At 44.3% G+C, this 271,332-nt stretch overlaps 1 protein-coding gene across 1 annotated transcript; it reads left to right on the top strand.

Annotated features, from left to right (window-relative positions):
* Window positions 1-33,760: 33,760 nt before the first annotated feature.
* Window positions 33,761-258,588, top strand: FGFRL1 (fibroblast growth factor receptor like 1). Its single transcript, XM_039539810.1, is given in 9 exon segments — window positions 33,761-34,047; window positions 34,538-34,588; window positions 35,404-35,420; window positions 35,423-35,512; window positions 149,389-149,661; window positions 242,320-242,400; window positions 248,910-249,194; window positions 253,877-254,230; window positions 257,030-258,588. Coding segments are annotated over 8 exon segments (1,533 nt in total). The 5' UTR covers window positions 33,761-34,047; window positions 34,538-34,565; the 3' UTR covers window positions 257,440-258,588.
* Window positions 258,589-271,332: the final 12,744 nt, after the last annotated feature.

Raw genomic sequence — 271,332 nt, 5'->3', positions numbered from 1 at the left:
ACACCAGATATTGTAATAATAATACAATCCATTTCAGTGCATTAAAATACTGCTGGTAGAGTTACCCCACTGTCCATCTGCAGAAACTCCATTCACTAGTGTTACACTGATGTGACTCTGGAGTCAGTAAAGTCAAACTATGGCAGAGGTCCCCAAACTGTGGCGTGCGCCGAGAGGACCATTGGAGGTGAGGGTGGCTGGGGTCCCGGCCAACCCTCATGGGGGCAGGGAAGCAGCATTGCTCTGCTCCTGGCCCCAGCTGCTGGCCCCACGCCCAGGGCCCTGGCTCCCAGCCTCAGCCCCAAACTGCGGCTCTGGTCCTGGCCTCCCCTGCCCCCAGCTGTGGCCCCAATCTCGGCCCCCTTGTCCCTGTCTGTGCCTCCCGCCCTGGAGCCACAGCCCCACTCCCAGCACTGCCCAGAGTAAGGGGGGAGGGGCACGACCCTGAAAAGTTCGAGGACCACTGGACTATGGCCTCTCTATCTGAACTGAACTTCAGAATCATAGCAAGCAACTTCAGCTGCACAGACGGCTGCAACTCAGATAACCGTTTCCTTTATGTGTATAAACCCAAATGGCTCAATTCTGCTGACCAGTGCATGAGTTACTCAGTTCCGGGAGTGCATCATAGAAATGCTGGACTTGGTTTTTGAACATTCATGCAGGTAAATCAGGCACTTGGGGGAATAACTGGGGGCAGGTTGATTGATGAGGTAGCTCACATCCAGCATCTTTCTAGATGCCATTCGTTTCCATGGGAGTGTGCATAATAGTTTACAGCTGACGTATGTCTGCCATTTGCTGGGTATTTGTTTTACAGTGTGTTTACTATGCAAAACCCCTGTGAATGGAAGAGTTTGTCCACGCGCACTAAGCAGGCTGAAAAATCCTGGTTAAAGGCTGATCTACTAATGGTAAAACACAGGTGATTTCATTCATGCAGGGGGTGCAAAGGTCCTTTTCTTTTTCCTTTCTTCTTTTTTTTTTTTATTGGTCATAACTAAAAGAAAGAGATGGGACTTAAATGCAAACATCTAGAGTAAAAAGCAAGCAAGGAAGCATTATGAGCTACGAAGGGGGTGTAATCTAATGGTTAGAACAGGGAACAAGCAGTTCTGTTGCTTCTGCCGATGATTCACTGGACAAGTCACATAACACCTCTGCCTCTGTATCACCCATCTATACATTGGGCAGAATAATTCTGGTGATAGTGGTGTGTGGCATAATTAATATCTCAGAAGTACTCTGAGATCCTTGGATGAAAGGCATTTGTGCCAGGGCGCTGGTCCCCAGTGAACAAGAGATTAAATGTAGCTTCCCTCTGGCACAGGCGCTCGGGGAAATGAAAAGGAAAGGAGTATAAATTAAATGCTTGGAGGACGTGTAGGGGAAAATGCCTGTGAGGAGGAAGGCCTCTCATTTAAGGCCCTAGGGGTGGAATCCTAAACCGGGAGAGGGTTGGGAGTTGGTACTGTTTTTTGGGGTTTTTTTTCCTTATGTAACTTGTTTTAATTTCTGATTTATAAACATTAACCTTTGAGGACAAATACTTGTTGACATCACCTGTGGGGTTTTTCCCCCAGCAAATTCATTTCCCCAGGTTACAGCATTCTATACGTGCAAAGTGTCATTTGGATGAACTCACCGGGCATTGCCTATGTTTTGCAACAAGTCTCTAGCCAAATTCACCCTTGACATAACTCCAGTGAAATCAAAGGAAGTAGGCCAGGGATGAATTTAGGCCATGACAGAGAGAAACGTACCCTTTTGTTCTGTAGTATCGTTAAGTACAGTATGGGGCTATAAAGGGTGTATATCGACACAGCTCCATTTACTTCACTGTAGTTATTCCAGATTACACCAGCTGAGTATCTGGCTCAGTATGGACTGTGAGATTTAACACAGAATACAGCCTGTCTTTTGTTTCAGTCTGACTCTACACAATAGGGCTGAAAGAAAATGGCAAATTTTGTTGGGGGAGGGATCTATCTAAGGTACTTCTCTGGCCCCCCTCACTGTGGTATCTGAGCACCTCACAATCTTTAATGTATTTATCCTCTCAGCATCTATGTGAGGTAGAGCAGTGCTGTTATCCCCATTGTACAGATGAGGAACTGAGGCACAGAAACATAGAGGCCCAGATCCTCAAAGGTACTTTGTACTGCAGCACTTAACCTCTAAGGCAGTGTTTCCCAAAGTTGGGATGCCGCTTGTTTAGGGAAATCCACTGGCGGGCTGGGCCGGTTTGTTTACCTGCCGCATCCGCATGTCCGGCTGATCGCGGCTCCCACTGGCCGCGGTTTGCTGCTCCAGGCCAATGAGAGCTGCTGGAAGCGGCGTCCAGTATATCCCTCGGCCCACACCGCTTCCAGCAGCTCTCGTTGGCCTGGAGCAGCAAACCACGGCCAGTGGGAGCCGCGATCAGCCAGACCTGCAGACACGGCAGGTAAACAAATTACTATTTCTATGAGTAAGTCTGCTATCGGTCTCCTATGATAGCGTTTTGTTGGCCAGCTGCTATTGGTAAAATTGTGACCGTGCCTTCATACCTTATTTAAATAAATATATATTCTCACTGCTGATAAAATCAGGGAAAAATGTGAGGTGGTGAAGTAATCCTGCCAAGCTCATGCTTGTATGGGACTCGTCTTAGGAGTGATGTCATGTATAGCATCCCCATTGGCTGGTCATAGCCGGAAGGCCACCATCTTTTGTTTACGGTCCAGCATGCTCAGTCATATAGTGCCTTCACTCCTGTTTTTCTTTGTTTTCTTAAGTGTTAATGTGTTCTTTCTTCTTTTGATCTGTACATACGTACAATTGTGTATTTTAATGCTCATGCCGCTTTCTGCTTCATGTGCTATCCATGCGTCACATGATTGAGTTTGCAGGTGATTGTCTTATGGACTTGGGTCAAGTGGATTTTGAGGAGGATAAATCTGTGTTGGCTTCCCTCCATCAGTTTCGAGAACCTTCACAGTAAATATCAGAGTGTGCTGATGACAGGATAAATAGAGGGTTTTGAGAGAAGTGAAGGAAGATATACATATATATCAAAATATTTTGAGTACTTGGTGAGCAAGTTATTTCAAACAATGTGCATATATTATTTATAGGCTATTAAAGCCTATAATATTCATTATATTTGCTTGAATATAGGCTAGTTTTTCTCACTTTCTCAATGCCTGTCTAGAGATTATGCGTCTTTTTACTGGTAAATTCTCTCTTTCTATTTTGTGCAAATAGCTTGTTGTCACTCTGTGTGTCCGAGGTGTTTACTCGAGATTAATTAGTGGTCTTGGGGGAGACAGAAGATAGAGAAGTAAACATGAAGAAAGATGTCAGCTTTTCTTGTAGCATTTTCTAGGCAATCTGCCCTAAGTATTCTGTGCATCAAAAGTGACAAACTCCGTAGCTTATCATTTGAGGACATCATCAATGACTTTGCTCTCCAAAAATCATGAATTAAAATATTTTAAATTTCAGTGTTAAAATTAATGTGATGTGCCGACATACTGCAGGTTGTACTGCTTCCATTAGGTAAGCTGGTCTGTGTAACTAACTGCTTTTGTGTTGCTGTAGATATAAAGTTTTCATATCTACTAATTAAGAAATCATAGATGAAAATATGTTAGTTTGAAACTATTTTATAATGCAAACAGGCATATTGAAAGACGTGTTTTAGTTAGATTATTATTCTATTTTTACAACTTCGCCTTTGCATATATGCAAATATAAAGCTTTTGTGTTTATATATTCAATGTCCTTTCTCTGAAAATAACAAATTAATTTTTTGTATGGTGTGGGACCTCTTACAGTTGACGTAGTTTAGGGCCTCAGTATGTCATAATCCAGCCCTGCAACAAGGTTTAGGTGGCTTTGAGAATGCTGACTGGCAGAAATTTAAGCACCATGGGGTTAGGTGGCAGCTGAACAGGGGTTTCAAAATATCAGTGGCACCCAAACTGTGGGCTTAGATGCCTAAGTAGCTTTGAGGGTTTGTTGTGGAGCAGCGAATTGATGTCCTGGGCTCTTGGGCCCTAACCAGAGAACCACCCTTTCTCTCAAAGGATAGATGGAAAATTAATATGCACAATTTTGTTTGGGGACATTTTGCAGCTTCAAGTTTTATTGTGTTTTTCAGCACACATTTGTGAAATAGGGGTTTGTGCTGAAACCTGAAGCTCAGAAGTGTCCCGCCCTTCAATGGGAAAACAGTCTGCTTTCAAATGAACATTTAGGAATTTCAAATTCTATAAAGGAGGAGGGGTTTTGTTTTCTGTAGAAATGAACATATTTTCAAACTCAGAAGGGTCTTACTTTCTAGTAAGAATGTTTTTCATGACATTTTTGTAATGAATTGAACAATTTTCTGTATTACCTCACAATATTTGAATTGTAATTTTTGTTCTTTCATTTTAAAAAGACTCTTATCTTTAATATTTGTTTATCTAAGGAACTTCTATGGCTCCCATTACCTCACAAACTTTAACACGGTTATACTACCTGTGAGGTAAGGAAGTACTATTATTCCCATTTTACAGGGAAGAAGCTGAGGCATAGCCTGACTAAGTGACAGGAAATCTAGAGCAGAGCAGGGACTTGAGCCCAGGTTTCCTAAATCCAAGGTTAATGCCCTAACCACTGGATCATCCTTTCTTTCTTTATAAAGTTTATGGTAGCATCCGTGATGTGCTAGGGACTTATGTTTTAACTCTGGTCCTGATCCTGCACAGACTTAGGCATGTGCCTAGTTCCTATTGACTGCACAGGGAAGTCAATAGTCAATATGAACTTTACTGTGTTAAGCGTGTGCATAAGCCTCTGCGGGATCATGGCCTATATTTGTAAATTTAAAATTACAAGACACAGAAACCCTGATGTTCCTTTCTCAGTCTGACCTCTCTTGGGGATAACATTACTGTTACTTGTAAATAATATTCATCCAAAGGATAATATTTACATTTTTGTTGGATAGTATGATTATAACAGACATATCAGTTTTCTTACATTTTTCTCCTGTTGTTCTCACAGGTCTGATCCAGGGTGGCAATAAAAAGCTGACATTTTTAAGAAAAAGGGATTTATTTTGGCTGATTCTGTACACCCACTGTCATTTGATTTGAACAGGCATTGTTGTTTCTGAAGTGTGAAGTACATTTCAATAATGGATAATCATTGTGTCTTCAGTCTCTTTCGTTTTTACTTGTGCATTTTTGTTTCTACGCCAAAGCAAACTAACTCTTGCTCATATAACTCAACAAGACCAGATAAAATGCATCCAGGAGATTTGAAAGAACTGAGGCCTCGTCCAGTAGCCTGGGTTCAGGCCAAATTCTCAGTGCAGTCAATGGGAATTCAGACTACATAAAATCTGCAGGATCAGACACCTACTGGGGGGGAAAAACCTCCAGACCCAGGGCTGCCGAGAGGGTTCAAGGGGTCTGAGGCAAAGTGGGGGAGCAGACATGTACTCACCGGGCGGCACTCTGAGTCTGCGGTGGCGACGGCGGGTCCTTCACTCGCTCCATGTCTTCGGCAGCACTGAAGGACCTGTCGTTGAAGACCCAGAGCAACTGATGCACCCCTCGCCACTGAAATGCCGCCAAAGACCTGGTCCGCCGCCAGGTGAGGAAAGGGATTCTCGGCCAGAGCTCGTGGGGCCCCTGTGGGACCTGGGGCAAATTGCCCCATTTCCCCCCCCCCCCAACCCCCGGGCAGCCTGGTCCAGACCTCTGAAAGTAACCTTTTATAAACCATCAGGGTTAAGGTACCTGATGACTGGAAAAAGACAAATGTGCTACCTGTCTTTAAGAAGGCTATGATATGAAGCAAATTCCTCGCAACTTCTGTCTTATTAGTTTAGGGTATATTCTGGAAAAGTATCAGAGCAAGACAGTCTGTTAAGCAAGTCAGTATGTTAACATGTGGCAGAAAGGAGTCTAATAACCAACAAACATATTGAAAATAGGCAATGGCAAACAAAGCTAAAATTGCCTTTCTAATTTAGGAGACACAGAAAACCCAGCAGAGCTATGGTATATCTGGGTTTCTGTAAGGCATTTGATATTGGGCCACAGGAGAAACTAGATAAAAATACCATAGCACAGACTATAAACTGAGAACAGAGACTACCTAATTATTGTGGGTAAGAACTCTAGGGCACAGCAGGGCACCACAGTGATCAGTTGTGGAGAGTAGTGATATTTCATTCCTAGAAAACAGGCCAGTTCCCAGTCAGCTGGGGACCAGCTCATTCCCTGGGTTACTTGAGGGCATTATGCCAGGGGGGAAGAAAGGGAAAGCAGCACTACATGGAGGAGCCAGGTTGGGACTCTTGCCTGCAGTGAGTCCTGATCGACTCCACCTCCTGCTGGCCCATCTGTTGTGAGTGGCCTCCCCTTGCTGCTGGGCCCCACTGCTCACATCACCCCAAGAAGGAGGTTGGCAGCTCAGAGTAGCAGCAGCAGGGACTTGGGGACAAGAGCGGAGTCCAGAGTGACTAAGGGCTGAAGAACAGCAGGTGAGAGCAGGTAGGCATGGCAAGGGAGCTGTGCACTCAATTAAGGGTATTTCATTTGCCAACGTCAGTGGGGGCTGCGGAAGGGCTCATTTTGAGAGGGGTGAATGGGGGGCAGAACTCTGGGGGAAAGGAGGATGAGCTCTAAGAGGGCAGGATTGTCCAAAGTGCCCAGAGGAGTAGACTCATCCTCGGTGTATTTTATTGAGGGCAAGTAAGGTCATCCTCAGGGTCCTGTGAGTTAACTGATCTTGAGGAAGATATTCATTTAGCCATTGGCTCATGACACCACAATTGGAGGAGGATAGAACCAAACGGGATATCTTAGAGCGTCAGTAGAGAGGAAATCAGGAAGAGAGATGCACACTACCCAGGGGACAGCTCTCTGAAAGGAGTTCAAGAAAGCCCCAAGAGCCAGAGTAAATAGCACGCTGAATACAGGTTGACAATGTGACACTGTCAAAAATAAAAACCTGTGTTATTCTGGGATGCCTCCAGAGAGGTTCCCAGGTGAAGTTAGGGCATGAATAGCACCATAACTTCACATAGCCCTGGAGAGACCCCACTTGGAATATTTTGGCCAGGTTTGGTTCATACGGTTTAGGAAACATATTGTAAATCTAGATGGAATACAAAGATGATAGGGAAAATGGTGAAGGGCTGGAGGCTGATACATGAGGATGGGTGAAGACTGCTATATTTACATCTAGAAAAGGGAAGGTTTGGGATGGACATGTCACACACATAAATATAATCAAGCAATAATGCAAATAAGGAAGGGAATTAGTCAGCCTCAGAAGATGGCAGGACTAGGAACAATGGCCATAAGCTAAGGAAGACAAAGACTTTGGATGGTCAATGGTCTTAGTTCTGTCAAGCTATGGAGGGGTGGAATGGCCTGCCAATGAGGACACTGTTACTTCAGATATTCATACACAAGTTGGATATAATGCTAGAGGGAATTAGGTACCATGTAATCTTGCAAAATCCAAACCAAGCACTCAGCCCTCATGAACACCTACCCATTTATTTGGGTACCTAAGTAAGAGTTTAGGAATCTAACTTCGGCACCCAGGTTGTCACGTCTTGGCCAAAGTGTACAATTCAATGTCCAACATGTCCTTTTTACACTGTCTACGATTCTCTTGTAATCTCAGAATAATATTACCCCTGCTTTCCATATACCGTATAGAGATTTCACACAGTGAAGATATAATGTGTAATGGGCTTGGTGGAATAAGAGGATCATAAAATATTATTTGCTGTACCAGGGAGTAGTTAGGTCCAGGAAATTCCTTTAGAATTGGAGGCACACCCACTCACACCCTACCTACCTGCCAGTGAAAGACACACACAAGGAAGTACTTAATATGTTAGAAAATGTATTTAGATTGTTAATTGCTTGGAGTAGGATTGTGTCATCTGTCTTGTACAATACCCTATATATATAAAACCCTTTACTTAGGCTAGGAGTAAAATAACATTGCAGCATTGGGTGGTAACTGCGGGTAACATCTGACTATTTTATATGTTTGCTCAAAATTTCAGAGCACTATTAAAAAAAATTCCAGAACCAAATATTAGTAACAAATTTGCAAAGTCCATTGCAGACAACAAATTAAAAAACATTCCAGCCATTACCTTTAAATAGCTACCATTCAGTGGTGTCTGAGATACTGCTCTTGTTTTCCTCTTGGAAAAGGAGATGGTTGCAGCAGTTCCAGTACTTTCCTATAGCAACTGTGGGAAAAGGTTGACTTCTTAATGGTCATCGCTGTGGGCTTGATTCTAATGTGACTCACACCAGTGTTATTCATAACTGTCTCCACTGAATCTGTGTTTATTTAGTCTCACCCACCCACCCATCTATATCTGGCTAGGTTCTTCACCCATCACCAGACTATAAGAACACCTATATTAATAAAGTTACCCTTGGAACACTCACTGACAGAATGACGCTGATATAAGGGAAACCAGAACTGGGCCCTGTGTCACGGTGATGCATATCATTCCCCTTTCAGGGACAATGTTTAAAGTCATAGGTCTTAAGTTGTGCTAGTGAAAAAGGGTGAGCAGGTGCAGTTAATGGCATGGGTCAAACTTGTGCCTTTATGTTCAATCCAGTTACTACTTTATCTAGGAGTTGTTTACACAGGCAGGCAGGTACCTATTTGCACTTGTATTATCTGTTTTGTGCAGGAAAATGTGGGTTTTGAACATGTGCTTTCTTGTGTACATAGTCCACATGCATATTTGGACTCAGGAATTAGGATACAGTTTTGAACATGTGCTCAGCTGTACTTATGGTGAGATGGTTATGATCTTTATTCAGATGAGAAGAATGTGAATTCCTTATCTACATGGATCCTACTAAGTTCAATTCCTTAGTAGTTTTCACTGTCCTGTGAGTTGTCTTGTTGTTCTAATTTTGTACATAGCTCCATGATTGTCTAGCAGTATTATGGAGGATCTCTTGGGTGTCTCTCTGAAGCGTGAGGTATTAGTTTCTGCTAAGATAGCAGACTTGATGGAGTTATGGTCTGATCCAATATGATCCTATAGTCCAGTGACTCCAAACAAAGGATTTCCCTCTAGCTATGGTGCATTTTTTAGGGAATGTCATCTCGTAGCTGCCCGGACTGCCCAGTTTCCGATTCCCAGCTCTTACCCCTCAAAAGCTCAGAAGATGACACTCATTATGTGCTGCAAGCTGATATATGGATTTATACAAGCAATCCGGTGAAGTACTGTAGCTAGCTAAGGAGTCCACAGCCTATAACCAGGAGATGGCACAATGTAACCACTCCATGAACACTGCTATTATTTGCAAATGTTGTACAGGCGGCACATTAAGTAAATCTCAACAAATAAGAGTGGATGTGTTAATGCTTGCTAAAAACAGTGTTAAATTACAAGTATTTTCATAACCCCCCCTCCCCAATGATGTATTTTGATTCTCAGGTGAAAGCCAGAGTGTCAGTGAACTCACAGCAGCTTTAGTGGTGTGTATCTGTGTGGTATGTGTGCACATCTCTTTCTCAATGGGTGTCTTTTCCCCCTGTGCGTGCTTGTGTGTGAACATAGATTTCTTTCTGTGTCTGTCTGTCTGTGTGTACATCAATGTGGTTGTATGTGTGAGCCGGGCAACATGTGACCAGGCATGTGCCTGTATGATTTCTGTAGCATTGCACCTGCTTACACCAGGCTGATTTTGGCAGCATGTTTAAGGTTTAGATGCACACCTGCTTAATTATTTCCCAAGCTAAAAAGAAAATACCTAACCCTAGAACAAATGCATAATAGACCCCTGGAACGAATGTATTAGGGACCTGGCGCTGTCATCGCTCACTTACAATCACGTTTCCCCCTGCTCATGGGGTGCACACCTGTGGTTTGCTGGCAGTGCATTTCTTCTTAGCATGGGGGCATCCCAGGTGCACAGCTAGTTTACATTCTTGGCTCTTCCTTTGAGCTTTTGAGAATTTCTGCCGGTATTTGCGTGACTTCTGTGGACTCTTAGTTTTTGTTACTGAGTATGATTCTATCCTCATTGCTTTAATATTAAAGAGCTGTCCTAAAGCCTCAGCTGTCAGAAGTCAGAGTCAGTCCACCAACGTAACTCCACTGAAGTGAGTGAATCAGGCCCAAGCACCCTTAATTGTACCACTGTGCGTGAGTGCATTATACCGTCTACCTACATGTACCACCCTAATCGCTGTGGTATCGTAGCACCTCACAATCGTTAATGTGTTTTTAATCAATGCCTCTTGAAGATAGGGCTGTGCTGCTATCCCTATTTTACAGATGGGGAACTGAGGCGAAGGACAGAATAAAGAACTTCCCAACGTCACAAAGGAATAGAATCCAGGTCTTCTGAATGCCAGACCAATGCTCTATCTACTAGACCATTGGTTTTCAAACTGGGCTGTGCCCTGCCTGCTGGTGGGCATGGCTAGGGCATCAGGGGGACTAGAAGAACAAGGAGGTATGAGAAGGGAGGAGGCCTGAGCTCTTCCTGCACAGAAGTGGGGGGCCCAATTCCAGCTCACTCCTCTCTCCAGAGACGGATGTACCCCGTTGGGAGGAAGTTCCTACCTGCCTGCACAGTGTTTTGCACATGCGTGCTGGGGATTGCACCAGAGGAGCCTGCAGCCTGTGAGTGATTCTGGGAGAGACCCGGGGTGGGGGCCCAAGGAGAGGGGTGCAGCCTAGCTGGCTGTATTCTGCTCTGGAATTTGTCCTGGGTAGAGAATGGGCTGGGGAGCTGCAGGACACATGGGCCACGGTGGGCTCCTGGTCCCCAGGCACCTGTGGAAATACTGTTTTTTAGAGGGGACATGAATTGCCAAAGGGGAGGGACAGCAAATGACGTCTGGGAACCTCTGCAGTAGATTAGTCTTCCTATCTTTATGTGAGCCTAGGCTAAGGCCATAGGCGCCAACTTCCCCTCTGCCCGGTGGGTGCTTGACCCCCGCCCCTCCTCTTCCCACCCCTTCCCCGTCCTCACCCCAGCCCCATTTCACCCCTTCCCCAAAGTCCCCGCCCACCCTGTCTTTTCCTACCCAGCCCCGCCCCCTTCCCGCCTCCATTCCACCCCTTCCCCCAAGTCCCCGCCTCTGCCCTGCCTCTTCTCCGCCTCCTCCCCTGAGCGCACCACGTTCCCGCTCCTCCCCCTCCCTCCTGGAAAGTCTAAGCGCCATCAAACAGCTGTTAGGCAGAGGGGGGCAGGAAGCGCTGGGAGGGAGGGAGGGAAGGAGGGGGAGGAGTGGGTATGCAGTGTGCGGGGTGGGGAGAAAGAGGTGGGAGCTTGGCTGCAGGTGGGTGTGGAGCACCCGCTAATTTTTCCCCATGGGTGCTCCACGCCTATGGCTAAGGCCATAAATCAGGGGTAGCCAAACTGTGCCTCATGTTAAAGTGTGGCTCGCAGAGCCCCCCACCCTCCCATTCTCTGCCTACCAGACTGGGGGAAGGGTGGAGCTCGGGGCTTCTGTGGCAGAACGGTGGGGCTGGGGCTTCTGCCCTGAAGGGAGGGGAATCTTGGGTGCCTTCCATGGGGCAGAAGTCCTGAGACCCCTCAGGACTGAAGCCCCGAGTCCCAGCAGGTGGGTCCATCTCTCTAACTTTTGAAGATTATCATATGCAGCTTTGGAGGGTCAATAAGTTTGGCCACCCATCATAGACTGAGGTGTAGTTTTTGTGGTGCATGAAGTTCTCCCTGTTATGCTTCTTGTCTACTTCTCAGGCACCTTGTGCAGCATAAGTAGTTGGCACTTCTGAAGTGATGCAAAAATATTGGGTAAAAGGGACAAGAGGGATACAAAGATCATGCTGATGAGATAGTGATTGATTTATTTTACACATAGGGCCAAATTAGCACCTTTAAAGGTGTTGATAGTGTGGAGAAATAGCCTGAGCAACGGTGCCTGCAGGCGTTCACATGTCTGCACTGGCCAGCAGCAGGAACAGAAATTTGGTGAGTAAGCCCCTCCATCCTTCAACTTCATCCAAACTTTGCAGAGGTGCCTCAAGAGATTTTGTGGCTCCAAGGGCAGAACTGGCTCCTATAGTTTCTCAGGTTACTGAATAGCACAGATTTCTTATGTTCCTCTTTTCTGTTATACACACATCAAGCAGTTTCTCTCCATCTAGGAAGTTATGAGTACAAGCAAATGGAGGTGGTAAAGAAAGCTAGAGAGAATTGATTGCTCAGGGTGTCTCCTGTTCCAGTATCATTAAAGCAATGTCCCCCTATATTACTCTTCAGTGGCTTTAATGATGTCTATATTAAATTATCTATTCTTGAACAGAAATTATTGGCATTGCTTTAGATTTCAGAGCATAAATACCATTTGCTTGCAAGCATAATAACGTGGTAGCTATTTGCTATTTAATTACGTGCTAAGTAACCATATAGTGGAACCGTAATTACATGCTACCTTAAGCAAGGACAGGGAAACATGGTTATTTCTGTCTCCCAAATCAGTGTTAGCATAAATTTTTAGACCAAAAAAAATGTATAGAGACATGCAGACACGTGTGGTTTTATGGTGCTTATTTTCCAAGTAAACTCTGTGTAGTTAGCATCATTATTTTTATTTGTTAAGTACTACTGGACAAATCAAATTCCAGAGTGGTTACAGTTTGAAAGGGGAAAAACAGATAAGACAATACATACTGGATAGAGCTGAATGGGAACCAGATTTTCTGTTTCATGGGAAAATCTCTATTCTGATTTTTTTTTCCCCTTCCAAAAGAGCACACAACCAAAAAAATTCAACATTACCTGTGAAATCAAGTTGTGGTAAATTTTTGTTTCATGTCGATTGAACCATTTCATTTAGCTAAGAGTAAAACCCTTTGTTCCAATTGTGACTTTTAAAAACTTTTTTAAAATGATTTTTAAATAGAAAAACAATAAATGTTGTTTCAAAAAGTAATTTCTAAAGAAAAAGTTGAAACAGTCTGTTCCAAAATAGGATGTTTTGACATTTTTGAAAAGCTTCATTTCATTTTCTCAAAATGAAATTTCTTCAAAGTCAACATGTTTTTCTAAACATGTCGATTGAGATGAAAATGTCATTTTTCATGGAAAAAACATTTTGACTGAAAACTTCCAACCAGCTTATACCAGGAAACGTGAAGGAAGTAGTTATCCTAGGGATATCTTTGTCTCTCCCTCTCTCTCATCTAATATTGAGGTGGAGAAGATATTTGGCTGGCAAGGGTTAGTGTGTGGCATGAAGATGGGAGTGTGAGGAGGAAATGAAGGGGAAGAGAGGTCAGCGTTGTTGACAGAGCAAAGGGGTAAAATGCAACAGGAGAAGACTGAGGCATATAAAGAGTGCAGCAGTGTTTGTATCCTGTAGAATCTTTGAGGGCAGTGCAAGGAAAGAACATCTGGATTTTCTCCAAAAGTTGACATGCTGCATGACTTTCCTACTATGGTACTAGCTAAAGAGAACCTTAAACCGAAACCTGGACCCAACTGGGTGATGACAATTGGGTTCACAGGAAGGGAGGACTATGTGACTTCAAGAGGTTCATGCGGTGGGATGAACTTCAAAAGGTTCCTATAAGTATCTTGGCAACAGATGAGCCTGAACCCAAACCAGGGATCTAAGATTCCACAAGCATTGCATCAGGATGTACCTCTGAACTTCATTACTGGCCCCTATCTCTGTATAAAGCCAAACCATAACCCCAGGCCCGAACACTCCTGAGCTTTGGAAAAGTTTGGATCCAGAGCCAAATTTTTGCAGCTCAGGCTCATCTCTGATCAGATGTTTGAGGGGCTTAGCTGAACCTGTTGAAGTTTGCCCATCCCTAGTGCAAATTCTACCCTTGTTACAGATGGTGTCGTCATTCATTTGTACTGCACGCGTAGCATTGTTAAGAAAGACTTAACGCCATGTGTCCTGCATTCTGCTGCTGGCATCCAAGGCTTCACACATGCATTTTCACTTTCATCTCTGAAGAGCAGTGGCATAACTCACGATAAATCAGGAGCTTGCATGTGATTGACATTTGAACTGGCAGGGAGAGAGAGAGAGCCTGACATCTGGCCTAAGTGTCCTTTGTGCCAAGGCTTTGATATGTCCTTGGTGGAGAACCCTATTCTACTGAATGCCATCCAGATATATCGGTGTGGGATTGTTCTGTCTCTCCCACAACACTTATGTGCTTCCCAAAAGCAAAGTACAAGCCGCAGGTGCAACCTCTGTGTTTGATCTTACTGAAATGTTCTCTTTAAATGTTTTTATTAAAAACCAATCATATTGAAGGACTGTGGCCTACTGATTAGAGCAAGAGTCTGGGAGTCAGGAGTCCCAAGTTTGATAGCTGCCACTGACGTTGGTCAAGTCACTAAACCGCTCTGTGCCTCGGTTATCCTATCTGTAAAATGGGGATAAGAAGTCATTCCAGAGGAGGGATCTGAGGCTTAATTTATGATTATTTGTAAAATGCTTTGAGATGCTTGGATGAAAGGAGATTTTTTATATATAAGGGTTAGTGTGTGGCATGAAGATGGGAGTGTGAGGAAGAAATGAAGGGGAAGTGAGGTCAGCGTTGTATATATGTGCAAGATATTCCCCTATATCAGTTTGCTGACATGGAGAGACTCCATCCTGCAAATGTCCATTAAACAACAGGTATTTATTTCTACTTGAGTTCCACGCACCCTGATTTCACCCTGACTTCACTTTCCTAGATTAAGGAGATGCAAAATTTGGCCCACTGTGCCTAAGGAAATTGATTAAAAAACAGTGAATTGGACAACAAGACTCCTTATTTTAAATCTAGGATATGTGAAACTCTTGGGCCTTCGGTTTGCAGATATGTCTAAAAGCATTTGTCTTCCACATTTATTACAATTACAAAACCATGGCCCTGAACCTGCAATAAAGTCTGTGGGGGTGGAGCCCCACTGACTCTCCGTGTAGATCCCATTTGAGGATCAGGGCCTCCATTAGAAAAAAATGTGCTACATGGTGGTGTCCATCATGTTTGAAATGCATTGGTTTCAGCTGTGTTCAGAAAGGAGTCTCTCTTCCAGATTCATTCTGGAGAATTGTTTCCCAGAGCAACTGTAGCTAAGGTTGGACAGGGCCTTCGATTCAAATTAAACACAGAGTACAGATTTGGAGAGGGTAAATTTTAGCTCAAAATTAGCCTTCCTGAGCGGTGGAAACAGTGTTACTATTAACTAACCCAGGGGTAGGCAACCTATGGCACGTGTGCCGAAGGTGGCACGTGAGCTGATTTTCAGTGGCACTCACACTGCCCGGGTCCTGGCCACCGGTCCGGGGAGAGCTGCATTTTAATTTAATTTTAAATGAAGCTTCTTAAACATTTTAAAAACCTTGTTTATTTTACATACAACAATAGTACAGTTATCTATTATAGACTTATAGAAAGAGACCTTCTAAAACATTAAAAGGTATTACTGGCACGCAAAACCTTAAATTAGAGTGAATAAATGAAGACTCGGCACACCACTTCTGAAAGGTTGCCAACCCCTGAACTAACCCATCCCAATAACAAGTGTGCTCTCTTTTGAATGGGACTTTAGGATGAGATGGATTGAAAAATCAACCCCTCCTACCCCCCAGGGAAACACATAGACAAAAAACTGAAAAGCGCCTCCCCATAACTGAATTTAGGAAGGTGCTAGCTTCTTCGAATGCCAGCTTCAGATTAACAGAGTCAAGGTTAATTCACCCAGACTCATCTCCAGGTGGAGAAGATCAATAGAAACACTCAGAGTAATAAAAGAAAAATCCCAAGTAGGTTGTAAAGTACATATCCAAGGAATCAAATACACATTTTCAGGGCTGTCTGACAAACATCCTGTCAGAGTTCATTATTATAATATGAAGTGCAAATCTGCCAAAGGAATGAATTCATCAGGAGGCGTTTAAGTGGTATTATATTAACCTACAGTCAATCTCCTTTAGTCGTGTGTCACTTCAGAATAATCAGCAAGCCTGCTTTGATATAATAATAATATAATAAAATTGCATCCAATTAAGCAGCTAGCACATTTTTGGGGTCTATACAAATAGTAACTAATGATAATTAACATGTCCTGCTGTTCAGTGGCTTTCCATGTGTCTTAAATACTGTAACAGTGCTCCCAATATTTAGTGAAAGTAATAATGCAACATTATAGATCCCATTTTTAACACACTCAATGTACATACCATGGGCCTCTGATAGACACCAGCCTGAATCCACCCTTATTCCATTTTTTCTTGGGAAATCAGCTTTCATTGCAGTTGCTATTTTTTATTCTGATGCTGCTTTTTGGCATTACACTTTTCAAACAACATGGAGCTATTTATGGCATGTGAACTTTCACAGATTTATCTAGAAAACGCTGCTGCTAAGGGTTTTTGTTTCGTTGGTTGGTTTGGTTTGGTTTGGTTTTTTAAGAAAACATTATTTTGGGATTTCCCAATCTGGATGTGTTCTGTGTTTTGGGGGCAAATCTTGCTCTAAATTATACTGATGTAAATCTGGAGTGATTCCTATGGAGTCAGTTCTTTTTGAGTTCAATAGGAATTCTGTGCCCAGCATGATCAAAGGGTTGGGGCTAGATTAGAATTAGAAATTACCTGGATCACTGCCTTATCGTACTGACGGTTTGTCTTGGACGGTAGTGTTCTAAGGTGTCAGGGTTCCCTCCCCCACTCTGAACTTTAGGGTACAGATGTGGGGCCCTGCATGAAGACCCCCTAAGCTTATTTCTACCAGTTTAGGTTAAAACTCCCCAAGGCAAAATTTCTCTCTTATTCCTTGGATTAAGTAACGCTGCCACCACCAAGTGATTTAAACAAACATTTAGGGAGGGCCAAATATCCCCCCAAGCCCCTACACCTCCCCAAATATCCCCCCAAGCCCCTACACCTCCTTTCCTGGAGAGGCTTGAGAATAATATCCTCACCAATTGGTACAGGTGAACACAGACCCAAACCCTTGGATCTTAAAACAATGAAAAATCAATCAGGTTCTTAAAAGAAGAATTTTAATTAAAGAAAAGGTAAAAGAATCACCTCTGTGAAATCGAGATGGTAAGTACTTTACAGAATAACAAAACACTCAAGAACACAGAGGATCTCCCCTTTAGGCAAAACCTTAAAGTTACAAACCCAGGCATAAACCTCCCTCTTACACAAAGGAAAACACAAGCCAAAATAAAAGTAAACTAACGCATTTCCTTGCTAAATACTTACTAGCTCCGTAGGAGTTGGATTGCTTGCTTCCTTGACCTGTCTCCGGCAAGCACACAGAACAGACAGAAAACGCCTCCCTCCCACCCGCAGATTTGAAAGTATTTTGTCCCCTTATTGGTCCTTTTGGTCAGATGCCAGCCAGGTTACTTGAGCTTCTTAACCCTTTACAGGTAAGAGGATTTTGTGCCTCTGGCCAGGAGGGACCCCACAGCACTGTGTACAGAAAGGTGGTCACCCTTCCCTTTATATTCATGACACAAGGGCTATTCCTTCTGCCTTTGGATTCACATGTCTAGCTACACTGAAGTCAATGGGAGCTGCGTACATAGATCTGAAAAGAGGAGAGAATCCGAATTGTTTTATCTCACTGGCTTTTGAACATCTTTAGCAATGGTGTCTCAATGATCCTTTATGGGAAATTATTTAATTATCTAATAAGCCTGACTGTTACATACCTTGGAGGTGGATTAGACAGATATATTCTAATTCAACCACCATTAGTTGGGCTAGATGCTGGAATTTCTGGGTGGGTTTCTATGGCATGGGTTATGCAGGAAGTCAGTCTAGGTGATCCTCAGAATGGTCACTTCTGGTCTTTAAATCTATGAATTTGTTTCCCCCAATGTCTGATCTAGATATTCCTGTCAGGATATAGTCCTTGAATAATTATGTTGCAACCTTATTATTTTACATTGTAAATAATTCCTTTGCACTTTCAGGTTATTAACTGCCTGTGATGGGACTCCCGGAGTAAAACCTGGAATTGTGGGACTGCTGTCCCCACCCTTAACTCTCTAGCCTGGGCTGCCTCTCTCAATGCTTTGCTAGTGACAAGCAGCAAACCTCTCCAGGTGCTGTTATCACTCAGCCACCAGCATACAGCGATACCCCCAGCTAAATTTCATGAATCCTCTCTAAGCCACTCATGAACTATAAAGAGGGAAACACCAGCAAATCCCCCCCCCACTTGCACCCCAGAAATGTACTGTCTTACACTGCTCAAGACCTTCTCTTGAACAATGCAAGCTCATTAATTAGTTTACCACTTTGTCAAAGGAAAGTGGACATCCTATAATCTGAGCAGACTCCCCAAGCACTTTAGACAAACTCACTGGTAAGGATAAAACTTTGAAATAAGTTTATTAACTACAGTAAGAGATTTTAAGTGATTATAAATGGTAGGCATTAAGGTCAGAGATAGTTAGCTAAGAAAATAAAATGTAAACACACATTCTAAATCCTAAACTTTGAGACTAAGCAAGATTTACATCAGTTTTTCTTACCCCACTGGATGTTGCAAGTAATTTACAGTTCTTAATACACAAGCTGAATTTCCTTCTCAGCCTGGGACCAGTCTCCTCCATTCAAAGTCTTTGTCTTCCTAGCGTTCTTGTTGCCTTAAACATAGGTGGGGGAGGAGAGAGGTAGTCTCATGATGCCACTGTCCCTTGTGTTATACTCTCAATTTATATCCCAAGGAAGATACTGGCCCAGACATGTCCTGGGGGGCCTTGCTGAGTCACAGAGTTGAGCAATCCCCAATGTGTGGTACCTGAGCTCATTAATGGCCCTGCTCATTAACTTAGAGAAACAGATGACGAACATGAAATGTGGTACTCAAATACACACGTTGGCAGCTGAGGCACTGTACTTCAAAGTAGCAGCCTGTGACCCCCATCTTCATCACTGGTAGATGGTTGTGATAGTTCATGGAAGGCATGCCTTGCAAGATATCATGATCTGCTAAAACTCATTGTTCTGTCAACAGATGTGTATCATCATTGTATATAGATTCATGGTTGGCGGGTATAATAGGCCAGGGGAGGCTCAGCCTCCCCTAGCACAGCTGCTGCTGCCGGACCCCAGTTGTGGGTTGGGCAGGGAAAATTTTGCTTTTTATTATGCCCCGTGCAGGTTCCAGGGTGGCTGAAGAGGCCCTATGTGCTACTTCAGCTCCCTGGAGTCCAGGGAGACTATTGGTGAACCCAGGAAGCGGAGTAACACATATTGCCTCCTCGGCCACCCCAGAACCTGCATGGGGCATAGCAAAAGCGCAGGTTCTTCTTCTTCAACAAAGCCAATACAGCTATGGGAGTGCAACTGGAGTCTTTTATGCATCATCAAAACCTTCAGCTAAATTCTGACACTAGAATTTTAATTACTGTGGATCAGGGGCGGCTCTAGGTATTTTGCCGCCCCAAGCACGGCAGGCAGGCTGCCTTCGGCGGCTTGCCTGCGGGAGGTCCCCGGTCCCGCGGATTCGGCGGCCTGCCTGCAGGAGGTCCGCCGAAGCCGCGGGACCAGCGGACCCTCTGCAGGCAAGCCGCTGAAGGCAACCTGCCTGCCTCCCTTGCGGCGACCGGCAGAGCGCCCCCCGTGGCCTGCCGCCCCAGGCATGCGCTTGGCGTGCTGGTGCCTGGAGCTGCCCCTGCCGTGGATAGAGGGAGAAGAATAAAGATAGCTTGGTTTTCAGATCCCAGGTTTCCTGTCCTGGTCATCAGAAAAATCCTCTCTCACCTTGTAAACTGAGCAATCTGTTCTGGAAGCCAATGAAAAATGAACATCACCATGTCCATGTCATTTTTACAGTGCCTTTTCTGACTATTGCTGCAGTTTATTGCTGCTTTGAAAAGGGACTGTAAAAATGCCACTTTCTGATTTAGCAGAGATCTGCTCTCTGGGTGTAATCAGAATCATATTTGCTGTCTTAATTGACGAGAGTAATTAGACAAAAGTAATTGACAAGAGTAATTAAAGAGTAATTTTAAGGTCTTTTACTCTTGTTAGCGCTCCAGGCCAACACAGCTAAGAGAGTGAGCTGGATTCTGTTCCAGCTTGTACTCCATCCATCAACAGAATTGTTAACTATGTTCAATGTACAGAGCCAACCAATTACGCCTCGTGAGACAATGGGGCTGCATAGGAATAAAGGAGGATAGACTCTGGTGCTTACTTCTGATTTCACACCAGTTTTACACTGGTGTAACTGTTGACTCCATGGAATTACTTCTGATATATGCAAGTGTGAATAAGATCAGAACCAGACCCTAAATTTACAAAAATTATATTTAGTTCTGATAATGGTGCATGAGAAAGAACCTAGCTTGACTCTCAGGGCCAGATCCCCAGCTGTACTCAGCATGCCAGGCAAAGGGGGTGACGATGAGGGGGTTAGGTGGTGCGTCAGTTGTCCACCCCCAATCCTGGGGGTTGCCGGCGGCCAAATCAGCCCCCAGAGCGAGTTAGAGCAACCTTAGGGCTTTGATCTAAAATCAATGAGTCAATAACGGTGGAACCCTCCTAGCCTGACTTTTGCAGTCATTTTTCAGAGTCGATTCACACATGGAGCAGATTGTACAACAAACAGCCTCTGTCCCCACAGCCCATGTCTCAGTTACTGTCATCTTTTCAGTGCCTTGTCTTTTCATCCTTTCCTCTTTTTGTTTTCAGCCATAACATTTGCATTTGAAGACACCCTTAGCGAAGCAGAGTTCCATTACCCCATTGGCAAGGTGTGGGGGGGGGCGTTGTTTGTTTTTTAAACTGAGACAAAAATATACATTCAGATTTAAGAAAGGGCATTATTTTATCGCTCTGTTTAAGCACTGCCAGGAGTTATTCTATTATACCCAAACATGTCTATTTACTCTTTAAAGCATGTTCCTTTTATTTACTCCTCCAGAGCTGCTTCTTTAATCCAGTCTCTTTTCCACTGAATTACACTTGCACAATAACGCAATTGCAAGGCCAAACAGGTTCAGCTTGGGGAGGGGTGGCAGTGGAGGGAGCATGCATTCATGTCAAATAATATCTCTGCCATTTAAAAATAAATAAATCAGTCTAAAGATCCATCCTGACCAGCAATTTTTGTATCTAAATCTAAAAAAGGAGTCCTGAATGGGAGCTACGGCTCATGATCTTGATCAGCAAAGTTCTTTTAGAAAAATCAAGGAAAACTAGCTGAAAAATCAAGCCCATTTCTAAGTCTTTTATCCACATAGTTTGAGGTTTGACAAAAATATATGCAATGCTCTTGTGCAATCGTTTATCCGTAGGGCTTGGTTATTTAGGGTGAGCCCAGTTCTCAGACACGAGCACCTTAAATGGACATCTAAGCCGCATATTTGGATATTCAAATTGGCACAGAGATACATAAATGCATATTTTCCATGCCTGAGGGTCACTAGGCCTGATCCTACACAACTGACTTCAGTGGGTATGGAATAAATCCCACTATGTGTGTCTGAACGCAGGGTTTGGATATCTAATAAGGGCCTCCACTGGAAAGCTAGTCCCATAATGCAGTTTATATATTGTATTTCCAAAATGTCTTCATTGGGACAGTTTTATTGTAACTGTTTTTGCCAGTGCTTTGGTATGGATGGGATAGCAGCAGAGGACACCTTTTTATTTATCCACTCCTCATTGATTTCATGTTTATTATCTGTTGTATTATTTTGTTTCCCCTGTGTCACACACTGTAACTGGCTGCTTTCTTTTTGTTATTCATGCCTACTATTATATCTTAATTAAACAAACACCACGGCACTTTAGTGACACTCCTGAAGACAAGGTCCCTGCCCCAAGGAGTGTACTTTATCATTTATCATCTAAGTGTTCCTATTTGATACATTGGCTTCTTCTAGATTGTTATTCAACATGGCAGAAGCCAAATAATCCCTGCTGATGCTGTGGTACAATACAAAGCTGTAGGGTTTGTAACGTTTGGATTAAGTAAGGGGCAGATTTAGTCTCTCTGAACAGGAAAGTGCTCAGCAGAAAATGTTGACAGGTTTTTGCATGCGCCAAAGACTGTTTAACACATAGCATATTCTTCCCCTTTTATCCATATTTTTATGGGGTGGTCATCTGATTAAAGGGATTGTATCCTTGCGCTTTAGACTAACCAGGCCCAATATGGTTAATATTTAACCCAGGCTTTTGCCTATATGCAGTGTGATTCCCTCCACATGCAGTTTTGCTTCTGCCTTGCACCTTTTTCTGTCTGCCCAGTACAGACTTTGTTTCCTAGTCATCTCTTTAGAACCTGAGACTAGCAGCAAGGTTCTGTTCCAAGCTCTGATTCATTGTATGACAAAGAGGATTGTGACACTATGTCTTGGGGGTTCTAGAAGTACAATAGATCGCGTGTGAGTGTCATTCTTGCTATGGGGGGAAGGCTTTGCAGCGTTTCCTCGAGACCGTCAGACTCTGGTTTCCCCTGATGTCCTCTGGAAGTTTGTTCCATACCTGGATCCCCTCAAAAGAGAAAGCTCTGACCCCAGCTCTCACATGTTTTGTCCTGGGCTATGTGATCTGCATTGTCCCAGAGAAATGCGACTGTCTTGGCTGTTTGGAGATTGAAATTCGGTCTTTACTGTAACTAGAGCATGAGTCATAAAAAGGGCGTCTACAAAGGTGACTGAATAAAATTAACTTGTGCAAAATAAATGCTGAGGGGACTAAAATAAGAATTCAGTAATCTTCAGTGCAAACAATACTAGGTCAGAGGGATGAAAACCTGCCCTGTCTTTCACAGGGAGGACTATGGAAGACGTTCTCTGGTGAGACCTCTGCAAAGGGACTCCAGTCAGCCAAGGCCAGGGCACTTCATGGTGAGGTGAGTCCAGGTGCCATGCAGTGCACTAGCAGTGCTCCTGCTTCTAGCACTTGCTGCTCATAGCCATGTACCTACTCAGCAGCAGGGGAGCGCTGTGCTCTTCCTCTAAAGAGGAGCAAAGTGTACTCCGCAGTCTGAAACACACAGAGTCTATCCCTTGGGACATGGGGCCTAACCCTGTGCATGGGATGGAGCGTGCTCAACTCCTTGCAGGATCAGGTCTATGGTGTGTATAAGTGTTTTCTTCTTGAACATGCTGCAGATGTCCTTTCCTACTGGTCACTGAGGTGGGGGAGAGGCTCCCTGCACACACTTATCTCCCTCAGGGCCGGCTCAAGGGACCAGCAGAGGAAGCATGTGCCTGGGGCGGCACGTGCTCAGGGGCGGCATTCCGTCCATTCTTGGGGTGGCACAGTCCTGGCGGATTTTTTATTTATTTATTTTATGCTTAGGGCATCAAAAATGGTAGAGCCGGTCCTGGTCTCCCTCATTCCCCAGCATGGCAAAGGTCAGCATTTGAACCGCTCCGTATTTTCCAATTACTTTTATCTGTGCATAGAAACAGAAAAATGTTTCCTAGCAGAATTGTCTCTGTATGGCCTTATGCATAAGAGTAAACAAGGCATAGCTGTTGGCTATATGGTTAACATATTTTTGGTGGTATTTCCATCCAAAAAATGCAGCTGCAATATATTCTCAGTAAAGTGGAACTAATGCTCAACTTCAGCAAGAACATTAATAACTGAAAGACATTTCAAACAACTCTGATTAGAGCAAAGGTTTCCCCCAAAGGGCTTTTGTTTTTTTTACAAAGAGTTTCAGAAAAATCACTGCCCACCCTGGCAATCAATATTGATGCAGAATCTGAGGCTGCTCCATTGCTTTCTGTGGGTTTCCTCTGGATTTGCGCAAGTGTAAATGAGATCACAGTCAGACTCATTGTTTATCAACGGCATTGTTACAGATTGTTACTTTGGACACTCTGAAGTTTCTCATTAAATGATGATGATTAGAAGGCTATGGCCAACCAGGGTGAAGTTGTGCTAGTACAACATAAATATATACAGTGCATCTGACACGATGCATGTGGCTGAGGCCTAGGATCCTACTGCTCACAATTAAAACACAAACATATAGTCATGGTTTTGGATTAAATTATACAAACACTTCAAAATAGTTTATGCATTCAAATGGATGTGCTGTCCTGGAGAGTCCCACACAAACGAAATAACATACATTGGTCAAAAATGCTGAGAGATTTGAAATGAAATTGTTTGGAAAGTTGTCTTATTTCTTCTAACATCAATCCCCAGACTGCTTCTCCTTAACATTCCTCAGGTCAGTGTAGCAATTAACTCAATATTTCTCTATTTCACTCCGTCTGTTCAGCTTTGGGGGGGTTTTATGATCAGTTTTCACTGTCTTTTCTTTCCTCTCTGTTACCTCAGGGGGACAAAAAGTACCTGATCCTGACCTCACTTTATGCCAACAAATCTAATTTCAATGGGCATTTTGCCTGCATGACGGATTGGGCACTAAATATTGCAATCCCTTTAAAGAGTGCGATAATATGATTTTTGGGTTGCATAGTCAGAGGCATCAACTCATGCTACCTCGATTTAATAGTCTCTTTCTCTATGTGGCTCTGTTGGTTGAGACCACACCTAGAAATATTGAATCTAATTCTCGTCTCATACCAGCTCCAATGGCTTCAATGGAATTACTCCTGATTTACTCAGGTGTAAGTGAAAGGAGAATTGGGCCCCTTGTGTTCGCTTCTGGAGACTTCAATATCAGAAAGATTCCAAGAAACTGGAAGTGAGGAACAAAAATGACCGGGATCTACATAAGGATGTATCGATAGAGGATAAATTGAAAAAGCTAACCATGTTTAATTTGGCTAAGTGATAACTAAGCAGAGGGAACTGGAATCTATATGCAAATATTTAAAAGATGTAAACACCAACAATGGCAAAGATTATCTAGGGTGCTACAAAAGGGTTTCATTAAGAATAATGAGATTAATTAAATGAAAGGAAAATTAACTATTTTGAAAAACTTTGTGACCAATTCTATATATGTTTTTATACTGCCCTCATCGCATCTGAGGTCCTTGGAAATGTGACTAACATCTGGCCCCAGGGAGAGCATTGTGCGTTCACCGTTGTTTTTTGTTTTGATAGGCACCACTCTGCCACCATAGGCATGACCTCACACACACTGTGCATGGGAGGTCATGCCAGCAGGGGCGGGGTCACACCAGTGGGGGCGGGCCATTCCCAGAAGTACTGGTATGTCTGGTATTTTGGGAATGTGTGAGTGGCCACCCTAATTGTGCCAGGGAATGGAATTGTGGACAGCTGTCCCCAGCCAAGAGTTTTAGTCAATCTTTCAGATAGTCTGTGCCCAGGCCATTGGGCACTCTGAAGATAAGGACTGAGACAGTGAAGTTGACTCAGTATTCTGTGGGAAGCCAGTGTAGAGAGTGGATGGGTTTGATGTGCTCCTGGTAGCCTATGTTGTTGAGGAGATGTGCTGCAGTGCTCTGATGGCTTCGTGCCCAGGTATATCACATTGCCATAATCCAGATGGAAAGTGACAAAGGTGTGTCTAACCAAGGCCAGGTCACTATCTGCTAGGACAGATGGGTCTCCTAGCCAACTGGAGATGGTAGCAGGCATTATTTCTGAGTGCTATTGTGTGAGAGTTTAGCATCAGCTTGGAATCCAACAGCACTCCTGGAATACAGTGAGATTAGAGACTATTGTACACTGTAACCAAAGGGAAGTGCTAGAAGATCTCTCTCACTTGTGACTTTTAAAATATAGTGGACAATCCACTAGGAAATGAGGAGGATAACTGTACACTGGAGTGGGGCGTAGACTAGGGACATGACTACACTTACCTGTAGACTGGCACTGCTGCAATTGATGCTGTGGGTGTCAATTTAGCAGGTCTGGTGAAGACATGCTAAACCAATGGGAGAGTGCTCTCCCATCGATTTTTGTACTCCACCTCCCCGAGAAGTGTAAGGGAAGTCGACAGGAGAGCGTCTCCTGTCAACACAGCGCGGGGTAGACACTGCTGTAAATCGATCTAAGCTACCTCGATTTCACTTACGTTATTCCCGGAACTGAAGTAGCGTAACTTAGGTTGACTTACCCCGGTAGTGTGGACCAGCCCTACATAACCTAGGTCTTTCCCATCTCTGATTCTTATGACTCCAACTGATTGTGCATGTTCATACAATTTAAAATGACACTGAAGGGATGGAAAGTGACTGACTTGGGCATAGGGGGAAAGAAATCTAAACTGAACACTACAGAAGAAGGAAACACTGTAAACATGCCTCAGTAAGTCATCCCTCAATGACTCCCCTTGACGTCAAAGACCCTTACAATTCTAATGTTTTCCCTACAGAATTTGACTCTGTTCAGTTTTTTGGACCAGACCTTGCACTCCTTACTGGAACAAATCTTGTGTTGAATTAAAAGGGGCAAAACCTGCTTACTAGCCTCCAGGCAGCTATGGAAGGTCCTGATGCAAGGGAATTGGTGCAGACCTCTTGGGGAACAGAACAGAAAACTGCATTCAGATCCAGATTATGGGCAAGATCAGAGCCTTTGGTAGCATGACAAGTGTTGGCAACGTTAGTCTAATTATTCAGGCCATCATTTTCAGACATGGATGCATGCTTATAATTAGCCATCTGAATTCCAAGCTGAACACTGGATTTTCAGAGGTACTAAGCACCTGCAGTTCTTGATTTCAGTGAGAGCAGAGCTTGAATGACACCAGTAGCCATGAGATAAACTATTCAGAATTTGTCTTATATCCTCAGTCAGCAGAAAAAGTGCCAAGTCATGTTTTTGGAAGAGTGTTGAGTGTATGTAAGAGGGATATATTTTCTCATGAAGAAAGATTGTTTACCTGTGTACAGATATATCACATTTACAGTATTTTAACTATAACCTTATCTGCCTGAAGATAGATTAGACAGAGAACATTCCAGTTCTCTTAAGATACTGCTCTCTGAGAAATGGTGCTTCATACTCAAACTACAGACCCTAATGTAACACCAAACTGATTTGGAAAAACCCTCCCTCCAGCAGGTTCAGATATGAGTAGAAACCACTATGTTCTTGTCAGCTTCAGCAAGAGCTGGGAAATACAAGGCTCAGCATTTGGGGGCCCGTTTTAGACCTGGTGTAAGTAGCTCCACTGTAGACAATATACAATATGGCTTGATTGCCTTGTCCTTAGCACGCTGAGAATGGCAATAAAAAATGCCCCATGTATGATGCCCCATTTGTCCAGCTGTCTGTGACTTTTTCTGTGCTGCCCCTTCCTCCTGGAATGCTTTCTCTGAACTGAGTAGTCAAGTGACTTACCTTCCCCTCATTCAGCGCCCTCCTTAAGAGTCAACCTGGGATGGAGAAAGCACGCTAGTCTAGGGCAGGGGAAATAGGGCAATGGATTTGGGGTATATTGCATAACCTTGGATGTGCCTCACCTTCACCTGCACACATGCTCCTGCAGCTGTGGTTACAGAAGCTGATGGTTCCCACCTCCCCTCTGTGCTCTTGCAGAACACCCTCATGGAGCTGGACGGAGGGGCTCTTGAAGCAACCACTGCCAGTCCAACCCTTCTTTTGTGTTCTCTGAGCCCAGAGCACTCAGCTCAACTGTGAGACAACGGACCAACCTGCACACAGACCTTGTCGGTGCATGTCCAACTCACACATCTCCTGGGTGTGGTGCTCTGTCCCCTCTAGTGACACCAAGACCACTTGAAGATTAATGAGTCTGCTATAGCCTGAGCTAAGGCCCATGTGGCTTTTAACTCATGCAGTAGAGGCTCATGCATTTAGCACCTAGAGGTCCCAGGTTCAATCCTGCCCGCTGATGACCGGGATCTGTCAGCATTACATGTGCATGCTCTTACTTCAGTTTAAGAGTGCCTTCTATCCACTTAGCCGAAGTTGTAAGGAATTGCATAGATGAAGCCTTGTGCATCCCAAATGCTGAGTAGCATTGCAGTGAGTGGAGGAGGGAGAGAGAATATACAAAAGTCAAGATGGGGGAATAAAAAGAAGAATGGAGATATAAAAAGATGCAGGTGGGAAAGAGGAGATGAACAGATTAAAAGAGAGCCCATGTCATCTGTTCTGGAGCAGGGGATGAGTTCTTGTGGGATACAGATTGACCAGGCCATTATAGCAAAACCAAAATGTCTGGGCACTACTGGTCTACAAGGAGCCCTTGAGAACAAGTCAGAGGCAAACTGCTTGTTAATCTTCCATTCCAACCAGCCAGAGCAAAGTGCTTTGCTACTTAGTGTTCATTCTTGTTTACCGGCCCAAGAAAGTTGTTTTCTAGCAGACTTGACTCAGGACAATCTGGCCAGACTTTCCAGCTGTCTCATGCAGGGGTGGCTACCCTGAGCCTGAGAAGGAGCCAGAATTTGCCAATGTACATTGCCAAAGAGCCACAGTAATATGTCAGTAGCCTCCCATCAGCTCCATCCCCCGCTCCCAGTGCTTCCCACCCATCAGCACCTCCCCCTCCCTCCCTGCACCTCCTGATCAGCTATTTCATGGCATGCAGGAGGCTCTGGGGGGAAGAGGGAGGAGCGAGGGCAGAGCCAGGGGTTGAGCAGTGAGCACCCTCTGCACATTGGAAAGACGGCACCTGTAGCTCCAGCCCCTATAAAAGTTGCTGCATGGGGCTCCAGAGCTACAAGGGGAGGGATAGCTCAGTGGTTTGAGCATTAGCCTGCTAAACCCAGGGTTGTGAGTTCAATCCTTGAGGGGGCCACTTAGGGATCTGGGGCAAAAAAAAAAAAAAAAAAAAAAATTGGTCCTGCTAGTGTAGGCAGGGGGCTGGACTCAATGACCTTTTAAGGTCCATTCCAGTTCTAGGAGATTGGTATATCTCCAATTATTACATATTACTAGGTTGGCCACCCCTGGTCTAATGATTCAGCCATATATAGTCTAGCTGGAGAAATGCCGCTCTCTGCATGTTTGTTTTTTTAGCAGCAGGAGATTTTGTTGCTGGTAAAATAGGATCCGTGTCAATTGAGTAAATTCTTTTTGTTTTATTACAAGCTCCCTATTTCTTTCCTCATCCGAGCATTGTATCGGGGATGGATAGAAACTGAAAACAGGCTTTTCACCGTCTCACATAACTTCTGATGATTGCTGTGGATGGTTTGGGTCTGTGAGGAGGAAGCACAATCTGGTGGCTAGGGTTCTAGCCTGGGATGCAGGAGACCTGGGCTCAGTTTCCTGTTCCATCACAGACTTCAAGTCTGATTCCAATGAAAGTTAGGCACCTAAATACCTTTGAGGATTAGGATGACCAGACAGCAAGTGTGAAAAATCGGGACAGGGGGTGGGGAGTAATAAGAGCCTATATAAGAAAAAACTCCAAATATCGGTACTGTCCCTATAAAATCGGGACATCTGGTCACCCTATTGAGGATCTGTGCCTCTGTCCCTTAGTTCCCCATCTGCAAAGCGGGGATAAGAGCATTTAGCATGTTGTGAGGATAAATACATTACAAATTGTGAGATCCTTCCGGACAGTATGGAGGGCCCTGTGAGCACCTTAGGTTTGTGTGTGAGCAGTGTAGGATTGGACCTTCACTGGGTTAAGTTTTTTAAAAGATCATAATATAAAATAGACATAATGGCTTCTATTTTGCCGCTATGTTTGTTTAGGTTCATTATTAAATCCCTTCGGCTAGTATTGATCATTGAGGACTCAAGCTATGTTGTTGTTGTTTGTATGACTGCAGTATGTAAGGCCTCATTGTGCTAATAGTATCAGAGGGGGAGCCGTGTTAGTCTGGATCTGTAAAAGCAGCAAAGAGTCCTGTGGCACCTTATAGACTAACAGAAGTTTTGGAGCATGAGCTTTCGTGGATGCATCCGACGAAGTGGGTATTCACCCACGAAAGCTCATGCTCCAAAACGTCTGTTAGTCTATAAGGTGCCACAGGACTCTTTGCTGATTGTGCTAATATGCACTAATAGACAATCCCAGCCCCAGCCTACACAGACAAAGGTTGTGAGAAAGGAACTATTATTATCCTCATTTTACAGGTGGGGAGCTGGGCCTGAGGCATAGAGAGACTAAGGACTTGTTTATACCATGGGGTAATGTGCTCTGTGAGGATATGATTTCTGAAGTGGATTAATTGGTCCGTGTAGACCCTGCTGGTGTGCTTTCACATAGTGCTGTTTGACACTCTAGGGCAAACGTCCCAGTTTATTGACCTGCTGCCTCCACAGGTTCGGCTGATCACAGCTCCCAGTTGCTGCAGTTCGCCGCCCCAGGCCAATGAGTGATGGGGGAAGTGGCGGCCAGTACGTCCCTCAGCCCATGCCGCTTTCTGCAGCTCCCATTGGCCTGGAGCAGTGAGCCGTGGCCACTAGGAGCTGCAATCTGCTGAACCTGTGGACGCAGCAGATAAACAAACCGGCCGGGCCTGCCAGGAGCTTTTCCTGAACAAGCGGCGGCCCTAGTTTGAGAACCACTGCTCTAGGGAACCTTTAGTGTGTACCAGCAGTGTCTACATGGACCAGTTAGTGCGCAGGACATGCGCGTCAGAAACCATACCCCCACAAAGCGTGTTATGCCACCATGTAGACAAGTCCTTAGGAAGGCTGGGGTGGTGCTAAGAAATGAACCCAGAACTCCTGAATTCTAGTCTATTGCCTGACCCACAAAACCATTGTTAGATAATAGGAATACCGACTAAAATGTTCTACTTCCTATCATCTTACATGAATGGGAGTTGAGGGCATTATGCACTCTGCAGGATTCTGCCCTTGGTTTGAGTGGAACTTGGCATGGGCACAGAGCAGAGCTGATTGGTGAATCGGGCCTTAGATTGTAAAATCTTTGTAGAAGGGGCTTTGCATTCTTTTTGGTAAAGAACCTACAACATTATGCTTGTTATATAAATAAATAAGACAATACAAAGAAGTTCCCTAGCTATTTAGAGCCCAAATGTTCTCTCTTGCTGGTGTAAATCAGGAGTAACTTAATCAAAGTCCAGTGCGTAAATGTGGTGCTGTATAAAAGAAATGAGAGGAGAATCAAGTCCATTTATGTCCAGTACTGATCTTCAAAACTCCCTTTGAAGTCAGTAAGGATCATGCTGTTATTGGCTGACACAAGGAACTGCCCATCTGGGATATTTCAAATGAGTGAGATTTAATAATAAAATAATGACAGTAATATATAAAGTATACAAAGGCGACTGTACGACAGCTTCTTTTTGTTTCTGGTTTGGTGTTTTTTTTGTTTAGTCTGTTTCTTGAATCCATTGATTTTCTATATGGAAATTTGATTCTGTCAAGAACTGCCAAGCTAAGGCATTTAATAAAAAATGAGTGCGATTTCATAATCGTAATAACAGAAAACAGATTAAATGGACATTTTAACAGCTCCTTGGTTTTTGTTTAGGATCCTCCTTGTATGTGTTCACACTGGAGTGGTATTAAAACTTCTATTTGCTTCCAAGAGAAACAGCTATGCTGGGCCATTTCAAATTAGATTTTGTAACAAATAACAACAACGACAATAGCTTTCTCTGTATGTAAAGCGTAGCTGTTAATACTGTTTTTCCCTTGGCTATTGTTTAGTTTACTTTGTGAGTGGTGTTGGATTGATTTGATACTGAATAAGAGAATTATTTGGTGTAAGACTGGAGTTTAGAACTCAGCAGCATTTAAAAATAAAATAATCATAACAGTTAATATATGACACAGACATGACAAGAGCTTATCCCCCCCCCTTTTTTTTTGTTTAGTCTTATTCTGGAATGATCCAACGGGTGCTTAGAGGTTTATGTGCTTTCAAGAGGAGTTGCCAAGATGGTCTGTCTGACAGCAGTGGTGTGCAATTAGACAGAGGTATGGATTGTGGTAGAGAAAGAGAGAGGTATAGGTATGGTGACAGACTATCTGTCTCTCTCTAGATCTGTCTCTGTGTACCACAATGCAGGTCTATCTAAACGCACACTCCTCTCTCTGGCTGTCTAATTAGCTTATGGATTGTTTTCAGAGTAGCAGCCGTGTTAGTCTGTATCCGCAAAAAGAACAGGAGTACTTGTGGCACCTTAAAGACTAACAAATTTATTTTAGCATGAGCTTTCGTGAGCTACAGCTCACTTCTTCAGATGCATAGAATGGAACATACAGACAGGAGATATTTATATATACAGAGAACATGAAAAGGTGGAAGTATGCATAACAACAGGAAAAGTCTAATCAATTGAGATGAGCTATCATCAGCAGGAGGAAAAAAAAAACTTTTTGAAGTGATAATTAAGATGGCCCATAGAAGGTGTGAGGAGAACTTAACATAGGGAAATAGATTCAATTAGTGTAATGACCCAACCGTTTTTTTTAATTAGTCTCTTTCAAACCTAACAGGAAACAATTAGGCCGAAGGAGGAGTGAAGATGTGAATGTCCCATTAGCCCGAGAGACGGTGGTGGGCGAGGTAATATCTTCTGTTAGTGAGCGAGTCAATGGCTCGCTGGCGCACACCTCTGATCCCTTCGCCATGGCCAGAGGCAGAGAGATTGCCACCAAAGGCAGGCTCAAGTGAGTGCAAATGGAGAGGGCAGCTGGGTGGAGCTCTGAGTGGGGAGGAGACAGCCAGCCAGCCCCCTTACTTGGGCTGGACTGCAGTGCCCGGGGAACCAGCAGCCGCCCAAGCACCGGCCCCAGCCAGCTCCTCTGCAAAGGGTTAAAGGGAGCCTCAGCCTTGAAGTGGGCTGGAGGGAGGGGCGGAGGGATTAACTCGATTGGTGAGAAGTTTGTAGCTGGGCGGTGCCGGGCCGCCCTTACGGCTCTGCGCTGCCCCAGAATCACAAAGCCCTGCAGGGAAACTCGCTTTAGCGCTTGTTCCTTTGCTTCAACGCCCCCCGCCACCCCTTAAACGTGATTCCGGCTCAGCTAGCCCCAGGGCGGCATCACCCAGGCATCCTGCAGCGCAGCTCTCCTGCGATCCCGGGGGATCTGTCATAGCCGGGGGGGCGGATTCCCACCCGCTCGCTCACTCACACACACACGCACCCTGACCCGGAGCTGCAGCTCGTGCAAAGCAGGGAAAATACAAGTTTTCTCTCCCCCGACTTAGCTAATCGCCGCGAGCCCTGCGCGCTGCCAGCTTCTTTTGTGGCAAAGTGTTTTCTGGTGGAAAGATGGTGGCTTGAAACTTTTTGATGCTTTAATGAACGCACTGAAGGTTGCGTAGGTAAAGGGACCCTCAGAGTTTCCTTTTCAAACAAACAAACAAAAGAGCCACGAACTTACCAAATCCTCAGCCCAGGAACCTGCTTTTCCGTGCCTGCCCGCCCTGCCTTGCAAAGCTGGGGGCTGTCAACGTGCAAAGTTTGATTTACTCCCCTGCCCGCCTGCGGAAGGAATGAAGCTGAAATGAAAAGAGGCAGCACATGGGGCTGGCTAGAGGATTGCCATTCACAGGGACATGTTGTGATGGGGCAAACAGCGCGCTGTTAAGGAACCGGACTGCAACTGAAGGTAAGGGGCTTATTTAGCTTCCAAGAACAGTAAATAAGGAAACTTAACCTGGACACTCGATCGAAGTCCCTGTGTTTGGCTGAGGTTAAAAACAACGCCCGTGAAGGGCCCAGGGGCCCGGCAGGCGTTAATGAATTAAGAAGCGAGTTAACATCTGCTCTTCAAGCCGGCCAGGGCGCACCGGTGCGCTTTGCCCCTGCCCCCTGGGACCAGCTGCCCCAGCCAGCAGGCAGGACTCCGGCAGGCTGCTCCAGCAGGGTGCTGGTGTCATGATTAATGTTAATGATTAATCAGACCTCTCTGCCTTTCAGGCGGGCTTCGGCGTTGGAGCCACGCGTGACAGAGCTCAGCGGGCAGGGGGGGGCTGTGTGGCCCATGTGTGGTTACACTCCTCCCACGGGTGGGCAGCAGGCAGAAACTTTTCGATTCCCCTCCCGAGCGCTGGGGCTGCCCGGGAAGGAAAAGGCACACGAGTGATCATTACCCCGCGAGTCATCCACACACGTGTGTGCCTGCCCCGGGGGAGCCGCAGGTTCCGTCTCCCTCACTGGCTCTGGTGCCTTTGGCGAGAGGAGGGGTTTACTTGAAAAAGGGACAGGAAAACCCCTGGTCAGTTTCACGCTGGATGTTTGAAGCCTGATTTCTTCTGGCTGGCTCTAGAGAATCACAGAACTGGAAGGGACCTCCAGAGGTCATCTAGTCCGCTCCCCTGCACTCAAGGCAGGACTAACTATTTTCTAGACCAGAATGGGGAAGTGCTGGGAACTGCACCCCACTTTTACTGGACCCACTGACTAGTGGGGAATGGGATCAGCTGTGGGGTGGCTTGGTCGCATGGGCCCTGGACCAAGGCTGACTCCAGATGGTGGGGCTCGGAGGGTAAGGGATGGTGACTGCTCTGCTGGGTTGGTTTGGGAAGCACAGTTTCTGCTGAGAGCTGGTTACCTCTCCTGGCATGACCTGCCTCAGGCTCCCTGCTGTAAATAATATATTAACATAATAGCAGCAACCCAAATAGCCTTTCTCTGAGATGCCTCACTTTGCCTTTACAAGACATAAACGTTTCTGGATTGCTTCCTTCCCCTTCCTGGCAGTGCAGTTCTGTCAGATGGAAATGACGGTACATCATGTGTCCCTCTGCACTCCCCAGGTGGGTTGATGTGCATTCATGCCTTGGGCTGAGATTCTGTATTAACCACCCCCCCACTTCATTTTACCACCTTAAGAATTTGTGGTGCAAATTTGTAAGCTAATGGCAATGTGTAATTATTTGGTTTGTTGGATGCTATACACGGATTGTTGTATGTCCTGAGGGCACAGAGCGTTTAAATCAGGGAGTTTACAAGAGGGAGGAATTCAGATAGTGTTTAGAGAGTGAGAGTTTTAGGAGGAGAACAGAGTGTAATTAATGTAAACCTGATCTACTTAGATTTTTTTTTTTAAAAAAGAGATATTAGAGCAGCCAAGGAATAGTCAAGGGTATGAATGACAGGCTCGCAGCAGGACACACCTTTGGTGTAAACCAAAACAAGCCCTTCTTGAAAGGAAAGGAGGGTTGGGGAAATGAATTGCTGAGAAGAAAAGTTCAGCACTGAAGGAAATATACAAAGCTCTAGCACCCACGTTAGAAGCAATGAAGCAGAAAAGCTAAATTCTGTGGGTGGAAAGGATAGATTCCTTTTTTCGGCTCCTCCAAATGTTTTCAACCTGAAATCTTGTTTTATGGCCACTCACTAGTGTTTGCTTGCCTTCAAGACTGGTTCTGCACAAGATACCAAAAAAGTGTTTTGATTTATATCAGGCAAGAGCAAAAGATTAGGACAGAGCAAAGTTTGACATGCTGAATGCCAAGGAATGAATTATAAATATTTATAATTGCTGGTACAAATTTTATTTGCTCTACTGACACACTGAGGGTTTATTTTTTTTATAAATTCTCATTTCTCTTCTTTTTCCTTCCTCCAGGTTTGAAAGATCAGAAACCGTACAATACAGACAGAACCAGTCTTCAAAATGGAATTCCAGTTTGCGCTCTTTTTTGTAGGGATAATTGCGTTTTCTGATTCAGCCCGAGGTAAGGAGAATGAGCTTTATGCAGCCTTGGAAATGGTTTGTGGCTTGTGCCTTTACATTTTGCTTCAGTTGTGCTCATGTTCTTCCAACACCCTATAGTCCCTTTCAGAGACCAAATCATGATATTTCCTTCTGCATAGAATCTCCCTTCCCCCTTGTCCTCCCACACATGCATTCCTCCCATGGCATATTTTTTTCAGTGTTGACTGTGATATCGCATCGGATGCAGGATGGTCACTTTTGGGCCAGTTTGTTAATTGCAGGTGAGCTCTTTGCTTTTGTCATTTATGTGTAAAAATACACAGTTGGCTTTCAACTTTCAGTGTAGGGTTAAAGGAAAACAATTGCATTCCTTTGTGGATCAGGAGTGCCTCTCCCCTCCTGTAATCCCTCCAAACTCTGCCCTGTGTATTCCCAATTGCAAACTAAACAAACAAATCCATTAACTTCCCAAGTGACAGACAAATGACAGTTCTCAACAGCTAGCACATATTTTAACACTGGAACTCCAGTAGACGATCGGATTTCAACAAACAGGTTACCCTACCAGTGGTGGATTGAAAAACAATGACCTAGGAGTTGAGGTAAGGGAGGAGAGGTTTCATATGAGAAGATAATTTAACAAAAGTTTACAGGCTCAGAATAGAAAGAACCATTACTTGTCCTCAGCATTAGTCTAACACCATGACTCTCAACCTTTTCAGACTACTGTACCTCCTTTAGGGGTCTGATTTGTCTTGCGTACCCCAAGTTTCACCTCACTTAATAACTACTCGCTTACAAAATCAGACCTAAAAATAGAAAAGTGTCACAGTGCGCTATTACTGACAGATTGCTGACTTTCTCATTTTTACCACATAATTATAAAATAACTGAACTGGAATATAAATATTGTACTTACATTTCAGTGCATAATATATACAGTGGTATAAACAAGTCGTCGTATGAAATTTTAGTTTGTACTGACTTTGCTAGTGCTTTTTAGGTAGCCTGTTGTGCTACATACATGCCTAGATGAGTTGATGTATCCCCTGGAAGACTGCCTGCCTCTAACGGTACATGTACCCCTGCTTAAGAACCACTGGTCTAACATACCTTTGCCAGTGCTGTCACATTAGCATTGGAAAGTCTGAATGATAAACCACTCTCTGTCTCTCTGCTGGTCACAAAGGAGAGGACTGCATTATTCCATGAGAATGGTTTTATGTAGTTAGGATGTAGATTTGCCCCAGCTGCAATCCCAAACACTGTTGAAGAAGCATAAATTGCTGAGCGACCATTAAAAATACCCAGCACAAGATTATGTGTTGCTTAGTTTACAATTTAAATATTTAAACTTGCTATTAGTTATGGAAGCCATAACTTGCCAAAAGTGTGTGTGTGAGAGAGAGAGGGGATAAAAAGCATTGCTATAGAAACTTGGAGCTTGGTTAGTGCACTGTTGTGTTTTTTTTTCTTCTTGGCATTGACTCCCAAGCAAATATTTTATGGAGGCAGAAGCACTGTAAAATGATTCTGCTGGAAGCTGAATGAAAAGGAAAACAGTGTATAGCCTTTAAGACCTGAAAGTCTGAATTCCAGGCATGGTTTACAATGGAGACCCAGTTTTAAGTTGTAGGCAATGGACAGGAGTGGTATGAATTAAGATGACCTCGTGAATGTATATTATTCTAATAGACTTGAGTACCCAGTGGAGTTCACTGAGAAATCTTGAGTGGGCTGTATACCGCAAAAAGCTTTTGTCTGTTTTCTGCAGTGTTTTGAGTAGAGTGTTTACTGCTTTATTGCTAAATCTTGTTTAATTTTTCCTTGTCTATCTTGCTCGTATTATTTTATTGCACTTAAAATATAGTATGCAGCTTTAATGACCCATAGTGCTGTGAATGATTGTTTTGAACAGAAAAAACAAAAAATTCACAGCCATGATTTCAGAACAGATCATATTTTTGCATTTGCAGAGGTTACTTAGACATAGTGTAAACTTTATAAGGTTACATTGTCTGGTGAACAGACCTCTTTACTGCTCCAGACAAATACACCCTGCACATGGTGAGAGAGAGAGTCTGATTGTTTAAATGGCATAAAAATGTGGTAAATTACTGTATTGTGGCCAAAGAAAAAAAATATTATCCACTTACTTTCTGATGTAGGGAGAGATAAATGGAGCAAATGAAGAGGAAAGGTGTCATTACAGGAAAAGCAGAGGCAAAAAGGTAACACATTTAAGGCCTGATTCTCCTCCCACTAAAATCAATAGGATTTTTGCTAGTGATTGAAATGGGAGCAGGATTGAGCCCTTAAACACACAGAAGTGAGAAACAGAAATATCTAGAGCGCTGAAACCTTATTTGATGCTGTAAAATTTCCCTTATTTAAAACACACCAGGATAATGTTTAGACTTTTTGAAATGTGCCCCATTTGTAACATGCCTGTGGATTTTTTTATTTTTTTTTACACTGGGTTAGACCACTGCAGATATATAAATATTACCTGTTTCAGTCATGGAGGTTTTACAGAGAATCCAGTGGATGAATCTCAAGTTGAGGGTTTTCGGGTATTTCTTTGAAGTAGGAGGGAACTCTGCGCAATTAATGTGTGTCCTGATTGTAGATTGCATGCATGTAGCCCATATCATGGCCAACACTTTGCAACATGGGTTGCTGTATGTTAAATGGGTGCCTGCTGGTGGGAATGGCGAACACTCATCACCTCTGGATGTGGAATGAAGTGCCTACATTTTGGCATCCAAGCTTGAAGATTTAGGTTAACTTACTTTAAACGTCTCATGAAACGTAATGGTGCTACAGTGCTAATTCCATGATTCCACGTTGCATGCTGTGTGATTATGGAATTAAGGCCTGGGATCATAATGCGTTTGCACAAGAGGGCAGAGTTAAGGCTGCTCGTGCAACTCTAACAGGTATTTCCTGGCTTTTGAGCTCTTAGCTGTGATCTTAATGTTCCATTAAACTTTACATTATATTCTTTTACTCTGTGTTCAGATGGCACCTTTCCTGGTGAAGGGTCCCAAAGGACTTTGTGCCTGTGGCCTTATCCTGCAGTCTTTATTCTAACTAATCTGGGGGTTTTGCTAGCATCACAGCTGCAGGAGCTGGCTGTGCATCCTTCCTGAACTATTGAAATAGAGGCATTTCTGCGGTGGAGGATGGCAGCCAGCTGACATGCAGTACACGCCAGGAGAGGGGAAGGTTTGGCTAAAGAAACCAGGGTAAACGTGAACTCTTAGGAAAGGTGCTATGGGATTTTTAATTTCCATAAATAGTAGGGACCAACTCAGTTTTTAAGGGCTCATACGAAAGAGTCCTTGCAGAGTGAACGCATGGAACTTAGGTTGTCTGCTTGGCGGTAGGAAAGGCCAGCCCTCCCTAGGTAGGGTGTGAACCTGTGCTTTCAGGGATCTAAACTTAAAGATTTTAGCTAAGGGCTTGTACAGGTCTGTCGCATCTTACGCGCATTTAGAATGCGCAATTTCAGCTTTACGCGGTTGACAAAAACAACAACACAAAAGAAAAATAACAATTTAAATACTGTTTCTGCAGTGCGGGCGATTCCGCCCGCCATTCAACTCAATGTAATTTTGACTATACGCGGTTTTTGCTTTTCGCGCTAACTGCGGAACGGAACCCCCGCGTAAGATGAGACAGACCTGTGTAGAGAATACCTACCTACCATAGCTTTGCGTATCTGAGAGACCCTTGGTTATTTTTTTAAACCTAAATTCCTTCCCATTCTGGTGTCATTATTCACTTTAAAATTGTCACGGGAATCATGATTTTGGAATAGCTATTTCAGTGTATTTCCAAGTGCAGACAAGCCCTTCATCTGTCCCTCCTCTTTGGGGCTAACGGTAGTACAGGGGTGCTCCTTGTGTGTGTGAAACCCACTCTTCTGTGCATGGAGCTTGAGCATTCAGGTTCTGTGCAGGCAGAATGTGGAGGGGCTGGAGAGACAAAATCTACCCCCCAGGCTAAGGGCAAGGTATAGAATAGCAGCCTCAACCATTTGCACCAGTTGTGCTCGTGTTATCCTCCTGGACCTGTGCTAATACAGCCCCCCCTTGCTCCTACTTTGAGCCACCCCTCATCCTGTCCCCTCTGTGACCTTCTGTGCCTACTTATGAGGGTGCAACGTGGTATACCAGCACCTTTTTACAGCTGTTCCATCCTATGCGCCCCATGCAACCCCTGTGATGGGGATAACTGGTGCCTGAGAGTCCTATGGAGGCCCTCTTCCCCACGAGTGAATGCTGCCCTGTGTTGCTAACCTTTAACGAAATGAACTCATAGTGTGCTCCTGCTTCTGCACACCACTGTTTGGATACAGGTAATACAATCTGATATTTTCCTGCTTATGGTATCCGAGTGAGACACAGCGCAATATTTGTTCCAAATCTGTCAAGTTGCCATCGTATTCGCCTGGGTTACCGTATATGGTAACACAAGGGTGCACTTGGCTCGCTACAGTAGCTGAAGCACGATTTCATATGGTATGTTTAGAAGTTTTTGGTAAGAGCAGTAACAGCCCTTCCTTTGGCCAGTAAACTGATATTCTTATTGAAACTAACAAGTCTGGACATCAGTTTTATTTTCTGTGCATGGGGGCATATTGCTATAACTCTTTTCCCCTGTGATACGTGATTTTAAAACATAGCTGGACTCTGAGTGATGCCTGACTTACAATAAGTTCACTACTTGTGCAATTTAACTATGGCAACCTCAGAATTCACTAGGCTGGCACAGATATTTATCACGTCAGGATTTGACACTTGTTCTTTTAAATGTTGGAAATATGGGTCTTGAATGCTTGACAGTTTTCTTTTCCCGGAGATGGTTCTTAATACCAGGCAATATCTTTACCATTAAGTTCTATAAATGTAATGATTTATAAGAGTGAATAGTAGTTAATGCTGATGATTTAATAAATAGGACAACAGTTGTCTTCTGTTGTAAAGATACCACGATACCATGGTTCGTCTTAGACTTGATTATTATTTGGACATCTTTCTTTTTCTTTCTAATGGGAAAGAAAAGCATATAGGACCTGATTCGGATCCCATTGAAGTCAAAGGGAGTTTTTCGATAGACCTGATCCAAAGCCAACTGAAGTCAATCTGCATCAGAATAGTCTGACCGCATAGCCTATCCCTACCTATTATATATCCTTGGTGATCGGAGGGAACCCTGATTATTTTTCAAACCTAAATTCCTACTCCTTCTGGTGGTGGTTAAAATTGTCGCTCAGTGTAAATATAGAATACAAAGTGTGTCAAACTGGAAAATAAGCATTGATTTATTATTATTATTATATTTCATTATTATTTTATTTATTTATTATGGAACTCAGAAAATCACTCCAACGTGTTAAAGTTTTTTTAAGTTAGAGTTAAAGTACAAGTTTTTTTAAGTTTGGTTCCACACTGTGCATGCTGTTTAGCTGCTTGGACCTTCCTTTAGGGGAAAAAAAAAAATCTGTCATTCTTGTGATGCAGAAAGTAAATTTTAAAGTCTGCTGTTTATGCATAAAAGTAATTTCAGTATGCCTTGGGATTATTTTCCAACATTTCCAATATAATTCTTCTGGAAAGACAAATGTTGAGTAAGTAGCACGTGCTAATTAACGAGTGCCTACTTTTAAAGGTGTGAGAGCACTGTAATGAGTTTAGCAAGTAGGGATCTAGCTTTTTGGGGGTGTAAATTGGCCCTGGGGAGTTGATTTACATCAGTTGAGGATCTGGTCTTTTCCAAGTAGTCAGCTTGCACAGTGTGATAAACCCTGAACATACTAACGCAGATGTAGATAGAGTAGTTGCTATGGAATATGGCAAGTAGAGATATGCACCTTTTTGTTACATATTTTGCGTTAACTCCTGGAAGAGGTAAATCATTTCCATCTAAGGAAAAAAAAATGACACAAAGGTAGTCTTTTGCTTGCTTTGAAAAAAAAAATAAAAATTCTGAAGTCATTGCTGTATTTCTTCAGTTTGAGTAGTATCAATGCAGCTTTCTTTTTTTCCAAAGATGTGAAACTCCTACTTGGGTCTGCAGTGGCTTGTAAAATCACCCTGTTCAAAAGGTCTATTAATCCCAATATTGCAGTAGTCAGTGGAAACACTCCTCCTCCCCCCACTTTAATTAACCTATTCATTTTATTTCACTCCTCAGAGTTTGTCTTTAGTCTGACCTCCTTCTGTGTTTTCTAGTGGGGCAGTTGTGCCGAAATGTATTTGATCTTGTTTTGAATATTTTCATTTGTATTTATATTTCTTTTCTTTTGTGAAGCTGGCCGTGTAACCCAGGATCTGTCCTGTTTTGTTGTACAGAGGTTGAAAGTTTTTGTTCGTATAAGGGAATTAAAAAGAATATAAGCATAAAGAAGCTGATTGTAAGAGTGGCAAAGAGGAGAGTCCATTACAAGCACCTATTGAATCTGCTTCTGTAGCGCTTACTCACATGAGTAGCCCCACTGAAGTTAATGAGATACTTGCAGGATCAGGTCTTTAGGCCAGGATGCTGTTGTAGTGGGAATGTTAGAAATGCCTAAGTTAGATAGATACAACATGTCTGTTTTAACTTATAAAGGCCAGATCCAGAGCCCATGGAAGTCAATGGAAAGACTCCCAATGACTTCATGAGCTTTAGCTCTGGCCCTTAAAGAACTGTCCTATGCAGAATAAATTGTGATGCTTACACTTACACAAATCCACGGCTTTATTACAGCACATAGCTCCATTTTACAGCAGTATGAGTGCAGGGTTTGGGATTGCTGATGTGTGCTGTAGAATATTTGTACGCGGGGAGAGAAACTCCAGCTAGAGCTGCATTTCTTTTCCCAGAAGATGCGTCGTTCGCTGCCTGTTGCTCGCTTTGGTGGGCTGGAAGGCTAAGAGAATGATGTAGTATGTGCCGTGGGACTGAAAGCAACTTGGACATTCATTGCTTTAACTTCAGGTCAGCCTGTGGGGGTTTTATTCCAGAAGAGTAAGTGACAAGGTGGGTGAGGTGATATCTTTTATTGGACCAGCTTCTGTTGGAGAAAGACAAGCTTTTGAGCCTACACAGAGCTCCTCTTCTTGTCTGGGCAGGGGAAGCAATGCGGCTACGAGAAGACTGCAGAGGAACGAGTGTCATTCTGAGGGGAATGTTGCTGGGTGCAAAGGGGGCTGGATACCCTTGTGCAGGATTATTTAACAAGTGAACGTATGCCGTTTGCCATAGAATCCATTCGCATCTCTCTGATTTTCCCCTTTCGAGTCAAATAAACATCAGGTGCCTGGAGTTTGGTTAGTTGCCCTGATTACACAGTCTCTGCATTGTATTGCAGTATCCAGCAGTGCTGTGAATAACCTAACATTTTTATTTCATCAAAACCACTCCAATTTTCAGGAAGAAATCCAGCCAATAACTCCAGGCTACTTCTGCCATTAAGTGTTCAAACTTAATTTTCAGCTGCACTAAGGGTAGAAAAATGTAAATTGGGACCAGAGATGTCTTGGAGAGGACTAATGTTTCTCTTGATTTCTGCACCCTCAGCCCCTCCTGAATAGTTGTTGAAGTAAGAGCGGTTTCTATCTTGGCAGGAAACAAAATAATTTCTCTTTGTGCGTGGTAAATTTATTTCATGAAAGAGTTACACAATCTTGGGTATCCTGTCAAGTGATTGAGAAGTGAGTAAAGCAAGAAGTGTCATAAACTAGATGCATCCTGGGTTCTGTTGACTTTGGTGAGTATTGTTGGAGCTGTCAGTATTTATGCATATTAAATTTAAAAAAAAAAACCTGTGGCGGGCAGACAAATGCAGAAATACAGTCTTTTTTTTTTTTTAAAGTCCTCTGTTATATTTGACTGTTGTTCAAGTTGATTCATATTTTCCTTGACCAGATTGCTCGTATTTCATGTGCCCAGTGAATTGACTGCTGTGAGAATTCTGGTGAAATAGTACTTGGTCTGTGATCCTTGGTTCACATTCTTTCCATTACTTATCCATTCAGGTAGACTCAGCTTTCAACTGCTCTGAAAAGTGCCTCTGTTTACATGGCATCAGTGAATTTCAAATTGAGTATTGCTCAGTATATAAGTGAGAAAATGGTTTTAACTGAGCATCAACCCTGCAGGCTCAGTTTGGGAGCGGAAATTCAAGCTGGGTTCTTTCAGACTTGTGCAACATCTCCAGTAATCATGACCCAACTGTTATAAAAGCCTGGTGCAACACCCATTGAAGTCAGTGGAAAGAATTGCAAAAGAGACAGAGTCCAAGGTTGGTTAACAATTCTGTTGATGATACATGAACCAGAATAGGGTTCTTCCATTGGCTTGCCCTGCCAGCAAGTGTTGGAGCCATGCATAGAGATTCTGAAGTTCTGTTGACTCATGGTGCCAGGTGTGAGTTTAACTCCACCCAGGATATAAGGGAGGTGGGAACAGGGAGTCCTGGAGGGAAATCCAAGGGACAGTCAAATTCAGAGAGAAAGCTGATGCTGGGTTATGATGGGTTATTGTTCTTGAGTCCCCAGTAAAACCAAATCCCAGGAGAGGGATTAGCCTTCAGACTAACTCAGTGTGTGTGAACTCTGTTGAAGCTAAGGTATGGATGTAACCCATTCACAACTATTAGTGGTGTCTCTTTTTCACCCGTGTTCCACCAGATACTACCCACGTGGTGTATTATTATCTACGTGGATAGACGTCAATTGCCTGTGAATAGCCCCTAAATACCCTGTAGGAACGACCCTGTACAAAATTCTTGTCATGGTGGCTTGTTGGTCACAACGGCAAATGTGTTACTACTGCCCTGAATGACTTTGAAGCTTTCCCATGTCTAGACACAGGTAAAGGCCAGGTGGATGTGCTGGGTGAATGGAGAAGAAAGGTGCAAATCAGAGGGAGGAGGAGGCGGGGCCATGACCAAGCCACACTGGTCCACAGAGCTGGCCAGCCACACTACAGGAAGTAGGCTGCACTGTTCCCCTGCACGTTAGAGAACTGGGGGTGAAGTTGTGCCTTTCTGGGGCACAATGAATGGGTTTACCTAGATTAGGAAAAAGGGGGAGAGCTAGGGTTGACCTTGATTAGATAAATCAAGGTACCCTGCATCTACATGAGGGAGAAGGTCATTGTTAGGATGGGATTATATTACACATTTTAGATAATCTTGACCTCTTTTCCAAATCTACACAAATATACCATTTCCTGGAGTGGTCCATACCTCTTCAATATGGGCTAGGTTGTAAATTACACAATCCGCCACTGTGTGTTTTGGGGGCAAGAATTGTTTTTAACAGTAGTCCCTACCTAGCCAGTTCTTAGACAATCACTGCTCTCTTTGTATTTGCATTGACTTTTCTTTTGGTGTAGCTTTTCCAAAGTGATTAGTATTTCTGGACGGTTTGCTAATTAGTCTGACATTTCAGTGAAATTGAAGCTAAGACTGATGTGTACACAATAGCTAAAGGAGACACTCATCATGGTAAATCAGTCCATGCCTGTGGCCCAGTTTTCTTTGAGCAGAAATGGCCCAATTCTGCCTTCAGATTCACATTCACAATTCCTATTTGACAGAGAAATAGTCTGAAGGGACTTAAAGAGATAAGATATTGGGTGAAAAATAACTAATTGAGATTCAAATTGAGTAAGAGCAGTCTCATTCATGTGGGAGAAAATAATTAAAAATGCACATTTGCAGTGGGTGGAAAAACCTGGTGAGGTGTAATGCTGACAGAGTCCCAGTAGTGAGAGTGGACAGCACATTAGACATGAGTTGATAATGCAGTCAGGCTGCAAAATTAAAAGCTGGTGCAATTTTGGACTGTGTACACAAATATCAGGGGCTGGAGGAATTGATTTAAGAGGAAAGATTAAGAGAGCTAAATATGAATGATTTGGTTAAGCAATGACTAAGAGGGGGCATAAGTGTACAAGCATTTGAACTGTGAGAACAACAAAGAGGGAGAGGAATTAGTAATATTAAAATATTTAATAACAGAAGTAACTTCCTGACAATGAAGGGTATCATACTGTGGAACAGTGCATGGAGGGAGTGGTAGATCCTCCGTTGCTTGAGACTTAAAACTGGACTTGGCAGAGCTCTGATAAATGTACTGGAAGGGAGATTCCTGGCTTGGCATGGCCAGGCTGATGTAACAGAGGAGTTCACAGACTTTTTCACAGGTGACATCAGCTCTCAATAGGTTGTCTCGTGGGCCCCTTGCCCGCCCGTTCTGCATTGATCGGACCTCCTGTCCATGATCACACAAGACCCCAGTGGCTACTGCAGCAACGGCTTACTCGGAAAAGTATTAGGAAGTGTCCAATGCGTTTGAATGTAGTTTAGCAACTGGAAGCTAGGAGGAGAGCCAGCACCATGTGAACAGACAGCCGTAGACCACCACCAAATCTTTTGAAAACGACCGTGGTCTGTGGAACGTGGTGTGGGAGCCTTCTGCTCTAATAGGTCTTTTCCATCTTTAACATTTGTGGGCCAAATTCTGCTCTCAGTTCTCTTTGGATTCAATGAGAGTGCTACCTGTGGAGCTGTGAGTAGACTTTGGCCTTATGTTGCTACTGGAGAGCAGAACTGGGCCCTAATAGAGCAGGCTGCATTTCAAATTTCCACTGTTTGGTGTCAAGCAGTGGGAAAGGGCAGTGTGATATACGGAAGTAAATGTAAAACTATTGTAATAGGTCCTGGCTGATTGACTCCATTATTCCTATTTATATTCACAGTCAATCAGAAACATAATATAGTCCATGCTAATTTCATCAAGGATTAGAGTGGGGTTTTCTGCTCGGCATGGCCCTGACAGATGTTTGTTTCCTGATGTATTTTGATTTGACTGGGAGTGATAAACCCATTATGAATTCATCTGCATATGTGTGGAAATGGGTTTAGGATGGGTGAATTGTAATTAGTGTATTTTTTTTTTTTTTAATCTGGCACCTACTGCATGTTTGGGTCACATGTTCACCATCTATCCTTTTCTTGCTACAGATAGAGACAAATGAATCATAGAGTCAACATGGGACACGTTGTCTTAGCTGCAGGGGAAAGGACAATTTGGGAATTCTTAGATATCTTACCTTCGTGACGAATGACCACATGAGGGTTCAGGCAAAACTCCTAGCCCCTGCTTCAACATAAACCAGAATTGAGATCAGGGTCCCGCTTCTCATGTCTTCAGTCAGTGGGAGTGTTGCTTGAGCATTGCATGCAGAACTGTGCCTGGTGCTGGAATCACGCAAATTCCCCCTATGATTGGGTGCAATGTCAGGGGGAAGGGCAGAGGGCTCAACCCCCCCCCCCCCCCCTTGGCTTTGGACCGGAGCTAGAAATTTGGCCTGGCTGCCCCTTTGTCATGATGAAGGACCAGCTGGACCAGATTTGAGCAGCAGTGTCACCCCATACATAAGGTCACAACACCACTTTCCCATTGGCACTAGGTAGCCCAGCCCCGAGGGGGAGGCAGAGCAGGGGGCACCAGGAACTCCCAGTACCCAGAAGGGTGGGAGGATTGGATCCAGGCTGTTGATGCTTCCTGGGGAAGCAAAGATACAGAAGTAGGATGAGGCCTGCAGCTCACAGAACTGCTTGGCCCCTTGTGGGGATGGTTCTGTCTGACTGACTCTGGGTAAGAGTTCAGGGCTGGGGGTGGGGTGGGGAGAGTTTGGAGCCGGGTATGGAGAATGTGGGGAGCAGAGCACTGGGCTGGGTGCAGAGACTGCATGAGAGACCTCAGGCCTGGGTATGGAAGTGGCAGAGGCAGAGCGTGGGGCAGGGAGGAGGGTAGATATCCCAGGCTGGGGCAGTGGGGAGAGCTTGGAGCTGGCTGTGGGGCATGAGGAGGGGAGTGTGTGTGGAGCTGGGTGCAGGGGCAGCCTGAGAGAGCTCAGGACTGGGCACATGGGAGCGCTCGAGGGAGTGTTTGGGTTTGGGGGCAGGGCCGGGAAGGGAGAGTTCTGGGACCCCTCCTTAGGAAAATTCTGGTTGTGCCTCGGTCCCTGTGTCAGCTGTATCACTTTCTGACAACCAGTGAAGTAGCAATAGGGATACTGACTTTGGAGTTTGATCTGCCACCCTTATTCCTATGAGTAGTGCTATTCAGATCAACTGCACTGCTCATGTGGGTCAGAATCAGTCATAGAGTTTATGGCCAGAAGGGACCACTGGATCATCCCGTCTGTCCTCTTGCATATCACAGCCCACCAACTCCACCCAGCACCCGCACGCTAAACCCAACAACCAAAATTAGACTGAAGTATTAGCACCCCCAGGAGACTAAACGATTGTGTGCCACAGGCAGAGAGAGCAGGAGTGACCAAGGTGCACGAGTGGCCGAGGCCCCTGTGATGGCAGGGAGTTGATTTAAGTGAGATATTCCCAGATGAACCTGGCAAGCGACCTAGCCCCATATCAGAGGAAGGTGAAACCCCCCTGTAGTCACTGCCGGTGTGACCTGAGGGAGAATTCCTTTCCAACATCACATATGGTGATGAGTCAGACCCTGAACGTTTAAGCAAGATCCAGCCAGCCAAGCTGAGAGAGAGAATGCTTGGTGCCACCACAGAACACTGACTCACCCCCTTCAGTGTCCCATCTCCAGTCCTAGTCATCTCTGATGCTTCAGAGGAAGGAAACGAAGGTGCCCCGTCCATACTCTTGTTTCCTAAATTGTCCCAATGAAGAAAACAGTCAACATGAGCAAGGGAGATATAATCAGCCCACAAGATTTGGCCTATAGATATATGATGCTTATTCCCACTTATTGAGAATTTCTGGGAGAACCCACCATCTATAGTGCTCTCCTTCTAGATAAAGTCAGGCATAGGTGCTGGAACTAAGGGTGCTGCTGTACCCCCTGGCTTGAAGTAGTAATAACAACCCAAATACATGGTTTCTACCTTCAGCAGCCCACTATAAAACTGTTCCAGCACCCCTGAAGTCAGGAGAGAAAACTCAGCTCTGAAGACTGCAGACTAGCTAAGTGGAGTTGGAGGCTTATTTTCTTTTATCCTAGAAAATCCAGTAAATCCAGTAAATTCTTTCAGTGTGGTCTTCTAAGAGTTTTTCAACTTAGTCTGACTTGCAGATTATTTGAATGCCATTATAAACTAGGGGTCAAGCAAGTTAATTCCCAGAACAGTGTGCGGCCCTGTTTTCAAACTGTGCTAATCAGAGTTTTGAGTCAAAGCATGGTAGTTTGCTTAGTGAAATTATTTTCCTGTTAGAAAATTACAAATCGGCTCTGACTGTCCATATTGGTTTCAGTAACGGGAATGCTCAAATCGCATGTGGAGAAAAGCCCCAGAATGGAGTAACTGCAAACCCTGGCACAATGGAGTCTGATTCCTTAGCTTCCAAGATCTAATGTGAAGAAACAGGCTGGCTATGAAGTCGCACAAGCAACATTGTTACGGTTGCATTTATACCTCCATCGGGATTAAGGAAAGCTGTGTGCAACACATCTCAGCCGTAAAATAAATGTCCTTTTCTAAAAGAGACATTTGGTTGAGTTGTTCAGTTACCCCCTCCTCACCTTCTTGTAATTGACTCTTGTTTACTTTTTCTTCCTCCTTTCCCCAAGTTTATTACCAGTATTTGGCCAGAGGAAATGAATTAACATAATTTACTGTTTTTAAAACAAGACACATTCTGTGCATGCACACACACACTCACTCACTCACTCACTCACCCCTTCACCCTCCCAGCGCTGTGCTAAGGAGCATGTTTACAGAGTCTGGGTCCATTTAGAGAGAACAATACCTTGATTATGGAATGCAGCCTTCTATTCACAGAAACCCGAAGAAATCATCAGTTTAAAGTAGCTGCTGCCCCTTGAAGGTACATGCAGCGTGAGCTGTTTAAAAAAAAAAAATCAATCTTTTGTAGACACAAACTGCAAGCATTGTTCTCAGCGGAAGTTGATTTAGGGGTTGTGGTGGGGAATGGTCTTTGGTATAAACTCAGTGCCAAGTTTGAGATCTACCGCCATTCAAAGCTTTTGTTGTGATTTCTAATCTAATTTCCAAGCGTAAATAATAGTTGTGAGATCTCTTGGGGGAAGTGACCTGATGCTTCCTGGTCTGGCAAAGTGCTTGGTGCTGGCAGTGTAGGGGGAAAAATACTGGTAATTGAACCCAGAAATATTTCCTGTTGAGGATGAGTCAAGACTAAAAGGTGCAGTTATATGTGGTCGGCTACTGCTCTTAATTGCTGTAGTACACCTGCCTCATAGACAATGCCGGAACAATGTCATGTGAAGTGTGTCTCTGATTTATCCCTATTAGCTGGGAAATGCAAAACACTGTGGATCATAGACTGGATGCTCCTCTCTTTCCTAATGCGGGGCAGATTGTGGCAAGCAGTTACTCATGTGTAGTTGCACTGACTCTACTCCTGGGAGTAACTGCTTGACTCCAATCAATTTAAGCGCCTTATAGGATCAGGCCCTTCTGTTGGTGGGGTTAGACCTGCGCTCTGTTGAATGTGACCGTGACGCTGCAGAGAAGGAGTAACCCATAGACTCTAAAGGCCAGATTTGGGCTGTTAGGTCTTCATCAGGGGCTCCCATTGAAATCAGTAGGAGTTACACAGGGATCCAGAGGCAGAAATTGGCTCACAGAAATTGGAGATGGAGAAGATTTGTTTCTGAGGTAATTTGGTCCATCCTCTGCCAATGCTGCCTCGTGCCCTGTTGTATTAGGCTCTTTGTCCAAGTCTAGTTTTAAATGACCCAAGTAGTGGGTCTTCCACCTACTTCCACTGGGAGACTCAAACCATCCAGCTTCCAACCCCACTGTTAGGACATTTTTTCCTGCTTGTCTAAATGTTGCCCTACACAGTTCCATACTGTTGCTCCTTTTTCTGCACCATGAGCCAGTCTAAGCAATTCCTCTCCCTCCTGTCTCTTCCCAACCTTCTAAAACTCCTCTCTGAGTTGTTGCCTTGCTCTCGTCTTGCACCTGGTTTCCAGTCACAGGCATAGTGCTGTCTGGCCCCATACACAAACACCGTTCTACGCCAGGGGCCCCTGGAAAAGGGCAAAGTGGAAAGTCTGCCCATGAGAACGGGCCATGTTTTGTCAAAAAGAGAAGCAAGTCTAAGCAGCAACGTTCCTCTTTTGCCTGGCATCTTCAGACTCTTGCTGGAAGATTCTCTGCACCTTGATGTCTTTAAACCATGATTTGAGGACTTCAGTGGCTCTGACATAAGTTTGATACAGGAGTGGGTGGGTGAGATTTTGTTGCCTGCGTTGTGCAGGAGGTTAGACTAGATGGTCATAATGGTCCCTTCTGACCTTAAAGTCTACAAGTCTAAGAGCTTTGCGGTGATGGGGTGAGGCTGGGGTGGAGCTAAGGGATGACTGCTGCTGTTCGTGTCCTCTGCCTGGAAACCTGTTGGACTTTTGCAGGCTAAGGTATGCTTTCCCTTCTCTGAATATTGAAGCATTCTTGGATTGGCAGAAGGGGCTTTGGGGTGAACCATTGGGAACATAGCTTCTGAGGGAGCCGTGCTGTCATGAGGGCTGAGGAGTAGCAAGTTAAAAAACCCATGGCTTTTCCTGGCCCTTTTATGGATTATTTCCCCTGTGGATGGGGGGTGATTGAGTCCCAGTTTAAACATTGTTCAGCAGCCAGTGAAGATGGAGATCTCTGTTGTTCTCCATGGCATTGCCTCTGGTTTGTTGACAGCTCTCCGGTATCAAGGTGGCCAGAAGAGAACGCAACATACTTGCCAGAGCCAGATAAAGAAGGACTGTTCTCTTCCACGTTCATTTCTGTGAGGACCTTTGACTAGTGATGCTGCTTCATGGTATAGAAAACAACCTGTACAAAATATCTTTTGTGGGTGAAGATATTTTTCCAGGGGAACAGAGCCAGTAGGAGAAAAAAACTAAAGGCGCAGGCCAGTATTAACAATATTTTTTAAGGGATTTGTGAAGGATGCATATTTGTATTGGACTGTAAGACAGTTGTGTGGGCAAATTCTGACCTGGTTTATGTATGGCTTCCATTGATTTAAACAAGAACCGTGTTCATGCACCCAAGAGCCCTCACTCTCTGTGTTTCCCCTGTTGTCTGGTGGTTTAAAAACAGAAGGGTAGATTCTTATCTCCCTTTGGTGTAAATCCAGAGTAACAAATGTGAATGTCATGTGAGTTACTCTGGATTTACATAGGTGTAAGTGAGATCAGAATCTGGGCCCAAATTGTTTTGATTACCCCAGTGCCAGCAGTGCAATAAAACATTTTTTTTATAATTTGTCAAAATTCATTAGATCCTTTCAGATATAGCCCATGAAAATATTTTAGTAGATTAAAAAAAAACATTGTTTAGGGTTTGTTTGTATGGAATTAAAACAGTTTAGATCTTCTAATGAGAAAAAATGTTGAGTTAAATAACCTACAATGCAGAATAAGAGAACATTTTGATTAGCAGAAACTGATTGAAGTATTAGCTGGGGAAAACAGTCTCTGAATGAAATCGTATTGGTATTTTGATGTGTACCTTTTTGTTCATACACTTTCAGAGATGTAGGACTATTTTGTCTTCATAAAGTTTTCATAAATACACAGATACAATCTGAAAAGCTAAAAATACAATAATCTGCACGAGGACAGTGAAAAATGCAACGCAGTAAACGAAGGAGCTTTGTGCTGTGTAAGTCTGCCAGCCTTAACAACTTGTAGCAGAGCCGCCTTCCGATACCATTTATTCTGCTATGGGACAGAGACGAGAGCTGACTGGACCATTACAGTTACATGTTGCTGCAACTTTTGAGGTTTCAAAATCTGTTTTCATTACACACTTGAACATTTTCATGGAACTGGAATTGTGGGGTGTGTGTGTGTGTGGGGAGGAGGGCTTGGTGGTTAGGGCACTGGCTCGACATGTGAGAAACCTAGGCTATGTGTACACCTAAAACGCTACAGCAGCACAGATACAGCGCTTCAGTAGACACTCACTGCAGCAACAGGATACAACTCGTAGACTTTAACACCAGAAGGGACCATGATGGTCATCTATCTGACCTCCTGAACATTGCGGGCCACAGAACCTCACCCACCCGCTCCTGTAATAGACCAATAACCTCTGGCTGAGTTACTGGAGTCCTCAAATCAGGATGTAGAGACTTTATGCAGCTCTTGGGTCAATGGTCAGCAAGTGAGCAAAGCCTCAGTTCATATAGTGGGAGACAGATTATGGCACCGTCGTTATTAATGTTTTACTGTGGTAATGCCTAGGAACCCCAGTCATAGATTGGGACCCTACTGTGCTATCATAATTATCATGGCAAATCCCAAAGGGACATGGCGTCCTTGCTGGTCAAGCGCCACCCACAGCGATCTCTAGCAAGGTTCATAAGGTGGTCTGGCTGGATATTCAGTTTATGTCCATCACTGGGGATCTTATCGCACCACTGGGGCTTTTGGTGAGCATTTATTGTGCTAGGTGCTGTTTAGACAGAACCAAATGACTGCCCCAAAGATCTTACAATCTGTTAACGGTCATAGAACCTGTATTCCTTACGCAGATACTGTGCTTTATTGTGACAGTTACGCCTAGCAAAAATTAGACTCCTATGGCTAAACTTTTAGTTTATATAAAAAAAAAAAAAAGGCCTCCCAGGTGGTACCCATAGCACGTGTATTTGTGGGCACCAAGGGGTTAGCTTGAAAGCTCTTTCAGGCAGGGACTATCTTGGTGGTATATGTACGTGCAGTTCCTACCGCAGAGAAGACTTCATCCCTGATTGGGGGCCTCTGGGCCCTACTGCAGTGCAAATCATACTGCTAATAACTGTGTGCATAAAATGCGCAGATACATGTGGAGAAACAGGTGATACACCTGTGGTATGCGTGCAGTGAATACTCTGTGCAGGGCCAGCTTTGCAAGTCACGGGCCGCGGTCAACAGTTTCAATGGGGGGCAGAGATGACTGAAAAAAAAAAACACAAAAAAAAAAAAAAAAAATTGTGCTGGGCGGCGGCACTCCTCCTAGTCTTCAGTCCTTCTTTTCACTCCTCTGGGTCCTGGACCTGGCTGCCTGCTGAACTGCTGCGCTGAAAAGCCCGCGGCCGAGTGAAAAAAAAAAAAAAAAAGAGCCTAGCCATGCCTCGCCACTGCCGCCAGGGCCCCACGGGGCCGGCTGGGGCCGCTGGGTGGGAGTGGTGGGGGGGGGGGGGGGGGGGGACTCTGTGGATGCAGTTGTCTGAGCCCCTGTACCCACAATATTGTGCAGGAACCATGTATAAGTCCAGTCCTGCTGCCCTTTCCAAGGTAAAACCTGAATGACTTTAGCGACTGTTGGACCTAAGTGTGTTAGATTTCTGATGCTGGGTTGTCAAACTTTGTTAAAGACAAAACTAATACACATTAATTGAATGACACCAGCTGACCCACTGCCAGCTAGCTGATTTAGCCACAAGCCCAGGAAGGATTCCACCACTCCAGAAAGTGATTGTAACCCCTCTGGAGGAAAAAAAGAGAAGTCCTTGTGGCACGTTAAAGACTAACAAATGTATTTCGGCATAAGCTTTCGTGGGCTAGAACCCACTTCATCAGAGGTTCTAGCCCATGAAAGCTTATGCCCCAAAAAACTTGTTAGTCTCTAAGGTGCCACAAAGACTCCTTGTTTTTTTTTGTTTTGTTTTTTTGCTGATACAGACTAACACGGCTACCACTGAACCCTAACACCTCTGAGACATCCTTTATCCCCCTTATGCATTCCATGGACAAGCAGAGGGTAGAATTCCAGAGCTGAGGGCCTTTCAGTGAGATTATCTCACCTCCAGCTAGGGTGACTAGACAGCAAGCGTGAAAAATCGGGATGGGGTGGGGGGTAATAGGAGCCTATATAAGAGAGAGACCCAAAAATCGAGACTGTGTCCCTATAAAATTGGGACATCTGGTCACCCTACCTCCAGCTGACCTTCCCTCCCTGTCTTCTCCCCGTCCCACCCCTCTTCCCAAGATATGTAAGCCTTGGGAAGGTGTTAGTTTGTGTCTCAACTGATGTCAACTGGGAGAGAGAGAGAGAGGGTGAAAATCACCAAAAAGCAAAACAAAACAAAGTTTCAGTTTTGGATTATTTTTGTTGAGAAACTGTAAAATTTTGACCAAAAAAAAATGTTCTGCAAAAAAATTGTTTGGGGTTCAAAAACAAAATTGTTTGTTGGAAAAAAAAATGTTTGAATAGAAAATTTTTGAGCAACTGTTGTCATAACTAACTCCTGGAATTGCACTTACAAGATTTTTCAATTATTAATCATCTAAGTTGTTAGATAACAACAGGTAACAAATGAAGAATGCATGTGAGGCCAAATTCATCCCTGCTCTATATCATTTGAAACCAATGTGGAGTTGCACCAAGGATGGAGTTAGCATTTGATGTTTGTAAATAAGGAAAATTTCTAATTTCAGCTTCCAGTTCAGCAACACACTTAAGCACAGACTTAACTTTAAGCATCTGAGTAATCCCTGTTCAGAAAAGCACTTCAGCATATGCTGAAGTCCTGTTGAAGTAAATGCAATATGCTCGCTCATTTAAAATCAATGGGATTCCTGCACAAATTTGCTTTCCTGAATTGGGGCACTGGCCAGTAAAATGTAGAGTGACACCTGTCACTCAGGGCATAATTCTGAAGAATCTGGCTAGTAAGTTTGCCATTTCCTTGCTTTCATTTTTTCCTCCGTGCTTGCACTAAACGGTAAATGTGAGAGAATGGACGTAGGCCTTCTTGGGGCCCAGCTGCAGTGTGGTAATGTTTGGCAGTTGTTGAGGAAGATTTGTGAGGTTTCTTGGGGGGGAAAGGGTCAGGTCAGAGGTAGAAGCCCAGTCACCCTTTACCAGAGGCTTTTGTAATAACAGGGCAGCTCCCTGGGGAGGTGTCCTTCTGTCCTCCCTTCACTTTCCCATTGACAAAAAGCAGACTGCCTGCCCCCAGCTGTTCCCTCAGTCAAGTTACAAATGAGATGTTGAAAAGCAACCCTTGGACTTGAGACGGCTCTTCTCATTCTATTTCATTCTACTCATCAATTAATGTCAAACAAAGGTGTTTTATAACTGTTTTATAACTTTTTAAATAGAGGGACCCTCGGACCCCATTGAAGGGAAAGTCTGACTCCTGTGTGCTGCGGCAGCTGAGGTCTGCATGCTAGGGGCTGTGGGACAGGGAAAATGGAACTTTTCCCTTTTTTGTAGCTGCCAAAAACATATTTTTCCTTTTTCAGTTTTCCAAACCCCCTGAGCCTCCTCTTCAGCTGGTGAAAATGCAAAAGAAGCTCGTGATTTTGATGGTGTGACGTTGCTTTATACCAGCGAAGGATCTGGCCCGCTGTCTTAATTCATTTCTGATTTGCTTAACAGAACTGTAAAATCTGGTGCTAAAAGCTATGCCCGTTTATATGGAATCTGTCTCTCCTCCCCATGCTCTGAGGCAGCCAAGCAAAATGAGACCAATCAGTGTTTCAAGTAATTGTTCACACCTGTAACTCTTGGCCTGCACGATAGGTGTAGGGTCTGAATAGTGAATTATGCCAAGCCTTAAAGAAAAAATTATGTATGACACATTTTTTTCTAAAAGTCAGAGGGAGACTTCCAACTGCCCCACACTTTACCTCTTTAACCGGCTTCTGGCAACTTGGTTGAATGTTTTCTGACTAACTAGCTTCGACACAAAGGCTACTGGCATTTTTTTTTTTTAACACCACTTTCTGTCAGAGCTGATAAAGCAGCAGCCAGCCTTTTAAAGATATTGCAGGGTGTTTGGGTTTCTTGTTTTGTCTCTATTTGGATATTTTAGCAAGAATTTGACACATACGGAGAGCTGTCTGGAGACTTTTTTTTTTTTCTCCCCTTCCTGAAATGCTTTTAGTTGAGCTGGGAAGAAAAGAGTATTAATGGAGTTCCTGTATTAGTTCTATTTACACAGGGCACCATGGAAGGTGAGCAGAATAGGTCAGCGAGGCTAATGATTGCATCACTCTTGATTTCTACAGTTGCAAAAGGTTCATGAATTCTGGATTTAGAGGGGAAGAGGAATACCACAGAATATCTCTAAACATTTGGTTGCTACCGTAAACGTGTCATGTGAAATTCCCTGGTGCACAGAAGCTCTCATTTAATAGGATTTTCATATTTTTTGCCTGGGCATTCATTCTCCCAAACAACATGGTGTCTCTGTTTATGCTGCTGGCTGTCATTAACCTGTGATGGACTGTTTATGCTTAGTTTATGTTAGCCAAATAGGAGAACCCAAAGTTGAAAACCTGATTTCTCTGATGGTACCAACTGCTGCCTTTTAAAGACTCTGGTAAGAAGGACAGATTCATGTGGTGTTTTTTTTTTTTTTTTTTTTTTAAATGAACCAGTCTCCTTATACTGAAGTATTTTCTTGTTTTGAGGAGGAAGGATAGTTTTGTGATTCAGGCACAGAAGTAGGAGTCAGGAGTTCTTATGGTTTCGTTGCCTCTGCCATAGTATCTTATGTGCCCTTGGACAAGTCATTAAGGCCTCTATTTTCAAAAACCACTTCTAATTTTGAATGCCTTAATTTCTGGGTGACACAGGGGTAGGTTTTCAGAGGAACTGAGGACCTGCAGCTTCAATTGACTTCATTTGAGGTGGTGGGTTTCACAGCCCCTGTGAAAATCTGGCCCACAGTATCTAAAGTTGGTCATCCAGAAATTGAGGCAACCAAAACTAGATGCCACTTTTGAAATACGGACTGTAGCTTTTCTGTGCCTCTTTTTGCCCATTGGTAAAATAGGGATAATAATCTTGTACTTAGCCTGACGCATTTCTGTTAGGTGGATGGGTTAGCTGGCGTGTGCAAATCACTTTATAATCCTTGAATATATAATATAAGTGATAAGTAGTTTGTTTTCTCAGTGATATTTCATTATGGATGCAATTATGCAAAGTTTTGCACACAGTCAAATATTTTGTCACAATCAAATAACACCTTTAATTTACAGATCTCAGAGCACTTTGTAGCCAATCCTTAATTAAGCCTCATAACACCTATTGTTTCAGATGGGGAAACTGAGGCAAAGAGAAGTTAAGTGACTTCCTCAAAGTTGCACAAATCAATGGCAAGATTAGAACATAGACCTTTTGTTCTGCTGTTTTGGCCACTGAATCACATTTGTTCTCCAATATAACCTGTAACATATGAAGTTAATTTCAAAGATATATTTCCTTGAAGTAACATTCATGACACCAGAATTGAGTAACGGGAAAAAAATAGAAAAACCAACACCAGATGTCTATATTTATAGAAAACTGGCATATACTATATGGTGATGACAGCACATTTCAATATATTTATGAAGTGCTGGTGTACTCAGAAATATAGAAATCTAGTCATTGTCACTGAAACTATTCATTATATATCCTGCTTTTTTATTTTAATCATCAAGATACATTTTCTCTTGCTGGTTCAAATCCTAAAAAATAGATTTTCCCCTTCTAGTCACTGGTATATCTTTGACAACTCATGGCCTATACCTCTCAAATGTCGCTCATTTCAAGGGGACATTGCTTGTTTTAGTCCCAGAGTTACTGATGTTCTACACAACTTTTGTTTCCTGTCACTTTACATCAGAAATAAAGAATCGTGAAACTCAGGTTCAGCAAAGTGTGAGTTAGACTAAATGGAATGAATCCCTCAGCATTTAAAGTTTTTTTTACATTAATTTTTTTGGATCCCTCATCTTGGGTCTTTTTCACACCTACTTCCCACATTTGGACCTTGAGAGGTATGATCTGGCCAAGTGAAAAATGGTTGAGACATGAGAGGCAGTGATATCTTGTGCTTAAAGCAAGGGAAGGACACTATCCAGAATTCTACCACTGATTTACTGTGTGACTTTTGCCAAATCACTTATTAAATCTCTCTGCATCTCAGTTTAACTATATATAAAATAGTGATGTTAGTCAACTACCTCACAAGGATATTGTAAGGCTTAACATTTCTAAAGCTGTCTGAGATTCTTGGAAGAAAGGTGCTCTCAAAGGGCAGGGTTATGTGTATTGCAATATGGAGAGTTAAGGGATTTAGATAGGTATACTGGGGTATTACTGTAACAGATGACCAGCCTATACAAAAACATATGTAAAAGGAGGTCTTCCTTGGATTTTCTATTGAAACGCAATTGCTGATCTGAGAGAACTACAAATGAAGTTGATTGGGTTTTCTCAGGCTGTTCGTTATATAATTGCTAAGCACGGTAGCTTGATAGCAATGGCGTTTTAGCCTCCAATCTTTGCTGTGTATTTGTTTGTACAAAAAATGCCTTTGACATACGTAAGTTATGTTTCCTTGCGTTGCAAATGATGGATTCCTCCCCCATATCCTGTGACAGCCTTCCCTGGAGACAGACAGTCTGTGTTGTTTTAGTGAGATGAAGAAAGATTAGCAGGAAAGGTCTTGCTGGTGTTTGCAAAGACTTTGAGCAAAGGGAAAGATTATGACTGAGGATCCATTCAGAAGTGGGCAAGAAAAAGCTTTGCTGTAAGTCACTCCCCATATACAGCATGCCCGTCATTGACTCATGCAGTCTACGTACCTGGTGCCTGGCAGCAAGACAGCTGAGCAACGATTCACAAGGAACTCTTGTACACCCTCTCAGCCCCTGGGGTGAAGTGCCGAATGGGGTGTGTATGAGTCGGATCATTCTCCAGCAATCCCCTTCCTTTTAGAGCTGACACCCAGAATGACATCTGTGGGCTCCACAGGCCATATCTGGTCCATGAGCCATAGAAATGGCTGTCCAGGATACAGGACATATGAAGGTGAAAATGGGAGCATCTCTGCTTTCCTCTTTCAAAAAGGTTTTGTAGGTTTCTGGGGGCTAGGAATGGCTGTTGCTACCTGTCTACCTCTGTGTGGTGCCAGTCACTAGTATGTAGGTGCTTCATATTCCCAACGAGTGCAGAAGACAGAACTTGTGTTGTAAATAAATACTACTTCACAGTTTGCTGGTGTCTGGCTGATGAACTGTCTGCCTTAACATTGATATTTGAAGATGTGTAGCATTTACTATGAAGGAATATAGAGATTACAGTGCTGGAACAGACCCAGTGGTCTGGTACCATTTAGTTTGGTATTGTGTCTCTGACAGTCAAATGGCCAATGCTGGATGCTTCAGACGAAGAAGGCCTTCCTCCTCTCTGCCTCACAATGCACCTAAAGTGTGAAATACTGTATACATATGGGGATGAATTTCCTCCTGGCCCCAGCCGGTGATCAGTTTGTGCCCCAAAGCATAAGGATTAATAGCCAAGTGAATTAACATCCAAAACAAACCTGGAGCAGGAGAGCTGAGGGTCTGACTGAAATACTGCTTGTTGTTTTCTTTGTGGAGCACAGACAGGATGTACAGTAAATCAGGTTTGGTCAGAGCTGTTTGTCGGAAACAACATAATTCCACTGCGACCCTGAAAACATGACTTCTTTTGAAAGAGTTTTGACAGGGGAACTGGATGACTCACCGGGGTGGCGGGTAATTGGAGGCAGCAACTTTCACCTCCTAAGGTGCTGATTCAAATCTAGCTCTTGTTGATTAAAGTCTGGTGGCCTGTATGAATAAATTGGTGGTCTCAGCCCAGTTCCCATGAAAACATATCCTCAGTTTGCAATCTTTGCAGACAGGCTAGATGCTGAATCTCATTCTCTGTAGAAGTGCTTCCACCAAGCCAGGTTTGAAGCAGATTAGCAAGGCAGTGCTTGTATGGTATATCTCCAATTATTATTAATCTCCTAGAACTGGAAGGGACCTTGAAAGGTCATCGAGTCCAGCCCCCTGCCTTCACTAGCAGGACCAAGTACTGATTTTTACCCCAGATCCCTAAGTGGCCCCCTCAAGGATTGAACTCACAATCCTGGGTTTAGCAGGCCAATGCTCAAACCACTGAGCTATCCCTCCCCCCCCGTACCAGTAGCGTAACTAGCAATAGAAATTTTTGTGGCCACCAAATGGCATATGGACACTGCACTCTTCCAAGACACCCACCACAGCAGGGAGGCAGCAACTTGCATAGTCATTTCCCTGCTGTGAGTGTCCTGGGGCGGGAGTAAAGCCTGGGAAAGGGGGAACGCTTCATGCTGCTGCTGAGCCTGTGTGGGGGGCCAGGGAGTTTTGAGGTCCCTGCCATGCTTCTCGATGTCACTGCCCAGGCTATTTGCACAGCCCCCTCCAGTAGAGGAAGAGGGCTCTGTGCTGGTGGAGCTGGGGCTAGGGAGTGGAGGGAGGGCAAGTCACTGGGTCACGTGACCCAGGCCGGTGGCAGAGCTGCTCCCATTTGAGAGCATTCGCATAGGATCAGGTTTGTGCCTGGGTGCTGATTGGGTGGGCCATTGCCCTGCGGGCCCGCCAGTGGCTTTGTCCTTGTGTTTGTACAGCTGCTACCTTGTAGAGTGGTCTACACTTATAAATTAGGTCGACCTAGCTATGTCACTCAGGGCTGTGAAAAATTTTGCACCCTGAGCACAGCAGTTAGGCTGACTCAACCCGCAGTGTAGATGTGGCTAGGTTGGCAGAAGAATTCTCCCATCAACCTAGCTACCACCCATGGACAGTGGGTGAAACTTCCCCTGGGGGAGACGAGCTCCTTGTCCTGCTTCTTCTGCCCGCAGCCCTGCCCACACCCACCGCTGACTCGCCACTCACCTCTTCACCCCCCCCGAACTCCCCTCTGCCAGACCTTTTCCCCGCCCGCCACGAGACCCCCCCCCACCACCACACGCTTTGCAGCTGTCTTGCTGCTCGCCTCCTCCCCCTGCTACCCCCCTCCCCTGTGACACCCTCTCCCCTTTTCACCTTAAAGCACTGATAACATTCCCCAAGGAACTGAACAGGCAACAGGGATAGCTCAGTTGCCAGATAGATTCTCCTTTGCGTGGCAGGGAGTTTGGTGTATGCTGTACAGACAGAGGTGAAAAGCCGGGCTACCTGTGCCAACCTGAAGCTTAATCTCTCCTTTAGAAAAAGTGCTTGTCACTGACAGCCTGCATTAAGGCAGTAGTTCAATCACCTTTCTTTCCCAGAATTCCCTGCCAGATTCATTTACTTAAACTGGGTTTGAATAAAACAACTAGCTCAAGAAATAAACTCACTGGCTATGTCAGCTCCTCAGTTACTTCTTCTGGGTACAGTGACTGACTGAAGGGTTGTCATTTGGAAACTGTTTTTAACCCTAATAACATTTCCCTACAATATAAAAGCCAGCTGAATGTGGCCAAAGACTTCCCCGGGCATTGGCAAATGCCTGTGAAATGGCTTCATTACCACTTTAATACTCGTTAACAGTGTCAGTCATCTCTGCTATTAGGTCTCTGGAAGGCTTTTCCACTGTGTAAAGTTACTCAGGGATCCTCTGCGCTCGCCTCCTCACTTCCCCTTCACACCCCTGGTTTGCCGTGGACTCCATTCCCCCCCTCTCCAGGAGGCAGGGGAGGGGTTTGGGGAGAGATGCAGCTGGCAGCTGGGGGAACCTCCGGTGGGGTGAAGGATTGGAGAGGAGGAAGACTCCAGGCAGCAGCAGCAGGCTGTGGGAGCCTCGGGGAAGGGTCAGAGCAGGGAGGGGGAGAGGCTGCGGCGTGGGGGGGATGGGAGGCGGCACCACAGCCCAGGTGTTGGGCGGCAGGGATGGCTGTGCTAGGGGAGCCTCCCCTTGCCTATTATACCCACCGCCCATGCTACCACCCCTCAGAGAGGTACGTGGATGGAAAAACCCTTTTGTCTACATTACTATTAAGAAGTGTCTACACTATGGTGCTGCAGCAGTAGAGCTGTAGCGCCATAGCTCTGCTGCTGTGGCAGCTGTACTATAGACATATCCATAGTCTGCTTTTGACCTCGCTTACGCTGGTGTAAATCGGGAGTAGCTCCATTGAAGGGAGAGGTTACACCCGTGTGAAGTCAACACGCCTGGGATAACGCTGGGGCCCACATCGTCATGTTTGAGATGTAAAAGACTTAACAGTAGAGTTGGGCAAAGGTCTAGCAACCACACTTCCATTACATGAAGGATTTCGAGATTTGTCTTGGTTCTGATTAGGAACAAAACCCGAATTCTTCGTGAGGAAAATTAATTTAGACAAAATCATTTTGTTTTGATTTCGCCCTTTTTTTTATTTTAAGTTATAAAATTTAATTTAAAAAATTCAAAATGGAAAATTGTTTCAAAATGAAAAATCAGACCATTTTGTCCTGAAAATGTTGAAATGGGATGTCAGAAATTTTTTTCCCCATTTTTTTTTTCCTAAACGAAACTTTGGGGGAAATGGACACTATTTCACCAAGAATTTCGACTTTGACGAAACTGCATTCTCCAATGGAAGGTGGTTCTGTCAGAGTTTTTCCAACCAGCTCTTAATATCTCAGCCGGTCCATTTCCTTGCCAGTGCCAGGTGGTCCCTGATGGGATGAAATTCACTTCTGTATGTAAGGCCCATTAACCACTTAACCTTAGTGGGACATCAGTGATGCATAGGCTTTATATAGGCGCTCTCTGAGCATGGGGGAATTTCACCTCAGCAAATTAACAGAAAACTCCATTCTCCTGGGCTGCTAATCTAGCACCTTTCTTTCAAGCCTGATCTCTAAATCTCCTTTCTTTCCAACTACCTTTGGATAATCAGAACTAACATATTAAGAGTCCAAGACAATGGCAGCCGGAGCCAATCTTGTCGGTTTGTATTTTGGGTGCATGAGGGAAATGGCCGAGGGCTGGAACAGCTCTCGCATGTGTAGCTCATTGGTGTGTTGCTGGTGGAGTTTTATGGTTTTGTTAACAGATGTTGAGCCATACGATTTATTAAAACTGCCACAGTGGATTTATTAATGATTATTTCACATTCCGTGAGGTCTTAGGAAATTCTGCCCACGGTAAGGTCAAATTGAAGGGGCATTTGACATACTGCTGCCTTATGTACAATAACAACTGATAAAGGACCTAGGAAATAAGTTTCTTACCTTAGGGAAACTTATCTGCAGCAGATATATAAATGCAGCCTGTCTGGAGAGAACTGTTGACTCTTTTACTCTGTTATGAGATCTCTGAGAAGTGGCACTGCAAATCACCACATGCTGGGAAGTGCTGTGTCTTGGGCAGGAACATTTTTACCAGTAGTGTATTGCAAACCTGGTGCCCCAAACTTTGCCTAACGGATGGCCATGCTGGCAACTTGACAAATTCTGAAGGACTCTATCAAATTTTTATGAAATTAGATGATTGTATTCACCCTTATCTTTCGGAGGTGACAGCCAACAAAAACTCAATATGGCTCACCCCAGGCATTCAGAAATCCTGGGTCAGGCCCCCAGATCATGAGTTTCGCTTAACAATTATCAGATTTATAAACCAAACAAAAACATTTGGGTTCTTTTTATTTGACTTCCGGTGTTGTAGCCTTTTGGTTTCATGTTTTCAAGCTTTTCCCTGTAAAGAGGTGAGCTAAAAACTGTCTTTTTTTTTTTAAATGAAAGCTGAGATTGTCATATAACTACATGATTCCAGGAGCTGGGGCTTTAAGAAAAATGCCAGTTATCGCAAGATTCATGATAAAATCCCAAGAGATGGCAACACACCACCTAGCATGCAGAAGTCCATCTTGAGTGAGCTTCATCCAAGTAGAGTCTTGTCCTCTTTGAGGGCAGCTGACCTTCCAGATTCCTGGGGGTCAGTTTTGACCCACTGGCCAACTTTGTCCTAGCATGATTTGATCTGTCGGAGACAGCATAACAATGGCATCCTCTGCTACCTCTCCTGCTGCTTCCAAAGGGAATTTTATAATGTTTTGTTAATTTTTGCACAGGCTACTTACTGGCCAAGCTTAGACATTCCTTGTCTGTTATTCATGGGTAGAAATGCTTGATTAGAGTTTCTCCTCCTGGAACATCAATGCAGCCGCTGCCCTGGGATCTTCCTGCACTGATAAGATTAAGAGCATTGAATTAACACATCTTGCCAATGGTTTTTGAGTGGCTGAGGACAGAACTTGCAGAGAGATTTTTTTTGTTTTGTTTTGGATGATGATGTTTTGAAGAGTTTTTCAGTTCATTTGTCAACCCTCTTTCTTTGGTGGGTGTTGGGATAGAGAACTCACCTATTGGAGGTGGATTTTTCACTTTGTTTCCTTTGCTGGTAGTGGATATAAGAATGGCTGCTGTGAAGGGAATGAGTCACTGGTTTGTTTGAAGCGTTGAAGAAAGGTTCTACAGGTTTTTGCTGATCTCAAACATGAAGCTGTGATGTTAACAATTTCCTGTTGAACTCAGTTTTTGGTTAGTCTCTTTTCATATCAGGAAGATTATGCTGTTGCTATAAATTTGCATCATTCATCACCTTAAGGTAAAAGAGAAAGGGAATATTGTATTTTATAGCTCCTTTTGCCTTGCCATCAAAACTGCTGTATAAGAAGCAGAATATAGCCACCACACTGGAGTTGTTCTGGGTTACCATTTGATATGGGGACACCATGTATAAGCTGTCAATTGTTGTGGTGCTATTTTCCCCACTTAGTCTTTATTGTCACTCTGGTGTAAAACCACTCACCAGTATGCAAACAGAGGTGACCAGAACTCATTTCACATCGTTGTCATTTCATAGATTTTAAGTCTGGAAGAGACCTTTTAGTCTGGCCCCCTGTATAACATAGGGCCATAGAATTTCATCCAGTTGCTCTCGTATTGAGACCAATAACTTGTGTTTGATTAAAGCATATCTAGCTGTCTCCATAGATCATATAGTGGGGCTGAGGGTCTTGTGCTAGGTATTGAGGACATGTAGGATCCCAGTGGGGCAGCATGGGGGAAAGCTTGCTTTGCAGCGACCTGTGGATATATACTCTGGATAGAGAATTTAATTTCCCAGACCTCTCACTATGTTGGGCCAACTCTGCTGTCAGTTACATGAGTGAAAATCTCTATTAACTCCATTGACCTCACCCCAGCATGCTTGGGGCCTTATCTGCACTGCTGAAAAAAGGTGTACTAACGGTAACTAACATGCATGAGCTATCCTGAGGTACAAACGCAGGGAAAACCTGGCACTTGAGCGATTTTAGTTGAGGTAAACTTATTGAGGTCAGCGCTAGGCAGGGAAATAGGGCTGTCTACCTCATGGTAAAACTAAGGCTGTCTCTACACTGCATAGCTGTAAGGTCTCGCATGTGGCCGCCCTATGCAGGCGGGAGAGAGCTCTCTTGCTAGCAAAATAAAACCACCCCCGACGAGCGGCGGTAGCTTTGTCGGTGGGAGAGTGTCTTCCTTTGACACAGCGCCGTCCACTCTTGACACTTTTTTTTGGTAAAACTTGTGTCAGTCAGGGGTGTGTTTTTTTTTCACACCTCTGACCGGCGAAAGTTTTCCTGACAAAAGTGCAGTGTAGACATAACCTGAAAGGTCTAGTCTTCACTGTGTTTATACCTCAGGATAGCTCATGCCACCAGGTAAAAAATACCCCTTTATTAGCAGTGAAGACAAGGCCTGAGAGTAGAACTTGCCTTGCTAGGTTCACTTAATTACCAGAACATTAGCGCACGCTGAGGAGATGACTTTGATATATGAATGCCCTATGGGAAAAGTGTTTTTTCATAGAGCTGCTGTGGTACAATAGATCATGCTTTGTGTCCCTCGTGGTTCACAGGTATGTTTCCTGCATTCTGCTCACACATTAGGGTTGCAACCAGTAGGTGTTTAAGATGAGACATGAAATCTACATTCTGTCTAGAGTGTGAATGCTTGACCAACAGATACCATGTTTTCTAATATTGGTTGAGTTCAGTTTATATGTATTGGATGCCAAACTGTCCTATTAAAAATAATAATGCATCCGACGAGAAATCCTCATCCTATTAAAGTCAATGGCAAAACTCTCATTGACTTTAATAGGACCAAGATGTCACCAGCCCTTAAGATTTTTTTCTGTCAGATATGCTAATTAAAAAAAACAAACAGAAAACCATGTATGGAATTTTCTGGCCCTAATTGATATGGAATTGCATTTGAAAAGCTGTTCCTGAAAATGGCAGAAAATAAATGGAAAATGTAATTAAAACCACATTTTTCAAAGATTTTTTTTTTGTGCTTTTTCAGTCTAGGGTTTTGTTTGTTTTTTTTTAAAACAACTAGAAAAATATAGTGAGTTCCTGTTTTTCTCTGGGGTTTTATTTTGTACAAAATGCTTTTTCCTTCCTCCCCCAATTCAATAAAAGTCCTCTTTTGTTATGTCAATGTCATAGAGCGAAATCCTGGAAACGTAATTAATTCAAAGCGTTCCGCATATGTGTAAATGGATAACACTTATTGATAGCAGAGTTAGATTCTTTCTTCTGGGCAACAAGGAATTTTTGCTGAATGTTTCAGTCACTGTCCTTGTTTCTTCAGACGAGTGAAAAGGATTTAAAGGAGGCAAAATATGCGGGGTAAGCAAGTGCCTTCAGTTCACATTGTGAACACATGCACACACAGGTATCTGCATATCTGCTGTACATCTACAGACACGCAGACATGTTCAGAGAGACCTACACATGATGTAACGTCTCATCTCATAAAGGAATAATGGCTATATACACACAAACCTCATTCGCGCAAACAGGTGTGGACATGGATGTATTCACACACTCTGTGGATGCATTCCGTAACACATCCTGGAGTGGCTCTCTGTCTACCTTTATCGGTATAAAATAACAAACTCCAGAAGGCTCTTTGGTGTTCATGTATTAAATTCCTAGTGCACAGCAGCTATAACTGAACTTTATACCGCTCGAGTAATATTCTTCCTTCCTCCATACAGTACACAGAATAAGCTAATTAAAATCTAGTGGCGTGGGGGAACAGTTCTCAGTATATTTAAGTAACCAGATTTTTGAGGTTATTCTTGCTGCAGAGTTCCCTCACTATCTCCCCAGAAAGGATTTGTAAGTATTCATTTGAAATCTCCCATGGATTTAACTTCTTCCTTTGTTTTGTTTTGTAGTAAAAGCTTGATTGAAAGTGTCTGTGGCAGCAGTAATGCCTGGCTGAGTTTGGAGAAAACAAGCCCTAGGCCCATTTAGACATTTCATTTGAAAGAAGCCTCCATTATCTCCTATTAGGAGCTGTCCTTAGAAAGTAGCTCTGTGTGTAAGTGTGTCTGCGCCTGCACACACACATGCTTTGTGATTTCTGTTTCATTTTTGCTTTTAATCACAAATTTTTGGAAGAAGACTGGAACTTTTCCTTATGTGTGCAATTAATGCCTGATTAACCAAAACACAGCTTTCTAGGGACATGGCATTATAGGGAATATTCCAGGCAGTAGATGAATCCATTCCAAAGCTAAATTGCTGCTTCAATGTCTTTCCCCTTCCCCTGTCTCTCTCTCTTTAGAATTCTTTCAGTGTCCTATGAAAAGAAAATTCAGAGAAGAAAACTTGAGAGTAACACATAAGAACGGCCGTACCGGGTCAGACAATAGATGTCTTCCCCTCTTACCTCTTCTGCAGAAATCTACTCTCTTAAAAATAAAATCATGAGCTAGTGCTTGAGGTAGCAAATGTTGTAACTGGATCCAAGTTAGCCTTGTGTTTCATTAAATGTGCTGAAGTGCTTATTTGATTTCTTGTGTATAGTTAAGTTAATTAAAAAAGTGAATTTTTGGACTAAGGCCATGAACCCATGGCTTTCAGTGATACATGAAGACTTTGGGTTTGGCCCAGTAAAAATATGAAGGGTCCATGTGTAAACTGGGGAATTTCTTTACACTTTTTTTTTTTTTTTTTTTAAGAACACTTATGGAGACTGGAATTATCTGAGCCACAGAACGGGAATAGCATGGTCAGTGGCACCGCTAGCTGCTTCAGCAGTGGGCCTCACCCCTGTTCTAAGGGATCACTTTTTGGTGGAAGTTCTGCCAGTTTTGGTGTTGGGGTTGTGAACGGCCACTAGGAAGTAGACTAAATCATGGATTCAGGGGGCCAGATTCTCATTTACACTAGAGCCCCTTTATGCTGCTCTGGTAGCGTAAACGGACCTTGAAGGGGATTGAAACAGTCCCCTGAAAATACCCTCTGCGTAGAGACCCACTCCAGCCTGTGCAGAGCTGGCTAAAGTCTTTATAGTGGCTCAGTTTCCAATCCCCAGTCTAGGGAGCAGATTGGGAGTGGGTTTGGAGTGACGGCTGCTTTCTGCTTCCCGGCTGTTATAGGGAATAACTTGCCAATGAACAATTGATTTACTGGTCAAATAGGGAGAATTTCATTTAAAACCTTTAAGGTGATTGTAGAAGAGAGGTATTTTTTTTTTCACAGCCCCGATAGCAAATACGAAGGAAACAGTCTGAATTTGTGAGCTTTGTAGTGGAGTTTTGGGGAGCTCTCAGTAAAACTGGGGATACAAGGGCATCCAAGGAGGGAAGAGGGGCTCCTGAAGGTGGTCTGAGTTCCTGCAGACTGCTAGGGCCCTGTAGGCGAGGGATGGTCTGCTCCCTCCTCAGATAAAGTCTGGAAGTACCACATTATCCTGCCATTTGTGTTTAGAGTGGCATTAAGGAAGTGTCTGAGAAAAGGCAGCAGGAGTTGCTGTGGTCAGCCTCCTAGGCCTCCCAGTCCTGCTCTTCTTTCGGCACATTTGTGGATCTGCACTGGGCTGTGCTCTTGCCTCTGTCAGCCAGGACGTGGCTCCATAAACCGACGGATTTGTGTGGAACCGACCATTGCGGGAGGAGTCTTGGGTTGGGTGTCCTGAAGCCTCCTGGGAAATTTCTCTGCAACCCTGCTGGCCAGCCCATGACTGGAATCCTTATCGACGCATTTGCACATGGGGAGTAATCACACTGTGTTTAAAGGGCAAGGTCAGTTTGTTCTTGCGTTAGCCTTGTTAAGGTAATAACTGGAGATATACCAATCTCCTAGAACTGGAAGGGACCTCGAAAAGTCATCGAGTCCAGCCCCCTGCCTTCACTATCAGGACCAATTTTTGCCCCAGATCCCTAAGTGGCCTCCTCAAGGATTGAACTCTCAACCCTGGGTTTAGCAGGCCAACGCTCAAACCACTGAGCTATCCCTCCCCCCTTGTTATTGTTGCAGTAAGAGCAAGTCCACAATATCCTAACAAGAACTGGGAGCTTGTGTCCACACGCATTATGGGGTGGGAGAGCAATAGGGGAGGCTTAGGTTCGCTCACAACTCTGAGCTTAACCTCCTAGGCCTCTGCAGTGCTCAGCCAAGGATTCAGAGGGGTAGGCATGTTAGTCTATATCAGTAAAAGGATTGTTATTCTGACTGTGGCTGCCTGTTGTCTGCCACCTGGTCTCCTGCATTGCTGCTGACATCTCCAGAGCTCCTGGCTTACCTGCAGTGGTGCTAATTAGCAATGTGTTTGAGCCAAATGCCTGGGTGCAAACAGCTGTGCATCGGCTTTCAGATCTGGGTTCACAGCTCAAACTCTTTAGTAAGATGACTCCCAATGTTGTGAACTTCGGGCAAGTTTGGAGTTGGATCCACATTTCAAACCTAAGTTTTGGAATGCTCAGATCTGGCGATTTTTTTTCAGTAGGTCCATTATGGAGATATGAGGCCTGTTTCTCCACTGCGTAGCTCTTTGCATGCTCATCTACACCTATGCAAAGAAGACCCCACTGACTTATTCTTCATGCTGGTGAGAGGAAGCAGCCCCCTGAAAATACCTCCTGTGTGTGGCTGATGTAGAACTGGCGTAAAGGCTCTATCCTGGCCCTGCTCTCAGCCCTTGTACGAGGTATTTTGGGAATGGGCATGGGGCAGGGAGGAAGTGCAGTGCACTCAGGCTAGTCTCTGCTTCCAGGGCCTTTAGGAGGCCATGGCAAGTAGAGACTAAGTTAGAGAAGCCATGAAAAGGCCACTTCATGCCCTCAGAATACAGAGAGCACAAAAGTGCCTTGCAGCAAACTTTGCTATCATCTAGCCCGCTACTGCCCATCCCTGCCCTAAGCGGAGGAATGGAGGAATCGCGACCCTGATGTCTCAAGTTGGGCATTTACCGGTATAAACGGCGTTAGAGGCTACTTTTGAATGTAATCCCTTATTGCCAGAGGGGGACTCTGCAGGTCAGATAGTTAAGACCAAAGCAGATTGTGAAGAACTTCAAAAAGATCTCACAAAACTAAGTGATTGGGCAACAAAATGGCAAATGAAATTTAATGTGGATAAATGTAAAGTAATGCACATTGGAAAAAATAACCCCAACTATACATACAACATGATGGGGGCTAATTTAGCTACAACGAGTCAGGAAAAAGATCTTGGAGTTATCGTGGATAGTTCTCTGAAGATGTCCACGCAGTGTGCAGAGGCGGTCAAAAAAGCAAACAGGATGTTAGGAATCATTAAAAAGGGGATAGAGAATAAGACTGAGAATATATTATTGCCCTTATATAAATCCATGGTACGCCCACACCTCGAATACTGTGTACAGATGTGGTCTCCTCACCTCAAAAAAGATATTCTAGCACTAGAAAAGGTTCAGAAAAGAGCAACTAAAATGATTAGGGGTTTAGAGAGGGTCCCATATGAGGAAAGATTAAAGAGGCTAGGACTCTTCAGTTTGGAAAAGAGAAGACTAAGGGGGGACATGATAGAGGTATATAAAATCATGAGTGATGTTGAGAAAGTGGATAAGGAAAAGTTATTTACTTATTCCCATAATACAAGAACTAGGGGTCACCAAATGAAATTAATAGGCAGCAGGTTTAAAACAAATAAAAGGAAGTTCTTCTTCACGCAGCGCACAGTCAACTTGTGGAACTCCTTACCTGAGGAGGTTGTGAAGGCTAGGACTATAACAATGTTTAAAAGGGGACTGGATAAATTCATGGTGGCTAAGTCCATAAATGGCTATTAGCCAGGATGGGTAAGAATGGTGTCCCTAGCCTCTGTTCGTCAGAGGATGGAGATGGATGGCAGGAGAGAGATCACTTGATCATTGCCTGTTAGATTCACTCCCTCAGGGGCACCTGGTATTGGCCACTGTCGGTAGACAGATACTGGGCTAGATGGACCTTTGGTCTGACCCGGTACGGCCTTTCTTATGTTCTTATGTCAGGATTGCAGTGTGTTGGGGGAGCATGCACTAGGTCCTAACTTGGGCCCAGCTTTGGGAGGAGAATCTGATTGGCAGGGCTGGAACAAAGCTCCCTTTAGTCCTAATATTCTGACTTTTGGGACGCTTTCAAAATGAGACTCCCAGTCTGACCAAGCAGTGCACTCCTAGGATTAATTTTAAATTAGCCAAGACTGAATTATTTAGTGAAGCCTCATTTCTGTGGGATGGAATTGGTGCTGCCGGGCCTAAATGCCGCCACCTCATGACTGGACTCCAAATGCCTGTCAGTTTTCTGAGCCTGGCCGTGAAATTAACCATTTGACCATGTAATGACTTTTTATTGAATTTAATCTTCAAAAAATGCTATTTATGCAAAAGCATGCAGAGGGCCACGTTTATAAAGCAGCGCTCCTTTGGCTCATTTCCTGCCCAGCTGTTGTCCTCTTCAACCCTCTCTCTTGGCCAGGCAACAGGGAGGCCTACCGCTGTGGAGAGGTCAGGCCTGCAGCTCACCAAGAGCCATCTCTTGGGGCAGCCATGGAGCAGGGCCGGCTCCAGGCACCAGCTCAGCAAGCAGGTACTTGGGGCGGCCAATGGAGAGGGGTGGCACATCTGGCTCTTGGGCGGCAGTTCGGCCGCGGGTCCCTCACTCCCTCTCTGAGCGAAGGACCTGCCGCCGAATAATGAAACGGCAGTGGTAGTGCCGCAGATCAGGATCGCGGCTTTTTTTTTTTTTTTTTTGCTGCTTGGGGTAGCAAAAACCCTGGAGCTGGCCCCGCTGTGGAGAACCTTTCTTCGCCGTAGCCTGTTGTTACTCAGCTTCCTGGCTCACTGCAGCCACTGAACCCAGCTTTGGCCCCGCTTCTGTCGCAGACATCATCAGAACCTGGTGTCTGATGAGGCCTCTGTCAGAGGGGTAAAAGCACTTACTTGAAAATGATTTATACTAATTAGACAACTTGAAGGTTTCTTATTAAGCCAGTGGAGTGGGAGGAGGGAAGGCACTGAGTTCAGACTCCTTTATTCTCCAAAAAGCCATCATCACCTGATAAAGATTCAACTGCCTTGAGGTTTTGAAGAGGACGCTTCATGCTGCCTCAGTGAAAGGGGGAGTGAAGCCTTCAGCCCTGTAACCTTTGTTCTTTTTTGTTTTCTAAAGAGCGTGTCAGGGTTTTGGCGCTGCTGATGGCCTTGACTTTTTCTTTGAATTCTAAGAGGATGTGAGATCGGCCCCAAAGCCTTTCTGCACCAGGATGCTGAGGGAGGGGAAAAGACGTGCACTTCTCTGCACAGCAGGGTCAAGTTTTTAAAAAATAGAAGCCTAAAGTGAGGCTCTTAAATCCTTAGGCTCCTAAATAAGTAACCTGATGTTCCCAAGTGCTGAGCACCCTCTGGCTCCTACCAAAATTAGTGAGAGCTGCTGGGGGGCTCAGCAGTTTGGAAAATCAACTTATTTCATGTGGTGCCTGAATATGGATTTAGGAGTCTAACTTTTAAGGCTCCTACTTTTGAATATCTTGACTCACCCATTTTTTTTCAAACCATAAAACTAAGAAACAGAAACAGGTAAAAAAATATAAAATGTTGTTCCAAAAAAAAATCAAAGATCATGAAGAAGGGAGGGAAAAACTGATGACCTACGTGGCTAGGTTTTCACCTGTGCCATTTAACAGAGATACATTGAAGGGGGCAGACCCCCCACATTTTACCTTAGAGCAAAATTCCAGCCTATGTACCTGTGTCAACCCCCCATCCCCACCCCCCTCCCAGTGGCTTTCATGGTGGTAATGTATGCCTAAGACAGAATTTATCCCTTAAAGATTTGCATAGTCATTTTCCCCCTCTGATCCCTGTAACACTATTCTTCTTATGCCATGATATAGGCTGTGTTTCAGTGTAAGCTAATGTACCTCAGCATTCCGGGTGGCACTACGAAAGCAAATCGGGGCATCGATATGGCTGATGGTAGCAAGCGTGCCTGTGTATACGGCTAGACTGGCTGCTAGCGCTTCTAGGTGTACAGGTCAGGGTGGGAGAAAAGTGCAAACAGCCTCCCACTCTTTGGGTGAGATTCTGCGCTGTGCATCTAGTCTAGGGGTATGCCTAAGCTGCAGTTAAACACCTGTGGCAGCTGGCTCAGGCTACAGGGCTGTTTAATTGCAGCATAGATGCTCTGGCTAATCTCCCGTTCCATCTCTCTTTGGTGTGCTGGCTCATTTACTGGTGGTGGTAGGCAATAACACATTTGCTGGATTTCTCAGTGCTGGTCCCTAAAGTGTTGATTAGTCAGCAGCTTGGCTTCAGGGTGCTGAGATATGCTCAGTGGGGAGCAGTGCTCAAGAGCTATCTCTTTTCTTGACAAATGTCTCCTTACAAACTCGCTGTTCATGTGGTTTATGTGATTTCTCACCTGGCCTGGCGCCTAGAAATGAACTCATAGGCCTTGAAGAGCAGTAGGCGCTGCAACAAGTTAGCCAACCCAGCAGAGCAGTGGGTGTGAAAGCACTTTCTAGTAGAAGGGATATCTCTTTAGATAAGCTATCTGGCCTAACTCCCTTCTCTGATGATACCAAGAGTAGTTCTGTGGTCCCTTTGCAAAAACAGTTCCTCCTGAAATAGCCCAGTATAGGATGCACAAAACTTCACATTGGTGTGTAAGAATAAGATAATCAAGGGTTAAAATATGCAGGGACAGAGTCTAACTTCTGCACCCCAAATAAGGAGAATATGCTAGTAGAAGGGAACAGCAAGGAGAGTGGCTGAATCCACTGAGGAAGAAATAACTTTCATTTGGGAGCGTCTACACATGAATCTCTTTATAAGTGAGATGTGTCGTAAAGCCTGCCTACCGGACTCTGTGGTTCTGTAATCCCCTCCCAGTGGCTTACTTTGCAGAGATATGATGAGGGGGTTTGGGGAAAGTGAATGTACCTGTGATGACAATTACTCTTAGTCATAGGTTTGGAGATTCCCTTGAGAAGGTCGAAGCAGAAACTTCAGGGCTTAACTGAAGATCTGTGGACTAGAAAAGAAGCCAGCTCTCTTGTACTTACCCACTGTGCTCTGGTGCCAGCTGGAAGTTCTGAACCCAATCATCTGTGTTACCAACAAACTCTTGCAAAGTGTTGATTGGTTTCAATACCAGTCGTTGGGAATTGAGGGCACTCAGCACCTCGCAAGGCCCACTGTAAGGGAAAAGTTTGTCTCGTACTAAGACACTTCTGACTCTGGCTGTAGTCAAGAAAGTATGAAGGAGAGAGACATGAGTGGCCAGTGACCTGCCCGTTGGGAGAGGCTACCCCCCGGCCACTCCCCTTGTGCCCAAGGCCCCTCCTCCTTCCCTTCTACCCCCCATCCCTAGCAGTAGCCTAGAGCACTCCCACCATGGCCTCTGGCCCCAGTGCCAGCCGCCCCGAGTCCCTGCGGGAGGCAGGTCGGCCAGCCCCAGCCAGCCTCGTGCAGGGCAGAGCGCTGGGAACTGCAGGAGGGAGTCTGGGGGCGGAGCGTGGGTGAGGCCACACCAGGCTGTTTGAGGAGGCACAAACACAAACAAGCAAACAATCAACCGAAGTCCATAAAAGCTTCAGATTGTGGGAGCGATTAAAATTTTGGCTGTAGGCTTGGGTCAGTTCTTATTTTACTCAGATTCACACATCCATAGTTACTGTACAAGGCCTAGGGGGAGGACACCAATGTTAGGAGACCTGCATTGTCATCCTGGCTCTGCCACTGAATTGCTCTGTTGCCTTGGTCAACTCAGTGTTGCCATCTATCCAGTGTCTTGTGATATTTGCTTTTCATATAGCCCCAGCTCCTGGAGAAATGGAATTATATGAGAATCTTAGTTTTCTTTTTTTTTTTTTAAAGTAAAGTGAGATTCTAGTCCTTGTGGTTTCCCAGAAGAGCTTGAAAATGTGATTCGAGTGCACTCTAAAGGCTCAGATAGCAGAACGGAAATTAGAGAACTCAAAATTCATTATTTTAAAAAAATCTCATGATTGTCAAGCCAATCTCACAATTGTTGGAACCTGACTCATGCATTTTGAATGCACAGGATCGGCAATACTGCGTTAAGTACACATTTTCAAAAGCAGACTTTGGTTTTGGATCCCTCAGTTTTTGGCAGCCTAACTTAAGCCACCCTGGGCCGGATTTTCAGAGAGTGCTGAGCACCCAGTAACTGCAGTTGAAGTCAGGGGCAGCTGCAAGTGCTCAGAACCTCTGAAAATCAGGCCCAAGGTGTTTTGAGTTGGTCACTCAAATGCAGAGGCCGCTTTTGAAAATTTTTAGCCTGAGCACCTCTGTGCCTTAGTTTCCCTTTCTGTACAATGGAGGAGAATGATATTCACAAACTTTTAAAGGGCTTTGAGAGCCCACAACGGACGTGCTGTATAAGTGCCAAGTATTATTCTTATTATTCATGCCTTAGTCAGACACCAGGAGGGTCAAACCACCCAGTGTCGTCGAATGTGTCTGTAGTAGAAAGTATTTAGAACACCGTTCCTTCCCCCGTCTCACTCCTGGGATGGGACTGCAGTGTTTTCATATTGATGTAGTTGTGGGTTAAAGTTGGAGGCGCATGGCAAGGTACAGATCTCTGCACGCGTACAGCTATGGGTTTAGAGGGAAACGGCTGAAAGGTATTGTTGTTGTTAAAGAAACAAACCTCCAGAATTCCCCAGTTGCCCAGACCAGCCTGCCCCAACAAGCCTTGTGTCATAGTAACCTCTGTCTTCCAGCTTCCTGACAGTATGCGTGAACACCGTTTCTCGGGGAGAGATCTGCTAGCACCAGAAAAGTAGGAGGCACTGTCAGTTTAGAGTTGTCCTTGTGTTTTTCCTCCCTCTAGTTACTGAGATAAGGAGTCTGTGAAAGACTGTGCAAAGCACCATGTCTGTTTAATCAGCATACGCGGGAGAAACTAGATATGCCCTGTTAGTGCAGTCACAGCCCAGGCATGAAATCAAGAGGAGGTGGAGGTGGGCGTGACTGGGAGAAATGCTCCTTGTCTCTTAGGAGTGTAAGTGTAGCCGAAAGTCCACACGGAGGGGGATTGAATCAGTGTCCTTGCGGAAAGCCTCTTGGAGCCTGGCAGACCGGGGTTGCTGTGTCTCAATTCTTGTGTGTAACCCAGAGTGAGTCACGCTGCAGGGTTTGCTGTGACCCTATTAAAGGGCACTTGGGAGAATTCCAAGCCTTGCTTGGAACGTCATAGTTTTTAGATGAAATAATCTGAGAACTGGGGCTTTATCTGGGTGCTTACTGAGACTGGGGTGGGCTTTTCTGCCCTTAGCCCTGGAGATCAATGGGAATTATGCACATTCAGTATTGACCACAACATCTGAGGCTGCAGTCCAACATGGCGGTAAATACATTCTGCCTGCCGCCGTTCTAACTGGAATTGCAGGGGCGTGTCGTGTTTTCACCTCGCATCCTGAACGGCTATGTAATATTGCTGTGCACTAATGAACAGCTGCTGTGCTCCATCCCAGAGCTGGCTGCATATCAGCAGGGAGTGTATCTTATCGTCTCTTATCTCAGGGGGAATTATGAGGCTTGATTAGTAAATGTTTGCAAAGGGCTTTGAGATCCTCTGCTACAGAAGGCCAAAGAGCTGTTATGTTATCTCCTTCTCACACTGCTCAGGGAGAATCCGCAGGAAAGTTTAATGCAGATTGAGTCTGCAGGGAGTCTCCTGTGGAGTCTCTCAGAGAGTGGACCCTACCCCTTACAGAGAGGCAGCTGTGGGAAAGGAGCCCCAGCAAGCAGCACTGCCTAGCAACAGGGAGGGGGTGTGTGGAGACACAGGGCCTCTGCATGGAGGGCCCTGGTGTGCCATGGAGAACAAGGGTTCTGGAGCAAGCCCCCAGTGAGTCCCAGGTGAGGGAGTTTCCTGGCCTTTCTGCCTCTTGTGTGAAGTTTGTATGTGTGGGGGCAGATTCTCTCTGACGAGCTGGTGCACCCGGGTGGGTGCCTGGGGCAAGGCGGGCAGTTCTGACGAGCTGGTGCACCCGGGTGGGTGGACAAGGAGCAAGGCGGGCAGTTCTGACGAGCTGGTGCACCCGGTGGGTGGTTGGGGAACAAGGTGGGCAGTTCTGATGAGCTGGTGCACCCGGTGGGTGGTTGGGGAACAAGGTGGGCAGTTCTGATGAGCTGGTGCACCCGGTGGGTGGTTGGGGAACAAGGCGGGCAGTTCTGACAAGCTGTTTGCACGTGGGAGGTGGACGGGGAGCAAGATGGGCAGTTCTGAGGAGCTGGTGCACGCGGTGGGTGGCTGGGGCAAGGCGGGCAGTTCTGATGAGCTGGTGCACCCAGTGGGTGACTGAGGCAAGGTGGGCAGTTCTGATGAGCTGGTGCACGTGGGAGGTGGACAGGGAGCAAGGTGGGCAGTTCTGATGAGCTGGTGCACGCAGTTTGGGTAAGGAAGCCACAAGCAGGGTTTTGGGGAACATTGTCTAAGTGGTTTAGACAGAGGAAAATCACTTTAGAGATGAGTCTGGGAGAGATGAAGCGATTTGCGTAATGTCATGCTCCGGGGCTGTGGCAGAGCTGGGAATGGAAGCCCAGTCTCCTGGATTGAAGATCACAGCTGGCTCTAGAAGTCTCGGTTTTATTTGTAAGTGACAGCTGAGGTCTGTGTTGATGTTACCGTGTGGCTGAACCATAGGATCTCCTAACGGTTTCATCTATTAAAATGAGTTGCCTTTGAGATTGTGGAAGTGAAAGGAAAAATGCTTATATAAGATTGAATTAAGATCCCCACCCAAAAAGAGAAACCTCTTGTCTCAGATCGACTTTGGTATTTTATGACACTGTACTGTCTAGCTGATTATTGTAATACCCTCTTTTGGGTTTAAAATCACAGATGTAGCACTTCGCATCTCACTGATAAAACATTGCAACTTCGTTAGATGTTACTAATTTTGTAAGAATGTGGAACTCTGCAATGTGTATTGATTTAGCTATTTAATACAATGCAAAACTAATCTGTGGTGTCTAACTATGCTCTCTGAGCTCGTATACTAATGAAAATGTATGTCTTTCAGAATGAAAAGATCTGTGTAACACTGACATTCATTTGTATATACATTTTGAACAGAGGTTTACAAGGCTTGGTTTCTCAAAATAGCTTCAAGCTGGCACCCAAATGTGCACACCTAAAATTGCATTCTTGTGTTTCTCACTGTAGTGTTTTGATATGTAAAACCTCAAATGTAACTGCACCGATTGTTTTTGTATGTTCAGATAAGCTAATAAGGCACCCAGCTTCTCAGTTTTGCATATGCAATTAGATGGCCAGATTCTGCTGCACTGAGTGTTACATTAATAGTCCTATTGAAATCAATGGCTTTACTCCTGGGTTAAGATCCAGCTGTATATGAGTAAAGCTGGCAGAATCTGCACTAATATTTGTGTTCTCAGAGGTTTTGTGCATGCAAAATCTTACACCCTGAAATAGAATAGCATAGAGGTACACCGCTACCCCGCTATAACGCGACGTGATATAACACGGGTTCGCATATAGCACGGTAGCAGCGGGGCTCTGGCAGCGCTTTAAAGGATCCAGGGCTCCGGCTGCCGCAGGGAGCCTAGGGCCCTTTAAATGACCGCTGGAGCTCTGCCGCTGCTACCCCGGGGCTGCGGTAGCGGGGCTCCGCCAGCGATTTAAAGCGCCTGAGGTTCCCTGCGGCCGGAGCCCCGGGCTCTTTAAATCACCACTGCAGCCCTGCCACCGCTATCCCGATATAACGTGGTAGGGATCTTTGGCTCCCCATGACCGCGTTATATGGTGTATGCAAAACTGAAGGCTGTTTCTGAAAATGTGGCCACAGAAGAATGAAGTCCCAGCGAAAACTAAAAGCATGGATGTACTGGCTAATAGGAGTTTATTCTGTGAATTGAAGAATTTGGCATTCTCTTTGTTGCATGGAATCAGTAGCCGTCAGCATTCCTGAGAGTGAGCCTGGTTGGAGAATGTGTGTCTTCCTAGCCACTGGAAATGAAATAGTTCTCAAGTTCTCACTGCTCTCGGATGCACCAAGTGTGTCTAGTCCTTTTGGCTCCTTAGTAATAATTGTTACTTACTCTGAGAATTATTTAGTCAACAAAAATCCATGTGTTTAGTCTTCCAGCTAGATAATGTCTGTTGTTTAGACAGCAAGTGAATGTGGAGTAACCTGGCTGTGACACTTGTTCTAATTGTGCAGGGGAGAGCAGATAAAATATCTTTCTCCTTTTATGGCAGTCTCCTTTCAGTATGTTGTTCAAAACTTGGCAGACTGAAAAAGGGTCAAAAGCCAGCAAATTGCCTACACTTTTAGTGCTGGCAGCCTTGCTTTATGCTTTTGATGAACAGATCATTTGACAATAGCTGTTTAGTAGATCAGTCAATATTATGGGGCCAGATTCTGCTGTCAGTTACACCAGCGTAAACCCAGAACGACTCACAGGGTTTCAGTGGAGTTGACGCTGCATTAACACTGGTTTAATTGAGGGCAGAATCTGGTCATTTGTCTGACACTGGAGACCCTATCATCCCATTGATTAGCCTGTAGAACACCCTGCTGATTTCTGAATATCTGTTCCTATGCTGAGCCTATCCCAGTTGTATCTGAGCATTGTGCAGAGGTGTCAAAGTGAACACAAGAAGGTGTGAGGGGTTATCTTAATATGCAGTGGTGCTTAGGTGCTTTGGTGTTGGGCAACAAGAACCTGCATATGTAGCTGGTATAATGTGGATCTGGGTTGGGCTTGAGGTAGCTGCATTATGACCTTGTGGGTGTGAGCTCTTTGCACTTCCACGCAGGAAACATGAGCCCTCTGCCTGGTGGCTTGCCACACCAGATGCATGGCCTCTGAGCCATACAGAGGATGCAGGGGTCTCTGCTTTGTGTGCTGGCATGCCAGTGGTATGGGCTCTCTGACCATTTCCTTGCTCCCCTGGGCCAACCTAGAGTGGAAGTGCTATGGAGGAAGCGTGCTCAACTCTGGGAGGAAAAGGTTGTGGGTGGAATACTTTGTATCACTCAACAGTGAAGCCTCTCGTTGAAAAAGGAGCTGCGCTGACAAGTCCCAAAGGGAACTGCATCCTCATTCTCCTCTAGCTTGTTTCACACTCTGAACCTCAGCCTGGTGGGGTTAAAGCAGGGGAAAGTGGGGTGAAGGGGAAGGATCCTTGAGGATCTGCAGACCTCTTGCCGGAGGGATAGCATAAGAAAACAACCTGCGCTTGCCTCCTGGAGAGGTTTGACTTGCTAATCCTTCAGAGGTGAATTCTCCAAGCAGACAGCCAGTCCCCCTCTGACTTGTGTGAACAGCTGTGGGGTTGTGGGAGCCTGCACACTGGAAAACACTCTCCGAATTCTTTTCCTTCCCTCCAGGTCTAGCACAGCAGTGGAATAATCTGTGACATTAAGACAGCGGGAAGTGGAAGTGACTGAAAAATAAAATAACAGTCTCAGGAAATAGCACTGTGCACTTTTCTGCTCCCAATTGGGAAAAGACAACACTTCATTCAACTACATGAGGCCCATCACTGGTTCCCGCCTGCTAATAACTTCCCCCATTTCCCTGTGGTCTGCCATCTGCCCCACAGGCAAGGGAGTATCTGGAACTGGAGTCTGGTGAGGCGCATTTAACAGCGTGCACTTTGGAATAACACCTGGCAAAACAATTCCATGGGTTTAAAGCTTCTGTGAAGGGCCGCGGTTGGGTTGTTTTAATTTTTTTAATTCCTACAGTTCCATTCTGCAAGAAACCCAAAACACCTTCAAAGTCCTGTTTTTATGGATGCTGCTGCTTTTACAAATGTATCACAGCCCACTTTTTCATGATGTCCCAAATCCAGTGTGTAATGGATCAAAGCGAGACCTTCGGAGACAAGCTGACCACTCAGACAGGTGGTCTTCATATTCATAGAGGATTTTGTAAATTCTCCCTCCCCTTCTCAATACTATTAAACCTCTGGATGCAAGCACAGCCTCTCTAGACAGGTGTTTGAGGGAGGACGGCTAGTCTTACATTTCACTTTTCATTTGTCTTTAAGGGGCACGAAAGTGCAACAGAGTCAATGAGTTTAACTGATCTCCCCCTCCTTTTCTTTTATCTGGTGTGACATTCTGCAACCAGTCGGACTTTAACTCGCTGGAAATTTTTTTTTTCTACCAGGAAATATAATCTTAATCCCAGAGGAGCTGGTTCTCATTTACTCTAATACCCCTTTGCACCAGTCTGACAGTGTTAAAAGGGCTGAAGCGGTGTAGTGGAGCTTTAATGTGAATGAGAATTCTTCGCTCAATGTGTTTCTAGATGCATTTGAAGGTTATAAGTACAGAGGAGGGAGCGGAATTGCTTAGGGTGGTGAAAAGGTAGAAACAAGAGTCATGGGTTGCATTGAGAAGTAAAATGTAGACGAAATATGAGGAAAAAAATTCCAGATGTTTTAGGCTCTAGAACAGCCTTCCAAGGGTAAGGTGATGGAGATGCCATTGTTTGGGACATTTTAAAATGGACCAGACAAAGCTCCAGAGAGCAATTCGTGTACTGACAAGAAGGTAGATTGTGGCAACAGGTCTCGTCTCACTGTGATCAACTATGTAAATGATCTCAATCAGAGTGGCTGAGAAATCGCCTTTTGGAAATTCTAGCGACTGTGCACACACCTGGTGACTTCATGAGATTCCCTGAATTTTTTTTCCTCCTCCCAGCAAAGCCAGTAACAAACTTCTTCGCAAACAACCTGAACGGCCCCCCTCCTCCAGCGCGCACGCACGCACCCACCCACCCACTTAGCACATAGGTCTGATGAACCAAGGTTAGTGGCACTGGCCTTAAGCAACTTAATGCTGGCAATAAGATTCACAGACTTTAAATCCTCAAAAGCAGATTATCCTCTTTGTTTATGTATAACTGGGATTTAAAAATAAGCAAGGAAAACTTTGGATAACTGGAGTCCTCACCCACAGATCTGCGGCATTTGGTGCCTGCTGTAGTTGTCTGAATCTTAAACAATGCGAAGGAGTCGATGCCGCCTACGGATCTTGAGTTTCCCTGAGAATTTCCATGTACTGTTTTGAGTGCCCACAGTTTCAGCTCTGGTGGGCTCATCTATGGCTGCCCACAATCACTCTGTAATCTTGTGGTCCCATTCTAATGTAGGACCCAGCAAACTGCTCTCCGTAATTACAGAGCATGCAGTGCAGAAACATTAGCTCTTTAACCTATTATAGTGTTTACTGCAGGGATTCCTTGGTGCCTAGTCCCCGTCCCAGGAGCCAGTGCTGGTATATATTTCAGCGGAGACAATACTTCATTTGGCACTTGGGGTACAGACAGTTGCCCAAAGCCGTGTTCAGCAGAGCCGTAGATACACTGCCCTTGATCCACTCACATTGTGCGGATTCTGGGCTAGATCCTCAGCAGGCTTCAATAGAACTATGCTGATTTACACTAGCTGAGGATCTCAATGCCCAGGTCTAAGGCATAATGTGGCCCCAAATTTACAGTACTATTAGTACTGTACTATTATCAGTACCATTCTGTATTAAGATATTTTATCTTAGCATTTAAGGCCAGCTGTAGGTGTGAAGGCAATCCCTACGAGGGTGTGTGCGTGTGTGTGTGGTGGGGGAGGGTCCCAGGCCTGACTCCTCCTGTTTGTGATACACATGGCTTCAGGTTGTGACCTTGCATCATTACACAGCAATGGAACGTCATCTGTTCACAAAGCTGCGTTGCCATAGTGAATGCTCAAAAGGATGACCAACCTATTTAGCAGGTAGGATACAGGGGAGATGTGTTAAAATCAGGGCGGTCCCATGAACATTCAGGAGTGGTGATTCCACTCTGTGTGGCTCCTCCCATCATGTGACGGCAAGGGTTATAGGTGCCTAAAGCTGGGCCTGATGACTTTGGATCCTAAATCCTTTCTGATTGTTGTAATCTGAGCAGCTGCCCCTTGTGAAATGAACTAGCTTGCTCATTCATGAATTACACAAATGTCTGTGTACCTGAGAGAGAGAGGGTGGCTGAGGTCATATATTTTGTTGGAGCAACTTCTATTGGTGGAAGGGACAAGCTTTTGAGCTTCACAAAGCTCTTCCTGAGTTCTGGAGAAGGAGTGTCCAAGCTAAATACAAAGTGGAACAGATTGTTAAGCATAAACAACTTAACATGAAGAGGGCAGTTAACACCTCTGCAGTTGTAGGACAATGGAGGGTTAGAAGGCTGCAGGGTATGTTCCAAGTTGTTTTAATGGGACATAAAATCAGCGTCTCTGTTAAGTCCATGGTTTTAGTGTCCAGCAGAGTTACGAATGTAAGGGCATGTCTACACTGAAAACGCTGCATCCGCACAACTGCACTGCTGTAGCATTGTAATGAAGATGCTCTAAGCCAATGGAAGAGAGCTCTCCAGTCGGCGTAGTTAACCCACCTCCCCGAGAGGTGGTAGCTATGCCAGCGGGAAATGCTCTCCTGCCAACATAGTGCTGTCTACGTGGGCCTTAAGTTGGTATAACTACGTTGGTCAGGTGTATGGATTTTTCACACCCCTGAGTGATGTAGTTTTACTGATGTAGGACTGTAGTGTAGACCGGACCTCAGTTCCCAGGCTCATCTTTTGAAAGTGTTGTGCAGGTTCCTTTGAGGATGAGGACTGAGAGGTCGGTTATGGAGTGATCGCTTTGTGAAAAGTGTTCACCGACAGGTGATAGGATGTTATGGTCTTTAATCATGTCCCTGAGTTCATTCAAGAGCGTAGTGGTTGTCTATGTACCTGTTCTCTCTGTTGTTTGAGGGGTGTTTCAGAGTTTGCTGAAGACGTTTGTATTTGGTGTCCTAGAGTTTGGCAGCATGGCAGGTGCCTTCCCCATCAGGCTTTCTGCAGTTGCTTCTTCCTGTTATATCATTGTGCGTCCCTCATTCCTCCAGCCAAAAACACACTTCCATACCCCTCCCATTCTGTTGTACCCTCAGTTCCAATGCAGATCAACCTGCAGTAGTCATATATTTTCCTGGCATGGTTCATTTTTAGAATTATTGAATAAACAAGCAAAGGTGATGGAATGATTTCCTAATCAGTTAACATTACTGTCCCAGTTCACATCAGGATGCAGTGCAGCTGTGCCCTATAAATTGGGGGCCCTCAACACATAATTGAGAACTAATTTGCCACAAGGCCTAGATGCAGATACAATATATAGGAGGCAGCCTGATTTTCTGTAACTTGTATGGTCATTTATACCTGTGTGAATGGCAGAGGCAGCATGCTCCAACTGGACTGAGGCTTTGGATTCTGTTCCTGGTGCTACTGTGACCTACTGTGTAACCTTGGTCAAATCATTTCACCTCTGTTTCCCTTATGACTTTCATTTGACTTCTCTGTTTGGACTGTAAGGAATGTTCCCTTACTCTGTGTTTGTACGGTGCTTAACACAATGCCCTGATCTTGACTGGGACCGCAAGGCTACTGTAATAAAGATAATAATAAAACTAATCATGTAAAACGCTAACTACTGAATCAGTATGGCAAGGTTTTATAGAGAGCTGACTCATTTTTTGGGGGTTGGGGAGCTGCAGGGAACCAATAGTTTTCTCGTTGAAAAAAGCATTTTGGGGTCTCAAAAACTGTTTGTTGAATTTGGGTCAAATTCGATGTAAATTTTTGTTTTTAAAGTTGAAACTGGGTTTCGAACAGATGTTTGGTCAATAACCCCCTCTCCCCCCAAGCCCCTCAAAACACCAAAGAGAGGGTGAAAAACATCCGAAATGGTTGATCTGAAACAAAAACATGGGAGAAAATAATTTTGAATTGACTGAAAACTATGTATGTATGTATGTATTTGATTTTCATTATGACAAAAACTTGTAACTTGAGCTGGATTTTTTTTTTCACTTGCTGCTGCACCCTCCCCCAACCGAAACAGGGATTATATGCACAGCCCTAGTTTTATACTCACATTGCACAGGTGTAAATGACTACACCAGGTAGAACAGTGGAGAATCAGAATCCCATACTCTTTCTGTGTGTGTATATTTGTATAAACTAGAGCTGGTTTGGAAAAAAAAACTTCCATGGAACCATTTTCCATTGCAAAACTCAGTTTCACTGAAATTGAAATAGTGTTGATTTCACCAAAATTTCATTTAAGAGAAGAACCAAAAGAAAAGGCCCAACATTCGCAGAATGAAAGGTTTTGATTTTACATTTTGAAACTACTTTTTTCTATGAAGAGTCAATATGGCTTTTGTAAAGGGAAATCATGCCTCACCAATCCATTATAATTCTTTGTGGAGGTCAACGTGTAGGTGGACAAGGGTGATTCAGTGGATATAGTGTATTAGGACGTTCAAAAAGTCTTTGACGGAGTCTCTCACCAAAGGCTCTTAAGCAAAGCAGGTAGTCATGGAATAAGAGGGAAGGTCCTCTCATGGGTCAACAGCTGGTTAAAAAGATAGGAAGCGAAGGGTAGCAATACATGGTCAGTTTTCACAATGGAGAGAGGTAAATAGTGGGGTTCTCTAAAGATCTGTACTGGGACGAGTGCTGTTCAACCTGTTCATAAATGAGCTGGAAAAAGGTGTAAACAGTGAGGTGGCAAAGTTTGCAGATGGTACAAAATTACTCAAGATAGTTAAGTCCAAAGCAGACTGTGAAGAGTTACCAAGGGGTCTCACAAAACTGGGTGACTGGGCAACAAAATGGTAGATGAAAATCAGTGTTGGTAAATGCAAAGTAATGCACGCTGTGAAACACAATCTCAGCTATCCATACAAATGATTGGGTCTAAATTAGCTGTTACCATTCAAGAAAGAGATCTTGAAGTCATTGTGGATGCAGCATTAGTCAAAAAAGCTAACCGAATGTTTAGAACCATTAGGAAAGGGATAGATAATAAGACAGAAAATATAATGCCACTATATAAGTACTTGAATATTGCATACAATTCTGGTTGCCCCTGCTCAAAATAAGATATATTAGAATGGGAAAAGGTGCAGAGAAGGGCAACACAAATGATTAAGAGTATGAAACAGCTTCCATATGAGGAGAGATTTAAAAAGATTGGGACTTTTCGTCTTAGAAAAGAGACAGCTGGTTGGGGGGTGGAGGTCTGCCAGAGGTCTATAAAATGATGAATGATGTGGAGAAAGTGAATAGGGAAGTGTTATTTACCTTTTCACATAACACACAAATTAGGGGTCACCCAATGAAATTAATAGGCAGTAGGTTTAAAACAGTCATAAGTAAGGCTGCGAGTTTGTCATGGATGGAGGTCACAGAAGTCATGGATTCCGTGACTTTCCGAGACCTCCATGACTTCTCAGCGGCCGGTCTTACGTTTCTAAATGTTTAAGTTTTCTGTTACATTATATGTTATAATATACAGTTTATATAAAGACAAAATCAAAATGAAATATTTCAATTGATTTAAAACAATTCTCCCCCCACCCCCACAAATTTTTGTTCTCAGAGAATTTTTTGGGTTTTGTTCCAAATTGAAACAAAGCCAAATTGGAAATCTCAAAGTCCTTCACAAAACAGAATTTCCATCCTCCACACAGCCCTAGTGTGTAGTTACCCAGTATGTGAGACTGTGTGTACTGTATCAATACACCATGTGCTATACACTATAGTTGCTCTAAAGGCAACATAGTCCAGTAGACAGGGCACCTTGGGTCTGTTCTCGGCTCTGCTACTGGACTAGTGTTGAATCCAGGTCAAGTCACTTGAGTTCTTTATGATTCAGTTTCTGTAGCTGAAAATCTGGTGCTTGTGGCAAGTAAGCATCTGAGTTCTGATAGCATATGTTAATAAATTAAAAATGTGTATATATATGTATTAGATTTAGTCTCCTCGCCACTGGAATAGGAATTTTAAAATCTGTTTTAAGAAGAGAACTTCCTTAAATTAAAAAACAAAACAAACCCCCAAGCAAATAAATAAATCAGTCCCATGCGGATACACAAATCGCTTCCTTGTAAATACGAGCCCCGGAGCAGATGTTGACAGAGTTTAGGGAGATCACCCACTTTCATGTTAATGGTTTCAACCTGTTAATCTGAAAATGCTGTATTCCAATCTTCAGCCAGTTTTTAAATAGAAAGTCGAGAGAGAAGCTCTGTTTGTCTAGAGAAACGGGAGGCTGCGCCAAGTTTGAGATAATACCATTTGCTGGAGTGTCTGCCCAGCACTGACAGAGAAGCTTTCAAGAAATGTAACTTTTCTTCACAACATAAAAGTTTTCCGAACAGCCCGGTCTCTGGATTTTGGCTTTAAAGGTGACTTTTTCAATCAGGCAGATAAATGCTTACTTTAATGGAGGTAAGGGGGGAAAAAATTGGCAGCTCAGACAGAGAAGGCCCTTTGTTTCACCTTAACTGCCAAGCCAGTGATCCTGACCCACCGTGATTGTCTGTAAAAGGAGCTGCTTAAAAAGACTGAACTGGTTGACACTCATGGCTTGTTCCTCTGGGAGGCGGGGATCAGACTGTAATGACAGGTACAACAGGACGGTGATGACAGATTCATTCAGACAATATTCTGAGGTTGCCCATGGCCCTTAGGCTGTCATCGAGCGTTTGGCAGGACCTCTGGCTATAGGGGGAGTAAATAGGTCTTCAACCAGTACGGTACCAATAGGTGAAGTAACAAGGGTTGTTCAGGTTAGATTAATAAGAGGGCAAGGGACGAAGGAAGGCTCCCCACAATGACTGAGCCGATTCACGGGTCTGCTGTGCTTTGCTCAGTCTCTGATATTACAAAGAAATAGGTTTATGGGAGCAGAAAATATGAAACGGTGATAAAAAGAAGAAAGGGTTTCCACCCATTTAAAACAGGGATTGATTTTTCGGCTGTATTGAGTCCCGCCAGGCTCCCACTGACTCTCTTCGGAGTTGTGAGGGCTCAGCACATCTGTACACCAGGCCCATCCTGCGTTTGTACTTGTCTAGCATCTTTTACTTAAGGATCTCAAAGTGTTTTGCCAGATCTTCCACCCCTTGTCGCCAAAGGATATTTGATTGGTTGATTATTTAGGCACCAGAGCATCCCTGCGAGGTAGGTACATCACAGTATTCCTGTCTACACGCGGCAAAATGGGACCTTGGCTCCAGTTCTGCTCTCTGTTACACAATATAAATCTAGAGTAACTTCACTGGAGTCAAAGGGAGTTACTCTGGATTTACACCTGTGTAACCAAGATCAGTATCTGTTTCAGAGAGAAAGGTGAAGGGATTCTGTCAAAGTCTTACGGTGGGTCCATGACAGACCTTGGAAGAGAGCCCAGGAATCCTGGGTCACAGTCCCCTCACTCTGTTAGTGAACACCCAACTCCCCAGCATGCACCCAAGGCCTCAGCTTTTAGCGCAGGCCTGTTGTCTTCCATAGAGAAGAGGGGCGCTGGTAGGATGTACTGGTTGTGTCTGATGTCCTAGCAAGTGCTGCTGCTTCTGCAGTCTCAGCTACATCCTCTGATACACGCACACATGCCAGTGTCATCTGAAAAATATCCACATCCCACATACCTGTACGACCTAGATAGATCAGAGGAAACCCTGGGCCAAGGGCGTTGCCCTGCAAAGACGCCATCCAGGTTATCCTCATGTACTAGCGGCTTTGACAAGTTAAATAGGGGCTGAGATTAAATATGAATGGGGCCTGTGTTGGAAAGATCAACCTTGGAGACCATTTAAAAAAAGAAAAGTTATGTCAACAAAAAGGTCACGTGACTAAGGAGAAAAGAATCCAGGCATGTGGGCTGTGGCTGCTGCTTCTGCTACTACCATAACATTGCAGCAGAGTGAATAGGAGGGGGAGAAATGAGTCCTGGAAACATACAGGGCAAAATCTGTTACAATGCAACCATTCTAGTGGGGGCGGGGCGAGGAATTTTTGGGGTGCTGCTCCCAGGTTGGGGAACTGCAGCTGCGGAAACATGGCATCACTTTAGGTTTCCTTAATAGCTGGGCTTCCCAAAGAACATAAAAATCTCCTTATGCCGAGGCAATTGACACGTGAGGCAATTAGTGGATCCTTTCCCTGTGTTGACAGATTTCATGTCTCTCTCAAGTTATTAATTACTAAGTTGTTGAACACAGTCTCTCCCATTCATTATCATTATTTAGCATCGGTGATTTGTCTGATTCTACTCACAGCAGCAGGGCCAAGCTACCACTAGCATTCATCTCTGGGAAATACAGGCAAATACATCCTGGGCACATACAGGCACTGGTTATATGTGGACCAAACTCTGGTCTCCATTGCACCCATATGAATATGAAGTGACCTCAGCAGTCACTCCAGATTTATACAAGTGTAACAGAGCAGAATGTGGCCCATTGTTTTTGTTGTTTCAAAGTCAAGTTCTTTGCTGATTGCAGGTGGGGTTTTTTTTTTAAGGAGTTAATACTAAAAGAAGCCCAGTTAGTATATGCACCTTTAGCTGGGAAGTGCATTATTAGTAGAGGATGAAACGCTTTGCTCCACTAAAGTAGTGTAAATCTGGACTGACTTCAGCAGAGTCTCTCCAGATGTACCCAGGGTGCAGTCTAGGTTACTACAAGGTAGCCAGAACATGTTGGAGGAAATGAAATTTCATTGGCATACGCTGTGTTGCCAGAGTTGAAACATTGTGATGAAAATGTTGGGAAGGGAGAGGAGATGGACACGCTGATACTCTGTAGCCTTGTGGTTAAGGCACAGGCCAAGGAGTCACAGGCCTGACTCGGGTTTGTGCTGCAGGGCTAAAAATAGCAGTGTAGACATTTGAGTATATGTCAGATCAGGCTATGCCTGCTACAGTCATTCGAGTAGACAGTAGTACCTGTGGCTCATCAAACCCACTGCCTTGTGGATAGCCCCGGAGGGCGTAAGGCAGAACACACAACACATGCCCTATACACTCATCTTTATCAGCATACTTTTGTATGGGAGCGAGACACGGACCTTATACTCTCATCAGGAAAAGAGGCTCAACATCTTTCATGTGTGTTGCCCTCATCGAACCGTTGGAATCTCGTGGAGGGACAGTCACCAACACTGAGGCGCTCAAGCGGGCCAGCATACCCGGCATGCAAACACACCTCAAACAGACGCCTCTGCAGGCTTGGGCACGTGTGCCGAATGAATCACGGACGCATCCCAAAGGATGTCCTCTATGGCAAATTGGCATCTGGAAAAAGACCTAAAGGATGCCCCAAATTGTGTTTCAAGGATGTGTGCAAGCGAGACCGCAAAGAAATGGACATGGATGTGGATAACTGGCAAGATCACACTTAGGACCTCAGCCTTTGGAAACAAGAGCTTAACAAAGGTCTCCGGAGTTACGAGAGGAAGCCGTCCAGCTTAGCAGAGGAGAAAAGAGCCCAAAGGGTTGAAACATTAACTTTAAATGTGCGGCAGAGATTGTCTCTGTCTCTCTTGAGTGGGTCTCTTCAGCCAGGTTCGCAGCTGCCATAAAACCAACTGAGTAAATTCTTCACCTCTCAGGGGTGCATACCCATGGTCTCTCGAGACTGAAGGATGCTAGACGTTTGAGGTCAGGTTAGAGCCTGGGCTCTGAGACCCTCTCCCCCCTCACTGGGTTTCAGATCCTTGGCTCCAGCCCAAGCTCAAATGTCCACACTATGTTTAGCCCCGCAACACGAGCCTGTTGACACAGGCTCTGAGACTCACAGCCGTGGGCCTTCTTTTGCTGTGTAAACGTACCCTCCAGTTGAAGTCTCTGCTTCTGCCTGATACAGAATGATCCAGGGCAAAAACAACTGCTTTGAATCAGACAGAACAGGGACTTGAACCTGGGTCTCCCACAGCCCAAGATGCCGCCCTCGCCAATGCACATCCCTTGTTCCTGAATAAAAAAAGCTCAGGCTTTGATCCAAAAGCAGACACTTTTTGACACAACTCCGTTTTTGTGAAAGCAGTTTGGCTTCGTTCCAGTGCGGAATGAAAACAGATTTCGAAACTTTGAAAGTTGCCATGAAACAGAGTGTTAGGCTCCAGCCACCTCTCGTTACCACATTAGAACCACAAAGTTCACGCACTGCTTCCTGGAAGAGCGCTCGCTATCTTCTTTACAAGACAGATCCTGCGTTTATGTGCATGCTATAAAACTGTATATCATCTGAAAGAATGCTCCCTGGTCAATTATCACTGACTCTAGCTAAAACATCCCTTATCACAAATATGGGCCAACAACATACACTAATAAGGCTGTCTCTGGTGGCATAATATTTTAGTAGATATGGGTCTGTATTAAAACATCAAATCTAAACTCTCCTCATTTTGTGGGGGGGAGAGGAGTGTTAGGATTTATGTTGCTGGATCCAAACCCACGCCTATGGTTTTGATTCTGGATTGGATCCTATCCTGGAGGGGCCTGTTTTCTGGATCCAGTTTGGATGGTGGTCAGGAGAGTAGGAATTTAATGAAACCAGCTGATCATGTGAGATTTCCACCGTTCTGGATGGTGTAAACCTAGTGAGAATAGCTCATAAGATTCCAGCAACATCATACTCAGTTCTGAGTCCTAGCCTTGGTTTGATCTCAGATCCGAGCCAAAACCGATCTGGAACCAGAAGCAAACTCTACCCTTCTGCTTAGTTTACAAAACCGTGGGCCTGGGGCTATAAGAAATTCTCACAGACTTTTGGCACAACAGCAATCTAGTGCATCATCAGCATTTTCAGCGTTGGATAATTGGGATGCTTCCAAAACTGATTTCAGAGCCAAGCAATGCAGCGTCCCTGGCTGCTGTGCACGGTAACATTTTGCATTGGGTATTGAAGCATTTTGTGGCATGTTAGTGAACTGAGAGGTATGTCACACAGTCTTTTTGGCATGGTGTGTCACTTAAGCTGTGTCACGACACTGCTACAATGCATCTGTGTGACATGTCATTTCACTGACATGCATACCATAGAATGCTGTGGCCCCTGTCAACATATGTCCTTTAAACTTGGTCCTCGTCCTTGGTCAATAGGCATTTTATATGGATCTGAGGCTATCTAGGCCCAAAAAGAAACATTGCCTTATGGATAAAGGCCCCTTAGTCTGACCCCAGGGCTATGCTCCGGAAAGCCTTCCTTCCACCGCTTCCTCTTAGACTTAAAGATTTTCACCTCTTTGCTGTGGAGTGCATGAAATTCCCAAGCCATCTGTAACCACAGGGGTTATAGCAAAGCAAGTAACTCACTCAAAGGGCTCGATCCTAGTCCCGTTGAAGTCTGTGAGAATTTTTGTCACTGACATCAGTGGGTGCAGAATCTGGCCCATAAGTTTAATAGCAGATCCAACTGCTCCAGACAGCGTGACGTGGCATAGAGCTCACCACTAATCCTGCGCTTAGTCAGAGCTTGGCCCGAGTCTGTCCCTAAGTGTTTGAGGAGTGGGGTGTTTGGTTGGCTAATGCCATCCACTTTGCAAACCTCCTGTTCGTGGCTTTTCCCTCACAAAAGTTGACATCCTGGGGACCTGATGATAGGAAGCATGGTTGATGTTGTGGTTAAGGTGCTGAAGGGACGCTCAGGAGAGTGGGGATCTGCTGCACACTGCCTGGATGATCTTGGATGAGACACCATCTGTTTGTGCCTCAACTCCCCCTCTGTACAATGGGGATAATGGTGCTTCCTTTCTCCCTCCCTGTGTCTTTCATGTCTATCTAGACTCCAAGCTGTTGAAGGCAGAGACTAATTTAGTTGTCACAGGGAGTGATCCTTACAAGTTTCAGATAGTTTGGAAATGGAGATGCCTTACATCAGTGGTTTTCAAACTTTTCTTCAACTGGGTCCCCAGAAAAAAATTGTTGATGCCTGCGACCCAACGGAGCTGGGGATGAGGGGCTTGGGGTGTGGGAGGCACTCAGGGCTGGGGCAGAGGGTTAGGGTGCGGGGGTGAGGGCTGCAGGATGGGGCTGGGAATGAGGGGTTCAGGGTGTGGGAGGGGGTTCTGGGCTGGGGGTGCAGGCTCTGGGGTGGGGCACGGGGTTGGGGCACGGACTTACCTCGAGCGGCTCACGGTCAGCGGCGCAGCCGGGGTGCAGAGGCAGGCTTCCCGCCTGTCCTGGCATTGCGGACTGCGCTGTGCCCCAGAAGCAGACAACAACAGGTCTGGCTCCTAGGCGGAGGCGCACGACTCTCACTCGCAGGTACCCTTCTCCCCCCAGCTCCCATTGGCTGGTTACTGGCCAATGGGAGTGCGGCGCCAGTGCTCAGGGCAGGGGCAGCGTGCAGAGCCCCGTGGTCCCCCCACCTAGAAGCCAGACCTACTGCTGTCCACTTCCAGGGCGCAGCGTGGTGTCAGAAAAGGTAGGCACTAGCCTGCCTTAGCTGGGCAGCACCGCGGGCAGGACTTTTAACGTCCCGGTCAGCGGTGCTGACCAGAGGAAGGCGACCTAGTACCTGACATGCCGCGACCCAGTACTGGGTTGCGACCCACGGTTTGAAAAACGCTGCCGTAGATAACTTCCCAAACTTTCTCTGTACTCCTGCCACTAAAATCTCTGCATCAAATCCTCATGCCACTGGAGTGAGGGGCTTTCCATTTTATGAATGTGCCAGCTGCCTTTTTTTCTTTCCATGATCAATCTATGAAGTACGTCTCAGAGCATGCTGTCCTGGTGGGTTTAATACAATTAGAAATTAGGTGTCAGGAGTAGATCATGAGAAAATGCAGTCACAGAAGGTGTCTCTTAGTTATCACAGTTTCTCCTAATCTAAAATACGATTTTTAGAAGGCAACCCCCAAAACAAACAAACAAACAAAAACCCAACAGCTACCATGCCCGAGCAATCTCAGTATAGAATCTGTGGCCAGCCTCGCCTGCGTTTGCTTTCTGGGGCTCTAGTGCCATTTCCATTTGGGCCTCACTTTGTTCTTTCTCATCATCCTTGTTTTCGCACTTGTCATGTGGCCGTTCCCAGGAAGAACCAGAAGGGTGAATGCATTTAGCCACAACTCTTGCAAGACCTCACTGATGGCACATCTGCATTCTGCTGGACCTTTGTTTTTCTTCTTTTCTTTCCATAGTAAACTAGGGACCGGGTGGGTGGGTGTATGGCTAAAAGACATGAATGATCTGATTTAAGGGGGGAGGAAATGCATTTTAGTGAAATCTCTGCCTTCCGTACAAACATATCGTCATGGCTCCTCCTAGGTGATTTTGAAAATCCCACTAGGAACTTATCTGCCTCTTTAGCACCTAAATAACTTTAAAAATCTCACCTTAAGTGGCTCCAACATCTGACTAGGTGGGTATTTCTATCAAGTGTTCTGCCTGGGATACATTTTAAGTGAAGAAAAAATAGTATGTTGAACAAGACGTGATTGTAGGCCAGTAACTGCAAGGGATGGGACCTTAGTTAGACTGTTCCTTCAGCCCTTGTTTTCTAAAGCTAACTTAATTAGATCGTACACCTGTCCCTCTTATGTGGTAATTTATATGGGGAAGCTACTGCTGTACATGTACCTGGCCAGATTCTGAGATAATTTACGTTGGTGTAATCTGGAATGTTTCCAATACTTTATTGGAATCACTCCATTTTAAGCCAGTTTAGCCAATCTTAGAGCTGGCCCTGTGTGTTCCAGTTGGACATAACTGTGTGAAAATAAGGAAGAGCCTTTGTTACTTGGTGAAAGTTGAAAACAAACTTTAAAGAGAGAGACAGAAAGGCTCCATCTTTATGCTCAAGACTGTCACATGCAACACAGAGACCTCTCTGGGTAAATCCCGAATTGCTGGAATTCCTGTAGCCTCAGCAAACCCTGTCTAATCTCTCCCAGTCCCTCACATATCGCCTCTGAATGTTTTCAATGAGTTCCCAGGCCTCGTGCTTTCTTGCTCCTGATAACTAGCCATTGCTGGGATGCCAGCAGCGCTGCACTGCATAGTTCAGCTATCAACTAAAATATAACAAGATAAAGGGAATGGTTTAGGGTGAATATCTGTGGTAATTTAGATGTCAGGGATACACAACACATTTTCCCGAGCAAGTATTTTAAATGGATCTGAGTCAGTTTTGAAAAGATAAGAGTTGGCTTTTTTGATAGCATGCTGTCCATAGCTATATAATGCAAACATTCCTTCAAGACCACAAATAGCCTCTTGCAGCGAGCGATATATTTTAAATTGTTCTTAAATGGCAGGAAGTCATATCCCACACCTCCAGACATACGATTAGCGCTTTAAAAGGTCTTGGTAAATAAATGTAGCAGTGTAGTTGTAGCTGTGTTGGATATTAGAGAGAGAAGGTGGGTGAAGTATTATCTTTTATTGGACCAACTTGTTGATGAGAGAGAAGCTTTCGAGCCACACAGAGCTTTTCTTCAGGTCTGGGAAAAGGTTCTCCTAGCATCACAGCGAAATGCAAGCTTGGTAAATAAATGTCACACAGGGCCAGATCTTCAGAAGAAAACCTGGTTATCGGAGTGCCAGTGGGAGCTGAGCACTTTTCAAAATCTGGTCCTGAGCTCTTTAGAAAATCTGGCCCATAATAAGTGAAATGTGACACCCAGGTTAAAGGATCTGTTGATGTGATCAAGCAATTACAGAATCGCAGAAATCAAAGATGGAAAAAAGATTCTTAGGCCATGCCTGTGTCCCTGCCAGTGCAGGACTGTTCCCTGCAATGTATTCTCACGTGCTTTTGTCTAGTCCAGTTTAATTGTGTCAAGTGATGGAGCTTCCACCACTTAGGAGACCATCACACTTTCAGATAGATCTTGTTATAAAGCTTTCCTGATATTCAGTGTATGTTTTCCTTTCCCTTAATTATTAGATTGCAAATAATTTCCACATTAAAAGATACCTACATGCCCAAGTGGAGAGAATGGATCCCTCAGAGCCTGTGAGGCAAAAAGTGGGATGAGGTGGCTTTGTCCAGTGCCTGTGCCCAGCTATTGAACAGTAAAATGCCACCCTGGAGTAGGTTTTTTCCATCACAGCCATTAACGTAGAGATTTCTGTTCATGTGCAGTAGGTGTGATAGCTTGATTTCTAGTGCTTGTTACGAAGAATGATGCCTGGTTGGGCCAGGGCTGAGAGCCTAAGGGCTGCGAGTTTAAAAGGAGAGAGACAGTTGTCTAGTACAGGGGTTCTCAACCTCTTTCTTTCTGAGGCCCCCCCTCAACATGCTATAAAAACTCCACAGCCCACTTATGTCACAACAACTATTTTTCTCCTATAAAAGCCAGGGCCGGCATTAGGGGGGTATCAAGCAGGGCAACTGCCATGGTCCCAAGCCACAGGGCGCCCCGCAGAGCTACAGTGGTCAGGCTTCGGCTTCCACCCCAGGTAACAGGGCTCAGGGCCCCAGGCTTCAGCCCCATGCAGTGGGGCTTGGGCTTTCTGCCCTGGGCCCCAGCAAGTCTAATGCTGGCCCTGCTTGGTGGACCCCCTCAAACCTGCTCATGGCCCCCTAAGGGGCTCCGGACCGTGGTTGAGAACCACTGGTCTAGTAGTTAGAGCAGGGGCATGAGAGTTGAGGACTTCTAGGTTCCATTCTTGACTTGGTCACTCATTTGCATTGTGGCCGTGGGCATGTTGCTTAACATCTTTGTGCCTCACTTTCCCCATTTGTAAAATGAATCTAATAAGATTTATTCCCCTCCCCTATCTCCCATACAGGGTGTTGTGGGTATCAACGTTTATAAAGTGCTTGGAGCTTCTTGGATGAAGGGTTCTAAGTAAATGCCCATCCTGCTGATATTGTCTCATTGTTGCCTTACACTCCTCTGTATCCCTCTGTCATCTCTTGTCTCAGACTCGGACTGTGAGCTCTGTGGGACAGGGACTGTCTTTTGGGTTTGTGCTTGCACAGCGCTTTGCACCATGGGGGCCTGGTCCAGGACTGGAACCCTAAGGGCGATGGTCATACGAATAGGAAATATAATAATATGGGCCATGATGACACTAGTCCAAGCTTTCATCCTGGGTCCCTAATTCAGAAAAAAGATGCCCGTGGCGTGGAAGTGATTTGCCCATACTCCGACTAGGGGCAGGATTTGGCAGGGAGGAAAGGATTGTAGCCACCTCCTCCATTCATGGAGACAACTCTCCACCATTAATGGAGTGGGATCGGCATCCGCTTTGGAGGCAGCTGCTCGCCTGCCCTTCCTAACTGGTGATATATGCTCCTTAAATGAATGCAATCTCCAATTTAGGTGCAGCACTCCACCTGACAGTGCTATGCTGAGCCGCCGGGGCTAGGAAAAGGGCGGAAAACGATCCCAAAGGATGTGGAGCAAAGGAGAACATTGGGGATGGAGGTGGGGAGAGGAGAAATCTAAGGACATTCCTAATCACAACACTCGGTGGCACAGATTTTCCTCTCACAGCTATTTCTAGGTCTGCTTTATTGCAGATCCATTCAGCTTTTATTGGTATATAGTACACGACGTAGTAGCAGCTACTGTTGTCTGCACAGCTTTTAACATGATACCCTGCCAGATGGCAAGAATATAAACCTGCATTTGTACCCTGGGATTGATCAAAGTTTTTCGCTGTTGTCGCCCCTGTAACATTGTCACAGATGTGAGGCTACTACATGCTGGCTCTCATCTCCACAACAGCGGCTTATATAAATACAGCACAGTGCCCCTTTCATAACAATATAATGAATGCATTCCTTAAATCCCAGGAATAGTCGTGCGCTGGGGAGGATGCTCTGTAAGCTTTTTCCATAAGCCTTTTGGGCAAAGATTGAGCGGGGAGGGAGCAAAGCTAGCTCCTGGGACCAGATCTTCAGTGGGTGGGAATCAGCACACTTGCGCTCATTTGCACCAGTTTCAGTGTGAATCCCAAGAAGGAGGGAAATTTGGAGACAGTTAATAAATGTAATTTGAAAGGTTGATGGTACAATCACTTTGGATTAACCTAAAGGTGTGCAGGGGGGCAGAAGTTTTCATGGAAGGGGAACCCAGGTGAGTGGGTGAACAATGGAAGCTCTGTCCTGTCAGAGGAAAGTCTGCTATAAAGCAGCTGTAACATTTAGGGGGCTATTCTTTTAAAAATATAAGATGCATCGTTGTGGCTTAAGGTTTGTTCAAATGTATGGGCTGAATTGAGCTCTGCTTCCTCCAAATACGTTTTTCCATTTGTGTTATCCCTTTCTCCCCCCATCTTCTTCCCGGTTGGCCAGGGTGTTTTTCCAGCAGAAGGCATCCCACCTTCAAGGCAGGTTGGTAACCCCCATGTTTTTGATCAGTCTCCTCCGTGTGGAACGGTGATCCATCGCTGCACAGGAGGGGAAGTGTGGAGAGGGTGCGCGTGCTCTTTGTGCGAGCCGCAGTGTAAGTCTGCATTACAAGAGGGGAGTGTGGGGCAATGATCAGAGCAGGAGATTAGGAATCGACACCCCTGGGGAGCTATTCCTGATGCTGCCATTGATTTGGTGTGTGACTTTGGGCAAGTCCAATGCTACCCTTTGTGTGTCTCGTTTTTTCCACCTGCAAAGCGTCTATCCACGTTGATATCCTTGGATGAAAAACAACATGGTTCAGATTCCGTCCCCTTTTCCCATGTAGAACAGGCCCATTGAAATTGACAAGGGGGGCCCTATTGCAATACTGTATAAATGCATAGTGAGAGACCGTCCTTGCCCAGAAGAACATCTCTGAGTCACTGAAAGGTCAAGTGAGTTGTCCAAAGTGTCATAGAAGGACTGTGAGAGAACCAGGCCTGGATCCCAGGTCTGCTGTGGGGCTAGTCAGACTCCATAACCACAAGATCACCCAGCATTCCTCCCTCATCTGCTCTGATTTTTACTAATAATTTAGCCCCATTACTATTAATCACGCCCATTATCGCTAGACTACAATTCCTCCTCATGCTTTTTGGAGTTATGGTCACATTGTGCTTTTAACATGCAGCCACCAGACGTGGCCTCGGTGAAACCGTTCGCTGGCTGGGATGCAGTCGGTAACATAAAAGGAGGTCAAAACCTGGCAGTTTTCTTTTATAAATAGTACTTTTCTCACATTAGTGGGGGGAGGGGAAGAGTCATTTGGTGAGATTTATAATGTCATGGTTGCTTGCTTCTTGGCTGACATAGCAGGAAGAGCCCCCAGAGCATGCCAGCAGTAACCCTTGGAGCTTGAGAGAGAGAGAGACTCATAAAGATAACATTTTATTTATCCTCAGAGAAACAGGATGATGGGAAATGTGTGTGTTTTCCAGACAAGAAAATCGGCCCCATCTCCAGGCTCCCCTGGAGCAGTTGGACTCTTACTCCTGTCTGCAGTCCCAAACTGCAGTCCCAAACTGTAGTCCCAAACAGCTTCAAATTCACTTCCCCAGTGCCTTCAAAGGAGTTTTTGATAAATGTATTAAACTTTACAGGCAGCCGGGGCTCTAATTGCTAGGAGGATTATGATAAGCTTTTTTCTTGTTGTTTCAAAACAATCTGTAGGCCGGCATACCAGTAGGGCGGGCACGAATCCCCTCCACAGCTTCTCCGGCAGATGGAGAGTAAGTGGGAATGCACCTCCCTCACCTGGATTTCAAACACAACCATGTTGTTATTTTATAATCTATCCATTAGACTTTTTGTGTGGACAGAAGTTCAACACCAAGGGTGGGTTGTCCTTGGCTTTTTCATCGGCTCCCTACTTATAGTTACCACAAATGCATGTTTTTTCAAAGAATGCTCCTGTTTCTTTACTGCTAAATTTAGTGGCTGTGGTCTGTTAAAAAAACAAAGCACCAAAAAAAAAAAAAAAAGTCAGAGAGGCCTTTAGTTGCACTCTAAAAATAGGAAAATCTTTGCTGCTAAATGAAGTATAACCATAAATTCAAGAAGAGTTTGAAAGAAGCCAGAGACTGGCACTGACTTCAGGTTGATCCCCCTGTTAACTTAGTTCTTAAAAGCAAACAGAAAAAGTTGAACTGTATATTTTATTGTTTTCTTAAATATAGCTCAAGCATCTTCCATTGCTGTACATAATTAGTTGTTTTTTAATTACCTTACATTTTTCTCACAACTGTCATTGAAGGAGGATCTCAAAGCACTTTATAAATGCTAATTAAGCTTCAGAACATCCCTGTGAGCAGCAGTATAGTCATATTGGGTGGGTAAACTGATACTCAGGAAGACGGTCAATTGTCTGAAGTTACAAAGCCAAGAATAGAACCCAAGGGCCTGAGCATCAGCAAGAAGGCAAACTAGTTCAGTGGTTAGATCACCACTCAGATTTGGGAGACCTGGGTTAAAATCTATGCTCGGCAGGGCTGGCTTTAGGCCGATGTCCCCTAAATCGGGCCCTGCGCCTAGAAGGACCCGCCGCCAAAGACCTGGACCGCCGCCAGGTATTCGAATGGGGCCCCGCACTTCCTAAAGCCGGCCCTGGTGCTCTGCTATGGGGTTCCTGGATGACCTTGGGCAAGTCACTTAGCTTCTCTGTGCCATATTCCTGATCTGTGAAATAGGGGTGACGTGAGTTCACAGGGTCCTTGTGAGGATAAATATATTAAAGATTGTGAGGTGCTCAGCACGATGGTAGTGGCAGTCAGAAGAATCCCATAGACAGACAGATTCTCACTTCCTCCATTCTTGTGCTTCTGATGGGGGTGGTGCAAGTGCGTCGTTCAGCCACTTTTGCATTCTCCATATTCTTCCACACCCCCGATGAGGCTGACTTGAACCTGCGCTTCCCCCCCACGGATACCTGTGGGCCCTGGGAAGCAGAGTGTAGCTGCAGTGCTGTGCTCTCTAACGATGGCCCCAATCTGCTCCCCAGCTGTTACAGCAGCTGTCCAGGGAGGCAGTCTGCATGGAGGGCGGGGGCTTCAGAGGGACATTTCCATCCACTCTGAGGCCCCTTTGCACTGACAGAGCCACATAAAGGGGCTCTAGCGTCTGTGAGAATCAGGCTCTGAGAATCCGGCCTATCAGTCCCCTGCTAAAGGCCTCAAACCTCAGATTCTTCACTTAAGCCACATGACTTCGCTTGTCAGCTCCTTGGGGCAAGGGCCATCTTTGTGTGCTGTTTGTTCAGTGCCTAGCACAGCAGGGCCTAGACTGGAGCTCTAGACTGTCACAGTGCTTCTAATAATAATAATAATAATAATCAAAATAATGACTCATTAGTCTTCCATAAGCTAATGCCATTAGGTTACTGGCCATCGCGTCATCAAGGTAACAGATACAAGGTCTAACTACTTTTCTCCAATGCTAAGTGGAACTGTACAGTTATCAGGATTCTGTTATGTATGGAAAAGAGGTTTGCTCAGTATTGCAGAGAGTCTCATTTGCCTTTTTCCTAGACAGACACTTTGCTTCGTTCATAATCAGTTACCTTTTAGGATGTCTGAGTGTGAGTGGGGCAGTCTAGCAAGCCAAAGGCAGCACTTCTCCACAACAGAAGAAGGGAACATTCAGTGAAATTCTAAGGCTCCAAATTTAAAAGCAATGAAAAACAATATTATTTTTGCCAATGCCACACATTAACCTGTGAAACTTATTGCACAAGCTATCCCTAAGGCCAAGGGTTTAGTAGGATACAAAAAAGATTTAGCCATTTATATGAATAATGGGAATATGCATTGTCAGATTAGATAGGTTATATCTATTGTGTGGAAAGGATCTACAGCTGCATGCTTCAAGGCATAAGCCAAATGCTACCTGCCTGGGGTTAGGAAGAAACTTCCCTTTACGGCAGTTTCTTCCAGTGTTCTCTGAAGCAGTTGATACCAGCCACTTCAGAAACAGGACACTGGATGAGATGAACTGCTGGTATGATCCAGTGTGGCAATTCCTGTGTTTTTCCGTGATCTAAAATAAACAAAACCCAACCCAACAAATTAAATAATAATAATAATAAATTTCCTGCTTGTGAAACTCTTTTGGCCATTCATGTGAAAGGACTTAATACGATGTTTTGGAAATAACATCATCACCTTGAATGAAATGCAGAGGTTACTGATTCCCTTGATTTCTTCCATATTTATTATTATTCCACTTCTGTTGAAATGGGAACCACAAGTGCTGTGAGAAATGCATTTAGAGCTTGTCCAGAGCTACTGTAGCTTCTGCAAGCGCTTCATTGTGTGCTGTGGTTCAGTGTGCTATTTTACAACTTCCTAAAGCCACACTCCTCAGGATATCCTCATTCCTCCAATCGTAACACCAGGGGAACTGTTTGGCAGTGGTGGAAGCATGTTTGGACTCTATGCCCTAAAGTTAAGGTGCACCCCTAATTACAGGGAGTTTATATTGGGTTTACAGTTATTTACTAGTGACTCCCATTAAATAAAGTATTGTCATGGAATTAATGTTTAGTGCGGGGGAAAGGGAGTGTATTGACAGCCCTAGACACTGACTTCATCTGTCCATGGAACATTTACCAGGTGGGGAGTAGCACATGCCCTACCAACGTGCTTAATCCCTGTTCTGGTGAGAAGTTCTGTTTCCATGGCCCTTTCAGTCCTTGGCGTGTCTGTTGTCAATGGGGCTGCCCATTAGTGCCAGTTAAAATGATTTCTGTGATGTAGACACTGGTTCACCAGGAACAATGTGATTGAAACCCACCATCTTAGGTCGCGTGGTCACCTTTTGGCAGCTGTTGACTGGGGTCTGGGGTCGAGTCAGTCATGCAGAAGTGAACAGCTGCATATCTCATTGCGAATCCCTTGAGTCACCCTGCCCCTTCTAGGGCTGCTTATTTACTCCTGGTTAGTTTCTTGTTATATTTCTGTGGCAGTTCGGAGGCAAAAATACAGGACGCTGCCTAGCTAGATGTAGGTTTGTTTCAGTATGTCTTAAAATGAGGATCAAAGGGCTTGATGATCTTTTATTTTCACAAGTGTCCTGGGATCTGCAGGTTTGGCTACTATTATTACTAAAGCGATACGCTGTTGTGATAGAGAATTCTCCTCTATTTAGGTTCCTTAACCACTCCCATCACCATAGTATGTGCTCTGTTACGAGGCCCGCTATCCTTCTGTAACCGGTGCAGATGTGTGCACAGCGAGCTCGTCCTATCACAGCAGATAGCCACCTGAAAATGAGTATTCATCACACAGAGATGTGCAGGGCCGGCTCCAGACCCCAGCGCGCCAAGCGCGCACTTGGGGCAGCATGACGCGGGGGGCGCTCTGCCCGTCGCTGGGAGGGCGGCAGGAGGCTCTGGTGGACCTCCACCGGAGCCGCGGGACCAGCGGACCCTCCGCAGGCACGTCTGCAGGAGGTCCACTGGAGCCGCGGGACCGGCGACCGCCAGAGCGCTCCCTGCGGCATGCCGCTGTGCTTGGGGCGGCAAAATTGCTAGAGCCGCCCCTGAAGATGCGCCTTCCACGGATCTGATCCTATGAGCTCCTGAGCTCCTGTTGTAGGCCGTTGGGCACGCTGAGCTCTGGTTAACTTTTATGGGGGTTGAAGTTGCTCAGCATCTCTAAAGATTGGTCCCAAAGAGAGCAGACAGAGATTGGCACGATCCCCATAGAGTGATGCGGCTCCTCACTTCTGCCAGAGCAGGCCAGTGATCTAGCACAATGGTCTCCAAAGTGGGGTTCGCAAGAGGATCTTTGAGGGCACGGCAGGAGGAGCGCTTTTTAAAAAAATTATTTTATTTATTTATTTATTTATTTTGCTTCGTCAGTTTGGGCGGGAGTCTGAGTGGCTTTTTTTTTGGTTTTTTTTTTGCTTTGGCAAAAATGGTAGAGCCAGCGCGGCAGGGGGTGCATGCTCAAAATTTTTTTACTAATAGGGGTGCACAATCAAAAAGGTTTTTGGAGACCACTGGTCTCGCAGGCACCATATGGCCCGACGGGCTGTGCTATCATGCATGCATGGCAGAGATCATTCGGGGATATTGCTGCTTCGTTGGAAGTAATGTAGTTACTAGTCTTTAGGAACTAGAGTCAGAGCTGCTGACCTGTCTCGCCTCAGTGCCTACTTAGTTTGCTGCATTTAATTAACTTGAATTCACCTAGCAGGGCAGACTGATGCTGCCCTAATGTGAGGACACTGCTCTACTCTGATATCCTAAACTTGTTGTCCAGGCTGGATTGCTGACAAATTGACCCTGAGCCCTTTTGCTGCCATGTGTGGCCAGGTCTATCTGTCGCTCACCCAGCACCTGGCGAAGGAAAGCTGATAGACAATCGCAATAAGGAGGCCTGCTAAGTATGTTGAACAAATGCATGGGCGGACATCACCTTGAACCTGAAACTCACCTTGATAAAGGGAGAAATGTGGAGCTCAAATTACACTCATTTGGCAGGTGCTTGTTCTGTACACTCAGGGCTGGATCCAAATCTTTCTACTGAATTCAATGGGCTTAAAGAAGTGAACCTCCATCCTACAACTGCACTGGCTCCCAGTTCATATCAGGATTCAGTTCAAAGTGGCCTGCTTTGTTTTTAACTCCCCACCTCCACCGTCCAATCTAATTCGGCCACATTTTGCAGCTAGTGTAACTAGGCCTAGCACCATTGAAGTAAATGGAACGACACCAGTTTATGCTAGCTGAGGATCTGGCTTGTTGCCTATCTCGCTCTCTCCTTCTACTCACATGGACCTGGTCTGTTTCTCTTCCTTCCCCAGTCATCCTGCATTAACCTTTCCTCGGTTCCTTCACACATTCTGGTCACTCTTGGCACGAGCGCCTTCTTCTCTGCAGCTCCTTCCATCTGGAGCCATCTTCCTGTATCTTCCCCGTTTTTCCTCCCATCATCTCTGCATACCTCTCTCCCAGCCCAGCACTTGCACACTGGGGCAAGTAGCCTCAAGCTATGGAAGCCCCACATGTACATGTTCAATGTTACGCTCACTTTGGGGGGGGTTAAACCAGGGTTGAAATGGGGTTAGCCTTTTGGCTGGGGTTGCCTTGAGGCGGCTGCCTGCCAAGGAAGTCAGGAACGCCAGTTCTCATTTTCAGTGGCTGCTCCCCTTTGGAACAGGCACACGGCTGCGCCAAGCCAAAGGCCTGGGGTTTGCTTTCTCTTGAGCCAGCAGTAGCCTCTGTCGGGTTGTTTTTAAATCCAGTGCCGCAGCCCCCACACTCTTAGCTCTTCATGTTCTGCACAGACCTGCCCATAAAGCAGCATTAATTACTAAATTGTGAACTGGGTAATGAGGCTGAGAGAAACAGGGTCAGCATTTTACCCATGCTTGGTGGATTTCCTGCTCCTGGCATGTGAAGGCTGTGGGGAAACTCATTAGGCTGCAGTGCAGTTAGTTGCATGAACCCCATGGTGTTGAGTTTGGGAGACACCATGGGCAGAGTACCTTGAGCTCTGACAATAATGGGCTGGCAGAGTGGCCCCTAGGGGGCTATTAGGACTGGTGCTAGGGGCTGAAGTAGCCCCTGGCTACTCCCAGGACCGGGGAGTAGGGTTGCCAACCCTCCAGAACCGTCCTGGAGTTGCCAGGATTTAAAGATTAATCTTTAATTAAAGATTATGTCATGTGATGAAACCTCCAGGAATACTTCCAACCAAAGCTGGCAACCAACCCTGTCGGGGAGGGAAAAGGTCATGTTAAGCCCCAACCTTTGGGTTCTGTGCCAAATGTAGCTTGGCAGGATCCAAGCATCTGGCCCAGGGGTTTTAAAAATCCCACATTTAATACCTGTACCTAAGAGCGCAGGAGCTGTTCTTATGGTCATTTTTCCAGTGCTTGTATCTTAAGACCCCACAGCCGGTACAGTGCCGGTGTTATGAGACTGAGCAATGCACAGTGTAATGGCAGCAAATGAAACCGAACTCAAGGGAGGGAGCTAAGGAGTTCCCATTTGTCTGGATGAAGCTGGAAAAATGTAACGCCTTGGGAGAAATTCTGCTCCTCCCCCTCCACAGTTAGCCTAGACCTGACTAGAATTCTAGGGAATCTTAAAATAGCTGTCTAGGACTTGCTAGTACAAGGACAGTGGGTTCGTTTTTTGAAGAAAAAAAAACAAACCTAAGAACAAAAACATGTGCAACCTTACCATGAACCAGGGAAATGTAACCCTTTCTCTTGTTTCTTCCCCTTTGAAGACCTGGCTTTTTGTATTCTCAGCCATTACCATATGAATCAGTGAAAAACCCCAACATCTTGATAAGAATCCAGCTATACTTTATCAGTCCATCCTATAAAGTAACTAGAGCAGCTCCTTTCACTCCAGCCATTGTGGCAGCACACATTATGTTCTTCAAAGACTGTCTGTCTCGTTCAAACACAAGGTCCATATCTTGGCTGAACATTAACGTTACCTGATAGGCCCTACGTCCAGCTCCACCTTGCCCTTCCCAGCGAATTCGGTTTTATTATAAAGTCACAGCATGAGCAAAGGGAATAAAGAGCCTTTGTCCTAACATTGGGTCCATCCCGTGAAATTGATCAGGCACCAGGATTGATTACAAGGCAGGTAAAGAACTGATAACCTAGAGAATTTGTATGAAGACTCCTTTCTAACTTTTTTCCTTCTCCAGTTTGCATTTCTGGTGTCAGTCTCACTTTTAAAATGATCTTATCTTCCCTTCGGGGCATTGCCAGCTCTCAGAAAGTTAACACTACAGCAGGTAGCAGCGAATGCATACCCTTGAAATACTTATGTCTTAACATCCCACAAACAATAAAAGAAAGTAGTATCAACTTCTGTCACTTAGGGCATGTCTACACATACAGTGCTGCAGCTGCCCCGCTGCAGCTCATCTGGTGAAGACGCTCTGTGGCAACAGGAGAGAGCTCTCCCATTAGCGTAACAAAATCACCTCTGCAAGCGGCAGATGTTCTGTCGGCATAATAAAACCACTCCTGAGCAACATAGGTTATGCCGACATAAGGTGTAATGTAGACATCGCCATTGTGTTTTGTAATGATCCATTCAGTAGTTTTGCTACAGATTAATCAGCATGTAACAGAGATATTGATGAATTTCAGCAGTACCTGTAGTGGTAGCGTTGTTTTAAACCAGGCAGAGTTCTCTTTTTTTTGTTTTGCAAAAATTCTCTTTTGTTTTACATAGTTCAACTTTTGGAAGCAGGTTGAATATACATTTATAGCCCTTGCAAACTCTCATTTGTTTAGAGGTTGTTGGGTCTACGGCTATAACACCATTGCATGTAATTTTGCTAGATCTAGCAAGCTAAGCAGAATTTGCTCTGGTCAGTTCTTGGATAGGAGACCTCCAAGGAAATCATAGGTTCTATGTGAAATGATGTGTCTACTATTAGAGCCAGAATTTAGCTGAATGTGAACTCCAAATGCATATCACATGCTGCAGCCAGTTGCCTGAAGGGGTCAAGAAAGAAATCCCTCCCTCCGTACGTATTCTGTGGTTTTTATATTTATTTGCTCCTTCTGCTGAACCATCAGAGATGGCCATGACTAGACATCAGATAGGGTGGGTAGGTGATCTGAGGCAGGACAGGGAATTTTCTTTCTCAGATGTTTGGCTGGTTTATCTAGCTCACATGCTCAGTCCAACTGGTGGTTATTTGGGGGGGGGTCAGGAAGGAATTATCCCTCAGGTCAGACTGGCAGTATGGGGTGCAAGTGGTTTAGCTCTGGTCATCTGGACATATCTCACCTAATCAATGCCTTCTGCTGCAGAGGCTTTTAGCACCTGTGCACCTCAGTCCCTCCTAGTCTCTGCCCATGGCACCCAATAGTTTAGTCTCTTGAGGGCTTTAATACTTGAGTCTATATATACTGTATTACTTGGGGTTATTGGACTCAATATAGGGTGACTGGGTGGGATTTAATGGCCTGTGATGTACAGGAATTCAGACTACATGATATAGTGGCCTCTTCTGGCCTGAAACTCTATGCCTCTTTCTGAGGACAAAATTAATCCCAATAGATCTTCCTATCAATTTAGTAGTCACATAGATGAAGAAGGAGATTGTGTCCTCAGTTATACCAGCATTTACGCAGAGTAACTCCTCTGGTATAATGGAAGGCAGAATCTGCTTTCATATCGTTTTAGACTGCAGACACCACCAAACGAGCTCTTTTCCAGAATCTCCAGCAATCATGTGCGAGACAGGAGGTTAAGGGCCTGATTCTTATTTCACAGTAGCATGAATGAGGAATTACTCAATGAAGTCAATGGAGTTAAAATTATATAAACCAGTGTTGTAAATGAGTTCAGAATTAGGTCCTAAATGTTAAATTAATCTAGGATCGTCATACTTCTTTCTCTTGGAATTGTGTAACATTACTCCACATCTCTGTGAATACCCACCCATAATACATGTAATATAACATACACTCAAAGAGGCTAAATTAAGTTGCACAGAGAACCTTAATTCTGGCATTTCCTAACTTTAGAGTGCTTGTCTTTGCAAACTTAATAATGCTCTTTCAAGATAATTTGTGTGTATGTAAATGTAATTTCCTAGTTTTAAAAAAACAACAACAAAAAAACAAGATGAAAAAACAAAGTCCACATCATATCATATTGATGCCTACATAGGTCATCAGCAAAGTCGGAACCTTTTTAGATCAGCTGCACAGACCTCTTCCACTTGAGCTAATTGAGTAACTGATAGCAGTAGTAGGCTGTCGTCCTCTGTGTGGCCCAACATTAGAGGAGGATAAGATGCACACTTTGCCATTGGGTTTCACAGATATTTGCTGACAGCGGCAGAATGGCGAGACTCAGGAATTATGGATTCCTTTCCAACCTGTGGAGAGGAGTGTGGGCACAGACTTTTCTGCCTGTTTTCCCCAATCTGGACCCCTTTCTGCCCTATTCCCTGTCTCTTCCCCAATTCTAGCTTGTCATCTCAGTTCCATTCTCCTTGCCTACCCAGTTCCAGTCTTCACTCCTCATGCTTCTCATCTGATTTCTAATCTCCTTACTCACAGTCCTAGTCTCCCCTTCCAAGCCCACTGTCGGGAGTCCCAGTCTCCTTCTCACACCAAGTCCTGACAGGTTCTTTTTCTTAAGTATGAGTGAGTGTACAGTCTTTGAAGAAATTCTGTATTGCTGGTTTTTGATGTAGATTCCTTTGAGGGAGCTGTTGCAAAAAGCAAGCGAGTTGGCTTTCTGCCTTATGCTACGTCTACACTACGAGCTAGGGTGTGATTCCCAGTGCACGTACACATACTTGTGCTTGCTCTCATCGAGAGAGTGTGAGTATAAATAGTAATGTAGCTGTGGTAGCATGGGCAGTGGAGTCTTGGCTTAGACATGCTGTTTTGAAACCGGTGGGTACGTACTCAGCAGTGCTAGCATGTGTCATTGCTTGCCACTGCCTGTGCTACTGAGGCTAAGCTACTATTTATATTGATGCTAGCTTGATGAGAGCAAGCGTGAGTATGTGCACGTACGCTGGTAGTGACACTCCTAGCTCAGAGTGTAGACATAGCCTTAGTCTATCTAACTAGAGCCAATTCTTGGTGCAGCGTGTTGGTGCATGGTGCTTCCGAGGAACTGGGTGGGGGATTTCGACTGAGACTTCTGAAAGAGCGGATGTCCTACATGCCATTTGTGTCCCTCTTTGCCTGAGGACTGGTGTATATAGTGTTAATAAACAAATCACACCAAGAAAATATCCGGACTTCATGGTACTGCTTTCTCTTCCAATGGGAAAGTGACCTGAAAACCCCAATATCTGATACTGCTCGGGAGAAGGCAGACTGTATTTTCTAAGAAGCACTGCAAAAGAATAAAGGTGCTTGTATCTGAATTCAGCAATTCTTTTAGCCAAAATAATTTGTTTTGTAACAGAGGTACTGTATACTTTCCATAGACTCTGTTTTGCTGATATTGGGCCTCCAGGAAGGGTCTACTCTTTTGTGAAATATTCCTACCAGAGATCTTCGGAATTTTGATGCTGTCATCTTGTAATACCCTGGCTTTCCCCCTTTTGAGAAACCACATGATTTTCCAGGGAGGGTGAAACCAGCTTGCTGGTTTAAAGCTGCAACATCTCACTGAAAAAATGCTGATGATTTCACAGTCATGCGAGCGCCTGACTGGTAAACGTGTGGGCTGCCTGTCGATGTTTGTTCTTTCACCAATTTGGCTGCACCGTGGCCCCCTCTGAATGTGAAGCTAGAAGATCCTTTGAAAGGCCAGAAAAATCTGCTGATGGCTCACACAGCTGATTTGAGCCACAGTGTCTGCTTGGCTGAGCAGAAAGATGACATAGCAGCAAAAATGTTATTGTAAAGAAAAAGAAAACACCCGTTAAGCTCTTGCCATTGTTTGAAGCCTCTGTTCTGATGCCAGCTTCTGCACATTGAATAACACAGAGGTACCAAATTTTAATCTTTTCCCTGCTTCTAGCAGGTGTTGTGTTATGCTGTGAATGAATAGGAAGAGATGCACAAATCACAGTATAGCCTTTAGTAATCCTGCTGGCTACCAAAAGGCAACTTTTAGTAGCTCTCCTAGTGAATGGTTTACCAAGATTTTCTGCTATAAGAGTAATTTACTAGATATTTTTCCATATAGCTCTTGAAGGTAGGATATTGGGTGAGACCGCTGGTGTCTTGAGTCGTGGCATTGAGAAACACCAGAGCTAGTTTGGCGTTGGGATGTCCAGCTTGGCTCTGTTAAATCCTGATGCACTGTAGGGTAGATATGTCTAAATGCCTGTCCTTTGGCTAGAATCTGCTTTTTATCACTGATGCAAGAGTGAAAAATCTCAGCCTCTGTAAGGGCCAGATTTGAAGGCTTATTTTTCAGAGTGGAAACGGTTTATGTAAGGAGAGCAAAGCTAACTTCAAAGCCTGCCACTATAGAGAAATCTGATGGTGAACGGTCGTGCATACCTGAATATCACCCCTGCTACAGCAAAGCATAACATGCTGGTGCTGAGCCCAATCATGCTCCTATTAAAGTCAGTGAGAGAGACCTTCAGCTGGTATAAATCACTGTTGCTCCAGTGAAGTCTGAGATACTTGCTGTTGACTGGATTGAAGCAGAATTGGGCCCATTATGAGATCATGGAAGCTTCTTACAGCTTTCTAGTTTTGTCAATTGTTAAAATCCCAGAGAAACCCTTTGAGACTGTGCAGTCTCGGGGCTATGGCTATGGATAGGACTTACTTTATTCTTTCAGTTTACCAGAGCATATAGCTATCACATTAAAGGGACGCTGATTGCATTATATTCCCGTGGGCTTGTGCGCACATGTGCACTCCTCTGATGCCTGCTGGATGGAATCAGAACTGCTCAGCTGTGTTTTCTGTTAGCAGCTGCATGCAATATTCCTGTAGCTCAAATGGAGGTACCTTGTGCTATTGGTGCAGGAGGATCTGAGTTCAATATCTGGTGTCACAGTGAATTTCTGAGCAGTTGTGGTGTGCAGTATGAAGTCTTTCATAGAATCATAGAATATCAGGGTTGGAAGGGACCTCAGGAGGTCATCTTTCTAGTCTACAACCCCCTGCTCAAAGCAGGGCCAATCCCCAACTAAATCATCCCAGCCAGGGCTTTGTCAAGCCTGACTATAAAAACCACTAAGGAAGGAGATTCCACCACCTCCCGAAGCCACTGATTCATTTTGATATATACACACGTACACCCTTGTGACATGTCAAGCAACCCAGCTGGGCAAGGATGATGCATCTCAGAAGAGCAGATCTGATGTATAAAGAACAACAATTGGTACCTCTAAGTGTTAAATTTAGAGGGCACTCGGGAGGTGCACATATTGTCTTGGAGGCTCACTATACTGATCCTATTCAAGATAATCAGTTTTATCCAGCCTCTAATTTAACTGCTGGGACTTGGGGTGGACTGATTGAGGCAGAAGGTAAATTAAGAAGTTTATTTGTCCAGAGCTTTTGCTAATTTGCTTTCAAGAGTAGCAGAATTGACTAAGAGCCAATGAATTTTATATTTGCTGGGAATCTAGTGAACGCTAGTCATTAAGTGTGGTCACAAGACTCCTTTCTTGCAGCAGGAAGCAATAGGCATTGGTGAAAACTCACTAATGTTTAGAGCTCTCAAAAGTGAGGGCTCTAGATTGTTACAATGTTGGTGATCACACTTAATAATAAGGTTCCATTATCACTTTTCACCAAAAACTGTAGTAGCAATTGGACATCTCACTTAATGAAGTCCAGTGAAACTGAGGTAGCATCAGAGGCTAAAATAGGGAAAGAACAAGTTAAAAATTACTTAGCCAAGTTAGATGTCTTCAAGTCACCAGGGCGTGATGAAATACATCCTTGAATATTCAAGTTGCTGACTGAGAAGATATCTGAGCCATTAGCGATTATCTTCAAAAAGTTATGGGAGATGGGAGAGATTCCAGAGGACTGAAAAAGGGCAAAAATAGTGCCAATCTATAAAAAGGGGAATGAGGACAACCCCAGGGAATTACAGACCAGTCAGCTTAACTTCTGTACTGGGAAAGATAATGGAGCAAATAATTGATCAATCAATTTGCAGACACATATAAGATAATAAGTTGATAAGTAACAGCATGCATTTGTCAAGATCAAGTCATGTCAAACCAACCTAATAGCTTTCTCTGACAGGGTCACAAGCCTTGTGGATGGAGGGAAGCGGTAGACATGGTATCTCTTGACTTTTTAGTAAGGCTTTTGATACTGTCTTGCATGACCTTTTCATAAACAAACTAGGGAAATACAACCTAGATGGAACTACAGTAAGGTGTGTGCATAACTGATTGGAAAACCGTTCCCAGAGAGTAGTTATCAGTGGTTCACAGTCATGCTGGAAGGGCATATCGAGTGAGGTCCCTCCGGGATACTGCTGGGTCCAATTCTGTTCAATATCTTCATCAGTGATTTAGATAATGGCACAGAGAGTACACTTATAAGTTTGCAGATGATACCAAGCTGGGAGGAGTTGCAAGTGCTTTGGAGGGTAGGATTAAAATTCAAAATGATCTGGACAAACTGGAGAAATGGTCTGAAGAAAATAGGATGAAGTTCAATAAGGACAAATGCAAAATACTCCACTTAGGAAGGAACAATCAGTTGCACGCATACAAAATGAGAAATGAGGCCTTGGAAGGAGTACTGCAGAAAGGGATCTAGGGGTCATAGTGGATCACAAGCTAAATATGAGCCAACAGCATAGCACTGTTGCAAAAAAAGCAAACATCATTCTGGGATTATTAGCAGGAGTGTTGTAAGCAAGACACGAAGTAATTCTTCCACTCTGCTCCACGCTGATTAGGCCTCAACTGGAGTATTTGTCCAGTTCTGTGCACCACATTTCAGGAAAGATGTGGACAAATTGGAGAAAGTCCAGAAAAGAGCAACAAAAATGATCTAGAACACATGATCTATGAAGGAAGACTGAAAAAAGGCAGTTTGTTTAGTCTGGAGAAGAGAAGACTGAGGGCATACATGGTAACAGTTTTCAAGAACATAAAAGGTTGTTACAGGGAGGAGGAAGAAAAATTGTTCTCCCTAACCGCTGAGGATAGGAAAAGAAGCAATGGGCTTAAACTGCAGCAAGGACGGTTTAGGTTGGACATTAGGAAAAACTTCCTGTCAGGATAGTTAAACAGTGGCATAAATTGCCCAGGAAGGTTGTGGAATCTGCATCATTGGAGATTTTTAAGAGCAGGTTAGACAAACACCTGTCAGGGATGGTCTAGATAATACTTAGTCCTGCCTTGAGTGCCGGGGACTAGACTAGAAGACCTCTCAAGGTCCCTTCCAGCCCTATGATTATATGATTTAGCATTATTTTAAAAAGGTTATTAATGGGTTAATAGCTATTATAGCCATGTTATAGATGAGAGGTTTGTGTTAGAGGGCTAAAGTAGAATTTGCCAGAGGATAACGACCCTGTTTTGTGGCATCTTTTTGAGGTTTTAAAATTATTCATTTTGCAGTGGAATGGAAACAAAACTTTTTCATACGGTTTTGTGAAATGTAATTTTTTCAAAACGGCTGCTTTTGGATCAAAACCTGAGCTTTACAAGAGAGAGAGAGAAAAATGAGTCAAAATGACCAAAGAGACCAAGGACTCAAAAGGCTTCCCGAAGAAAATGTCATCAAAATCATCTTGCCAAAAAATGTTGCAACTTAGACAAAAATGCATATCTCGATGAATTACCGTTTTCTTAAACTGGTTTTAGTGATGAGCAACCTGTTGGCCTGCAGAACAATCTCTATGATGGATTAACCATTTAATAAAACATCTACTAATAACGTATTAAACCTTTAAAGCTATTTATAAATGGAACCTTAATGTAAATCGTGACCAGACTGGCATGAAGAGTTTGGCTGTGTGCACGTAATACAGTGTGGATAGTAAAGGAAGTCTCCCAAGAGGAAGAAATCCCAGAAAATGTTCTTCCAGTAAGCAAACATTTACACCATGAACAAAGCCTTCTGAAACAATGGAGTTGCAACACAAGTGTAATCTGATTACAGCAAGTACCTCCAAGGTAAACCTCTATTCCTGCTTTTGGCTGGATTTGTCCTGGGCTGGCAAACCCTAAGGAGGCAGCATTTTGCAGGTTAACACAGTCCTCCTTGCTTACAGTTCGCAAAGCCTCCTGGATCAGAATCCCATGTTACAAATCAAGCTTTAAGTGAACTGCTAGCCATTTCTCCCCATCAAATAGAATTGCTAGGCTGAGCAGCTGGCTTTTTGGTTCTGGATTGCTGTTTTTTTGTTTTTAGCTGCCCTCGCTGATTTTGTCGTCCGGTCATGCTAACCTGACTTTACATATACATATATTTTTGCTTCAGTATACTTTGGGCTGGTTCCTCAGCTACTGTTAGTCGGCATAGTGTCATTGAGATCAATAGAGCTATGCCAGGTCACCCCAGCTGAGGATCTGGCCCATTCTGTTTAGAAGTCACCTAGGACTTAGGAGGCAGTTTCGAAAGGCATAGGTAGTTTTTACTTTTGGGCACAAACAGAGCTAACAATTTTACAGCAAAACCCTGCTTTGCTTAGTGGATCTGTTTTGTTTTCCTTACTGGATCTGCCCTTTGGGTGCTAAGTTCTGCCCTACCTGTCCTCTGCATAACCCCACTCGTTTCACCGGGCTTCTATAAGCTGTAATTTGGTTGTGAAGATCTGCAGTCCCTATAAGTGGAGAACCTAGAAGTCCACTACATATAGGGCACCTGATTCTTCACAGCCTTGTGTGATGATGATACCACCTAGCTCCTTTTGTTGCACTTTTCATCAGTAGATCTCAAAGCACTTTACAGAGCAGGCAAATCCCATTGTCCTCATTTTACAGATAGAGAAACCAAGGCATAGAGGTGAAATTACATGCCCAAGCCCACCCAGCAGGCAAGAGTAGAACTGGGAATAGAACCTGGCTCTCCGGTGTCCTGTTGTAGTGGGCGAGCCATTAGACCAAAGTTTTTATATCCACCTTGCACACTTCTAACTAGCTGTAGGCGTGCAAGGCACTGACGAATCAAGCCACTGGGGACCAGGCTGTTGGGGTAGAGATCTGCCGGGTAGAATTCTATACTTATTTTGTGACTTGGAAGCAAATATTGTGGCATCATCATAGGTGTGGGCTGCATGAATTCTCTTGTGTGCCAATAGTCAGCACACAGAGTAACATCCAAAGAGGATACTCATCTATTTTTTGCTGAAAAATCATGTAATTGTAAGGGGAAATATCATGCCCCATCTCTTGAAATCCAATATGAAGCAGTTGGTTCCTCTGTGTCATACATTCTTGTTACACAACTCCATGTGTGGCCGCTCCCTGTAATTAACCTGAGCAGTTACTTTCCTTTTCTAATTTGTAGGAAGTGGCTCATGACATCTGTTTCAGCCCCAAGGCTCCTTTAGCTGTTTCCAGTTTTTCATTCAAAGAAAAGGGAATATGAAGATGTGTAACAATTAGCAAATTTGATTTATGGCTCTGGAAACAGTGCTTGAGACTTAATAAAAGTACATACATGGATTGAACCTTTTAAAGTGAAGCAATGGGAGAGGTGAATGCTTACATCTGGTTAAAGACACACTGTGCACTTAAACTTCATTCAGACACCCTCACTTCTCTTTCTCTTTGCACCTTAGATTAATAAACAAAAAGAATTTTAATTTGCTTTCTATCATTTGTGCTGAAGATAGTGTTATCCCTCCCCTGTTCATACCTGCATCTTGTATCTTACCTTTAGCTAAGACCTTGATATTGCAGTGAGCTCCACACAGGTGCAGGGATTGACCCACATGACGATCATTATGTGACCCAAGCTTAAGATTCTAAGCATTTTGGGGCAAGAACTGACCTTGATAGATTTATAGATTTTTAAGGCCAAAAGGGACCACTATGATCATCCGCTCTCACCTCCTGCATAACCAGGCCAGAGAACCTCATTGTAATTTTTTTTAAATAGGTCTCCCGACTTAGACTTTCTGTATAGTACCTAGTGCAGTGGAGCCCTGACCTGTGTGTGTGTGTGTGTGTGTGTAATACGGTAGAGAAAATAGAATGACAAGGATTCTATGAAAGATGCAGGGTAAGAAGTGCCTGAGTGACTTAGGAGCACCAGACCTGTTGATTTTCAATGGGACTTGTGGTTGTAAGTCACTCAGGTGCTTTTGAAAATCCCACATTTCTTAGGCAGTAAAATGACGGGTAATCATAATAACATTTGCATTCTGCCCAGCTCAGATAGTTAAACTAGATGGGCTGGTCTCACTGAACTTCATACCTGTGTATGATGCTTGTGTTGTTTCATATTTGTTATAAATATATTACAAAAATGATTAATTCCTCAGGGAATTGTATTGCTGCAGTGGGGGCCTATGTGAATGATAATGTGCATGAGATAATCAAAACCCCTTGGCTGGTTGGTTGGTCAGACTCCTTCAGTGCATTACCCAGAAGCCTAATCAAATGCTGGAGCTGCTGCCCTTGATTCTGCTTATAGGAGTTCTTCACAGGAATGGAGAGCAGTGTGCAGCTGTCTGCACGCAGTCCTACGCTGGGGACCATGGGGGGACACCTCCACAGAGAAGTTCCTGGAGGCACTGGGCCTATTTCTCCACTGCTTTGCTCCACTGTGTAATCATTCACATCTGTGTCCAGTGGGGAGGATGCAGCGTTGTCTGCCCCTTTCAACCCAAGGAGCTGCTCTGGTCAGTGCAGAGCATAGGGCTGTGGCCCCATCCACACTTCTTTTGCAGAGACTGGTGGGAGGACTACCACTGTCCTTGGCCCCCTCAGAATAAGAACTGCCATTGTACCTAGCATGGGGCGCACGGGGCAGAGAGGATCATTGCATTCTGTCCTCTGTGCGCTCAGGCAAAACATTAGTGCCACGACACTTCACATCTACAGGTTCCCAGGTGAGGGCCAGACCCAGTCTGCGTATGAGCAGTGTGTATGGCAAAGTGCCATGTGGCCCAAGGCTCATAGGTTCCAAGGCCAGAAGGGAACATGGTGATCATCTTGTCTAATCTCCTGTACAACACAGGCCATAGAACTTCCCCGGTATATTGGGGGTGGGGGGGTGAACCTCTGTTAATAAATAACGGGATTTGTGTGTATACCATATAGGAGTGGCATATATGGCATGACTAGATCTCTGCCTGAGCTGTATGTATACAGCAGTGGCGCATAAGACCATCTGTGAATAAATAATGGGAGCTCTTTGTGTGTATAGAAATGGTGGGTCTGGCAGAGCAATATAGGGACCTGAGTTGTACATATATAGCCATGACATGTATGGCTCTCGGTTAATAACTAATGGGGATTTTGTGCTTGACTCCTGCACATGGTGTTGACAGTATACCACACTCTTCAGAGTCGTGAGAGGCTTTGTTCTGTGCATACCCAGTGTATAAAGGGCTGATGGGAGCAGGGCAAATCCATTTTTCTGGAGTAGGACACGTTTTTATTTCAGTCGTCAGAATTTTTTTTCCGTGGATGTCTGACCAGGGATGAGAGTTGCTTAACGTTTTGGAGAAGAAAAAAAGTGTAGTGTGCCTGAGGGGGAAACAGTAAAAACGAAGCTGACTCGTAGTTGTCTGCAATTGACCTGTGACAGCGTTGGCAGTTTAAAGTCCTGACCTGCCTAAGTGTGTATTTGTTGATCTCAAATTCTCAGTGCAGTTATTTTGTCACTTCAGGCAGTTTAGCCAGCCTCTGACTGTCAGAGTGCTGTTTGTAGGCATGGCTGGAAAATATACCCCAGACACTTATCAAGTCACCCAGCTCTGGTTATGTTACACTGGCATTCTCTTAGGGTGAAATTCTCTTCCCAGGCCTTCCCCGTACTGACTGAACATAACAATCACACTTAGGTAGTGCCTTTCCTCAGAGGAGCTCAGATTGCTTTACAGACATTGATCCATTTAATGTCACAATGCCACTGTGAGGTAGGGAGGTATTCCTATTTTATAGGCAGGGAAACAAAGGGGTTAAGGCCCAGGCTGTCAAACTTGGGTGTTTAGACACCTAAATAAGTGGCTTGATTTTCAGAGGTGCTGATTTTGTGTAAGTACCATAAACTTCAATGGCTCTTCCACAGAGAGAGTAAGAGACTACTACTGCTACTCGCTAATGGAGTCACTCCTTTAACTCAAGAGGTAGAGGCCTGTGACTTGTTGCTGAAGACCTTGGTTTCTTTTCCTACTGATGGCCCATAGCTGAGCACAAAGACATGGTGTCACCAACTTCAAGCAACCAAAAATCATGAGTTAGGCCCCAAAACTCAGGATATTGGCTTAAGAATGGTACTAGGAGCAGTCATCTTCCGAACACCCCCTTTGTGGGTTGGGGTAGCTCTGTGGCACCCTGCCTCACTTTCCCCTTCTTGGACTCCTCAAATACAAAAGACAGTCACAAGCTATTTTTATTGTTGCATTTTAGAGCAGAGCTGAGCTTCAAGGACAGGAGATTAATGCGCAGGGAATGCCCTTCTCAAGGACTTTGCAAGATGCTATTACACAAGAATTGCACGTTTGCAGCAATTGGGTCTTGAAACAGTGGGCTCAGAATGCAGATGACATAGGTTAAGCCATGTAAAAGCACTAGAAGTACTATGAAGCTGCATGTAGCAACATTTATATTACAACAGGCTTCATTTTTAAGGGTGGCAGTGTAATCAAGTATAATTGCAGTACCATTTTCGATGCTTTTTATTAGGGCCATGCTCATTTTGAGCCATTGAAGGCTCGATTGTAGAGGAGAATAGGCCTTTATCACTCTGAAATCAAACTGTGTAGCTGTTTTAGCAGCCACAGAGCTCGACTGTAGTAGTCTGGACCCTCTGTGGTTGGTAATGAAATTCAGGGAATTCCAGGCATAAGTGCTTCTTCATCTGTCTCTGCTTTTATGTGAATGACTGAAGTAATTTGTGCAGGGGAATGGAAGATAGAGAAGGCCATGCTAGATTGCTCATTGCACAGGGCTCCACATGCTCACTCACAGTAGGTAATTTAGCAAACTTTTAACTTCCTCTGGCAATGGCATCAATAGATAGGTACAAACCAGAGAGGAAGGGCACTATTCATACTGTTTGTCACCTGATGTGAGTAAAATGATAAGGTACATCTGGCACACAAGGGCCCAGTGCATTTCTCCAAAGCTTGCTGTCATGGCAAACTAGCCAGCACCCCTCCAATACAGTTAATTGGCTTTACAGATGAAAGAATTAAATTCATTTAATCTTTCATTGGCTTTGCCATGTAGGGAGAAATGTACGTTCGCCTTTTAAAGTCCAGTGTGCGTGAAATCGTATGCACTCTGTGCTTAAAATCACAGTAGTTAGTGGCTGTGTCAGTATGCAGTAGCATATAACAACTCCCATAGGATGAATCTACCAGATATGTGTGTTGTAACTTGTCACTACAGCTGGTCAGGAATTTTCCAACTAAATGTTTTTTTGTCAGAAAATGCTGATTCATTGAAACCAAAACTGATGAAACTTCCAATTGGAAACTTTTTTTAAAAAAGAAAAGTTGTGAAATTATTGAAACATCCTGGTTTGATGTTTTTGAAATAAAAAGTTTCATTTTCTGGTTCAAAATGACTTTTTGTTTAGAAGTGTTTGTTTAATTTATACTAAAAAAATTGAAAAATTAAAAAAGGTTGAAATGGAAATGAAACATTTCAACGTTATCTACATGAAACATTTCAGTTGATGCAATTGGAATATTTTTTCTGATGATTGGTTTGCAAAAATTGAGATTTCAACTTTTTGTTCTGATTCAGGATGGGAACAAATTTTAAAATCTTGAAAATTCTCATGAGGCAGGAAAACCATTTCCCATCCAGCTGCACTCACTACCACTGCAGCTCCACCACTGGTAACAATGGACTGGACTCAGGATGCAGGTGTTTTTACCAGTGTGTCATCTAACCCTGCTCTAAGCGAAGATGGATGATCCAATGGTTAAAACAGCTGAGTTCTGTCTTACATTACAGCCACCGCTGTTACTACCACTGTTTAAGCAGCAACTCTTTTGAATGGCAGGTCCTATTTTCCTAGTGTGTACAAGGCCATAATTATTCTGTTAGTGTGGGTCAGATGACATCATGCTGTTGCAGAATGTAGGCTCTGCATGTGGGGAAAATAGCCATGTATTACAAGATATGGAATAGTCCTGTAGATTGTGTAATAGTATGTTTCATTAATATGCTACAATATATCAATGTATTTGGCATTTTGTATAATAAAGTATATCAATACCGCGTTCATAGAATGAGAACAAATATACTGTGCATACATATATAGACCGTACACATATGGTAGTCATGTCCATGTGATAATTTGCAGAACCATGTGATATAAAACAAGCATATATATGTTTGTGTATATCATGTAAGAAGTTGCAGTAACATTTTGTTATGTATAAATACTGTCTTTAAAAACTTTAAAAAATTGTATATAATTTGTATCATTATTTAAATAATTCCTTTCCCCACTTCCTAGTCACAGTATCAATAATAACCATATTTCTATAGTAGTAGCTGGTTGCCAGGCACTTCCAATGTCACAGACTTGTACTGGTTCAAACTCTAGTTATAACAAAGAGGCTGACCACCAAACTCAAATTTTCAAGTTGTAGCAGCAATAGATTTCAGAAGCTGGATATACTTCTAGCATCTACTAGTGATTCCTTGCTGGGACAGCATGTTCAGGAGGAAATAGAAAAACATGGCCAGTTCTTTAAAAATACCGAATCTTGCAGACTTTGCAGAAAGTGCTGAAATACGCTTTTCCACAAACCTGCAATTGAGGTGAACTTCTCTGTCTGAAGGTGTAGCAGGGCGGCCAGCTCCTGAGTGTGCACTCACAGCCTGGGGTGGCCCTGTGGTCCCTCCTTTCAGGTACTCCAAGGCCTGCACACCAGGCTCTCCTGCCTCAATAATGTCCCTCCTTGGAGCTGGTTTATTATGAAAACATAGTGTGAAATAGCCCATAACACAAGTCCCAAACATACAGCCCATTTCTCACTCCAGTGTAAATCATCATTACAATCTCAAGACATCTCGTTCCTTATCACACTGGCACCTTTTGCTATGCCTGGACTCTTTGCTCTTCTATCCCTCTGCTAGGACAGCCACGCCAGCCCTTCCAACTGGAGTGTACCCCGCTTTCTCCAGCGGGGACCCCCACAGCCTCTCTACTGTGAGTGTCCTTCCCAGGGCAGCCTCCATCACTCCCCCTGGTCCTCTCACTGGTTCCCCAGGGTCCAACTCTCCAGCCCTGGAGATGTCAACCAGTAAACCCCTCTGCTGCTGCCCTGTCTTCAGCTCTCTCCAGACCTTGGCTCCAATTGTCTGGCTGAGGCCTGCACTAGGAGGCACCTTATATCGATTTTAATGGCTCCAGTGCACCAGTGACCGCTCTGGACCACAATCTGAACAACTTTTGAATATTTCCTGTTTGCATGGACCATGCGGATGTGATAGAAGATGAAATTCAGAATCCTTTTTAAAATCTCCAGACAGGGACTCAGCGCACTGCAGCGAAGAATCAAATGGACGCTCATGGACTGGAGGACTGAAGCTATCCCACAGTTCCTGCAGCCTCCAGTATTTGCATTCTTGGCTGAGCTCCAAATGCTTCTAGGGTCAAACACAGTGTCATGCTATGGCATCTGCCAGGGCAATCCAGGGAATGCTTGTCTGCCGTTGCTTTCCCAGAGGAAGGAGGCACTGGGATCTCAAGAACTATGGGATAGCTTTATGCAAAATCGAATAGTCTTAGAGACAGAAAGCAACTCCCTTTGCTACGCTCTGGCTTGGGGATGCCAGCCAGCACACCCTTCCTGCTGCTCTCCTGCCTTCAGCCTTCTCCCAGGCGCTACAGTCAGTCTCCTGGCTTGGGCAGCTCTCACCTCCTGCCCTTCTCCTGACTGACCCAGGCCCTGACCTACCAGGTCTCTCTCCTCTCTAGAGGCCCAGGGGTCCTCTTTTAAGCCTGATTGTTGTGAGCTGATGTGACACAGGTGTACTGGCCCTGCTTCCTCTTGAAGGGCCAGTGTCACCCTGTGTCAGAAGGACAGATGGTTTTAAGGGCTTGATGATGACATGTGGAGCTTTTTATCTTAAGGTCGCTGCCTAGAACACCAAACCGTCCCACTGTTTTATTCCTGCTCATGCTAGTAATGGATGACAATTGGTATTTTCTTATTGCCATACAGCAACTTAGCTGAGATGAGTCAGTGGCCGCAGTCCGGTCTGTGCTCAGGTGCAGCCTGGACGCTGAGCCGCTCTCTTGCTCTGATACCATGCGCTGATTCCATGGCGACTGGCCTGGTCTAAGGAACTGGACAGAATAGAACTGACCCTCTGAGGTAGTCGCTCATGAAGTGTGGAGAAGTTACCACTGCCACTCTCTGGACTTGTTTTCACTGCTGTCACTGTGACATCTGTGAGCACTCAGAACGCACTTTAAAAAAAGAACAGCGTGGGGTTGCCTCCTTTTCTCAGCATATAGTCCTCTCAGATGAATGCTGAGCCAATCTCGTCCTCCCTAGTCAGTGATCTTTAATGCTAAGTTTTATCATTTCTCTTCTGGCCCCTGCCTTTCCCACTACAGACTAAAGTAGCGCCATACATTGGGGTCAAGAAGGGCCAGATTGTCAACCCTCGACTCTAACCAGTGAGTCATTACGTGTGAGTTGTCTCATCTAAATCAGTGGGGACTAAATATGTGGATAACTGACCACCAGTAAGATTAAAGGGTTCATAATCTGTCCCTTAAATAGGAAAATCGTGTCCAATGGTTAAAAAAAAAAAAAAAAAAAAAAGTCATGCCCAACAAATCCCTTCTCAATGACTCTTCCTTCTGGGTATCTCCCCTTACCAGCCATCCTCCTCCTCCAAATAGCTACCCATTGAGGATGCATTCTCCTGCCAGCAAAGCCTTGATTGTTCTACTTGGAATAAATGAATCAAAGAAAAGAGAGAGGTTTTATTAGATCATTTGTCCCCTTGCTAATTGCTCTAGGGAAATAGTTTTGCCATCACTTCAAGCCTTCATGCCAGGTAAAATACCCAGGTTGTGCAGGAACATTTCTTCAGTGGTTGTGTATTGAATGGATGTTCCTGCAATAATGCCATGCCTGATTCTCCTCTCAGCTACTTGGTTGTAAATCAGGAGGAATGCTGCTGAAATCACTGGAGATATAAAACGCGTGTAGGAGCAGATGCAGGTCCAGTACAGCATCTTACCTTTACCTTGTGTATTACAGTAGTGCCTAGAGACCCTCACTGTGCTCCAAGCTCCATGGTGCTAGGCACTGGATGCCAATTGTGGCATTTAAGGCTTTTCACAGTCACGTATCCCAAAGCTTGTACCCACTACTGAAAGGCAGCCATGTCTGGAGTGAAACAGAAACACAGCAGCTGTCTTAGCAACTGCCGATCACTTCCCCTCACTAGGTCCCATGGGGACGCCTGCTGCACCGTCCCCACTGCTTCAACTGCTCAGCCAACCTCCTGTCTATATTGCAGGAGGAGGCTATAATAGCGACTCACCCCACAAGAAGTTGTCCTCCATCTGTACCCGCCTGCCTACATCAGGTCTCCATAGGTAAACCTGGGCTTATTTCCCCCTGCCCTGGTCCCTAATGCTCCCGCTGACCTTCTGTGCATCTGCTCAAGTATCCTTTGTGCCACTGTCTCTCTAACTTGCTGAGAAGGTAATGGAATCCTTCCTCCACGTCAGTCCAGCACAATTGTGTCCCACAGGTGAGTAGTGTTCTCCATCTTCTCCTCCTCCTCCTCCTTGGAAACGTCTCACTGCTGTGCCACAGGCACTTTTTTTCTGTCACATATTAACATGACAGTACAGAACGTTGGGGAATGCTGGGTCTGTTGGAATGGGTGATGGGATGGATCACTTGATGATTACCTGTTCTGTTCATTCCATCTGGGGCACCTGGCATTGGACACTGTCAGAAGACAGGATACTGGGCTAGATGGACCTTTGGTCTGACCCAGTCTGGCCGCTCTTATGGATGTGCTGGGGATCTCATAGAAGGAAGGGAGTGTGGTTTAGAGGGAAGATATGTTGTCTGGGGTTACAGTAGGGCATTTGGGAGTCAGGACTTCCAGTCTGTATTCCTGGCGTTGCTACAGACTTGCTGTGCAGCCTTGGGCAAGTCACTTCATCTCTGCATGCTTCATAGACTCATAGACTTTAAGGTCAGAAGGGCTTCACTTTCCCTATCTATGAGGTGAGTATGTTGACTATATTTTTCAGGGGTATTTTGAGGCTTAAATAATTGTTTCTGAAGTGCTTTGAAATTCATTCATTAAAAGACAACAATGCGAAGTCTTTTTATTGTTTATTATAATATTTAAGGGTACAGTCTATTAGAGCAGCATTTCTCAAAACAGGGTCCTTGAACCCCTGGGGGTCCCCGAGAGTACTCCAGGGGGTCCGTGGGCCCTGCTGATCAATTCCTCCTCCTCCATCCCTCAACTCCTCCCTCTCTGTCCCAGCGCCGCCTCCTGGAATCAGGCTCTATTTCCCGGAGACTACTGAAGCTAAACCGGGAGATTTTGGGAGCTAAAAGTCCGGTAGTGCAGTGGGACTAAGGCAGGCTCCCTGCCTGCCCTGTCTCCGCGCCACTCCTGAAAGTGACCAGCACATCCCTGCAGCCCCTGGAGGGGGAGAGCAGGGCGGGTCTCCTCGCGCTGCCCCTGCCCCGAGTGCAGACCCCGGGAACTGCAGCCAATGGGAGTTGCGGTGGGGGGGAATGTCTGCGAGGAGCTGCCCAAGGTAAACACCGCCCAGCCGGAGTCCACACCCCTCACCGCCTTCTGCACCCCAACCCCCTGCACCAATCCAGAGCCCACACCAAAATTTTAAATCAAAATGGGGGACCTCGGGTTGCTAAAGTTTGAGAACCGCTGTATTGGAGCATATTTTGGAGCGCTGCTAAAGGGAATACATGAATATGAAATGGTCTGACAATCTTACCTGGGCAGAGAAGAGAATGTTTTATCTCCAAGATGGTATTGCATTCTTGAGTCTAAATTTCTTTGCTTTGGACAGGTTAAGCTAGAAACTTTTACATAGTTTTACCCTAATTTTTGTATCTAAAACATGGCAGTAGTATCCCCTGTGCTCTGGATGAATTCCAACTTAATTAAACTCCATTCTGCTTGCCTAAATCCCCCCCTCCCCCCAGTTTCAGCTGAATATGATATTCTTTTCCACTTTCTGGTCTAAATTGTTGTGTACAACTCTCACGTTCCTACATGGAAGTGGCAGCATTTCAGTAGTGGGCAGAGCAATGTCTGTATATAGAAAGTGGTCCTTTGGGATCCTTCAGGATAAAAACTGCTCGATGAATACTGTATCACTTTAATTATTGTCATGGGAATGGAAATGATCCCATGTAGACTTCATCCTGTTTTACCTATTTCCATATTTGTTTAATTGAACCGCTCATCAGAGCTGATATTAATGGCTTTATTTGAAGCATGTGGTTCTTATGAACTGCTAAGACACCAATAGCATTGGGATTAGTCTCACTCCCAAAAAAGCCAGGTCAATTCTTCAAAAAATAAAAAAAAAGACTAAGACAAACTTTATTTTAACAGTGTCTTAAGTTTCATTTTAGGTTCCATAAATATTTGTCCGTGTTCCTCTTGTAAGACCCTTTGGCAAGACGCAAGGTCCCTCTCCCGAAAAGTGAACATAAATAAATTCCCCAAACCATGATAGAGGATTGGAGGTAACTTTAGCTCATGCCGGAGACCCAAAGCCAAGCCATGGATTGATCGTGGTTCTTGGATTACTATTTGTACAGAAAGGAGGGGGCGAGGAGAGAGAAAACATAGACATTCTTAGAGTGTCATGTCAAGGCCAGCGCCATTCGGTACATGAAGACATAGGTCATTTACTGAAGCTGTTTCAGAAATGTGACCTCTGCTTGGATTGCGATTGCTTTCTGTTCCTAATGCTTCCAGAAATCTTAAAATATTTTTCCTGCTTGAGAGGTGAAGGAAGGAAATCTCAGATTCTTAATGAGGCCTGGTAATGCCATCTATTTCAGAGGAGCAGGCCAGAAATCATTGTGTGGTCACCCTCTCCCTTCCCAGCCTTCCTCGAATACCTTTGATATTCCTGAGAACTTGCTTTACCTCTGTGGTTTTTGGAGCAATAGCTTTTAAAAAAAAAAAAAAAAAAAAAAAAAAAAAGCCCATGATGCATTAAAGTCCTTGGCTCTAGCTAAGTACTTAAACAGAGGTTTAGGGTGCAAGGACTTTTGATTTAAGAGTGAGGCCTGTTCTATGCAGTTGAAGGGGGGAAATAGCTGACATTTTATACTGTCCCTGACCACAGATTAAGATTACCAAAGAAGTACAAAAGCAGTGGAGTCAAAATGAAGGAGGTGAATTGAGAGAAGCAGAACCTTGGCTTCTAGCAACTCTCTGGTTGCTGGATCAGCTCCAATAAAAATTTAAATTCAGACGAACTGAATGCCTTATTTGTCTGGTGAAGGGAGGGGAAGGTGGATGGGTGAAGTTTTTCCTCCACCTCTGGATGTTAAAATAATGGCACTCAGATGTGAAAACTCCATATTCCTGAAGAATGTACTATTATACCATCGCTGGGGTTAGTGTGTTCTTTGGTGTCTCTCTATGTGCACCAGCCCAAAAAACCAGAAGGTGGTGGGGTGGACATGTTTGCTGGAGGAGAAACTCTGATTGTTGTACAGCATGGGTCTCATCGAGCCGGGTGCTTTATAGCCTTTTGCAAGATGCTGAGTGTCATCAGCTCTTAAAGAAATTAGTGGGAGTCAAGTTATAGGCTCAGGCTTTATGTGGACAAGGGATAATTTCCCACATTGATTCCTCGTATCAGACCTCTCTGCTTGATTGACACAGCCACTAGGCTGCAAACATAAAGGAACAATCACGCTCCATGTTTTCTGCTTTCACAAACAGCTGCTTTGCTGTGCACCAGTGCACATTCTGTGGCTTCTATTTCTGCTAAATCAGTTCTACATATGGTTTGCAAAGCAATGACAGAATTTTGCTAACAGTTCTTTAATCTGGCTACTACAGCGGCAGAACAAGAAAAAATCCAGGTAACAACAGCCAACTGTAAAACTGCATCTGGTTTTGTGACTGTGCATTTGATATACATTAGCATTCTCAGATTGGTTCTTGTTTAAAACATTAAAAAAAACCAAAAATCCAGGAAGTCCCTTTCTCTGCTCTGGAAAGAATTTGAATTTTATGATGTCACTAACATAACTGGAAAAAACTTTAAAAGCCTTTATAACTAACAGGGTCTAGTTAAAACTGAAATATTCATAGAACCATGGAAATTAGGGCTGGAAAAGACCTGTTCGGGGGCGGGGGGGGGGGGGGGAAAGAGAGAGAGAGAGAGAGAGAGAGAGAGTGTGTGTGTGTGTGTGTGTGATTTTACTTACCCAGTTTAGGTTTAAAGGTGCTAAGTGATGTGGATTTCACCACTTCCCTTGGGAGACTATCCCAGAGCTTAGTAAGTCTCTGTGAGAGAAAGTTTCTCTCGCTATCCTGTGTGTGTGTGTGTGTCCGGCAGACACGGGACAGCAGAAAGGAACCCGTCTGTGTCTGCATGAATCTTGTGCCACAGGCTCCTTGGGTACTTAGAAGAAGGGTACAGGTCCTGAACCTACGCCTGTACAGAGGTCCCTGATTTACACAGCTTCAGTGCAATCACACAAACTTGCCTGCCCTGCAGCGTGATTGCTCCATGACAAATTGTTACTTAATTGTTGGATGGCAGAATAAAAGCTTTGGCTCCCTTAGGTTATTCATAACAAATTGGGCTGGAGAAGCCTTGAAGATTATATTAAGCAGAAAAGGAGCAGCTTTGAGGTGCATTCTTTGTGTGTTCAGAGTGTTTAGCGCTACTAACTATAGCCGTGTACTGAAATATGCTTATAAAACACAGCTGTAGCTGCAGCGTTCTATTTAGGCTTGGAGGAATTTCAGATTTCTAAAATATAATTTAGACAGCTAATATCTATATTTATTTTTAAGCATGTTCAAAGATTGTGATCAATTTAAGTTTACCCAGTGGCAGGAAATTCCAGATTTTAAGCATTGTTTTTGATTTTTATCTATTTAAATGTTCACAGCTGCAGGAAATTATGGGTGAGTCAGACAATTATTCCTTGACAGTCGATATTGAGATTCCATCAGCTAAAGCGTTAAAATTGTTAAAACGCAAATTGTCAACATCATACGTTGAAATATGCAAAGTAAATATCCTTAAATCAACAAATCATACCTGGTTGTACTGTGCTTTCATTAGTCCATTGGTAGCAAGTCTAAAGCACCGGATTTTGATTCTAATAAGTACTCTCTGGGGCTCAAGCACCCCCGAAAAAAAATAGGGGATGCTCACTACTTGCAGGGCCAGGTAATCTTTAGTGGGCCCCGGTGCCCAGACCGTGGCTCCGCCCGGGTTCCAAGGCCCTGCCTCTGCTTGGCTTCTCCCCCCCCCGGTCCCGCCCACACTCCACTCCAAGGACCCACCCCCACTCGGTCTTTTCCCCCCAAGGCCCCACACACCTCTTGCAGAGCAAGGGGGGAGGGAGGGAAGAGAGGAGCACCCACTGGAAAAAACACAAAAGTCAGTCAGTGCCTGTGCTCTCCGGCAGCATTTTTCTCACTTTGCCTATCTGTAAATTTTGATTAGGATCAATGAAAGTATTTTTTTTTGTTAGTTTGTGTGTATTCGGTGAGGACGACACCTACTGAGATTCACCTATAAAAATCTAATCCTTCCAAGCCGTGTTACATTATGGTGTCTGCATACAGAAACTGGAGGGTGTTCAGAGCAAAGCAGTGCAACTGACTAGAGCACTGGAGGGATTGATTTATGTGGGGAGATTAAAAGAGCTGCTTGTAAATATATGTCTAGCTTGACTAAGTGATGCCTGGGGGGATATAAGTGTCTTACAAGTATGTGAAGGGTTGAACAGCAGAGAGAGAAGACAATTGTTTGTGAGCAGGGCCGGCTCCAGAGTTTTTGCTGCCCCAAGCAGCAAAAAAAAAAAAAAGCCGTGATCGCGATCTGTGGCACTACCGCCGCTGCTTCAGTCTTCGGTGGCAATTTGGCGGCTGGTCCTTCGCTCCGAGAGGGAGTGAGGGACCTGCCGCCGAATTGCCACCAAAGACCCGGATGTGCCGCCTCTCTCTGTTGGCCACCCCAAGCACCTATTTGTGAGCACGCAAGTGGGTTAATACTAAAGGTAATGGGATGAAAACGAGCAAAGTAAAATGTAGTCCCCATACAGTGGGAAAACTTCCTTACTGCAAGTTCTGTTAAGACTGTGGAAGAGTCTGTCTGGTGAAACAGTGTGGATGTGCCATCTCTGAGTCATTGAAAACAAATCGGCATATCTATATTAGGTACTTATCTGGCCCTGCTCACTGTAATATCTGAGTACCTCAGTCTTCAATGTATTCATCCTCATGACAACCCGGTGAGGTGGGGCAGTGAATGTTATAATCCCCATTTTACAGCTGATAAGCTGAAGCACAGAGAGGCGAAGGGATAGGTTTTTAAAGGTGTTTAGATATTTAAAGATGCTTCTCACTATCAGTGGCTCTCAAACTTTTTTTACTGGTGACCCCTTTTACATAGCAAGCGTCTGAGTGCGACCCCCCCCATATAAATTAAAAACACTCTTTTATATATTTAACACCATTATACATGCTGGAGGCAAAGCGGGGTTGGGGTAGAGGTTGACAGCTCACGACCCCCTCTGTATTAACCTCGCGACCCCCATTAGGGGTCCTGACCCCCATTTTGAGAACCCCTGCACTAGATGTCTATCTGCATCTTTAGGTGCCTAAATACCTTTAAAAATCTGGCCCTAAGTGACTTGCCCAAAGTAACACAGGACGTCTGTGGTGGAGCAGGGACTTGAACCCAGGGCCTATCCTCGTGCCCTTACCACTGGACCATCCTTCCTCTCTTAGTTGATTATACTGTAGGGATCAGTACCGCTTTGGTAGCGGGACAGATAAGGTCTTTTCCACCTTATAATTTCTCTGATCCTTTGCAGATATTCTTAAGCATATTCCCTCTTTTATTTCTCTATAAACCTATGCAGAAAGGAAACAAGTAATACTTTCCTGCTGGTTCCTCTATGGGTTGAATATCTTCAACGGATGCCATTTACAGAGCAAATTACATGGGGAACCATTAAGAACTCAGCATATTCACTTGAAAAAGTTAGGAGATGTAGGGTTCTGCCCCAGATACGCAGGTGTAATGTCTACTAACATTAACAGGGTTTACACTGCAGGGAGACTCTATATTGCAAGCTAAGCCATGTGGGTGCTGCATAGGGTAATAGAATGATAATGGGAGGTGGATGGAGCTGTTTGCCTTTAGATTGCTGGTTCAAATCTGGCCCTGCTTGGTAATAACTGAAAGTTATTACCAGCTGCTTGGATTCTTTTGTTAAAGAGAATGATGGGCATTTCACAGCAAATAGGTATCCAGAATGAAAAACAATCCTAGGCACTCTTGTAACTGTACACTATGCTTCTGTACAATCCTTCTGCTGAGGATCTCAAAGCACTTTGCAAACATTAACATAATTAGTGTCACAGCAGCACCCTGCACAATATTAACCCAATTTTACAGATATAGAAACTGAGGCACAGAGGGATTGAGACTCATCTGGGATCAGACAGGAAGCCTCTGACACAGGTTGGAATAGAAGTCACATCTCCTGACTCTCAGTCCTGTGGGACTTAATCACAGGCCAGACGAACTGCCGTGCTGGATCAGTGGTCCATCTAATTCAGTAGCTAGTATTAGATACTTCAGAGAAAGGTGCAAGACATTCTGCAGTAAGCAGTTATGGGATAACTTGCCCACAAGGATAGCTTTTTCCTAAAACCCATTCATTTCCACAGAACGTAGACACGTTTTTGAATTGTTTATTCGAGCACCCAATTTTCTGTCCTAAAAAGTTTGATGGAAACGTCTGACCAGCCCAAAACTCTTGTGTTTTGTTTTTTTTAATTTTTAATCTGGTAACTCTGGATGCGCTTGTTATCCATATAAATGTCCAATCCTTTTTCCAGTTCTGCTGTAGCCTTATCAAATAATCAACATAAGAAAGGGATTGATGTGCTTTGTGATAGTTGTATAGGTTCAATTACAAAGAAATCAAATAATGGGACTACATAAAATTAATAAACAGTGTAAACCTATCCAAATATACTACCTGTGTGCCCAAAACAGTAAATCTAATAACTGCATTTTGTATTTACGAGCTAAAAAATTAAAAGATTAGGCTGAAGAATCAGTTAGTGGAGGGCCTCAGAAAGCCATGGATCTAGTTGACACCAGTTCAGGAGCTCGTGAGAACCCCAAAATAGAGAACCAGACAGGATATTTTATATTCCACCTTTATGTAACTTGTCAGATACATAGCCATATTTGACCACCTTCCATGACCATAACAAGATTTATACCTGCTCATGATCCATATGTGGCTTTCTGGGTTTTCATAACTATGACTTAATCATTAATATTAATAAACTACACAAATTTCTTAATTTTTAAATCATTCCTATATATAAATGCAGTCTAACCAGATTGCTAAACCTCCCCCCGAAACACCCCTACTTGCAGAATCCTGTGGTGTCAAGTCTCCTTTGTGGTCCCATTTTTGTCTTTTTAGAATGAGAGTGCAGAATTTATGACCTGGGGTTATCTTTGTAAGCCTATCAGATTTCAGCCTTTAACATAACTACTTCTACCAGGCCTCACACTAATAGAACAGGCCCTTAAGCATGGCAAGCTTAATAACCCAGTCACGTATGTTCACCTACTTGCCCCATGCATGTTCCAAGCTAATAAGCAATACACACCTGTCAATCTTACACCCCTATAATAGTGTCATTCCACCTATCACAAACATAAAATCACTCACAGGGTTAGAGGTTTGCAAAAATCATCCTTCTTGCCAGGAATAAGGGCTTGCAGCAGAGCCTGGGACTAGCTCCAGGGAAAGTAATGAGCCCAGATGGAGTACAGTAGACCTGCCTGATTGGGTGAAGGGAGCCAGCCCGCATGCTCCTAAACCCAGCAGCACCAGCAGGCCATCGGCTGCTCACTGCTTACCTGCAGCTGCTCCCAGGCCTGTCTTTTTCACAGCCTTGCTCCACCCTTGTTTCTGCCCTGCTCCAGTCCTGCTCCCCTGCTCTGATTCCTGGTTCTGGCTCTGACTCTTGGCTCTTACTCCTGGTTCCTGACTCCAGCTCTGATCATTAGGCCTGATCTCCCACACCCTGATCCTGAAACTTCTTCCCTTTCTGGCACTCTCAGGAGAGATGGGTAAGGATTGGTTAGACATGGTGAAGGAAATGCCCTGTCATTGCAAGGTTGCAACCAGTTCCAGATTGGAGGAATGTCGGTCAGACAATGGGAAGCCTGTGACTGACATACAGAACTTCAGACATTTCAGCTGTCAATCCAGCATCTTTAACCAGAACGAAATTCTCTTAGCATATTATGCATTATGAATAAAAATAGATGGATCCCGAGTAAATACATAATTGAATTCCTGTTTTTCTGTTCTTCACACCCCACTCAGGCTGCTCTCAACAGAATTACAGCTAGACAATGAATAGGTAGAAGGAAAGGATGGGGAAAGTTGTATTGTTTAAGTCGGTTAATGCTTTTCCTAAAAGGAGGCACTGAATGTAGCTGAAACTTGACTTTGACCTGGGCAATGGTACTAAAAGGCAAAACCCGGTTCTGAGTTTCACTTTTGTTTTTAGGAAGACAAAAATACATAGCGCCCTATTAAATAGTTCTCTCCTCCCCCAGTCTTGCCGAAAAATGAGCTTCGAGTGCTGACAGACGGCAGCGGTATGCAGCACACAGGAATCCAACATAAACAGATTTGCTGGTTGTGTACTTGGACATGTTAAATGAGGCCTCTGCTTTGATCTTACCAGCACTATCCTGGAGCCCAGCAAGAGAAAAGGCTAAGTAAACAGACCTCTGGTTCCAGGGCTGCTTTGGTGCAGAGGTCTAGTAAAACTTCTATCAATCGCAGAACTACCGAGGTCCCTCCTCGACAGCGGGTGCCTCAATAGCAACAGCATGGTTTTACTGACCCTGTGTCTTTCTCTGCTCTTCTTCCCATAATGGCTAGCAGCTGGGGGATACGAGTCAGCTTTCTATTTACTGTGGCTCACCAGTTTGCACAGGAGAGGCACCTGCTTAGAGTGTGTTCATATAACCTCCGCAATGGTGAATGGAACACAGAATGCTATAGTGGATCCTGTAGCACCAAAGCCAGGTTAGGCCTTGTTATTAAATGTAGCACAGAAGCTAGCTAGAATGGACCCTGTATTACAGAATCCAGAGGAGACACTCAGTACTGCCTACCCCAGGTGTTCCAAAATCACAACTCAGGCCCCAGAATATCATGAGTGTTGTTAAATCAAAAGAGCCCCCAATTTATTATTTGTCTTCTGTTTTGCTAGCCTTTAGAGATAGTATTGTCAAGATTTTGTACACAACCATGAGGGCTAGAAACTTCCTTTTGGGTTAAAATGAAAGCTGGGATTTCCCCTTAACCTCAGGACTCCAGAAACTGGGATTGAAGAGAAACACCTAATATGTCAAGACTCATCATAAAATCATGAGAGTTGGCAACATCCTCTTCTGGCTGTAGCACAGAAGCCCTGCTTTGCTACATTTTCTTCCCTTTTCTTCTGGTGGGTTGAACAAAGGAGGCCTGGCTTCCTTTCTGTCGCAGTGGAAAGCTGATAGGAGAAGGAAGGCTTGCCAAGATATTTTATTTTTATAAGTGTTATCAATGTTCCAGTGTTTTCATAACTAACAAGTGCAGCACTGTGTCATCCTGGAGCCTGGGCTTTTACCAGTGGGTCAGCACTGTCATCTTCACTGCATTCCAAGGAGGAAACGCAAGCTACTGTGTCAGTTCCTCTGTCTCCTTCTGCCACATACCGCTGGTCACTGGCTGCACCCTCCTGCCATGGAGAGAGCTGAGGTCTCAGGGCTGTGCCTTTGAGGAGTTCAGATCCCAGCTCTGGCCTTTGTCTGGTTTTCTTATTTTTGATCACTTGACTGAGAGCAAGACATGTTGGGAGATATCACAGGCAGAGTGGTGGGAGAACAGCTGTGGGCTAGGAAAGCACTCAGCCCAGGAGGAGGTGGGGCACAGATGACCCTGGCGGGGGAGGAGGGGAAGGTTTGGAGCAAGGCCTGAGAATGGGAGGAAGTCACTGTTACAGATAGGCATGAATCAGAAGTTCAGGGGACAGTTTCGGTTCCTGCCCTGGCCCCTATAAGTTGCCACTGCAATGCATGGAGCTGGATCTATGCCACAAGGGGTTGGAGAATTCCCCCAGCTCAGGCACGGTGTACAGCCGCTGCCCATCTCACAAGCCCTGTACGCAAGGTGTGCTGGGAGTTGGGGTGGGGAGGTGCCGGGAGCAGACGGAGAGTCTCCATAGTGTGTGTTACTATGAAGATTCCAGGCTGTGGAACAGCTCATAGGGCATAGCTCTTGGGTGGCTGCCCTAAAGTAGAGCGCCCTGAGGGTTGCTCTCATTTACACTGGGAGGGCCAGTTTGGCCCCTGGATCAGGCCAGAATTCTGGGGGTGTGAATGTGGTTTAAAGCCACTTTGGCTGACTTGGACCGAACCATCTGTGCTGTGCCTACATTTCCTCTTATTTCCCTCACTTCACTGCAACCCTGCCACCAGTCTCACCTCTTCCTGCCCCTGTCTCAGTACTGCCCCTTCTCCCCAGAGACATGCAGATACGTTTTTGTTCATTGAGTTACTCCTGTGGTAAGGGACTTTGTGACAAATAGTAAAATCCATAATTGGATACAAGTTGTTTATACTCTTTCATACAAATCCTTTATCACTGAACAGGTACACAGCATGGTTGGGGATATATAGAGACTTGATTGTATCCATGTTTTATTCTTTTCAGTGGCGCTCCCAAGTGGGCTTTGCCATAATCAGATTTGCGGTTAATGGGGCACAGCCTTTTGGAAGGGATTGGTATTTATTTTCAATAAAGATTAGGGGATTAGCAGCCGTTTAAAATCTGCTGATTTATCCAGCCACAGGTACAGGTGCAGTGACTGGCAGGGATCTGCTGCGTCTCTGCTTTCCATTGACTTGGGCTTTGACCTGGTGATTCATCAGTTGAGACAGATATGCCAAGCTGTAGCATATGAGCGGGTTTTCAGGTGTGAATTCTCTGATCTTCTGAAGATTTGAGTTATCTGAATAATAACTCCCATCTCCACCCCACACAGTGCAAATGCACTTCCTGATTGTGGCCATTGTGCACCTGTGTGGATGGAACAGAACATGCTGGGAAATTACAGATGATAAAGTGACACTAGCTTTAGTGAAACCGGAGGGATTCTGAAAGGATTCAGGGTGGAAGGTGAAACCAGGGCAGCGGTTCATATACTAAACGACCCTTTGATATAGATATGTGTGTGTCTGTGTGTACACAGTATAGTAGGATAAGCTAACTATGTAATCATTTAGGTGGAAATTATTTCCAGATATGCTGTTTTTGCTATATAATTCCTGTACTATGCCTATCCTTTGCCCGTCAGGGAAGGGTAACTGGGATTGTGCATTACTAGACTGTGAGGTAATTGAGTTGCATGCTAATTGGTATTCCAGTTTAGCTCTATCTATCTGATGAATGCAAAGATACATGCCACCATATTGTCAGCTAATGGAATGATATCATTGAATTACACAGAAGCTGATGTCAGCAGAGCTCCAGCAGACTCAGTTGCTGGTAAAATTTGTGCATCTGGAATAAAGCAATTACACATAATAGTCACAAACGGATGCTCTGGGTGCTGCAACAAACATGAAGTTGGTAGCCTAATAGGGTGACCAGACAGCAAGTGTGAAAAATCGGGACAGGCATGGGGGGTAATAGGAGCCTATATAAGAAAAAGACCCAAAAATCAGGACTGTCCCTATCAAATCAGGACATCTGGTCACCCTATAGCCTAATAGGGTGCCACACCTCTCCAAAGGATTACTAACTCCTTGGTCTTGGGTGTTCATAATTTTGTTAATGCAAATTTACAGACACTGTACTAGTGGGGTGGAATGGGGTGTTTCAACAGCACCTGAGGGAGTTAGGTGCCAGAGTCTCTCAGATGTTTTTGAAAATCTCACTCATAATATTTTACATTTGATTTTTTATATTTTGATTTTTTTTCCAAAACAAACCCATTGCTAGGTTCTGTTTCTGTAGTGCCTTTCACCACCCCTCACACACACAGACAAGAGAGCAAAGCAATTCTCCTCTGGATGAAATGTGCAGCTGGTTAACAGCAGTAGTGAAATGGTACCGCACACAGTTGAAACTGCAAGAGGACTTGGGCAGGCAGAATGTAATTATCCAAACTGGAATTGCCCAACGCACCACGTCTATCACTCTAACTTGAGCCACAGAGTGCCTCTGGATTTTTAATAGGCAGGAGTACTCAGAAACTCTGTTCTACATCTCATTTGAAAGGCAGCACCTGTAGCAATGCAGTGGCCCTTAACACTATGCCGTGGCGTAGGACCAGTACTGACTGAGAAGAAAAAAATGTCACTTGCTTTCCTCAACGAATTTCATGGGTGAATTGTATTCACCCACGAAAGCTCATGCTGCAAAACGTCTGTTAGTCTATAAGGTGCCACAGGATTCTTTGTTGCTTCTACAGAACCAGACTAACACGGCTACCCCTCTGATACTTGCTTTCCTCAAAATACTTACCAGGCCTGAGCCTGCTTAACCTGTGAGATCTGACAAGATAACAGTCTGATGTGCTAAGGCTTCAAGGATCCGGAGAGTGCATTGGGAAATCTTGAGTCCTGCCACCAATGTTTTTCCACCATAGGTAATGTTGCTTCAGCATCTGGTTAGTAAAAAATCAGGTGTTGATGCTGTTAGAATGTACCGAGTGGCTAAGAACGTAGTTGATGCCTCTTTTTCAACTTGCTTTAGCAATTTAAAATATATTGTCATAGAAAAATTGGCATGTGCACATTTTTTTTTAAAGTTAGATTTAGGCATTTTCCACTTCTTCTGGAAAATATGTGCAGGAGCTTATTCTATTCTGTATAGGCCCTTAAGCTACCCTCTTCATGACAGTGTCTGAGCGTTTAGTTCTGGTGAGCCAGAGCTCATTCGAAGTTCTGCTTTCCTCCCATCAAACCAAGCATAGTCTGGACTCAGGAAACCAGTTGTTTTGGTTGGATGAACTCTGCACAGTGGCTGGTGGCATCTTTTCCAGAGCTCTATAATACTACAGTCTTAGAGTGAAATTGGAGGGATGTTTGGAGCCACTTCTCTCTACTAGAATTAGGCAGGAAACATTTTTCTCATCCTGGGAAAACTTTCAAGATTTCCACACTTTTTTTTCCTGTTCTAATTTGGGACAAAACCCCAAAGTCTTAAGAATTTTCACAATCTGACCATCCAATACAAATTTTGAGTCTGGTCCGTTGAAACATTTTGTTAAAATTTTGACTTTTTCATTTAAATTTTTTTAACCTCCCCCCGCGTAATTAGTATTCTTGGCTTAAATTTAAAACAAATGGACATTTGGAACCTCATCCCTCCCAAATTGTAGTTTTGAAATCCCATTTTGACAATTTTGTAACTTTTTTCCCCTATAATGTTCTTGAAATGAGAAACTTGTGAACGCTTTTTTTTGCAAGCAGGCTTGCTTCTGAGAAATCAGCATTTTCTGCGCCCCCCCCCCCCCCCGAAAAAAAAAAAGTTTAATTGAAAAATTCCTGACCAGCTCTACTCTCTGTTGAATCTGTTTTAGGTAACTTGCTTACTGGCTTATCTTTAGTTCTTAAGTAATGTGGTGCTGCTGTCTCTTTGTGGTCACCAACAAGCAGTTGTGTTGTCTTCTACTGGCGACTGGTCTGACACGTGCTAATTGACTGTGGATTGCGTACAGAGGCCTCTGTTCTCAGAACAGCCACTCTGTGTCAGACGCTGCAGTGAATATCCCAGTACCAGTGTCTCGTGTTTGAGATAATGAGCATTCTGGCACAAGCTGTTTGGTCCATTCCCACCATAATTATTGGGACAGGTGAGTGGGCTTCACAATCAGACAGGACAGTGTCAGTCCAATCTAATACATATTTTGAATGAAAGACATTGAGGCAAATGGATGGATACTCTCCATTGTGGGATAACATGAAGGCAAACCAGTTATTTACAAATATAACTCACATCATTCAAGAATATGGCACCGAGTCAACCATAGTGGTTTCTGTTTCCCTGCAGACATAAACAATGACACTTACAATTTCCTGCTTGTACGGCTCACACTGCAGTGTCTCTCTATAGGGGAAATGGCTAATTACTTATTAAACCTTGTACTGTTCTCAAACTGGGTTAAACATTGACTGCCATAAGTTCAAGGGGAATCCATGTTACTACACACATGAATCCTGGCATCACATTTTCTAGGAGCTATTCAAATAGAGGATTGGGCGAAGGGGTACTGTGTAAATGCAGGGGAGCAAACAAGAAATTGGTTTGCATTGTAAAGGCATGGAAGTAAATGCCTTTGTTTAAAGCCATGGGTTTTGGAGATGGCTGTGACTGGTGAATGTGATGGTTGTTTTGTTTTGTTACAGAGTAAGTGAATGAAACTGCTCTGCAATGTGTCTAGTTTTTGTCTTACTGAAAGTCGTGGAGTCAGGGGAGGTTTGGCTGCGAAGTTCATTGGATGCCCAAACAAGGATTTGCCTAGCTGGGGAGCAATTAGCGAAGTGGACCACAGTAGCGCACATGCTAAATTTAGGCTAGATTAACCTTGAAAGCTTCAATTTAGGTCTGAACCAAAGCTGATGGGAAGTATGCGGGTCTCTAGAGTTTGCAGAAATGATGCCTGGTACTGCTTCCACTCACGTCTATGGGAGTTTGGATGTTGATTTCAGTAGTAACAGGATTGGGCTCTTGGGCTGACAGTCTTGGGAGAACAGGATTTTTAGTGAGATTTCTCTCTCTGTCTTACTGAAGCCAGAAGAACATCTTTACTAGCGATATTTAGACTAATTTCTATCCTGGCTGGAAACAGGAGGTTAAACAAACACTTATCCAAAACATTTCCAAACCTTACAGATTTGTTTCAATAACATTTCTAACCGCCCCCCTCCCCGACAAAACCCAGTTCTTGTATTCAAAATAGTTTGTCCACGTGAATATTAATAAGAAGGCTGGACAGTATAGATCAGCGGTTCTCAAACTTTATTGCAGCCCGACAACACAAATTACTACACAACCACAGGATGGGGGACCGAAGCCTGAGCTCACTCGAGCCCTACTGCCCCAAGCGGGGAGACCAAAGACAAAACCCGAGCCCCGCTGCCCTGGGCAGCGAGGCAAACCCCCTAGCGCTTCAGCCTTGTGCGGGGGGGCCTGTAACCTGATCCCCGCCAGCCAAGGCTGAAGCTTTGGCTTCGGCCCCAGGCGGTGGGGCTCAGACGTTGGCCCCAGGCCCCGGCAAGTCTAATGCCAGCCTGGCAACCCCATTAAAATGAGGTTGTGACCCACTTTGGGGTCCCAACCCACAGTTTGAATACCACTGGTATAGATCGACCTGCCTAGACAGTTAGATCACTGTGGTATCTAATCTCAGAACAGCACCTGCTGGCCATCCATTGTGTTATGTATCTGAAGTTGAATTTTAGCCCTTTCGGGCAAAGATTCTAGTCCTCTGTTTGACACAATGCTGCGCCCACTGATGGCGGGCAAGAAACAATAAATGGCATCTTTGCCCCTACACTAAAAGAGGAAGCATTCTAGTGTAAGATGTCTGTCTCCTCCAAAGTAATTGGAAGTAACCTAACTCTCCTCTGTGTTCGCTGCCTCAAAGCCTATGGATAAAGTTACTGGTTTTCACGGCTGCAAAAATTTTCAGCAACACTTGAAATTGAGTGTTGCCAATGCACATTTAATTTAATAAGATGGTAATTACATGTTAAATAAATACCGACCCATTATTAAAATGTGTGCTCAGAGGATTTTAAAAGCACGTAATGTATATATCTCCCCAACTGTTGCTGAACTGCAATAAATGGATGCAATAATTAAGTGCCAGTTGTTTAATATACAATAACTATTTTATAAAATCTCAGTTCAATGTATATGTAAGGGGCTTAATTGAATGGGACATTTCCCCAAATATTCTCTCCCCTCTCCCTTATTTTTGGAGCTACCAGTCTAGAAAATTGATGGGCAGAAGCAACTCAGAAGGCCGGTTATTACTCATGTAAAAATATGGCAGGTACTTCTTATGCTATCAGTAAACATACATTTCCTCAGAGAAGCAGTTCCTACTGCAGAGATGTCGTAGAGAAGAGAAACTTGTCATCCTATGCATGAAAAAATTAATCAGCAAATATTTCCACTGAATCACGTTCTTTTAGGTCCTACTGCATAGCCATAAACTGTGTAGGCTTAGATGAGGAAGTGTTAGTCAATAGTTTTAGTCCCAGCAAAGTCAATGAGATTACTCACTAGAGCTGGTGTGGAAATAAGTATTCTCTCCCCCCCACCCGCGCAAAAAATTTTGCTTTTTCGTTTTGGTTTCCAAAAACTTTTGGTTTTTGTCTTTGGAAAAAACACAAACATGTTTGTCCAAAATGATTGCTGGATTCACGGATTTTAAGGCCGGAAGAGACCATTAGCTCACCTAGTCTGTCCTCCTGCATGTCAAGGGCCAAAGAATTTCCCCCAGTTCCCCTTGTATTGAGCTCAATAGGTTTTTGCGAACGTATATCTTCCAGACAGGCATCCGGTCTTGACTGAAGACATCAAGAGCTAGTGAATCCATCGCTTCCCTTGGTGGTTTGCTCCAATGGTTAATCACTGTCAACAACAACAAACATTATGGAAAAGTTTTACTTTTAACAACTCTCCCCACCTTTTGTTGTTGTTCTTTTGTTGTTGTTGTTGTTGACCATTTTCTACTGCTCACATGAGAAAGTGCTCACTACTGGGTGAAATTCACCTCTGTGCAGAGGGTCAGCACAAAATTCACCCTATCCTTAGATCATACAGTCTTTGGGGCAGGGACCTGTAGGCATTTTGCAGAGGCTTTAAGTGGTGCATAGGACCTATGTTGGCTTTCTGCACAGGGGTGAGTTTCACCTAAACATGAGTCAGTGTTGTACAATCAGGCTTTGTAAGTGAGGAATTCCCCAACTTTCCCAAAGTCAGTCAGCAAGAACAGGAAGTGGCACCTAGAAACAACTACTGGGGTGTGGGTAAGTTGAGAAATCAGGTTTCGTATAGGCCATTTGCACTTGAAATAATTTGATAAGGAGCTCAGATACTATAGTGGTGGGTAAGGTATACATACCTATGCAAATATGCTGATTTAGAAGATGGTATTTATGGGAAAATATTGTATTTTGGCTACTGGCAATTGTCTATCACTACCATTTTGTCCTTATTGGTGGATTTCAGTGGTAGATCACATACTGATTGTGTATATGATGTTCCCTACATCCTACGCTCCTTTTGTTTGTTTATTTTTCTAAGGTACGGGTTATTTGAGTGCCCCATATAAGAAAGGGTTGCTAATTTGCCAGCATAGGACTTCAAAAGAAATCTTATCTTATTGGAAAGTGAATGTTTAGTATTAAATAATAAAAGATACGTAACCCACGGGGCTCTTAAAACTTATTTAACTTTATAAACTTTACAATACATCACATGGATATTGTAAATTACTTTCAATTCCAAGGAACTGTCCAAGCTGGTCGACCTTCTTTGGAATTTCCTCTTTGTAATTATGTTTAATGTGTTAATAAAGTTCACTTTGAACTGTATCATGGCAAATGGTCTCCTAGGACATGGTTCAGCACTCGTGTGTTCGCCATATGTGAGTAAGAGTATTTCAAGGAATAACAGGGCAGAGTCCAAACACTGTAGGAGTGGCACCTCCACCCCAGGTTAGCTGTAAAAGGAGTTCATGGGAAGTAAGGAATGTGGAGTGGGAAATCATTTAGCCTTCACTTCTAGGTGTTACATAGCGCTAAGTTCAGGTCATTATCAAAACACCATATATTGAGAGGGTTTTCACAGAGAGTCATAAATCATGTTTAGTACATGTATGAGGCAAAGGAGTGCACGAACTTTGCAGCTCAGTCCAAGGAAATGAAATTACACGTGTGAGCTTTTTTGACTGTGAGAAATGCGGACGGTACACCCCGGGACACTACACCATCATGTCTTAAATACTTTTCTACACGTTGTTTTCACTGTTTCCCAGAAATGGCTACTCACTAAAGCAAAACATAATTTCTATTATCAAGAAGTAACAACCGCCAGCAGCTCAGAGTCTGTTAAGACGGTGGGGGGGAAATGGAATGCTTGTGAAGCAATGTCATCAGCAGAGCAGCAAGCAAAACTGTTTCTATGGTATAGGATAGTAGAGTGTACTATAGCGGGATATAAATTGAAAATTGCCCAGCTGTTCAGTAAGACAGGTGTAAGATCTGTCCCTTTATAAAATGGAACAGAATGGGAATTCCAGTTGCTTGTATTCCTAGATGAGACAAATAAATCAGCACATATGTCTGCATATATACGAGTTGAAATATTTAAACAGAAGAAGCAATGTTAATTTTCTTCTCTGCTTGCATTAATTTAAACAACAAACGTTTGTGTCTCTCTGGGTGGTCTGGTGTGTGTGTGTGTGTGTGTGTGTGTGTGTGTGTGTGTGTGTGTAAACTAGAAACAACAACAAAAAAAACTTGGCGCAAAGTGAAGGATCTAGAAGGGATTATTTAAATTATATTTTAAGCTTGGTTGCATGCTGGGCCTTGGAACTCCGGAACGAGTGCTTCTAGTAACTACACTGGTTTAAATGTTATGGAGAAAATGTATATTTAGTTTCTATTTGGAGAAGGAGTAATATTGAGGCACAAATGGAGGAGGCCACATTCTTTTCACGCCTTCCTCACAGATCCAGGGATGCCTTACTAGTGAAACTATGGGGGGGTGGGGAAATTAAGGAAACAACTCTTGCCAGTTACTAGACTCAATATAGGAATAACTGAATAAAATTCAATGGCCTGTCTTTTGTAGGAGCTCAGACTAGATGATCATACCGGTCTCATCTGGCTTTAAAATTTATGAATGAATCTATGGGACTCATCTGCACCGTCCCTAACATGGTGTGTTAAAAGGGTCTATAGCAATAGCCATTGGGACCAACCTTTTTGAATGGAAAATGTAAATATCTGGGCGGAGCATGAATGGGGGCAAAAAAGACCCATTATGACCAAAGCTGTGGCATTGTATATATGGCTGGGGCAGATGGCTTACATCACTGAAACTGTAGTGGAATAATTACCTTGCCTAGAGGTCTCAGCATTTTCATACCCACAGAGATGCTAACCCTAATTTTCCATAATCTTCCTGATTTTTACATGTAATTACAAAATTACTAATTCAGGTTTAAACCTACTAATTTTTCAAGGACATACTTTTTTGACATATAAAGAGTGTGTGTGTGTGTGTGTCACTCATCACCACTGGAGTCCAATGAACTAGGCAATTAGCGCTGCGGGTGGCGTTCTTCTCCTCTACCCTGTGGCACATGCCCAGACTGCACAGTGAGGGTTGGACAGATGGTGAGCTGTGGTGATTTTGAATGGGCTCAGATTCATTGCCCAAGGCCCAGGCTGTGTGTTGTGCTCTCGCTGCCCAAGGTGAGCCCTGGTGGATTATGTCAACACACACTGGGTACTTAGAGCTCTCCAGCAGGGCCCACCCGGGGCAGTTAGAGCGCACCACACAGCCTGTGGCTTGGGAGGTGAATCCAGCAGTGCCCCAACCAGGGGCACTGGAACAGGGAGGGTGCAAGGAGCCACGGCCCTCCCCCTTTTGGGCCTGGTCTGTCTACATTTCACCATGGGCCCCCTGCTCTTCTTCCCCCGGAGGCCTCGCCCCCCCCAGTCAGACCAGAAGCTGGAGCCCAGCCCAGGTAAGATCAGCCCAGGCAGCTGTGGGGAGCCTGGCTGGGAGGCTGCTCTCGACCCTCACCTCCCCGGCAGGTGGAAGGACCCGGGTTTCCCGGCCCAGCTCCAGCTTCTGGCCAACCCATTGGAGGAGGAGAAAGAGGAGAGAAGGGGAAGGAACACATATTAAAAAAAGAGGAATAATCAGAACAGATAGGCTATGTCTACGCTGTGCCACTAAAAGGCGCGCAGTGTTGCTGCTATTTGTCGGCAGGAGAGAGCTCTCCTGCTGACAAAACACTTCCACCCCCAACGAGTGGCATTAGTGTTGTCGAGCTGCTCACCCCAGCGCTTGTCGACAAAACTTTTGTCTTCTGGGGTGCGTGTGTGGTTTTTTAACACTTCTGAACAACAAAAGTTTTGTCTTTCACTTGCCAGTGTAGACAAAGCCTAATCTAGTCTCTTCCACATTGCAGGAGCTGCAGAGGAAAATGCTCTCACACCAACAACATTTGGCATACATTGCGCCCGGTTCTTGTAGGGACCAGTTCTGAAAAGTGCTGAGTACCCTCAGCTCCCATTGACTGTAATGGGGATTCAGGGGTTTCAGCACCTCTTGGAAGCATCCAGCAGCACCTTGCAGGATCAAACTCCTTGGTCTGCAGTTAAGGAACATAAGATAATCATCTGTGGTGCTGTCTCAGTTTGTCTCTTGCTGCTGATCCTCTCAAATCCCTAACTAGGCCAGTTGCTGAATTGTTTGTGGGGTGCAGGGTAAGGCAGCCATTAACAGCGTTCGTTAGTGTCCCCTCCCATTAGTGACCAGGGCAGTGAGCTCAGCGATACAAGGCTTACCGAAGGGATTCAGTTAGACTGGGCAAAACTTTTCAACCAAAATTATTTTCTGATGGAAAAACAAAGATTCAGCAACACCAAGCCGTTTTGTGAATTGGTGTCATTTTTTTACCAAATTCCTGAAGGAATTGAAACAATTCATGTTGAGGTTTTATGATTCTAGACAACTTTCAGTTCAACTGCATTAAAATACTAAAATCAAAATAAAAGGCTTCATTTTGGTTCAAACAAAATCTTTAATTTGACCCCAAAATATTTATTTATTTATTACTTTTCAATGTGCCAAATATTTTGAAGCAGTTTTGGTTTAGGTTCAATCCAAAATTATGCACGCTCTTCCCCTCGCCCCCCCCCCCCATTTTCAAAATTGGCCACAAACTGAAAAATCCATTATTCACCGGATCTCGATTCAGTGCTCAGTTAACAGAAGATGGAACTACACGGCACTTGAGCTGTGAGATAGAAGCAGGACTTAGCTACTCCCAAGCAGCACATGAACAGCTAAGGGCTTTTTAAATATACCTTTTCAGAGAAGAGATTTTATTTCTATTGGGAAGATTTGAGATCTCGACCGTAAAATGGTACAAACTGCCTGACTCAGTAGAGTCTGTGTAACTGGCACTCGGTGCATATCGGAGGTTCTGGGTGGTCCCTTTGCGAAATATGTTTTACCCCTCCCTATCTCCTCCCCCAAAATACCAAAGGACAAACATTGCTGCGAGGTGTGCCAAAGCGCATCTCAACTTGAAAAGCATTCATCCGTCACCATTGCAGTCCCAAGGCAAATATGTAGTGAAATAAGACCCAGTAGATTCCTGCACATTAAAAAGAGATACAGAGACCCATGACAGAACATCAACATGTGATTCTGCCATAAACATCTCTAGGAGGTCCAGCTCTCTGCAGCACAGTGACAGCCATGAGTGTGCGAGGGCCTCTGAAGCTTGTGGTATATGATGATTCCAGAGAGAGAATGCTGCTTATACAAAGAGTTGTTAATGAGGATAGGTAATCAAATGGGACTGTTTACTATGTCAAACACATAGGGACATGCTTTTAGCTTGCATTGGACGCCTCCGTGCGTATAGATCTTATGACAGGGGAGCGATCCAAAAATTCCTCAGAATGAAAGGTCAGTCAGAGGAAAATGGCATTCGGGAGGACCAAGCTTATCACTAACTGAGTCATGTGACAGATCCAGAGGCAACACCGCTTGCCATCAGGAGAACCGCATGTGCAGTATGCCTGCAACAAGCCTCATGACGCCACTGGGAAACTATCTTATTCCTCCCAGCCTAAAAATTTGTCAGGAGTCAAGTTGAATGTTGGAAGGAAAAGGTTTTTGAAGAAGACACTGCTGGGAGAGCCCGATTCCCACTCCACTGTCCCCAACTGCCCTGTACCACACATTCTTTCCCAACACTACTTTATAGGCCAGTGCTCTGACACTTGTGCTCACTTTAAGAAGTACCTTGCTCTGCAGTTGATTTCAGTGTGGTAACTCTTGGAGTTGAGGTTTTACTCGGTTTGAGTAAGGTGGCAGAGTCTGCCTCTAACTTAAAGGGGGACTCAAGATTCGATGAAAGATGTCAGCTAGCGTGTAAACTTGTGTGGATTTTGGCCCCCTTACTCATGAAATAAGGTACTACGCCATGTGAGGAAGGGGTGGCAGAACTTGGGTAGCTCCATTAAAGCCTGTGCCCATAACTGATCACTGACAACGGGTGAATCCCCCAAATGTCTGGAAATGAGGTTAGACTCAGATCAGTCTTCAAAAATTCTGATGACTCTCTGAAGCTTCTCCAAAGTATCCAAACCTTTGTAGTTTGCAAAAATTGACTGGACTTTTGAGTTTCTCACAAGAAGAGCTTTGCTTGCAAGACTTCCAGTCCTTAAGGTCCTTGCTGGAAACGCACAATGGCAGCTTTTCTTATGGTATTTTGACATCCCTTCTGGAATCAGGGGGGCAATATTACTTGAGAAACCTCCTTTCCTATTGGCCTGCTTACAGCAGGTGACAGCAGAGATGTGCTCTTAATTGCCATCACCTGGAATTTGGCTTTCCAGGACAGATGCTCTCAGGTGAGGGTCCCAGCCTTTGGGACTTGTTCACTCTTGACAGTTCACCAGAGCCTAAATCTATTGAACTCCAGGCCCTGATGTGAAGCCTTTAATTGACTTCATCAGGCTTTTGATTAAACCAATTCATTATTTTAGGGCTAGCTCCTGACAACTTTATTCACTTCCCACCAGCGTGAATCAGCATGAGAGAATATGGCCCATAGCCACTGTGGGCTGGATTATGGAGCATACCTTACTCCTGCTGATAAACACTCATGCAGAGAGTCTCATTGCATTTGCTCTTATAAAGAAGTGAGTACCAGCATGAAAAAGGACTCCAGCACAGATCCCATAGGGGTCGGGTCCTCCAAGGCACTGGGCCACTGTTGAGAGATGGTGAGCAGCCTCAAACCCATTGCAGCACAGTGGAGACTGAGGTCACTCAGCACCTCAAGTCATCAAACCCTATTAAAACAGGTGTGTCCTTATGCAGGAACAAGGCACTTATTGATCACGGCTGTTTTTGAAATGTTCTGAGAAAGAGGCTGGCTATGATACTGGTAGGGGCTATAGAAATTAATAAATCAACGAATCCAATAAAGACAATTATTTAATTAAATAAAGAAACATACTTGAACATTTCAGCTTTAAATTTGGTTCTCTCACGGGGGGACAGCTCACGGTGTGGGAGACCTTATCAGTCCCCCACCCAGCCCCAAAATGGGTTGGCCTGCCCTTGTATTTATCATTATCGTGCAGCACAGTATGTTCATGTTGCCACATTCGAGGACACCTTGTTATGCATGAAACTATCGCCTTGTACCAGCAGCAAACATTCAGCAGTCAGGCTAGTCCAATGAACTTGTCAAGGGAAGGTCGAGGCAATGGATAAAAATATCCCCAAAATTCATCATTTTGCATGTATGCGATGTTAACATGTCAGGATATCCTGCACCTTGTCATTAAGTAAATGCTACCCAGCAAATTCGTTGTGTTCTAGAACCATACTAGTGTATTCTTATGATTCCTGCTGCTGACAAAACCCATCTGGTGACTATTAAAGGGAATTGCTATACATATAAACATAAAAGGATTATAACTCCTTGTTTTAAGTACCAGTGCTGTTACTAATTTTGGCTTCAGGATTTGTTATGCTAAAACAACCAGTAGTCTGGGTATCTGGGAACTAGTTCCCCACGACATAAAAAAAGGGGTGGGGGAGGTCCGGGGCGGGGGAGGGAAGGAAGAGAGAAATACAGCTGATTGCCATTGGCAGGTTAACGCAGTTGGTTAGAACAAGGTGATAAGAATGTCTAAGTTCTGAATTCAAACCCTCCATGGGCTGGTATCTTCTTTGTTGTATCTGTTGTCTGTTTTTTTTTTTCACTTTGATTGTAATCTCTTTTCAATAAGTAACTTTTGTTCTATTTGTACAGGGTCCCTATTCATGACCGGTGGCTTGTAGATGCTACGGTGATAGAACTGGTTCCAATTATTGTTTTTTTCTTTCCATTCTTTGTTAGGCCCACCCAGAATTGCTGATAAAGTGATCCACCGGCAGTCCGTGAGGTTAGGAAGAACCATCAAGCTCCTGTGTCCGGTAGAAGGTGACCCGCCACCTCTGACTATGTGGATGAAAGATGGACGGACTATCCACAGTGGCTGGACAAGGTTCCGGATCCTGCAGCAAGGACTGAAAATCAAGGAGGTGGAAAGCGAAGACGCGGGGACATACATCTGCAAGGCCACCAACGGCTTTGGCAGTACGAGTGTGAACTATACCCTTATTGTGATTGGTAAGTGCTGCAGGAGGAAATGTCAATCTTGCCTTTTTTAATGGTAGCGGAGAAGTTTGATTTCTGTTCACCTGGCAGTGATTACAGGCCCTCTTTGCTAATCATTTATTGACCTCCACCTAACTGGCCCATTCCAGTGTTTGAGGATGGCCAAGGCTAGCTACACTGCTGCACATCTCTTGCATTGCAGTCGGCAGCCACAAGATAAGATTATGGAGTGCCAAAGGTTACAAATAAACAGAAGTGATGCAATAATCACTAGGGCACAGATCACAACGAATTCCACACAGGAAAGGCTGAGTGATAAGGAGAGGTCATGCTGATCTTTGTGTTTGCTGCTGGAACAGGGTAGTTCTCAAAACGAATTTTAACAAGCCCATATTAAAGGGCACTGCAAAGGGATTTTTGGGCAGTGAGCAGTTGCAGACTATGCTAGGAATAAATCTAGCTATGGTGAAACTAGGCACAGAGCTAACACTGGGCCCTAAGGGTCCCAAGTTTCCAAAGAATCCCCATCAGTGGGGTCAGGATTTAGAGACCACAGGGGCTACCCTTGCGTGTGTATTCCCCCAAAATTCTCAAGACCTGGGCCCAGATGATGGGAATCCAAGATCACATGCTGGGTTTGGGTCGATACTTCTGAGGGCCCAGGAGAGGCCTGAATGCTTTTTCCTTCGTTCTCAGTGCTCAGAGCGTCCCCATGAGTTGCTGACAGGAAATGCATCCAGCTCTCCTTAGCTGGAGGGAGAGGGCTGGCTAAAACGTGGCATGTTTCAGGGTGCAGAGGGAGGAAAGGAAAGAACTAGAAGGTGGGAAGATGCTAGAGGCTTCCACTCACCCACCTTCTCCCCTAGCCAGCATGAATACTGAGCCCACAAAGTCCTACCTCTTTCTCTGCTCATTTTAAACAACCCAAAGCTTCTTGCTGATAAGAGCCGCCTTGCCTGTGAAGACAGAAGAGCCCTGTTTGAACTCCAACTCACTCCTGCCTTGTCTTCCCCAGACTCGTGCCAGAAACCAGATTCATGGCTCTTTGCCCAAAAAATCTCTAGGGAGAGGAAAGGGGCTGATCGTGCCACTCTGCAGAGCGCTTAGGGGAGGGGAAGACAAAAGACCACTTTTCCTGCCCAGAGGAAGGAGCTGCTGGCCTAACGCAAACTAAGCTGCTTATCCAGCCCTCCTGAGGGAGCCCTGCAGGTGAGCATAGGCGAGGAGAGGGCGCCTGGCATCCCTGCCCAGAAAAAGTTTAGAAATAACCTGCACCTTGCAGAGATGTGCACAGTACGGTAACCAACGTGCTGGGAGTGGGGAAGGCACAGAGGGACTGAGGACAGAATTCTTTTAAAGCACCAGCAGGTGGAGCACATTTCTACATCAGCTCCGCTGAAACACTGGGCACAGGAGTCACAATGAGAGCTGTGTGGTGCTGAGCGCGTCTGCAAACCTGGCCCTTACTTAGGTGGCCAAATGGGAGCTGAAGTCTCTTGAAAATCTGACCCTGAGCTCTTTTGAAAATGTGCTCCTACGGGACTTGCCTAAGGTTACCCAAGAAGTCTGTGGCACAGTTAGGAGTTGAACCCCAGCCTTGTGCTTTAACCACAGGGATAACCTTCCCCTCTGATGGAGTCTCTTAGAGTGTCTACATAGCAGCTGGCAGGTGTAATTCTCAGCATAGGTAGACATACCCGTGTTAGCTCTGCTCAAGCTAGTACCTAAAAATAGAAGTGCAGCCTGGATGGCAGCTTGGGGTAGCCTCCAGAGTAGGCACTTGGGGGGTCAGACAGGATTGCACACAGGCGGCTGTTCTGTGCCACGCCAGTCACACTGCCATTTTTAGCAGGTTAGCTTGAGGTAAACTAGCATGTGACTGTCTGCCCATGTTTGGAATCACACCTCCCAACTGCTGTGTAGACATACCTTTAGTTTCCATCTGAGGAGAGATTAAAAAGATTGGGACTGTTTAGTTTAGAAAGGGACGACTGAGGAGAGATAGAAGGGAGGTCTATAAAAATCACAAATGATGTGGAGAAAGTGAATGGGGAAGTGTTATTTACCTCTTCACGTAACACAAGAACCAGAGGTCACCCAATGAAATTAATAGGCAGCAGATTTAAAACTAACACAATGAAGTACTTCTTCACACAACACACAGCCTGCGGAACTCATTGCCAGGGGATGGTACGAAGGCCAAAAGTACAACTGGGTTAAAAAATGAATGAGGTAAGTTCCTGGAGGATAGGTCCATCAATGGCTCCTAGCCAAAATGGTCAGGGACGCAACCCCATGCTCTGGGTATCCCTAAACCTCTGACTGCCAGAAGCTGGCAATGGGCGACAGAGGATGGATCACTTGATGATGGCTTCTGAAGCATCTGGCACTGGCCACTGTCGGCAGATAGGATACTGGCTTAGATGGACCATTGGTCTGACTCAGTTTGGCCATTGTTACATTCTTAGTTTTGAAAAGCTAACAGCTCTTAAATAAGGTAACTTAGGCTACATGACTGAAGAAAACTATCAGCTCCTGGGAGCCAAGCCTGCCTCTTCTTTAATGCCTGTAAAGCACTGCACACACCTACAGCATGGCAGGGCCCATAATGACTTTTAAATTTCCTTTGGAAAGAGGAGTTGAGGCTTGAGGCCTGGGGTCTGTCCAGTGTGAAATGCCTGAGCGGTGCCAGGGCTGAGGAAATGAGCACACGCTTTCGGGAGCGCTGTGCTGCTAACTGATCCCAGAGCAGCTTTAGAGACAGGCTGAGGGAATTCAGTGACTAGGAGCAGATGATTAGTGACATATGGCTGATAGGAGAGCAGAGCAGGAAGAGGGGATTCCCAGCTGTGGGAATTGTAGGATGAGTCACTGAAGGCACAACAGGGGGAGCAGGATGACATGAAGACAGTAAATAGATAATGGCAAAGGACTAAATTTGCCTCATCTTGTGTGAGTGTCCCGGGGGCAGAGGTGATTTTCTCATCCCCAGGAAACCTGCCAGAGAGAATGGGCCCCATTGGGTGCTACGTAGGGCCTGGATAATGTGCCCAGACGTAGCAGCTTCTAGCACCAAAGGAGGATGGCTAGGTTGTTTGCAGGCACAGTCACATCTCCACCTATGTAAACGGGCCTGTAGGGAGTGCTGCTGAGCCTGGGGTCTCCTAAGCTAATGGTCTCCTAAGCCATTTTGCCTGGCAGTGGGGTGGCATAGGTGTAAATGAGGTCAGATATTGGCCAAGTGTCTATCTCCATCACTAAACTCTTCTCTGTCATTGCTGCCCCGGTCAGCACAACGACTGCTGTGTGACAGTTGTCTGATTTTATGTTTGCCGGATAGGAGAAATAGTTACAGCTTTACTGTGGATGCTGAATGACGTAAGCAGGCACTGTGGTGGGCACCTTGATGGGGGGATTGTAATAGTAATCATATGATTTTTGGAATTTGCACTTTGGTGGAGACCTCCAGGCCCCTTAGAGGAGAGAGACCAGGAAATGCTTTAGCAAAGTAGAGGTGCTTGTGAGAAGAGAAATCGTCAGGTAATAGGATTTCAGTAATGTCAGCTCTTGACTGGGATAACAACTACTCATACACTAAGAGCCAGCTTTGCCTTTGGACATCCACACCGGCTCCTCTTGACTCCATCCTCTGTTCATTGAAACACCTTGTCTCCTTCATCCTTAGTATAACAATTTTTGTTGCTATTATGGAAAATTAGAGGACCAAGAGCCTTCTCCTTTTCACTCAGACGCAGTTCGTCTTCACTGCTCTTCTATACCCCCGACCTCCGAAATGTTATCTGTCCAAAACCCACCTGTATCTTTTCAGGCTGACATCAGCTTGTCTGACCATCATACCCTAGTCACCGTGGCTCCGTAATTAGGCATCGTTCCCAATGTCCTGCTAATGAGCTCATTGCTTCTACCGCTATGTAGTTATACACCGAATAACACTAGTAGCGACTGAAAGATGTTATCGTCCAGTGGCTGTCTGATGGCCTATGTCCACATCGCATCCCCCTTCCACACCAGCATTGGTTCTTTTTTTGTTTGTTGGGGTTTTTTTGGACTTTAGCAGCCTCAGCAGAAAGGGCAAAGAGTGAATAGGCTATGGAGAGTTAACTAATCTCTTACCCCTGGAGATGGTACTTTGGCATATTGATGGGGGAGTGCTATGGAGCTTGCATTGCCACTGCCTGTGCTTTACCCATTCTGTGAACCTTTGGATACTGTTCTAGCTCCTTACATGGGCTCTCTAAGGGCCCACCCCAACTCCCATTACAATCTGCGGGAAGGCTCTCCTGGATTTTACTGGGAGTTGAATCAGGCCCAAGCTGCGCTTGTTTAAAACACACACACAGGAGAGAGATGAAAAATCAGAGGCCAGGAAATGAGAATTTGGGACTAACGTTGAATTGGAGGTGAGGCAAAACCTCTGAAGATAACAGGCTGCTTTGGTAAGTTGTATCATCACACAAATTGTATTAATAACAATACTTAGCACAAACACCAGCTACTTAGGCTCTGATCTTGCACCCACTGAAGCATATGGCAATACTCCCGTTGACCTCAGTGGGTGCAGGATTGAGCCCATGTGGAATTTAAAAGAGATAGATATGAAAAAGACAAAACATGTATTGAATAGTGTGGTGCCGAAGCTTGTGGTAGAGTTAAGTGAAACAGGAAAAGTTTGTGCCAAGTGGTCATTCGCCTACCTATGTCTTGATACTAATGCTGGCTAAGAATAGCATCTCTTAATGTCTTAGGCTGTAAGTTGTATTTTCTCAGTCCCTTCTTGATTGTTGATTATTACGTAGCCCTTGTCTCAAATGGCTGTCCCTAGACTTCTTCGTTTTATGTTTCAAACTGATTGCTCGTCCGTAAATGCTATTTCCCCTGAAATCAGACGTCACCCGAGTATCTTTCCTGCAGAGGTCTGAAAGTCAACACAAAGTACGACTGTGTGATTCTTTCAAAGAATTCAAGTTGGCTCTGAACCTTAATGCATCTGGCAGATGCTGGGGTTTCTTCTTGTGAAAATGCTCTCTGTGTGAAGAGGAGCCTTTGTTTATTTTAGGGAACATGGCAGTGTTTTAAAACCAACAGCTTGTCAGCTGGAGGATGGAGAACTAATTGATGGTGCCGTTTTGTTTGTGCTCCGGAAAGCGCAAACATCATTAAGCGGAATGGCCTTTTGAACCATATGGCCCTTTTTTAAAATTCATTTTTTAAATAGCACTTTAAGAATCTTATTTCAGCATTACTCATAATGCCACATATTTATACACTACGGCAGGTGCTCGGATATCATCGTGACGGGTGGAGTGTAAGATCCCAAAAAGAATAGAAAACAGAACAAGAAAGCATCCTGTCACATGAATGATTACTGTGGGAGAGCTTGAAAAAATTAAAATCCATTTTCACCATGAAAACATGCTGGGTGTTGACATCAGTGGGGCCAGGATTTCACCTCTGTTCCTTATAATAATTCCTTTTAATTTAACCTTGCAACACCCCTTTGAGGGAGCTAAATGTCACGCCCATGTTATATCTGGGGACACTGTAGCACGGTAAAGTTCAGTGACTTGCTCAAGGTCCGAACTGGGAGTTAAACCCAGCAACGTGGAATCTCATACCTTTCCTTTCCACCTCCCTCCCTCCTTTCAAAAGAATGATGGTAGGTTATGGGAAGATCTGCCTTTTGCAGAGATGGCTAAAGAGAGTAACTTTTTGAAGCACATAAACCCCATTATTTAGTGAACTGTGCATGTCTGTCTGTCTCACATGCATAGCTTAGAAGCTATAGGTGGAGGAGTTGCTTTCAACTCTGTTTCCAATAAGCGACTGCTGACTTCTAACAAAAGGCACTTGTACAGTTCATACTGAAATAATACCTTGCATCGGGAATGTATAGTACAAGTAAAATCCTGTGATTGCTATTTTATTATTTACTTGTTAATTCTTAGGACAGACTATTTTAAAAAAATGATTAAGAGCAACAGGAAAGTGATGGTTGACGAAGGCTAAACAAGGAGTTGATTCATCAAAACTTCAGGGATCTCCAGTACTTAGAACCTTTTTTTCTCCCTCTTGTATCCTTTGAAAGACAAGATCTCTTACCCTTCATCATTGTTATTAATTCATATTTATATTCCAGTAGAGTCTAGAGAATCCAGCCAAACTTGGCCCCCTTTCTACCAGGCACTGTACAAAGACATAGTAAGAGAGTACAAACACATGAGACGTGGACAGTCAATGGTAGTTAGGCTCCTAAGTGCCTAAATCACTTTTGAAAACAGGATTTAGGCTCCTAAATCAGTTAGGTGTTGCAATGCTGAGTACAGCAACACCTAAATACCTCTAAAAATCCGGGCCTAAGGTCACATGCTCAAGCTGGGAATTGAGCCCACATCTCTTGTATCCTTAACCAAAAGACAATCTCTCTACCACCACTTGCTCCAGAGCCTCTTCTTTCCTCCTCTGCCTTTACACAGTCCATCCCTTTTCCCAGTGAACAGGCCTTGCTGAGCCCAGTAAGTTGCTACACTGCTCATATCCAGGTCCCCTTTGAGCGTGGGCTCTGGATTCCAAACATCCAAGAATCCCATTCTAATCCACCTCTGCAAGAAATGTAAGGAAATAAAAGCAGGTAGCCAGTAGAAGTAGAAGCTACAGTTTACTCTCGTAGCCAGGCTTAATAGATTTTGTGGCTTACCGCAAGATCTGGGATGGCAATTACAGTGCAGACAGATTTACAAACGGTGGAAGAACAGCTCTTTTTAATCAGTATTAGCATTCTAGTGATTAAGTACATAGTTCCTTATCCCAGAGAATTATCTGTTGACCATCAAAAACAAATGAGCTGTATACCCCACAAGGGTTATTTATATAAATATCCCCATGAAATTGTTCTCTGGCTGTCCACTGAAGTTTTTTTCTTACTGAATTGATCCAGATGGGCCATTTGCCAGCTCTTGATCTGTAGCTATCAAAAGGAACTTTGTTTTTGTCTTTAAACTGTGCAGTCATGGAGATTTCTGGCTGTGAAAACTGCTGCACACTCAAATTTCCTTCACAGAGGCAGGTAGAGTGGGTAATGCCTCTGATACTCCACTGCTCAGATAGTGGCCCTGACCGTAAATGCGAGAGCAGGGGCTGCTCTGTTTAAAAAAAAAAAAAAGGGGGGGGGAAGTGAATTAAGGTTGCACAGATGACCTTAATTCTGGCATTGCCTAACTTTTGAGTGAGTGCTTGACTGTGCAACATGAATACAGTTTGTGGGTAATTTTCCTAGGATTTTTGAAAGGCAGACTGAAAAAACCAAATCCTGTCACGTGGAATCCTATTGATACACACATGGTTCATCAGCAAGGGTGGAACCGTGCCAGTGCGAAGGACCCTGGCACTTGAGCTAAGGGAGTAACTGATAGCAGTAGCAGGTAGTCATCCTGTAGGTGGACCAGTCACTTAGTTGCTGACAGCAGAGGAATGGTGAGACTCAGAAATATTGGGATCTATATTAGGTTCTGGGGGGAAGTGTTCTGTAACTTCTGCTCCATTCCCTCTAGACTGCCCCCATGCTGTCTCCTCACCACTCTCGGCTGCTTATCCCAGCCTCACCCTTCCCCTCTCACACAGCTCATCCCAGTCTCCTTGTCCAGCCAGTCCCAGTCTCTCCCTCCCCGCACTCCTTATCCCAACCTATTCCCTCCTGCACACGTGTCTGGCTCTTGTCCACTCTGTCTTCATGTCAGACTGATTTTTCCTCCAGGGAGAGCATTGAGAGCAAAAGAAAGCCAGTCTCCCTGCTCTGTTGTGGTTCCTTGTGCCACAGCAGCCGGGGCCAGCAATTTCACGGAAAATTCTGCTCAGCTATGTAGCCCCAGGATGGAGCATGCTCAGTACAGACAGACTCTTCAGAAAATCTAGCTGCCAGGACCTCTTAACCCAAACAGTTAAAGTTTGGCAAAATTATAAATAAGTGAACGCAGGATTTTATACTGGGAAGTGTTGGACAACCTTCACACTCGGCCTATAATAACAAATAATATCACTTTGCCCACAAGTCGGATCATTCATTGAAGGGGAGATCTCCAGTGAACAGCTGGGTGCCATAGGAAGTGATGATATTAAATATTTACACTGCGGCACAGCCATCTCTTTCACTGAAGTTAAACACAGGGAGCTTTTCAATAAGAAAATACTCTGGGCCAAACCCTGTGATCTCTACCGACATTGCAGCATAGGCTGCTATTGCTACAGGTGATGGCCAATAAACATGTTAGCAGACTTGAGTTGTTTGATCAAATACGTGAAGCTCAATATAGTCCTTTATTTATCTTTGAATATGTACATTAACCCTTTTATTACCCTGTTTAGAGATCTGCCAGGAAGGGATGGCAGAATTGTCTGGGCCTTGCCATTCTCAGTACACACAGAGCTGGGTAGGTTGCTAGTTTCCCTTAGGGTCTGCAGCATGACCAACTTAATCTTGCTAGGATGCATCCCAGCACAACTTCAAAACAAGATCAACATTTAACCCCAAGAAGCAGCTGCTCTTGTGTTTTTCTTTTCATCTCAGCCTGTTGTGTTTGTAGTCTCACTTCTTCGGTTTTATGTGGAGGAAGATTGCGGTGAAGAATCCATCACCTTTCTGTTCACATCCTCCTCCTCTTGGCAGCTTGACTCCCTTATAGTGTGTCCCATACCACTCATCCACTGTCTGTCTAATGACCTGTAAAATCATGTTACGGAAGGTGGGAGGTTAAAAACAGCCAGTTGTCATAGACCTCTCTGAGCACTTGGAACCATCAGTTCTGCTATTGAATGTCTAAAATCTCTCTGCTGAAAGTGATTGTGTTGAGAATCTTTAGCGGCCTTAGAAGATTTATCTTTAAAGTAGCTTTATCCTGCCTGGCCAGCTGCTATTTTATGTTTTTTACAACTTTTCCAAGACCGTTCTCTTTGATAAACAGGCCTCTGTGAAAAATTTGCATTATAGAGCCTTTAAAAAAAACAAAAAAAAAAACAGTCAATGTAAGTAACCAGGGGAAAAAAACATGGCAATGTATGAATGGACGCTTATTCTAGCATGGTTCTCACTGCTTATAATACTAGACAATCCTGTGTGAAAAATATAGAGTACAGTAAAATATGGTTTGCATTACAGTTCTCTGATGAAGTCATCAATCTGTGTAGAAATCATTTATAGTACAAAAGCTGTGAAAACATTTGTAGCCTAGAGTCAGGTGCCGTCAGCCATCTTTGAAAAGCATGACAAATGCATTTATAGTTGGGTTTTGGCCTCTTAGCAAACTCTGGGGACCAAAGAGAGATGTACTCAGCAATAACTTGTGAATCAATGTTGAGTCAGCAATGCACACACCGAGGACACTTTTAATGCTAAGCAGAAAACTGACATGAGTCAACACTTGACAAAGATGCAGGATTTGTATTTAAAAAACAAGAGTGGTTTAGCTTTCACAGAGTTAGTACTTAATTTTTTCATACATTGACTCCAGCATAAAATGTGAAAGGCAGTCTGTGCAGCATGGGCACAATTACACACCATGTAATCACAACTAATAATGATTTTTGTTATGTGAAAACGAGAAACTTTTTGCTGTGGTAAATAGTAACGACATTTTCATCTTTAATTTGCTGTGGCCCTAATCTGTGCTGGTGCCTACACCCACCTATTAACACCTGGTGAGGATCTGGCCCCATTAATTCACTGACAAGTACTGGTTGTGTTGCTAATTAAAGCCCAGATTGTTTATGGCTTTTGGGAGCTGAGCAGAAGAGGGTGCCTTAAATCTCCAGCTAAGATCCTGGCAGTTGAAGTAATTGCAGAAGGAGTGATACAGGCTAGTGCCCTATAGGCTCCACTTTGTCACAGCAATCCATCTGCACAGATCCAATTGCAGAGCTAGGAGAAGGAACTCATCTTTTGCTGAGAATGTGACATCAGATGTATTGCTAAGAGAAAGTATGTTATGTACCAGGAGTTAACCAAATTCTGCCCCGAGATCTGCAGGAACTCATCCTGTTGATCAGGGGAGTGAAAAATACTCAGTATGGACGTTTGAGTGTTTTCACATTTCATTATGAACTTAACTGACTTGCATTGCTAAAAAACTCCCCATGCTTCCCAAAGTGTTCACTAGGAAATGACAGGTTTCAGAGTAGCAGCCGTGTTAGTCTGTATCCGCAAAAAGAACAGGAGTACTTGTGGCACCTTAGAAACTAACAAATTTATTTCAGCATGAGCTTTCGTGAGCTACAGCTCACTTCTTCGAATGCATAGAATGGGACACACAGACATGAGATATTTATACATACAGAGAACATGAAAAGGTGGAAGTATGCATACCAACAGAAAAGTCTAATCAATTGAGATGAGCTATCATCAGGAGGAGAAAAAAAACTTTTGAAGTGATAATCGAGATGACCCATAGAAGGTGTGAGGAGAACTTAACGTAGGGAAATAGATTCAATTAGTGTAATGACCCAACCATTCCCAGTCTCTGTTTAGGCCTGAGTTAATTGTATCTCATTTGCATATTAATTCAAGTTCAGCAGTCTCTCTTTGGAGTCTGTTTTTGAAGTTTTTTTGTTGCAAAACTGCCACCTTCAAGTCTGTCACTGAGTGGTTAGAGAGGTTGAAGTGTTCTCCCACTGGTTTTTGAATGTTATGATTCCTGATGTCAGATTGTGTCCATTTATTCTTTTGCGTAGAGACTGTCTGATTTGGCCAATGTACATGGCAGAGGGGCATTGCTGGCACATGATGGCATATATCACTAGGAAATTGAGTTCCTCGTCCAGTCAAAACGACTCATTGTCTGAGTGAAAATGGACTCATCTGAAGTGAAAGGCACCTCATCATGGTGTGTTATTTGCATGGCTGAGAGGCCCCGAGCTGGTTCCATTATCTAGGCACAGCAGAAACATAGGCTGGGATATTTGAAAGTGCCTGAAAGAGTTAGGTGTCCAACTTCAGTTGAATTTCCATAGAACCCCATTCTCTTAGGCTCCACTGGAAAAAAGCCAGACACATTCCCTGCCACAGCATGCTAAGTCTAGAATTTGAATTTTTCCAAGTGGAGGTACCCACTTTGTTGAATTTCCTGGGAAAGAAAAGAACAGGAGAGAAATCTGAAACCAAAAGGTAAATGTTGCTGGAAAAATGTCTCACCAACTTCAGTGGTTTCAATGAGTGTCGCACACATGGGTCTGAAATCCATATATGGCTCATATTATTTTGTTGCTGAAAAGCTCCTTCTGCGTAACGGCTCTGAAAGAGGTTATTATGCCACAGTGTCAATATTAACTGTAGCCTTTCCAAAAATGGCACTGACTAAAAATGTATCAACAAGCCATTCCATTCACGACTCCATGTGAATGGGTGTGTGATGCTGGAAAACACCACGCATGGGTTACAGTAACGTGTCTTGCAGCTCCAGATCCATAACGTGTCTTGGTGCTAACACACCATAATGTCCACATTTTTTACAAAATCTTTTTTATTAGTTTCATTTGATTTTCTAACATACTTTACAGTATGCTTATCAATACATCATGTGCTAGCCAACAAAGGCCTCACTGTTTCAAATAGACGTCTTTTTCTTTCCCCATCAAGCTGTAACATAGAAGCCAAGTTTGGAAGGTGACAACACCTGTTCACAATTTAAAGGAAATTAAAAGATTTTTTTTCCATGGATGTAAGCATGAAAATCATACATATACACATACATATATATAATTTCCCCCTGCATACTCCATCCTGCGGTAGAGGATTGCAAGCCAGAGTTGCACTCAGTGTACATTTAAGGCATGCAGACCATATGGGTGCATTTAGCCCACAGTCCTTTGCAGATACTTTGGAGTGTGTGGCTGCTGCTATGTCCATGCAAATATCAAGCTGCAGCTCTGTTTGCTGTGTGATTATTTGTTTGGGAATGAAAGCAATACACAGTGTCAAGAGGGTTAACATTAAAAGTGTGCTTCATCTGGGCAGTTTATGGCTTCCTTCTGTTAGCTGATATTAATAGAATTAGCCCCTGGTCCATACTAGTTTGTGGTGAACATTTCACTTCTTTTGCTCGGTGTATTTCAGGGTAAAAATCATTTTGCCTCTTATTTTATTGAAAGACTTTATTAATCCCAAACTTCTTTTGGAAAAAAACAAACAACCAACAGGCCAAACACCCGCCAAGCACAACCCTCCATGCAGATGATGGATAAGAACCTCAGCTGGTGTCTGTGAAGTTGCACTAATTTACACCAATCTGACCACATCTGTTTACCGATGCTTAGTAATGGCCTAGATCGTTCCTGGTCCTTGCGGGTTGTGTGTGTGGATAAGAGGGGAGGGGCAGAGGAAGGGACTTGAAGTTGCTGACCAAAGTTCTGGCCCAGCTGCAGTCCTGAGCTAAAGGACCGCTATTGCCTAATGCCCAAAGCAGGGCTAACCTCTTCAAAAGGGACAAGGAGGCAGCCACAGCCTAACCCTGTTCTGAACTCCCTGCCCTCCTGATTATGCACAGTTCCTTTATTTTGTGACTAGGATGACAGCCCCTTAACAGCTTTCATTCCCCAGAATGAGTGAGAGTGCAGCCTGCATCCTCTTCCGTGGTGGCCCAGCAGTTGTTCTCCCTGGGGGGTTCTGGGGACATTGTGGTAACAGGAGCCAAACACTATGATGGACCCCAATGCACAAATTCAAGATGGTTCCTTCCCTGCAGCTTTAGGATGCCTCCCATCCGCCCAAGATGTCCATCCTAATCCATGTTCCCCTCTGCTTCCTCTCTGCCCCCTTTGGCTGTGCCCCACCCTCCCACAAGTCTTTAATGCTTTTGCTCCTCTTCTTCCTGTCCTCAAACTCCTTGGAGTGTCTATCCCTCTCCTCACCTGTTCCCTGTTTTCTTAAACTGCTCCTTGATAAAATCAAGCTGCATCGGCCATCTGCCACACCTCTGGCTGGCTGGCTGCCCATCCCTCGTGCTGATCCTGTGACTGGCTGCTAAATAGGCTGCCATGGGAGAGGTGTCTATGTACTGCTGAAAGGGTGCAATAGGCAGACAGTTGTGTGGGCAAGCAGCATTAAAGGAGCAGCAGAAGATTTGGCAACTTTTCCTCACCCCCATTGGCCTCTGTATTTCTCTCCAGCATCCCTGCTGCTTCTGCACTGTCCTTCCGTCCCTTCACAGTGACCGAATGGGGGGAGCAGCTCTTGTCACTTGAATTTTCTATCCTGTGCCATCGCTAGCTCTTGCAGTCCCTTCTGGACTGACAGATACCCAAGTACAGCTGAGGCTGCTGGGCTGGATACTTCCTGAGCACAATACTTCCAAGAGCTTTCAGCGGGGCACATGCCTACATGTTGCCGCCTACCCAGATACAGAGACTGAACCCTCAGATTATATCTCCTGTAGTCATACATACCCAGTATATCCTGAATACAGTGAGTAATACCATTTAACCACATGTCACTGTTGGCACGATCAAGTAACTGAGAAGTGCCCAGCAGGAAGGTTTGTAGATCAAGGTACAGTAGGTAATGCTTACTTATTGTATAATCAGAAGCACTCAGCCTGGTTAATTTATAGAGTGTGAATTGCCTTTGCTGATTTAGGAGAGACTGTCTCTGACTTACACCCTTGTGATCCGTACGTGTAAGCATGTTACCATGAAAAAGTATGGATGCTGAGGAAGTGTATTATTTCATTTCTGTTGGGTCTGGTTTTGTATGCTGTCTTTGGCATTCAGTTTAAGAAAAAGATGGAAATAAAGGGGGGGGGAAGTCTGGCAATTAGCATAAACCTATTTTTAAATATTTTTTTGTGTGTGTTCGAGGACAGAGAACATATTCTGTGTTGTACTCAATGAATAATATCATTGTGCTAGAATGCTGCTTGCTTTGTAATAATACAGATTTCATAGAAGTCTGGAGTGTTTACATTATACACTTTTTGGCAATAAATTTGGAAAAGAAGCGGGGGGTGGGGGCGGGAGAGACCAACATTAATCCCAAGAGCTCTGAAACTCACATGCCTTCTTAAACGTACCCTGTTAAAGACATTAAGTCCCTAGCAAACATCCATCTATCAGCAGTCGAGAATTTGTAAAAGGTGCACGTTGTTCTGAACTCCCTGCCCTACTGATTATGCACAGTTCCTTTATTTTGTGAATCGGATGACAACCCCTTAGCCTGGCAATGATGACAGATTTATGTATTTTAACACCCAGACACTGCTATATTTGTTAACGGCTTCCAGACTCCAGCGGTGCTGCAACCATAGTTTATTTTCATTGTCAGTTTCACTGCTTTTTAAGGTGTCCTGCTGCTGCAGCCACTGTAAGCCGCGCTGCTGCTGAACTCGAAGGTTGAGATGTCAAGATGTTAAGAGCACAAGGCACCATCCTCAAACTGCTTCCACTTGTAAAACGTCACTTTCACTCTGGTTGCGCTGACAGGTTAGAACCTACTGCTCTCACTGAAGCCAAGCAAAAGAGAGAGAGAGAGAGAGAGCCCAGAAGAGCAGTAAAAGGAGTCAGATAACACAGAAATTACCCCTTCCCTCCTTACCTCCATGATGTATTTTGCAGCTATCAAATTAACGTTTTAAAGAGGGCCTCCTTAGAAACCACAGGAAAAGTGAAGAACATAAGTATACCCTTTTGAAAACCTACCTGTTAAAACACTATACGGGTCAACACCTTTCTCCTCTACACAATGCAAGAGCCTGTGATCTCTCTTTAGATATTTGAGTTACCATCTTATATGAATGACAGTACAATAAGGAGACAAACAGCGAAGAACAATGCTCCTGTTTAAACACAACTTAAATTATTAACAATCCATGCACAGAAAATGTTTTTGTCGAGATTAAAGGGAAGTGAGTGGTTTTTTTTTTCATTGCAGAAGGCCCAACTCAGCAAGGGCATTAGTAATCTCCTCTTCCATCCATCTTGTAACTAATACATGACTGTGCGTGTGTTGTGCTCCCTTATTTCAGGGAAATCACTGTTTCCAGGCTTGCAAGGAAAAAAATTATGCAGAATTCTTAGTCCATTCATCTTTTAATGTCAGCCAAACCCCAAGGTTTGAGTTTTATGTCACACAAATCAAAGCAATTCTTTATGACGCAAATGGCTTTTACTACTAATTCGTTGTTTCTTCGCAACCTTTTAAAGTCAGTGGGGCTGTTCTCTTGCTTAAAGTTAAGCAAGTGCTTAAGTGCTTTGTTGGATGGGGACCAGAGTGTTTTGCACTGTACAGGAGTGAGTCCTACATCACAATAATATTCTGACCCGGGGGGGGGACCCCCTCTTCCCCATGATTGGGTTTCCTTCTGCGCACTAGTAAATGGCCCTCCTTGTAAAGGGGGGCAATGTGCTTTTGTTGTAGATGGAATAATTTGTAATGTTATTTCTTCTGAAAGGCCTTTAAAATAAACAGGGATCCACATCTCATCCTGTCTGACCCGAGCAGCCAGGAGAGAGAAGAGCCTGTGACAATCCCCGCCCATTCATTGGCTGGGGAATGGGAAAGGGGTTGGTTCTACTTCACATGCAGCCTGGAATTCCCAGACCTGCCTGTTGCTCTCTCCAGAGAAATCCCAGGAATCTAACAGAGGAGAGGAATGGCGCCTCCTCAATCCCCCACACAGCCCACTGTTTGTGCTGTGTTTGCAGCGTCTCCTGACAACTGCAAGCCCATTTCAGCTTCTCCTGGTAGCCACTGTGCACTTTGGCAGAGGAAACACCCCACTGAGGAGCAATTTATGGGAATTCTAGCTAGGAATCTGCCCTGTTTCGGGGTGATGCTTTTGTTTGAAGACGATTTCATAAGCCCTTTTCCTCCCCAGAAGCTTGGGAGATGAAGCACTTGTCAGCTGTGGCTGTTGTGAAAAGTAAATGACGCCAAGGATGGGCTATTTATCATTTTTTGAGAAGTCAGGCTGTGCCTCTCTGTCTTGGATGTAAACAATGGCCTAGGCATGTGTTCTGTTCTGACAAATGTATTTCTGAGACGCAAGTAGCCTTATATTTATTGTGGCTTATTAGTTGGATTCATCTACTGGGGACCCATCAGTGTGGACCGGCCAAGTACATTTTTAGAATACATGGAGAGATGCCAAAGAAACTATTCTAGTGCATGTAGAGTGGCCACTCTTACAAATGCGTCCTCAGGTATGTCTACTCTGCAAGTAAAAACCCGCCATTAACCCGTGCCAGCTGACTTGGGCTCGTGGGGCTAGGAGTAAGGAGCTGTTTAATTGCAGTGGAGACATTTGGACCCTGCAAGGTGGGAGGATCCCAGAGCTCAGGCTTCAGCCCAAGCTCGATTGTCTACAATTAAACAGCCTCTTAACCCAAGCCCTGCGAACTGAAGTCAGCTGGGATGTCTAATTGCAGTGTAGATATACCTTTGGAGAAATAACTACTGGCCTCTGTACTGCCCTAGAGTAATTTTAGAGAATTCAGTGTTGGCGCGTAAAAAAACATGTCAAGATAAGTTCACAAGGGGCCAAACTGGTGTAACTCAATGAAGTAATGCACCAGTAGGGAATTTGGTGCAAGATGTTCTCAATACCTGTGATTTTTCACACGTACACCAAAGGCAGCTTATGTCTTTTCATGTGTCAATTCTATTCTCCATAACGCTATAGGCATGGACTATATCAGTTAATCAGTAGTAATTAATAACATAGAAGGTGGAGAGCTGTACTGTGTGTTGTGCCTCCTGAGAGATGCCACATAAGAACGGCCGTACCAGGTCAGACCAAAGGTCCATCTAGCCCAGTATCTGTCTACCGACAGTGGCCAGTGCCAGGTGCCCCAGGGGAAGTGAACCTAACAGGCAATGATCAAGTGATCTCTCTCCTGCCATCCATCTCCATCCTCTGACAAACAGAGGCTAGGGACACCATTCCTTACCTATCCTAGCTAATAGCCATTTATGGACTTAGCCACCATGAATTTATCCAGTTTATCCAAAAGGATTTAAGGTATATTTGTGCCCCCAGATTCTGGGCTGCGTCTTGGCCTGAAAGAATGCCTAGTGTAAGTTAGAGTTGCCCCTGGGACTGTCTGTGGGCTGTGCTGGGAACCAGAATACCTGGAGCACTGAACATTGAAAGCATGCCCCGTCCTCACTACACTTTGGCCAATGAGGGGAGCAGAGTAGGGCTGCTCATATCATCTTCCCCAGCCAGTTGTAGTTCCTTTACAGCCCCTGTACAATGGCAGCAGCATATAGGGGATGCAGTAGGGGACAGAATTCTCCCCAAAGAGTATTGTCACCTATTAATAGATTACAGGGCTCAAAGAGCAGGAGCACTATACTACTGGGTATAATCCATGCCCATAACTGCCATTGATTTCAATGGGAAATCAGTAGAGTTACTCATATGGAATAGATCTGGCCCTACTGGAAGTCAGGAGTGAATTACACTGGCAGAGCTGTATGGTGAAGCTTTCCCAGTACCTGCCCATACCGTGCCTTATTGTATCTAGTGCTTGCACTAAAAAAATGTGCCATGCTTATCTAAGGAAAAGCACTGTAATTGTATAGGGGGTTGGGAGAAAGTAAGGGGGAGGGAAAGTGTTTGGAAGGAGAGGGAAAGGAGGAGAGACAGATGGTAGGAACAAAATGGGAGAGTCAATGTATGAAAAAATTATATCTTTCCTCTTTTACTGTAGAGACATTAAAAGCTTAATATTTTAGGAGCATCTTCTTCCTTACAAAAGCTGGCAAAGGATGGGTTTCAGTATGAGTCTGGCAGATTGATTTACAAACCCGCCTTACGAACTCATGCTGCTTAAACATACCAGAATGTGACAATTAAAGCCAACATCTGGAATTCATTGGTGGAGCAGATCCTAAGTAAACATTCAATGAATGTCCATTTCCTTAGCATTGGATTTCCTCTGGCTACCACAGCTTAACTAGTGTCATCCTGTCAGATAGAGCTGATGATAATAGCAGAGCAAAATGTGAAAGTAATGAGCCAGACCTGTTTATTCCATCCTTTAGCAGCAAAACCAAAGGAAAGCAGGGCTAGAGACACTACTGTGACTGGCACTGCACTGGAGAAGTCAAAACAAATGAGACATACAAAACAGAGGTGTCAGTGAATTAAAATCTCATTCTGACATTCTGAGAATGTTTTGGCATTTCTGGTTTGTCAGAATGTTTACTTTTTCATGCTTTTCCTCCCCCATTCTTTCCTCTCCCGTCTTGTGGAACTGAGGGGTAGCTCTCAAAGTTCCGCCCCCAGAGAGGGCATTAAAAAGAAGATAGATGTTGTACTTAAAACTCATTAGCCCACCAGTTTTCACCTCTGTCTCCCTTTTGTGGGCCTCTCGTTGCTCAGGCCTTTCAAAATTTCTGGTCTTCAGCGGGACTTGATTGTGTCATGAACCAGATCCTGCCATTTTACTAGCCTCACATTGGGATTTGAATTTGGCACAAGCTTGAGATGCACAAATGAGTCAAAGTTCTGGATGTGTAATGTCAGTGCGACTCACTCAAGTCTGTACAGGGGAGATTTTCAAAGGCACAAACAGCGGTTAAGTGCCTAACTGCCCCTTGTGCATCTGAAAGTCTCCACCTTTGGTTTAAATTTGCTCCCCCCCCCACTCCCCAAAAAGGAATTGGCATAATTTTTCTCAATGGTAAAACTCTCATTGACTTCAGGGGGAAATGACTCAGGCCAGTGCTGAGCCCTTTCAGAAATCTCACTCTTTCTGTCTCCTGTCGTTCGATGCTTCGATAGTGATTGATAGATGCCTGTCTATCCTTTCTTCTCTGGAGAAGTCGACCTGGGAGGCAGAAAACACTGAAGTTAGTTATAGGAAGCCTCTAAGAACGCCTTCCTTTGAAAATGACCTACCCCAGGCTGCCTCTGACAGCATTAGGAGCAGTAAGATATTTAGAACCTGATTTGCAGAGGTGCTAAGCACCCACAGCACCCTGTGCCTTCACTAGGAGTTGAGGCTGCTCAGTGCATCTGAGCATTAACCCCCCCGTCAGGTGTGGCTGCATGAGTAGGAATTCTTTTTCAAACTAACTAGGTCAGGAAAACCTTTGAGTTGGCACCACATCTACATCCCCTCTCTTTGGGGCTTGAGTCTTTTGATCCCCAGGTAACCGGGTGGCTAAATACAGCCTTTGAATGATAAGACTTTTTTGAAGCCTTCTGGGGCACTTGTCTTTAACATCTCTTTCTCCCTTTCCCTTAAGGTCTCACCAGATATCTCCACCCTGTTCTCCTCACCAAATTCATTGAGGAATTATTTTTCTTTTAATTTTTGTTAGGGCCAGCAATCTAAATAAGGGCTGAGCCCACAGTGACGTAATGGTAGTCCATATGACAACAAATACCAGTCTACCAGCCATTGCAACACTTTTCCTCCCAGAGTTTTCTCTGCTTTGTGTCCATTCTCCATGCTGGGTCAGATGACGTTTGTGGGCCAGTGGATGTTTGTTCGCAGTGACTGGGAAGGCTTGTTTTCCCAGCCAGTAAGCAACTTCCTAGGCTATAGAATGCAGCTCTCATCACAGCTGAATTGATAAGAATTAGTCTTGCATCTTTCACCCACACTGAGGTTGCAGCCATGGTCTCCAAACTCAGTGGTCATTTCCAGGGCAGTAGGGATGGTACTAGGTAGCAGCCTATCTAGAGGTTCACCAGGCCATCTTTTCCAGAGTTTTCTTTCCAGTGTTAGAAGTAAGATTTCTGGCACATGGCTATGTGGGCTTTGGCTTTGAGAGGAGTCTTATCTCAAAGTTTAGATCACAGCAATTTCAGCCCTCAAGGGAAGGTATTCCCTTGAAGAAGCTGAGTATCAGACCATGCAGCTGGAGCGCAAAAAGAGGTGTGACAATCAGGTATTCCAATAACTGAAAATGATTCCTATATGACTTCGCCGAAAGGTTTCCCAAGCATATGAAGCTCTGACTGCTATGGGGGTGACAATCATGCATTTCAAAACCAGATTATTTATATGCCTAAATAGGGTCTTATCTTAATTTTAGCTATCCATTGTTGCAAAATATGGCCATTGGTTCCAGCAACCTAGAACCATCTAACACCGTGCTGGGTCGCTGAGTTCAATGCTGATTTAATGGAAGAATGCACCAATTGAAACAGCAGGGCCTCTTCCTGCAAAGAAGGACCCAAAATACTCTTTGGAGGTCTCCAGTTGAAGTACTGCCCATCTTAGCTTGAGAAGAGATCTGATAAACCCACAGCCCAAGGCAGAATGGCTGCAAGTGAAACTCATTTGGCCATTTGGGGCACCTTAGAGACTAACAAATTTATTTGAGCATGACACAAGTACTCCTGTTCTTTTTGCTGATACAGACTAACACGGCTGCTACTCTGAAACCTGTCATTTGGCCATTGCATTTTATATTCTGATAAAACAGAATTGTCTGCCAGGATAGAAATGAAGAAGCAAAGAAATATTTTTGTGTTGGCCCTTCTTTCCCTGGGCTTTGCATGAGCTTTAACCTAGAAGTCTGAACTGTGGCATGAAAGAACTCACAGAAAGGAAAGATGCAGGTAGGTTTACATGTGTGTTTTTGCTTCACTGGTGATTTCTAACTAGTGGATTGTCCAAGCAGCCTGTAAATATCTTTCTCTGAATTTTGGTGCTAACAGTAGGCTGAAGTACCAATTTCCTTCTGAGGAAGAGAGACCCTTGAGGTCTATAAAGTCTATACAGTATCCTTTCAGATTTTTATTAGCCCAGTAAAAGATATCATATTTTCTGTGCCTCTGTATCTCTAGACGACATGAATTGGAGAACTATTCCACAGGGCAATGCACTGAATGCTGTTTCTGAAATTTTTTATTTATCTGAGCCATGAAAGCCGTAGTCCCAATATATCGTAAAAGCTCTTGAAATGCTGCAGACACACAGCGCCAAAGGGGGCCACTGGTTATGTTGTCATTCAAGTTTTACTTCCTGTAGCTGATTAGCGCTACCTGAAAGCAGATTTTCTCCAGTCTGTTCCTCGTCCCTTAGTGAATGCCTGAAAGCATGAATTTAATGGGTTGTTCCTATGTTTAAAAGTGGTGCTTAGGCAATCGCTAAGCCTGTGAGTGCCCAGCGAGTCTACAGTACTTACCTATGTTAAAAAATAATTAATTGTATGAAGGGAGTGCCTAGAGGTTCCTACCTCTTTGTGCTAGATCCCACTATACCAACGTGTCATGAGAGAGAGTCACGATCCCAAAGAGCCTACGGTCTAAACAGACAAAATAACAAAGGGTTAGGGAAACGGAGGGACAGGGAAGCAAAGTGATTTGACCAAGGTCACACCGCAAATTAGTTGCAGAGCCAGGAACAGACCCCCCCCCCCAGTCGTCTAGTTTATAGTGCCTAAGATTTTCTTCTTTTTCTTTGTTTTTGTTTAAAAGACAGTTGAACAAGAAAACAAAGACTTGACTAGTATGATGTGTGTTGTTTTATAAAATCGGTTGAGCAGGAAACTCAAATGAGAATCATAGCAAGAATGTGTGAAAATATACCCATTTGGGGGGAAATCCTGTAGGTGGGTGACAGAATAAGGGTTAATGAACGAGTTGGTTGTCAAATAAATTAAATTCTCCTTTTAAGGCTAAGCTGCTTTTTTTTTTTTTTTTTTTAAGGCTAGGGATAAGGGATGCTGCTTTCAAATTTATTCTTTAGTTTTTATGGAAGAGAAAAAGGAGGAGCGAGGATGGAAGAAATGCTGGATGAAGGAGGAATGCAAGGTCAGAGATAAGAGCGTTCTTGCTGTGCTCAGCTTAGTCTAAGAGGGTTTGTCACCTATTATTCTTACTGAGAAGATCTGCTTGCTAGGGAGAAATAGATCCAAAATGGCTTGGTGTTTAAAAAAAATAGATGGAGTTACAAGGGTCAGTGTAATGTCATACAAGTGGGGCTCCGGGACAGACTCGCCACAGCCTGGATTCTAGGTCTGTCTGCTTGGAGAGAGCGAGGCTTATTTGTGCAGTAGTAACTAGCATGCCAAGGGCTGAGCTGAACTGACTCCAGAGCTCCCGGTGCTCCACTGCCTTGCACCTTGTGCAGTCATTGGCCCCTGTGCAAAGACTAAGAAGCCTGGGGTTGTGTCATCTTTGTGCTGATTCCCCGTGGGTGTTATCTGAGGGGAAACGTGCATCCTGCTGGCCTTCTCCCTCCCATATGAACAGCCCTCCTCGGGTCCAGTAAATAAGTTGGGTCCATGCCACAAAGGCAGCCGAGCCCCTGCCACGTCCACGTGGGGAGGAATGATTGAGCCCTTGGTCTTCTGGTGTGCGCTGATTGCTGGGGAAAGGTAAATCTGACCTAACTCTGTTGTCTTTTGCATCATTTATCTCACCTAAAAATAACATTGTGGCCCCTGTGGTTGCCTTAAGGGTTATTTGTAGTGTGGTCTCTTTTCCCTTTCCCCTTCCAGAACACTAGTATTGCCGAGCAGAAGAACTGTACCATTGTGTGAGTCCAAAGGAAACACTGGATAGAAAATGTGAGGAATTTTTAGGCCATGATATGTTTGGACTAGGAAGCAAGGGACTTGCAGGAATGCAGGGTACAGTTCCAAAAATATTCCCTGCAATAGTGCTCTTGGTCAGGAACCGTTATTTTTATTGGCTCGTTGGTCCCCTTGAAGAGTGGTGATGTCATTTTCCCTCACGGTGGAGGTGGAAATGGAAACACAAAGAATGTTCTGTGATTTTTCAGGGGCGAGAGTGGACAGCGGAGCCAGATGACTTGCCTTGTCTTAAATGCTTTTTCTGATAGAAAAACAAAACCTATGGCATCTTGAAGGCCAGGAGTGACTGCTTTAGAAACAATAGCAAATAGCACCATAGAAACCCTCTCCAAAAACCCTCCCTTCTCTTCCTCCCCCTTGAGTTTTCTACCTGCTGTAAAATCTTATGCTTCTCTCCCAGCTGATTATTTTTTGTAAAGGCTGATGTCAGGGGGTGCATATTACATGTGATTTGTTATTTAATTATTTACATTGATATAACACAAACAGGAGCCCATCTCAGTACCCTAGACACCTCTTGCAAACACTTTAAAGAGAAAATATATTAAAAAACAAGCAAATGAACAACCCCCCAGCAACTCTGTAATGTATAATACTACTAAAAGAAGCACAGAAAGATAAAGTAAATTCTACTTTATCCTGTAGAGGCAATGTTGCCCAGTGGTTAGAGTAATAGAATATCAGGGTTGGAAGGAACCTCAGGAGGTCATTTAGTCCAACCCCCTGCTCAAAGCAGGACCAATCCCCAGACAGATTTTTGCCCCACCTCTAAATGGCCCCCTCAAGGATTAAACTCACAACCCTGGATTTAGCAGGCTGATGGTCAAACCACTGAGCTATCCCTCCCCTGCTGGGTTTGAATCCCAAGTCTAGTGCTGACCCAATGGGTGTTTCCAAACACAACCTGTGTTTTGTCTATGTAGATTGTTCTCTCTTTGGGGCAGAGATCATCTCTTCCTGTATGTTCGGCATTGTTTAGCACAGTGGGGCTGTGAACTTGATTGGATCCTCTGTAATGAAAACAATAACCATCCCGATGACAATTGCTTCTTCAGCAGCCCTCCTGAAAAGATGAGCCTTGTCACAGGCTGTGAAGGTCAACAGCTTTGAGCTATTTTGGACTGTGGGATGGGAAGAGGCCCTCAAAGAGAATGCTCTGCCGCCAGTCCCCTCTTTACGCTGTGGGGGATCGAGCTCCAGCAGCTCTGCTGATCTCAGCTGGGGGTTGTATGGCAGAGAGAGAGATTTCTGCTTGAGTCAATGGAGAGGCATTCTGAGATTTTCATTCATGAAAGGAAGGAGGCCATAAAGTTTCCTGAGCTTAGCTAGAGAGTTAAGCCCCGTTTCAGCAATGTACTTTAAGTACGTGTGTAAATTCAAGCATGAGAGCCATTACATCGACATCAATTGACTTACTGGATTGGGACCTTGCTGAACAGTTTTTAGTTAGGGGGAGGGAGAGGGAGGAGGAAGAATCTGTGAAACGCTTCAGTGCCTTTCTCAGGATTGTTCTGCAGGCATCTTGGGGTTATGGAAGAAGGGAAATTAAAAACAAACAAAAAACATGCTAAGTCAAAGCTTTGCTAACCCTGAAACATAACATTAGGGTTGATAAAGTCCATGTGATGCTGACAGTTATACAGTGGCAGGAAATTGTAAAAGGTGTCAGGTTTTCCATTTTAATTCTGGGAATACTCTGGAAGTAGGTTTCCTAGGAAATGCTGTTGAAAAGGTCCCACTTTCTGAATTGTAAAGATTTACAATTTACCTTTTCTGTTAATCTTTTGTTCCTCAAAAGGTCAAATAAAGGAAGTTCCTTTTTTAGCTTTTTTTTTTTTTAAACAGGTTTTCTCCATTGCACTGGGTAACACTGAGTGTCTAAGTAAATGCACCAGTCTCATTGGAAACACAACATTTAAATGCAAGTTGTCTACAAAGGCTCTAGAAGGATACAATTATATGGCATAATTCATACAACTTCTTTAACGTACAGTATATGTATTACTAATACTTAACACTTACATAAGCACTTTACAACTTCAGAGCACTGAACAAACAACTGATTAATCCTCAAAGAAGGCAGGAGGTAGGCAAGTAAGAACATTTTTAATGGCAAGATGGAGCTTGGAATGTCATTGCAGCTAAAGGCTAGACATACATTTCCTTCTGCAGATGGGTGTAGGTGTGTGCCGTTGGGATAGACATTTTAATTTCTTAGTGATAACTTTCTTGCCAAAAAGTGGTTGATAGGTTTGGGGTATTTTTGTTCTTGATCAAGCCTTTCATTAATAAGCTGCTGGATATCTCTATCTAACTGCACCCATAATGTTAGAGACTGTGTTGTGCTCATTCCTGTATTCCTTGCGCACACATACCCCCCCCCCCCAAACGCCCACTGGTTTTATTAGGAAATCTTGGGTGCAGATGCAATGCCAGATTGAGTCATAAGGGTAAAATCCAAGTGCCAGCACACACCGCTGCCAGGTTTTTGTGCAGCTCCACATGTGATGTTTTATGCAAATAAACCAATTTGCATATGGTCAGAAAGTTTTGCTTATGGTCAATAAACCCTTCCTTAAAAGGTGGCAGGGGTATGACACGGAGGAGAGGGCAGGTAGAAGGGTGGTGGGTTTCATAGAACCATAGAGCTTAAAACTACCCAATCATCTAGACCAGGGGTGGGCAAACTTTTTGTCCTGAGGACCACATTGGGGTGCGAAACTGTATGGAGGGCCGGGTAGGGAAGGGTGTGCCTCCCCAAACAGCCTGGCCCCTGCCCCCATCCAACCCCTCCCACTTCCTGCTCCCTGTCTGCTCCCCTCAGAACCCCACACCCATCCAACCTGCTCCTTATCCCCTGACTACCCCCTCCTGAGACCCCTGCCCCTAACCGCCCCCCTGGGACCACACCCGCTATCTAACCCCCCCCCCGTTCCTCCCCTGTTCCTCCCCAGAACCTCTGCCCTATCCAACCGCCCCCTGTTCCCCATCCCCTGACAGTCCCCCCAAGAACCTCCTGCCCCATCGAACCATCCCCTGCTCCCTGTCCCCTGACTGCCCCACGAGACCCCTTGCCCCTTACCGAACCCCGTGGCTGCAGGGGCAGGAGAACAGTGGGGGAGGGGCCTGGGGCTAGCCTCCTGGGCCGGGAGCTCAGGGGCTGGGCAGGACCGTCTCGCGGGCCGAATGTGGCCCATGGGCCATAGTTTTCCCACCTCTGATCTAGACTGATGTCCCGTATACTACAGGTGACCAACACCACCCAGCATCCACACACTAAACCCAGCAACGAAAGCGAGACCAAGTATTATAGCCCCTCAGAGACTAAGCTATTATGTGCCACAGGCAGAGGATAGCAGGGGCAGAGGCCCGCCTGTGCTCGAAGCCCTTGCAATGGCAGGGAATTGATTATATGAGAGAGAGCCAGGTAATCCTGGCAAGTGACCTACACCCCAGGCTCCAGAGGAAGGCCAAAAAATAACAATAAGAAGCCCAAAGTCACTGCCAATCTGACCTGGGGGGGAAATTCCTTTCTGGACCCCACAGCTGGGTTTGTGGGATTACTGGGGGGCTTGAGTTGGTGGGTGCTGGAGGGGATGTGTGGAGCTGCTGAGGTGCCTGGGTACATTGCCTGAGGGTAGCTGGGTGCTGTCCACGGTGTTTAGGGTAGGTGGTTGGCGGCTGAGGTGGCGGTGCTGGGGTAGGTAGCTGTCTGGGAGGGAGCCAGAGTCTGTCTGGGGGGCAGGTAGCTAGAGGTCTGGTGAGTGGGATCACTCTGGGAGTCTGGTGGGGGCTGGGGATCTTTGGGCGCTGTCTGGAAGGCTGGGGGCTGGCTGGAAGTTAGGGAGTCTCTCTGGGCCCTGCCTGGGGCTAGCAGTGAGTCCCCTCAACTTCTGTCCACACCAGCCAGGCCACCAGCTGCTGCTGCCCCTGCTGTTTCCCTGCTTGGATTCAGCAGAGGGAGCAGCCAGAGGTGGGGCAGACATGCAGGCAGGCTGCTTGAAGCCATGCTCCACAGCAGCATCTAGTGGCCATCAGGGCTCCTGCAGCTCCTGCCCTCAGTTCAGCTGGATGCGTGAGAGTTGAATACGAGTGTCATAGGAGATGCAGGATTCTTGGCAGCCCTGAGCATGAAATAGGACTGAAGTAGGACTTCAGGCCTTCTATACATAGGGGTACATTTCACCCTTAATGAGGGCTGAGGTGGGGTTTAAGTGTGGCATAGGGCCCTGTGTGGGGCTGGAGTGAATTTCCCCTTGAGTGCAAGGACTTGTCTGCACACACAATTATACCAGGTTAATTGAAGGTGTGATTTTTAAGTTGATGCAGAAGGCTGTGTAAAATTTTTATTTCAGTTTAAACCTGGTTTAATTTGGTTTATCTTAAGTCAGTTTGGGCGTGTCTAGATGCTTCCTATACTGACAGAAGTGGTTTTTCCATCAATCTAGATAAGCCACCTCCCCGAGCAGTGGTAGCTGTGGCGACCTAGCTGTGTCTACATTGAGGGTTAGATCAGCTTAACTATGGTGCTGTGGGGTGTGAATTTTTCATACCCCTCAGTGATGTAGCTAGATAAAACTTAATTTTAAGTTTAGATCAGGCCTTAGTAACAGGTTAGCGCTACACCAAAATAAGCTATGTGTAATAAGTGTGTCCACATCAGAGTTTGCTTTCCACCATGCACATTTGTGTGTAGACAAGGCCGGATTCTGATCTCAGTTACGCTAGTATAAATCCAGGGTAACTGAATTGGATGGAGTCACACTGCATTTACAGAACCTGTCCCTTTGTGTGTAATGGAATGTCTGCTTTGGGAGATTATAGCCAGATTATGCAGTGAGTGGGTATGTAAGGGGCAGCGGATCAGCCAGTCACTTGATTTGCTGTTCTCTGGCTAGTGAATGCTAGCCAGCTTTCATTATAAACAATATTTTAGGCATTTAAGAAGACTGCAGTTTGTATCCTTCGAAGTTTAAAAGGGAAGGTCATACTTTGCTCTTTCAGAAATAATGACCTTAATAGGTCTTCCAGTAACTGCAGTGAGTAGGTTCCTTCCCCCACCCCGCCCAAGTTTCTAACTTTAAAACGTTCTGTGCATGAGTGCATGATTCACTCTCCAGGGCAGAACTAAAGCCTCTTGCCTAATTGGAGAAGAAAATTCTTTGATATGTGTGGGCTACATATTAAAGAAATCTAACGGCCTTTCAAATTAATCAGCCCAAGTATGTTTGATGGATCTGAGGTAAATTGAATCAGAAACGCTAATAACAGCGGCTAATTAATTCCCTTTCTTTTGTTTTTCAAATACATAGGCAAATAAACTGCACTGGGATTGTGGGGTGGTTTTTTGGGGGAGGGGCGGGGTCTGTCAGGACACATGCTAACGGAAATAAACAGAACAAAACACAGCAGCTAATTGTATGCTATTAGAAAAAGCAAATCGAGTGGAACATACGTATAGGGTGACATTGGGCTTTGTTCAGGGAACTGTGTGGGCGGCAGGACACTGCACAGCCTGGCAGCTTTCCCCACTCCACAGTCACTGCTCCAGCCCTTGGTGTGGAAGAGTGGCTGTCACCTGCCCATCTCCTAAGGAGTTTGTGGCTGCTGAGTGGGCATCACTGTCTCCTTCCCTCCCCAAATCTCCCTTATGTAATGGCAGAGTAGCAGGTTGTTTTGGTGGGGGATCGTGGAGTTGTGCGCAGGAGGGTTTAGCAGCTGGATGAGGGGAGAGAAAATGAGGCCCATGCCTCCCTCTCTTGTACCGAGAAACCCTCCTCCCTCAGCTGTGGATTTGATTCCTGTGCAGCAGTAAACTGACACCTGGGCTCGTGCGTGAGAAGGGGTCACCTGGGGTACGGCTGCAGAGGGATAAAAGACCCAGGGTATGGCTGCGACTGGCCCTGGTCAGCTGACTGAGGCTCATGTGGCTCAGTGTTGACGTTTGGGCTCAAGCTCCAGCTTGATCCTGAGCATCTGCACAGCAATTTGTCAGCCCTGCCTGGAGCTGGAGCCCTGTGAGCCTGAGACAGCTGTGGGTTTTTTATCCCTGTGTAGACATAGCCTTGGAGGATGCGTGGGGGGCAGTGCATGCTGTCAGCGTATGGCAGACTTGGTGGGGGTGGCCCTTGTACACGTACACTCTGCGAGCCTGACATCACTTCCGTCATCTTAGTTGGCCGATGGCGCCTTCAGGTGCCCAGTCAGTCTGTGTTGAATTAATTTTTATTTATGGGTATTTCTCTGGTGCTCATCACCGTTGTATCTGAGCATCTATAACACTGGGCCAGAACACTGTTTGTTGTATGGCTGATGCGAGCACTAAGACTAGCCGTGAAATTAGAAATGGAACCTGGGACATATGGCCACACTATATTCTTGGGTGAATTTCATCCATCTATGGAGTAACTTTCTTCACAAAATAACTTCACTTTCAGCAGAAGGTCACTCTGTTGGACAGGGTGTGCTCTCCCATGCCACTATAAACAGGATATAACTACCATACCTGGATTCCACTGTGCAGTAAAACAGACCGGGAGAGCTGGATTCATTTTCTGTGTTATGTTAGAGTGAACTGTTTATAACAGTTCCCTTTTCTTTTAAATAAATCCCATTTGGAAAAACAAATCCTGCCTGAGAAAGCAGTGCTCTGTATTGAGTTAGTCTCCATTGTATCATATACGACTGTATATTAGAGTTTATGTCTAAGGGCTAAATTATTGTCCCTCTGTACAGCCATGTATATACTCTGTTGCAACAGCAAAGTCACATTTTAGGATATGCTGCAGTTTCAGCCTCTGACTGCCAGAAGCTGGGATTGGACGGCAGGGAATGGACCACTTGATAATTGTTCTGTTCTGTTCATTCCCTCTGAAGCATCTGGTACCAGCCACTGTTGGAAGACAGGATACTGGGCTAGATGGACCATTGGTCTGACCCAGTATGGCCGTTCTTATGTTAGAGCTTCATTGCACCCAACAGCTGTTGTGCCAGCCATGCATACAGAGGGTCTGGCTAATAAAGGCTCATAGTTGTGGATCTGCGGGCTCTGACCCCATCCCCAAGACTCTCTGTGCAGTGGGTAGCAGGGAGCCGCCTCCAATCTGTGCTCTGAAGCATTCAGAGATGGCCCGAACCGAGCTCCCATATGCTGTCCTGCACCCAGAGTAGAACTGCGCCTGTGCTGGTGGAGTGGGGGATTCTCTGGGACCACAGGGCATAGTTGGGAGTGAGGGGTGAAAGCCAGTTAAACTTTGGGGCACCCAGGGACACATTAGCAGTTTTCCAGGAACCTGAGTTCAACACCTAATTTTTGATCCCAAATAAACATGCCCACCCAAAATGTTCGTATTTTCATAATGTCATTGTGGTGCCTGTTGTTAGACACGCAAATAAAAAGTCAAGATTCCTGCCTTGAGAAGCTTAATCTAAATTACACAAATAACCTACCATGTAAGGGGGAAAGTAAGGGAAAATATTTACTTGTATTTCTATCTTCCATGATAAATGAATAGAAATTGCTTGTTGTTGGAGTTTTCCAGCAGTGAAAACCAGAAACATAAGGCATTCACAGAGAGCAGCAGGAGACTGACCTCCTAGTATTTAATAAAAATGCGCAGCGCTTACTTAGTGATTTGCATCTGAGGATTTCAAAGCCCCTTAAAGAATTTGGTAAATCGCATGATCCCTATTTTACATATGGGGAAATTTAAGTCACGGAGAGAAATAACTTGTAAAGAGTCACACACAGTAGGTCTCCTGGCTTCTCTCTCTCTCGTTAAAGTACATATATGGCCCCCAGTACTGCAGTATCTGAGGACTTCTCAATCTATCCTCACAGTACCCCTGCGGGGTGGGGAAGTTCTATTATTCTCACTGAACTGAGGCATAGAGGGGTGGAAATGACCACAGGTCACCCAGGAAGTCTGTGGTGGAGCAGGGACTTGAACTTGGGTCTCTAAGCTAGGGCCATAACCACTGGACCATCTTTCCTCTGCCAGCCCTTGTTCCATATAGCTAAGAGAACTGAAAAGTCCACACTGGGGACCTGATCTTGCAAGCTGCTGAGTGCTTTGTAAGAAGTGCCAATCATCCTAAACTCCTAGGTGCTCAGATGCCATGGTGATGCATGTGGTATAAGAACCTAGATAGATCAATAGACATGCTGAATGTCTGCAATTCCCTGTGCCATTCAGGAGCTATTCTGCGCCTCACAGGACCATACTCTTCAGGAATCTGTAGCCTACACTCTCATTACCTCTGCTTTGCAAGACTTTTTTTTTTTTTTTTTTTGGTCTTTCTTTAAGAGGGAGAGAACGGCAATTGTCCCACAATCATTGCCAGATCTTTACTGGCTGACACTGAGATGAGAAAAAGTCAGCAAAATATAGAATCTGTCAAGGAGTAGAGAGCTCTCAAAAGAAGCCCTGGGAATTGGAGATTGTGTGAAACAAAAGCACCATTATTTCTCATGAGCTTCAGCTTAGAAGTTCCAGTGTGTAAAGGCACTGCAGACCTCATCCATTGAGTGGGAAGTGGCTGTGAAAGAAAAAGAATCCATTTAATGTCTAATTGTGAAGAAGTTCTAGGAGCTTTGACCCGCACTGTCCTCATTACATCTGGAATCTGGTGGTGATGGATTCACTCTGTTTCAGAAAACCACTTGAATTTACAAACTCGCCCCCACCATTAGTTTCTGATGCTTTTATGCAACCAAACTTTAACTGGTCCACCTGAAAGTGGAATAGTTTTCTCTCAACCGTGGAGAATTCTTTAATATACCCAATAAAATGCAGATATTTTTTCTGTCACCTTCTGTTAATATAATAATTTCTAACTCCTTTAAGCACCTTTCATCTAAGTCTCTCAAAGCATCGTTAATTAAGAAACACACTCCTTGATGAAGTCAGGTGAGTTTAGAAAGCTTCATTTAAAGTATATATTTTCTTCAACAACTATGGATAATTGCTCACTAATTTGGAACAGTCAGCCATTTAAATGGCAGCTCATGTCAATTTGGGGTGTGAAAGAAATACAAAAAATATTTTTGGACAATGCTGGTGCAAAGCCGTTTCAAGCTGTTTTTCTGATGGGCCAGAGGTTTCTGGGGTGGGAGGAAATCTAGTTTTCTCCTTTGAAACACAGCCCCACAGCCACAGGGTTTTTTTTAACCAATTTTTGCATGTTCTAGTTTCTGCATTACACCATGCTGGAGATGGCAGGGTGTTTGAGCATTGCAAAAGATGCCTATACTCTTCTGTGTACTGCAGTGGTGGTTTCCAATGGTGGTTCCTGTGCCCCAGCATCTGGGACTGCTTGGGGGAAGGTCAGCAGAGGAGCGAGGCTGAGGCTGTTAGCTCCACAATTATGTGGACCCGCTGTCCATCCCTCACCCTTGCATAGAGGCATGCACAGCTACCGGAGCTGCTGTGGCTTTGGGGAGAAGGATTACTTATCCCAGGCCTGCCGTGGATCTTCCCAGCATCCAGCCTAGAGATTCAGGCTCTGCACTGAGCCTGACTGGCAGATTTCCCTTTGCAAAATCACTTGTAATGATCACAGGCATTACTCATTACATTTCATGTGGCTGATTTCAGAAAACTGCAAGCAAAAGCGATTGAGTCCTGTTGTATATTGTAAACAGAACCCCATTTAAAAATATAAGTAAACGGTGGGCTCTTGTCATCCTACAGTGTACAGATGGAGTGGGTGGTAAGGAGGAGAGGAGAAAGAGAGAGAGAGAGTCTTCAGAATCCTGCCTTCTGTAGCATTCACATACAAGGAGCCCAGTTTTGGCCCTTGTTACACCTGCAGTAGCTCTTCTTCAGCAATTCACATAATTCTCTCACTTGCTTTTCATTCATCAAGTAAATTACATTTATTCTTAATGCCCTGCCGGAAAAAAATAAGTGCATGATTGATTAGGAAGGTGCTTTGATGGACTAAAAAAAAAAAAAAAAAGCTACTAGAAGGTAAATATTCAGTGCCTGTTCTGGTTGCGTACACACCGTTTAATGTCCTTAATGGGCTAGTTCTCCCCTCTCACTCATCTAGTTCTCTATGACGTATTGGTAAGGCTTTTACAGACTTTTATTCTGCAGTGTGATGACGTGATTATAAAAATGCACTACGCTCTTGAGGAGAGGCGGGGATCAGGCTTACAACCCTTTTGGCTGGATTCTGTGCTGATTTGCACTTTGAAGTCATTGGGCATTCCTTGGTGCTGAATTTGGCCCTGCAAGTTTACACTGATTTTGCTTGACGCGTGCCTTCTCAGCTTTGGCTTGCGAGGTAGAGGCTGGTCCAGAGCTTCACCACTTTAGTGGGAACACGAGAGGGCTTCAGTCCTTAGGGAGGCACAATTATCTTCCTCAACTCCCCCATGCACATAGGAAACAGATGCTCCCAGGTACCCCTCTCAAGCAATGTAAAGTAGATTCCCCTCCAGGGTTGGCGAGTAATGCTGGTTTGTATGGTGGTGAGTCGGGGGGCCTATGGCCTCTCTACCCCTTTTGGAGTGGCTAGCAGCTGTGGGAGCACCAGCAGAGAACAGTCCTTGTGCACTCCATGCAAAGACTGCAGTTGTGACTGGTCTTGCACCAGGAGGGATATGGGAATGGGCTTGGTGCATCAGTGTGACCTGTTCTGGGAAGCAGCAGAGAAGCTATGTAACAGTGCACAGTAGAATTACAGGACAGGTTAGGACAGAGCGTGAAGACAAACACCATGTCGAGTTTTAGCCATAGCGGTATCTAGGGAGGCAGGTTGCCATTACCCAAATTAAAATCTGATAAGACACCAAGTTTAACACCTCTGCACTTTCAAGAAGTGTCAAGGGATCTGTATTAGCTACAAGGGGTCAGAAACTTGGTTGAACAACATGGCAAGAAGATGCCAAATATTCCCATTCCTATTTACATTCTGCTATCTCATCCAGGGCTGAGTTTGAGGGGAGGAACCAAGACTCGGGGCCGCAGCACGCTCTCACCTGCTGGACCCTAGGAAGTCAGCTGCTCACTTACACCTGTGATGCCCACTTCCGTTCCAGTGCTACAACATGCTTTTCATCTGATGATGTCATTCACCTTTCCTGATTTATGCCAGTTCCACGGAGGAAAAACGTTTGTTTTGATTTCATAGGGATTAGATGGAGTTAGTATTCTGCAGCTGCCATGTCACAAACATTTTGTTTATCTTCAACTGTCCTCACAGTTCAGAGCATGACATCCACCCTAACGTTCTCTTGATTGATCTCTGGATCAAGGTCACCTGCAACTCATTTTTCTTCTGTAACATTCTTGCCGGAGCTGCTTCTCCTCCCCACCCGTCTCCACCCTGTTTCAGAGAAAGCGCGAGTGTTTGCAGAAGCAGATCTTGCTTCAAAGTAGCAGATGCCATGATCATTTCTCCCCCCCCCCCCCCCCGCCCTCGAATGCGAAATGGCTGATATAACTCAGCCAGCGTTCTGCTAGGCCTCGGTCTGGACACCACCTGTCTGAGGGTTGGACATGTGCCAAAATTGGATCGTTTGGACCCCAGAATCCCTTTCATGTGCTAACGAAGGCATTGTTCCCCCCAGCTTGGTAAATTTGTCTTTACTTGTACTTCACTGACCCTCAATAGGCACATATCCATAGGCAGAGTGATGTGGGCAGGGCCGTCATGCATTGATTGGCTTGAGGAGGGGGGAAAAGCCCACTTTGTCAAGCTGCAGACAATGTGGCCAAGAGAAAGAGTGGGTCTGCATTTGTTTGGGAGGGGTTATTCTTACCACTGGGAGCTGAAGAGTAGGAAGGGGAAGAAAGGCAGCTGTGCTTGGGAAACAAACTGCAGAGTCAAAAGGTAAAAATCTGACTTTCTCAGGAAAGCACAGCCGCCTTCTTCTGTAAGCTCAGGCTTAGGGCATTGACCTCGCATAGTGGTATTCAGGTTGTATACAGACCAGAACGGTTTTGAGTTAAAAAGGCACATATCAGTAACACTACTTTTTAAATCTGTTTCATCTCCATGCTGTTAAGCTATAGTAGAGAGAGAGAGAGAGAAAATAGCTCTTAAGTCATCTAACGTAAACCCTTGCAAGGCAGGAATTCTCTGTGGTGTATTTTCTAGTGCTTTGTCCAGGCTAATTTTAAATGTCTCAAACATTGGGATTGTCTTAATAGATATTATTTATATTATGATAGAGCCTAGAGGCCTAAAGTGAGATCAGGGCCCCATGGTGCTCGGCACTGTACAAACACATAGGAGGAAACACGGCCTGCCCCAAAGAGCTTGCAGACTAAGTAGACGAAACAGAAAAAGGGTGGGAGAAAGAAGGAATGTTATTCCCATTTTACAGATAAGGAACTGAGGCACATACAGGTTAAGGAACTTGCCCCAAGGTCACAGAGGCAGATGTGTATTGGATCTAGAAATTGAACTCATCGCTCCCAAATCGCAGTCTAATGCCATAAGCACAAGCCTGCCCTTCCTCTCTGGAGGTTATTAATAGATGTTTGCAGTGTTACTGTAGACATGTTGGTCCCAGGAGACAAGGTGGGTGAGATAATATCTTTTATTGGACCAACTTCTGTTGGTGAGAGAGACGAGCTTTCAAGCTTGCACAGCGCTCTTCTGCAAGTCCGTGGAGCTCGAAAGCGTGTCTCTTTCACCATCAGAAGTTGGTTATTAATAGATGTTATTTTACTGCCAGGAAATTTGTCCTGATACTCGCCTTAAATGTTTTCATTCCTAATTTCATCCCAATAGTCCTGGGTAGATCAGTACCTGAGCCTTCATTCTAAAGCAGTTGATGTTGCCTTTTGATTTGGTTTTCCACTGTTAACAAAAAAAGAGCAGCAACTGTTAGGCTGGATCCTCTCTAGGGAATTTAAAATTTATTACCCCATAAAGAAACTTTCCTAATGCATAAAGTAGGTATTACATAGGTCAAAACTTACTGGATATGAAAGAAACCAAATCAAGACACACATTCCCGGTATGAAAGGCAGACAATACGAGTGTCTCCGTTGCTTCCGTGTTCACCTATCTGGCCCTAAACATGGATCATCCTGTCTCATACCCATCCAGAAGGATGTATAAAGAGTGTCTTTACAGTACTTACAATGCCATCAATCTGCCTTGTCTGCTCTCGAGTAGTAGCAGTTTGGTCTTAGAATTTGATAGGTCTAATGTTCCCCCTTTCATATACCTTTTGTTTCATTGCAATAATGAAGTCTGGGTTGCACTTCTCAAGGATTTACTGTAACCGGTCGGCAACCTTCGGCATGCAGCCCGTTAGGGTTATCTGCTGGCGGGCCATGAGACACTTTGTTTACATTGACTGCCCGCAGGCACGCCCCCCACCCCATCCCCCCACAGCTCCCAGTGGGTACACTGCTACCAAGTTGTCTGCTCTGCCAACAGTACCAGCCCTTCACCTGCTACTAGTCTAGTTTTCCTTCAAGCGCATTCTTCTGGGCCCTCTAGTTCATGGGAAGACCTACTTGCAAAACCACCAAGAGCAGCCAGCATGTGCCTTGGCCCGCGCTGCTTCCTGCAGCCCCCATTGGCCTGGAGCGGCGAACCGTGGCCAATGGGAGCCGCGATCGGCCGAACCTGCGGACGTGGCAGGTAAACAAACTGGCCCGGCCTGCCAGGGGCTTTCCCTGAGCAAGCAGTGGCCCTAGTTTGAGAACCACTGCTCTAGAGTGTGCTTCCTAGTTCTCTCTATAGTGCACTGTTAAATGAACCAAACTAAGGGGCTTCAACCACTTCCCTTGCACTGTGCTATGGTCCAGATGTTCTTATGGTTAGTCAGTTTGTCATGATACTTAGTCAACATTTTATTTGGTTACGTTCATCTTATTGGTCCTAGGTCTATCCTCTTGTATAACTCATAGTTCACCTCCCTCCTGTGTGTTAAATCTGTAGTCTAAGAAAAGAGGGCTTTGTAATCCAAGTAAGTTTTTGAAATCCTTGAGTTTGTCCATAATAATTTCCCACTAGCAGGACCCCAAAGCGCGGTCCATATGGAATGGAACTGCAGAAGCACTCAGAGTTGTTGCCTCCATTGAATCCACAGTAACACTCCCACTGACTTCAATGGTAGTTGAGTTAGGCCAGTGCTGAGTGCTGCTGAAAATCCCATCTACTGTGTGCAGGATCAGATTGTGGCTGATCAGCAGTGGTCCACATAGCCAGAATCTAATAAGCATAAGAACTATCCTAGGGGAGTGCTGGCCTTGAGCATGGTGCTTCCTGGGTGCAGAAGGGGAGCATGGCCACTGCTCCACTCTTTAAGGGGGCGCAGCATGCTCCTGCTGTGCATCCAACTTGTGCATCCTCCCCTCTCCTTTTGGAGTGGCTAGGGCTTCAGAGCACACTAGGTGGGAGTAGTCCCTGCATTTAGGTGCCAGGATTTTAGTTTTGCAGTGGCAGGAGGGGAGTAGGGACGAAAAGGCAAAGGCTCATAGCGTGTAAAGTGCTTTTATGTCCTTCTAGCTATATTATATTGTATATTCCCCAGGCATCACTTAACACAGGACCTGATTCTCCACTGCTTTGCACCTTGTGCAGTGAATTACATCAGTGGAAGTTGAGCGCAAAGTGGGTGTAAAATGCAACCAGATCAGAACAGTAACACGTTACATCCATTTTATACAGGTCTAAATAAGAACACCAGGTACAAGACAGTGGAAGTTCAGGCCTGTGGGCTCTGCCCCCAAGGACATTATAATCTAGTGTAGGAATAGCTTCTCTGATGGAAACTGCAGAGGGAATTTCAGATAGGCAGCATGTACAGTAATTGCACAAATTGGTATTTTGGTAGGGCTAACATCCCTAGTTTTGTGAAAAAATGCAACGAGATTTTTAATGGTGATGAATGATTAGGGCATTGGTTTAATGTTTTCCTCAAATGACAGATGAATCATAGTTATAACAGATGGAAAAGTCACGCAGAAATAGATTATCTAATCCAGTCCCAAGAAGGCTAGATCACATTAACATTTGATGGTTAAAGATGCACGAAGAACACTTAACCAGTAATAACGTATCCTTTCATTTCTCTTGCTTCATTCCTCGTAGGTTCAGATTTTTCTTCATGTTCACTGCATTCCTTCAAATTTAAAAAAAAGAAAACTCTCCCAAACCCCTTTCTCCGGAGAGAGATTAAATAGTACCCAATTCGCATCTGCACCCATTGCCAGATTCTGCCCAAATGTTTAAGATGATTGCCAGCCAGTGAAGAAGAATTTATTGGTTTGGGTATTTTGCAATAACAACAACCACTGGGTCAGCCATTTGCACAAGGTGCCAGGAAAATACTGCATTGGTTTTTACTATGCACACTGAAAAATAAACCCTGAGCCCTATTGACAAAGCTAGCATTTTCTCAGCAAAAGTTTTATGATGATTTTCATTTAAGTTCAGGAGGTGGTCCAGTCATTTCTCTCTTTAAAAAAAAAAAAAAGTGGTTTACCTTATATACTTTCTATATAGGGAAATAGCTGAAAGTTAAGTAAACACATTTGAAATGACATCCTTTTTCTAGGTAGAACCTAGATTTAAAGGAAGCTTTTTTTGACAATTTCTCCACCAAGACATTCTAAATTTAGCTATTAAGCTAACCCCTTTGGAAAATAATATCAGCCTATTCTTTTTATAGTTTAGTCTGGAAGAAAACGTCTACAGAGGGTCCTCCCAAGATTTTTTTAAATATTTAGAAAGAGCAGCAATTCAGCATCACTTCTATTTTCAGCCTTCCAGGATGATATTTAGCTATTTCAAATGATCCTTTTCCCCCCTATCTTATTTATAGCAAGGGCACTTAAATTGTGCCTGACTGGGGGCTGCATTGACAATTTGTGGTGGACAAAACACATTCTACAAATGTTAGAGATGCAAGATCTTCTCATTAATAGTTTATTGGAGCATTTTTTTCACCGGGTGCCAATAATTGATTAGCTCAGGGAACAGGTATAATTTTGACCTTAACTTCACCTTGCCCTTCCTGGAGGGTCTTAATGTCATGTGTAGATAACGCCAAGTCATGATGAAAATATGTTACCTGGTCATGGCAGCAAAGAATCCTGTGGCACCTTATAGACTAACAGACGTTTTGCAGCATGAGCTTTCGTGGGTGAATGCCCACTTCGTTGGATGCAACATCCGACGAAGTGGGCATTCACCCACGAAAGCTCATGCTGCAAAACGTCTGTTAGTCTATAAGGTGCCACAGGATTCTTTGCTGCTTTTACAGAACCAGACTAACACGGCTACCTCTCTGATACCTGGTCATGACAACTTATCGGGTCCCCTTAGATTCAACTAAGAGCAGCTCATGTCATTTTAAATATGACTATCCTTGTCCACAAGCACAAAATAGAGGCCAAAGTGTATTGTTCCAGCTAATTTGACACTGGGTCTGTGATCATTTCCCTCCTAAAAGTACACTGCTAGGCAGATGTCCAGCAGGAATCACTATATCTTGATGTCTTGTGTTTTATTACATAAAAAGAAAATAATAATAATGACTTGAAACCTGCAAACTGTGCACACAACTAGTCTACATAACCACACGGCCGTCACTATTACCCACAGCCTCTCCCATACACTTTCTCTCTCTTTTTTTGTTACACCCATTTGTTGCATCTTGTCTTAATTTATATGTTGTGCTCTTCAGAGCAAGAACTGTCTCTTACTCTGTGTTTGCATGGCAGCTACCATGAAAGGACCTGATCCTGATTAGGTTTTTGGGTGCTATTTCAGTACCAATAGCAAATAATGAAAACAGTATTAATCATGATTGTGGTGATACTGCGTGTCATGCCTAGTAGATAAATCTCAGTATGATGTTGAAAGGCCAGAAGGAGCAGACCTGACAAAGTGTCAGATGTCTCTTGTGAGGTGCTGGGCACCGCCAGCTCTTGCTGAACTCCCCTGTGAAAGCTGAGTGTACTTGGCTTGAGGTGTAAATGGTAGTCGTCTTTGCCAGAATTGTGAAAACGGCAATTCCCCCCAAATCCAGAGCAGCACTAAAAGGGCCAGATCCTCAGATGGTCTAAATTTCGATCAGTTGAGGATCTGTCCCAAAGAGGAGTGATGATTGAAGAACGGAATTAGGGCACATCTCTTTCCTGTGGATCTGGTCACATTTTTCTGTTATGTAATTTTTTTCCTTCAAAAAGGGCAATATCTTGGCTTTTAAATTTCAAGAACATTTGCACCAGCCAAGGTCTGGTAGGATTTTCCATGTGTGAGAGCTGATTCTAACTATCAGGCACTGAAGTAGAAATGGACATTTAGTTTTCAAAAGTAAATGGGAAGGTATTTTCTGGGAGCGCTTTAGCATCTTGATTTACTACTGTAATGCAGAGAGCTGGGAGGCTACCATCTTTTGATGGGAGTCAATCATCATCTCTTAATTTTCTCCATAACTTTAGAGTGAAATAAATTGCCAGTGTTTTACCAGAGAAACTTGGCAGGAAAAAGTCAAACAGTTTCAAGTGTCATTTTCCATGTTAGTACCTTTGACACACACTGTTTCTTTCTTTCCACATTGTTTGAATATCTGAGACAAAGGAGATATAAGGATCTCAGAGGTCCTTATATCTAGGCGTTGCCCTTCTCCAGGCATTCAGCAAAATGTCTGTACATCATTTGTCTTGCTCCTAATCTTTACACTGGTTCCTAATGGAAAGTCTTTTGACACTGGCTGTATGATCAAGAAATCTTAACTCTGCTGGTTCTCCGCTGGGAATGCCTCTTTCAGGCTCCTTCCATTATTCTTTTTGCTATTCAAAAGTCAGGTTTCAGAGAATGTTCTGTTGGGGAGCAAACTGTTGATCTTGGGGGAAACAAATACACATTGCAGCCAAAGAGGGAAGACTTACAAAGGGCTTGGGTGCGGCTTTTGGGCACTAGCCGTGTTGCAGAGTGTGGAGACCCTCACCACTCTAGGGGCAGCACAGTAGGTAATTCCGCCCAGAGCTTGCAGGGGAATACACCTGCTGCAACAGCTCTTGGGTTGGTGTAGCATCAATGTGCGCCTCCTCTCTGGATCGTACCCCGCCTCCCCCTGCACCTGCCCTCTTTTCCCACTTGGGGTGACTTCCACCCTGGGGATATAAAGATGGAGGAATCTCTGCACTAGAGAGCTAGGAGAGTGGCTGTGGCTGACCAGCAAGGGACGGCTATGAGACATCTGACCTTGGCCATTCTTACATGCCTCCACAGGGACCAGTCACATTCTGTCCTGTAGGGATTGGTTCTAAAATACTATTTTTTAAAAAATCCAGTTTATATATTATTAGCCCATTCAATATATGCTCTGTTGTTCATTAGGGAAGTGCAGAACAAAGGGCCCTGAAGTTGTGTGTGTTCTAAAACTAACTGGGAATCACATGCGATTCCTGGGCTCTTTACTTAAATCAGCTGCTGGTTTAGTGTGTGGGTTTAGGTAAATCACGCCCCATTTCTGGGCCTTTGCCAAATAGATGTCACAATCTAGTGTCATGGGGCTTAGGTATTATCAGTGTTTTATTGTTTGTGTCTTAGCACAATTAAGAGCATTCAGTGCACAACAAGCACAGTCTGTAGAAAAGGCAAAAGAGTACAGGATCCAATCCTGCAAATACATAGTCTTCAGTGTTTGCCTGCAGGAAAGCAATGAGAACCTTTGTGCGAGCAAGGACTATTCATGTGATTGAGAGTTAGCAGGATTGGATCCATGTTGTACATTTACAGAAAGCAGTAGGAGTCTTCCTGGTTTATGAAGAAACCCATCATCATCATCATCAGGAACAATATTTATAGTTTAAAATGTTTCATATCAAGCCAGGGTGTTATTGAAACCTATAAAAACCAAAGGCTGCCTGCATATGTGGGCCAGCACTCTGGCCTTAGCATAAACAGTTATCCAATAAAAGGAACAGGGATATCAATCAGGGCTGAGCAGTCCAGGAGCAGTATGAATGTTCTCTTTTACCTGGGAATTCCATCCCCTTTGCAAGTTTTAATTAGACCCTGAACTTCATGTCAAAGATTTTTGAGATGCTGTTTGGTGGGTGTTTGCATGGTGTTTGTTTTGATAGTGTGAAAAGAGAGAAAATGAAACCAAGGGCCAGATGCTCAGCTGGTGTAAATCAGCATCACTCATTCACTTCAGCAGAGCCACTCTGATTTACACAAGCTGAGGACATGGCCTTTGGAGTTCAGAAAATTCCATGGTTATGTATAAACTTGTTAGCACATAACAGGTCTGCGAAGAAAAGTCTGGTGCTAAGATTGCCTACCAGCTTCATTAGAGCTTTTATAGACTATTGAGTGTGACCATAATTAGAAGGTTTTACAAATGCATTATATTTACTCAGATGGCAAATATATAACTGAGAACTAGAATTTCAGCATGACTGTTCCCAATGACATGCACAGATAATTTTGTAGTTCCTGAACATTTTTAAATCCACTGGTTTCCCAGCTCCCTCTGCTTCACCTTCAAACTCCTTGATCTGGCCTCCAAGTCTCTTGAAGGCTCTGCCCAATCCCTCATGTCTGCTTTTGTCTCTTACCACTCCCCCATACGTCACCTTCATACCCCCTTTGCCTACTGTACTGTTCTTCTTTCATACCGCCCCTATGTCTGAAATAGCCTCCCTCCTCCAGTTCACCTCATTCGCACCTTCAAACCCCTCCTCAGAATCCTAGCTAGCGTTCTGCCACCAACCTCCATGCAATCCGTCCTCCTTGTGTCCTGTTGTAATACAATTATTACTGCTTTTGAAAATGCTACTAGGTCTGAACCTATAGACTCCTAAATACCTTTGAAAATTGGGTCTGAGGAGCCTAACTCCCTTAGGCTTCTTTTGAAAATCCTTTCTCTCTCTATCTAGCCCCATACACACCTCTCCTCTCTCTCCCCCCATACACACCTCTCATCTCTCTCTCCCCCATACACACCTCTCATCTCTCTCTCTCTCTCTCTTTCTCCCTCCATACACACCTCTCATCCATCTCTCTCTCCATCCCCATACACACCTCTCTCTCTCTCTCTCTCTCTCTCTCTCTCTCTCTCCCCATCACTGTAGAATCTAACATCTTTCTGCCTCAGTGGTTATTTCCTATAAACCAGGGCAGTAACTATGCTTATTGATGGGTTTGTGAAGATTAATTTTCAAATGTTTGTAAATTTCTTTGAGGATGATAGTTATGAATGAATAGCACAATTTCACAAGACTGAGTAACTGAGGCCAGGTCTATACTAGACAATTTTGCCAGTATAGTAATGTTGTTTAGGGATGTGATTTGTGTGTGTGTGTGTACGTGCGTGCCTCTGTAAGCTGCATCTATACTAGGAGGGTTTGCTGGCATAGCTATACCAGCAAACCATTTCTAGTGTAGACTAGGCTTCCATGAAGAGGCCGTGTTTGAAGAATGCTGGAATACAGTTGTTTGGTGGGTGTTTGCAAAGAAAATACTTCTTTTCTTTAGGAAACAGTCACTGGGTTCTGGATTGTTCCCTTTCTCTGATGTTCTTTCAGCCATCTTTTAAATATTTCACAGGGCTTATTGCCCAAAGGAGGCAAGGTCAGACATTTCTAAGACAAGAGTAGTCCCCACTGCAGGATCTCAGTAAAATTAGGATGGATTGGTTTGTCAAGTTAATGTCTTGCAGCTGGGCTTTGGCTAAGTGCCTCACGTCTCTCATTACTCTACCATCTCTGGATGGTGGGACCTCCTCTCTCCTCCTGGAGCCTGCTGTTCTGCTGATCAACAGGTGGAAGCAAGCAGACCCCGCCAATCAAAGCACCCGTGAGCTCTTGCAGCAGGTTCGCACTCACTTTTAATTAAACCCTCTCATCAAACATGCGTGCTTGCTCCTGGAGCCTTACTGAGGGACTGGAAATCATGTGGTGATCAGTGAGTGATAGACTGAAGTGCTGACCCTCTTTGCCCTAACTATCTGCAACGGGAATGGCTTCTAGTTTCCCTGAGTTACACAGGCACGGGAAGCCCAGCCGTGCTGTGAGTGTAAAGGAGCATGATCGGGTGGACGCTGCAGATTTGTACAGATGATAACGCAAGATTTGTGAAAGGCTGTTAAACTATTTACAGTGCCATGGTGAGGAAACGTACCCTGTCTTCTTTGTTATCTGTGCCTCTTTTCTTTCCCCCATCTGAGGAGAATCCCACTGGGTAATGGGACTGAAAAGGAAAAAAACAAAAGCAAAAAAGGGAGGAAAAGAACAACCACCACCATTTTACAATAATAGGCTGACCACTAGGCAGCAAATAGTCTAGTTTCTTCAGTGCTGCGTGCATATCAAAACGCGGGACTAATGCACTAGCTCCCTTTTGTGTTATCAGAGTTTTTAAAAGTGTAAGTTGAAGCTTATTTTAAGCTGACCCAGAGAGAGCAGGGGTTTCTGTCATCCGAAAAGAGCTCTCCGAAAGCAGATTAGGCTGAGTAAATTTTCGTAAGGCGGGGAATGCATTTGGGGGCAGTAAATATTCACATTTGTTCATCATCAAAGTGACAATGCTGCCCTCATTACCAGGATTCCTCCCCTCCTTCTGTTCCACTCTTGCCCTACTCTATTTAGGCTCATGATTTACTGGGTTTCCTTGACCTCTGACCTGTGTCAAGAGAACTATGATGTAAACACCTTCCTGTGGCTGCAAAGCAAGGGAGTGGGGCATTAGAGAGCCGTGACCTGTAGAAGCAGGTGGAAGATCAGAACAGGTTTGGGGTGTGAGTTGTATCATGTGTTTAAACCTATTTTAGGCAGCAGGGCTTGTTATGAAGAATATAGTTTTAGACTCTCCATGGGGGTCCTGATCCAAAATGCACTGAAGTGAGTGGGGTTTGGATTAGGTCATAGGTTTGTTGTTCAGATTGAAAAATAACAAAAAAACGCATTGAGAGAGAACAAGGTGAGTGGGACGGTTTTCTTCCCAGACACACAGATACCTCAGTGCTTTGTGGTTGAAAGCAGATACGTTGTTACTTGCTTCAGATGGGCCGCTTAACAAAAAAGAGGGTGGCATTGTGAGAAGTAGGTGGGAAAGTGTCAGAGAGCAGGAAAAGCTGAATGCAGACACGTAGGCATGATTCAAAGCATCCCCCACTAGAGAACAAGCCTTTGCATTTTGTTTCTCTCAGGTGCCAGCTTTCACCTCTAAAGTCCTGCCCATGCTAGCAGAATATGAAATCTGTCTCAGAACCAGTTGAGCATGTCCACGCTACTCTGCTTGGAGTGCATCCTACATTGTTCCCAGAAGGGCAGGGATCCACATTCGTTAGAACTATGTGGTGGTCACCACTCAGCCACACGGTTGCAATCTGACTTCAGAACTACTTTGTGAAGATGCTGCACTCCTTTAAACCACTTTAAGTTTAGAGCAGAAGTTAAATCTGGCAGCATGGACAGAGGATTGTGGTTTCTTTCTGCTAATGTTTGGTGCGGGAAGAGGTAAGGTAATGTTGCTTTGGGTGCTCTCTGCAGCACATCCAGATAACTTTTCTGCCTGGGAATCTCACGTGAAGTATGTTTTCCCAGGAGATTTTTCAGTAGGGTTGTGTGCACATTTGCATGTGAAGTGTTTGTATTTGTTCACCTTTCCTCTGAGTTATCTCTGGGAGGAGCCATTTCAGGGGCCAGTAATATGTGAGATCTGGCCTTCCTGAACTGAAGATCCTGGATAGTGGCATTGCTGTGAGAAGACCTAATATCATGTTATTTCATCTCTATAAAACGATCTCTGTGGCAAAAAAAAATGCCTCTAGAAAAGTTTTTCCTAATATCCAACCTAAACCTCCCCCACTGCAACTTGAGACCATTACTCCTTGTTCTATCTCGTCCCTGACTCACACCTCCTATTGACTTCAGTGGGGTTTTCATGTGTCTCTCTGAGTGCAAAATTTGGCTGGACACTACAAAGATAAGCAGGTTTATTTGGGTTTCTCTGGAACTCAAACGTGCAGCCCTGATTTCTAGTACTCCCCAACTTCAACCGGGTTGAAAATACTTTGGGTGAAATACCCATCTGACACAACTGGGTTTAGCTGCAGTAAAGTAAGTGGGAGATACCCCGATTTACACCAGGTGAGGATCTGGCTCCTTCGAACAGACTGGCCAGTGAGGTGGTGTGTTGTGATCACTGCTCAGAATTGCACACATCCTATTGCATGTGTTACCCCCACCCTGGCCCACTTACTTCACTCATCTGTCCGGTCCAATTTGTTTTTTAGCTTGTAAGCTCTTTGAGAAGGGGGCTGTAACGTATATGTCGGTACTCTGTCTAGCCCAGGGGAACCCTGATCTAGTTATAGCCTTCAGGCACTACCACAATATAAATGTTAAATACTAAGAAAGAACAGCCTTTCTCATGGGATTTTGGCATTTTCTGTCTGGGATGAAGCCAAGAAGTGCAGACACACACGAAAATGTCATTTAAAAGAGTTGTGATCTTTCTGCATTTTGGAAACCTTTTGAATTTGGTTCAGGTGATGGGTAAAGATTCAGGCTGATTGTTTTGTTGACAATGTGCTGGGTGCTGTACAGATCAAAAAGCAGGCAAAGGGCTGGATTTCGAGCTTGACTACACTGGTTTCACAGCAGTGGGACTTCAATGAAGTTATTCCTGATGTAGAGCAGTCTAAGTGGGAGCATAACCAGGCTTGCAGACTCTGCCCCCAAGGAGCTGACAGCAAGGTAAGCCAACCACAGCAAAGCCAAAACACGACAGATGGAAATACACAAGAGGATCAGAGTGTGGAAGTGTCACACAGGGCAGTGCAGAGATTCTTCTTTACTGAGAGCACTATCAGGTTGGTAAACTTCACAGAATGAGTGTTTTTTTAAAGAGGGACTTCCAGGACGGAGGTTGGAGGTGTGGCTGATTGAGAATAAGGGATGAAAACAATAGTGGGATAAGGCTACAAAGGAGGAGTGAATGGAGGTAGGCATGCAGGCATCTGGTGTGAAGAGGGGAGGAGCTGGAACTGGATGCACAAGATGACAGGGAAACTAGTGGAGGGGTTACATTGTTCACCCAACCTAAATTAAAATCATCATTGGGGTTTACCAATACTGAGAAAACCTAAGGGATTGCACAGACCTGAATACACCCTGGCAAAAGCAACCAGTTTTGGAGAAAGGACCTTGGCATCTCTGGTGACCTAGAAGGGAGGCTGTGAATAGCGTTATACTGGCATGCTCAACATGTAATAACAATTCCTTAGACGCCTACATCTTGTTTGTTGGGATGTTGTTTTTCTTACTGCCTGTCTCTGGAGAATACATCAACCACAGCTAACAACAAGGAAAAAATGCAGTGGCTCTGCAGGAAGAAAAAAACCAAAAAACCCAGCCTTTCTTCCTACTACTATTGACTTAGCAGTGTCTGCGCAAAGGTTAGACTCACACGGAGCAGTCTGTGTAATAAACTGCAAAGATTCTCTGTTTTGCAGCACTGCTGACACTCATGACAGATAACCAACCCCATCTTAATGATAATAGGGCCGAATCCATCTCTGCTGTAACCAGCTGCAGTGGTAAGCTGATGACTTCAGCAGAGTTGTACCTGTTTATATGGGGACAATTTGGTCCAGAGAAACTATACTTTGCCTGAGTGCTCTCTGTGTAACACTCCAAGAACTGGGTATTGAAGTAGTTGTCATGAACAGAACAGCTGGGATTAATTGCATGGGTGTAACTGAGGGTAGAATTTGCCCGTAATATATATAGATACCTAAAGAGACATTAGCCCTTTACACAGTATACTAGCAGCATTATATGTGCCAGCCCTGGTTCTCTCACCAGCCAGAGCTGTATATACTCCCAAAGTACACTCGACCAGAGAGTAAGATTTAACATGGGAGACTTGCAAATAATAGGCCACCCAGGGGTGTGCGCAGGAATTTAAATTTGACCACTTTAGGAGGGGCGCATAAAACACATGATGTTATGAGTAAGTCACAGATTCCGTGACTTCTTCAGCAGCCCCTGGGACAGTTGCACTGGCTGCTGCTGGGGCAGTCTCGGCCCTCCCACCCCCCAGCAGCAGGAGTTTGGATGTAGGGGGGCACTGGGGGTTGGAGTGCGGGGCAGTGGTTACCTGGGGGGGAGCTCCCCGGAAGGGCAACAGCAATTCCCCTCCCTCAGCTCCTAGCTCCACGTGCTGCCTCCACTCGCAGGCACTACCCCCACAGCTCCCATTGGCCATGGTTCCCAGCCAAAATGTGTGTGTGTGGAGGGGAGAGGCCACAGCGGGGGCAGAGAGATCCTCCAGCCCCGAGGCCATTGCGGGGAGAGCGAGCTCCTCCGGCCCCAGGCTGCAGGGGGGAGAACAAGCAAGCTCCTCCAACTTCGGGGCTGCTGTGGGGAGTAGGGTTGCCACCCATCTAATTTTCACCTGGACAGTCCAGGTTTCTGCTTGTGTGTCCCAGTGCCATTTGACAAGCCCCCATGTCCGTTTTTTTGATCGGGGGAAGAGGCAGAGAAGAGGTGGGGCCTAGGGAAGAGGTGGAGATGGGGCAGGGCCTCCAGGGAAGAGGCAGAGCAGGGGGCAAGGTCTCAGGGGTCTGATTACCAGGCATTAAAAGGGTGCCAGCCCCGGGGTCACAGCTGAGAGAGGGAGAGCTTCTCTGGCCCTGGGACTGGAGGAGCTCTGTGCTCCTGTCACAGCACTGGGGCCAGAGGAGTTCTGTGTCTTCACTGCAGCCCTGGGACCAGAGGAGCTTGCTCTCCCCGACTTGGCCCCAGAGCTGGAGGAGTTCTGTGCTCCTGCCGATTACTGGGGAGAAGGGAGTGCCCTTGCCTGACACCCCCCTTGTGCATGCCCATGAGGCCACCACATCCGTGTACTGCACCTCCTTTCAGTGCAGAGGAGCTACACTTATTTACACTACCTCAAGATGTGGCCCAGCATTTTTAGACGTCCAAAGCCAGTCGTTGTGGCGTATGGTTAAAACCTGGATCAACTGTAGCAGCCATCTGTTATATTTACTATCTAAAATATCCCGTCCTTACTAAGTCAACAGACTAATGAAGCTTAGGTAGCACGATGATGGACGCAGTGTAAAAACTGGGTGTATGGATGGATTCCCCATCACTGGCAATTTTAAAATCAAGCGTGGATGTTTTTCTAAAAGATATTCTCTAGCACAAACAGGAATTAAAGTCTGATCTTGGAGCTGAATGATTTTCATTATGTGTGTGCACATGAAGGAAGACTTTTTTTCAAAGTCTAACATGGGAGCTGAATGAGTTTTATTGTCACAGCCAACATGTTACATTTCAGATTGACCCCCCCCCACCACCACTACCACCGCACTGTTCTCTTTTGAAGATGCCAGCTGTTTTACTTACAAAATGCCTGGGAAAAATAGTGGGGACCTCATGCTCACCAGCACCTACGTCAACAGCAAGTCATTCATGGCATCTTTCTTTCTTTCTAGTTGAGAGAGAGTAGATGGATTGTGTGACTTAAAGATGCCTGTGGCTGGCACTGAATTCTGGGAGGAATATGAGAGTCTCCTAAAATTCTGCATTAGGGTGTAACCAAGATCTGTCCCAGGACACTGCTTTAAACATTCCATTTTTCTTTTCCTTGCCTAGCCACACGCAATGTTTGATTAACTCCCAACCAACTATGACGGCAAGCGATCATAGTACATCAGATAGGAGAATGTTAGTAAATAGCAAAGATTTGAAACATAAACAATATGCTCCATGTCGGCATGCATACTCCAGCCTCTGGCACAACATGTTTTGGAAGGTGGTTTCAGCACAACCAGACTAATAAGGTCTTAATCTTCTCTAATAAGGAAGCAGACCAGTTATGCCTTTGCTTTTATTCAGTGTGCCATGTGAAAGGGATAAGAAGGGCATCAATTAAAATGTGTTTTGCTAGGGAGTCACAATCCAGTTGGAAGGCATCAGAACAGGCTGCATTTTCCATCTTTCAAATTGCCAATAGGCAGTTAACAAAACCAGCGTATTAACAGAATAAAAAATAGCTTAAAAGAGTGCAAAAGAAAATGGGCATTGGGTTTAATGAGTGCCATGCTCTGGTCCAGGTGCATGTTCCCAGCGAAGCATCTGTTTGTCACTTATTATTTGGAGTCACTAACACTTGCTCAAAGTGCCAGAAAACAAAAACAGAGCCTGACACGACACAAAAGGAGGTTGCAATAGCGCAGATGCAAGATTGGATTTCACGTTCTGGTGTTCGTTAACTTGGTGCGGGGGGGCGGGGGCAGATCAGTTTCAGAGAGACCGACTGGGCAGATCCCCAAATTAGGTGTTCCGCCTGGTATCAGATCAAACAACCATGAAAGTGACACATTTGTAGTTTGCACTCGTGATGATGCAGCAATGTGATAGGACATTCATTGTGGATTTATTGATCACGCTATTTTCCTAATGTACTTTAAGTTGCAATATCACGAAGTTCGGATGATGTATTACCATGGTTCACTGACTTGGAGAGGCACACCGCTGCCAATAGTCCTGCTCAGTTACTGTCAAATTCTTTTCCCCAGGGCCAAAAACTAACTTTTCATGCCTGGGGACTATCTGTATGCCATTAGAATGAAGTCAAGCATATAACATAACAGCTACTCTACTCTAGCTAGCCACAGTGAAAGGCCTACTCTACGGTATGTCAGTAGAGATGTGCCACAAAACCAATGTGAAAGCTTTTGTTCTGAGGGGTTTTCCTGGTAACCTGGCATTCAGGCCAGGTTCATGCAAAGGTTAGCAAATGTTCCAAACCTTTTTCGTTCCCAAAGAATCAGTGGTAGCTCTTTATCTGGCAATGCAAGAAACTTCTGTGAAGGGGTGAGAGGGGATTGCCCATTGGTTTTTGTCTCTGCATTTACTATTATACATTATTTGTATGGCAGCAGTGCTTAGGGGCCCTAGTCTTGGCCCACTCATTGTGCGAGGTGATGTACAAACACAGAACAAAAAATTGGTCCATACCCCAAAAAACTTACTAGTGCTGGTTGGCTGTTTTTCATCTCAACAAATTTCTGATGGAAAATGAAGTTTCAACATCATAAAAACATTTCCCCTCTCAATGTTTGCAGGCTTTTTAAATTTCCTGGCAGGAAAATCTAATTTAATTTCTGTTGGGTTCAACTCAAATGGAATATTTCATTTTGTTGAACTGACCTGAAACATTTTGAAAGTAAAACATTAAACTGTATTTCCCTGTCAACACGTTGCTTTATAGGACTGGTAGTTCAGCCTCCCCATTCTCTCTCATCGGTCAATCTCCCTGGAGGTCTGCATTCCCCATAATGCAATGCAGATTTCTTTCTGGCTAAGCACTGTATGGTGCATCATGGGAGTGACATGACTCTGAGATAGTCTGGCCAAGGAGCCTGGCCCATTGGAGAGAATGGAGGCATCAGGCCTCTGAAGTACAACTCCCATAATGCAATGCACCTCAGCGGGGAAATACATTTTAATATTGAAATTACTTGAAGCCTTTCAGGTATAGCTCAGTGGTTTGCACATTGGCCTGCTTAAAACCAGGTTTGTGAGTTCAATCCTGGAGGAGGCCATTTAGTGAACTGGGATAAAAATCTGTCTGGGGATTAGGCCTGCTTTGAGCTGCAGGTTGGACTAGATGACCTCCTGAGGTCCCTTCCAACTGGATATTCTATGATTTCTCAAAGGTAATTTTCAACAAACCAAAATGAAACATTTTGATTTCAGTAATGTCAATGTTTCGTTTTCATAAATTTCAAAACCAAATACAGTGACATTTCCAAAATAATTTTTTGGGAATTTCCATTCCACAAAAAATTATGATATTTCAGTTTTTCACCTCCGTTTAATATGAAGACAAATGTTGAAATGACGCAATGTTGAAGGATGACTTTTTGTGGCTTAAAACTTTAGGAAAATATATTTTTAACCTACGAAAGCCTTGAATTTTACCACCACATGTCACTTCCACCAGGTGCTCAAACTATACATCTGAAATGTCCCTTATTTCAGAGGACGTCACTCATTTTGGTCCCATATTTTGGTCCTGTTTTCCACATAAATTTGATGTCCCTTTTACTTTTTTAAATATTGTTTACATCACAAATAATAAATAAATGAAACTGAGGTTATAGTAAGCCATTTACCCTAAAGGAATGAATTCCACAGCATTTTAAGTCTCCTGCATTAATAATTTTATTGTGGCCTTCCTTTTGGGTCTGTGTGACACACTGCATCCCACATTTGGGCACTGGCAGATTGAGAGGAACAGCTTGGACATTGGAGACAAGTGAGATCTTGAAATACATTTTGTGTGGATGAGCTTTTGTACTTCTGTAAGTGATGGGTCCAATGTTCAAAATTTGGATTAGGAGTAATGATTGAAGGACCAAGCTTCAAGGTTGGGGCAAAAGATTTGTGTGGGCCATGGATCCTTAATATATGCATAACAGATCACCCATCCCTAAATATTTCTAGAGATTGGCCAAGCTACAATGGATCTGCATGTTCCCAGATATTGGTTTTTTATTTGGGCTGCTCTTTAAATATAACACTTGTGCTCAGAAATGGGATGTCTTGTTATTTTCTAGGACTTAGGCCATGTCTATACTAGTAAGCTTACAGCAGCACAGCTATAAGAGGGATAGCTTGGTGGTTTGAGCATTGGCCTGCTAAACCCAGGGTTGTGAGCTCACTCCTTGAGGAGGCCATTTAGGGATCTGGGGATTTAGTTAGGGATTGGCTCTGCTTTGAGCAGGGGGGTTGGACTAGATGACCTCTTGAGGTCCCTTCCAACCTTGATATTCTATTCTATGATTAAAGGATGCAGCTGCACTCTCCCATTGACATAATAAAACCACCTCCTTGGCCCCCTCAAGGATTGAACTCACAATCCTGGGTTTAGCAGGCCAGTGCTCAAACCAATGAGCTATCTCTCCCTACCAAAAATAAATAAAAACTAGCATTTCATTGTTAGGCTAGAAACTGCGAAGGCTCCAGTGGACATAACACTGTCCACACCAACGTGTCTGTCATTATAACTTACGTTGCTCCAGAGTGTGTTTTTTTGCACCACTGAGCCACATAAGTTGTACCGACAAAAGTGGTAGTGTAGACATTGACTTAGTGTGTGTGGGTTTTTTCATGCAGTTCTCCTCCTCCTAGCTTTAAATGAACCATCCTTTGTAAAAGGATAATGTGTCTTTAAAAAGCAGAGTTGAGTTTAAGTATTTCTTAAATACCTGCAGGATTGAAAGAATCTACAGTATTTATACCTGATAACACTGCTGTGATCAAACAGTTGTGGTCTGGTGTTTAAACAATCCCCTTTCTTTGTGATCTTGTTAGTTGGGTGTGGCAGTGAAAAGAGGGATTTGAAGATAAAATCCATCTCAGGAAGGGGACCTGTCTTCTAAAGCAAGGCTTGTAAGCAAAGCAAGTAGGGGCAGCAATTAAGGTTTACCCACAATGCTTTGATGGCAGAGGAGGATAATATTACAGGGGCAGGGAGAATACGAATTGTCAGTGCAACAGGTGAAAGAAATCTCACCCTTTCTGTTAGCAAAGAAGACAAATATTTAATTTGTGTTTCCTGAGAAGTGATTTAGGGTTTTTTATTATGAAAGAAACAAAGCGGCGACGTTCTCTTTAGATGTTAAAAAAAAAAAAAGGCCACTATAATTGGGGTTTTAGTTTACAAGTTTTCCATTGCCTTAATTACAAAGAGCACCCTGGCACGAAAGGAAACCTGGCTTGCTCTCACTTTTTATAGACTTTTCCATGCTCTACAGCTGATGGAATGACCACTTTCTGCCTTGGTCTATTGCAGTGGTTCTCAAACTTTTGTACTGGTGACCCCTTTCACATAGCAAGCTTCTGAGTGTGACCCCCTTATAAATTAAAAACATTTTTAATGTATTTAACACCATTATAAATGCTGGAAGCAAAGCAGGGTTTGGGGTGGAGGCTGACAGCTCGCGACCCCCCCTGTAATAACCTCAACCTCCCAGTTCAGCTGTGCACAACCCTTGATATGCTCATGGCAGTTGGGGTGTGTGCACACACTGCATGCCGATGTACAAATCCTAGGGGAGGGATAGCTCAGTGGCTTGAGCATTGGCCTGCTAAACCCAGGGTTGTGAGTTCAATCCTTGAGGGGTCCATTTAGGGGTCAGGGGCAAAAATCTGTCTGGGGATTGGGTCTGCTTTGAGCAGGGGGTTGGACTAGATGACCTTCAGAGGTCCCTTCCAACCCTGATATTCTATGATTTGTGCAAAGCTTGTGTCCATCAAGCAGCAGTTGTGCATGCCTGTGTCAGCATGTCCTGTAGAAGGTTCAGGGACCTCCCAAAACTCCCCAATTGAAATCAATGGAGAGTTCTGTGCAAAAATAAAAAACATCACTGGCAGGATCTGACAGCTTGGCCCTTGCAATTTTGGCATTGAGTCCTAGCTCTTCTCAGAAAAAGCAATAACCCAGGCTTTGTTTTCTAGCAAAAAGTTGTTTGGCAAATAAACATGACACACAAAATCCCAGTTTTCTGGGAGGAAAAGAGGAAGCAGAAAAAATGTCAAACTTGGCTTTAGAGAGTTAATGCCTGTCCCTTGGTGAACTGGCCTAATTTCTGTTCGGCTAATTGTCCCATCACTCTCTAAGAGCGTCTGCCTTTATCTTCCTCAGCAGGGATTGGGGAGCCTTACAGGGAGCTTAGCAGCAGCATGTGGGAGAGGCCTAGAAAGCGTTTCTTTTTATTAACATGTAGCTTTCCCATAAGCTGATTAAAAGTCATGTCAATACTCATGTGTTTTTATATATAAACCACATATGATGTCTAAGCCCAGTATGGCTGGATCCTCAGTTGGTGTAAATTACTGATCTACATTAGCTGAGGATTTTGCCCTATAGTTAGAGCTAGAGAGCTGTACTGGTCCAGGTAAGCAATGCTAATACTGACCCTCTAGAGAAGGATAGAACAATATCTAGAACCCATTAGATTCACCATGGGTCTCAATGGCAACTCTTCCCACACACTCTCAAAATATGAAGATTAGGACGGGGGCTTCAGTATGGATTGTGGGCCCAATTTTGATCTCAGTTACGCTGGTGTGTGTATATCTATCCATCTCTGGAATAACTACAGTACGTCGGTGGATTTACTCCAGAATTAAACCAGTGTGAATGACATCATAGCGGGCCCTATTTTACGCCATCCGTTTGTATCTCTCACTCTCACAGACACACATTCACACTCACAGAATGCCATTTATTTCTTGGCGTATTGTCATTTGCAGCATGCTATGTATGCACATTAGTCCACATTTCAAAATCAGGGGGAAGGTATGCATATAAAAATGCGAAAACATCAAGCTCCTTCTTTTCCAAAGACCCTTTGAGCCACTGGGGGACACCAGCAATAATTAAACATGCATGTACACTCACATGCATGCCTTTCACCTACCATAGATCTCCTCCTGTGCATCCATTTATGACATTCAGAGAGTTTGAAATATATATTTCAAACAGTTTAAAGTATGTTCCCCCTTGTTCATGCATAAGTGCATTATTATTGATCTCATAAGTAGAGATGCACTGAGATACCAGTTGCTGCTGGTAGTGATGGGAGTTTAATTGGAAACCATTTAACACATGGACAGCCTTGTGAGGCAAGGGGAAATCTTTGCTTAAACTAAGGTCTTTCAGTAATAGTTTTGTTGGCTGTTCCAAACTCTTAACAAGAGTTCTGTGTTTGTGTAGCGCCCAGCACAACAGGGTCCTGGTCCATTACCAGGGCTCTGAGGCACTACAATAATACAAATAATAAATGATAACAGTAATAAAAAGTAGATGGTGTGTAGATAGCAAAATCTCAACCCAATGGCAAAGTACATTCCTCATTTTCAGAGATTCCAAAACATAAGGCTCATCCCTTTCTCCAAAAGGATCCTAATTATATAAAAACAGAAACCGTAATCATTCCGAGCAAAGGTAAATTCTTATCATTTTAAGAATAAAGCTGATCATCCCTTAAATGCTGTAAATTGCTCCTTATCCACACTTTCACAGCCTCTTTTGCTCTTTAATGGCACTTTAATGGAGAAGTGCTACTGCATCATTGTGCAAATAGACATTCAAGACAAAGGGGACAGATATTTAAAGAAGAGGTAATCTCAGCAGGCAGCACCAATGTGCAACATTCAGGGCTCTTCCATCTCAGGTATGTTACTGTAGGCGAATCTTCTTATAGGAAAGGAAGAGGATAATAATTTGCACCCTGTAGGAAAAAAACAGGGAGCTGTTGGTGCTTACTACTCTACAGTACTTTCTAAAGATCAGACGAAGACAGGAGACTGTCCAGGGCTACTCCAGTTTTTACTGTCAAGTTGTGTTTAATGTCTTCTGTTTTGCCTACAATGTCTTTTCAGTGTTTTCTTCTCAGAGTTGCACAAATTATGGCGCATTTTTCATTTCTTTGCTTTTTCCAACACTTGAAGAAAGCCCATGAGAAATAGTTCCATTTGCCCATGAGTTGTTGCCAGGATACTCAGAGCCAGTTTCTCAGCTGGTGTCAGTTGTCATAGGCCCATTGAAGTCAATAAAATGACATCAGTTTATAGTAGCTGACAATCTGGCCCTCTTTTTTTCTAATAGCACAGTGACTGCCGAGAGGCCTTCTCTGTCACTTTCTCCAAGAATGTCTTTAAGATGGCAAAGCCACTGCAAGAACACAAGGGCAGATCAAATCTAACTGGAGCCACCGAGATTTCAAGGATCCCTAAAATTTCAACACCCATCTCATCAAATGGATTTTCCTTTGACTCCTGAATCCCTAATCTTCCTTTCAAATGATGGTCTCCAGGTAGCCAGCCGGTAGAAAACACTTAGAATCTGCCCTGCTTCCAATTCACAGCTAAGTCCAGGCCTTCTCCGACTGCCGGCCGTGGGGTCTGGCCTTAAAGCAGTGGTTTTCAAACTTTTTTTCCGGGGATCCAGTTGAAAAACATTGCCTTAAAACACCTTTCCTAGTGCGTAACATTTGCAAGTGGAATAGTTCAGTGCTGAGCATTTTCCATTTTGTTTCTGTTCCCTCTTTTGCTTCCTGGGAAGAATAGCATTCTCCTTTTGTCTTTGGGGCATAGGTATCTGGTTTCTAGCAGCATATTACTAATGTAGGAAAAATGTACGTAATTACAAGAATACCACGCAAAGGCTCATGTGTCACTTTCGTTGCTTAATCCATTTCCAGAAAACAATCGACCAGGATTCCTTCTGTTTTGTAGCTGAATGGTTTGCTATGTCCTTTTCGCCCTTTAGTAATGATGGGCAAGCAAGTTTGAGGAAAGTAAGAATCCAGTCCGAACCTTTGAACCCAGTCCTTTTGGAGAGTCAAAAATGTTTGGTTAGAAGTATTAATACTTTTCACATGTGAAGCACTTAATAGACATTGTCTGAGGTTCACCCTGGACTATGGCATAAACTCTGGCATGGTGACAGACTCTGGGCTGTATTGACTTCTGTGGAGCTGTGCCAAGTTACACCAGCTGAGGACCTGGGAAAGTATCCGATAGGGGAGGGTCTGACGGCAGAAAGAGGGCTCTAATGTCAAAAGTACACTTCCCTGTATTTAGCCAAGTATCTGAACTTCACTTGTCCATGAGGTAAGTAAGTGATATCATCCTTGTGATAGAGGTGAACTGAGGTTGAGAGAGAGTCCAAGGCCATAGAGAAAGTCAGTACTAGAATGGCGTGTTTCTGATTCGCACTAGACCACACCTCACTGTCATACTTCACACTTTATTATTATCAATACTTTTCATTTCTGTGGGTGCCTCTGCACTTGCTGGCTCCACCCAGAACCGAATGTGGAAATGCCAAAATACTGCAGTAAAGGGCTGTTTTCCTTGCATTGCCAGCCCAAATGGAAGGAAAAACTACAGGGCATTTTTCAGGAAAGCCTGTTTCTGTGAGATTTCCAGCCCAGTTTTGGAGGCTGTTGGGGTTTGGATGCTCCTGAATGCTTATCCAGACCAAACCTCCTTGCCCATCGTGAAGCCCAAACTGCCTTAGCTACTGTAGCAATGTAGTTTATGATAGAAGAGGAAGAGATGGATACATCTCAGAGTTTGAGTGTCTGATGTACCACACTCATGAGCTTAAGAGTCCACTGAATCAGTTTATTGATGTCAACTTTTGCCCACTGAGAGCTTACTTTTAAAGGATTTACATCTGCTCATATAATCCATATGCAGATTTTTCCCCTTTAAATGCTATTGCTAGAGATGGTCTGTACCAGATCCTGGTTCAGATCCAAGTTCCCACTCAGAATGGGAGAAATCCAACCGCCCTTCCAAATTTAGGAAGGAACTGGGGTTTGAATCCCCCAAATTCTGTAGTGCCTATATCCAGGAGTTTTGGTTTGACCCATTCATTGAGATACAGGGTCCAGATCCAGAATTTGGATCTGAGATTTCAGTTTGGGCCCATAGCTAGTTATTATCTATTGGATGGCAGATCTTTATTCCCAATACACTTTTCTCCTACCACTCATATAAGTAATTTACATAAAGCCAAATCCTAAAGGCCTCACCCAGTTTTTACACTATCCCATTGATTCAATGGGAGTTTGATTGAGCAAGGACTGAGTGAAAAACTGAATAAAAACTTCAGGATTTTCCTCATAAAAAAACAGAAAGGTACCAACATTTATTAAATAACTGTCTTCCCATAAATAAAATTATATGTCTTAATGTCTTCAGTCAAGACTGGATGCCTTTCTGGAAAATATGATTTTGTCAAACACAAGTTATTGGGCTCAAGACAGAGGTAACCGTGTGAAATGTAATGGTCTGTGATATAGGCTATATGATCTAATGGCCACTTCTGGCTTTTAACTCTGTGAACCTGTGACACTCTCTGTCAAAATTGCAAATGATAGTATGATCCAGAGGACAGGGCATTGGCCTTAGGGACAAGAGGTCTGGGTTCTCTTTGCAGCTCTTGTACTGACTCACTACATACCGATGGGAATGCCATCTAAGAGAAAATGCTCAAACGTGGGTTTCTAAGGTTAGATACCAAAATAAGTGGCCTACTTTTCAGAAGTGCAGCATGAGAGTTGTGGGTGCTCAGCAGTTCTGAAGATCAGGACACTTATTTAGGTGCCTACATATAGATGTAGGTGTTTGATTTTAGGCACCCAAGTTTGAAAATGTGTGCCACTTTCCCTGTCTGTAAAACAGGGATAAATGATGCACACCCTCTTCTTTTGTAAAGATCTGCTGATAAAACGTGATATGTAAGTGCTAAATATTACTATTATTATTAAATTATGGGACAGAATAATAAATATATGGTAGCCTAGGTTGTCCTTTCAAAGCTTGGAACGGGCTATGGCAGCATTATTGAGTCCTGCAACGTTCCCACCAACAATGAATGTGTGTGAGAGAGAAAGAGGTGTAATTGTTGCACTGTCAGAAAAGATATAGACAGATGCACAGAAACATTCTGGAACAAAAATGGGGCTGCATCCACTGAAACAACAGATGCTGCCTTGTGAAAACATTTTTTCCATTATAGCTCTAATGTCATCTCCCATTTATCTCTCAGCAGTGCAGAAGGAACTCATTTCAAGGGTACCTATTCTTGCCAATAGCATTCCTCCTGGCTCTCAGCATCAAAAAAGGGAATGGGATTTTAACAGACATCATGGTGGGGACCATTTGTCTGCGATTAGACCCAAGAAAGGAAAGAAACTTTTGTCCCAGTGAAAGGAAAGCTTGTAGTTCATTAAGTGGTGGAGGGATTAGCCATGTTGAGGGCTCTGCTCTGAAAAGGTACTAGAGATAGCCCTGGGAGGGGTGAGGTTTCTCTCTAAGAACTTTCTTCCTATTCTCTTCTATTCTGTAGGTCTTTAATGGCTTCCCTGTGGTGGGGCATGTTGTAAGTAGAAGATTCTTTTCTTATTAGAGGGCTTTCTCTCCTCTACCCCCCTTTAGCCTGGTCTCTCTTTATCATCTGCCAGTTCATTATGGTCTTCAGCTAAGGCGTACCAGTTTAGGACTAAGCTAAAGAAAGTAAAAGAAAGAGGTTGGGGGAGGGAAGAGTCCGTGAACCAATTAATTTAGATGTATTCAGGCCTGAGAATGTAGGCCACTTGAGAAGAAACATTGATAGAAAAAAAAACATACAAACCTTTCACAATGTTTTCTTTCAGGTTTCTGCTACTGTTGCACAAAACTCTTGAGAGCTTTGATTTTTACAATTCTAATTTTCTTTGATTGAAGAGTTTCTCCATTAGAAATATTTCACATTTTTACAAGTGTTAGAACTTCACATGAACTGAAACCCAATGCTTGTTGCTTTGAAGGGGGGAGTAGAGGTGTTTTTTCAGTTATCCTTTGCGTCAAATCCTGAAGCTCTTGCTCAGACTGACTGGTTAGAAAGTGAGTTAAGGGCCTTAGGGGTTAGTCTCCTGCATTTAAAATGGAACATTCTTTCTTCAACTGAAATAATTTTTGTTTTATCAAACCAGTGTTCCTGTAAGAGACTGAAATCTATTCAGTGTTACTAAAGGTTTGGTTGGTATAATTCTGTAGATACCTTACATGGGGCTTCCTTTTCTTCTCTCTCAGGGCTTGATTAAACTTGGAAATGTACTGAAATAGCTGTTCCGGAGTTGTTTTTTCAGTAGAAGCCCCTGTGTGGACATTCTTATTCTGGAATGAGGCCATGTTTACATTACAAAATTATGCGACCTAACGTACGTCAGCGTACAGGCACCACAGTTATTAAATCACTGTCTGCCTTACGCTTACGTGAGTTTAAATATCAGGCTTAAACAATCATTTTCAGTATATGTAATCTAGTCATAAGGGAGTCTGTATGTGAGAATATAGCAGAGTATAAAGGGAGTTTGCTTTAGAGTAAGAGGTCATGACTCCACCTTACACATCTCCTATGAGTTTGGCTCTGTGTGTCTCAGAGGATGTATTCCTTGCTAACTACATTCTCAGTATTATCAAAATACTCTGCGGTTACTATATTGTTATTAGAGATGAGCCAGAGCTGCATATCCCATATAGTAACAGCTCCCTGTTTTACCCAAGATGTCTAAACCAGCACATTTAAGTTATTGTCTCCTCATTCTGGAAGCCTCTCCATCTGTCATAATTGATGTGACTTGTCCTAAATATGCCTGCCCAGCTACAGTGTGAGTGATTGTCAACAAGAGAATACAACTTAGCTGGATAAATACACAACTTGTCTGGTACTTGAAAAACTGCAAGTCATGTGTGTGTTAGCAAGTGTGTTAGCATGTGTTGTGTTGGTGTATTTTTTTGGTCTGTGCAGTTAGTATTTTAAGGGGGTGGTTGGGGTAAAGGGGGAAATATTCCTGTTTAGGGATCCCAATGGGCTAGCATCACCTCTGATTATAGAAATTCCAAGAATAAATTGACAGCCTTGTGTTTCAACTTGGATTTGTTAGCAAGGTAGCCTGTAATCATGTTTGCAATGAGATTACCTACAACTGCTTCAGAAAGAGGGATATGTCCTACACCTTTTAAAACGGCTCATATCCTCTGCCACACTACCCAAGTATACAGTACTTTGAGGTGTGGCCTAGAGGCACCTCCAATCCTCTAATTCTTTCACTTTGAAGATCTGCTCCATTTTGAGTGCAAGAACATCTTTGTGAAAGTGACAAGATCCTGGAAGCACCTGCTCAGAACAGTGCCTGGTCTAGGTAGAAGCATGCATAGCACGCTTCACTGGCATAACATTTCTAAATTTTGGGGGCTTAAGTTAACCTCTCTGGCCCCAGTAGAGCAAATAGTCTTCCCTGACACTGGGACAGCTTTTATACGTACATATTTTTTCACTGACTCTGATATGGAACGGAAGTAGATTTTACTCCACTATGGAGGAGGTGAGGAAATATTCAGATGCCTTACGAAATGATGGTGACTGACAGGTTTTGCTGCTACTTCATGCTGTCCCCGTCCCTACAGCATTTCACTCATCTCTTTTGCACTCTGGAGACTCTAGGAATCTTGCATACATTTGGAGCGATGTTTTCAGAACTATGGAGGACACCAAGAATGACAAGGCCTGTCCTTCCAGTGGTCCATGGATAGCAATATGGGGCCAGAATCTGTGCTCAAATACGTGTGCAATATCTGTGTGGCGTGTTTATATCTGAGGGCTTGAATTTTGGCCCTGTAATGCAGCATCAACAGTGCTGATGAAATCCCCAAATCTTCCTTTTCAATTATTTCTCTGAGAAGGATTCAGAAGCTACTAGAGGTTCCCCTTTAGAGTGAATGGAGAATTAGCTTTGACAATTTCCAAACTACTTTCTGTTTTTTCCAGCAAGAGTTGCACATACTCAATTCTGCAAGTGTCAGCGCAAGGTTTACCCTGGCGTAATCAATGCTGGCTTCCAGACTCTTATTGTCAGTTTACCTAACAGCCCCTGCTTTGTGGGTAAACTGGCAATAAGATTCTGGTGGGTGGAGGTGCAGACAACATCTGCCTTTCCAATCCTGAGTTTGCCAGCTTAGGCACAGCCGACACCTTTTTTTATACTATTATTTCTAACAGCTCCAGGAGATTTTCAAGCATGTGTTGTTCCAGTCAGTTAGAACTCACTGATTAAACTGATGTTTTGGCAAGTTGTTTTCTTCCTGGAGTCTGGTCTTGATGGAATGAGCAAAGGGAGACTCCACTGTTACAGACATCTTTATGTAATCCTTCCCATACAATCTTCATACAAACATTTTGATTCATAAACTCTAAAGAGAAAAGCTGATTTTTTAACTATGGATGGATGAACAAATTACGTAGAATAAAAACTCTTCAGGCTTTTGCACACAATTCACATTGAGCTTTTGTGTGATTCAAAAAAATCCCATTTCTATTATTTTTTTCTTTCTTGTACCCTTTTGCACTTCCAGGTTCTGGTCTCAATCAAAAGCAGCAAGGATGAAATACCACGAAAAGCCACACCCTTCCAAGACTTCCATGTTCTTAGGCCTGGCAAACTCGCAGAAAGTCCTTTTTTAGTTCTCACCCTTCGATTGAAAACCTTTTGCAATAAGATTATTATAATAATTAATAATAATGAAGACTGATTTTAATATCAGGAAGAGCTGAGGAGCTCCATAAAAAGGATTCTTTTTTGTTGTCTGACCCTGTCTCCCTGTTTTTCTTATTGTGTTGTACGTAAAGTCTTGCTTAAGCAGTAGGGTGTAAATCAGCATAGAATCTGACCTGTTGTTTACACACAATCCTGTTAATTGCACTCGCTGACACATTTTACACCTTCTGCTCCTTGGGTAAGTCACACTCATTTGGCACACCCACTGAATGTTATATCAGTGTCGATTACACTGCATTATCACTTACACCTATTTTCTAACCACTTAACGCCCTAACTGGTGACTTGCATCACTGTGTGACATAGCCCCAGGCGTCTACAATGGCCCTATCTCTGCTGCACTGAAATCTTGAAATCAGCGAGTCCTGAGGCCACAGTTTGGAGCCTGACTGAGGAGGGTTTCAGCATGGCTCTGGTTTTGTGAATGCTTTCACAGGAGACAAATTGGAGACATTTTTGGCCAGATAAAGATGTTAGAGGCTGAAACGCATGCAAACATTTTAATACAGTATGTTAATGGTTCTTTTCCTGTCTCAAAAATGTCCATTTTTTTCCTCAGGCAAAAATAATACAGTACACACAAAAAGTTATTCATAACATCTGGTTGAAAAGTCATCCCTGGCTTTAAGTTCTTAATTCAGAAATCAACCATGACAGACGCTCCTGGAAGGTATTTGTAAATGCTTTTATGCAGAATTCTAAAAATGTCTTTTTTTTCTGGTAGACATAGTGGCAGGAACAATCATGTGTTTTGCCTAAAGACTATTACTTCCACTGTTTTTTAACTTTACACCTGACATACTCTATCACAAAAGTAATCACTTATCTTCAAACAAAATAAGCCATTTATTTATTTATTTTCTTTAAGACACCTCATCAGCTTGGAAGGAAGTTGCATTTATAAAAAGATAAGTCATGTAAATAAGCTGGAAGAAATCTAAAGAAAGACTTCTCTCTTCTTTGGCAGGCATAGCTCTGTTAAACCATGGTTCTGCTTTGACGCTTCAGTTACTTGACTTACCAGAACTGAAATGAAGAAGAAAATGGCTAATATTTCTGAAAAGTGTGTGTGTTGGGGGTGATTGTTAGCTTTAAAAAAGAAATCTGATCACATTTGCAGATTGCCGTTTTATTGTGTTGGACAGGTGCTAATATACACAGGGCCCTATTCGTTCCTGGTGTGACTCCACTGTGAACAGGTGTGGGAGAGGGGCAGGTGCCGCTAAATATACACCTCTACCCCGATATAATGTGACCCGATATAACACGAATTCGGATATAATGCGGTAAAGCAGCACTCCGGGGGGGGGGTGCGGAGCTGTGCACTCTGGTGGATTAAAGCAAGTTCGATATAACGCAGTTTCACCTATAATGCGATAAGATTTTTTTTTGGCTCCCGAGGACAGCGTTATATCGAGGTAGAGGTATAATTTCGATAATTTCAATTAAATCAGAGCAAGGCTGACCCATTTTTTCTTTTCTCTCACACATATATTCCAGCACTCAGATTCTGCTTTCATTTCATGTGTAAACAATTCCAGCAGAGACGCCGTCTACTGATTTCACACTATAATTTTGCAAGTTGTCCCTGGGATGTATAGCACTGATCTTGCTGAAGACTTTTATTGTTATCTTTTCAAACATTCCTTGCTGCCACCGTATTCATTGACATATACCATAGAAGCAAAGGTTTCTGCACATTTGAGCTAGATGGGAGTTTCTTATGGCAGTGGTTCTCAACCAGGGGTACACGTACTCCTGGGGGTACGCAGAGGTCTTCGTGGGGGGTACATCAACTCATCTAGATATTTGCCTAATTTTAATACAGGCTACATAAAAACCACTGGCAAAGTCAGTACCAACTAAAATTTCATACGGCTTGTTTATACTGCTCTATAAACTATACACTGAAATGTAAGAACAATATTTATATTCTAATTGATGTATAATTATGTGGTAAAAATGTAAAAGTAAGCAATTTGTGACACTTCTGTATTTTTACGTCTGATTCTATAAGCAAGTAGTTTTTAAGTGAGGTGAAACTTGGAGGTACACAAGACAAACCAGGCTCCGGAAAGGGGCACAGTAGTCTGGAAAGCTTGAGAGCCACTGTCTTGCGCTATACTTCAGCTAAGTGCATGTGAACAAGTCTCCCCATGGTGGCTGGCCCACACCAAGTAGTTAATAAGAATTAACAGAGTTTTCCTTTAGCTCTAATGATGTAGAGGCATATGCTTTTGATGCTACTGCTCCCGGGATCGATTACCATTGTATCTGTTCTTAATTTGTTACAAATTGTTATTAATCCTTTATTTAAAAACATTATTACTTATTATTGAAATATTTTTTTAAAATTAAAGCCAAAAACATGCACTCAGTTCTTTGTTGGAATGTTACTCTATTGTAATTGAGAACAGAATTTGGCCTGTTGTATCAGTTTTGTCAGAAATCAGGCCTTCGCTCCGGGGCCAGATTGTAATCTGTGTCACTCATACCTGTTTCACCGAATCTCTTAAAAAAGACACATGCAGTGGATTGAAACGCAGTAATACAGGCCATGAGTGATTGTTATCAGAGTCCTGGAAAAGCAGACCATGCTTGTCTTTAAAGCAGTAAGTGGTTATTGGTAGTGCTACATAAGTGAACAAAATAAAATGCTTGCTATGGCTGTTATCGAAGGGTAGTGATAAAGAGCTTTTGTATTCATGTGCACTCCAACCCTCTCTTTCTGTGGGTACACATGCAATATACAACAATGTGCTTCCCTCCTGAACTTTTTTGGGACATGGCATGGAAAGACTGCAGCAGTCTTCATGCAGTCAAATCCCAGATGGGTATTGGTTTCAAAGGGAATGATGACTAGCCAGTATGTTAAATATTTTAATTCAGTAAAGCCTCCTGTTCTCCTTGATGTTTGCTAAAGTTACGTTCAGCAGCTGTAGAGGAGAATGTGCACAAGAAACCAAAGGAGAATCCTGTGTCCTTTCTCCCCTTGCCTGACCAGTAAATCTTAGCATTGAGTAGGCAGTCAGAAGCCCTCCTCACCTTGGTCTGTGGAACTGGGAGAGGAGCAGTGAGAGGCTTGGATGGGAGAAGAGCTGAAAGCACTGGGCCAAGGTGCCACCAGTTTTCTGAATTGTCACTTTCAAGACTATCAACAGTGAAAGTTTCAGAACCTCTTGTAAAATAATCCCTACACGTTCCCAGAATGCAGGGGTGTCTGGATCAGGGTTGAAATTCTTGGACGGTAGCAAATTCATCAAAGGATTTTTGAGGATCTCTTGCATTTGCAGTTTGAACCTATCCCGCCCAGCAGCAATGCAGGGATGTGGCTAGGAAAAAAGTGAGCAGGGGAAGGCATCAGAGATCCTCGTCGCTTTCTAGCCAGCCATGCCAGGGTCTTTCCCGGTGTTCTTTCCTCAGGAAACCCAATACCATCACTAGCTCCTTCTGCTATCCTTCCAATGATGGTGACATGGTATGGAAAAGTATATTCTGTTGTCTATAGTGGAGTTCCTCTGGTCTTACCCTGATACAATGGAGATCAGAATGTGGTCTTCAGACTCTCTATAATGGTCCCAAACAGATTTTAGCAGTACCAAATATGTAGCTGGTATCCCTGTGATGTCTCTTGTTCAGGACCACCTTAAGGATGTAATTGTAGACTATGCACAGAGCAGCTCCCAGCTGAGAACAGCTTAGCACAGCACCTGAGCTCATACTTGCTGGACCAGCATGAAGCTTCCTTTAGCACACCTAGTACATTTTCTGTCTGCAGACCACAGTGGTCCCAATTTGAGTCTTGGCTAGGGTAATGTGCAGGAGGGCAGAGGACCCATGCATCTCGCCAGTCCTCAGGCAGAATGGTTATGGGTGTTTGGAATTTTGTTATCTGAGCAGGTCTGCTGTGCAGCAATTAACAGACATAAAAGAAAGCTGTTTTCTGTACTGCCACTGTTACCGTATCTGTTCTTAACCATGATTTTCTGCAGTGAGCTCTTCCACTTTCTTGTCCTGTAAGTTGTTGGACTTTTAGATCATAATCAAAGAGCTTCTCACTTACTTTTCACAGTGCAAAGTTCAAATTTGTTATTATCCACTGTGTTGCAGCTGGTTAAATCAATCCATTTTTGACAATTTTTGCAGAGCATTGAGTATTTGATTAACTCGTTCCATTTTCCTTGCAATTCATGATCAGTTATGTTTTTCTTGTTCAAAAGCAGTAATGTGCGACATAAAAGCCATTTCTCCCCTGTCCGTTGGCTACATTTGTCAACAACTTTAATCTATAGCTGTTGTGGTTTTAATGCCCGGTTCATTTTATAAATGACCTCACTTCATGGGAGCTTATGGTAAAACAAAACAGCTAAGTGTGGTGGCGGAGGTTGGTGGGGGAAAAATCTTGTAATTATCCTCTTTCTGCTTCCTTAAGAAGTTGTCTGAGTTGGAAATATTTGTTGGATCATCCAGTCCTACTTGCATTGAGCAAGTTCACCGACACCACTGATTCCCAACCTTTTCAGGTAACTCTTCTATTTTACCAAACCAGGACATCAGCAATGCCAGCTAGTATCTGCCCATCTCCCATTCTGTCACAGATGATCTAACTTGCACTGCAATTAGGGTTGCTCCAAACCCCAGTCTTATTTGTCTTTGCAGTAGGGCTTCCTTTTTTCTTTTTAATGGGAGGGTAGCTTGTGTCATGGCTGCTTCATGTCTTTTACTGATCACACATATGTCCGTTGTTGCTGGAAGCAAAACACTTGTGAATTCCTCGGTCCTGCTAGGTACAAGACTGTTGTTGGGCCCCAAGGAATGTGTCTTGTGGTAATGGTGAAGACCAGAGCCAAATTAAAGGTTCACAAGAATGGATACAATCATTTAGGGATAAACCATGATACTCTTACACACAGATACCTTACTCCTCTAATAGCACAGTGGGACCACTTGTGGAGGAGAGTGTCACCCAATATGAGTAAGGGAGTCAAAATCTGGCCCTTAGTTTGTACAACGCCAGGCACAAACTCTTATCTGCTTCTGTGCTTTGTGCAGAACTGACTATGCTGTTGACAATTAAAATAACAATTAACAACACTTTGAAATAGATTGTCAATACCCTTTTAAAATGAGAGCTGTGGATAAGATGACCCATTAACCATTTCCTTACAATATTTCTTAAGAACAAAATCCTCAACAGGCATAAATTGTCATAGGCCCATTGAATCTATCAAGATCCATCTCAAAGGCTATTATTTCCTTGAGCTGTAAGGCAACAAGCTATACAGTGCATCACAAATCAAAAGACCCCCACAAATAACCATACACGCATGGTGTATGTCCCAAGGTAACACACATTATTAATCAGGTATTCTTTCTATCTCTCTCTTGTTTTGCTGCTGGTAAATAAGTGTTTTACCTCCAGCTCCAGTAGCACACACGCAGTTGGGGTGTAACTTAGACATGGTTTCAGGCAGAAACTTCAAATGGTGAAAATGATAACTTTTGAAGTTTCCTGAGTAACTTATATCATTGCCATCTTGGCAAGCACTGGGTGAGTGAGACTTCTTTTACTGGACTTCAGCAGGATTCTACTACTAGTGCTTTCCGCTGCCTCCCCTTCCTTCTGAGTTTTGGTTTCTATCATTCATGGCGGTGCAATACCTTAATCAATGGGAAAGAACTTGATCCTTGTAGGGAAATGATTATAGGTTATCAAGTCTTTGAATGTCCCTAAATATGATCCACTATCCACTGAGCCAATGGGAACCTTTCCATTGACTTTAGTGAGTGTTGGATAATTCCCATAATATGTTATATAAGGTTTCAGTCATGTAATCCCGGTTAAAATTAATAACCAATACCTTATATTGATTCTTTCATCCAAAAAAGAATTCCAAACAGCTATGGCCAAATACTGTCCTTAGCTATTAATTGTATTACAGCAGCTCCTAATTGATATCAGGGACTCCTTGTGCTCATGGCTGTATATACACACAGTAAAACAGTCACTGCCCTGAAGAATTTACAATCTAAATAGACAAGGCAGAACTAATATTCCTGTTTTACACACGAAAAATTGATGCACAGAAACATTCATAGATTCCAAGGCCAGAAGGGACCATTGTGATCATCTAGTATAACCTCTTGTATAACACAGACCATAGAACTTCCCCTAAATAATTCCCAGATTACTACTTTTAGAAAAACATCCAATCTTGAATTAACAGTTGTCAGAGATGGAGAATCCGCCATGACCCTGGGTTAGTTCTAATGATTACTTATTCTCATCATTAAAAAAATGATACCTTATTTCCAGTCTGAATTTGTCTAGTTTTAACATCTGACCTTTGGATTCTTCTATACCTTTCTCTGCTAAGATTAAGTGATTTGCCCACAAGTCATTTGGGAGGCATGTGGCAGAGCTAGGAACAGACCTAGATCTCTTGACTCTTCAGTCAGTGCCTTAACCTCAACACCATCCTTCTCCAATGCAGCTGCAACTTGCGTTTCTGTCCATGAAAATTGTACATGTGTATCTGAAAGCAGAACTTGGCCTTACATATAGGAATCATTTTGCCCATCACTGCAGTGCAGCTAAAGAGAAATGGGCAACCATTTAATATTACAAAACGTACATGCTACAACAGTTTACAATGGGAAATGAGAAAAAATACTGCATGGAAGTGAAAATATATGGGGAAATTTATGTAAGCTCAATATAATTACACAAATGGAATCTCTATTTATGGTACTCACGGCCCCCATTAACATAATATCTAAGCACCTCACACTCTTTACCATATTTAATCTCATGACATTCCCATGAGTTAGAGAAATACTGTTATCCCCGTGTTACAGATGGGGAACTGAGAGGCTAAGTAATTTGGTGATGCTTACACAGGATCTCTGTGGCAGAACAAGGACTTGAACCCAGGTCTCTTAACCCTTCCCCCCTTCCTTTATAGGATCATTAGAGCAGGACTAACACACCTATTCATGCAAAAGGAGCTTTAGTATCTTTGAGCTACTGGCCACATTTACATCTCAATACCTCCTGCACAGCAGTCATACAAATATCTCCATTTTTGAGGCAATATATACCTTCACTATTCATACTTTCTCCAATTTTTTTTTTAAATTAAAATGAAAAATGTGAAGAATTGTTTCTCCTTAAAAAACAAAAAACACATAGACTGACTAATGATACAGAGCCAGGATATTGTTTTTTCTTTTCTACTTTCAGTGGCTATAATCCATTATTTATAATTGAGAAACAGGATATTTATCTCTTGGAACCAGAGAAAATAAAAAGAAGTGATCAATTAATAATGGGAAATTGTTTTAACTCTTCCATCCCCAACCCCCCCATGAGACTATGCTTGAGTCCCACAGCACCAGTTTCTGTGCAGAGTGAGTGTAGCCAAAATGTAGCCCATGAGTCAAATATGGGAGTTCTTTGATCTGACCTGCAGCCACCCTCATTTTTTGTAGTTGAAGTAGAATGCTGCGGAAATCAAGGAGCTTGCCATGCCCATCCATGATTGTACTCTCCATATACTGAACATCCATGTTAAAGGTGGAGGGTGGCTGCCGTCTGCTCTGCTTCATACAAAATTGGTGCATCTCTTCAACTTCTGAGATGTTGCCAATGCAGCCTTCAGCTGGATCATCTATTTATTTGAGTGATATTTAATGTACTTTTAGAAATAAAAACAGAAGCACCCTTCTGCTCCTTTTAAAACAAACTCCTAGATTCTGCCAAAACAGCTAGTCAGTATAATAGAAGGATTTACCTCTAAAGACCCTTTCATTCATTCCCCAGGCCTTTCATTCCAACACAAAGGATTCTGGTTAAATGGACTGGTTCTTGCTTGCTTATATATACCTGCCCCTGGAAATTTCCACTACATGCATCCGACGAAGTGGGTATTCACCCACGAAAGCTCATACTCCAAAACGTCTATAAGGTGCCACAAGACTCTTTGTTGCTTTTACAGATCCAGACTAACACGGCTACCCCTCTGATAAAGAAGTGACTGTATCAAATTGTGACATCTGTTTTGTACCTATGTTGAAATATGGGCACTGTGGCCTCATTAGTTCTGACTTGCTCAGGGGCATCCTGTTGTGCTGCATTCTAGGTAGCTGCCCTGCCCAGGGAAAGGTGTTTGACACCTCATTGAAGGACTGTCACTGAAGAGTCATCCAGGTAAAAGTCTGAGGCTATCAGCTTTGATTGATTCTCAGGTACTGGCCCATCCTCATGGAACAATGGCCTGCAAAGGATGGTGGGGCAAAGCATGACTGGTGGGTATGGATCGTCACAGTATGAGAACCAGGCACAAAGACAGAGGGCAGAGGCCCTATTGAAGAGCTGGATTTGCTCTCTGCAAGGGGGTCAACAATCACCACACATAAACAGGGCTTGCAGGAGAGAGCGGAGAGGAGAAGCTCTGCCCAGCTCGAATCACTAACAAACCATGGACTGACTAGAGGGTGAGCTAAGACTAAGGGAAGGAGGTGCCTCAGAATTTTTAGTGTTTTTCAAAGAGCTATAACTCTCAAGTGCTTTAAGAGTAACGTGACTGTGGTTAGGAAATTCCTTTGCTGAGTCACTGGGCCTTGCTTTCCTGCCATGTTGTCTCAAAGGGGTTAGACAAGTAAGCCCAGAGAGTCCACACCCTAGCGGGAACTCTGAGGGAGTATGTGTGACTGAGGAGCTCTCAAACATGGGCTTAAGGTTCTAGGGCAGCGTGACGGTGGAGTCCTGTGTCCCAAGGAGGGGTATCAGACAAGAGGTCTGAACCGGGAAGTGTGCCTTAGGGTTCCAGAACTAGAAACAATGACTAGACTCTCTACCAAATCCCAGTTGGCTTGGAAGCACGTGCAACCCAGCAATTAGGTCCACTCGGAACAGAATAGTGACTGCACAGTGGGTTACTGGGCCAGTTTGTAACAGGCTGCGCCAATGTTAGGTTGAATCCTGTTGCCTTATGCACGCATGTAGACCCAGTGACTTAACCAGAATGCTTCAATGAATAAGGTGAGTGTGACATCGTGACTCATTATTCCCTAGTTTTTATTGGCAGACCAAGTTGATCCAAAAAGCTTTGCTTCATGTTAGGTTGTGAGGAAACTTGCTTCCGTACCTGAACAGGAGTGCATCTTTTTGTCTTTTTTGGGGGGGAGGGGAATTACAGCAGTAAGAGCTGGAATAGGCCCATTAAGTAAGCTAGTCTATACCCCTACCAGTGTAGCATGATGCATCAGTTCCCTCCATGATGCCATCTAGTGTTTTGACCATGACTGTGTCACATGGCTCCAGTGATAGGGCTTTTCACCTTGGGAGACTCTTCAAGTGTAAGGAAATTTTCACTTCTGATGTTCTTTTGTTCAATTTCTTTCTATTACTCATGGTAATGGTCCTTTTGATTATCCAACCTAAACAATTCCTCCCCCTTCTTGGTGTTTACAACATCTGATTCCTTCCCTGCAGTCATCATACCCCCCTTTCCCTTTACTTACTCATTGTTTAGTCATCCAGGCCTTTCCTCATGTACACATCTACCCAGGAACAAGGTTTACCAGACTTCCTACTGTGTATGTGTCTGTAGTTTTGCTGGGCTCAGCCCCTGGTGCCAGTCAGCACACATACTGTATGTTGTGGGTGATTCTCAATGCCCTTGGAATTACTTCACTGCCGTCAGCTTGTAGGAAAGAAAAATTGAACTGAAAACTGAGCCAGCGCAGTCCTGGGAGCGACCAACTCAGAGTGGAAACAAGTCAGCATCAAGCAAAACAAACAAGGGAATGTGTCAGCTGGATAATATGAGCCGTGTTTTATAAAGGAATTTCAAAAGGACCAGTTAGGCTTCAATAGGGAGCCAGGCCTTATATTTAAAGCTCATAGATACACTAATCATGACATTCTAATTAAGAACTGTTGTTTACCGGGTTTTGTTTTTTAAGGGTATAGCTTTCTGTTTAAATACCATTCTTGTAAAGATTTGGCATGATCTGGGAATTTTTTTCCCATCTTGGTTACCTCACGAGAAATGTGCAGTCCCGCTCTGTGACAACACTCTGGTGTGTATGTTACCATTGAAGAGGCATAAATAAAGGAACAATAAGACCACATGCAGCCCCCCTGCGGAGCAGGAACAAAGCCATGGGGTAAAATAATATGCCAGTGAGAATAGTAGACCAGATAATGTATCAGCTCCCAATTATTTATAAGCTAGAGTGAAGTATTTCAAACGATCAGAGAACAGGTTTTTTTTTTAAGCCATTGACTATTATGATACAGTTAAATTATAACTGAATATCAAATGAAATCACCAAAGGTTACTTAAAAAGGCTGTGGAATCAACTATGTATAGTTTCTGAAACCCAATGGCTTTTTTTCCTTTTGCATATAGTTCTGACACTTTCAGCCATTCAGACTCCTACATCTCAAAAGAAAACACATCTCAGGTGTCACATTAATCTGGCTGGTATGAGACTGGCTAGCAACTTGCTGTTTTTGGATATGGATGCCTTGTCCATTTAAACGACTTCAGCAGTAAATAGTAATAATAGACCATAGTGGTGCAGTCTTTCAGAGACGAGACAAGAAGCTATGCTTGTTAAAACAGAAGGATACTCCAGAAGCAGGAAATTTAATGAAAACACGAGCAATTATTAGGAGTGTTTTCACATGATACAGTCTTTCATTCAGAACATATTACAATGTGGATTTTTCTGAGGGGTCTTGTGCCTTCCATTCTATGCATCCGAAGAAGTGAGCTGTAGCTCACGAAAGCTCATGCTGAAATAAATTTGTTAGTCTCTTAAGTGCCACAAGTACTCCTGTTCTTTTTGTGGATACAGACTAACACGGCTGCTACTCTGAAACTTTTCCCTGGATGTATCTATAGTACCGCGAACATTCCTTTATTATCATGCATGATGAATTTGTAACTTCTGCATGCAATCTGTGGTGCAGAGCCTATGCTATGGAATGTGGGAGTTCCAGGCCCCTGGGATTTATGGGGCTGCAGATGCAGAGACTCAAGTCAGCCAGATTCATGGCCCAGTGTTACAGGCCGTGAAGGGTAGACACTCTCTTCCTAGTGTAAATTTCCACTTGGAGTGTGAAGACCCGAGAGATTTGGATACATTTGGGCATCAGAGTGCTTCTTTTAAACCAGGGGCAGAGAACCTTTTTTCCATCAGGAGCCACTGACCCACAGGAAAATTCAGTTGCGGGCCCCACACAGCCCCGCAGGGGAGTAGGAGGGAGGCTTGGGGCTTCCCCTAGGCTCTGGGTAGGACAGAAATGAGGGGTTCAGGATGCAGGAAGCGGCTTCGGGCTGGGGATGAGGGGTTTGGAGTGTGGGAACGGTCTCAGGGCTGGGGCATGTGGTTGGGGTGGGGGTGCAGGCTCTCGGAGGGGACTGGGGCCGGGGGTTGTGGTGCAGGAGGGAGTGAGGGCTCTGACTGGGCACCGCTAACCTCAGGTGGTGCAGCGAGGCTAAGGCAGGCCCCACCCCCCCACTGCCCTGGCCTGGCCCAGCCCCACGCTGCTCCCGGAAAAGGCCACAATGTGGCCAGGCAGCTCTGCATGGTGTGTGCTGCCCACGCCCACAGGTGTTGCCCTGCAGTTCCCATTGGCCACAGTTCCCGGCCAGTGGGAGCTGCGGGGATGGCACCTGCGGGCAGGGGCATGCGCACGTGGACTCGGAGCGTCCCTGATTGCCCCTGTGCCTAAGGGCTGCAGGGACAGCTGCCCGACTGGCCTGGCACCCTAGCTTTCCCCTGCAGCGGGGCAAGCTGGCGCTCGTGGCTCCAGCCGGGTGGGTGGGGGTGCTGAGTCTCAGGGCTTCCGGACTGCAGCAGGGGGTTGGATCCAGCCCGCGGGCCGGAAGTTCTCCACCCCTGTTTTAAACTGATCCTTCACAATCTATCCAGGGTCACCCACAAGTAATAATTACCCTTTGAAATAACAGCATGTAGGTTTAATGAAATGCATTAATAAAAATGCTTGGTTTTTTGCAATGAAGGAGCGCTGCTTGTTACCACGGATCCGGGTTTTAGAGAGAGAAAAACACAACAGCTCAGCTTTGCACTTCTATAGCTCCCTCCACCCAAGGATCTCAAAGCACTTTATACCCAGATATAAACCAATATGTCCAAATGTCTACATGACACCTCCAACATCTGTTCTCTTCATACTGAACAATCTGCCTGGAGTCCAGAGTGTCCACTGAAGAATTTTACATTGAATTAAACGTAGATAGATTATCTGATCAAACTGTGAGTGGTTTGAAGGATTTTAATTTCCTATGTATTTTAAAGTTTACATTTAAAATATCTCATATCTGTTTTATTATTAGCTAACTGCATGCAGGATATATATGAAATGGAAGATTATTTTATACACTCAAAATCCAGTGAAATACTCACTAGATGAGCAGTTTTCAACCAGGAGTCTTAAGCCCCCTGGGGGGGCCACGAGCAAGGCCAGCATTAGACTTACTTGGGGCTGCAGCCCTGAGCCCTGCCGCCCGGGGCTGAAGCCAAAGCCTGAGCAACTTAGCTTTGCGGGGCCTGGGGCCCCAGGCAACTGCACTGCCTGCTGCTACGCACTAATGCAGGCCCTGCTTTTAGATGCAGAAAAACAGGTGTGGCAAAAGGTGGGCTGTGGACTTTTTATAGCATGTTAGGGGGGAGGGGGCTCAGAAAGAAAAAGGTTGAAAACTTCTGCACTAGATAATTGTTTAGAATTGTGATGTCTTAGGAGAAAGCTCTGTAGTAGTATCAGAGGGGTAGCCATGTTAGTCTGGATCTGTAAAAAGCGACAGAATCCTGTGGCACCTTATAGACTAACAGACGTATTGCAGCATGAGCTTTCCTGGGTGAATACCGACTTCATCATAGTATTAGTCATTCCAGTAATGATAATGCACTAGCCTAATTGAAAATATCTCCATTGATGCTGTTGAGATATATCATATCTTTCATAAACTTGGGCAGAGGACATGAAGGTATCATCCATTTTTGCCACCAGTGGATGATATGCCTGGCTCGTGCCATTACTCATCCTTAAAGTCAACCCCTATCAGCTAATGTAAAGGTGTTAAACTGCATCTCAGCTAGGTGATAAGTGGTGTTTATGAGGGGCTTAACTATCTCTACAGCTACCTATAGGGAAAATGGGGTGTTGTTTTTGAATAACCTCAATAAGGTCCTGGGTGTTAGCTCATTTGAGTTAATTGGCAGTCATTTAATTTGAATTACAATAGAGCCACAAACTAGTTCAGGAGAAACATATCCTAAGGCTATGTCTACGCTAGAGAGTTTACAGCAGCAACACTGATGCCGCTGTAGCACTGCTAGTACAGATGCTCTAAGCCAGTGGTTCTTAACCTTTACTGCAGCCTGCACCCCTTTGGTTCTCAAAATATGTTCTTGCACTTCTTATCAAAAATCAAAACACGTTCTTGCACCCCTTAAACCTAGATTTTTTTTGTATATTACAGTAATCGTTAAAAAATGTATAATGTTAATAAATACATAGGTTTGATGAAACAAAGTAGTTGTACTTAGGGGCCTGTGTTTAATTTGTGTTTTCGATGATTTACCTTCTAAAAAATCCACCTGCAACAAGAGGCGATAGCTATGTTGGTGGGAGAAGCTCCCCTGCTAACATAGTGCTGTCCACGCCAGTGCTTAGGTAGGTGTAACTTGCATTGCACAGGAGGTGGCTAATTTACACCCCTGAGCAACATAACTTATATTGGGCTAAGCTATAGTGTAGCCATAGCCTTAATCTCTTTGTGCCTCAGTTCCCCATCTGCAAAATGGGGTTAATGATACTTCCTTTCTCTATCCTCTCCAAGATCTTCAAAAGTGGCTAATGATTTGGGGTGCATTCATTTTTGAATACCCAACGTCACATATTTTAAAGGGGGCCTGATTTTCAGAAAGTGCTGAGCAAGCACTCTCTGAAAACAGACCCCTGCACGTTGGGCTCTCAAAACCGAAGGCACCCAACATCACTAAGGTTATGTGTACACTGTGAGCTAGGGGTGTGATTCCCTTGCTCATGTACACACACTCATGCTAAATCGCATTGAGCTAGCGTGAGTATAAATGGCAGTGTAGGTGGGGGTAGCACAGGTAGCAGCCGCGGAGGCATGGGTGAGCTGTGCCGAGTACATACCCATTAATTTCAGGCAGGTTTGTACTTAGCACATCTCAGCCATGGCTTTGCTGCCACCGTCGAGGCTATTGCGGCTACATTGCTATTTATACTCCCACTAATTCGATGAGAGCTAGCAAGGGCAGCACAAGCCTCGCTTGGGTTCTAGACATAGGTCACTTTCAAAATCTTGGCCTTCATCGATTTGGATTGTAAAGAAGGTGAACTAGTTCTGCTATGGTTTCATTCTGATGTACTGGTCTTACCTTATTCCCTATTATTGCTCCCATATGCTAGGATGGTATTTTTCAAAATCAGGGAATCTCATTTCATCCCACATCATGAGGCTCTTGTAATGTTGTTAAATGCCCTTTTGCCTTTTTTCACTATCCCACAGAAATAATTTCACTGTACGAGCCATTGTTTTGAAGTATGTTTTAGAAATTTGTAATGGCAGCTTGGGAATATACAGATAATTGTGGAGCAACCATTTTTACCGTTTGTGTTTTACCCCACATGGAAAGCTGTAATTTGCTCCATGTAATTAGGTTAGGTTTAATTTTGGGTACAAGTAGACCAATATTATCCAGCATAATATACTATAATCCTCCCTTTTAAGTATGATGCCAAGTGTTCCATTTGTTTTGGGAACCAACAAAATTGCCACTTGTCCAGAGTTGTACTTGGACAGAATTGTGAAAGTGGTAATGCTTCTCTCCTTAGGCCAGTTTATTTTGTAGCAGACAGTGTTCCAAAGATATCTGCAATGTTCATTGAACATTTTATAGAATGTCCACGATACAACATTGTGTCATCTGCTTCAGATAAGGATGCATGCTGAATGATTCCTGGAAGGTGCTGCGTGACTTCAACTCCCAAGTTAAGTGCCCTCAAGTTAAGAGGTGTTGAGGGTGCTCAGCATCTTGCAGGATTTGGCCCACAATGCCTTATGCTCCTTGCCACTTATATAGATTCTTTTAATTCTGGCATCCCCTTCTACTGCAGTGGCTAAGAGTTCAGTATGAAAAGCAGAAGTTGCATTAACATGCCTGCCATATTCTGCAAACCAGTGATATTGCTGATGACACCTGCCTTTGTTAATTACCTTAGGCAATTTATTACTACATAACACTTTATTTATAAAGGATTGATCCAAGTTAAAAGCTTTCTAGACTGCATATAGGTATTTCCTCTCCACCCTTTCAAATGCTTTCTCTTCACCTCACTTCCAGTGGATTACATGTTATTTACAAAGCCCACGTGGCAACCGGTATTTGAATTGTTTAGCACAAGGTTCTCAGATCATCAGTGGGCTAGCAGTTGACTCTTCAGATTACATACATTTTCAAATATGCATCTATTAAGGGTATTGGCCTGTTGTTCTTATATAGATGTGGAATTTTGTTCTTCTTTGGGCTGAGTTAATACAAGGGCGGTATTTAAATCGGAGAGGAAAGATTCTTTAGCATATTTCCGTGCCTTGCTGAATACGTGGTGTGAGATCTGGACAACTTGAGCTTGATCTGTTTTCCAAAATACAATTGAGAACTTGTCCTTTTCAGTAGGCGTCCCTGCGTTTAAAGTTTTTTTTAGAGCTGCTGTCATCTCTTGGTGAGAGAAGAAAAGATCAGTTCTTTCTCTTTTCTTAACTTACTTCAGGATTCTCTAGTATATTTTCTGCTGTTCCTCTAGATTCTTATTTCTTAAAATTCTCAAAATAAAGCAAAAAATAAATACCTCGGGGTTTCTTCTTGAGCTTCCCTGTGGGAAATCCAGTTGAAGGAATTTATCCACTGTGCTTGACTATTTTTAGAAAATTAGGCTACCTGCAGCTAAGCAACTTTTTATACCATGTTTGTAAAAACTCACTGAAGTGAATGAAAAGATTTCCTGTGACTTCAGGGGCCTTTCTGCCCCAAGTAAAGCAGTGCACACAGGTTTCGGCTTTTCTGTGCTATAAAGTAGTCCTGAACCTTAACAAGTTCCTGGAGAGTTAGTTTAGTTAGAGAGTTTACATATTAACCTGAAGGTATTTAATTATCTTCTCTAGGGCAATTATATTGTCTCTCTCTGACTTCTTAACCACAAGCTGATTGTGAAATGAATAAGCCCTGAAAAACACTATAAAAGACTCTGGTAGAGTTGTTGAAGAAACAGCTGAGTCCATATTCCTATCCATAAAGAACAGAATTTCAATTTGCAACTCATCATGATGTATCAGTTCCTAACACTCAGGTATTAACTTGCCATTTTAGGAAAGGTCAACACCCAGGATTAGTACGATTGATATTTTTGTTCAACATCATATTATAAGAATCATCTAAGAACCATTTCTGCACTGTTGATAGGACGTCTATGTTTGAGACCCAGCTGGAATTTTCTTTATACTGACTATTTCCAGCCGGGTGAATGATTAGGGAGATTTATATACACATGTGAATGATATTCCTATTCATGCTTTGGTGCAGGAAATAATAAATATGTATTGGTGCTACTATGTAGGGTAATGATAGAGATATAACTTAGTTTCTGTGGGAAATGGCAGCTGCTAGGACTCACACGGAGTGTAAACTAGTGGTTAGAGTAGAGGGCTGAGAGCCAGGACTCATGTGTTTATCCCTGGCTCTGCCACAGTCTTGTTGTCACTGATCTGGGGTTGGTCACATAGGGTAAACTTTTCAGAGGAACTTAAGTAATTTAGGAGCTTTTGAAAATGGGAATTAGGCTCCTAAATCACTTATGTCCTTTTGAAAATTTTACCCTTGAGCTTTTTATGCTTCAGTTTCCCTATCTGTAAAATAGGGTGACATTTAGGGTTGCTAATGTCCACAAAAAATGGGCACCTGGCAACCCTATATGGCACCTGAACACAGAAGCCACAACTGTCCGGGTAAAATCTGGGCGGGTGGCAACCCTAAGTGGATCAAGAATGGAATGTCTGACTCCTGATGTGGTACAGCTTTCAGCACTGAGATCTGTGTGCGCTGTGACATGCTAGGAAGAGAAATAACCTCACCAGGAAGGAGGATTCTGTTTGATTTCCCCTTTGGAATAGACACCTGAAGGAGGACCTGTTGTGAGGAGGAATCAGGATGGCTTGGGAAGGAGGGAGGCAGGCCTGTGACTTCCTTTGTAAAGTAATTGTTTTAATGGATCTGTCAGGGAGCTGTGATGGTACAGTGATTAGCTCCAGCTGTTTGCCCTCCCCCCGCCCCTTCATGTTGTGGTTACAGCAGATGGACCGTTATTGGGAACATAGCTCTGATTATTCTGCGAGCTTTGTGGAGCTTTGTGGGTAGTGACAGGCCGCTGCTTTTGAGAATAGAAATAGGACCTGAACAGTGCAAAGCACAAAACATTCACAAGGGGGTTTTCAGGTGCTTTCCCTGGCTTTGTGGAGGGTGGGTGAAAAGGAAGGAATGTTTTAAAAGATGGGCTCAGATCCTAAACTTATGTAAATCAGCACAGCTCTATTGAATATAATGGAGATGCGCTGATTTACACCAACTAAGGTTCTGGGCCAGGATTTATTACCAAACCATGCAACATGGCATTGAGGGTGAGTTTGGAATGTCAGAAGAAAATGGTTACATCACCACCTCCTACCTTCGTTCTGCAGGCAGGGCCCCATTGATGACTATAAGACCTCTGCACAGGCCTTAGAGAATGCAGTTCTTAGAATTAGCAAAGAAGGAAAGCTCAAGGGTAATGATAATATATTGACTTTTGCTTTTGACTCTAAAAGAACTACTAATCAGTCCATTTCATATTCCATGTATATGCTTTTTCTGTCTTATTTATAATTCTTACTGATGGTACAATTACACCCTATTTCTAACCACGGCTAAGGGTTCTTAGTACAGATTCTGCTAACTGTATGAACCAGCTGTTAGCATCTGGGTTTGTAAATTCTTCTGGGTCTGTAGTACTGTTATAGTTATGCCATTATCTGTTTTAAATGTTTCTCTTGGAAAACTTCCACAGAGTAATAGATGTTGCCGTTGGGAAGTTTTCATATATTCAACCTAAATATTACTAATTGCATCCTATTATTCATTCTACTGATGTGCCTAAAATTTTCCTCTCCCTTCTTAGTGTTCCATCTCCCCACCTTATGCATTTAATTTTTTAAAGGAAATATATAATCCTTGTCCAAACCAAAGCTTTTTAACCAGGCCCAAAACAATACACCACAGCATTCCTTAGTGATTGCTGGAGCGAATAGATCAGAACTAGAGAAAACTCCTCCCCTCCCCGTATGGAAACTTGGAAGTAAATTGGACTCTTCATTGGGAAGCATTTGTATTCGGACCTGCAGCAGCATCTGCATTCACCTACATACTGAGATGTGGAGTAATAACAGTCAGCATTAATATAGAGTTTTACATCCATAGATGACACAATGGATCTGTGCATCATTATCTCCATTTTACAGGAACCATAAGAGTTTAAGTGACTTGCTCAAGGTACTGTAGAGAGTCATTGGTTTAGCCAGGAATAGAACCCAGGTTTCTGACTCCCCGTCCAGGGCTCTAATCACTAGATCACACTGTCTCCCCTCACTATGACAGGGCAGGTTTGTTGAAATCATTTCCTTTGTAATAGATTTTGGCCTGAGGGAGCCTGCCAGGCCTGTGGCAGAAGAAAAATCAGTTTTCTTTAATAGAAATTATTACAAAAATGGATAACACTTAAAATGCAACCAAACCATTAACACAAACCGTTGTTTTATTTTTAGCAAATTCTGGGCTTGAGTATCAATGGTTATTTTTGGCACAGTCAGAGCCAAAAGCAGACATCTCTTCAGTGCCCATTATATTGCCAGACTTTCTGCCAGTAACCTTTCAGTTATTTCTTTAAAAACAGTGCAGTGTTCCTTGGCTATGTGCTGCCTGGAACAGGTTTGGTCTGTTTCACGTTAAGGGCTTTTGTTTGGATGAGGCAGAAAAAGGGGTTTTTCCTTATTTTTCTCTTTAACTATTCCTAATCCTTTTGCTACATTGCACCTTTCCCAACACAGAAAGGCCATACTAAAGTCACTTCCTGCTTTCCCTTCACATTACCCCTGCTGACAGAGTAGACAGGTTAGGGGATAACAAGAGCAAGCTGAAGGGTTGTTGGAAGAGCTGTGGAAAACTTTCATGACACTGAAAACTTGAACCAGTTTCTTAATACTGGGCTGAGTTGCAATCAGAGACAGGCCCCAACTATCTGAGCACCCCTTAGACAGAGAAGTTCAGATAAGAACTTAGTTACTCCACTATGAGCTCAACCACAAATTGAGACCCAAGCATCCCTGGAGGTGAAAGAAATTCGGAACTGGATCCAGATCCAAACTTTGCACCTTGAGTATTGGGTTTCAAGCCAAACTGGGCCGATGTTAGTGTTGTCAGTCCCAAGGGCTCAAGAGTCATGAATCTGGCTTCTGCTTTTGCTGAGCCTTTACGGTTTACTCAGGTTAAGTTTTCAGACTCTTCTCCATAACCATGAGGGCTAGAATTTTTTGTAAAGAAAATGAAAGCTGAGATTCTCAAGTAATCCCATGCCTCCAGGAGCTAAGGCTTTAAGAAAAACAGCAGCTATCATGAGACTTGCAATAAGATTACTAACTGATATAGGTTTTCAGATGGAACTCATGTGTCAGTGGATTTGCATGAATGTCACTGAGCCTTTTGGGGTTAATTGAAATCTGAAATTCCAAACAAAACTCAATCAGTGTTAATCCACAATAAGGAGATCAGGGGGAAAAGATCATTTTAATCTGGCATCCGACGAAGTGGGTATTCACCCACGAAAGCTCATGCTCCAAAACGTCTGTTAGTCTATAAGGTGCCACAGGAGTCTTTGCTGCTTTTACAGATCCAGAGTAACACGGCTACCCCTCTGATACTTGATTTTAATCTCTGTGAGCCAAAAGCTACCAAGTGTTGTACAGTTGTGACTGTATGCCTGTGTGTCCCCCAGGCACCAATCACCATGCTAACTAGGCACCACCATCATGGTGGTAATAGACTGACAAAAAAGATTTTCAGAAAGTCTGTTTCTGTTCTGTCTACAATTTTTCTTATTAATCTCTGGCTTGCTTTGTAAAGAAGGCTGAACTAGTTTGGAATAGACTAGATAGGGCCTAATATTTATTTATTTTCCCTCTTTCTTTTCTTGGAATGAGGCAAAACCACATTTTCTCTATAAAATTCCCATGAACACTGTATCTAAACAGGTTTCAGAGTAGCAGCCGTGTTAGTCTGTATCCGCAAAAAGAACAGGAGTACTTGTGGCACCTTAGAGACTAACGAATTTATTTGAGCATAAGCTTTTGTGGGCTACAGCCCACTTCATCGGATGCATGGAATGGAACATAATAAGGAGATATATATACACATACAGAGAACATGAAAAGGTGGGAGTTGCCCTACCAACTCTAAGAGGCTAATTAATTAAGATGAGCAATTATCAGCAGGAGAAAAAAAAAACTTTTGTAGTGATCAAGATAGCCCATTTCAGACAGTTTGACAAGAAGGTGTGAGGATACTTAACATGGGGAAATAGATTCAATGTGTGTAATGGCTCAGCCATTCCCAGTTTCTATTCAAGCCTAAATTGATAGTATCTCATTTGCATATTAATTCAAGTTCAGCAGTTTCTCATTGGAGTCTGTTTTTGAAGCTTTTCTGTTGCAAGATTGCCACCTTTAAGTCTGTTACTGAGTGACCAGAGAGGTTGAAGTGATTTTCCTACTGTTTTTGAATGTTATGATTCCTGATGTCAGATTTGTGTCCATTTATTCTTTTGCATAGAGACTGTCCTGTCTGGCCAATGTACATGGCAGAGGGGCATTGCTGGCACATGATGGCATATATCACGTCGGTAGATGTGCAGGTGAATGAGCCCCTGATGGCGTGGCTGATGTGATTAGGTCCTATGATGATGTCACTTGACATAGATATGTGGACAGAGCTGGCATCGGGCTTTGTTGCAAGTATAGGTTCCTGGGTTAGTGTTTTTGTTCTCTGGTGTGTGGTTGCTGGTGAGTATTTGCTTCAGGTTGGGGGTCTGTCTGTAAGTGAGAACAGGTCTGTGAGAGTGAGGGATCATTTTCCAGGATAGGTTGTAGATCTTTGTTGTGCTGGAGAGGTTTTAGTTGGGGGCTGTCTACGGTATCAGATGCAATTTTGGTAGCATTCCCAGCCCTCACTCTTTCCTCAAGAGACTGGTGACACCCATGTGAGCAAAAATTCCCCTAATTCATGTTAAGGCCCACGGTCCGCCTCCCCTAAACAAGCAAATATATTCTTCTTCGAGTGCTTGTTCATGTCTATTCCAATCAGGTGTGTGCGTACGTGTGCAAGGCAGCTGGAAGATTTTTCCCCTAGCAGTATCCGTCAGGTCGGTCTGGGCGCCCCCTGGAGTGGCACCATCATAGCGTTCAATATAGGGCCCTACCGACCCGCCAGCCCTTCAGTTCCTTCTTACCACCAGTAACGGTTAGCTGGAACTTCCCCTTGCTCTTGTTGTGACAAGCGCATTTGGCAGTCTGTAGATCGTTCTCATTAATTCTGTAGTTAGTGTTAAGTAGTTAGTAGGTACTTTACTTAGTTCTTAAGTTTCCTTTGGAGGGGTTTCCTCTCAGCGCTATCCGGACGCTAGGGCATGCCGCGGTCTCCTGGCTTCAAAGCCTGTGAGGTCTGCAGCAAGTGTATGCCTAGAAGTGATCCTCACACTTTGTGTTTGAAGTGTTTAGGGGAGAGCCATCAAAAGGATCGCTGTAGGATCTGCAGGGAGTTTTGCCCCAGGACACTGAAAGATAGAGATCAGCACCTGAAGATCCTACTAATGGAAGCAGCACTCTGGCCCCAGGCCGACCCGGCGCCAGGCCGACCCGGCGCCGAGTACCTCCTCCTCGGGGATCAGTGCCGAGTAAAGACAAGGACTCTCAGCACCGTCAGGGCTCCACTCGCGGCTCACATGCTGCAGGCAGGCACTGGTCTCAATCACCGGTGCTGCAAAAGAAGAGGAGGCCAGAGAGGGGTCGTTCTTCCCTGGCTAGCCCCCAGGAGCCGGCCATTGTGAGACTCAAGCCTGGCCACACAAACTTTGGCCTCACTGCCAGAGACGGTCACGTCGACTCCGGCACCCGTGGAAGGGCGGTCGAGTCCGGACCCTTCTCACTCACCAAGGCAGAGCCAACAACTTCACTTCCTGCCAACCCCGAAGGCATCTGAGGCAGTGCAGAACCTGCTCCAGCTCACGGCACCGTTCTCTCCGCCTAGACGGGAGAGGTCGCTGGCACTGGTCGCTCCCCCGGCACCATCAAGGGGAAAACCTGCAATGATGACTCGGCGGTCTCCATCCCCGGTGCACTGCTCCCCAGCACCAGAACAGGGTCAGCAGCCTCGTCAGTGTCTGAGCCCTCGACGCGGACCCTTGGCACCTCGCAGTACCGCTCCTCTGTTGCCTCCTTTTCAGAGACCCCGTAGTCGGAGTTGGGCACCTATCGATCTCGTAGGAGCAGAAGTAGATGGTCCAGGTCATCATGAGACTGGCACCATGGCCCACACAATGGCAGCCCCTGGCACAGTGGCCTTTTTAGACTCCCTGGGCCTTTCACCAAGGCCAAGGGTGGAGCGAAGGGCCGCATTCCAGGGAGGCGGCGGCGGCCTTGGCCACTTCCGTACCACCTCTGGCACTGTCGTCATTGGCAGGATCAGGAGTAGCTCCATCGCTCCCTGACTCCACCCCAACCCCTTCGGCACCAGCGTCGGCTACGCCAGCCCCAGCGGTATCAGCGCCAACGTCCTTGGCACCGACAGCCCCAACACCATCTGTTCCGGCTTTGACAACTTCGGCATTGGCGGCCTCGGCACCGACATACAGCTCTGGGACCGAGGGCCATGGCACCGTCCACGTTGGCTTCAGCCCAGGATCCCCAAGTGCCACGATCCGTTGGGTCGGTCCGGGTTCTCTCTGGAGTAGCACCATCATGGCGTTCAATATAGGCCCCTACCGACTCGCCACCCCCTCAGTTCCTTCTTGCCGGCTACTCCAACAGAGGGGTAGAAGGGTGGGTATTGGAATGGACGTGAACAGCACATCTCAAACAACAGTGAGTAACCGTTTTTTCTTCTTCAAGTGCTTGTTCATGTCAATTCCAATCAGGTGACTCACAAGGCTTAATTCAGGAGGCGGGGTCAGTCCTGTCTGCCACAGCCACACCGCCTCCCCTGAACAAGCAAATATATTTCTGTTTGTGTAGTTCTCTCACTGGACCTCTCCAGCAACAGGATGCTGGTGTGGTTTACTGTTCACTTTGGATTTGGGTGAATGAGGGAGTGGATCTGTAAACTGCACTTGGGGGGAGTTCTCTTTCATTCTTCCACGAGGGAAGGCCTCATTATAATTGTTCAAGCCTGACTGGATTACATCACTTTCAGTTTCCCCCTCATTTCACTCCCTCCCCGCCTGCCTCTGTCCCTTTATTTACACCCCCTTGTACTGTTGTAGCTTGAGCGGGAGCTGCCTTAATGATGCATGCTGATCACTTCATTCCCCATCACCCCCCCTCCATCACTTTGAAGTGTGCTCAGGTCTCAGGCCCGAGTTCAAAGGTCACTTTGTTTATTTATGCAAAGCTGGATCATCTGTGAAATGGGGCTTTCAAGGCCTCTAACATCAAAAGCTCCAAAGCTGGCCCCATCAAGTCAAAGCAGGGACTGGTCTTGCATTTTAACAAATTAAAGCAACTTTGTGGATCGTAGACAAACACGGTTAGATATTTTCTCCATAAATTGGGGCGTTGTTTTGACCCTTTGAAGGACTGATTGGAACCTACAGTTGGCCTGAAAACAAGCCATTCCCTTTTAGCTAATATGACACATTCTCAGAAAGTCATGCATAAATAAAATCTGATCCTGGCTTGGTAACAGCCTGTGAATATTTCCCATCAGTTTCCCTCAGAGCCCAACTGTCATTCAGAACTTTTGATTTGTTTTAACATTAAGAAGGAGGCAGATCTGGAGCAGTTCTGCTATAATAATAATCAGTAATAATAACAACAATAAAACATCCTTCTTGTATATGGCACTCTTTTATGGTCCCAAAGTGCTACGTAAACTACTGTACAAAAATCCCTTCACTGCAGAAATGTAGCCATCGCTGGAGTGGGGAGGGCTGCAACCAGGCTGACAATATGCGCAGAACATGATGCATAATGCTGAGTGGAAGGGACATTTCAGCCACTGCATCAAGGCAAACCCTCAATCAGGGCTCTGTATAGTCCACAACACATGGGACCAAATTCTGCATCAAGGACTATTAAATGATGTGGCAACATTAATCAATTCTGTCCACCCTAAATTCTCTTCATTCCCATTCTCTTCCATATAAACCCAAGCAACAGTCACTCATTGTTGAAAATACATAAAATTTGTCAATGATTGGTTTTAATTATGGGATTGTCACTGTGCCCTCCAGCTGGCCTATCTCCTAGGCCTTTGGCTACCGTGATGATGTTCAGGCATTCCAGTTCAGAACCTCCTTCCCCCAATATGTGCCAAAGGAAGGAGGAACTTGTAGCCAACTTCAGCTGGGAATTGCCTCCTACAGTGTTCTTTGTGTTCCCCGGCTGCAGGCTGGACTCCATTTTTGGCTGCCTGACCCCTTGCTGTCTGGCTTCGGGAATAGCGCAGGGAGCATACACAGCAATCCAATTAACTCACCCTGTAGGAAAACTGAAGAGTAAGAGGCAGCAGAAGGCAGGACCCAGCAGGGCAGAGAGGCAGAAAATAAAAATGTCAGGAGCCCAGCTGTAGTGAAATGGCGAATTCCGTGGCGAAAATGATGAATTTTCTTGCACCTCGTAAAAATGACAGATTCTCTGGCCATAGAATTACAAAATCCAAGGTTCCTGACTGAGGTGACTGGGGCAGTTACACTTCTTAGAGCTCTTATTTCAGGCTTTCTGCAGGCTTGTGAAGACAGCGCTGCATTGCTTTACACTCAGTTCACATTTTCAGTGTTATCTTCACAACTATGAAGGTTAGAAAAACAAGGCCTAAAATGTACACAGGCTGAGGATCTGATCTCTCTCTCTCTCTCTCTCTCTCTCTCATATATTTATTTGAGAGCTTTGATTCTATAGCACAATTCTGTCACAAGGGGTGAATTGCAATGCAAATTCCACAGCCACAGAATGTGCAAATCCTGCCATTAGTCTTACAGATATTGTGGATCTTTAACGTTCTTGCTGGGGGTGGCGAGGGGAGGGGGACGATGATAAGATCTCAGTTTTTAAGGTCTTGGACAGTAGGAATGCAGGAAAAGTGCATGGTAGGCAATTTCTCTACCTGAAAGACAGCACTGGCCCGGCTGGGATTTGACCATGGAATTGTAGAGAATTTTACTGTTACACACACAAGGCACATAGACCACTAGGCTGTCTGCTCCAGCTGTAATGGTATGTGTTTTTTAAAGAGGAGGTGAACAGAGCATTCCACCTCATTGGTAGTAACTATCTGATTTATTGCGTCGTTCTGACAGCTTTGAATATAACCAAAAATCATCTTTAGGTTGCTTTTGTTGCCTGGTATTCAGGTCATAGTGGCACACGAGCAACTCCTTCAGGTCCACTATCCATGCAATAAGCATAATTCGTCAGATGTCTTGAATGATTTACTTCCTTGGCTGCACAAGAAACATTGGTGCTACAGAACAGAGAAAATGATTGTTGGATTGAACATAATGCCCTTGATAATAACTCAGTGCCGGATACAAACCAGTACCATTCATAAAAATGATGGCAGAACACAAACAAGTGTCCTTAAAATACCCAGGTCCAGAGGAACCAAGCAGAGACAAGGAGGAAATGAATCCCACAGATCTGACTACACCTTTCTTTTGGGAACATTCAACTCCAGATTCAAACTTGAGGCTTGAGCTGAAGCGAACACCTCTGAGCTTTGAGGAAATTCTGAGCTGGATCCAGGTTTATGACTCGGCGCTCTCTCTAGAATTGAGCAGGCTGAACAGTGAGATTGTTTTCTGGAAAATCTTATCTGTCCATAAACAGAGGAACCTACTCATAGTGAGTTCAGATCTAGCTCAGTTTATAGAGCAGTGGCATGGGAACCCCAGGTTGTTCCATTGAAGAGTGCAGATCCCGTTGTAATGACCCTCCACTTAGTGTGAAGCTGTTGAGTCAAAAAAAACCCAAACAACCACCATCCAACCAAAAAGCCTTTCACTATATCTGAGGCTCCAAGTCTAAAATGTTTTATTTATTTTCTTTAGAATATGCTATGAGTTTTGGTTTAGACGTGCAATGATCCCAACAAACACAGACCGTGCAACACTTAATGGATCTGAAAAACCCTGGTGAAATACAGTAATTATTTACCAAGGGTGTTTTTCTTTTCCACCCAGAGAGATATTTATACTATGGGCTGAGTACCTTTACCATAACTCATTTTTACTCTGTTCTCTCCTCCTCCTCCCTTCCCCCCAATTTTTTTTTCCTGGGTCTTGTAGGTAACTCCACAGGTTTAGGATTTGGCTGGATAACAAGCAAAGAGTCGTCTTCAAAGGATCAAACGGATTCGGAGCAATTTGGCTGACATCAAAGGCTTGGCAGCATGTCAAGTGGTGTTGAGAATGCCAGTCAGTTAGTGTGTGTAAGCAGAGCGGGGGTTGCACATGAGCTGACATACTGTAACATGAGGCAGGAGACAAGGGTGGGTATGCCGCTCTTTGTACATCAAGCTGAGTAGGATTAAGATATAATTGGCAGAACATTGCCACTTAAACGTCTTATCCACTTTTAAGATGCTCAGCAGATGAACAATGGGCAGCAATTCTTTCATATTTGACCATGGCTTTTCTCCCTCCTGCCCCCTTTTACTCTCGAAGTGGTTTTTGATTGTGCAAAGGGATTTCCTGGTTATTTGGTAAAAAAAAAAAAATAAAAAAATAAAAAAAAAAATTGCTCCATTTCCAAGTATATTAATATTTACAGAAAAAATGCTGCTGCTTAATTTATTTGATTATTATTCAGAAAGGAACCAGTTTGTCTTCTTGATGTCTATGTTTTCTTCTTTTCTTTTACACTCACTGCATTAAATTTTAAAAGGTTGCAAAGTTACATTTTCAAGATGCAGTGCATTGGTTGTTTCCTACCATTCATTCGGGGGGCTGCGCAGAATGGGCTGCTGATTATTCAAGCTGAGGAGGACTCCGTGTTTGTATGTTTTCACTGAGGGGCAGAGGGGTTAGTCAATGTTGCCTTTAAGGGCCTTAGGCAATCCCATTTCATGCTGCTTCCAGAAGGGTTGGGTGTGAGCTGGCCACAGCCCTTGTGAAAGCCTTCTGTGTTCTTGGTGACAGGAGGGGGGCAGCTTCAGTGAGCTGCTGGAGTTACAACCCGCTGCACTGTTGGCTTGCAAGTTTTCTTTTCCCTCCTAAGTGACAGCTGCACGTACTTCTGGGGAAACTTCGCTGGGAGAACCAGAGATGGAACAGAAAAATATGTTTGTGGCGAGGGTGGGGGGATGCCCTGTGTGGCATCTCAGGCATTTTCCTTGGATGCTCTTTAAGACTCAGCAGCAAATGAGAGCAACGCATGTGCAGGCATAAAACTCCTGGTGCTAAAAACACACACAATTTTCCAATGGGGCAGTAATTGGGGGCGTGCCAAGTGAGGAGAGTGAGGGTTAAATATGTGTTGTTCTTCCTAAAAATCTCTGCCAGAGCTCACTGGACTGTTTAAGCATTATCCACCTTGCTAAACAGCTGCACAGACTAGATCCATTATTTCTAAGAATTTCTGGACATGCTTGTGTATGTGCGGAGTTATTTCCCCTGTACTCTGCAGTTGAGATTAGAACGAGGCTTTCCTCACTTCTAGCCTCCAGATATTTTCATGTGGGTTTCAGGATTTGTACAATCGAAACTTTAGTCTCTCCCATACTCTTACCTTAGGGTCACAGATTTCTCTTGAGCTGCATGTGGAATTTACACTCGTATCGCTGAGGTTGGTGCACAATGACTGAGGGCAACTCTTTGATTGGGAAGCCTTTAATTATGGGAACAGTCCTGAGATGAAGAGGAGAAACTGCCCACCAGCATGGAAGGGGTTAAAGAGAGCCTTTGTGCCCAGCTAGCCCCTCCCCGTTATACCTGCAGCCAATGTCAGGCCTGGAGGGGGAAGAAAAGGAGAGAACCTGGTTCAGTTTGGGGCTGACTGGCGAAGAGGCAAGAGCTCGCTGCCTACCTACCTAGCCTGCCAGCCAAGGCAGCCACCAGGAAATAATACCATCTCCTTGGCTGAGGAGACTGTGGAAGAGACTTAGGAGCAGCCGCCCTAAGAAATAACTGGGTAACTGAAGCCCGGAGACTTTGTGTGGTTCCAGACCCGCCAAATTTAGGGTTGCCCCACCCAGAGGAGCCTGAGACTGTGGCAGGGCTCTACCCAAGGTCCACAAGGGAGTGCTACTAGAGACAAGCCACCCCAGTGACTTGGTCTGTAGGGGCCATGCCCCACACTGAAGGGATAGCGGCAAGGAGTAACCCAGGGGCAGTGGATTTAGACTCCCGGCTGGGAGGTATATTCAGGAGTTGACTCACACAGGGCCCTGGGCTGGGACCCGGAGGAGAGGGAGGGCCTGGGCCCCTCTACCCAACTGCCTTGAAGACTGAGGCACCTTGACCAGAGAAGCAAGGAGCCGGCAGTCAAGCATTCCAACCAGTAGGCCACCCAGCCCTCCAAGCTCCCTGTTAGAAGGCCCACTGACTTAATTTCCAGCACCTCTGAAAATAAGACCACTTAAGTAGGTGCCAAAATAGGGATCTTGGTCCGTCCCATGTTTGAAAATTCTGGCCCGAGTGACTTGTCTGGGATAAGCTGTGGTACAGTTAATGAGATGTCATCGCTTTGTCCAGAAAAAAGGGTTCTAATCCTGGTTCTGACAGTGACCTGTGATGTGACCTTGGGTAATTCTCTGAACCTCTGTTCCCCCTTTGTAAAATAGGGACAAGAATATTTACTTCTTCCTACCCTTTGTCTTGTCCATTTAGACTGGGAAGGGACTCTCCTGCTGTTTATTCATGCAGCACCTAGCACAATGGGGGCACAGATCTCAGCTGGGGACTCTAGGTGCTATTGTAATAGAGATAAGGATGATAGGGGAACAGGACTAGATGGACCATAAATTTAGTCCAGTTCATTCCGGTGCTCTTAGTTTGTTTTATTTTTTTTTTAAAAATAGTCTGTCAGCTGAACGTTGTTGCCTTCCTGACCAAAGCTTTACATTCAGCACTCTCCCAGGTTCGTTTGATCCCAATAAGCCTGCTTGCTCGCCTGATCTTTTATGGAAACTGCAAGGTAAAACTGTTGCCAGAATTCCACTCCTTGCACGCCGCATGACTGATCACATAAGTCTCTCCCACCTCCCGGGTTTAATTAGCTGTAATTTTGATGTATATGATTATTTGCATGGAGGGTAGAATGGATCAGCTCCTCCTAGGGAACGGTGACCAGTAAATATAAACAAAAGGGCCTTTGTCAGCTATTAATGGAAACATTGATTAATCTCCCATCATGTTAGTAGCCTACTGAAAAGCTCATAAAGCAGCACGCAAAATTGTTCATTAAACTGGCCAGGCTGCAAGCACCAGGAAGTGAATGCAAAATGCACTTCAGGTGCCTTGCGGCAGCACAGTGCCTCCCAAAGGCAATGCAACCTCCTATCAAAGGCAGCTGTGTAGCAGGAGACGTTTCTGAGAGCTTCTCTTTCTCTTTCTTTGCAGATGATGCCAGCTCAGGAAAGGACAGCCCGGTGTCTGAAGGCTCCAATGGCGAATATGAAGATCATTCTGGGAAGCAGTGGGGTAAGGGACAGATTGTTTTGTTGTTGGTTTTTTTTTTTGGCTTCCCACACATCCGTGTTCATATCCATCGCAGTCCGCCTCCATGTCGCATTGCACTGAAGGAATGGAAAAGGCAGCCTGAGAGGAATTCAGTGATCAGATCAATTTGTATCTGTGGATGGTCAAATAGAATCTCAGTTGAATGCATCAATCTGAACTGATCCCTTCCTTTATTAAGCATCCTCCTGCCCCAGGAAATGTAGCTGGTGATCCACACTTGAGTGTCTGCTATATCCTAGCATCGTGCTTTCTTGTACTTGTTTCCAGGGGCAGTGGCTTTCCTATCCGTTCCAAGCCTTATTATGACTGGGCCTAAATTCTCCATTAAAAACCATATTGAAATTTATAATGGGATTTCCGAAAGCACTGAGCCTACCTCTGCTCCCATTGAAGTCAAATGGGAGCTCTGGCTTCAACAGGAGCCAAGTTAGGCCAATGCTGAGCTCTTCTGAAAATCACCAACTTGGGCTAGAGTACAAAGCCCTTAAGTAGAAATGCAGTTTATTGGAAAAAGAACTCCTTTAGCCAGTATACAGTTGAACCATCTCCCTGATGGATGGAAGGTGTACTGGCAAGAGGACTTTTTTTGCCTGTATAAACTGTGTCTACACAGTGATTTTTCCAGCATAGCTATGTTGGTTTGCGGGGGAGGGGGGTTCACCTAAGGGTTTTGTTCATCTTGTCATAGGCTTAGCAGAAGCTGCTAAGACCAGCTCCGAAACAAGGTTCTGAACTTCTCTAGGGTTTGTGAGTGTCCTGACCCAGAGTTTGGTTCAAGCCATTCTCCATACGCTTTCTGTGGAGAAACAGAACAACTTTTGGCCACTCCTGGCATGGGCAGGAATTTGAACTGATGACCCAGAAGTGTCAGGCGCCATATCTCATTTCCACTTTTATGGCCCAGCTACAGCTCATTCCTTTTTAATATTTTTTTAGTTTGGTTGGTGATTTGTCACCGTGTTCCTAAACCTATTTCTGAGAGATTTCATCCAGTCTAAAGAGACTTATTCGAGAATTTACCTTTGCCAAAACAGGGCAGATCTAAGCTGTCATCAACATAGGAAATTCCAAATATAATAATGTAACAAATACATGACTACCAACTTCAGGGAAGCCACCATGCTGTGAAACATGGCCAGCTGGTAACCTCATGGCAACAGTGAGGAGGGAGCTCATTCTGCTTCAAAAGGACAATCTCCTACCCCTGAGCTAAGGATAATCTCCTCCAGCTGTTGGCAGTAGAGTGTATAAGATACCATTGTGTTGTAGTTCCGATTCTTACCAGGAGAGGGTAGTGATGCACATAAACACTGGGCAATTAATCACATTATTATGTGGACAGTGCTAGCATCTCTTTTGCACAGGACTGCAGACAGGGTCCAGGAGCCAGTGCTTGTTCTGTCCTGGGAAGCTGATGAAGAGGGATGTAATTTTGAGAGAAGATGGCAGATTTTTATAGAGAAAGAAGGGAAGATTCAGCTATTCCACACTTCTAGAAATCTCATAGGACAGATTTTGCACATATCCCATGAAAAAAAGCAAACGCAGACCTGTCTTCAGACCTCAGTCCCATAAGGGGAATGAGCCAGAATTTGAGCTCTGTGGCAGAAGTGCCCTCTAGAGGTAATTGTGGACAATCACGATAAATTGGACATTTCTGCAACTACTGCATTAGCTCTCATCTGTTAAGGGGATGCTGCAGTCACCTCTGAGATTTATCCATCCAACTGTGAGAGATTCCTCAGGGAAAGGAATCTGTTAAACTGCTTCCTACCAAGTTTTTGCTTGACATTTTGCTATTAATTATTTAATTTTAATTACACGAATAAATCTTCGTAATAAACAGCATTAGAGCAGGAGACCTGCACACGCTGTCCCTTTGACTCAGTCAGTTTGTGTTTCCCTCACGCTTGCATGTGGCATAATTTATACTGTAGCAAAGTGCGGCTCTTGAAGTTTACAAAGCAAACTCTGAAAGGCGTGTGGGAGAACAGTCATGCAAAGTCTAAATAACATAGAGGCACTCTGTAATGGACCCTCCCCCAACCCTTGGGGAGGAGCTACTGAACCCAGGACTCAATTGATGATGGGGGACGACTAAGGAATAACAGGGTCGGGAGTAGGGGTCATAGGTTCAAAACTAGGGATCCAGAAGGGGACACCAAGCAGAGAACCCCGGATGGCACCCGCTGCTCTTCAAAGCTGTCTAGGGAGCCAGCGGACGCTTCCCAGAGGAACTCTGTCCAGATACGTGAGACAAGGAAGGAACAGAAATAGGCCTCACAGTCGCAGAGCACCTCCCTATCCAGCATCCTCCTCCTGGTGTTGTAGATGGCCACTTTGGCCAGTGCCAGGAGGAGGTTGGTGACGTGGTCTCGCGACTGTGTGGGGCCACAAACCGGGTGTGCGAATATGAACAGCTTGGGGAAAAGTGCAGCCAGAACCTCAAGAAGAAGTTCTGGAGGAGCCAGAAAAGGGGCTGCAACCTGGTGCATTCCAGATAGGCATGCGTCAAAGTCTCCCTCACACTGCAAAAGGGTCCTCTAGCAGTTCAGCAAGCAAATCTTCAGTAGATGATACAGATTTTGGAACGGCCATTTAGTAAATGCACTCTCCCGGCGTCTCACTCCCTCACGCTCACTCTGTCTCGCTCTTTCGTCTCTGTGTGTGCATCTCTCTCTCTCTCTCCTTTTGTCAACTGGCCTCTCTGAACTTGCCCAATTCAAGCTTTTGTCAAGAAAACCTTTCAGGACTGTGTAAATGGGATCTGGTTTCAGTGTATCACACACAGGATGGAGCAGCTTTTGAGGCCACAGTAATCACTTAACCTTCTAAAAGAAAAAAGGGAGGGGAAGCCTGAAAAAGTATTATTTTACCTGTAGATTGCCATGTCTGAGAGCGAGATTGTCAGAGGGTGAACACAGGACTCCAAACAAAAGTTCTCGAGGGATGAGATAGGAGTGAAAGCAAAATGAGCTGTTGTTGACCTGACTGTAGTGAGGAAAATGCCGACCCTGTTTTACAATATTGTCCCCGTGCAGGGACTAGGTGGGGAAACAAACCCTGTTGACATATTTTGATGCAAGCAGAGGGCAGGTATGGGCTGTTACACATGAAGTTCCAAGATTAAAGTCAGTGATGTGACTCATCGGTCAGTACAAAAAATATTAGTGAATGTGCCTATTCTGGACCCGCACTGTGAAGTGCTAATGCTAGTGTAGAAATCCCATCCAGCGAAAATCTACCCTTACAGGGCTTCAGTTCATGTGCACGGAGTAAATTATTGCCTTGTTAAAAGATAACCATTTAGACCCATTTCACTGCTGGATGTTAACCACTTCTGTGTCTCATAGACAGATACTCCACATCCATAATGCAAGCACCCTGTGGTCCTATTGGCATTTGTCTCCAGGACAGTGGCTCATGGTTTCGAGCACTCCCAGTGCATGGTGCTGAGCGGGTTAATTATCTCTCTGGGAGTGTGATTGTTTTTACTAGATAGGAGGCCTCTGGTTTCAGGAGATGATCAAGGGAATACCCAGCAATTTACACACGGAAACCTATGGAATGGGTTAGCATGTGACACTAACTGCCCCAGCTGTCGCTGGTAGTACATTCAGTGCTGGAGTTGCTCCGGTTCATTAGGTTACACATGAAAGCCCCTGCGTGGAGGGTGAAGCATTTCTGCACCAGGGTTTGAAATAACATGACATGGCGGAGATCCAAAATGACAGCCTGGGGGCTGTGAGGGGAGGGCGGCTGCTCACACAAGAAAGGGCCTTGAAGAGAAGAAGCGCCATGGGCAGCCTCCTTCCCAGAGAGCGTGGCTGGGTCTGAGGCCAGTGTGTGTGACACACACACACAGATCTGTGAGGGGCCCGGCTTCTTTTCCTCAAGCGTGTGAGGCCTGCGCGCCAACATCCTCACGCCCGGGGAGCTGCAAGCCAGCCTATCCCGCTCCCAAGTGGTGAGGGGACGGAGCAGGAGTGGCACAGCGGCCATAAACCAGCCTCCAGCAGAGCTCGGGCTGTAATTTTTGCCACTGCTGTGAAGCCACAAAAAGCACTAGAGTGAGCAGCTCATTCATAATGAGCCAGATTGTACGTAGAGGTGGGGAGTTTCTCCCTTCATATACCAAGAACAGTTGCAGTGCTTGTGCTCTCCTGAGCACAGGGACTGCTTGCGGCCTGTGCCCCCACGGACACCTCATGGACCACGGCCCCAACAGACCTGTGCACTAGAGCTGGCTGGATGCACAGTCAGGGAGCCTGCTGCGCTCCCTCAGGAAGTGTAGTGAGACTCTCCCTGTGCACAGGGGAGCTCAGGGAGAGCACCTCCTGGACAGCTTTCCTGGCGTTCCCACAGCTGTTCTGCTGCTGTGACACACTCCCCAACAATGCGGGCCCGTGGCTAATCGGTGCGACCTGCCCCAGTGTGTCATAGAGAAGGCCGGTCACATCCACCTATTCAATATTTGCATGGCTCTTTACAGATAGAATTAAAGATGCAGCTCCTGCCTCAAGGCCCTTACGCGCTAGGTGAGACACATCACGACAGGGTGCCAGGAGAGCGGACAGGCAGGTGACAGGAAGGAAGGGAAGGGGGTGTTACACGAAGGAAGGTTAGAAGGTTGCACTCAAGGCCAGGCACACAGCTTGTCAGCTCCCTTTGGGGCTGGGAGGAAGAGCTATTAAATTAGATTTCATTACGCTGGTGGGGGAGGGTGGGGGACTGGAGACATGCAGGAAGGAAGGGGGCTTGGAGGAGGGTGTTTGAAGGAGGAAAGGATCACAGAGGATACATCCAGCACAGGAGACAGCAAGTGAGAAAGTGCAAAAGGGGCTTTGCGCTGGGTCTGTGTGAGAGATTTAGGGGAGGCAAGACACAAGATGTAACGGGGCAGAGCTGTGTAGAGGAATAGTGAGTGTGACAGGGAGCCACTGACTGGAATCTGAGATGGGACTGGCAGGGTCACAGTAGTGAGAGGAAGGTGAGTTTGGCTGGAGTGTTTTGGATAGATTGGAGGATTGCCAGGTGGGAGTTAGGTAGGCTGAAGAGGAGGAAGTGGAAGTAGGCTTGGCAGGAGATTGCGCTAAGAAATGCCCCGGGTGTAGTATTGCATAATGAGAGTAATTGTGGGAGATTTATACCTTCTTCTGAATCGTTCATTACAGGCCACTCTTGGACAAGGTTCTGGCCTTGAAACTGCTGTATTCCACTGTAGCAATTTTTAAGAGCTTTTCAATAGATTTTTTTTTAATCATATTGGTAAATCAGGCCATCCAGTTATTTTACAAAAAAGACACAGTGCAAAGCTATTAAAGCCATGTGGATAATATTTCTCCATTCCCTTTTCCTCTGAAATTTTGTTGTGGAATTTAATGAATACTTGAAATTATGTCATTGAAAGTCACTAGGAACAGAGCGCCTAATTCCCTTGGGTGCTTTTGTAAATCCTGCACTTCCTGTTGACTTTTGTGAGGTCAGGATTTGGCCCATTGTGAGCTTCCACTTCAGAACTTGAGCTTCCCTGAGGAGACAAGGTTGCACCAGAACCCACTACCCATTGCTAAGTCTCCCAGATGCTATTGGAATGTAACAGCCCTGCACCATGTTTCTGCTCAGCTCTCATTTGGATGAGTAGCTCTTCCTAACCTCAGAAAGGCATGGTTTTTGGTTTTTGGTTTTTTTTTTTGAATGACAGTGCTTTTTACTATGAATTTTTCATAAATTAATGCTGGATGAATCTCAGGAAGTTCAGTTCAGATCAACACTCAGAACTCTGCATGCTCATCTGGACAATCTGAACCTCTGGACCTTGTAAAATTGGCTTCGAGTTACGGAGAGAGCAGGTTCCTTGTACAATTTCTCTGACTCGCTGCTGGCATTTGGCCACATTTGGGGGAGCTTCTGAGCACTCTCAAGTCCCATTAAAACCAGGTTTGGAAGGTGATTATCTCCTCTCTGGATGATCAAAAAAAGACCAGAAGAACAATCAACCTTATAGAACTTTGGATTCTGCTTCTGGTCACAGCTGAACCCAAGAAATGCAAAGCATAGAATTCTATAGATGTGTCCTGAAAGGTGGCCATACTGCTAAGGGACACAATGAGGCCAAATTCTGCCCTGAGATACAGGTGACTCTGGTATTATTTTGTGACATCGCTGAAATCAACTGCCATAATTATAGAGTGAAATTCGATGGCCTGTCTTATGTAGGAGTTCAAACCAGTGATTGAAATGGTCCCTTCTGACCCTAAAATCTATGAACCTATGTAGTACTTATTTTTATGAAGGAACCACACTGGACCAGTATATGCAGTAGTGAGACATGGGCATTTCTTGCACATTTGGAGTAGGGTGTCTCAGAAACAATGCCAGCAGTCCCTATAGACAGCAGTGTAGTGCTCTGGTTGTGTGGTCCATCATGCACCTTGCTTAGTGTAATCATCACTTTGTGTCCTTTTCAGCCCGGCCCAGATTCACGCAACCTGCCAAGATGCGACGGAGGGTGATTGCACGGCCTGTAGGAAGCTCAGTCCGCCTGAAGTGTGTTGCCAGTGGGAACCCTAGGCCTGACATCACCTGGCTGAAGGACAATAAGCCCCTCACACCTCAGGAGGTTGGGGAGAACAAGAAGAAGAAGTGGACATTGAATCTGAAGAACTTAAAGCCTGAGGACAGTGGGAAATACACTTGCCGAGTGTTTAACAAAGTTGGAGAAATCAATGCGACATATAAAGTTGAAGTAATCCGTAAGTGCTGCCTCTGGGCTGAGTGGGTTGTAAGGGAGGGGCTTTTACAAGCAGACTTGAATAAACAGAACATTGTACCAAGAGCTGTGTGCAGTGCCAGAAACTGAATTCCCAGATTACACTAAACGGGGAGGTGTTGCAAACTTCAGCGCAGACAGAGAAACAATTCTTCAGAGTCTCTAATAGAGAGGTCAGAAACATGGGCAGGAAATAATAAAATGTGATACATCCTGATAGATGCAGGCTAGTATGTCTGGTGAGAGCAACTCCCAGAGTAGCAGGGAGGTATTCGGGGAAAATCTACTATCTAGAGAGAAAACTAATGGTGACAGTGATCACCCTGTTATGTGTGCTCACAAGGTGATATGTCTGACAAAAAAAGTAAGTGCAATTTCGGACTATAGACAGTCACTTTGTGGACCAGAGAATCCCACTTTTAGGGTCTAAGAGCCATTGGGAATTGTTCTATTGCCTTCATCGTGGGTTGGATAAGGCCTTTAATGTGTTTGAAGAAAAATAGTTTAGGGTGGCTACTACAGAGATAATGGGATGAAGTTAATCAATGGAAAAATTAGGCTGGATATCAGAGAAAAGTGATGTGATGAGTCATAGAGCAGTCTCCCAAAGAACGTGGTAAAAGTCCCATCACTAGAGTCATTAAAAATTAACTAGACAAAGCATGTAGGGCCAGTTACAGATAGATGCCTACTGGGATTTTCAAAAGTGCCTAGATGCCTAACTCTGAGGCACTGAATTCAGGTACCCATTGGAAGTTAGGCACTTTGAAAATCCCACTAGGCATCTATCTTGCATCTTTAGCGCATAAGTACTTTTATAAATCTGGTCCTTAAGGCACATGCCATAGGGGATTGTCCTGCTGTGGCAGAGGGATGAACTATATTGCTGTCCTCTGTATTTAACCCTATAGAGGATTCTGTGGCTCTAATTTCCTGTCTTCTTATATTTGAAGGTAATTATATTGGAGAAGCTTCTCAAACCAAGTGAGGAAGGGCTTCGATTCCTAAGTTTATGCTATGTTTATGATAGCCTAGTATGTTGCCATGGAAATGATTGATGCTGCAAGCTCAAGAAAGAGGAGGAGAAAGGCTGTGAGAGGGAAGATCAAATATCTTTGATTAGTCAGGACCAGGGGCGTGGAAGACCATAAAGCAACACATGACACATGGAAAGCATGTTGTTTGTGTGTTAGTGCATGTGTTTTAGCATGATAAAGTTTCTCCCAGTGTGAAATCTGCTCTCTGATAACTCCCTTTCTCTAGAATAGCAGGAATTAAAAGCACATGTGGGGAGTTCTGTTGTGCTCCAAATGCACAAACCTGCTGGACATCTGGTATCGATAAAAATGCAGCTGTGTGGAGACAGTAAAAACATGTGTTTACACTAAAACCAGGAGCAGAGACAGGGAAATGAATCAAGTCCCATCCTAATGTCAGTTGTGGCATTTTCACTTCATCAAAACCAGACGGCACCAGGAAGAAACCCTTTTCTGTGTCAGAGAGTAGTCCCCGTTTATCTTGGTTTTTATCAACTTACAGACATGTGTAACCTTTGTTTTCATTAGCGTTTTCTGGCTAGGAACAAAAACAGCGACCAAAGGGGCAATAGAACCAAAGTGATAAGAGTATTAAAGCATTTTCACAGGCTCCTATTTTAATAACATGCCATGGCGCATTTCAGGTTTTATTAAATTTCCTCCCTTAAATCTCCCCCCCCCAAGCCTCCACTTTTCAGTCTCACCTGCTTATCTGAGTCTAGATCTTTCCAACTTCCATCCCTGCTGGTGTATTCCTCATGTATGATCTCTTGAGAATATGTGACATTTCTGTCGCGCTGGCCCATGTTCCCTGAGCATGTCCTTGGGGTCTCGGTGCCAACAGCCTCCTGTACATCCTATCCTGATTCTTCGAAGTATAGAACATTGTTCCTTCCTCCCACCTTAATGCCTGCCCAGGGATACTGGGAACTGGTTCTTTACACACCCAGCCCAAGAGTGGTTTCCATTAAAAAGTCAACATTTGCCAGCAGCTACCACACGGTGATATCTGAGACACCACAGTGTCTCCCTGCACCTAGAAGAGGGAAATCTGTGGTACTTCAGATACTGCTCTCCAGGAACAGGTGGTAAATACTGACTTTCAGATGTGAAATTGGAATCTATTCAGCATCTTTTACAGTGCCTGACAAAATGGCGTCCCTGCCTGAGGCTGCTGAGTTCTAGTAATAATAAATAATAATAATAGGCTGGTCTGGAGAGCTAGTCTTAATGCTCTTCGGGAACCCTGCGTTTGATTCTCTATCATGGTATCTTGCTTCCCCGGCCAGCAGGGAAATCTGGGAGTGCTCCTGAGGTGAGATGGGCAGAGAAGGCTTCCCTGCTGGCTAGGGAAGCAAGATGGCTGTGGAGTTCTCCTCAGAAAATGGCGTGGGAAGCCCTGCTCCATGCTTAGCACATTTGCAATTAGACTAGACCATGGGTAGGCAACCTATGGCACGCGTGCGAAAGATGGCACTCGAGCTGATTTTCAGTGGCACTCGCACTGCCCGGGTCCCGGGCACCGATCCGGGGGACTCTGCGTTTTAATTTAATTTTAAATGAAGCTTCTTAAACATTTAAAAAAACTTATTTACTTTACATACAACAATAGTTTCGTTATATATTATAGACTTCTAGAAAGAGACCTTAGAAAAACGTTAACATGTATTACTGGCGCACGAAACCTTAAATTAGAGTGAATAAATGAAGACTCGGCACAGCACGTCTGAAAGGTTGCCAACCCCTGGACTAGATGAAGTAAGAGTTAATGCAGGTAGAAGTGAAGTACTTGACTTAGGAGGTCTTTCCCACCCCTGACATCTGTGGGCTTAAAACTTGGTGTGTAAGCCTCCCTGAACCAGGAAAGTGGGGGGAAGATGGAGGACTCCCCATCAGCATCAGGTTCCCACAGGCATTTTGCCAGCCCCAGTGATGAAGTACCCCTCCCAGTGCACCGCAGGAAGCATGTCCCTGAGTGGCAATTGCTGCACCCATTAACAGGATGCAGCCTGCACTCCCCACCATCAGCTGGCTAGTGCGGAAAGTGGAGTGGCCTTGTCCCATCTTCTTTGGTAAGAGCTTTTGGAGAGACAGGGATTGCCCTGTGCAAGGAGAGGGAATGTTCCTTCTTGTCATACCCACACTGGGCTAGCAACATCCTGCACCTGTGACTCTCCCGTTGACTCACAGTAGGTCCCCGTGGCTAAAGCACACAGTATCCTACCGATCTAGCAGGGAACATGCAGGACTGCCCCATGGAAACATCCTAACATTACATATAGCTGCCACCCTAGCAGGGAGCAAGCCTGGTGATGCTATGGGCCAGCATCATGATTAATGCCAGGGGCACTTTTGCCATAACAGTTTAGGTTGCCACCCTTGCTGCACTATCCTGCAGGGTTCCCTGAATTTCTTTCTGGAATAGTGGCAGGAAAGTGTCCCTGTGGTTTGCCCTTTTTCACCCTGGCTCAGGACACTTACTTGCCCTGTTCCAGATTCAGAGAATAACGCTGCATGTGTTATACCCCTGAGGGTCAAAGTGCACCATGAAGCAGAGGCCTGTGCCGGAGCGGTGCAGAACTGCACTGTGCCCCTGCAGCAGACATGCCAAACCCATGAAAAATTGGGCTTGTTTTTTGGCTTAATTGGCTTGTGAGTTGCTTGTTGGCTAGATTTTGGCTTGTAGCTTGTTGCTTCTATTTTTTTGAACAGCTCCCAGCAAGCAGGGGCAAGGGGGGGAGAGAGTCAGGGGTGCACAGCGGGCCCACCACAGTCCCAGACTGCACGCCAGGGGGATCTAGTCACATAGAGTGTTGGGTTCTTAGGGATTGGCTTGTTTTGGCCTTGGTTTGAAGTGGGATTAGCTTGATTATTGTGGAAGTCGAGGTGTTTATTTACCGCGTGAAAGTTGACAACTGTGCCCTGCGGGAGAGCTCTGGGAAATGCTGCTCCTAAGGAGGTGCAATCCGGGCTCAGGATGCAGTCAGGACAGTAGCTGCTGCAGCACCCCTTCCGAGCATGAAACCTGTCTTCACCTCTGTGACCAATCAGCTACACTGGCCAGCCTCAGCAATGGGGGCATGGCCCGTCCTCCTCCTTGCCCCTCCTTTTTGGGATAACCGGCGCCCTGAGGGGTAGTAGCAGGGGACAGTTCTCGCACTCAAGTGAGCACAGGGACTTCAAATGGGCCAGAACCTTGAATGCACAATATAAAGTGGGGGGAAGGCTGCTTGGTGTCTTCCCTTTTCTCCACTCCCTCCATTATTGAACACCTGCAATGTCTAGTCCTATGCATGCAACCCGGGAAATGCAGCTTTATAAACTGGGCTTGTGTTACTGTCAAGAGACAGTTTAGAGTCCTCTTTAAAGCAGGAGGGAAACTCGTTAGAACTGTGTGACTCCCTGTAACATTCATGGGGCTTGGGTGGCTGAATACCGATGCCCCTAGCTCAGTAGGTAGCTGGGATAATAGGATCAGAGTAGAGATGGAAAATACCTCTTAGATGAGATTTCTAGGGCCTGATTCCTTAGCACAGACAGAGGGGTTTGCAGCATATGTATTTGAACAATCACAAATCGGATTGAGGAACACAATTTATTTTTCATCATGTATTGTATTTGTTTGCAGAGAGGACTCGGTCCAAACCCATTCTCACGGGAACGCACCCTGTGAACACTACTGTGGACTATGGTGGGACCACGTCATTCCAGTGCAAGGTCCGCAGCGACGTCAAGCCCGTCATCCAGTGGCTGAAAAGGGTGGAATACGGCACAGAGAACAAGTACAACTCCACCATTGATGTCGGGGGGCAGAAGTTTGTCGTGCTCCCCACTGGGGAGGTCTGGTCCCGTCCGGACGGCTCCTACTTAAACAAACTGATGATAACACGAGCCAAAGAGGAGGATGCTGGGATGTACATCTGCCTAGGAGCAAACACGATGGGATACAGCTTCCGCAGTGCTTTCCTCACGGTGTTGCCAGGTGAGTGTGGGGTGGCTGGAACTTTCCTTCTAAACTGTCCTGGGCCAGCATTGCGGCATCATTGCAATCGCTGATCCAGATCCTCTGTTGGTATAAATTGACCTCAGTGGAGCTTCACTGATCTACACAGCTTGGGATCTGGCGAGCTTTGGTGAGTGGCCAGATGATGCTGATTTTTCTACTGCCCGTGGTGTCTCTGAGTCGATCTCCACCCTGAGCCTCCTTGTGCATAAATAACGGCTCCGGCAAGGGTAAATAACCGGGTCGAAAATGCCTGATCTGCTTTTGTGCTGGAGCAGGGCAGGGAAGTCATATTGTGATGCTGTCTGTGCAACGTCCTGTAAAGTGAGCCCAGGCACTCAAAGGAGCTGATTGCCCCTCCCCTCCCCCTTTTTTAAATTGGTTTGTTGGTAAAAGGAAACAATGAAACAAGCCAATAAACAGAGAAGAATGAAAACAGTGTGACGATCACAGCCACAGGAGAAGAATGGGTGCAAAAGAGAATATATTAGGCTTGTTAATTTCTTATTTGATGATCCCCTGGGAGCTGTTGTGCCGAGCTCAGAACTGCTTACCCCTTTGCTCCTGCCCTGTGCTCTGCTCTATGCCTGAGACCTGCAGTACAGAAGCATTCTAGGGCTTCCCGTCTAACTTCTTCATTGTCCCTTCTGCCCTCTTTAAAGTGCGGTTCTGCTCCGGACAGTGATTTTATAATCCAGACTCTGCTGGCTTTAGTGACAAAAAGAAATCGGCCTTGCTTTTCCTCCCCTCCGCCCTGCAGAGCCACCGCAGCTCAGAGAAGAGAGGAGAGGAAAAGAAGCGGTGTAAATGTGGTCCTATTGTATACATTAAGCATTAAAAAAAAAATAAAAAGATGTTTTTCTGGTGGGATTTTTTTTGCACTGAAATAACTAAAACAAAAGAAGCTCTACGTGTATTCTTTCAAACTAACACTAGATTTAGGCCTCAATGGGAAAAAAAAGTCATTGACTTCGTTAAAGAAGTTTGGCTTGGAAAGAAAGTTACACACATCTGAAAATATTGTACAGGAGAGTACAAGATTCTGACTGCAAATTCACAAATGATCTCGTATGTGTCATCTCAGATTTTTATATGGCACCTCTCTTCACATTATCTGAGCTCTGGTACTTTAGGGCCAAATGTTTAAAGTTATGTAGGTAGCTACAGCTGCAGATAACCGCTTAGCAGAATTTTCAAAAGCCCCTCGGCACCCGGGTCCCTGTGGTAGTTAGGCACCTAGCTGCTTTTTGAAAACCCCACTAAGGACCTATCTGCCTCTTTAGGTGCCTAGATACCTTTACAAATCTGGCTCTGAAAGCCCTGATTCTGCAAAGCAACTCAGCTTTCAGCATGTGCTTACGTCAATCCCTATCCAGCACAGCACTTACACATGTGTAAATCCTATTGAAGACAATGGGATTAAGCACAGGTTTACGGTTCAGCACATCCTTACATGCTTTTCTAACTAGGAATGGACACTAGCAGGTGCCTAAATTAGGTAATTCAAAGTTGTGTTTCCCACAGCACCACTAATTGAGTCCTGGATGCATATTATACAAAGTCTACTATTATTTAAAGTGGGCCGGAACCTAAACCCTGAAATTTGGGAGTGTGGCTCTGATTCTGATCAGTGCCGTTTTGGCCTGTCTCACTAGGGCTTAAATGGAACAACATGTTCATGGATGCAGGATGCTAGAGGTTTGTAAGAGGGATACTCAACTGCATTTCTTGACTATCTGCAATTAAATTCTCAGTGGCGACAGTGCTGTAAAATTGAATATAAAGTGCTGCGCTCAGTGGGCTGCTCTGGTGAGAACAGAAATGTAAGCCTCTGTCCCTAAGGGCTTAATCCTGCTCAGGGGGCACTGGACAGGTGCAGTGAATCAGAGCCTGAGCCATCAGTCGTGGGTCAGTGCCTTAGCGAATAGGAACCGCAGACATGGCGGAGGGCTGACACGGGATTCTTCTTACTTACCCGAAGCTGAGACTCCCAACCCTGGCTTATCCTGAACGAGTGCACACATTCAGTTCTGCAGTGCCTGGGAATCCCACACGAAGTCCTAGTCCTCCCTTGTCTCAGCAGAGCACCAAGAGGTGCTGCAGGAGGGATGCTAGTTAACCTGCCTCTTCCTGTCCCAAACCTGCCCACATAAGAGACCACTCTGCAAGGTACCACGCCTGCCTGGTCCCTCGCCTGAGCGTTGCTGAGTGTGTATTAGCTACAGGAAGATGGATTGCTACTAGAGAGGGATATTTAAGACGTAATGAACGGAGACGTGTCTGGCAGAGGCAAATATGGGACAGGCCTCTGCTCTCCATAACCAGATCATGCAAGTCCAATTGCTGGTCTGCTGACATGGCCTGCGTTTCATCCTCCGGTCTGGGCAGGGAAGCCAGCTCCATCTCTGAGCGCTGGGGCTGAGAGACCATCTGTTGGACTGGCTCTGAAGAGGACACTAGAACTGGGGAACTAAAGCATAATGAATTATTGGGGGGGAAAAACTTTTAGCTCCCCCCATCTTAAACAAAAGAAATTGATTTGTTTGTCCTTTCAGTGCTTTTCAGAGGAGAAACAGCAGCAAAACATTATGATGTTGGCGGTGTGTCCCCCTTGTATTTGGCATGGCTGGGGTTGTCAGACAGACTATACAAAAGCCAGCCTGAGCTTGACATCTGTTTTGAATCCTCCTCTCCTGGTTTTAATTAACTCTTTCGATTTCTCCCTTTCCCTCTTGTAACACACTTTCTCTCTTTCTCTCATGCAAACCTGATGTCCAGATCCCAAGCCACCAAGCGCCCCTGTGGCCCCATCCTCCGCTAGCAGCCTGCCGTGGCCGGTGATCATCGGGATCCCCGCTGGAGCGGTTTTCATCTTCGGGACGATCCTCCTGTGGCTCTGCCAGGCCAAAAAGAAGCCCTGCTCTCCCCCAGCTGCAGCGCCCGTGCACAGACCGCAGGCCAGAGACAGGATCTGTGTGTCCCAGGGTCCTGACAAAGACTGCATCTCCTCCATAAACTATGAGGAATATGTAGCCCACCAGCAGCATTTGCTATCCCAAGGGCCTGCGTTGGCCCCAGCCGTGGCATCGAAAATATACCCAAAGATTTACACAGACATCCACACTCACACGCACTCACATGTGGAAGGCAAAGTTCACCAGCATCAGCACATTCATTATCAGTGTTAAAGGGCAGCCAGAGACTGTAGCTTATTGGTGCTTTCTTCTCACGGTACCTCAGAACAGACTGCTTCGAGTCAGCTAACACTGCCAGCAAAAGGCAAAGTGAGCAGAGGAGGGAGAGAGAGAGAGAAAGAGATATTTTTTTTGTTTTGTTATTACTATCATTAGGATGTAGATGAGGAATAATGAAGGAATTCCCAATCTCAGCACAAAGGCGGCCATGTAAAACAATGGAAACTTCTTGTAGGTCTAAATCAAGATGGCAACAGATAAGGCAGGAAGCTGTGACATGAAACACCACCGACCCCCTGTTGCATTGCCAAGCAGAGGAAGAAGAAGAGGAGAACATGATGATATTGCAGTTCCTGCCTCTAGCACGTGCCACCTGTTCTGGTGCAAGGCCCATCAGACGTCTTACCCTTGAGAATGTACAGAAGAGCCCTTTATCTCAGAGTGGCTGAAGCTTGGAAGTAGCTGAGATGTAGTGCCAAAGCACCAGGAGACTGTAATCAACTGAAACATTCAATTGCCCAATTTCAAACGAAAAAATAAGCAGAAGAGTTTCTGGAAAACGCATTTCTATTTTCAATGTGAAACTCCACATGCATCTCGCCAGCAGTAATTTTGCCTGACCGTTGGTGATAACTTAGCTGGCTGGTTCCATGTCTGCAAATCAAGGGTATTGTGTTTTCCCCAAGGGGGCACTGCTTGAAATCTTTAAAAATGTTCAACTCACCCCAATGCTATGACTCAGTGCTACTGCCAGGAAGAAGGAAGGAAGGAAGGACATTGTACAATGCAACTTTATATTTATATTTAAGAAATAATAATTAATAATAACTGAATTGCTGAAGGTCAAGAAAAGAAAACGTGCTGCCCTTTTTTGATGCCGCTAGTTGTGATTTTCAATCAGATCTTCATGGCTTATAGTGACAAGCTACTGGATTAACTGTGTCAATGAAAAATAAATGAACAAGTAAAAGTAAAAATAAAAAGAGAGAGAAAGAGAGAAAATTACTGCTTATGGAAGAATGAATTTGCTAAATATGCACCTAGGGTTGTGTGTGGTTTTTCTTTCCAGATAATGTTTTGCAATTGATTCAAACAATCTCATTTCAGTTTCATTTAAAACAACAAGAAAGAAAGAAAGAAAGACCGTATTAATACCTATATGGACTAGAAATGAATTCAATCACAAATATAAAACCTTTGTAATTCTATATAGAGTTTAAACAGAAGTCATGTATATTTAATTTATTTTGTTAAACAAGAAAAAAATATGATATTTTCCTCAAAACAGGCATTTCTATACATATTTTTGATCAAAGGAAATAAAGATGAATTGTGGGGTTTTTCCAGGTTCTCAGAGGTGCCATGCTCCAGATATAAGCAATGTAACCTATAACAGTACTTTATTTAACCAAATTGAAAGTCATATGTTTGTATGCATTTTTACAATAGCCATGTGTAATTGTTCTAGCAGCATCTCTGGCATTACAGGTGCCATCATTTCCAATAGAAAATGCTATTTTGTGCTGTTTATAACCTGTTCGGAAAGTTTTGCTGTGGATTGATCACTGCCTCTGCACCCCATGTTATCCTGGCCTCATTAACAAAGAGCTCAGACCACAAGAAAACTTGTTTCACTGTTTATTTAAAAAATTGGTTTGATTTTTTTTTTTGGTTAACATTATAAGAAGTGAACTAGAGACCTGTGATATAATCAATAATTCCTTTTAAAAGTGAAATGTTCCTAGGCATGAGCCCATCGAGTGGACTTCTGCCTCTGAGTGTTTTGGGGAGAAAAAAATTACAAGTCTGGACAAATTATTTGATCCCTAAAAGCAGCATCTGAGCATAAAACATTCAGTAGAGATGAAATTCACCACAGCAAGAGGAGCCTGCACAAGGCTCCCTGTTAAGGACTTATGGCTCAATCCTGCCAAGGGTCAAGCACTCTGGCCTTGATCCACCAAAGCACGTAACTTTGCAAACATAGGGCCTGGTGCACTGTGGTTATTTTCCATTGGCTTCAGTATCAACCAGATCAGACCCATCGAGGTTAATGGGAATACTCAGATACTTAAAAATCAGCACCGTTTTAAATGCTTTGCTGGTCAGGGCCAGCGAGCTCAGCGCCTGACTGGCTGGAGCCTGTAAGTGGTGTGTAGGGCCTTCTGCACTGGCATGAATTTCACCCACAGGCTCTGGAATAACACAGCGAGGGGTGTACTCTACATTTGTTCCCTGTGTTGCATTCCTAGTGGTTGTAATGGGAGTGGAACAAGTACAGCTTATTATACCTTATTGTGTACATACTGTAGATGGCTATCAAGTCAAACCTTCACTCCGTTAGAGGGGAACCCAGGCCGGCTTTGATTCCATAAGGCCATAAAGTTAGTCACTAAATTCAGATCTTGGATGCTGGTGCATGGGTCCCTTCGGTTTCAGTGAGCATCGTGAATGAGCATCCATGTGCATAACTGGGGTGTTGTAAGTACTGATCTAACCCAAGATTTTGCTAATGGCTGCAGTTTACTGGGTGAGCCATCCACACATAGAAAAGTCTATGCACAGTTTCTATGTACATCAACGATGTTCTAAGAAGTCAGGAAACTGGTACACCTTTACCTCGATATAATGCTGTTCTCGGGAGCCAAAAAATCTTACCGCGTTATAAATGAAACTGCATTATATCAAACTTGCTTTGATCCGCCGGAGCGCACAGCCCTACCCCCCGGAGCGCTGCTTTACCGCGTTATATCCGAATTCGTGTTATATCAGGTGGCGTTATAACGGGGTAGAGGTGTATTTCCATGAGAGGCTGTAAGGGCTGTGGCAAAAATGTCACCATCTATTGTGTCTACCTCTCATACAAGTCTATGAGAAGTTTGGTATTTTTGTTACCATAATCTGCACAAAACTAATGCACATTAAAGCAATGTTAAGGGCACGACACAAATCCAAATTCAGAGACAAGGGGGATAGTTCTTCCAATGCTTTCTGGGCTGGGGTGCTGTAGGCAGGGACCTCAGGGTGTCACATGCCAGACACGCTGCAATAGCTTTACTGCTATTGCTTTAAAAGTATGGTGGACTCACCACTCCTGTGTGGCCTCACTTTGAGTGAACCACGAGAGACTGCCACATGACGTTGCCAAGATGGCAGCAGTATCTCTGACAGGTACTGATAGATTACTTTTAACTCAAAAATGACAATGTATTTAGTATACGTCATTGTGTTCCATCCCAAATCGCGTTCTTATTCTCCATTGACCCTCTCTACCGCCTTTCATCCTGGAGCTTCATAATCTTCTTTAATGGAATGAAAAACTTTAAAATGTTGCCAGCTGGTCCAAATGGAGAGATTACCGTTTCCATCTTGGAAATAGGCCTTCACCAAGTGCCCTTCAAAGCTCCGGTCTTTAAAATGCTAGTCATGTGTGTAGTTGTAAGGAGGGTGGTAATAGGAAAAAAATTAAGGTGGTCGCAGGTAGTTCACCACCGCCGTCAAGATATTGGTTGTGCAGAAGCCAAGAACAATTGTGGTTCCTGGCCAAGATTTTGAGAAATCACTAGAGATTTTGCGTGCCCAACCTGAGACATCTTAAGGGTCCTGTTTTTCACAAAGTGCTGAGCTCCTACCCTCTGAACATCAGCCTCCTTTAAAGGCCCTCGGGTTGGATAATCAAAAATTGAGGCACTACGCACCACTGGTCACTTTTGAAAATGTCGGCCAAAGTTGTGCTTATCTGGGGATAAGGTCTATGTGAGTCTGGTGCCGTTAGCAGTGTAAGCTCCCTCAGATGGGGTGGAGAGGACATCGCTATGGCCCTAGGCCATCCCCACTTCAGCTTGGGAAGTGAATACATGTCACCACCAACCCCCCATATCCCTCCCTTCCAAAGGGGGAGGTGAAATTCATCCCCATGCAGAAGGCCAGCACAAAACCTTGTAAGCCCAGCATAAACCGTGAAAATAGGGCTTGAATGGGACTTAAGCATTGCCTAGGCTTGGGTTGGCTCTGTACACGTGGGTGAACTTCACCCTTTAGACAGTCTTTTGCCTCCATGAGGCAATGGGCCTCCTTGAGCTCTTGATGGGGCCTACTCTGTTCCACCCTAACATGGGCCATTCATATGCAGGGCTGAATTGTGCCTTACAGGAAGCACAAAGCATTCCTACGTCTAAATAAGTTCAGTGAGAGTCTGCTCTTAGTCACCCAGATGTGAATCCATTTTTCCCCAGTGAGACAGAATGCGGCCTGACCTCTTCTAAATAAATAGAGAATATTTTAAAAGAACGGTGGACTTGCTAAAAGCTACCTACCACTGACCCTACTTTGAATTCAGGAGTTTGATATATATATATATATATACAAACACATCAGTCTATGGCATAGAAAGTGGGCCTCACTTTTAAAGGCACAAAACTTGAGGATCAGAGAGAAAAGCCAGGCTTAATATTGAACATCCTTGTTATTTTGTTTGTGTGGCACACTGAACATGGCCTTAAATGTCATTTTTTTGTGTGGTGTCTTTAAACTTTGTATTGACAATCTTTGTACAGTCAGCCCTTTTAAGGTGAAAGCTTTATCAGACATTTACAAATAAAAAGTGTGATGTCATTTTCAAGCAGTGGGAAAATAAGCTAATTAAAGATATTGGAAGGAGAAGCAATGGCCTGTGTGTGTGTTTAATGAAAGAGATGAAGGCGTAAAAGCATGAATTTGTAACTAACATGTGGGTGTTAGCATAAAATGGAGTTTTATAAACTTAATATGCATATAGAAATATACCATTTATTTATATGCATTTGTATGTACATATGCGCTCATATACAGGGACTATATGATCGTGTGATGTGGTATAAAAGTTTTATCGCAAAACAAGTGCTAATAAAATCTTTACACCACACCACAGTATGCTGTATTCTGTATACGCAACATATTTAACACATATATTGTATTACAAATGTGTCAGAGTTTTTAAAACATGTATAGGAACTTTTTTTTAACCCATTCACCTGTAAAGCCAGGTACCATGAGTCCAACTGTGGAGGGTTACACAAGAACTGCTTCAACCTCTGAAAAGGGGGCTAATTAGCTTTCATGTACAGAAAAATAACAGGTGAAATCCTGGGCCTGTTGAAGTCAATGGCAAATCACCCACTGACTTCAGCTGAGCCAGGATTTACCACCCTGACGCTGAAGTCTGATACCTCCAGTCCTGCAAGGGCGAAGAGTAAATGCTGGGTCCCACTGAGAAGCTGGTTCATGCAATATCAAACTTTAAAATTGTGACATTTTTAGGTATAGAAAAGTTGTCACTGGCCCAGGACTGAACCTTGGTTAGGCCCAGACCTTGGCCCAGGTAATTGTGTGGAGAAATTGCACGCTTGGGAAGAGAGAAAGGAAAGTGTCTGACAGGTTTATTATTTTGGTTGTTTGATGTTCATAGGTTTGGAATATTAGAAAAAAGCACTGAGGGAGTTGAATTAATGGGCAGAAGGCGGGTGAGGTGGTCAAAGGTGAATGATAAACCTATGACTTTGTAACTTATAACATGGATGCCACCTCCATATAGGTGTAGGGTCTGGAGGAGCATTTCCGCTTCTAAATACTTTTGAAGTCAATGAAAGTCCCGTACCTTGGGCCTGTTCCAGCTTCTGTGGATGCCATTAACTGCACTGGGAGCTGAATCAGACTTGTGGAGTGATTGAAGTGAGCGGGCCCTTAACTTTAAACTCTTTGTGCCAACTTCTGGCTGGCTCATCAGCGGAGAAGGGCATAACAACCCGTGGCCAGAGAGCGAAGCCAGGCAAATTCAAATTAGAAATAAGACATGCATATTAACAATGAGGGTGATAAACCTTTCAAACAAACTACCAAGCGAAGTGGTGGGTTCTTCATCTCTTGATGTCTTCAGATCAAGACTGGATGTCTTTCTGGAAGATACGCTTTAGTCAAACACAAATTGCTGTTCAGCTGGGACCGCAGCGTCTAGCCAGCAGGTGATGAAGAGAAACGGTGTAAAGAAAGACCGGGTGCTAGAATACAACAGGAAACACCAGTATTGGTGTCTCAGCCACTGGCAGAATGAGGATGGGAACACGGGACGAGTATTTACAGCAAGAAGATGGAGACGAGAGAGGTTTTGGTTACCTTCCTCCTTGGAGCATCAGAGCACTTTGAGATGAGCAGCTATTAGAACACCTAGTCACCCATACAACCCCATTGGCCTCAGCTGTATATGTTTAAGTGAAGGTGGAATGGGTGACTTCAGCACTTTCAAGGGTATTATTAAAGTAATAGTATTATTCCAGGGGAAATCATTTAAACTGGTGTTGTCTATCTGTGTGTAATACACATGCATTCTGACTGTAGCTACCCTGCGCGTAGCTACACACATACATTATGACCAACAAATTCAAGCTCAGCACCTGAATCCATATTTCGGGACTTAGATCTAGATTCTCATGGTTATTTAGGAGCCTAACTCTCATTATTTTAAATGGGAGATAGGCATCTAAATACCTCAGGAGCTGGGCCTGAAGCCCGAGTTCCATAAAGCACTTAAATGCATGCTTAAAGTTAACAATGAGTAGTCCCACTGACTTCGGTGGGACAGCTCACGTGCTTAAAATTAAGTGCATGTTTAAGTGCCTTGCTGAATAAGGGCCATAAATAAAACAAGTCTGCTTTTCAGAGGGGCCCAACATCCACATTTCCTATTGATTTAAATAGCTGTTGAAGGCCCTTGTTGTTTAGGCACTTAAATAAGGCTTGTGGCACTGAAATTTGAAAATGTTGGCTTGCGTGTGTATTATGTATTTTGGCCCAGCTGAAGTCAGTGTAGTTGCACCAATTTACATCAGCTGTGATGATGTATATTATACAGACAGAAAGCTGCATACGCAGAGTATGTGCATTGGAATATTTCTGTGTATATTACTACTTGGCTGTTATATAGCATTTTTTAATCTGTAGATCTCAAAGCGCTTTACAAAGTAGGTCAGCATCATTATCCTCTTTTTTAGAGATGGGTAAACTGAGGCACAGAGAGGGGCAGTAACCAGCCTAAGGTCACCCAGCAGACCAATGCCAAAACCAGGAATAGAACCCAATTATCCGTTGTACTGATCAGGATACATAATTTATACTATAGCTCATGTTGTTTGTAATACAGAATTATTATCATATTGTAGTGATGGCAGAAAATACAATTATGCTAGCAACCAAAAGGTAATAGATATTTTGCATTGTTTCATTAACATGGTTTTGCCAGGAAGGATTAGTCCACCGATTTCTTGGACTGAGAATTTTGTTTGTTTGTTTTTCCTAAAAACTTCTTTAAAGAAAGAGAAAAAAGTACATGTGGTATTGAGAATGAAGAATAATGCCTAATAAAACTTTCACTTTAACTGCAAATATTGCATTGGTTGTTTTATAGAACTGTCAATTGCAATTTTTGTTTATGTAGCAAGGTCTACGTGGAGGAAGAAATGACCATACTAAGCCTTTATGGAAACTATATGTGTGGTTGTATGACCTTTATTTGTGGTTCTTTTAGGTTTTGCATCACTGCCATTCTCAGCTTTAATTAGAATTAAACACATCTTTTTCATATCCTGAAATATACATGGGCATTAACAAAGCTACACATCCATATTTTTTTCCATTTTAACTAAACAAATCCAAATTGAAGGGCATTTGATCACTGCTTATTTCTGAGCCACTTTATGTCTTAGAAAAAGGGGTAATAAATAACACTTTAGAAAAAGGCTTCAAAATATCTGTTTTCCTTGATCTGGGTAATTAAAAAATTGAACTGCTGTTCCTGAGATTACACACAGCAAAATTGCACAGAAGTCACTTGCTGATGGAATTACGTGAATTACACAACTCCTCATTCTTGTGCCATAAAACATTATGCTTTCTAGCGGGAATTAACATAATTAGAACTTAAATATACATATAGTCTCTTGAGCATGCAACGTTAACATTAATATACTGGTTAGCAGTTTGGATAAATGCAGAATCCCCCAACATGCTCAAAAGCAATTTCATATTAATCTAATCTCGATTGATGTCCGTCTTAAGTTATTCTTTTAAACAAATATTTAAATGTGCAGTGGAGGGAGGATAAGGTGAACAATTAAAGTTAAGTAAAAATGGCATTTCTTTTAACCCACAATGTTTTTAATTCATTGCAAGTTTTAGTAATAAAAAGCCAATGCTGCATGGTGATCCATCATTTTGACATTTTTATAGTGTTTTTATTACGCCTGGCTCATTTCCATACTAAAGAGAACATTTGTAACAATGCTTGCTTGGTTATGAGTCGAATTCTGCTTTTGCCACGTTTTGCTCCTCGGTTGCTTTGCTCAGTAATACTTTTGGCCCACGTCCTCCCAGAGCCTGCCGTGTGTTTATTGAAAAGTAAGGAAAAAGAAGTGTCTGCTAAAACAATAGTCTGCTGCTGGCTGAGTTAACATGGCCATAACGTCCTCGTTCTGCAGACAATCAGTTAGCAAAGCTGTTCAGTAAACTTGCTCCTTGGTTGTTGAAAAAATAAATATTCATGCAATTCGCAGTGGTGTTTTCATGTATTTCATTTTCTCTGGTTTGAAATGCTGAAGGTTTTTAAAGCCAGTGTCTTAATCACAGAGAGAAGTGTTTAGGTTGAATTAGTATTGATGTTTGTATTACTGCTGCTTAGGACGGGATACATTTGAAAAGAGGTGCTCAGGTATTTGAGTGATGAGGCCACATAAATACATAGGTAAAAATGACATATCACATGTATTATTTGTATGTAAAAATGAATCATTTACCTAAATTGTCCTTATAGAGTCTGATTACTATCAGGTGCTCAGCACCTTCAACTTCCTCTGGAGTGAGTGGGAATTTAGGTTGCCGAACAGCTCACATTGGTCCCAGTACCAAAGTGCTTGAACAAACCTCACAGTTCTCAATTCTGCAGCCCGTTCCTCTTGAGTAAAGCATGTAAGCATGTCCTTAATCCTAAATATGTGCTTCAGTCCCATTGACTTAAAAGGTAAATCTTAAAATTAAGCATGTGCTTAAGTGTTTTGTTGAACGGGGGCTGAAGTTTGAGGCTTTGAGAACTACACAAAAAAAAGTTATGAACTGTAAAATTATATCAAGTTCTCCTGTAATTGAATCCCACTGTCCTCTTGTGATGGGGCTTATGCCTCACATTGTTAATTAAAGGTTAACAAAGGCCTAATTAGCCCAGCAGGTTACATCTGAGGGAGATGGGGTCAGCCCCAGTTTAGTATTGGGCTCAGCTAACGAGGGGGATAAGTCTCCATACATGTCCGCCCAAAGCAGTGTAAAATGAAGACTCTGGAGCGAGGCAGCTGGTAAAGACCCTGTGCACCCTTCTGTTTTTGTGCGAGTACAAGCAGTTCCTTCTGGACAGCCATGAGCTCAGCAAAGAGCCTCCTCCACTGGGTGTGTTGTACTTAACCATGTTTCTCTTGTCGTCTTGCCCTGAATCTGCTGTGTGACTGGTTCCTCACTGACACAATAAGAATGAGCAAACTCACTGGATAAAATAAGAACTGACCTGAACTCCTTCAAGTCCCTCCTTAAAAATCCCCATTGTCGTAATGTGTATAGAAAGCTGCCATCCAGTAATGGCTAGGCAGGTGGCGAATTGTTCATACTGCTACTCACTGGCTAAGAATAAGAAAACTAGTCTGTGCAAAATCCATCCTGGGACAGCTCCATTAACTCCACTGGCACTATGCCAGATACACCAGCTCAGGATCTGGTCTCCCAGTTTTTCTTAACTTGTCTTTTCATTTTCTTCCTCCACTCCTTGTTTGTATCATTCATCCATGTATGCCTCGTTTTTTCGGCTCCAGTCCTGCATTGTGAGCCATGTTCAGCCACCAACTGCCATGGAGCTCCGCATGGGCACGACAAATCCCCGGTGAATCACAAGGCAGGACTGAGGCTTTGCATAGCTCGTTGGGGCAAGGTCTGCTGTCACGATGAGTAACATTTTCAAAAGCACCTACATGATATAGAAACCTAAATTGCATTTCCAAAAGTGATCCTATCTGACATGGCTCTCCAATCTGCAGTTCATCATGCCTCATTGCACTATTCTCAGTAGAACATAAGATCCTCAGTAGAGAGACCTGTGGGAAGAATAATGCTGGGACCTGATGCTGCAGAATGCCAAGGTTGCTCTCTGATAGGGTAACTGTCCATGGTAGTTCAGTAGCAGCACAGGCATCCGCCTCTTGATGTTAGAAGAGATCAACCCTGACATTTATCTGAAACCTTCTTCCAAATCTGGATGCAAAATAGAAGGAGGCATGAGGATAAGTTTGACTTGATGCCAGAGTGAGATGATAAATACTTCTCTGCAATGTTTGTGTGAGCTGGGGCCTGATTCTCATTTACTTTAAGATCCCACTCCCTTTACATCAGTAAGGGGGGGTATAAAGAGACCTTAACGTGAGCGTAATTATGTTTGCACTTTCAGGCCCCTTGACACTGCTAGAGCATCATAAAGGGGCCCTCATGTACTCAGGCCTCTAGAATTTAAAGTGGCAGACCCTTCGTTATTTGTAACTTCAGTGCTAACCTTGTATTGTTGTCCTGTGTTCAAATCCAGAATGGAACAGAACATGCAAGCCAATGAGAGAAAAACGTAAAGACTAAACAGGTCAAAAGGTAACTGAAAAACTACAAAGCTATTTTCATTATATCATTTAACAGCAACCATGATAGACTTAGGAAACAAGCAGCAGAAAATAACGGCACTCAAACCATAAGTACTGAGTCTATAATAGGTACTTATCTAGCCCCCATTACCAAAGTATCTGAGTGCCTCATAATCTTTAATGTATTTATCCTCACAGCACACCTGTGAGGTAGAACAGTGCTATTATGCCCATTTTACAGATGGGGAACTGATGCAAGAGAGCCTAAGGGACTTGCCCAAGGTCATATAGGAACTCTGTGGTGGAGCACAGAATTGAATGTGGGTCTCCCATTAATTGCTGTTACGTTATAAATATGTGGCTATCTAGGAACTTCACTGTTGTCATTATGCTACTATCTATCTAAGCTCTTTTAAGGCCCTCTATTGCTGAGCTGCAACCAGTGACTGCTCAGACCTTTATGACAGTAGCAGAAATAGAACCCAGATCCTTTGTGTCTAAAAAGACACAGACTCTTACCACCTGAGATACAGGAGCATAATGTCAACAGTGTGTAGGATCATGACCTAAGTTCCCTGTAAGCTGTGTGGCCACGTGGCCGCGCAGCAACCTATTTAGCACTGCGCAGGCGCTCAAGGAGGGGTGGCCCTCCCCCAGCCCCAACCTAGCCTGGTCTCCAACCTGCCATGGCCGGGTGGAGTGGCCCAGACCTGCAGCAGCCAGGGCTCTCCCACCCCGGCCCAAACCCAGCTGTGGCTGAGGTGCATGGACTGGCCTGAACCCAGCCGTGGCCAAGGCGGCTTGGCCCGGCCCAAACTCGGGCAGCCAGGTCCGGTGCAGACCCAGCCACGACCGGGGAAGTCTGGCCCAGACTCAGCCTTGTCCGGACCTGCCGGGGCCAGGGGAGGGGCACCTATCCTGCGGCCCCAGCCCTGGAGCTGCTGCAGCGGGGAGAAGCGCCTCTCCCCTCCTCCCCCAAGCCCAGGTGCTGCTGGGGGGGTCCTCTCTCCCCACCGGAGCACCCTCCTGCATCTCAAGCCCCCCGTGCCTGGCCCCACCCACAACCTGCACCCCCAGCTGGATTCCTCCTAACCTCCCCCCAACCCTCTGACCCAGCCCTGAGCCCCTCATCCCCAGTCTCACTCCAGAGCCCACATCCCCAGCCAGAGTCCTCACCCCCTCCTGCACCACAACCCTCTGCCCCATCCCTGAGCCCCCTCCCACACTCCGAACCCCTAGGCCCTGCTACCACCACATGAATTTTGTAATGTCACACATCACCTCCATATTGGTGCACATAACAAAATTCATTCCGCACATGCATGGGAAAACTTAGAGGGAACACTGATTCATGACCCACAGCCGAGCAGATCTGATTCTCACTCACTGGGGGGCAATGGTACGTACACCCATTGCCCAGTATGTTATACTGTTTTTGTGCCCTGATCATTTATTTTGAGCGCTCGAGGCCTGATCTAAAGACCACTCATGACTCTCTAGGGACTTCAGTAGGGGGGAGGGATAGCTCAGTGGTTTGAGCATTGGCCTGCTAAACCCAGGGTTGTGAGTTCAATCCTTGAAGAGGCCACTTAGGAATCCAGGGCAAAAATTGGTCCTGCTAGTGAAGGTAGGGGGCCAGACTCACTGACCTTTCAAGGTCCCTTCCAGTTCTAGGAGATTGGTATATCTCCAATTATTACCTTATTATTATTATTATTACCAGTGGACCCTGGGTCAGGCTCTCAGCAAGGTTTGGGTTGAAATCCTGGCTTCACTGAAGTCAATGGGAATTGAGCAGTGGATATGGGGGAGATTCTCCACACTCCAGCCATTCTTTTTAACATGACAAATCTGAGGAACTGTCCCATATTGAGGTGTCAATACAAGAGGTTTTGGAACCAACTGAGAAACATGAATATGTCACCAAGACCAGATGGTATTCGCTTAAGGGTCCTGAAGGAACTAAAATATGAAATTGCAGCACTGCTAACTGTGGTATGTAAACTATTGCTTAAATCAGCATCTGGACAAGATGACTGGAGGGTAGCTAAATATAACACTTCTTTTTTTAAAAAGGCCCCTGAGGCGATCCTGGCAATTACAGGTTGGTACGCTTATCTTCAGTATCAGATAAATTAGATGAAACTAAAGTAAAGAACAACATTATCAGACAATATAGATTCAATACGATATATTGGGAAAGAGTCAACACAGCTTTTTTAAAGGGAAATCATGCCTCACCAATCTATTAGAATTCTTTGAGGGAGTCAACAAGCACCTGGACAAGGGTTATACAATTGATATAGTGTACTTGGACTTTCAGAAAGCCTTTGATAAGGTCCTTCACCAAATTCCCTTAAGCAGACTAAGCAGCCATGGAATAAAAAGGAAGGTCCTCTCATGGATTGCTACCGTAGAATTTGACATTCTTGTGTGTATCCCAAAATTTGACAGTACTGCAGTCAGCCATTTTGTATGTTCAACCGCTGCCAGCTGAAAACTAAATAGCAAGGAATAATCTTAGACCTTTGTGAGGCAAGGTCAGACAACTGCATATTTGTAAAAGCAGCAAAGAATCCTGTGGCACCTTATAGACTAACAGACGTTTTGCAGCATGAGCTTTCATGGGTGAATACCCACTTCTTCGGATGCAAGCAGTGGAAATTTCCAGGGGCAGGTATATATAAGCAAGCAAGAAGCAAGCTAGAGATAACGAGGTTAGATCAATCAGGGAGGATGAGGCCCTGTTCTAGCAGTTGAGGTGTGAAAACCAAGGGAGGAGAAACTGGTTCTGTAGTTGGCAAGCCATTCACAGTCTTTGTTTAATCATATTTGTAGTTTTCTAATCAGAATGGGAGTGTGGATATAAAGGTATGGAAGAAAGTGAGTGAATAGCGATCTTGGTTTTAAGTGCCTCTGACAGATTGTTATGTCTAGAAATGTTTTGAGATAATGTGTAGTTTATTGAAATTAGGAGAATTGGTGACCCAGTGGAGGTTGTTATGCTGACCCAGTAGGAGTAACTATAGGTTATGTGCTTTGTTAGAGTTAGCTATACAAGATTAGGTAAAAGTAAATACCTCTGAGCAGTCTGAGGGAGCTTTTCTTTGGGCAAGGAGCTGGCATTTAAACTCCATCACCTGGACAGAAAGAGGGCCCCTAGAAGCTGGGTGGTGATTACTTGAAACCATCTCAG

Source organism: Mauremys reevesii, linkage group 5, assembly GCF_016161935.1.
Source record: "Mauremys reevesii isolate NIE-2019 linkage group 5, ASM1616193v1, whole genome shotgun sequence".
NCBI lineage: Eukaryota > Metazoa > Chordata > Testudines > Geoemydidae > Mauremys > Mauremys reevesii.
The sequence above is the reverse complement of the archived record's forward strand: the minus strand, read 5'-3'. Positions and strand labels throughout refer to the sequence as shown.